Source organism: Osmerus eperlanus, chromosome 16, assembly GCF_963692335.1.
Source record: "Osmerus eperlanus chromosome 16, fOsmEpe2.1, whole genome shotgun sequence".
Taxonomy (NCBI): domain Eukaryota; kingdom Metazoa; phylum Chordata; class Actinopteri; order Osmeriformes; family Osmeridae; genus Osmerus; species Osmerus eperlanus.
The window spans coordinates 4358037-4608591 of record NC_085033.1 but is presented as its reverse complement, the minus strand read 5'-3'; the positions used below and the strand labels follow the sequence as shown (position 1 = coordinate 4608591).

General features: G+C 44.2%; 30 protein-coding genes, 1 long non-coding RNA gene and 5 other non-coding genes across 53 annotated transcripts; 16 read left to right on the top strand and 20 right to left on the bottom strand.

Moving 5' to 3' along the window:
* The first annotated feature begins 7150 nt into the window (after positions 1-7150).
* Positions 7151-11481, top strand: LOC134036504 (cytosolic 5'-nucleotidase 1A-like). Of its 3 annotated transcripts, none has more exons than XM_062481489.1 (6): positions 7151-7286; positions 7441-7554; positions 9460-9556; positions 9737-9850; positions 9944-10128; positions 10220-11481. In XM_062481489.1, exons 1-6 carry the CDS (start codon positions 7245-7247, stop codon positions 10544-10546), a joined length of 879 nt encoding a protein of 292 aa, XP_062337473.1. In that variant the 5' UTR covers positions 7151-7244; the 3' UTR covers positions 10547-11481. The 3 variants fall into 3 exon arrangements, with proteins under 3 accessions (XP_062337473.1, XP_062337472.1, XP_062337474.1); XM_062481488.1 differs by having other exon boundaries at positions 9430-9556; XM_062481490.1 differs by having other exon boundaries at positions 7164-7286; positions 7445-7554; positions 9430-9556.
* Positions 11482-11548: 67 nt separating this feature from the next.
* Positions 11549-15415, top strand: cpdp (CPD photolyase). The gene is made up of 10 exons (XM_062481487.1): positions 11549-11806; positions 11950-12302; positions 12411-12559; positions 12763-12945; positions 13164-13322; positions 13436-13634; positions 13969-14121; positions 14240-14361; positions 14515-14674; positions 14873-15415. The coding sequence occupies exons 1-10, from the start codon at positions 11796-11798 to the stop codon at positions 15019-15021; spliced, it is 1638 nt and encodes a 545-aa protein (XP_062337471.1). The 5' UTR covers positions 11549-11795; the 3' UTR covers positions 15022-15415.
* Positions 15416-18969: 3554 nt separating this feature from the next.
* Positions 18970-20610, bottom strand: LOC134036524 (neuromedin-U receptor 1-like). Its single transcript, XM_062481509.1, has 2 exons — positions 19701-20610; positions 18970-19508 (listed from the first exon to the last, which is right to left on the bottom strand). Exons 1-2 carry the CDS (start codon positions 20608-20610, stop codon positions 19132-19134), a joined length of 1287 nt encoding a protein of 428 aa, XP_062337493.1. The 3' UTR covers positions 18970-19131.
* A 14127-nt stretch (positions 20611-34737) lies between these two features.
* On the top strand, positions 34738-54399 carry ephb3a (eph receptor B3a). Its single transcript, XM_062481380.1, has 15 exons — positions 34738-35243; positions 39106-39170; positions 40698-41370; positions 43235-43390; positions 44706-45041; positions 45526-45650; positions 45784-45940; positions 46216-46324; positions 46518-46570; positions 47040-47162; positions 47992-48239; positions 49340-49555; positions 49782-49931; positions 51015-51208; positions 52745-54399. The coding sequence occupies exons 1-15, from the start codon at positions 35180-35182 to the stop codon at positions 52854-52856; spliced, it is 2781 nt and encodes a 926-aa protein (XP_062337364.1). The 5' UTR covers positions 34738-35179; the 3' UTR covers positions 52857-54399.
* Positions 54400-67316: 12917 nt separating this feature from the next.
* Positions 67317-72859, bottom strand: mfsd8l2 (major facilitator superfamily domain containing 8-like 2). 2 transcript variants are annotated; one of them, XR_009932421.1, is made up of 13 exons: positions 72550-72859; positions 72245-72462; positions 71775-71960; positions 71358-71420; positions 71144-71263; positions 70951-71030; positions 70294-70612; positions 69243-69316; positions 68898-69111; positions 68438-68560; positions 68159-68289; positions 67801-67967; positions 67317-67624 (listed from the first exon to the last, which is right to left on the bottom strand). XR_009932421.1 is itself a non-coding variant. In XM_062481496.1 (12 exons), exons 2-12 carry the CDS (start codon positions 72357-72359, stop codon positions 67887-67889), a joined length of 1506 nt encoding a protein of 501 aa, XP_062337480.1. In that variant the 5' UTR covers positions 72360-72462; positions 72550-72859; the 3' UTR covers positions 67317-67886. The 2 variants fall into 2 exon arrangements, 1 of the variants encoding a protein (XP_062337480.1); XM_062481496.1 differs by having other exon boundaries at positions 67317-67967.
* A 1125-nt stretch (positions 72860-73984) lies between these two features.
* On the top strand, positions 73985-75191 carry kcnmb3 (potassium calcium-activated channel subfamily M regulatory beta subunit 3). The gene is made up of 4 exons (XM_062481508.1): positions 73985-74070; positions 74246-74434; positions 74528-74680; positions 74771-75191. Exons 1-4 carry the CDS (start codon positions 73985-73987, stop codon positions 75189-75191), a joined length of 849 nt encoding a protein of 282 aa, XP_062337492.1.
* A 1067-nt stretch (positions 75192-76258) lies between these two features.
* On the bottom strand, positions 76259-87133 carry LOC134036223 (phosphatidylinositol 4,5-bisphosphate 3-kinase catalytic subunit alpha isoform). Of its 2 annotated transcripts, none has more exons than XM_062481056.1 (21): positions 86974-87133; positions 85371-85776; positions 84849-85058; positions 84371-84621; positions 83796-84041; positions 83504-83589; positions 83262-83367; positions 82755-82907; positions 82200-82334; positions 81901-82025; positions 81684-81765; positions 81370-81534; positions 81081-81184; positions 80512-80683; positions 80144-80250; positions 79884-80005; positions 79589-79667; positions 78763-78933; positions 78508-78625; positions 78258-78409; positions 76259-78090 (listed from the first exon to the last, which is right to left on the bottom strand). In XM_062481056.1, the coding sequence occupies exons 2-21, from the start codon at positions 85720-85722 to the stop codon at positions 77820-77822; spliced, it is 3207 nt and encodes a 1068-aa protein (XP_062337040.1). In that variant the 5' UTR covers positions 85723-85776; positions 86974-87133; the 3' UTR covers positions 76259-77819. The 2 variants fall into 2 exon arrangements, with proteins under 2 accessions (XP_062337040.1, XP_062337039.1); XM_062481055.1 differs by having other exon boundaries at positions 85371-85773.
* A 1844-nt stretch (positions 87134-88977) lies between these two features.
* kcnmb2a (potassium large conductance calcium-activated channel, subfamily M, beta member 2a) lies at positions 88978-93459 on the bottom strand. The gene is made up of 5 exons (XM_062481712.1): positions 93385-93459; positions 90928-91056; positions 90425-90595; positions 89993-90188; positions 88978-89822 (listed from the first exon to the last, which is right to left on the bottom strand). The coding sequence occupies exons 2-5, from the start codon at positions 90990-90992 to the stop codon at positions 89538-89540; spliced, it is 717 nt and encodes a 238-aa protein (XP_062337696.1). The 5' UTR covers positions 90993-91056; positions 93385-93459; the 3' UTR covers positions 88978-89537.
* A 3646-nt stretch (positions 93460-97105) lies between these two features.
* On the top strand, positions 97106-107592 carry tbl1xr1b (TBL1X/Y related 1b). 3 transcript variants are annotated; one of them, XM_062481075.1, is made up of 16 exons: positions 97106-97353; positions 98787-98843; positions 100458-100561; positions 100766-100911; positions 101081-101294; positions 101516-101648; positions 101895-102036; positions 102409-102472; positions 102587-102684; positions 102854-102914; positions 103338-103459; positions 103604-103678; positions 103881-104008; positions 104295-104460; positions 104593-104694; positions 104810-107592. In XM_062481075.1, exons 3-16 carry the CDS (start codon positions 100504-100506, stop codon positions 104834-104836), a joined length of 1536 nt encoding a protein of 511 aa, XP_062337059.1. In that variant the 5' UTR covers positions 97106-97353; positions 98787-98843; positions 100458-100503; the 3' UTR covers positions 104837-107592. The 3 variants fall into 3 exon arrangements, with proteins under 3 accessions (XP_062337059.1, XP_062337058.1, XP_062337060.1); XM_062481074.1 differs by having other exon boundaries at positions 98783-98843; XM_062481076.1 differs by lacking the exons at positions 104295-104460; positions 104593-104694; positions 104810-107592 and having other exon boundaries at positions 98783-98843; positions 103881-104012.
* Positions 107593-107887: 295 nt separating this feature from the next.
* On the top strand, positions 107888-116790 carry b3gnt5b (UDP-GlcNAc:betaGal beta-1,3-N-acetylglucosaminyltransferase 5b). Of its 3 annotated transcripts, none has more exons than XM_062481130.1 (2): positions 107888-107930; positions 114873-116790. In XM_062481130.1, the coding sequence occupies exon 2, from the start codon at positions 115209-115211 to the stop codon at positions 116370-116372; it is 1164 nt and encodes a 387-aa protein (XP_062337114.1). In that variant the 5' UTR covers positions 107888-107930; positions 114873-115208; the 3' UTR covers positions 116373-116790. The 3 variants fall into 3 exon arrangements, with proteins under 3 accessions (XP_062337114.1, XP_062337113.1, XP_062337112.1); XM_062481129.1 differs by lacking the exon at positions 107888-107930 and adding an exon at positions 111550-111703; XM_062481128.1 differs by lacking the exon at positions 107888-107930 and adding an exon at positions 111720-112564.
* A 2468-nt stretch (positions 116791-119258) lies between these two features.
* eif4a2 (eukaryotic translation initiation factor 4A2) lies at positions 119259-123648 on the bottom strand. Its single transcript, XM_062481507.1, is given in 14 exon segments — positions 119259-119723; positions 119726-119798; positions 120096-120185; positions 120271-120310; positions 120312-120406; positions 120802-120853; positions 120855-120937; positions 121664-121743; positions 121964-122009; positions 122012-122040; positions 122043-122074; positions 122076-122092; positions 122192-122243; positions 123427-123648. Coding segments are annotated over 14 exon segments (765 nt in total). The 5' UTR covers positions 123453-123648; the 3' UTR covers positions 119259-119673.
* LOC134037173 (small nucleolar RNA SNORA81) lies at positions 120531-120713 on the bottom strand. The gene has a single exon (XR_009932499.1). It is a non-coding gene; the product is annotated as a small nucleolar RNA SNORA81 (small nucleolar RNA).
* On the bottom strand, positions 121023-121202 carry LOC134037174 (small nucleolar RNA SNORA81). Its single transcript, XR_009932500.1, has one exon. It is a non-coding gene; the product is annotated as a small nucleolar RNA SNORA81 (small nucleolar RNA).
* Positions 121483-121559, bottom strand: LOC134037176 (small nucleolar RNA SNORD2). Its single transcript, XR_009932502.1, has one exon. It is a non-coding gene; the product is annotated as a small nucleolar RNA SNORD2 (small nucleolar RNA).
* LOC134037175 (small nucleolar RNA SNORD2) lies at positions 121833-121908 on the bottom strand. Its single transcript, XR_009932501.1, has one exon. It is a non-coding gene; the product is annotated as a small nucleolar RNA SNORD2 (small nucleolar RNA).
* On the bottom strand, positions 122328-122401 carry LOC134037178 (small nucleolar RNA SNORD2). Its single transcript, XR_009932504.1, has one exon. It is a non-coding gene; the product is annotated as a small nucleolar RNA SNORD2 (small nucleolar RNA).
* Positions 123649-124026: 378 nt separating the features above from the next.
* On the top strand, positions 124027-127299 carry dcun1d1 (DCN1, defective in cullin neddylation 1, domain containing 1 (S. cerevisiae)). The gene is made up of 7 exons (XM_062481680.1): positions 124027-124142; positions 125172-125385; positions 125506-125674; positions 125903-126033; positions 126131-126213; positions 126328-126424; positions 126655-127299. Exons 1-7 carry the CDS (start codon positions 124140-124142, stop codon positions 126729-126731), a joined length of 774 nt encoding a protein of 257 aa, XP_062337664.1. The 5' UTR covers positions 124027-124139; the 3' UTR covers positions 126732-127299.
* A 410-nt stretch (positions 127300-127709) lies between these two features.
* Positions 127710-135413, top strand: ccdc39 (coiled-coil domain 39 molecular ruler complex subunit). Its single transcript, XM_062481679.1, has 20 exons — positions 127710-127955; positions 128400-128519; positions 128713-128859; positions 129035-129193; positions 129333-129425; positions 129565-129693; positions 130234-130425; positions 130613-130716; positions 130824-130956; positions 131114-131308; positions 131509-131673; positions 131910-132047; positions 132683-132891; positions 133071-133194; positions 133283-133442; positions 133650-133756; positions 134026-134166; positions 134405-134584; positions 134710-134798; positions 134886-135413. Exons 1-20 carry the CDS (start codon positions 127866-127868, stop codon positions 135073-135075), a joined length of 2865 nt encoding a protein of 954 aa, XP_062337663.1. The 5' UTR covers positions 127710-127865; the 3' UTR covers positions 135076-135413.
* A 912-nt stretch (positions 135414-136325) lies between these two features.
* LOC134036903 (uncharacterized) lies at positions 136326-137628 on the top strand. Its single transcript, XR_009932460.1, has 4 exons — positions 136326-136530; positions 136849-136899; positions 136997-137073; positions 137177-137628. It is a non-coding gene; the product is annotated as an uncharacterized LOC134036903 (long non-coding RNA).
* wu:fc46h12 (uncharacterized protein LOC568958 homolog) lies at positions 137301-141091 on the bottom strand. The gene is made up of 5 exons (XM_062482069.1): positions 140843-141091; positions 138922-139030; positions 138712-138831; positions 138516-138594; positions 137301-138105 (listed from the first exon to the last, which is right to left on the bottom strand). Exons 1-5 carry the CDS (start codon positions 140944-140946, stop codon positions 138014-138016), a joined length of 504 nt encoding a protein of 167 aa, XP_062338053.1. The 5' UTR covers positions 140947-141091; the 3' UTR covers positions 137301-138013.
* A 915-nt stretch (positions 141092-142006) lies between these two features.
* On the bottom strand, positions 142007-147721 carry LOC134035965 (Y+L amino acid transporter 2). The gene is made up of 10 exons (XM_062480571.1): positions 147555-147721; positions 146608-147123; positions 145777-145902; positions 145482-145626; positions 144754-144877; positions 144494-144597; positions 144011-144107; positions 143729-143878; positions 143381-143564; positions 142007-143069 (listed from the first exon to the last, which is right to left on the bottom strand). The coding sequence occupies exons 2-10, from the start codon at positions 147119-147121 to the stop codon at positions 142975-142977; spliced, it is 1539 nt and encodes a 512-aa protein (XP_062336555.1). The 5' UTR covers positions 147122-147123; positions 147555-147721; the 3' UTR covers positions 142007-142974.
* Positions 147722-148662: 941 nt separating this feature from the next.
* LOC134035964 (receptor-interacting serine/threonine-protein kinase 2-like) lies at positions 148663-156853 on the bottom strand. Of its 3 annotated transcripts, none has more exons than XM_062480568.1 (12): positions 156471-156853; positions 156045-156278; positions 155624-155777; positions 155086-155241; positions 154561-154718; positions 153885-153934; positions 153512-153673; positions 152489-152574; positions 152193-152294; positions 151666-151762; positions 151335-151547; positions 148663-151198 (listed from the first exon to the last, which is right to left on the bottom strand). In XM_062480568.1, the coding sequence occupies exons 2-12, from the start codon at positions 156233-156235 to the stop codon at positions 150822-150824; spliced, it is 1746 nt and encodes a 581-aa protein (XP_062336552.1). In that variant the 5' UTR covers positions 156236-156278; positions 156471-156853; the 3' UTR covers positions 148663-150821. The 3 variants fall into 3 exon arrangements, with proteins under 3 accessions (XP_062336552.1, XP_062336554.1, XP_062336553.1); XM_062480570.1 differs by having other exon boundaries at positions 156045-156143; positions 156471-156852; XM_062480569.1 differs by lacking the exon at positions 152193-152294 and having other exon boundaries at positions 156045-156852.
* A 5943-nt stretch (positions 156854-162796) lies between these two features.
* LOC134036631 (phosphatidylinositol 3-kinase regulatory subunit gamma-like) lies at positions 162797-168443 on the bottom strand. The gene is made up of 10 exons (XM_062481632.1): positions 168060-168443; positions 166525-166630; positions 166317-166415; positions 166024-166204; positions 165738-165863; positions 165481-165623; positions 165106-165282; positions 164869-164943; positions 164595-164762; positions 162797-164177 (listed from the first exon to the last, which is right to left on the bottom strand). Exons 1-10 carry the CDS (start codon positions 168112-168114, stop codon positions 163907-163909), a joined length of 1401 nt encoding a protein of 466 aa, XP_062337616.1. The 5' UTR covers positions 168115-168443; the 3' UTR covers positions 162797-163906.
* A 10964-nt stretch (positions 168444-179407) lies between these two features.
* On the top strand, positions 179408-181606 carry LOC134037069 (cytochrome P450 2J2-like). The gene is made up of 6 exons (XM_062482366.1): positions 179408-179714; positions 179940-180116; positions 180203-180344; positions 180424-180611; positions 180711-180852; positions 180976-181606. Exons 1-6 carry the CDS (start codon positions 179514-179516, stop codon positions 181149-181151), a joined length of 1026 nt encoding a protein of 341 aa, XP_062338350.1. The 5' UTR covers positions 179408-179513; the 3' UTR covers positions 181152-181606.
* Positions 181607-181765: 159 nt separating this feature from the next.
* On the top strand, positions 181766-186056 carry fzr1b (fizzy/cell division cycle 20 related 1b). The gene is made up of 14 exons (XM_062482365.1): positions 181766-181937; positions 182234-182423; positions 182578-182679; positions 182764-182827; positions 182964-183091; positions 183256-183338; positions 183515-183698; positions 183861-183926; positions 184052-184154; positions 184349-184530; positions 184678-184911; positions 185060-185164; positions 185326-185418; positions 185521-186056. Exons 2-14 carry the CDS (start codon positions 182349-182351, stop codon positions 185560-185562), a joined length of 1461 nt encoding a protein of 486 aa, XP_062338349.1. The 5' UTR covers positions 181766-181937; positions 182234-182348; the 3' UTR covers positions 185563-186056.
* Positions 186057-186543: 487 nt separating this feature from the next.
* LOC134037067 (importin-13-like) lies at positions 186544-194184 on the bottom strand. Of its 3 annotated transcripts, none has more exons than XM_062482362.1 (23): positions 194054-194184; positions 193414-193479; positions 193086-193280; positions 192229-192354; positions 191497-192137; positions 191249-191389; positions 190991-191132; positions 190733-190899; positions 190464-190584; positions 190088-190235; positions 189734-189915; positions 189632-189658; positions 189363-189497; positions 189090-189236; positions 188909-188989; positions 188669-188806; positions 188495-188591; positions 188018-188070; positions 187859-187925; positions 187558-187616; positions 187321-187410; positions 186937-187118; positions 186544-186715 (listed from the first exon to the last, which is right to left on the bottom strand). In XM_062482362.1, the coding sequence occupies exons 3-23, from the start codon at positions 193149-193151 to the stop codon at positions 186619-186621; spliced, it is 2907 nt and encodes a 968-aa protein (XP_062338346.1). In that variant the 5' UTR covers positions 193152-193280; positions 193414-193479; positions 194054-194184; the 3' UTR covers positions 186544-186618. The 3 variants fall into 3 exon arrangements, with proteins under 3 accessions (XP_062338346.1, XP_062338348.1, XP_062338347.1); XM_062482364.1 differs by having other exon boundaries at positions 193086-193233; XM_062482363.1 differs by lacking the exon at positions 194054-194184 and adding an exon at positions 193674-193747.
* si:ch73-344o19.1 (mucin-7) lies at positions 193754-198006 on the top strand. Its single transcript, XM_062482367.1, has 5 exons — positions 193754-194073; positions 195007-195342; positions 196046-196351; positions 196471-196634; positions 196754-198006. The coding sequence occupies exons 1-5, from the start codon at positions 194007-194009 to the stop codon at positions 196796-196798; spliced, it is 918 nt and encodes a 305-aa protein (XP_062338351.1). The 5' UTR covers positions 193754-194006; the 3' UTR covers positions 196799-198006.
* On the bottom strand, positions 196948-200512 carry LOC134037072 (glutathione S-transferase 3, mitochondrial-like). 3 transcript variants are annotated; one of them, XM_062482368.1, is made up of 6 exons: positions 200379-200512; positions 199943-200067; positions 199178-199251; positions 199024-199081; positions 198842-198914; positions 196948-198745 (listed from the first exon to the last, which is right to left on the bottom strand). In XM_062482368.1, the coding sequence occupies exons 2-6, from the start codon at positions 200057-200059 to the stop codon at positions 198588-198590; spliced, it is 480 nt and encodes a 159-aa protein (XP_062338352.1). In that variant the 5' UTR covers positions 200060-200067; positions 200379-200512; the 3' UTR covers positions 196948-198587. The 3 variants fall into 3 exon arrangements, with proteins under 3 accessions (XP_062338352.1, XP_062338353.1, XP_062338354.1); XM_062482369.1 differs by having other exon boundaries at positions 200375-200505; XM_062482370.1 differs by having other exon boundaries at positions 199943-200060; positions 200375-200494.
* A 3954-nt stretch (positions 200513-204466) lies between these two features.
* LOC134036809 (protein zyg-11 homolog) lies at positions 204467-214055 on the bottom strand. Of its 2 annotated transcripts, none has more exons than XM_062481909.1 (15): positions 213958-214055; positions 209260-209416; positions 208681-208835; positions 207781-208580; positions 207540-207680; positions 207171-207347; positions 206964-207028; positions 206776-206875; positions 206598-206648; positions 206295-206456; positions 206143-206190; positions 205707-205907; positions 205579-205631; positions 205279-205376; positions 204467-204956 (listed from the first exon to the last, which is right to left on the bottom strand). In XM_062481909.1, the coding sequence occupies exons 3-15, from the start codon at positions 208769-208771 to the stop codon at positions 204781-204783; spliced, it is 2163 nt and encodes a 720-aa protein (XP_062337893.1). In that variant the 5' UTR covers positions 208772-208835; positions 209260-209416; positions 213958-214055; the 3' UTR covers positions 204467-204780. The 2 variants fall into 2 exon arrangements, with proteins under 2 accessions (XP_062337893.1, XP_062337892.1); XM_062481908.1 differs by having other exon boundaries at positions 208681-208846; positions 209267-209416.
* Positions 214056-215600: 1545 nt separating this feature from the next.
* On the top strand, positions 215601-222917 carry angptl1b (angiopoietin-like 1b). The gene is made up of 5 exons (XM_062481769.1): positions 215601-216188; positions 218803-219663; positions 220402-220595; positions 221501-221771; positions 221943-222917. Exons 2-5 carry the CDS (start codon positions 218856-218858, stop codon positions 222128-222130), a joined length of 1461 nt encoding a protein of 486 aa, XP_062337753.1. The 5' UTR covers positions 215601-216188; positions 218803-218855; the 3' UTR covers positions 222131-222917.
* A 5160-nt stretch (positions 222918-228077) lies between these two features.
* Positions 228078-230988, top strand: tada1 (transcriptional adaptor 1). Its single transcript, XM_062481089.1, has 8 exons — positions 228078-228257; positions 228519-228610; positions 228750-228815; positions 228978-229072; positions 229202-229414; positions 229515-229666; positions 230049-230205; positions 230337-230988. Exons 1-8 carry the CDS (start codon positions 228184-228186, stop codon positions 230487-230489), a joined length of 1002 nt encoding a protein of 333 aa, XP_062337073.1. The 5' UTR covers positions 228078-228183; the 3' UTR covers positions 230490-230988.
* A 474-nt stretch (positions 230989-231462) lies between these two features.
* On the bottom strand, positions 231463-233206 carry LOC134036248 (transcription factor Jun-like). The gene has a single exon (XM_062481090.1). It carries the CDS (start codon positions 232870-232872, stop codon positions 231919-231921), a length of 954 nt encoding a protein of 317 aa, XP_062337074.1. The 5' UTR covers positions 232873-233206; the 3' UTR covers positions 231463-231918.
* Positions 233207-235197: 1991 nt separating this feature from the next.
* On the top strand, positions 235198-243345 carry fggy (FGGY carbohydrate kinase domain containing). Of its 3 annotated transcripts, XM_062480854.1 has the most exons (16): positions 235299-235338; positions 235590-235809; positions 236294-236405; positions 236603-236754; positions 236927-237015; positions 237170-237285; positions 237401-237529; positions 238114-238217; positions 238630-238737; positions 238828-238889; positions 239120-239270; positions 239379-239453; positions 239577-239697; positions 239787-239881; positions 240450-240511; positions 240671-243345. In XM_062480854.1, exons 1-16 carry the CDS (start codon positions 235322-235324, stop codon positions 240747-240749), a joined length of 1692 nt encoding a protein of 563 aa, XP_062336838.1. In that variant the 5' UTR covers positions 235299-235321; the 3' UTR covers positions 240750-243345. The 3 variants fall into 3 exon arrangements, with proteins under 3 accessions (XP_062336840.1, XP_062336839.1, XP_062336838.1); XM_062480856.1 differs by lacking the exon at positions 236603-236754 and having other exon boundaries at positions 235198-235338; positions 235585-235753; XM_062480855.1 differs by lacking the exon at positions 236603-236754 and having other exon boundaries at positions 235198-235338; positions 235585-235809.
* LOC134036107 (peroxiredoxin-6-like) lies at positions 241849-244295 on the bottom strand. Its single transcript, XM_062480859.1, has 5 exons — positions 243941-244295; positions 243090-243246; positions 242620-242766; positions 242313-242459; positions 241849-241986 (listed from the first exon to the last, which is right to left on the bottom strand). Exons 1-5 carry the CDS (start codon positions 244030-244032, stop codon positions 241858-241860), a joined length of 672 nt encoding a protein of 223 aa, XP_062336843.1. The 5' UTR covers positions 244033-244295; the 3' UTR covers positions 241849-241857.
* Positions 243438-247361, top strand: LOC134036106 (polyisoprenoid diphosphate/phosphate phosphohydrolase PLPP6-like). Its single transcript, XM_062480858.1, has 2 exons — positions 243438-244953; positions 245846-247361. Exons 1-2 carry the CDS (start codon positions 244533-244535, stop codon positions 246232-246234), a joined length of 810 nt encoding a protein of 269 aa, XP_062336842.1. The 5' UTR covers positions 243438-244532; the 3' UTR covers positions 246235-247361.
* LOC134036105 (myocilin-like) lies at positions 247216-249783 on the bottom strand. Its single transcript, XM_062480857.1, has 3 exons — positions 249109-249783; positions 248507-248599; positions 247216-248410 (listed from the first exon to the last, which is right to left on the bottom strand). Exons 1-3 carry the CDS (start codon positions 249557-249559, stop codon positions 247605-247607), a joined length of 1350 nt encoding a protein of 449 aa, XP_062336841.1. The 5' UTR covers positions 249560-249783; the 3' UTR covers positions 247216-247604.
* Between the last annotated feature and the right edge of the window lie 772 nt (positions 249784-250555).

Genomic DNA, 250555 nt, shown 5'->3' with positions numbered 1-250555 from the left:
ACGTTTTTAAGCTCTCCTGAGTATTTATAGCGTATATATAAATTGGATTCGATTGGATTTCTTTATTGTCTGTTATTCAAAGATGTTTTTTCTTTCGTAGCGTACAACAACAACTTTAACATCAAGGACACACAAATGTACTAGGCTATAACATTTTGTACAACATACACATACAAATATATTTACATCATCAGTAAAAACTACCAAAAGGAATAGGGACAAGAAGAAAAACACATGAGAAATACATATCGAGCCCCCCAAACCCCCACCCCCCCCGTCGAACCCCCACCCCCCCGTCGAACCTATCTTCCCCAGTGCTTGTACAAGAGGCTCATAATCGCCTCGTGTCAATTGTATTCCTTTGACACAAAGATAACAGTATTTATAAACACATATTGCTTTTCTGTTTACATTTGTGTTTTTTCACTGGAAACTCCTCATAATTTATAATTAAAAAATATACATATGTATTCATATTTAACTAGCTACTACGTTTAATGTTAATCGCGATTAGGCCCTATACGGCACACTGCATGTTCGGATTGAACGAGTCGTTCAATCCGAACATGCAGTGTGCCACCGAATTTACACATTACATTAGTGGAATGCTCTTATTCTGAAGGCATAGTAGCTAAACCGGACTGAGAGGCCAAAACTGATAAGGTGAGAAACCTTAAAGATCCTGTAAAGCAAATTCCATGATTTGCTTCTCAGTACATAATATACGTGTGAAATGAGTTCCTGAAAGCATGTGCAAAGCGCGAAAACTTTCTCGCACTGAAATGTGGAGTTAGACCAGAGAATGTCTAATATTGGGAGAACTGTCACTCTCGTGAAACTTCCGGGTTCTGAACTGGTTGCAGTTCCACTCTGGTTCCATATGAGGGCACTAACGAGCGAGTGCAGAATGAATGGAGGTTTATATGGAGCTATATCCAGAGAATGTCTAATATGGGTATACCTATAGGGTTAGGGTTAGTTAACGGCCAATATACCATTGAACAGTTTCTCTTCCGTTTTCAGATCAGGTTTTGTATAGGCGGAGCCAAAACCCGACCGATCACAGACGGTTGCATTATGTTACTCAGCTGGTATGATCCAAAGACAAAGTAATAATACATACAACACTCAGACTGCATGTAGGTCTGTTCTGATATCTGCAATTGATTTAGCTAGTGTTGCTGTTGTTGCTAAATTCAATCAATTCGAAGGGGCGGAGATTCAGCTCCTTCAGGCGACGCCCCCCCCAGTCTCAAGCAGAGAAGACTGCTGATTTTCTCACAATTTCAAAGCCTAATTTAACATAGCCTACTTGTCTGTGTTTTTTTTTCATTCGAATTTGGATGGGTAGTTAACAACACATTTTTCTGTGGTGTGATGAACTTAAAACTCATTTTCAATTCCACTTTACAGGATGTTTAACAGTATACTTTTTCTCACACATCCAATGGGTCTTTGCGATCTATGCCATGAAGCATGTATGTGTATACATTGTGTGTGTAAACGCTTATGGTATTTTATGTGTGTCTTTAGTCATCTTTACTTGTATGTTTGGTGTGTGTGCATGTGTGCATGTGTGTGTGTTTGAGAGAGAAAAGGCCTTAACCATAATGCTTAAGCAATGCAGGTCCATCTCTAATAATAATTGAAAAAAGGTACTCTGTCTCAGCTCATCCCCCACACAGTTTGTCTGTGTGATCACGGCTGCACCTGTGGACGCAAATGAGGTGGGAGGAAAAATATGTGGCTCGCCTGTTAAACTGGTTTAAGGAAATGTTATTTCCAGATCAGGTTTTGTATAGGCGGAGCCAAAACCCGACCGATCACAGACGGTTGCATTATGTTACTCAGCTGGTATGATCCAAAGACAAAGTAATAATACATACAACACTCAGACTGCATGTAGGTCTGTTCTGATATCTGCAATTGATTTAGCTAGTGTTGCTGTTGTTGCTAAATTCAATCAATTCGAAGGGGCGGAGATTCAGCTCCTTCAGGCGACGCCCCCCCCAGTCTCAAGCAGAGAAGACTGCTGATTTTCTCACAATTTCAAAGCCTAATTTAACATAGCCTACTTGTCTGTGTTTTTTTTTCATTCAAATTTGGATGGGTAGTTAACAACACATTTTTCTGTGGTGTGATGAACTTAAAACTCATTTTCAATTCCACTTTACAGGATGTTTAACAGTATACTTTTTCTCACACATCCAATGGGTCTTTGCGATCTATGCCATGAAGCATGTATGTGTATACATTGTGTGTGTAAACGCTTATGGTATTTTATGTGTGTCTTTAGTCATCTTTACTTGTATGTTTGGTGTGTGTGCATGTGTGCATGTGTGTGTGTGTGTTTGAGAGAGAAAAGGCCTTAACCATAATGCTTAAGCAATGCAGGTCCATCTCTAATAATAATTGAAAAAAGGTACTCTGTCTCAGCTCATCCCCCACACAGTTTGTCTGTGTGATCACGGCTGCACCTGTGGACGCAAATGAGGTGGGAGGAAAAATATGTGGCTCGCCTGTTAAACTGGTTTAAGGAAATGTTATTTCCTGCATGCATAGACACCAGATAAATATATGAAAATGGTTTGTGAATTGTTGAGCATAATGTATAATTACTGTTTAATTCAGTAGGTTCTAACTCTTGCCAACCTGTCTCTTTGATGTGTTTGGCAGGATCAACACAGGTAAGTCATTCATTCTTCAAGGGAACACAACTTAGCTGAGCCCAGTGTGAAATACACTCCAAGTCACTCCCTGTGGCGTAAAAGAAGTGAGAGGAAACACTTGAAAGCTTGAAAGCCATGCACTATCCGCTCAGAGGTTCCTTTCACCTCTGAACCATCCATTCAGATGGAGGTGGAGGCCGTCCTCCAAATCATCCCACCTTATAATTTCACCATGCTGCCCTTAAATAAAAATACTATAGTCCTATGACTTTATATGATCCCTATAATCCCTTTTGGACAAGTCACTAATTTGTTATTTGGATTCCTATAAATAAATTACATTATAAACTAATTATATACTACAAAACAGAATATGTTCATTGGGGATGCAGGAAAGTGATTGTGTTTAGAAAAAGTAGTGAAACCACTGAACGTTTTGGAATTTGAATGCATGGTTGTTGGGGAGGCTGACGTGAAAAAACACACCCTGTGCATTTAATCCTTTGTCATACACAGCTTTGCTTCAGGAGAGGTACAATTAACCAAACTACCATCAAGAATTGTATGACTGTCTCTTGTCTGAATAGACAACTGATTTTGTCTCAAGGTCATATGTCCTTTGCTACTGTAGATTTAAGGAAAATACAACACTCATAATGATAACTAGGGGTATGTAAGGGGCCTCTGGGTAGCGGGTGGCAGCACACATTATCGTTAGCAGATACTGGTTCCCAGCCTTCGTTTTTGGTAGCGGGGCCAACGCAGTCAACTATGACGCGCTCAAACGGCTCTCCCATCACCGGGATAGGGCAGAGCGGAGCGGGAGGAACAACCTGATTCGGTTTTCCGGTTACTTGGCAGGTTCGGCAAGTTCGGCAGTGCCCTGCCACATCTTTATTCCCAAATGCCCTGACCAGGGCAGGTCATGAGCAAGGGTCAACACATCCGACCGAAAAGCGAGTGGCACTTATATCTGGAACACAGAACTCCAACTTTCGTCCACCCCTTTGTGGGAGGTCCACTTGCGCGACAAGAGCCCATCCTCCAAGAAATACGCAGTAACCTGCCCCCTACCTAGTCTACCACTGAAGAAAAACCGCTAGCCAAAGAGGGGTCTTCACCTTGCGCACGCACAAAGAGCTCCCTGGACACAGAAAACACCTCCCTCGTTGGTTCGAGAGAGTCCATGTGCCTCTGTTCAGTACGACAAACTAGCGACACAAGTATTTAAACAAATATGTAAAACAATCTGTATTCTTGATCTGAGGCAAAGGATCTGTTAACAGAGAATACGGCCCATACTCTTGACCTGGGGAAAGTATCTGTTAACAGAGTGTATGGTTTTATATATACAGACCAGGGGTGAACCAAATGTATGTGTGTTACTTGTAATCCTACTTTTATTAGTTATATTTTTGTAGAATCTTGGTTTAGTAAATTTGGGTCATTATTTGACTTGCTAATTTTACTTTGTCTAGGTCAGAGTTGGCGAACTCTGATAGCGTACAAGAACTCTGGTTGCGTGAAGTATTTAAACAAATATGTAAAACAATCTGTATTCTTGATCTGAGGCAAAGGATCTGTTAACAGAGAATACGGTCCATACTCTTGACCTGGGGAAAGGATCTGTTAACAGAGTGTATGGTTGTATATATACAGACCAGGGGTGAACCAAATGTATGTGTGTTACTTGTAATCCTACTTTTATTAGTTATATTTTTGTAGAATCTTGGTTTAGTAAATTTAGGTCATTATTTGACTTGCTAATTTTACTTTGTCTAGGTCAGAGTTGGCGAACTCTGATAGCGTACAAGAACTCTGGTCGCGTGAAGTATTTAAACAAATATGTAAAACAATCTGTATTCTTGATCTGAGGCAAAGGATCTGTTAACAGAGAATATGGCCCATACTCTTGACCTGGGGAAAGGATCTGTTAACAGAGTGTATGGTTTTATATATACAGACCAGGGGTGAACCAAATGTATATGTCACTTTTAAGATGCATGTTTAAAGTTGTTTTCTCTCTTGAACAGAGATCTTATTGGGATTTTTATTTTTGTTTGAATTGTTTATCACTTGTATTATTGTTTTTATTGATTTTATGTAAAGCACCTTGAGCTACAATTCTTGTATGAAATGTGCTATATAAATAAAGTCTTACTTACTTACTTACTTACTTACTTACTTACTTACTTACTTACTTACTTACTTACTGTCCTCGCGGAACACGGGGCCCAACACCGTGTCGTCCAAACCAACCACATCATCACCCAGCCTACGGGACTGTGAACGCGTAACCACGCAGGCCGGAAACACAGAGGACAGCGAGCTCTCCTCCAGGCACCTGTGGAACATCAAACACCTCCAGCACTGGCAGCACTCGACCCCCTGCAATGTCGTTCCCCAGTATCAGTGAAATCCCGGCTACAGGGAGAGTTGGCTGTACCGCAACCCTGAACCGTCCAGTAATCAGTTCGGTTAGCACTCCCGCTCTTCACCTGTGTGAGGTGGGATGGTTGCGAAACCACGCTTAAACAGGGGGCTGCGCGAGGGCGCTGCGCCCCGGTTGGCCGACTCTGTAGCAGGGGGAGTGAACAGTCTTGTGGGTCAGAACGAAGTCATCAGCCAAAACTGCAGCCTGGGCTAAGGACGCAACCTTTTGCTCCGTTACATAGACCACTAACCAGTCAGGCAGGCTGTTCTTGAACTCCTCTATTAGTACTAAGTCACGGAGAGAAGCAAAAGAGTCACAGCCAGTGGCCATACACCATCTGTCGAATAAGTTTTCCGTCTCTCTTGCGAATTCCACAAACGTCTTGTGTGGACTTTTCTTGTGGTGTATACATTTCTGGCGATAGGCCTCAGGCACCAGCTCATACGCCCGTTGAACAGCAGCCTTCACGCAGTCATATTTCACACTCTCCTCGAGAGGCAAAGAGCGAAACCACCTCCTGTGCTTTACCTGTCAGCCTGCACTGCAGCAGCAGGGGCCACATCTCTCTGGGCCAGTTCAGTGAGGCTGCAATGCGCTCAAACATGCTAAAGTACGAGTCAACGTCAGACTCTCGAAACGGCGGCACCAGGGCAATGTTCCGGGTGATGTCAAACTGGGCAGGCGGAGCACGAGGCTGCCCAGGATCAGAAAGAGGCGACCGCACCTGAGCCAGAGCTATCTTCTCCTCCGACTCTAGTTGTCTGAACAGTCTGAACTCACCCTCAAGCTTCTTTACCTCTAGTTTATACTCGTACTCTGCCTTCCGAGCGTGCTCTTTGTCAGTCTTCTCCATCTGGAGACGGGTGATGCGGACCTTAACACGGGAGCCCTCTCCCGAGCCCGCCGGCGACAGGGACTGGGGTTCAAATCGAGGCGAAGTAAATGGGGTTTTTACTTCCTCACCGCCCTCAACACTAGCACTTGCTTCAGGGGAAGGCAGCACCTCCCTTTCTGTCAGTACATCACAAACGCCCTGTTTGAGCACCGCCTTGACTTTGCCCTTGGCTACGGGCAGATCATAATGGTCAATCAACGCACACAGGTCAGCCGTGCGGCACTGGTCCAGCAGTTTGCTGGACGGTGCGTCCAAAAACCGTTGTACGATTGTCGGAGCCATGACCAAACACAAAAACACGCGAAAACACACAACCCTAGCTAACTGCAGCAGACCGGTACTACGGTGGGCAGTCCAATGTATCCCGGACGAGCTACGCGAACTGAATAAGGCTTCCAATATGTCTAGGGGCAAAGGAGGGTCTAACCACTAGCAGCCAACACGAACACAGATGAGGGTGTCAATACAACCGTGTGTTTATTATACAAACAGACAAGGCGTCACAGGAGAACAAGGGGGCCATGAACGGTGCCAAAGGAATGAAAACAATAAAAGTGCTAAATAACCTGCCTAACCCAAATAATGCCTCTCTATCAAAAATTACATGGGGCGACACCGTTCCTTGCCTAGTGTGTAAGGCAATCCGGATCGAGCACGGCGATCCTAGCCAATCGCGGACAGCCACCTGCGGACAACGACAGGGAGGAAAACGAAAGGGAGGGGCAAACACAACAGGGCAGACCAACACCAACTGCAAGGCCCTACAGGCCGTAACAAGCATACGATTGCTGTCATTACAGAAGTGCAATAGGTGTTTTGCAAATATAGAAGAGCAAACTGACAAGTCAGCATTAAAATCTCCAATGACAAAAACACAATTTGAACCACTTTACTCAATGTAAGAATGAACAAATGCTAATCTGTTCTGAAATTCATCCTCAAACTGGTAAGACTCATGAGGTGATAATAATAAAATAAAGTAAGTAAATATGTGTGTGTGTTTGTGTGTTGGGGGGGGTGGATATGCTATTTTCAATGTCATTTTCAAGTTATAATGAAATCTAAACCTGTTATTCAAGTTCAAGAACGAAGGATTTGCATAATAAAGGATATATAATGGATCGTTGGTAACGTAGACGCCCATGTGAGCTATTCATTTCCATATTTTCCGTTCCTGGGACAGCAGTTAAAAACTTCATTTATTCTACACAAAATAAAAGTAAAATTGAAAGATAACCCGCCAGTAATGAATGACAATGGAGAACAAAAAGTTGGGGTTGAAGAAAAAGTAAGTCATTATTTGTGTTTTACAAGACTGGATTGTCGTGGATGGATTAGCCTACATGTATCGCTCTGGATAAGAGCGTCTGCTAAATGACTAAATGTAAAGTTGTAATGTGGCCATTTTTTACACTGTGAACTTGACCTTGTTTATCCATTAGCCAGTTACCATCGCTGTCTCATCTCGCACCTTATTCGACTGGAGATACACCCAATATCAACAGGAGAACGAAGACCAGCCCCTGAAAGCAGGGGTTGCGTTTCCTTTTGTGAAGGTAATTCTAATTACAGGATGCCCCATTGAAGGCTTCCATAATTTCTTAATCAAGGCAGTGTTGTGTGTCTTAGAGACCTGGGTGTCTAGTGTACAGTCGTGGCCAAAAGTATTAGCAGTGCCAAATTGTATTTTTTGCAAAGTATACTGGTTCAGTATTTGTAGATTCATGTTTTAACATGTTTCTATGGTATATTGGAAAACAATAATATGTTTTAAAGGCTTCTATTGGCAAACACATTCAATACATGCGAATATTCCCCCTTTTTATAGCAATCAATCTACTCTTAAAATCCAATCAGAATGATAGTGATTTCACCTGAGAACTCGTTCACATTTTCCCATGTGCTGATGATATGATTTAGTGAAATTACGTTAGCTGGTCATTTTATGCCACGGCCGAAAAACAGTAAAATTCGTTTTTTTTAAAATATATTAAATTGTTTGGGGCCAATGAAGCTTTTATTTCAAATGTAGGGGGTCAGATGGCTGAGCGGATAGGGAGTCGGGCTAGTAATCTGAAAGTTACCAGTTCGATTCCCGGCTGTGCCAAATGACGTTGTGTCCTTGGGCAAGGCACTTCACCCTACTTGCCTCGGGGGAATGTCCCTGTACTTACTGTAAGTCGCTCTGGATAAGAGCGTCTGCTAAATGACTAAATGTAAATGTAAATCCATCTGATCACTCTGCACAATAATTGAGTAACCATGTGAATCAACACCACAACTGAAGCAGCAAACCATGCAAACACAAAATGTATGTCCCTGCCATTACTTTTGGCCATGACTGTAGATGTGTTCAGCCATTCTGTTCTGTTCAATTACATCGTATTGTATCCACCCTGCATGCAAATTACTTGGTTAAATAATCTACAAACTTTGAAAGGAGCATTGTTCTTCTTTCAAGCTACTCATAAGGTACAATAATTATGTTGGCAGCTGCTATATTCTCTGATAATCTTTCATCAAAATTTTCATTTTGTACATGAAATAATGCCTGAAAAAAGTTCAAATATATGGAGGAGCACCTTTTAGAAAGTGGAAAGTTATTGAGCTTCTACCAAGCTCTCTTAACCATATGCTTCTTTTAAGAAAAACATATTTACAGAAAAAAGCAAATACATATGCTGAACATTCTTAAACCTGCCAGCCTTCTTTTAAAGTCACAGAAAACGTTTATCTCAATAAAATAATAAAAATGTTTTTTGGAATCAGCCTAAATAAAAACATATTATGCTGGAACCTATGGCACTCGATGGCCAATGAACATGTCATCAAGTGTAGAAGATGGGGAGTTTGCGCTCTGTTTCTGACATGATTAAGTTGACATTAAAAAACGATAACAATTAATTGTTGTCAGACCTTATGAATGAGATGAAAATGTTGCTACTATATGTCACGACCACAGCCGTGCCCCCCTGTTTTTGGTTTTGCCCTGCCCTAGTGTTTCGCTGTGTCTGTCCTTGTCTTCACCTGTGTCTTGTTCAGTGGTTTCAGTTCTCGTTAGTCTCATTGTGTCCAGTGTGTCTTGTTTGGTTCTGTGTATTTAGGTTCCTGTTTTGTGTCCAGTCTTTGTCTTGTCCTTACCATGGTTACCGTGAGTTCTCCGCTTGTTCCTGTTTAGAGAAATAAAACCTTTTGTTTGAAGCTATGCCTCGCTACTCTCCTGCTTTGGGTCCTACCCCAGCACTCCGCGTGACACTATATGTGATCTGCATATGTTGTCACAATATGGTGATATCAAACAAAAGCAATTAGCTTACTGTATTTACTGTGCTTACAAGCGTGTTATTGTATAATTGCTATCACAGTCTGTCAAAACACACAACCAATTCCACCATTGTTTTATAATCCTTGTGTAAATTGTAATCTAACAGGCTTTGATGACAGTAAATTCTCTGTTGAAGGAGCTCTACCCAAAGAGTGAGGAGCTATTTAACATAGTCTTGATGTATAACCAGGCTTCGGTTAGGGAGCGCCTTAACAAAAGTATCGATTACTATGGTAAGCATAATATACTTTATTTTAGTTCTCCATATTGTTGTAAGCTTCCTAATTCTACTAGGTGTCATGCTTGCAAAGTGGCTTTTGGGCCACTGTTACCTTCAGTATTTTATATATTATTGATGCTGATGTCATTGTTTGGCTTCTTACCTGACTTTGGATTGATATTACTCCTTGCAGGTTTAAATAAAGATGGATTTCGCATGATCGAAGGAAGAAGACCCATTGGCCTTGTTAAGACCAACCTCTACCTATCTAAGGATGCTACGAAAGTCAAAGAGGCCATTGGGGAGGGTTGGTGATTCTGCTTCTCATATTGTATGTCTGTTTTCCTGTGGACACTGTTCTGAAAAAAACTTTTTCTCTGTTTTTTCATGTTAAATTCAGGCATTGCTGCTGCCACCATGTTTAATCCAGACATGAAAAACCAGTTGAGCAACACCGAGTTAAAAGTGGTCTTTGATGGGGATGGTGTGCTGTTTTCTGACGAGTCTGAAAAAATATATAAAGAAAACGGCTTGGATGCATTTAATGAGAACGAGAAACAGCTTGTAAACACACCTCTTGCACAAGTAAATATTCAAGCTGTCTTTCCCACTTGGATCACTTTAAGGTATTTTTGGTATGCTGATTTGAAGTAATAAATCTGTCCTGTGTACTCAGGGTCCATTGAAGTGTTTCTTGGAGGCACTTGTGAAGCTTCAGAAGAAGTTCCCTGCTGAGAAAGAGCCTGCCTGCCCCATACGTACCTACTTGGTAACAACCCGCAGTAAGGATGACAGCTCAGGGACCCGTGTCCTGGAGACTTTGAAGAGCTGGGGCCTTAAGATCGATAAGGCCCACTTCCTGGCTGGGGCACCTAAAGGGCCCGTTCTGCAGGAAATCCAGCCACACATCTTCTTTGATGACAAGATATCAATTATTGAGGAGGCAGAAAAACTTGGGATTATCTCTGCACATGTGAATTATGGGATTGGGCAAGTACCATAAGAGCAAATTTATTGAGCAGCCTGCAAAAGACAAGTTGACATTTTATAATTGTTGAGTGCTTTTATCAATATTTTATACTCTTAAATGGGAAATAGGGTATAATTTACCTTGTGACACAGGTCCCCTGTGGCCTCAAGTCTTCTGTCCATGCCCCTTTGGAGAGACTGTATCACCTCCCCTTTTTATTGAATTGAATAGATTTTATGTTGTCATCTTTAATATTGGAATTTTCATATAATTACCATACAATTATCAATTGAATAGCACAATTTGTCTTGTTGCAGTGTCACATCACATCATTGTATCATCTGTGTTGCACCCACACATTCCAGCTCATGCATTTCATTTTGTTCCTTGAAACCAAGATTAATTGATTCATCTCAATGTCAATAATGCCCACCTGCTTTATGCAGGTGGAGGATGAAGCTGTGTGCTAGCGGAAGGTACTGCTTTAATGCCACATTGTTGTGGAGTTTGGCATTATGTCTGTAGTGTTTGCGTGATGTGGCTTAACTGTGGGTGTGTCAGTGTCAGTTGGGTGTGTCATGTCAGTTTCCTTTCTGTGAACACATTTCAATCAATATACATTTTGCTTTGTAAAATAATGTGGTGCCATGTCTCACCAGTGCACATACATTTTGCTGCATTGGATGATTTATCCTAAGGTGAATGGTTCCAACTGGGTGTGTATGTAAAGTCAAAAGTGTTGTATCTTTGGTATTTAACTTTTACATTCTATGAGTCTGATGGACTTGCAGTTTTTGTAGTATCTGTAGAATTTCACCTTTAAGTTTACCAAACAATTGTTTGTTGCTTACTTTCAAATTTGTTTTCTTGTTTTCCCCCTCCCCATCAAACATCGTATCTGTTCTAGTGCTGTAAATGTTCTGATGATAAATAAAATCATAAATAAAATCAAAATTAAATAAAGAATAAAATCGACCGGACGAGTCGGCTACCAAATCGCAAATGCAATACCACCAACATCCACCGGGGCCGCTGCCTCAAGCCGAGGGGTGGGGGTCTGCTACCTACATTTCAACCTGCACAAGACTGTGCTGAAGAAGAAGAACCGCCAGTTTGAGTTTCAGGCATATTTATAGTTCTATGGTTTCACGATACTGACGAGAACTTGTGGGAGAAGGATAACGAGGTTGTAATTCTTTGGTTTCCATGTGTGCCTGGTCGTTTACAATTGTGTTGCAGTTCTTATAGACGTTACGTGCTAACTACTATTGAATAGCAGTTTATGCTGCATCGGTAAGTAACATCTTGTAGCGCCTTGCCAATTAGCAATTAACATGTATCCAAAGTCAGCATGCAAGCTTGTCCTGTCATACAGAAGAATGAGAAATGTAAATCCCATATGTTGTCTATAGCCTGCTTTCTGCTTGTCTACCCAGTTTGTTGCTAACCCTAGCACCAAGGCACAGCTTAAACCGTGTAAACAGAGAGTCGGAAAACTTTAATTGGACAAGACTATTCTGCGCCCTGATCGCCACTATGCCAGCAGATAAACGCAAAGCTGTGTCTTCTAAAGCTGGTAATGCTAAACAGAAGAAGTTGGTAGCAGTGAAGGAAGAGAACAGAGACAGGCCAGAAGGCTGGCTGCAGGACCAAGTGGACCAACAACGTTGTGATAAAAAGGACGTCCAGTTCAACAAGAAGCGCCTACGTTTCCTATCCCAAACTCAGAAGATAAAACAGGGTTCAGAGGCGGTACTGTACTGGATGTCCAGAGACCATAGAGTCCAAGGTGATCTAATCTCATATGTTTGTATTTTTATGCTTAACCTTTCTGGTAACATAATTGCTCCTATTTTAGTATTTATACATGGTTCTGACTTTTTTCTTTTTATTTTAGATAACTGGGCATTGATCCATGCACAACAGCTGGCTTTGGCAGAGAAACTTCCGCTGTGCGTATGTTACTGCTTGGAGGTACCAGAGTCTGAAGTGGCCACCATCCGCCATCATGGCTTCTTGTTGAAGGGGCTGGAAAAAGTTGCAAAGGTACCTGAGGGCCCTTGCTAATTGATCAAAGCTTTTGTGAGGTATTCCCTAATAGTGGCTTTGACATCTGTTTTATTCCCCCAAAACCATAGTGTCTATATAGGAATTGTCAAACTAACATAGGGGGAATCTTGTTTATATTCTTAATTGAATGTTAGCTTTATATATATACCTTTCACATGTTTAAACTCCCTCTTTGACAGGAAAGCAGCTCTCTGAACATCCAGTTCCACCTGCTCCATGGCTCTGCTGGAGAAGTGCTGCCTGGGTTTGTGACTGATCGCCGTGTTGGTGCCGTGGTGACCGACTTCTCCCCTCTCAGGACGCCTCTTCAGTGGTTGGAGGAAGTCGAGAAGGGGCTCCCAGATGACATCCCCTTTATACAGGTATAATAAACACTGGGATTGTGTTCCATTAGCCACAATGTTGCAAAATATTGGCTATAAAATACTTCATGACATTACAGCTTACTTACTTACTATGAACATTGATGTCACTGTTCTATAACCACCAATCTTGACCCTGTCAGTTCATGTCTATATTTTATTTCATGTATTTTTTCTTGGACGTAATGTCAGATATCTCCAAATGTCCTTTTTTTCAGGTGGATGCCCACAATGTGGTGCCTTGTTGGGTTGCATCAAGTAAGCTGGAATACTCTGCCAGGACTATCAGGGGGAAGATAACCAAGCTTCTGCCTGAGTTCCTCACTGAAATTCCCCCAGTGGACAAACACCCTCATACAGCTGTTAGAAGTGCTAAGGTACCATACCTACAGTAATGCCTTCACCAAGTGCATCTCACACTGTCTTTGCCTCCTGTTGATTTGCAGTTTCTTTGAACTGTTTGGTGAATTATTTTGTTTTTGCTTCTCAGCCAGTGGACTGGGAGGAGACGGTAGCATCTCTTCAAGTGGACAGGACTGTAGAGGAAGTGGAGTGGGCCAAGCCTGGGTCTGCAGCGGGCATGAACATGCTTGAGTCCTTCATCGACCTCCGCCTCAAACACTTTGCCACTCATCGGAACGACCCAAACTCCGCTGCCCTCAGCCAGCTCTCCCCATGGATCCGCTTTGGTCGGTGGAGTAGCCCCCAGCAGCTTGCTTTCCATTTAGAAGGCTTAGGCTATGCCCTAGACAACGGTTGTTATGGTCTAAACTGTCGTCTGTCTAAGCTACAAAAATTAGTAAATTTAGTCTCCCCATTTGCATTCAATATTATTTTGATTAATCTCTTTCTGTAGTGTTTATACCCACTTCAGCTCCTTCTACTTCCATCTCTTATTCTCTACCTGTCCCCTTTTACCTCCCTCACTCAATTCATTTCATTCCTCGCTTCACTCCTTGCTCCCTTCCTCCTCTCACATGTCCATTCTCTCACTCTCGTCCTCCTCCTCCACCCTGCTGGCAGGCCACCTGTCGGCCCAGCGCGTGGTTCTTCAGGTCCAGCGCGGCGGGAGGAACGCGTCTCAGTCTGTCTCCTCCTTCTCTGAGGAGCTGGTGGTGCGCAGGGAGCTGACGGACAACTTCTGCTTCTACAACAAGAACTACGACAGCGTCACAGGTAAGGCAGAATCGTTTGAGGTATTCGGAGCTGTCAGACGTCCTCTTGGCTAGTATAAATGTGTTGTTTGTGGCGTGAATCAATGTCTGGATATGTTGCTGCTTCCTGCACAACCCAGGTGCAAGTGAGTGGGCTCAGAAGACCTTGAAAGACCATGCTAAAGATCCCAGGGAGTACGTCTATACACGCGAGCAGCTGGAGAAAGCGGAAACCCATGACAAGCTCTGGAACGCTGCCCAGGTAATATATTCACCTCCTGACCCCTAGTTGTGTCCACACAAATGGAGCAACCTCAGCTTAAATACCTACAGCTTAAATGCCAACATGCACTAGAAACATTCTAGAACGGTATGTTGTGGCTGTTCCTTTCATCTTGGTTGTGCTGACCTCCAGTATCAGGTAGTGACGCAGGGAAAGATGCACGGTTTCATGAGGATGTACTGGGCTAAAAAGATCCTGGAATGGACCTCCTCACCAGAGGAGGCCCTCTCCATTGCCATTTACCTCAACGACCGCTACGAGTTAGATGGGCAGGACCCAAATGGATTTGTGGGTAAGCAATTGAAGTGCCTCGACCTGTCCTCCAGATTAAAAACCAGGCCTAGTCTACCAGAAGTTCAAAGCTAGCATGTGCCAGTCTTCAATAAATGAACAGACAGACTGGGCTTTTGTAGTCCAGAGACTGTCAAGTACTTGAAAACACTACTGAAATACCAATGTCATTTTTTCCTGTCATTCCCCCTCTCTGTAGGGTGCATGTGGTCTATATGTGGGATTCACGACCAGGGCTGGGCAGAGAGACCTGTGTTTGGGAAGATCCGTTACATGAACTATGCCGGGTGTAAACGCAAGTTTGACGTGGAACAGTTTGAGAGAAAGTACACACCCAAGAACCTCTGAGGCTGTGTGCTCTGAAAGATGTGGAACATCCTCTCCCTTTAACTGTCTTCTCTGCTATAGCTTCTGATTTCAAGTCGTTTGTTGCCTCAGGTTTGTTGTGTGCTTGGGTTGTAATGCCAGTTGATGTTATTTAGGATGATGTTCAACCAAATGATTATGATAACCGTGATAAACCAACAGGATAAGTTGTTATAACAGCCTTCAGAAGAACAGTTATTGAACCAATGTACTTGTACCTGGAATCAAAGTGAACTTTATCCTCTAACTTTTTTAACAGTTCTTTGAATTCACGTTTGAAATGTGTTAGCTCTGCTTTTATTTTTTTTATTTTCAAATTGTGTTTTTATTTCTCTGATCTGCATACAAATAAAATACAGAAGCTGTTTTATAACACCGGGAGTGCTCTTGTGTTTGTCTCAGTCCGTGTCTCAATCCTGCTATCTAGTGGAGGAATGAGGCTGAATGCTATAAGAAGGTGAAACACAATTTAGAAAAACTCTTAACAGACCCACAATCCTATTTACAAACCATAAATAACATATACAGAAAATCAGATAGACAGTTTAGATACATTTAGGGACTATAGATATATATTACAAATGTAATATGTTACTAATTTGACTTGTAAACTCATTTCTTCTCTCTTACCTCTCCTCAAACATTTATTGTGTAGGAGGAATGAATGTTCATAGGACCTTTTCATGGAGTTATGTTAACTAAAGTTCGGGAGGAAGATGGCGCACTAAGACTCCTTCACTTCAATCAACTAATACGCATCAGCCCAGCGAAAGCATGGAGGAATGCGACCAAACTCCTCGTTGTCAATTATGAGTTCTGTATAAAGTCTCTTCCGTTCCTCTGGTCCTCGTGCTAGCAGGTTATTGTTTGGTGTGCGTACACCTCGTTGGCACAGACCGCCGGGGCTGCCCCATCCTGCTGCAGAAGGGGCAGATGATCTGTAACAACTTCAACGAGGGGAGTTGCTCCATGTCTTCCTGCCGGAGCCTCCACGTCTGCTCCTTCTGCGGCGGGGCCCACTCTCGCTCCTCCTGCTCCCTCGACCCCACTGACCAGCCGGCCTCCTGACCGCCTTCAAGGCCCTTCCCATCCGCCCCGCCTTCTGGGTTTTTTTGGCGTTCACTGGCAGGACTCGTACTGCTTGCCGTCCCGCATCTACCCCTTCCGCCTCGACCCTCCCCTCAGCCCTGATGAGTCTGTGTAACCTGGTTCTCTCCGAGTCAGGAAGTCATGCCCTCCCTTCCAGCCCACTATTCACCACGGAATCAGGACACGTCGCCTCCCGTTTATGATTCCACCATCGTCTGCGCCTCATCCTCGCCAAATCAGGCACTGACCCCTCCCTTTACTCAGCACATTCATTTAGTATCGGTGCGGCCTCCTCGGCTTCCAGCCAAGGCGTCGCCGACCACACCATCCAGCTCCTGGGTCGCTGGTCCTCCCAGGCATACCAGTCTTACGTCAGGACCAACCTCCCTGACCTTCACCACACTCAGGCTCGCATCAGCCTCGCTGCAGCCCGCTAGGTGAGTCTGTTCCTTTTGGGAATCTGCTTGAGCTGCTGCTCGGCCGTGACCCACTAGGACTCTCCGCCACACCCCAAGTTCGATGCCTGGTCACTATGCATGCACCCTTCACATCACCACCATTCATTCTGTGCATTCTGTAATCTCACACTCGTCCTGGCTCTGCTACCAGCCTCCACTAAACTGCATTAGGCTTGGCTCTGCTACCAGCCTCTACCAAACTGCATCAGGCTTGGCTCTGCTACCAGCCCTGCTTCAACAAAAGCATATCTTATTCAATCACTAGTGTGTTACTGAACTCGTGAATTGGGTATAAACGAATTAGCCTACTGTCCCACGAGCTATAAACAGTTCTCTGCAGGTTACAATTCAGACAATAATTATACTAGTAATTTTATTTTTCGTAGATTGTGTTTAGGCTTTTCCCTTGCCTTTGTACTTTGTTTTAGTTTATTGCTAATTGTTTGTCTGAAGTATATTATTCCATTCAGGTTCTGTGTTGTCATACATCTAACTCCTCATGAAACTAATTAACAAAACCCATCCTCTGGTGTGGTTCTGGGGTACCGTTTCATTTTATGAGATGAAACGTTTTTCATAGAACTTTGTCCTTATAAAGAAGACAAGGGTCCCAATTCATGAGCAAACACGCCTTCCATTCTGTCTACTCTAGGTGGGTAGTACCCAACTACTCTTACCCACCAGATGTAATTACCAGTGACAGAACAGCGGTTTTCATGGTAGACTGTGAAATGCCTTGAAGGAAAGTCCGTTTTCTATATCAAGGAAGTATCATTTCTCACTGTGAACTCAGAATTTTTCTGTAAAGTCTACTCAGTGAATGCATTTAGACGAATACAATCTGGGTCCTAATTGCTTCTTCAGGCTCATGTACTATGCAAATTCAAGAAAATAAAGCAATTCCCATTAGGTTTACAGTTCCAGATGTAACAAGCGTAGTGTTCCATGCTTATGGCATAATCATGGTTTACTTAGTAAGTAAACCATCCTAAAATCCTCATGGTCGGGTTTTCAGCATAATCATATGTGCTGAAAGGATTCCCATAAACAGTATGGAACAGTAAGCACACATGGAGACAAACAATCATGTTTTTATACATTATAACAATCAAATGAGTAACTCTTGCCAACATCCAGACAAAGGGTATGGAGACATAAATAGATATAGTTTTCAGCTAATCCTTGTCTGTGAACATTATGTAGGTAATGTCCGCTGTGTTGACTAAACTGTAGAGGGTTGCTCCCATAGGGAATAGTTGTCATGATTTAATACTATTTAACAATTTTAAATAACTTGATATAGTGGCACAGAAGAGTATCAACTGAAAGCTTCTGTCAGATTGATTTACTAAGTGAACCCACCAAGCTGCTGGCAAATGTAAACTGAATAAAAGGTTGGACCCTGCTGATGGCATCAAGCCACGTTGCTGAGCTTGAAGCCTTACTGGATAACTGCGAGAGTGTGAGGAAATGCTGTTGGACTTATTCAAGCACCAGTTTCCTGCTTGAAAACAAGGGAAGTGTAGTGACCGCAGAATCCAGTTGGCTCTTCTGTGATTAAACTGTATCCAGATTTAATTTGGATTGAAATCATATGCAATGGACTAGAGGATGTCTCTTTGCGGCAATCTGCCTGTAACATGTTTGTGAAACATTCCAAAACCATTCATTGGCTGCCAGTGATCATTCATTTCAAAGAAATATAAAATCACCAGTTGACTGAGCAGCAAATCGTCATGTTCATAATGATTTTTCTCTCTGTCACATTTGTCACCATTGATTGCTGCAGATTTCTGCATAGCCATAATTATCTCTTGACCCACTGTGATTTCTTGTATTTGTAATTCCCAGGGTGTGTAGTCAAAGCTCACAGTGAGGGTTTTAAAGTTATTGTTGTGGCATCCCTGAGCATAGTTAGGACTGAGGACGCAGGGTAGAGGAGTACCAGAGCAGTCAGGAAACTCATTATCCAGCTTGCCTCTGGTGGAGTAAAACACTGTCTCTACTGGCACATCCCTGCCCTTAGCGCTGTCACTCAACTTGGCAAACTGTGAATACAATTATTCCTTAATAGGCCATATTCTCAAGGGCAGCACAAAGACAAAGGGCAAACTTGTTCTTATTAAACTGTCTTTTTCAGAATAAAAGGATCAGTGAATCAAAAGAAGTCCTCAATTTGTCTTTTAAATGAGGCAGTGGGGCATTTGAATATAATTTGAAGACCAAAATAAAGAAGGCAGATCTATTTCTAGATCTAGATCTAAATCTATATTTTTATTTCACAGACTGTTGAGAAAGATAAGAGCAGAAAACAGATGACACATAAAAGGTACTCATACACATCGACCTGGTGAAAAGACACATGCAAGCACTCAATGCACTCAATGCACAGTACAGGTTAATCAATGTGACAAACTTGAGTGTCTGTTTCACTGTACTGTTACAGCTGGGTAGAAACACATAGCAATATATTGAACTTGCAGTCAAAACTTTGCAGTAAGCCAACCTGACATCTCCTTCATCCTCCACTCCACTGTCTGAGTACCTATACAGGACTAGTATCAGTGTGAGCAGGGCTAGACTGGCGGCGAGAGTCCATGTACCTACTCTGTCCATTGTGTTTTTTTGCACTCAGGGTACTGCGCAAGGTCAGCTGGCCACTCAGGGTAGCCATCTGGTGGCCGTGGTGTGTGCACGGGCCTGAGCGGCAGGTCACCTGCCTGAACATCTCCCGGAAACGGGTGGACATGAGGTTGTAGAGGATGGGGTTGACGGCCGAGTTGAGGTAAAAGAGCACTCCCGAAACCACGTGGACATACTCAAATATCTGGTGGTGCCGCACGGTCTCATCCATGTAGCTCCACATGAGGCGGTCGACGTGGAAGGGAGCCCAGCAGATGCCGAACACAATCACCAGTACGCCTGCGAGACAGGAGAGCGGACAGACAGGCGGACAGACAGGCAGACAACGCCATGGAGGCAGACAGGGAAAAGGGAGGCATTTTTGGAAAGAACAATGCGGACAGAGGTGAATGCATGAATGTATTTTGGACAGATGTGCACAAAAGCTAAAAGGGGTCCGATGTTTTCGCAAGGTTTCGAATGAGAACTCACACAGCATCTTGGTGACCTGCCGATGCCTTGCCCTCTGCTTCTGCTGGTGGGCGCTGTAGTGGCCATGTGTCGCCAAGCCTGGTCCAATCTCCACCGCCTGCAGACCCCTCTCCCTGTGGAGCTGGATGCCTATGAGCAGGTAAAGAAAGCTGATGGTCACCATAGGCAGCAGGAAGAACAGCAGGGTGGTCACCAGGACGATCAGGTTGTAAACCCAGACAGGTTTCACCAGGCTGCAGATGGCCGACTCTGGGAACTCCCGGCCGAACCTGGGGGCCAGAAGGACCACCCCGTGGAGGCTGGTGTTGGGCAGGGCGCACATCATGGACAGCGCCCACAGCGCGAGGATGACCCTCTTGGCGTGGGCGCGCGTGGCCACGTGTTTGACCTTGAGGGGGTGCACCACGGCCACGTAGCGCTCCACGCTAAGCGCTGTCACGTTCAGGATGGAGGCGAAGCACACCGTCTCGAACAGGAAGGTCTTGAAGTAGCAGCCGCCCTCGCCCAGGAGGAAGGGGTAGTTGTGCCACATCTCGTACAGCTCCAGGGGCATGCCCAGCAGCAGCACCAGCAGGTCCGACACTGCCAGGCTGAACAGGTAGTAGTTGGTCGGCGTCCTCATCACCCTAAAACGCACAATGACGGCGCAGGTCAGGGCATTGCCCAGCGCGCCCACGACGAAGATGATGAGGAAGGTGACACAGACAGGGAGGAAGACAGGGGACCTCAGGGGGCCTAGATACTTGTCCAGGTAATCACTCATACTTAGACACAAGTCCTCCAGCACGTCTTGGCTAACGTTGACCAGAGGCCAGGAGACGTTGCTCCCACACAGCACAGCTTCAGGGCAGCCCAGCTGGTCAGGGGTAGAGTTCCACAGACCCAGGGAAGAACAGTTCAGCTGGTCCATGGTGGCTGACGAGCTGGAATTGGAATATGAATAGGACATCTGAAGGAACAAATGGTAAGGAGAGGGTAAGTTCACTGCTGAAAGCTGCAATGATAGATTGGGTGCTCATTGAACTAGCCGCTTCAACTAGAGCGAAAATGTATAATTTGCCTGGAGCATGAATGAAAGCTTTGAGGAAACTGGTTTGAATGAGACTGTCAGAGCTAAGTCTTATTTCTGTGAAAAATCTATCTAAAAACACAATAGAAAAGTAGTTGAAACAGAGCGATCCATAATTCCACCATAAATAAAAACAGAAACTTTGGTGTTTATTGTTGAAGGGTTTTGGAAGAATAGGTTATTATAGTCTGAGATACAGAAACACATTATTTGTCCCTAGATACAGATATGTAATCATGGTATCCAATATCAGGGCACCATAAGATATGTTATCTGCAAGAAAAGGATGAAAGACCACCAACATTATTATGATCTTATAAATGATTACTGTTAGACTGTACCTGATGTGTTCCTGTAGCCAGACATCAAGGAAGCATAACAAACTATTCTCTCTTCAGACATTAGATAAAAAAATTATAGATTTAAAACAAATTTAAATATTTAGAAATGAATATATTTAATCAATTAAGGTATAAGAAAATAGATGAGTGGAAAGAAGTAAGTAAGTAAGTAAGTAAGACTTTATTTATATAGCACATTTCATACAAGAATTGCAGCTCAAGGTGCTTTACATAAAATCAATAAAAACAATAATACAAGTGATAAACAATTCAAACAAAAATAAAAATCCCAATAAGATCTCTGTTCAAGAGAGAAACCAACTTTAAACATGCATCTTAAAAGTAACAATAATATAATTAATAAAAGTAGGAAAACCCTTTTGAGATAAAATTACTTAAATGCTTCGGTAAAAAGGTAGGTTTTAAGCTGTCTTTTAAAAATGTCTAGAGTGTTTGCTTCCCTAATATTTATGGGTAATTTGTTCCATAGTTTTGGGGCGTAATTGACAAAGGCCGAATCACCAATCTTCTTATGACTGCTTCTGGTGACCTCTAATAGGCCTGCATTTGATGATCGCAGTGTTCTAGCTGGTGTGTAGTTTATAAAGGAGTTAGCAATGTAGCTAGGTCCTTGTCCGTGTAGAGCTTTGTATGTGAGGAAAAGGACCTTAAAGTCAATTATGAAGGTAACAGGGAGCCAGTGTAAAGTAGCTAGGACAGGACTAATGTGTTCTCTCCTTTTAGTTTTGGTTAATAATCTAGCTGCAGAATTTTGAATGAGCTGTAGTCTTTCAGTGGTTTTCTTGGGAATACCAGTGAAAAGTGCGTTACAGTAGTCCAGCCGGCTTGAAAAGCATGAATTAACTTCTCTGCATCATTTTGGTTTATGAATGGTCGTACCTTTGCTATATTCCTCAGGTGAAAGAAAGCTGTTTTGGTCACTTTATTAATGTGAGAGTTGAAATTAAAATCTGAGTCCAGGATTACACCGAGACTCGTCACCTCTGGTTTAAGACAGGGGGTTAAACCTTCAAGATTCTTTGGGGCCACATAGTAGGACTTCGGTTTTGTCTTCATTTAATTTAAGAAAGTTAGCGTTCATTCATTTGTTTATTGCCAACAGGCAGTTGGTAATGGAATTGATGGCCATTGCATCGTTGGGTTCAGTGGATATATATAGTTGTGTGTCATCCGCATAGCTATGGAAATCTATGTTATGTTCTCTGATTATGTCGTCGAGTGGTAACATATAAAGAGAAAAGAGTAATGGACCTAAGCAGCTTCCTTGAGCAACCCCGTAGCAGTTCTCATGTTTCTTGGACCTATGGTCACCTAAACTAACATAAAACTTCCTTCCTGTGATATATGATTTCATCCAGTTCAATACACTATCCGTGAACCCAATAAGCTTTTCCAGTCTATTGATTAGGATGTCGTGATCAATTGTATCAAATGCTGCACTGAGATCTAACAGGATAAGGATAGAGACTTTATTTGCATCAGAGTTTAGTCTGAGGTCGCTAATTATTTTGGTGAGAGCAGTTTCAGTACTGTGATATTTCCTGAAACCTGACTGCGAGACTTCCAGGATGTTATTTTCTTCAAGAAAAGAATTTAATTGGACTAAAACTCTTTTCCAGTACTTTACTAATAAATGGAAGGTTTGATATTGGTCTGTAATTTGCAAGTAGACTGTTATCCAATTTGGGTTTCTTTAATAGGGGCTTTACAACAGCTGTTTTGAAGGCATCTGGGAAAACGCCAGTTCTAAGGGATGTGTTTATAATCTCTAGCACCGGACCTGAGACACTATCAAACACTCGCTTAAAGAATGTTGTGGGTATAGGATCAATATCTGAGGTTGTGGAGTTAGATTCGCTGACAATTTTGGAAAGTTCACTAAGTGTGATACAGGTAAATGTGCTCATGGTTATGTTGCAGAATCTACTGATGTCAGTTTCGATCCCACTATTAATAATACTAGCTCTGATCAAAGTTATTTTGTTCTTGAAGAACAAAGCAAGCTCTTCACATTTAACTACTGAGGATGGAGGTGGAGCAGGGACAGTGTTTAGCAGCTGGTCAATGGTGGAGAAAAGAACTCTGGAATTTCTGGCATTTTCTGTAATAATGTTGGAGAAATATTCTCTCCTTGCTAGACGGATGGTTTTGTTATAGGTGGTTAGTGTATCTTTGTAGATATTGTAGTGGATAGTGATCTTTGTTTTCCTCCATTTTCTCTCTGCTGCACGGCATTTTCTTTTTGTTTCACTAACATTTTTATTTCTCAGCCATGGGGAGGTTCTGATTGTGCACTTCTTTTTGGTTTTCAGTGGTGCAACAGAGTCTAACACAGATAATAGTGCATCATTGAGGTTCTCTACCATTTCATTCAGAGAGCAATCATGGTTAGTCGGCTCATATAGAGCAAATTGTTCAGAAAATGTCATCATAGCTGTATCGTCTAAATATCTTCTATGGACTAAGAATTCTTTTTTGTTTTTTGTTAGGATAATTTCCACATTAAAAAGTATATAATGATGGTCTGAGAGGGGTAGATAAGTTATTGAAATATTATTGATATTTAGTCCAGTTGTTATCACTAGATCTAGTGTGTTTCCGTGTCGGTGTGTTGGGTCTGTTATGTGTTGAGTTAGATTGAAACTGTCAAGGAGATTTAAGAGCTCAATAGTTCTTGGGTCTGCTTTTTTATTTACTTGGATATTTAAGTCTCCGTTTAAAACTACTTTTGTCATATCTAGTGACACATAGTGATAATAGTTCAGAGAATTCTTGTATGAATATTGGCGAGTGCTTGGGTGGCCGATATATAATAACAAAAAGTATTGATTCGGTTTTGAGCTCTATAGCAAGATATTCAAATGATGTGAATTCACCTAGCTCAGTGATTTTGAACAACAGTTTAGAGGAGAAAATAGCTGCGACTCCTCCACCTTTTTTTGATGTCCTAGAAACTTGGTGGAAGCTGTAAAAGAAGCCAAGGCTAACAATATTTCAATCAAATTTGTATGCCTCGCATTAACCTGTCAGTATATCCCGAAACATCTTGTTTGTGCATCTGTACAATTATGGCTTTCATGGTCATTTTAATTTCCAAATCTTTTAAGGCTTTTCACAAACCAAAACTTACAGCGTTTAACATTGGTGTTTTTGTTTATCATGAATATATGAATATTTGTAAATGAAAATGTATTTATATAAATTATATATTATATTTATAATTATTTTTTGTTTAGTTGTAACTATACTACTAACTATACTATATGTACTAAAATATTGTTGTCAGATTCAGCTTTGCCAGCCACATTGACGTATTTATTCTAAGACACCACATTCTTTATTAGCTGCTTGTCTACCAGTCCATTGATGAAAGATTTTGTAGGCTTTGATAAAATTACTGTAATCATAATGGTTTAGAAATCTTCAGAAAAAAATTATAATCACTCAACAGAACATTAAATGTGCTCTGTGTGAGTTCTCTCTATGACTCTGTAGCATTTCGTAAAAGAAAGCTCACCTTCTGCTGAATGACAATTCCTTCTGGGTGTCCTGGTCTTATGCAAAGGTCAATAAAGGAAGATATTGTAAATTAGTGTTAATATTTCACCCTCCACAGCTCTGACACCGAAGTCATCTTGTTTGAATGAATTGTCTACATCCTTTTCTTTCCCTGGTCAGTGCTTTTGATGATCTGATTCACAGAGAGAGAGCAGTTGTAACTCTTCCCTCCCACTCTAACCTCTCCCACCCACCCACCCACCCCCACTCTCTCTCTCTCGCTCTCGCTCTCTCTCGCTCTCTCTCGCTGTCTAATTTTTTTCCTCTCTCTCTTTCCGGTACTCTTGCCAACAAATGTATTCTCCATACACCCCTCCTTTTTCTAACCTCTCTGCTGCTGTACAGAATAATACATGCCCATGCACATGGGTATGTATTACACAGTGGCTCAAAAACAAAAACGACTACATTCTTCTGAGTGAAAACGTTTATCAACAAGTTCCAACCACGGTGGCCAAAACAGACCCCAGCTGTCCTGCCTTTTATTCACCTGATAAGGTAAGCAAGCAAAGAAAACTGTGTTTTATAAAAACCTAATATAAAAGTTAGGAGCTGGGTGAGTTACTGGCTTTCTGTGATTCCATTCAGGGGACTAAAGAAGAAACAGTTTTTCAAATGTAACAAACACACATTGGCCCCTCGTCCCCCTCAACAGGATCCTCTCTGCTGCAGCTAGAGAGCACGTCCGAGGTAGATACGTCATTTACCAACCCTGCAAAACGGAAGTAGAGTGTATATAAATGGCTCTCCTGTCTAGACATTGCAACCCCTGTTGCAGAACTGTCCCTGTTCAGAACACCAAGCTGCTTTAAACAGTCATGTTTATTAGTAAACACCGTCACCACAAGAATGGAAAAATGTGTTTCTAGGTTGAGAGCTTGGATGACTGCAAATTTCCTTCTTCTAAATTCGGATAAAACCGAGGTTCAAATTTTCGGTCCTAAAAAAATATAGAAATAATTTTTCCAATCTGACCTTAGACCTAGACGGCGTCAAAGTCTCTCAAAGCCAGCTAGTAAAAAATTTAGGAGTCACAATGGACCCAGACCTTTCGTTTGAGTACCATATTAAGCAAATTACTAGAACTGCATTTTTCCATCTACGTAATATTGCCAAAATACGAAAATTTCTCTCAAAGGATGATGCCGAAAAACTAATACATGCATTTGTTACGTCCCGATTGGACTATTGCAATGTGTTGTTCTCTGGCCTCCCAATTACCCACCTAAAAAATTTACAGCGGGTGCAAAATGCTGCTGCTAGACTATTGACCAGAACAAGAAAGTTTGATCACATAACATCTACTCTTGTCTCTCTACACTGGCTCCCTATCCAAGCCAGAGCTGACTTCAAAGTTCTACTACTAACCTACAAATCTCTGCATGGATTGGCACCACTGTACCTCTCCGGTCTCCTTGCACCCTATTGCCCCGCAAGGACACTTAGATCTCAAGATGCCGGCTATCTGGTGGTTCCCAAAATTAAGAAAAAAAACAGCTGGAGGTAGGGCGTTCTCATATAGAGCGCCTCTTCTCTGGAATAAACTACCCGTCTCAATTAGGGAGTCTGATACTGTTTCGACGTTTAAAATTAGGTTAAAAACGTTATTGTTTAGTCAATTCTACGACTGTTAAAGGTAAGTATGTTACTAGTTGGAGGCAACGGGGGACGGGTTGTTTCCATCCTTATTCTTTAAGTATAACTTATTTTAGAGTTCTCTTCCCCTGGAACAGATTTCATGTTCCAAATGAGGGGGGCTGTCGCTGTCTTGGTGTGTGGGGTTGCATCAAATTCCCCTTTTTTGCTCTGTTAAATTGCTGCACCAGTCCACACTTGACCGGTGGGGATCTCATTCTATTATGACTGTAACTGTTAGCTGCTCCTGGCATTCTCTAATCCCTGCTCTCCTCTCTCTGTCCCCCCCCCACACACATCCCTTGTGATGTGGGGGGTTTGAGTTGTCAGCACCTGCCTGGTCGTCGGTCAGCCAACGCTGGACCTGGTCGCGAGTCTCCCGGTCCTGTCCTACATCTATAAAGTTGAATAATGGATTTTGGTGTTTTAAAAACCCATCGACACTGTATGACTATGTTTAGCCTGTGTTCTGCTCCTCTCTCCCACCAACCGTCTCTGGAGGAGGGGATCCCTCTCTGAATTGCTCCTCCCAAGGTTTCTTCCATTTTTTTTTTCTCCTGTTGAGAGTTTTTTGGGAGTTTTTCCTTGTCTTCCTTGAGGGTTTAGGTTGGTTGAGGGGCAGTTCTATGGGCATATGTGAAGCCCTCTGTGACATGCTTGCGTGTAAAAAGGGCTATACAAATAAATTGGATTTGATTTAATTTGACCACAGTAACAGCATGAAAACATCTTTCAACTGATTGGAAGTCCATCCACTTTTTTTGTTTGTTGTGGTGGGCAGTAGTCACTTGAAATGCAGTAAACGTTCCCACTGGGCCTGTTATCGCACCCTTTTTCTTTGTCTGACCTTTTCAACACCTGTCAGAACATCGCTATACCCAATACCAAGTGGCTTAGTAGTTCAGTTTGAGAGTTCTCCTCCAGGATACAGAAAGAAGGCGCTAATTTTCAGTTTACATTTACGTTTACATTTATGCATTTAGCAGACACTTTTATCCACAGAGAGAGCTTCCACTTCCAAGAGAGAGCTTTACAAAAGAGCATAGGTCACTGATCATAACAACGAGATAGCCCCAAACATTGCGAGCAGCCAAAACATGAAGCATACATTGTGGAAAACCAAATAAGTGGCAAAGGGAAGAACCATAAGAGCATGCAGTTAAACAAGTTACAATTGAACAACATGAAACTCCCCACAAGAGTGTACCTGTAGAAAAAACAATCAACAGTAAAATATTTCACAGCGAGTACAAGAATTTGAAACCGTTACGACTAACCAACAAGAGCAACAAGTCTCTCAATACGAGTCATTGTGATCCTGGAGGAAACTAACATCAGGTCCAGCCAAGCATTCCTAAGTGCCGTTGTACTCCCGGAACAAGTGCGTCTTGAGCCTTTTCTTGAAGGTGGGGAGACAGTCAGTGTCCCTGATGGAGGTGGGGAGTTGATTCCACCATTGGAGGGCCAGACAGGAGAAGAGCTTGTGTTGGGACCGGGAGCTCTTGAGCGGTGGGACCACCAGACGGTTGTCAGAAGAAGACCGTAGGTGGCGGGCGGGGGGGGGGGAGTCTTTTTTCTAGAACAGTTTTACACATCTGTGAGCAGACTGTAGGGACCATTGGATAAACTCTCTGTCTGTGAGTGGAGTCGAAGGAACAGAGTGTACTGTAGCACACAGAGCCTCTCAATCTCCCAAAGACTCCCTGCTTGACAGAGGGAGAGAGGGAGAGATATTCTGTGAGAGAGTTGATTGGGAAATGCACTGGTGTGATTGCACATCAGGTCATTGTCTGCCACTTGTTCTTTGTTTATGTAACTGGATGGGAGAATGTGTATTTACGTTTATTGTGGGATTAAGGATACTATTTATTTGTATTTCCTCTTGTACTCTATATTTTGTCCCCATTTAACTCTGTCTCTTTGTCACCCGTCCCCCGTCCCCCACACACACACACACACTTCCACAGACATGGACTAGATCAAAGTAGATTCATGATGAGGTGTTTCATCTGTAATGTCTTCCTATCCTGTCAGATTTCACCATGGGAAAATGTACTTTAGCCTTTTGCTATTACAGTGGTTCGTCTTTCACCTCTCATTGATGGAGTGAACAGGACATCATTCATGTCGTCCATCAAGGGCATCAAGCCATATTTTGGAACAAAATAATCTCTCCCTTTTTCTCCATCTCTGTCACACACACACATACATACATACACACCATCTTGAACCCCCACTCCCTTAAATAAAAGCACTGACAACATTCAAATGACATCATCCCACTGTGTGCTGACAGCTTGACAGTGGGAGGGACGTTTCCGTCCTCAATCAAAACCATTACTGGCAGACTCATGGAGAGGGTTGGCTTGATAAAAAGACTAAGTGGAGACAAATTGATTGTCTGCTTCTATAGATTAGATTTATTTTTTTATTATCTTTTTATTTTTTTTACTTCCTTTCATCCAAAAGTGAGACCTGTTTTCTTCTCAAGATGATGATTAGGTTATAGAAAAATGCCAGCTATTTTACAGAGTATGTTGATGTCCTATTTTACAGAGTAACCTTTTGATGTCCAATTTTCAAAACTCACAACTGATGATCCAAATGCACTTTTTTCAGAACGCTAACACAATTTACAATTGCTTGGGTACAATACACATACACCTTAGATCACTTGTTCATTGAACTATAATCATCTGTTCAAAATGACACAACTTGACATCAAAGTATTACGATTAAAAAATGCAACTCACACATAACATCTGAAATGTCTGTCATTTCCTGACATTGCAATAACAATCACAGTTGTGAGTTTTGTGTCTAGAGTTTTGAAAAAGGACATTAAGGTTTTGAAATGAGTGTCAAAGTGATTGTAAAAAAACTGTATGTCTCAAACTCAGTGGAATTTTCTTCTCGGTTTGGGCAGTCTGAGCACAGTGTGTTTAGATTACTGATTTTACATCAATATCCACGGAATGCGGTTGTGTAAACAAAGTTTTGTACACTGTGAGAGACCCTGAATCACCATGGTGTCCTAGTCTTAACACTACAATAACCCAGACAGACCCAGGCACATGAAACTGAATGGAAACCCTGCAAAAAAAGCACCTCACCTCATGGGAATGCTGTTTACCACAAGCTGCATGGAGGCCAACAACAGAATTATTTTCTAATCTTACATCAAAATTATGCATCCTGATGTTTTTTATTGACACCAGGTCTGGGTTCCAAGGCTGGTAACAATGTAGAGATGGCCTTGATGGTAGTTCAGAGACACATCAGGACAACAAAAAAGACACCAACTACATTATGTCACATCATTTGAGAAGACTGATCTATATATTGCAGTTCTTGTAGAACTACCTCACATCAAGCGGGGACTGAAAACTAGGGCTCCCATAAATTCCATGTTCTTCACTTGATAATCATCCTAATCCCAATCAGTAGCACGCACTCTGTCCGTTCCATAAACGTATTGCTCTTGAACAATCTTGGCATCTTAGATTCCATTTTCCACTCCACTCAGTTGTAATACCGTTCAGTTGATCACAACGCAATCAATATGGCAACTGAAGAGACATGACTGCAGTGTATCTAGTGAACACTAGGTGGTGCCACAGTTCATGAAGTGAACCAAGCCTCATGCTGACCAGAGCTCAGGATGATAAAGAGCCAGCAGGTGCCAACGTGAAAGAACACACCCAAGCACTTTTCAGGATGAGTACAGGTACCCGGTGTCTACGTACCAGCCAAGGTGACTCTTTGCAAAAACGAATTTTCTGCTGGTGTCACAATCTTCCCATCCACTTGTTTCACGTGTTTGGGAAGGAGAGGTTAACATCAGGAGCTTTGGAACAGACAGGCAGGGTAGGAACGTGTCATTGATTAAAGCACTTCCTCATCCAGTGAAACAAGGCGTCATTGGACTCACCCTGATGGTCCGACCTTGTTAGGATACCCTTGGAGAGCCTTTAACCTGCGAATACAGAGATCCTCTTTTTCATGTGTCTCGGATACGAAAAACATCGTTTGTGTGAAAATTGCAAAGGCTCAATATGCAGGGGGCCAGTCACTCTTGTTTGACCTCTTCATCTGGATGTTTGTATTGTCTTCCTTTTTTAAACAAACATTAAGTCCATGTGCATCTTGTACAAAGTACGCCTAAATCCAACTTGGTCTCTTGTTTTATTTTTTCTATTTGCCTCTGTAGCACTGTCCCCTGGTCGGAATCTTCCCAACTGACCAGCTAGCTTGTTTCGAGTGTGTAAACACATGTATTAGGACACAGCAGAAGCCAGTAAACGGTTACTTGCGGGTGATACAAGCAAATCAACGAGTCTCAGCAGAAAACTGAGGCCTGAGTTTATCTAAATTCCGTCGCTTAACTCAGTAATAGAAAAAAACACTCGGAAATGCCATTTCAAATAGAACCCAGTGTAATCCCTGCCCCACTGGGGCCCACTTAATCAATGCTATAGACATGGGCATAGAGGAGCAACAGTCTCCAAATGGAGAGGGAGTTCTGAGTCAGCTCACAGGAGATTAAAAAGTAAGGAAATGAATAATGGAGGGAGAGAACGGTGGGAAAATAACAGAATGTGGCGAATCATCAATAACTTCTCCTGTGAATGCTTCCGGGGAGAATGCTACAGCCAAATATATATATATCCCCAACATGGTCTTGTTTTTAATGATCTTTTTGCTTTGTCTCACCTTGTGTTTGTCATGCAGTCTGTTTACACTGGGTGACTTAAGTTAAATTAAACTCAAATCTTCTCCACCTCCACCAAAACAACTAACCACAACAACAAACAGAAGTTCTAGACTAGAGATACAGAGTATGTGTCAGCTGTCACAGGATGTGCAGTCATTCCTAAGGCCTCAAGGAAGTGAAGTAGTCACATGACAGACGGCATCATCAATCATCTGAATTTGGATGTCATTTTACTTGTGTAGTTTCAACCTGATCTCAACCCAGAAGACTTTGTTCCGGAATCCAGAAAGTGTTTTTAGGCCACTGTAGCTTCCCTTCGGACCCTGAGGCTGTCTGGTGGTTCACTTCCTGTTGAATTAACATACCTTCAAGGTTTTCTGCTTGGAGGGACTATGTAGAATAGGGACTGACATTTAGAAACATCTTAACCCCTTTGAAAATACCCTCAAACAAAACTGACAGTCATCGCCCTGCAAGGACACTTAGATCTCAAGATGCCGGCTATCTGGTGGTTCCCAAAATTAAGAAAAAACTGCTGGAGGCAGGGCATTCTCATATAGAGCACCTCTTCTCTGGAACAAATTGCCTGTCTCAATTAAGGAGGTTGATACTGTTTCGACATTCAAAATTAGGTTAAAAACGTTAATTTAAAAACTTTAATTTTATGACTGCTAAAGATAAATATGTGTGTATGTACTTTCTATGTAAACCTGGGGTGTGTGTTTGTCTGTGTGTATCACATGTAACTTTTAAATTGCAATTAAAGCTCCTATATGTTCACGTTGCCCCATCTAGATTTTACAAATAAAGTAAACCTGTTACTGTATATTGTTATTGTTATAGTTTCCGTTACTAGTTGGTGACAACGGGGGACGGGGCATTCTCACCCTTATTCTATAAATATAACTTATTTTAGAGTTCTTTCCCCTGGAACAGATTTCATGTTCCAACCGAGGGGGGCTGGCGCTGTCTTAGTGTCTAGGGCTGCATCAAATACCCTTTTTTGCACTGCTAAATTGCTGCACTAGTCCACACTTGAGCGGTGGGGATTTCATTCTAATATGACTGTAACTGTTAGCTGCTCCTGGCATTCTCTAATCCCTGCTCTCTTTTCTCTGTCTACCCTCCACACATCCCCTGTGGTGTGGGGGGTTTGAGCTGTCAGCACCTGCCTGGTCGTCAGTTTGCCAACGCTGGACCTGGTCGCCAACCGTAAACCAGTCTCCATGACGGGCAACAGCGAGTTTCCCGGTCCCTTCCTACATCTACCAAGTTAAACAATGGATTTTGATGTTTCAAAACCCATTGACACTTCCCTGCTGTATGACTATGTTTAGCCTGTGTTCTGCTCCTCTCTCTCACCAACCGTCTCTGGAGGAGGGGATCCCTCACTGAATTGCTCCTCCCAAGGTTTCTTAAATTCTTTCTCCTGCAGTGAGTTTTTCTGGGAGTTTTTCCTTGTCTTCCTTGAGGGTTTAGGTTGGTTGAGGGGCAGTTCTATGGGCGTGTGTGAAGCCCTCTGTGACATGCTTGCGTGTAAAAAGGGCTATACAAATACATTTTGATTTGATTTGATCTGAAATCCAAAGTAGATGTCAATAAGGAAACCATTTTACCTCTACTACAATTTACTGTGCAGATGCAGGACTCAGGAGAACACATTCATTTTTGTATTTACTCTGTCAAGAGCAAAGCTCGCAGGTTCTGCCAGGCTAATTCATTTTTGATCAATGAGTTGAGCAAGCATTGTGAAAGTACAGCTTCCAAACCCGCAGGCAATCGGCAGCAAGCAGCCCCTCCACAACAGGTATCATTAGTGTTTGGCAGTCCATAAAGCACTGCTCCAATATCTCTCGACTTCCTTCAGAGGTACTCAAACACAGCATTGACAGTTACTGGCCTTGTTAGCTGAAGAATTGACCGGTGTGTACGATTTTCTCATATATATTCTCATTTGTCTTTTGAAGGACGACTGTATAGAATATTGTCTTTTTCCCGCAATCTATCGTTTGTCTGTGTTCATCTAGTCCCATGATCCTGCTTTTCCCTTGTCATCTAGATAAGAACAATATCTGAAACCAGGACTTAAAGTTAAGACTGTCTATGATATCTAGTGTCCTTGTCTTCTAAGTAGGCTGTGTGTTTGATGGCCTGGTTCTGGTCTTGTACCCTCACAGTAGTGTCACACAGTAGTCTTCAAAGGTGTTTTGCTATTATTCAACAGTAGATGATCACTGGCGCACAGCATCTCCCTCCACATCCGCTCCCCAGCCTGCGTCTAACAGCTGATACCCCAAATCCAATTCTCTATTCCCAGCTTTATCTTCTTGTCTCTCCATGCTTTGTGAACTACGTATTGTCTCCTCATCTGCGTACTGATTTCTCATCTGCAGTAGGAGGCCGTTGCTCTACAAAGCGTTGTGTTTTACAACACCTGTCGCCACTATGCTGATACTATGTTATTACTTCCTGGTCAATATCAGTTTATCTCTGGTTGATTGTAATCTCAGTTCCAGGAAAGAATAAAAAAAACATGACAAAAATATAATGATCCCTGGGAATTGTGTTATCTTTGCAGAATCGTGATAACATGCTCTGCATGTTAGGTTTGTAAACTGTTGATCTAGTCTAGGACATGCAGATCAACAGTTGATTCCAGAATATTCCTTTGTGTTATACTCCCGGCCTTTGGATGACCGCTCTGACAATGATGGCATTGATTTGATGAAGAAGGGCAGTGTCATATTTTTGCTTCAGTGTCTCATATAGTGGGTTGTTTAAAGAACTCTGTCCATCAACGCTTCAATGGAGAAGGCTGACCCAAGCCTGCTGGGAACTGAACTGTAGTTAATTAGTGCACAAAGCCCGGGGGACAAAAGGAGCAGGAGGGGGTGGCACAGGGGGTTTGGTGGTGGTGGTGGGTGGGAGAGGCAGGGAGGGGGGAGGGAGGGGGGTACAGACGTCTTGAGTTGGTGGTGGGCGTCGGGTGGTGGGGGGTCAGAGGGGCGGAGGTGGGTGTCGGGGGGGGGGGGGTTAGGGGGGTTAGGGGAGACAGATGAATTAGCTGTGTGAAGGGAAGCCTTGTGTGAACACACCATGGGATGAATGTGAGCCATGGCCTGCCTGTCTGCACACTGCTGGGGCCTGGTGGGGTGGCAGGCATGAGGGGGGTGGGGGGCTAGGGGTCTAATGTACTTAGAGAGAAGAATAACCCAGAGAGACAATGTAGTAGTGACAGGATGCTAGTACCACTACTACATAAGGAAGAAAAGGAGAGGTAGGATGAGGATGATGATTATAAATTGGATAATTCTACCTCTCCTCAAAGGAGAAGAGATATAAGTTTCAAAGAGTTCCATTTGGGTTTAACAGTACAGACCTAATTCAAGCCACAGTATCAGTCGTGAACAAAAAGCCCATGGGAGGCGCTATCTATCCATTTAAAACGGATGCTGGAATTGAAGTTTAGCGCCGATTCATCCACACTTCACTTGGAGTCGAAATTGATTTCGGGTTCGATTAGAATGAACTATACTACCGTTGAACTGTTCGAGCTGGTGTGGTCCCTAATGTGCCTGACTCTCTACATCTTGGAGGGTGTGACTTGCATGTTCTCGGAGAAGGCAGCTGCTTCAAGCCTGCCTGCAGCCCCCCTTCTTCCACCCCTCACCCGTACGCCCCACAGCCCCCTTCAGTCTCTCTGTCCCAATTGCCATTCCAACGCACACTCCTTGAGGAGCAACAGCTATACGGAGTTAAAGAAGTGGATTATCGAGTGTTTTGGAAGGAACGATTCCTCGTTTTGTGGGCTATTAGCACGAAAACATAAATGCGCGTTTGGACAATAATTTTGCTTCAGTAACTCGCAATTTAGTCGATAAAGGGCGCATTGCAATAGTCTACGGCATTACCTATTCTCTCCGTGGAATGGAATCAGTCTTAGAATGAAAAACAAAACGAGCTTGATTGTATTCAGCGATTGGATATAGTGCATGGGATGACCATATTCCACAGTACTATACACAGGACATGTGAATTAGGAGAGTTTAAAACATAGCCTGTGGTGGTTTAGATGTGTGCTTTGTGTATCCCTCGTATGAGTCCAGTCTAAACCTTTATTCATGTTGCAAGATCCTGGCTTATGACAATGGATTACTTGCTATGGGTATGCAGCCTGGTGCTCCCCGTGGTATTTGCTGTCGAAGGTACGTGTAGTATTTTTCTTTTCATCACTAACTAAACATTTCATTGTATGTGTGTTTGAATGAGGTTTTTACATATATTTTTGCTGCATGAGGGTTAAATGGTTAAACTATTTTCAATCATTAAATATTAAATGCTTTGCTTTGAATTGTGACTCAACTGCATAAACACAACCGATACACATGCCATATTTTGTCCTAAAGTTTTCCTTTTGTGGTATGTGTGTGTGTGTATGTGTGTGTGCGCGCGCGTGTGTTTCTGTCACATCTGGAAGGCTTGCAGCACATAAAGATAACCCAATGTATTTCTCTTCCATGTGTCTACAATATAAGCTGCTCCATTTCTGTTTGTCATGGCAGCTGGCTTTTGCTGTTGCCAAACCATGGTTTCTTTGTCATAATGACAAGCTCTAGTGGTTGAGGATGACTGCCAATCCCACCTTTCTTGATCAAAACAGAAAAAGCCATTTAGTCGTTTGATAGGGCTCGAATTCTGGAAATACATGGTCCGAAGCTTCTTTCACACGAACAATGTTTTTCCTGATGTATTGCCTTGACATGCTGAAAGAAACAGCATGATTAGAATGAACATTAGGTTATTACTAAGCTCCACTGCCAGAGCGCACACACACACAATTACAATCCAATCAATAGCTTTCAATGAAGTGTCAGGGGATGCATGTGAAACATGCTAAACGACAAGTGTTGCAGTGAAGGTCAGCGGACGAGCCAGGGCTCGGGCTCCTTCGCGTGGAAGTATTTCCTCTGGGAGCAGCCCACCCGCACCAGGGCGACTTCATTCACCCTTCTCTACTGTAGCTACATTTCTCCCTCCCTCCCTCCCTCTCTCCCGGTCCGGCCCTCCTCCCTCCCTCTCTGCCCTCTTCCCTGTACAATCTGCTTCTCCTGGACGGGGGCCAGGACGATCCCTCATCAATTCTGGTGTCAGCAACTAAATCAATGCAGGCGCAGCAGCCTCCCAGGTCCCAGCGGCCTCTCAGGGACTCATGATCAGCCCGTTTCCCAACCCAACAACTTCAGTTACTCAACACTGGAGGTTAACTAACGCTTGTACGCAGAAGAGATGTACGGCATAAGTGTGGGAGATCCGTGCGTTGGAGACAGCCAGTGGTGTTTCTCTCACAAGACTAGGTCGTTCGTCGACTATAGTCAACGGATAATCGGGACCTGATGACGTGAATCGTTTTTCGATTCGGTCGGCCGAGTTATCTGGTGTGTGTGTGTGTGTGTGTGAGTGGAAGGAGTTCCTTCAGTGGGATTTTTTTCAGAGACGCTTGTTCTGGAGTCACTGCGTCCTTGGGTGTGTCCGTCTCCAAGTTCTCTTCGGCGGGGTGTCAAGCACACTGACGATGAAAGCCACTGTGACCGCTCTATAGCATGTGTAATCTTTTCTCACAGTACTCCTCGTCACTTAAACGTACTGCTTCCATCAAGCACTGTAACAACAAAAGAGTGCTTCTATGGTATAGATACAGCCATACTCCCTCAGAAAAACCAATTACATCATCTTTAGAAATCGCGTGCACGCATGACTGAAGAGGATGAAACGTTTAATATCAAACATTCGCCCCGCATAAGTGATTGCAGGGAAGAATTCCCGCATCCAAACATGCCCGTCTTCTTTCGCCTCCGTACATTAAAATGTAAATATGAGTAATTATCAGTTGAAGCATGAGACCAGATGCCAACTACCAGGAGGCAGTTTATGAAGGCAGATTGAACCAGGTGAGCCTGAGCCTGGGTGGAGCTTGTCGTCAGACACAGAGAGACGTCGGGGCGTGACCGACGTCGACGTGCGATTGTGAATGGGAGGTGTGGAGGGTCTCACCTTGCTACACCACAAACGAGTTCACGGAATCTGATTCCATCGCCACGCTTCCCTCAGCTCACTGTTTACAGCCAAAATGCTCATTCGAGCCTGTCTATTAATAGATGAGCATACAGTTTCTCTTGATCATGCACTGATCAGTAGGGATGGTGTTGAGCTTTAAATATTTCATGTGTTTGCTTGTTGGGTGTGCATGTCAAATTAATATGAGTAGAAGGCCTCCTTTTATGGTGTAACTGCTCACAAAGTGAATAAAACATTAGCATGTGTTCTGTGCTTTTCTCAAAGAAGGGAGAACGCAGACTTATGGCACTTGCTTCAGTGATCAAACAGTAAATTGAAATTGTGGGGATGCTCAAAGGACAGCAATGTCCCATTGGAGTGTTGTTTTCAATCCCTGGAGAGAGAGAGAGGTGGGGGGGGGGGTTGTCACATTATACTGCTGCCTCTGCTTTATGAGAGAAATGAGCAAGATTTAAATTAAAGGAGTGAAAGACAGTTAAAACTGTACCAATGAGGAGGGCTGGAAGTGGAGAGTTTTACCCTTGGGGCTCTATTCAATCAAAATCCATATTTGGAACCAGAAGAAAAATGGCTTCCCCCTCAGCAGTATTTAGCCCTTTATTGGTTATTCTGAACTGAGAGTGTCTATGGTTAACATCCAGTCCATAGGCTAATGTTCTTGTGTGTGTCAGTGCATAGGACAGAGTTCTTGGGCAAAGTCTTTTTTAAGCGTGGTGCCGTGCGCATCGCTGAGAGTTGAGTTTGAGTAGACAGACTTTGTGGTCTCCAGGCACATGGAAGGGGCCGTTCGATCTGACATCCCAAAAGCAACCTGGATTCTGCAACCCTCTGGCTCAGCTTGTGGCCTGCTGGATGTGGAGACAGCTAGTCAATGTTCACCGCCTCATGAATGATGAATGGTCATTGACATTTGTCTCAATACCCATTCTGTTTACATTCTCACAAGGAGTGCATTGTATCTGAGGTACTTGTAGCTCCGTTGTATCTCTTCCTCCGTTTCAATGAGGTAGGAAAATAAACTTCTAGAACATGCTCCACTCCATGTGTGTGTTCCTCGCAGCCTCATTAACAATTACAATAGTTACAAATAGCTGAGGCCATTAGAGTTTTGCTTCCATTGAAACACATTATTTTACATACTTTCAACCAAACATTAGTTTTTCTTATCACCTTTAAGTGAAAACAGTTGGTGCTTACTAAAACCTTTTTCTTTTTTTCAAAGAATTCAAAACAATTGGTCACATCCTTTCACCAAATGTTGCACTGCAGGACTTGTCAAACTGAAACCTAAACAATTGGAAGCCATTGAGATGTAATTATAGGGTTGTTACGATTATTTCAAAGGCAGTATGTATATTCCAGCACAGTGACCCTCACAGGCCTAATTGAGTTAATAAACTCTCGGAGCCATCACATAGATGACAGCGAGATTGGCCGGAGACAACAATGCTCATTGATCCAGTGTTTACTCTCTTTCTTCCCTGTGTTGGCTTACCCTCTCACACCTCGTTGAGGAGCCATAAACTGGGAGGTGAGAGCAGCACACAGGAATCACCTGTGGATGGAAACAGAAATTTGATTCTCTGGTCTCTCTCACACAGTCTTGAAGGGCCGTGTGAGTCCCCTGGGTGTTGCATGTAGAGAAATACGGAGTTGGTGTCTCTGTCAGTAGGTAATTTACTACAAGCAGTAACAACAAGTTTGCCAAGACACTGACGAATGTAGAAAAACTTTGCATTCACCAACACCAGTGTTTTCATTGCTTTAATATGGGGCATCACGGGCATGTTATGACAAATTGTCAATCAAATCAGCTTTGCTTGTGTGTGTGTGTCAGAACGAGAACAAACCCTTACTTTCTAACAGTTGCCCACTGTGTGGTCTAGGAGAGTCTAGTCATATGGCTTGGTTTTATTTCCCTCCCCACCTACCAGTAGAAGTAGTTAGTTAAAACTCTCCGCCGGCTCCAACCCTCCTGTTTTTAATTTGCAGAGACGCTAATGGACAGCAAGTGGGCGACTACAGAGCTGGCCTGGACCACGTTTCCCGAGAGCGGGGTGAGTTTGTGTGTATGTGTGTGTGTGTGTGTGTGTGTGTATGAGCGTGTGTGTGCATGTGTGTGTATACATGTGTGTATACATGTGTGTGCTTTTTTTACCCAACGTCTTTACTTGTGTTACCGTTTTGCGTTTTCACAACAACATTTGTTCCATTTGCTTGTTAATAGACGCCTGCCTGTCCTAAACGACGCACTCCCCACTGTTTTATATCTTTGTTGACTCAGTTTGTTTTCTTAGATACTAAAACAAATGGGAAACATGCTGGCTGGAATAGTTCCTTGTAGATGATGATTTTAAATATCTGTGGTAAATGTGAGTAGCCTCTCCCATTTTAAAGTCAAAACCATATGCAGAATATTCTCTGCCAACACAGACACTAGAGATGTCAGCAACGTGGCTCTTGTAATGCAGGGCCATAGGCCAATTACAGTCAGGAATTAAGGTTTCAGATGATATTCCCCATAGGAATGATGGGAAAATAAAACAACATGAATTTGACCCCGAGGCTAACAGCTTGACAGACCTCCCCCACTCCCGGCCAGTGTAATTTGTCTTTGCTACGTGAGCGCAAAGTCAGTCAATGGAAACCGTGGGTTGCCATGGAAACAATCTTGGATAGTCCAGCTCTCCCTAGGCTCGTGCAGAATGTCTTTGCACCTAAGAAGTCGTACGTCACGAGGGGCAAGGCGGCCTTCTCCTAATGCATGACAAGCCCATACGTTTTGTCCCGGCAATTATCATATTTTGTCAGGTATTGCAGCGACATGTTGCCCTTGATTTATGGTATATGAATCTGATGCTGGACTCACCGCTCCAGAATAAATTAGGCACATGTTGCTGGACGTCTTGATTTATGCGTTTTTTTTTCTCCAGCTGAAATAATAAATGTATCGAACCCGCATTTGTTTTTAAAATCAATTGCTCTAAATTATGTATAATGTTTTTGAAACACAATATCAATTTCTTGCAAGGTTATTCCCTCCTGGAATAAAGAATGGTGATGACATAAATGAAACAGTAATGTACATAGATGTTATAGAATTTTTTTCTGAACTCCAGGTCAGATAGTTACACGGATTATACACTGACTATCAGCCATCTTTGTTATCATGCATATTATCCTGTTGGCTGTGTTTTAGGGCAGATCTCTTTTGTATGTATTAGCACAGCACAAGATTGGCAAAAAAGAAGGTTCACCTAAATACAAGAACATTGCCACTTTACTTGAAGTGCCTCAGAATACCATTGAGATGCAATCAGAGAGCTGGCATTGCATTTAAATTGACCCTTTAATAAATAATTCCCTGTTTGCATTATAGAAGAAGAGTTCAGAAATGGGAAATGTGATTTAAAATGTACCCTTTAATCTCTCTCAGAGCCATAAGTTGACAGTGACATTCAGAAACCAGATCTCCTGTGGAGGCTATTTATATTATTCTCTTTTTCTGTGGAATCATGCCATGAGTACATGTTCTCCTCTTCCGAGTTCCCTTGTTGACGATGCTTGTCTGTTTCTCTCCACAGTGGGAGGAGGTGAGTGGCTACGATGACTCCATGAGTCCAATCAGAACATACCAGGTGTGCAACGTGCGTCAGCCCAACCAGAACAACTGGCTGAGGACTGACTTCATCCCCAGGAAGGGCGTGCTGCGCGTCTACGTGGAGATCAAGTTCTCGGTACGCGACTGCGCTAGCATCCCCAACATCCCCGGTTCCTGCAAAGAGACCTTCAACCTGTTCTACTACGAGTCGGAGGGGGACACGGCCACGGAGGGCAGCCCGCTGTGGAGGGAGAACCCTTACATCAAGGTGGACACCATCGCCCCCGACGAGAGCTTCTCTCTGCTGGAGGCCGGCCGGATCAACACCAAGGTCCGCAGCTTCGGCCCGCTCTCCAAGGCGGGCTTCTACCTGGCCTTCCAGGACCTCGGGGCCTGCATGTCACTCATTTCGGTCCGGGTTTTCTTCAAGAAGTGCTCCACCACCATAGCTAACTTTGCTGTGTTCCCTGAGACGGCCACGGGAGCCGAAGCCACATCCTTAGTCATCGCCCCGGGGGCCTGTGTGTCCAACGCACAGGAGGTGTCGGTTCCTTTGAAGCTGTACTGCAACGGGGACGGGGAGTGGATGGTTCCTGTAGGCTCCTGTACCTGCACGCCAGGCTTCGAGCCAGCAATGGGGGACACACAGTGCCAGAGTGAGTTTGGAAAAGACTTTCTGACTTTTGTTTAACTAAAGCTCCTTTATATGCTCGGCGTTCAGCTCAGCCGATGCCCTCTCCTCTGTATGTATTGTGCAGTGCTTGAATAGGGTGAAGGAGGGTGGAGGAGAGCATGAATTAATGAGCTGTTGCAGAGAGGTGCCGCATACAAATATTGTGGGAGGAGAACTGGAGTGAGTAAAAGATAGCGGAGGAAAAAATAGGGAGCGAGCCAACAGATTTGCGGCTGAGAAAAAGAGATAATGTGAAAGACAGAGATTACAAGAGAACAGGAGAAAAGATATTGTACTATGAAAAGCGATAAATGGAGGGAGGGAGGGAGGGAGGGGGAGAGAGAGAGAGAGAGAGAGAGAGAGAGAGAGAGAGAGAGAGAGAGAGAGAGAGAGAGAGAGAGAGAGAGAGAGAGAGAGAGGGGTGACTTGCCAAAGCAGAGATGTGAGTGGCCATAGAAAGGGGAGTCATTCTCTCACCTGGACGCGAGAAATAGTGTAAAACACATTCTGGAGAGCTCATTCGTTGCCGTTTGGCGGCTCAAGGTTAAAAGCCTGCCGTCGACTCCTGATAAAGGGCTGAAGCCGATGGGCCTGGCTGGCAACGAGGAAGTGTAATTTCCTCTATGGCCTCCTGTTAGTTAATCTACAGGCGCCCGCACTCATTAACACCACTCAGACCACCGTGAGCCAACACTGTCGGGCTAACATTAATCACACAGGCGGCTCATTTCTTACCGCCATGTTTTCCTGCTCAGAGGCTAGTCCTGCAGATAGAGGGAGAGAAGAGGGAAGAGGGAGAAAACACAGCCAGGGAGAACTTTGCTGTACTGAAGAAAGACAAATCATCACATCCTCCAAAGAGGTTAATGGATTAAAAACCAGGAGGAGTACAGTGATTCAGCACTCTCCTGAACGAAGAAAACAAACAAACAAACGAAAAGGATGATACAGAGTCAGAAAGAAAACATAAATCTGATTAGAGTGTAAGGCGCGGTTAATGCTTTGTGAATTATAACACATTTTCATTTTATCATACCAGCTTTTGGCTATATTGCCGGCTTAAGAGCTAAAGCAGGACCCACTTACTTCACTAATTTCACTGAAAGTGGCATTCCGGGGAATTAGGATGTAGCTTAAGTTCAAACTAAAAGACCACTTAGTCCAACCAGTTAATCACACCCTTTTGCTAACACGGTTTTACGAGCATTCATGCTGATAGGACAGATGTTACCCAGGGTCTTTGTTTTAACCCACAGAACAGGAATGTGAGAAACCATAAAAAATCTGATCCACAAACCTTCTAGAATATCCCCACATATCTTGATTCCACTGAAGGGTCGGTTTCCGAGCTTCTTCCTCGATTTATGTTCCCAGCTTTACACTCAGTTTCTCAGTTGGAATTGATTTGGATTTATTTGGCCATCAAGCTGTTCTGCATGCAGTATGGGACAATGTTTATATTCAGTGTTGTGTCTGAGTCTTGCGCAAACATTGACTAATGGACTGTTGTGAGCCGTTACTCTCAATCTCGTTTTCAATCTTTGTCTGCTTGGCAAGAGCAATCTACGGTCAGCCGTCCATCTCTGTCCTCCTCCTTCTCTTCCACCTCTCTTTCTCCTTTGGCTTGAAGGGGTTCAGCTGCCTGACTGAAGGAAAAGGACAGGTTATAGTGTGTATACGTTTGGAGATATAGTTCCTTGTATTTTCCTGCATGCGCCTCTCAACAGTGAGCTAGGTATTCCTCACAAGCGGTCATCCCAGGTCACATGTCCTGTGCAGCGGACCATGGTTCGGTGTTTGATTGACAGCATTCTTACTGACCCCATTTGTTTTCTTGTCCCATCTAGCCTGCAGCCCTGGAACCTTCAAGTCGAAACAGGGAGAGGGCTTGTGTTCCCCGTGCCCCCCCAACAGCCGAGCCAGCTCCAGGGGCTCAAGCGTCTGCCCCTGCCAGAACGGCTTCCACCGTGCAGACAGTGACCCTCCAGAATCGGCCTGCACCAGTAAGTCTAGACCAGCAGCTTTCATTGAAAACACCCGAGGCTGGACTCATTGTGTATATGTGAATCTAAGAGCTTTGGAGAAGCTTTGTTAGCAATGAGGGATAATTCATTCAAAAATCTAATTATGTAGATTTTTTTATTATATGTTTTTTAATTATACTTGGTTTTGAGAAATTAAGTACAATCAAGGTTGATATATCAAGCCTAATTTCAGTGAACTGCGTTTTCACACCGGGGTGCAGTGGGCTGTTTGCAATGACAGCTTTCTCATACACAAACCCAATGTATTGTGTGTTGATGGAAATGGACATGTGTTGTACGGACCAGCCAAAATCCCCCACAGGGCATTTAGAATGTGTGAAATGACACACACAAGCTGTGATGATTCTCTTGGGTCTCTTGTCACGAAGTGACTGCACCCTGGATTTTGTTCATCAAACGCAGCCCTACGTATCTCCTCCAGCCTGCCTGTCCGAGCCTGTGGACCGGCGTTGATGTTCAGCGAGGGTGTTGTACCAGAAAGCTCAGCAGAAGGCCAGTCTGGACTCTCTTTGTGTGTTGTAGATTGTGCTACCCAATTAGCAAGGGCCGAACTCCAAACGTTGTCATTGTAATGAGACATGACAGAGCGTACGCAGGCTTGGCTGGGGGCAGACTGGCAGGGATGGAGGAGCAGAGAGAGGGAGCCGGTTGGCCGTGACGAGAGGAGCAAGAGAAACACTCTGAAAGTGTTTCTCTAGCGTATCCTGCGTTATATGTCAGCCTTTTCCTGCTTTAAGGTTTTTGATTGGCCCCTCAAAGCTTGTTATAGGATGAAAGGAACCTTTGCGGCTTCTGAACCAATCTTTGTTGGTTCCCCCTCAGCTGTTATCACGGTTAGATCCAGGTTTCAAATACTACTTCTTAGCCAAACTCCAGCTCTTTCGGGCATCCCCAGGGGTGCTGAAACACGAATGGAAATGTGCTGTATTCCATCTCAGCTCCATGACTATGGAGTCAGCTTCCATACACGATACATAAACATTAAGTCACGCATTGGATGGAGCTACCGTTGTACTGTATAAAGCTATTCATTCAGTAGTGTGCAGCAGACTGAGTTCATGCACAAGAATATTCCTATTTCATGGCCAAGGGTTTTGATTAGGGGGAATAGTGATGGATTAGCTGTGCGTGAAATGCACAAGGAGCCTCGTCGGTTGTTGAATACACCGACGCCGAATACTCCCGGTGCGTTCAGCAGAGCACACACTGAGTGAGTGGCCTCTTTGAGCGGAGCAGCGCTCTCAAGTGTCCGTGTTTGCGTCTGTCCGCGCAGCCGTCCCGTCGCCCCCTCAGAACGTCATCTCCAGCGTGAACGAGACCTCCCTGTCGCTGGAGTGGGAGGAGCCGGCGGACGGCGGGGGCCGGAGCGACGTCATCTACAACGTGGTGTGTAAGAAGTGCCTGCGGGAGCGGAGCCCGTGCACGCGCTGCGACGACAACGTGGACATAGCACCGCGCCGCCTGGGCCTCACGGACAGGAAGGTGGTGGTGAGGAACCTGCAGGCTCACACCCGCTACAGCTTCGAGGTCCAGGCCGTCAACGGGGTGTCGGGGAAGAGCCCGTCGGCGCCCAGCTACGCCACGGTCAACATCACCACCAACCAAGCAGGTCAGACGTCCTGAACGTCCGGTGTGAATGATAGATAGATAGATATATACGTTATTAATCCCGTGGGGAAATTCAGGGTATCCTGATAGCAATTATGAGTCACACACAGACGAGTAATCAATAGGATTCACGATATTGGAAATCAATGGCATCACCACCTAATTGAACTCTTAATGACCATTGACTTTAACAAGACAACAGCTTTCAAAGGCAATTATGTTCACCTCTCGTATTCCACACTGTATGCTTGGGTGCCATTTATGAACTCAGGACAATTAAATATTCAGTTAGAGCCCAACACAAGGCTATGTACTGCAAGCTGCGTAGAGGTGATACAAAGGGCAATGTAACCTCTTCTAGTAGTACTAGTTTCCCCAGACATATTTTCACATAATTTTCATAACTTTTTGGTGTGTGCGTTACCATGGAAATAATACACATCCTCGTCATTCCATGCGTTGTTCTCTGTCTTGTCCGAACACAGCCCCTTCAGCGATCCCCACGGTCCACCTCATGAGGTCCACGTCCGACACGCTCAGCCTGTCCTGGCTGCCTCCGGAAAAGCCCAACGGCTTCATCCTCGACTACGAGATCAGATACTACGAGAGGGTGAGCGTCACCCGACCAGCCATGGTTGTTTCCTGAATAATAATAGTAGTTATTAGCTAATAAGTAATGTCAGAGGAGTTTCTACCTTGAGGAAGGTTTCCATCCTCATTCTGCCCCCTGTTTCGGCTTCCAGGGTCAGGCCATGTCCCACACAGTGACAGCCCAGTACAGCTCAGCCAAGGTGGAGGGGCTGAAGTCAGCCACGCAGTACGTGGTCCAGGTCCGGGCTCGCACTGTGGCCGGCTATGGACGCTACAGCAACCCAATGGACTTCAGCACCAGTCTGCACAGTACGGACCCCCAACCCTCTTCACACACTTTCCATTATTGTTTCTAATATTAATCATATTAGTATATAATGATACCCCCAAAAATGGGTACAAGTTTTTAGAAATTAGGACTTTTGTGTGAAAGTAAAATAGAATATGTGAGAGCAGCTATCTTTCAATGATATCCTGTGAGCATTTTTTTAGATACCTGTGCCATTCGCAACAAGCTGACACACCAAGAGCTGGTTCTGGAACATTCCAGGTGTTAACTATTATGTTGGTTGATTTCTCCAAAGGTGACCCCCAGAAGTCTGTGCAGGACCAGCTTCCTCTCATAGTGGGCTCGGCATCAGCAGGCCTGGTGGTCATCGTAGCAATGGTGGTGATAGCCGTGGTCTGCCTCAAGTAGGTGTAGTGGAGGAGCGACGCGAAACCACACACACACAGTCTCGAAGTCTCTAATGTTATTCTTGATTTTGCGAAAGCTCTCAGAGGGGTGTAAGCCCCCCTGAACTGTGTTTCTCTCTTGACTGTCTGCCTGCTGCCTACTGCCAAGCCTGAGGATCCATCATGCTAATGAGCCTTTGTGCGGTTTCAGGAATCAGCGTAGCAGTTCTGAGCTGGAGTACACTGAGAAACTACAGCAGTACAGTGAGTACAGTCTGAATACTGGATTACCGTTTGTGAGTCTTGTGTGTGTGCGCATTGTGAGTATTTGTGTGGGTGAGTGTGTCGTGTGTGCGTTTGTGTGTCGTGGGTGTGTATTGTGGGGTAAATCACCTGATTCAATCAATTATCTAATCACCTGACTAATACAGGAAACCCCATTTGCTCATTGAAAGGCCATGATTAGGGAGATCATGTGGTCTACAGAGGCCCTCAGGGGTGCAGAGTCTGAGGCTCTTCAAGAACCAAAGACCCCCCCCCCCCATTTACTCCATGCTGCTCATGCATTAAAAAAAACATTTAATTCAGCCGCTAGCATCATTTATTTCAGGCTAAGAAGAAGTATACAAGAGGGTTAGGACTTGGGTTAGGGTTGAATGACCTAGACCAAGGACTTGAATGAGGAAAACCGAAGCGAAACATTCACACTTCTCTCCGTCCCTCTCCCTCTCAGTTTCACCGGGGGTCAAAGTGTACATCGACCCCTTCACTTACGAGGACCCTAACGAGGCGGTCCACGAGTTTGCCAAAGAAATTGACATCTCCTGTGTGAAGATTGAGGAAGTCATTGGCGCAGGTAAACAGCTGCGTCGAGCGCGGCTCTTGCTACACCGAAGATCATGGGTTCGATTCTGAGGTTTCACACTAACACAGTCAAACATATCTCTGTGCTGTAGCTCCATAAGCAAGCCTTGACTAAATGGAATGTACAGTATATTGAGTCATGTATCCATGAGCCCGCTGTGTTAACGAGGACTGAGGTTGGCTGGAGAACTGTGTGTTGGAGGGGTCAGGCAGGACAGGGCTGTGATCTGTGAACAGCTTCTCCACAGTGCTGTCATCCGAGTCTGTTTACTCTCCAAGAGCATGTTGTGTCCTTACGTCAACTTGAATGACAATCTTCTCCTGCTCGTTCGCCTCCCCCATTCTCGCCCTCTCTATCTCTCTCTATCTCTCGCTCTATCTCTCTCTCACCATCTCTCATTGTCCTTTCCCCTGTGTCCTTTTGTAAAACGTGTTTAGACTCAGGCCCTAAAAGCAAAACCCCCAAGCTCCTCACCCGACCCCTGTCCCCCTCCACGGCCTACCGGCTCCACTCGCCCCCCAGGCCCCTCTCCCCCTCCCTCCCCAACCTCTTACAACCTTGAGCTCCCGCCCAGCTCTCCTCTCCTCCTCCCACCCTCCTCTCACTCTCTCCTTCCCCACAGTTGTAGACCGTACACCCTCCCCCCACCCGTGTCTTGTCCTGGTCCTTCACTCTCCTCAATCCAGAGTCTCTCCGCTGTGCAAACCAGTAATGCCCCCGTCTCCCTCACTCCCCACCTTTCCTCCACTCCCCTTGACCCTGGTTCACCCCCCCCCCATCTCCTCCACCCCCTCCCCCTCCCTGTTTACTGTTACCCCAGGTGAGTTTGGGGAGGTGTGCCGTGGCAGGCTGAAACAGCCAGGGCGGAGGGAGGCGGTGGTGGCCATCAAGACTCTGAAGGCCGGCTACACCGAGCGCCAGAGGCGGGACTTCCTGGCGGAGGCGAGCATCATGGGCCAGTTCGACCACCCCAACGTGATCCGCCTGGAGGGTGTGTTGACCCGGAGCTGCCCCGTGCTCATCATCACTGAGTTCATGGAGAACGGAGCGCTGGACTCCTTCCTCAGGGTGAGACACCTTAACACCCTCCCCCCCTTTCTCCCTCTCCCTCTCTCTCTCTTGCAGGGACATTATGTGAATGTTGTGAGTCAAAGCTCAGCCCGACACTCCCTCACACGAACTCCTCTCAGTCATCTGTCCAACCAAGTGCTCTTCCATGCCGAGGCCTGTTATCTATCCCATGCCACAGTCCCATGACTCACAGGAGCACAGCCATCATCTAATGATGTAGAACATAGAACAACAGGCTACAGCCTCCCTTTATGACTGCCTGCCTGCCTGCCTGCCTGCCTGCCTGCCTGCCTGCCTCTCTGTCTTTCTGTCTGTCGGTTTTTCTGTTGGCCCACATAATTTACATATCTGTCTAAGCCTTTTTTCTATAAGCATGCATTCAACTGTATAGAGTACAAAGCGTCTTGTCAAGGGTTTGGTCCTGTTACGTCAAGGTTTTTTCTTCTTGGATTCAGGAAATATACGCTTTTTAGCTGTTTTCATGACTTCACAAAGAGTTAGTTACATAGGTCACATACTTTGGGTTCCATACTCTTATCTGTAGTCATGGTACACAACGCTCTGAATCAGAAATCAATGCGTGGCCTAAAAAGAATAAAGAAATATGCTAACTTCATTTGACAATTCAATGATAACTGACATCCACTTTATGGTTCTGTGAACTCTCCAAAAATGTGCATTGTCACTGTAGCCCCTTTGAGGGCCTGAGACGCGTGTTTGCTCCAGGAACTCCACCGAGTCTATAATTAGCCAGCCAGCTAATTGCATGTGGTAAGACAGCAGGAAAAGGTCAACAGTGAAGACTGACAGAAACGTCCTTAAAGGTTATGACAGATGCCATCTCATGTTTGCATAGGCTTTATGACTGAGTGTCTGACCGCACCCTCCTGTCTCCCCTCTCCTTTCCCAAGCTGTGTCTCTTCCTCTCTCTCCCATCCCTATATCTCCTCCTCCTCTCCCCAGGCTATCTTCTTGCTGTTCCTCTTTCTCAAACGTCTCTGTATCACCCCCCCCCCCCCCCACACACACACACACACACACACACATATGCACACACACTCACACTTTTTCTCCTTCTCACACTCCTCCCTCACCAGCTGAACGATGGCCGTTTCACCATGACCCAGCTGGTCGGCATGCTACGTGGCATCGCCGCGGGGATGAAGTACCTGTCCGACATGAACTACGTCCACCGCGACCTGGCCGCACGCAACATCCTGGTCAACAGCAACCTGGTGTGCAAGGTGTCCGACTTTGGCCTGTCCCGTTTCCTGGACGACACCTCCACTGACCCCACCTACACCAGCTCACTGGTTAGTAGTGCGTGCGAGGGTGTGCACGTGTGGGCTCTTTTCCCCCATGTGTGTTTTCTCCAACGGCTGTGGCCGTGAAAGTGAAGTGAAGTAAATGTCAGTCTGTCTTCTCCGCTGCCTGTGTGGCCGCATCTCCCTCTGTGAGCTGTGTGTGTGTGTGTCTAATGACTGCAGCTCAGCGGGCGTCAGTGTATCAATAACGCCCCCCATCGTCTCGTCTCCGCAGGGAGGTAAGATCCCCATCCGGTGGACTGCGCCGGAGGCCATCGCCTTCAGGAAGTTCACCTCCGCCAGTGACGTCTGGAGCTACGGCATCGTCATGTGGGAGGTGGTGTCCTATGGAGAGAGGCCCTACTGGGACATGAGCAACCAGGATGTACGTGAGCTCCCACCCCTTCACAGCCCCGGCTTTGGGTGGATTGGGGGGGAGGTTTGAGAGGCTGTCGTCGGAGCTGTGTGGCTGTCTTCCTGCTCTGCTGTTGTTATCTTTGTTCTGCAGTCGTGAAGTGCAGCTGTGTGCCTGTGGTCTTGTTTTATAGCCCTAACCTACCTACGCCCCCTACTAACTCGTGCACACCGAAACACCCCTGCTGAGCCCACAGTGCATGCACACTTGTATGCACACACACACACGTTTATACACTCATACACACTGATACACACACACACACTTGTACACACACACCTTTTTACGTTCACACAAACGCACACATTCACTTAAACCCGCATGTATACACACATACACCTATGCTCACACGTTCTCTACCAGTGCTATTCCACAGACATGACGCTTCAGCAGAGTACTTGATGACAAGCAAAGCCTCTTTACTACTCCTCCACCACCTGACACCAGAGTACAGATCTGTGTTCACCCTCTACACCGCAACATTAAACTGAGAGGGCACATTATTCATGGGAAGAGACTAATAAAGGATTGTCTGACATGCTAGAGGAGATGAACAAAAACTACCAATATTAAATCATTGACTTCAATAAACTGCATAATATGAGAACTGCATTGTGGGCACAACAAATTATTATTATTAATGTTGTTTGTAGTCAATAGGCTGACAATATGCAATATAAACTGTACGAACACACGCTGTATGATCGTGTATAAAGTACTTGCCAGGATGCTCTCCAACTAATTGCAAGAACAGAACAGTAGCGGCTCTAGAATTCCTTGAAGGCAACAAACCTTTTTTGCAAGGAGTCAGAACATGTACGCACGCAAACACACTGGAGCACATGGATGAATACGATCAGAAACACAAAACAAAAGCGGCATGCCTTTATCAAAGAGCCTTCGTTGTGTTTTAAACGGAAAACTGTCTTATTTTGATTGATGTTCATAGCATCACTAAATAATATATTTGCATACAACAGTGTTATGATCCATTATGATCCATCCATTTCGAAATGAACACGAATGTATCCCCCTGCTCATTCCTTGGGTCAGGTGATGACGGCAGTGGAGCAGGACTACAGGCTGCCCCCGCCCATGGACTGCCCCATGGTGCTGCACCAGCTCATGCTGGAGTGCTGGTTGAAGGAGAGGAACCAGCGGCCCAAGTTCTGCCGGATCGTCAGCACCCTGGACAAGCTCCTGCGCAACGCCGCCAGCCTTAAAGATGTCACCAGCATATATTCAGGGTGAGTGACACACTGGATGACATCATTCACCGTATGTCATGTCAGGTTGAGCGTTGTAGCTATGCAAGATGCTGCCAACAAAAAAGACCTGTAACTTCCAAATTCAATCTTGTTATATTCTATGGTGAATATATTTTTGCTGGTGGGAGTGTCGTGTGTGATTTATCTTGTTTCAGAGGTTGGATGGTACATTTTGTTGGGTGCCCTGACAAATGTTACACAGAGATGCATATAATGTCTGTCCAGAAATCCAGACTTCTGTTCTCAGCTCATACTCAGGCTCAATTGTACTTTTTACTCACTGTTTTGTGGCCTCCAGTCATCCCCTGATACCAATCCTGTTGTTAGATTGAAACCTCCACAGTGATGCATTATGCACCAAGTGCATGAAGTCAAGCATGCAGCATCTGCCTTGAAATAGTTATTTTTCCCCTCACATAAACAAAAAAGCTGGATTCATACAGTATTCAGCTCTTTGGCTCACAGTTACACTTTTACACTCTGCCCCAGGGGCGATTCCTCTGTCAGGGTTTTTGGCTCAGCGAAGCTAATTGCGTGTGGAAACGTAATGGCTGACCTAGGTTTAATTCCCCGTGCTCTTGGCTGGATCCTGAAATAGGTGATAGTCCGGAGCGCCAGGTCTGCTGACGTGGAAATACGCGAGGTGATGGAGGGAGAGTAATAAGGGAGATTGAGGAGAAGCTAAAAGAGAGGAATGTGTTTAATTAGGTTGCTAATGAGGTTTTTAATGTGCCGGGGGAGGGCACACCCATTGCTGTGATGGGCGAATCGCTGGGGAAGCAGTGTGTGCGTGTGTGTGTGCAAGTAAGCATGTGTGTGTGTGTGCGTGCGCGCGTACAGTGTTATGCTACGTGTCGCTGTACGCGGATGGCATGCCGATGATTTATTCATGGCCCAGTCCGTATGCGACAGCTAAAGAGAGTGAGAGAGTGGGGAAGTGGGGAGATGTTGTCATCGCATGATTTAGTGCGTGTCCTCAGACCAGACAGCCGTGGTCGCGTGTGCAGGCCTGCGTTTGGAAGGTAGGGATCGTGTGTGCGTGTCAGAGATCCACGGCGTGTGCATGTCAGGGTCCCCCCCCCCCCGCCTGCCATAGGCTGTTCAGTGATGATGGGGGTAGATATTGGAAAGAGAGAGGATATGAGTCCCTGTCTTATCTCCTGTGGATCTCCAAAGAGAAGTGCTTTACAAAAGAGGGACGCTGTCCAGCCGATGAAGGACAGGAACGGTCAAACACTGCAGCCGCCCAGAAACAGGCTCAACTTTATTAAAACCACCTGAAATTGGCCTTGAAATTGATTGCTTTTTCATGATCATTATCAACTAATATTTGTTTTTGTTTATGCTCCCACCCTAACTGGAGGTAAGCAGACAGAATGCCAACGTCTGCCATCAGTACATTATCTTAGATGTGCTGTATACTTAAATTCTCCCACAATCTGTCATATCAATTGAGAAACTGCTATGAGCCTACTTGACTGTCAGTGAAGGATTTGTGTTTGTCTGTGTTCTCAGGGACCTGCTGCGGATTGGAGGAACTCTGCCCGGCCACCACAGGAAGAGTCTTGACAGCAGTCAGGAGATCGTCCGACAACAGATGAGCCAAACTCTGCCTATCCGGGTGTAAGTCCCAACTGACCCCCAACTGAACCCCAAGAGACACCAGATACTCTAGGAAGAGCTGCCTAGGAACTTTAACTGGAGAGCCCAATGTTGGGGTAAAAAAATGAGGAAATTGACTATTTCCTAACTTACTGACAAGTGGGGCTGAGAATTAATGGTTCATTTGAAGGAGTATTTGCTTCTTTTTCATTTACAGGAACTTGTGGATTTATGAAATATTTGTTGCCGAAAAGCCAAACTCCCCCCTCAGGTTGTGTTTGCATGTCTGCATGTGTTTCTGCTGGCTGGGGTTCATCCCGTCCTCTACAGTGACCCAGGATGGCCCTGGGGCTTCACCATTGGTATTAAGAGTTCATGTGTTCCTGCATTTAGACAATGAATGGGAAGAAAAAGATGAAAACATTATTGATTACATTTTTTCACAATGGATATCAACAACACTTGACTCCTGAATCAAATCCTAAGCCCATGGATCAGAGGAATCTTCCAAGACTTTAAAAAAAAAAATCCAGTTTTGTCCCTGTCCTCTTCAGTGTTGTCTTCCATACAACTGAGAACTCTCATAATGATGGTGTGTGTAAGTCACTGTGTATTTTTCTCACCTGCTCTGGTTGAAGGAGGCGGTAGGGCCATGAGAGGTGAGAGGGCTGTGTTTGACTGACAGTGCAGGACACAGCATCAAATGCATGCCGTTGTGGTGGAACACTTCTGATAACAGACAATAGTGGGATCACTGGTGGGACATTTTGCTCTATGGACAGATGCCATACTTTTTCAATCTCATTTTATTCTAAATTGCATTCTTTTGGATGCTAAGTTATTACATATTATTCAGAAGAGTATTCTGTGTTTTCTACGATAGTCTTATCTTTTGGATTTGTCTTATTGCTTGATTTTGAACACATTCAATGTTTTTATTGAGCAAGAAGAAAATATTTTATTTTGACTATATTTGGTCCAAAAGGGTAGAGGTCTTGTAACAGAAATAGCCAGTAGGCACCATAGCTGTACCATATCATCAACTAGAAATTTGCCACTTCCTTCATCCTGGACCTAGATAACCACTCCTAATCTTGATGTGTTGGATATTTCCTGTTGCAGATCAAAGTGAATTAAAAAGGCCACTGTCGCTATGTGACCTTAATATCCACCTGACCTACAAACATTGATGTAATGTCGTCCCTCAATGGTTAATTACGCGAGAGAGTATTTTTAAAGTATGCCAGCTGTCAGCAGAGCGCTGTGACTGGGCTGCATCTCCCCATCTCAGATAAACCAATCTGCACCGCTGCCAGCACCATTTGACCTAACTTTGACCCATGGTTACATGTTTGTTTGTCGGCAGACAAATTGAAAACCACGGTTTCAGGGCCATTAAGAATGTGTATATGTCAACTTTAAAGAAGAAAACGCCTGTTAGGGGCAGATTTTTTGTCTGCAAGAGTAAGGTGTATTGAATTGTAAAAAAAAAATATATAAAAAAAAATAGCACAAAATAAGCATTTTTCTTTCCGTATTTTTAAGATAATCATATGCAAATAAATTATTAAAGTGTTATCCAGTATTCTGTTTGATTTCTCTGTGAGTCCATCAGACCCTATTTCCAGGCCATCTCTCAGCCTGTCTTAGGATGAACAGAGGGAATACCAAGTGTGCTTAGCTTCAGAATAGGCTGTACAGCTGACCACATACATTTTTAAGCAGAAAGCTTGCTAAATAAGCAAACAGAACTATAGATTTCTACACTTGATCATCTATGAGATTATAGATCTGCGTATTTTGTTGTTGTTTGTATCTGTGTTGTTTAGGTGTCGGAAACACAAACTCCAGCATCTTGTATCATTCTCCTCTTGCCAATACTGATGAGCAGAGCTGTCACCTAGCAACCCACTGCGGTAGATGGTCTAGCTAGTGAAGTCGTTTTTATTGACTGTTGAAACTGACCCGGAGAAAGACAGGGCCATTCTAGCCGCGTGCATTTATGATTTTCGGGCCTGGATGCTGAGTCAGCAGCTGTTTGATCACCTTCCTGAGTACAGATTAATGATGACATAACCTCCTCCATTCTGTCCTTGGGAAGATGAGCACATAGAATAGCCATGAGAAACCCAAAGTACAGTTAGTGACAGACCACAAGACGCTTATGTTAAACTTGCAAACAACTCAATTGAGTTGTTCAGTAAATACTCCTCCATGGCAACAACTGCCATTAACCTAAGTTGATATTGACAGCATAGTTATTCTCCCTTTCAGCAGGTGGTATAGTTACAATACCTACCCGACACAGTATCAGACCTAGACAGGATCATTTGTTCAATGGATGAAGGTAGACACATGGCCTTCATTTAAAAGATGTAATGTAAAATGTTTAAGGAGATGTCTGGGATTTCATTAAATATACATTGTAAAAATGACTTCCGAATGCAGGATCTTGAGTTTAAATTTGGTTTCATTTTACAAAGTAATGCAGTGTTAATATTGGTTGTCTGTAGATCAAACCTATACAAATGTTTAAATCTCTCTGAAGTACAACCCCAGTGAATGTGCCACTGAAAAAGCTTCAATTTTCAATCAATGAGGGCTTTGATATTGTTACAATTTCTTGTGCAAATAATACCAATCCTTCTGTATAATGTTTGACGCCATTGCCATTCTATTAGGTAATTAGAAATCAACAGCGTGAGTTGATCCATAAATTTTAATGAGAAAGCTTAATAGAGTAATATTACAGGATGCCGTGCCTTTGATGACAGTCAATTTCTGTGCAATTTGTTTCATGCTTGCCCACTTGTCGTATGGTTGTGATGGCCAGACACTCATGCAGTTCAACGTCAAATCCATACATCTCTTGTTTGATCCCTATGATTACGAGATTAACAAGCACTGTGCCGTTGTAACTGACTGTACGTAATCACACACTCACGCATACAAACACAATTTCGCCGCGTACACGCATGCATACATACACACACACACACACACACATATAAACACCCTTGTAGATACACACAAGAGCAGATGAAAACACGCAAATGGAAACACAAAAATATGATGGATTGGCAGCGATTTCCCCGATTTGGCGTGTCCACTACTTGTGTAGTTCTCTGATTCCACCAGTCACTTTCCTCCGGAGCTCAAAGCGTTCATTTGCCATCCTGTCCAAAGCTAGTTTAATGCCTCCAATTACAGGGGGTCTGCAAGCAGGCAGATTTGGGGCGAAGCTTGGCAGCAGAAGAGTTTGCTACGCTTCAGGGCCTTTTAACAGACTAGTGATTTGCTGCTGGTGGGCCTGTAGCTGCCAGCGCATGCTCATCAGTGGAAAACTACCTTCTTTATTGAGAAACACTGAAGCTGAAGAGAGAGTTGCAGGAATACAGGTTTAGAAATGTGTTCTCTTTCTCTCAGTATTACCACCTTTAGAGATGTTTTGTAAGATACATAGAAACTGTGTTTTCATTGGGGTAATATGACGACAACACATCAAGACATATAGTAAATGCTCTGTGTGTTGTGGCACACATCTCTCTGTGTTTATTCGGTTCGGAGAAGCATCTTTGTTAGTCATCTCCTGACTTTCCTGTTTGGAGGAGATTAACATGACAGTGGTCCTGATGTGTGTGAGGCGCCCCGAGCCTCCATGCTGCTGCCTGGATCAGAGTGGACTGATCCACTAAAAGGCTGCCTAAGCCCACCATTGATTAACGGGTGTCAGTGGCCCCCAGGGCCCAACCAACAGGGGGTCTGAGCATCAGAATGTGGCCGCATGGCCCCGTTGGTGGGCCTCTGCTCCTCCAGAGCACGGCCGCTGCCTCTGATCCCGGCCCAGCCACCACCCAGAGCTAGATGGGATTTAGGTGAGACGGGAGCTGAGAGCTGGGGTCATGGGAGGAGATACAGGGTCGGGTGGGGGTGGGAGGTGGGGGTTCTCTGGCAATAAATGAAACCGTGTTTTGCTGTGGATTGGTGGTTGATAATCATGGCTGGGGGATGAGGGTTGTGTTGTGTGTCTGTGTGTGTGTGTGTGTGAGGGGGGGGTGACACTGGTCTGGAGTTCACGTGGACTTGCCTCATGAGGACTCCACCACATTACTTTAATAGGAGATGGAAATCAGGCAGTTGGGCAATGTAAGCAAGTTAAGCAGCTATCAACATTTGTGATCCCAAGTTTGCATTGCTCCCCTAAAATAAAATATGTCAGGGTGTAAAAAAAACATGTTCTACTTTGTTTGGTATATGATATTTGGCATACTTCACACTTTATTTGGAGGAATTAGACTGGAGAACACGCCAAAGGGTGGAGAACTGATTTCTGACTTGTTGTTCTAAGCAGCCAAAGTGATGGACACATGCTCAAAAGAGAGGCCTACTAGGATAATTAGCATGCATATGAATGGAAGAGGAAGAAAGGGCAGATTATGCATTTGTATGTTTGCTGATGAGATTGAAGGCTTTCGGTTCCACAAACCTCCCACATGAATGACAAATCCCACCAGGGAGGGGAAAGAGAGGGATAGAGAAGAATAAAAAGAGATAGTCTTCTCCCCATAGGCCTTTGAGCAAACTTATTGGGGTGTTTGAAGCGAGGATCCCAGAGCAGATGTCTTAAATTGGGAGAGAAAGACGAAAAGGGTGTTAGAGCCAGAGATTATGCCTTTTTAGTCTTTGTATAACCATCTGAGTATCTGTGCAACATAACCATGGCAGGCATGAGAGGTTATTACTAGAGTATGTTTGTTGTAGCCCTTGGGGCATGTTGAAAAGTATGCAGTGAACAGACTGGCATGGCTTTGAGGATCATCTATATGATTTATGTCTGTTGAAAAGAAAAGAGACAAAAGATAAATACTTCTCAGCATTTTTGTAGTGAATATGATTAATAAAACCCCCCAAAAAATAGTTTGTAACGTTCACATTGAAGCACAAATACATTTATGGGAAGAAGAAAAAAAAAGTGTGGTTTTTGCAAGAATTTATAGACTTTTTCATTTGTTCCTTCCTTCTCGCTCAATAAATATTCTTTTTATCTCTCTCTCCCTCTCTCTCTCTGTCTCTCTACATCTTTCTCCCATACACGCACAGACAGACTCACAGACACATACACCGTGACAGATCCTTCCAGCATGAAACTACCTGTGTATCTGAAATAAATAGCCTGCCAAGCATTTGATGGGCTGGCTAGAAATCCCACATGCTTATACAGCCTAGTCTGCTTTCAAGTAATCATCCCCATGGTAACACCTGACACCAACTATTCATCATGCCACCTATAAAACTCTTGCGCACACTCACAACAAGACACCCGATTTAACTGTAACCATTAGTGACTAATGGCCACGCACAGTCTGGCGATGCACACAGCTTAGCGCAATTAAATCACAACCACCTTGTTAACCTGTCAACTTAGCAACATGTCAATGTGAGCTGCATCAAATCTTGTCATTGATGGACAATAATTGTTCATGTGAATGCGATAAATGCCAGTGGCTCAAATGCGAAATTATTTGTTTATTATATTTCTCATAGGCCTATACATTCTCTACATTACTTTATGATCTACATACATTAGTTTATGTTAGTCCTACCTAGCTACTGGGCTGCAGATTTTTTTCAGTCACTATGAATCCACAATAGGCTATCAGTTATATCTGTCCATGATGTTTACCACCCTATGGTTACTGGAATCCTCTTGCCATGTTGCCTGGAGCATCAACCCTCACAAGTCATCTGTCTCCCTTCTTGCCTAGGCTTCGAATACGAGATTTTCCCTTAATGTTTTCCTCGCATAATGAGAAAATAGTTATTTTCATAGTTAGCTAGTGATAATGAGAGGAATCTGTCGTATCAAAATCCTTCACAGGGAGGAAACCTAGACCTACATTTCGCCACAGTAGGAGCCGAGGCTAATGAGAGACTCCTGTGACAGCTGTGCATTCTGACAAGAGTACCTCCGCCAGTGGGTTTGAAAGTTTGCAACATCCTGAATTCCTCCAGGTTTAATGTCTCCATCAAAGGGGATCAAAAGCTGGGGATTAGAACTACAGAACGTTGGGGAGTGTTAGGAAGGAGTCTTCACTTGACTCCACTGCGCCTTCGATTCCCCCTTCCTTCCTATTGCCGAAAGCGTCGTCATGGCAACGGCTGAGGGGAGCGCACCCTGATGATAAGAGCGCAAGAGGATATGAAGGAGTTGACAGATCATTTTGGAGAAGACTGACCCTTCTGCGGAGGACCGCATCTCCTCTAGTAAATTAATACACAGATGGCTGTTGAGATTGACAGTCTCAGCCCCTAACTCTCAGTGGGGGAAATTTAACATGCATCACACGGCAAGTGTTATCTTCAGGACCTTCTGAGGGGATTTTCACAAGTCATTGGTCATTTCACAAGGTCATTAACTTCTGTTCTTAATTTCTTTGGATAGGATATCATAATCGTAATATCATCTAATTGATAATCACTGTTCCCTGAAAATCTCAGGTAGGCCTACAGTACCTTTGAAAAACAGGTTTCCTTTCCTTCCTTCCTCTCCTGTCTCTGTGAGGAAGCCAGTGGGCCGACAGGCTGCCCTAGAGGCAGCCCACCAGACACGGCATGTGATTCCACAAACAACATTTGTTTTTGCAGCAGTGAACTAGGCAGCAAGTAGTTCATTAGGAAGAAAATGGACACTAATTGAGCCCCAGCTGTATATGTAAAGATGAATCTCCTATAGGCCTACCACACTCCCTCTCTCCCTCCCTCCTTCCCAGAGCATCTTGTCTCTGATCCTCCTCTTCCCTCGAGCTCCTTCTGTTCATTCACAGCGCAGAGGCCCTTGTTAGCACGCGCAGGGATTTGTAAGAATAATGAGTAATGTGGAGAAGACAGTGTGTACAGTGCAGCAGTAGGTTACTATCAGGCTTACTGATGGGTGTAGCTACACAGTAAACTACAGTATGCCATAGAGATGTTCACAACATAGAAATGCATGAAGGCCTGTTGGTAACATCAGCAGATGTTTATGTGGGATGCAATAAATATGATTTCTGTGTTACTGATTTGATTTAAAAAATCGTAGACCAATAAGCCTTTTTTGTACCTAAATATGGGTGCTGAGGATGGCGTGTCCTTCTTCCTAATGTGTACCTAATATCACAGAAAACAGATTTAAACTGGCATTTCTACGAAGGTATACTCAATGAGTTAAACGGGTTTGCGTTTGCTTCTGAGGAGATGACATTTTCTTTCCAGCTCGCATCCCGGTCATCAAAGTGCTGGCGCGTATTCAACACTGAATATTCTTTAATCTGATTTGGGTGGAAGGACCGACAAAGAGACCATTTCGTTTGGCTGGATGTAAACAAAGACCTTGACAGGGAGGGTGGTGTGAGGGAGAGAGAAAGAGAGAGATAAAGAGAGAAAGAGAGAGAGAGAGAAAGAAAAAGAAAGAGAAAGAAAGCAAGAGAAACAATAGGAGGTTGACAGATGTGATCCATTATTGTCTTTTACGTGGTAAATCATTGAAGGATACAGAACAATATATTTTTTAAACATATCAAAGACCTATTCAGACCCGTGTGAAACCACATTCATTGGTTTATGGATGGTAATGCTAATCTAGACGAAGCACTGTATGCCTTCTACTGCAGATTTCTGCTAAACAGCCAACCTTAAACTAAATAAATAAATCAAATAACATGAAATTCAAGTTGGGAATATGTTGACCTTTGACCCAGTAAAATCCTGTGGTTTGTGTTTCAGAAGACATCCAATAGAACATGTAATCATCCCCTAAGTGCAGAGATAACCAGGGCAGAGGAAAAGAGTGCTATCAACTTGATTGTGAGCTGTTCTGATTGCGTAGGGTAAGCCTCTGCCATGCCTCACCAGCAAATGAACTCACCAGCAGATTCCTGTTAGTTTTCCTAGAGGAGGAATCAAATATGGACAAGGTCATGAACTCTTCACTGGGCATCTGATACTGCCATGTTTTCAAAATACAGGCAGTGTGGTTTCAATTAAAATGGCTGATGAATACAGTAAGGGTTGGAGGGCATAATCTAATTCCGGAAGTCTCAATTCAGGACTTTTTTTTTCAAGGCTTGGCCGAGTCACGGTATCGCACTCTGAGCCGGTGCAGGACAAGCTGAGCATTCATTGGTCGATGATACGAAGACATGGAAATTGAGTTATGGTTAGTAGGACACCTGATTTAATTAGGAACAAGATCTTGCCAGGTTCTGACCTCTGATTGGCTTGTTTTGTCTCTGCTCCACCCATCACATATCCATTTACATCCACAACTTCTTTACTGTAATAGAGCCATGGACATAACAATACTTTTCTGTGCCTTCGCCATAGTAAAACCCGGTTTTACACTAAAATGTCAATGGAACTAAACAAAATACAATAGAATACGTGAACAAAACATATGTCATATTTGTCCAATACCACAGGGAATCAGTGAGGTCATCTTGAACAGATTTGCACATGGTTCTAAAAACAATTTATGTTTGCAATAAATATCTCATGAGCTATTGCCTGCAGTTTAAAAGTCCTGGAGAGAAGAAATGTAAAAAGCAAGGTCTGTTTTTTACTTTAGACCGATAATATATCGCCATTCCAACACTTCCATTGAGTTCACCGTTTGTTTTCTGAGTACAGCACAGTGTTCATTTCAAGTCATGTCAGGATTAATAATGAGGTATTCATATTTGACACTAAACTACTCAAATTCACTGCAATAGATTGAAAGGCTGTTTTAAGATATTGCATCAGAACTTTCTCTCCAGGCAATTAGCAGTAGCATGCTTTGACCGAGCTTGCCTCTGCTGAAACCAACTGGTCACTACGGTTTCAAGGAACCCTGAGCCAGTCACCCAGGCCAAAGAAAACATACATCTCCCAGTTCATCCCCCTACGTGAAGCTAAACCAGACACTGCGAAAGAAGCAGGGGGAGGAGATGCTAAGTGAGAAACTGAACCTCTCTGCTGGTCTCTCCCCCCTGACCGTTAAGCTTTCCAGTCAGCCCTAAAGTTTATTGCCCGCTTGGCCATTTGCAGACAAGTCAGTCGAGAAGCTTGGCTTCGCACCCAGGACCAGATCCTTAACTGGCTGACCTTCTCCAGGACTTTATGGTGCTCTAGAACACTCTGACATGCTTTAGATTCACCACACTGGTAGAGATAAGGACACTGATACAACTTGTACAAACAGGCCCAATCCAAAAGTATGCGTCGGTCTCATGTTAGACCAGTAAATCCCCCTAAGTGGATCTGTTCTGGTGAGAAACATTGTGCACCTACACACTGCTATACATACACGATACAGTGTGAGCCTGCTAGAAGTGTAATACAATTTGTTTGGAATGTAGGGCCCGGTAATAGAGATGTCCTTTTAATACAATGTATGTCAAGGCTGTGGGAAACAGCAGGCTGCATGCACAATGGACTGAGACAGCCTCAGAACTGTTCTTCAGACGACTACAGAGTCTCCCACAAAAGACCTGTCCTGGTTATAGTTCAATTAGTGGCAAATACAGTCCACATAAACTCTCAGCATTAATGTGGAAGACTATCCAGTATGTACAACAGATGATGCAAGGTAATTAGGGATGTAAAGTTTAAAAAAAAATCTTAACACAAATACACTGTATGTGTCTCCATACTGACGGGGATAAGGAGTCTAAACGATGAGCCAACAGGAGAGAAGGAGGGCCAACATTTGTTTGTTGGGTGAACAAATGGTGACAAACGATGGCAAATTGGAGTGAAGGCCCCCTGGTGAGCTATAGGCTGCCAACTGGGATCACAATAGAATAAAGGTGCTAGAGAGAATACACACACACTCACTCACGCACACACATTCTATTAGGAGTCGGTTCAAGGCATGGCATGCATACATACACCCAGAAGCACACAGCCACCTCATACACAATAGCATGAGGCAGTGCCAGAGAAAGGGCCTGTGTCCATTTGAATGCAATGGAGACACATATCTATACAAAGGCTCAAGGACAATCTAATCCAATGTTTCACATGAAAGAGTTGAGCTCCACTGAGTGCTAAACAGCATCTGTCTTAATCCTATGAATCTATAAGATAGCGACAGATATAAGGTGAGTTCCCTGTGTCTCTGCCTATGATCAAAAACCATGGGAAAAATCCTTCTGCCTTTCCACCTATCCCCATCAACCAGCTTTCACAGCATTACCCACAGAAACTCAATGAGAATCAACAATGGCTGTAGCAGCGGCGGGCTTAGCCATGAGAAATAGATCTGGAGCATGGTATCAGCCATTTTCAGCCATTTTCAAAAAGGCTTGCAATTTAATTGGCCAGAAAAGACAAAGAATCACATTTCCCCCCTAGGATGCTGTCTGGCAACTTTAGTTTTCACACCAAGGGACGTATTCTGTGAGGTGCCAACTGCCAAGTTGTTCTTCTACCAGTGATGCTCTGCATCTTCCCTCCTTAGATGCCACCAGCAATAACAATGTCGGGTTAATTAGGAGGGTGTTAGAATAACAACAGTTTCTGGTTTCGGAGCCTCTGTTTGTATATGGGCCTATCAGGGTAGCCTCTGTGGCACAGAGGACACACAGTTACACCTCTCCCCCTTACTGTTTCCAGACCTCTGCACAGACAGGCCATTGTGTGCGGGCACAGATGAGATTTGCATGCATGTTAGACTGGATTACACACACAGCCTCTGGGAAGCGGGACCCCTGGGGTGTGTACTCATGGTTGAAGCCTTGGAAGACAGGCCTTCCCTTCAGTTCAGAACTTCAAACAAACCTACGGCTTCATTGGCACAGAAAAGTAGAAGATCTCAGGGTTAAATTCCCAGTTCTCGCATGCTGAAATTTTTTTGTCGTCGTTGTTGTTCCTGCTTTCAGATAGAGTAAGGGCCACTGAAATGTCCAAACTTAGAGCCCCACCTTATCTGGTAACCATTGAGTGAAGGCCTTCTTGGAGGAATGCTTGTGTATGGAGGGGTTAATCTTCAGAGTGATATGTATATTAAGCAGTTTAATCCATGAACTGAAGACTCTGTGTCTGTGAGGGTGGAGACAGTAGACAGGGGACCACAAATCTCCTTTAAGCTGAAAGTCTGTCAGAGGGTTCCTGGGTTGAGGAGACGACACAATGCTTTACTGGAGACGTCGAACAGCTCCTTGTCCAATTGGTGTAGCAAATAACAGTCACAGGTGATTTCAAGAATTTACCTTAAGGGGCATAGGGCTTCATTCAGTGTGTGTGTGTGCGTGTGCGTGTGAGTTAGTGTACGTGTGTGTGTTCATGGTGCGTGCATACATTATATTTCTATGGGTATTATGTTTCTATTCCATGTAATTCTATGCCTGTGTATGACAGCTAATCCAGAGCCTCCCAGCAAGTCAGCACGGTATCATTTTATTGAGAATTACAGTAAGCAGATATAGTTTTCTGCTCAGAGTATTATAAATGATATAGGATTCACTATTGATCGCAGGCTGACCTCCTATGAAACGCTCATCACTTTACAATATCCTTCAGTGTTAATGAGAGAAATGCTCTCCTGTGGCCTTAGCACAGCCAGACAACAGGCATGACCAAGCATTTACTCTTCAAGTAGGAGTTCTCTCATCCGTTCTAATAGCACACACTCAGGTGCAGGACGGGGGATGCAGTTTTGGCTTTGTCATTTTGTACTTTATTTGGGCAGTCTGGGGTAAGAGGTTATTGATTTGCGCTGCTTTTGTTAGACTGTTTTTATTGGTTGTGGCAGCGGTGGTGAGGGGAAGGCCTGGCTTGATGCAACTGTCTAACCTCCAACCACTCTCAGAGATAAGATGTCTGAGATCAACAGGGCTCTGACAGACCCTCCTCTCCCTCTGCAGGTTCACCCCCAAAAAGAAAACCTTGACATCATATTTTTCTCAATTTCTTTGTTTGCCTCAGAGCTGCACATGAAATATGCACAAGTGTGTTTCTTTTACCTACCGAACAATAAATAATAATGCATATTTAATATTGGTCTGTAAAGGGTTTATATCCACGAGCCAAGCCTCCAATCCAATTGCTGACGACTATCTCTCAGGAGATTTTGTTTCACCGAGTTGCAGATCTGAGTGTGGGGGTAGAGGGCTGGTGTGGGTGGAGGCGATGGATTCAATATATCTGAGGCCACACGCCGCAGAATACAAAATCATAATGACGGAGCTCCGGCTAGGGATAACTAATTCAGCTGGCCTCGCTTCATATCTCTAGCTGCTGTCTAAGCCCCCCTAGTGCATTGACGTCACCGCGAATAAATAGAATAATTTGCTTTCCTGCCAGCTCCCCCTGTTTTGGATGTTAAATTCATTTGGCTGACACGTTTAAAAGTCGAGCAGCTTATGAGGTAGGGCATGTAAAGATGTGGTTTGTGTTCATTGATTCTAAGCCATGAGCCAGTGTCTTCTTCTATTGAATTCATACTACCCTTGTTCTCTTTACACAAGTGCTTCTGTGTATCACCCTGCTGACATCTCAACATCATCAAAGAAACAGCACTTCTCCATGGTAGACTTACAAATACAGATAATCAAAACATTCGAATGGGCCTGTTTCCCATAAACCCCAGCCCTAGATTTAAAAGCATTATCAGTCGTCAGAAGCACCTTCGTTAACAACTGAATGTGATCTTACAGTACTAGACTTGGTTTATAGTTGTGAAACCTAAGTTCGACACTGACCTGTTCTTATGAGAACCTCCACATGAAAAGCAACAAGTACAGAAAAACAGTAGCCTCTCCTTGACAGAGAAGAATGGAAATGCTGATATCTATTTCAAGGCATTTAATGCATATTCTAAACCCTGGAAAGAAAGGAAGACACATTCATATTAACACTTTCATACAAAGGCAATCTCTTAAAAACATACCTTCCATTATCTGCCAAATATAGCAGGTCTGAAATGAGTTTTGGAAAGAATATATCTGGCCTGATTTGGGTGCCTTCCTATTTCTCGTCTGACTTAAACTCATCCATCATCCACGGACCATTAACAGCCTCCCCCAACACAGCTAATATGATCAGGAAGAGAAACCACCAGCCTGCCACTGGTTGGCCAGATAGATAATTGTTATATATTGGCTCCAGTCAAATTCTGGGCTGTTATTCTTGCAAACATGTCACCTTTGTTTTTATCAGATGGCTAAAAGTAAATTTAACTTTATAGTTGATTGGCTAAGGAGATTTATTTGACATACTTAGTCTAGACGCTTGCATTACTTCACTTGATACATGCAGATAGCTAGTTTAAAGTAATTTCCATGAAACCGGCAATTGAAGTTGAACTATTTCTGACTTACTAATAATAGCGAAATACATGTTGAGTACCGTCTGAAAGGCTGTGTGTTTATGCTGATGGGGCTTCCTCTGCAATGTACTGGTAACGTACGCTTTGCATTCATTGTACTGAGTGGCACTGACATGTAGCCTACAAGTGGTATTGCAAGTCTTCTAAGACTTTGTTCTTTCCTGTTCTGCATTCCCAGGGTCTGATACCACAAGATCCCTTTTAGCAGTTAGAAACCTCAGCTCCTGTCCAAATCATTAAGTGCCGCTTCCATGTACGTTTAACATTTCATGCTGTTGTGATCGCCCTAGAGTGTGTTTAACATACGGACACAGGGACAAGGACTTCTCTATCTTCAGACCTCAGGGGGGTTCGCCACCAGTTCAGATTGGTACGGAATCAAAGCAGAAACACCCTGATGGATCGGATGACAAACATGAGGATTGGACACCTGTGTACCAAACCTTAAAGGTCTAAATGCAGCAGCTGCAACTCTCTTGCCTGTCCTTATGAGTGCAAAGCAAAACTTCACTCAGACGCTTCGGAGAAGGAGCTATTATTTGTACTCGTGAATTATTTCAAGGGGCTGAAACCAAAACTGGGGTCCATTTTTATTTCATCCCGTCTCATGGAACTGATGCTGACAAGACAGTTCTGGCTAACTTTTTAAAGATTTGACCTCATTCAGTGTTCTTCCTTATCTCTCCCTTGAATGTTACGGTTTTGATTACGCTGCTTTAATGTGCTCTCAAATATGCCTACCTCTGAAATTTACCAAAGGTTGAGTTTTTAATGCCATGCATGAACCTCCTGGCCGAAGCTGAAGAGAGTGTGTAACATTGCAAAGGTTACTCCCTCTGTATCTTTAGGTGTGTCTGTCTGGAAACCCTGGTTGTGAAGCTGATGTGAATGTCACTGATGATGCTCTGGGCTTTGCGCTGCCGCTCAGAATAGCACAGTGCTCTCTAGTGGCGGGTGTGTGTTACCAGCTGGATCGCTGTGGACGTTTCATCACACAACAAGGCCGCAAAATCTCCGAAGCTTGATTGTCACCGAAAAATCCCAAATAAACGGTGACTTTGGGTTTTGTGTAATCACCACTTACAACTTTAGGTCACAAATAGTACATCAAAACCTGATCATGACTCATTTATTTTCACACTGTTACTGTTTTGTTTATTTGAGATGACAGGTTCAAATTCCATTAGAAAATTAGATTACAAAACATTAGTTGAACTGATCAACTCCTTGCCTGACACTCTCCTATTCTAGTCTTTTTGGATCAGTGGTTACCAGAAGAACAAAGGCAGGGGGGGAAGGGAGTATTGGTTCAAACTTACATTGGTACGGAAAGACAAATGTTCTCCCATTAACACTTGCACTATAAATAGTTGTTCTGCAGATTCTTTCAACTTCAATTACATCACTGGTTATGTTTCAAACAGTGCAATCTGGCGCCCCCTTGAGTACTGTTAAAACAATATTATGAATTATATACAAAAATGTATATACATACACTGTATATAACTCTATACACAGTACACCATACAAAATACCATCTACAACACAAACAGAGCAAACTACGTATTTGGGTTGCATTCCTATAGTTCATTTGACATACACGTCCCGTCAGTGTACAATGCACCTTTAAACTGCCTTTCAGTCAGCCAATCGTGGGACCATCCCTTCCCTCTGACCACGGCTGTCCATCAGGGTGGAGCGGGCTCAGCTCTAACCCCCGCTGTCAAAGCTCTGGGCGTGCTGCACCGCCGTGGGCTCCACCAGACGACTGTAGGACAACGCCGTCATGACCTGGGAGACAGGCCCCATCATCATCATCATAGTTTGACGGGCAGAACCATATTAGAATCCACTTTCACAGAATCATTGGTGAAGCTGAGTCCATGGAAAGAAAAATTCCGTTCCTGATTGTGGTGTACAATGTTGAGTTCTGTTGGTTGTTCGTTACACGTGCATGGAAGTGTAGAATGTCGCCCACTTACGGTGATCATGATGAGCAGAGCCAGCATCAACCCGAGCATCAGGTACAGGTTACCAGTCAGCCCACCTGCCCACAGAGGTCCCAGGATAGTGGCCAGCCCCCCAACAGAGCGCCGCACACCCTGACTGAAGCCTGAAATCAAGCGCATACACAGTTTATCCCAAGAATAAAAACTGAATTCCACATGAACATTTTTCGATGTTAAAATTAACTAAACTACACTTGACCGAGAACGAAGAAGGTCATATTTCACAGGCAACTCCAGGGCACATATGTCTACCTTGTGTTTTTTCAGCTGTGACTTTGGAGAAAAGGGACACCTGGGACACGGCAACGAAGGGGAGACCCAGCAGCTGCAGGAACACCCCGATGATGAACTCTGTCATCTCCCAGGAGTAACCGCCTGCGGGGGGGAACACGCTCTTTCATATGTGCGGCTTTCAAGACCGTGTGTCCCAAATGACCCCTGGGGATCTACTGAATAGAAAACAACTGCGTGACGCGCATATGGAAACAGATCACAAACACAAAGTCAGTGAAGGTCGAGAGCTGGTACGTTTGTGTGCGTGTGTGTGTGCTTACTCCCCACCTACTACACCTTGTAATCCTAAACACAAACTCAGTGAACATTGAAAGCAAATGTGCGTGTGTCTGTGTGTGTGTGTAACCAGACCTCCCCCCCCCCGTCCCCCCCCCTACTGCGGCGCTGTGCGGAGGCAGAGTGACCAGCCCCGCCTCACCCTGTGGGTCGGCCAGGAAGATGAGGCACCAGACGCAGGCGGCGCTGCAGATGACCAGGCCGGTGGCCAGCACGGCGCGGTCCGACACCTGGCCACTGAGCCAGCGCACAAAGAAGAAGCCCAGGATGACCTCCACACCGCACAGACCGTACATCAGGCTGTTCCCCAGCTCGCCAAAACTGAAGCAGCGTTGGGTGAGAGGGGTCACCATGGTCTGGAGGAGGGAGAGGAACAGCACTTCAGGATCGGGGGGACATCTGGTACAAGGAGAGTGGGCCTGGAGCAGAAATATACTCCAGGATGGTGTCTGGATTAGGTGAACATGTCTCCTCTCTTGGGTCTCACCTCTAGTGCAGTCTGGTTGAAGAGAGTGATGAACTGAGCTGTGAGGAGCACCACCACCTCCTCCCTCAAAAGCTCTGAGAGACATAGACAAAGAGAGAGAGAGAGAGAGAGAGAGAGAGAGAGAGAGACAGAGAGAGAGAGAGAGAGAGAGAGAGAGAGAGAGAGAGAGAGAGAGAGAGAGAGAGAGAGAGAGAGAGAGAGAGAGAGAGAGAGAGAGAGAGAGAGAGAGAGAGAGAGAGAGAGAGAGAGAGAAAAAGTTGTGGAACGCTAATAGCTATCACACCTGACAAGAGAAGGACACAGAAAGTGAATCCATGAAAGTTTAATCTCGCCCTATCTGCATCTACCTTCCTCAAAACCTCGGAGAACAAGAATAATCCATTATCCTCTACAGCTCACAACAAATACTGCACTAGTCAGCTTCCATCTCTTCAAAAAGAGCACATACGGTGGCAGAATCACCGATAAAAGATGTTTTCCACATCTCCAATTCTGTCTCAGTTCCATCCACAGTAATCAGCCCAGGTCCAGCTGAAGCCTGTACAGAGGTTGCACACCAGTCAGCTGTCACACACTCAGTGAGTGAGAGGATCAATAGAGAAGATCTGGCATGTACACACTCCCCGCGCATAACAAACCGATTGAATCAATACACACACATGCTCCGCTTTCATCCTACACAAAACATGACACAAATCCAGTATGACACCTGACACACGAGGAAAAACCCACAAGACAACACACAGGTCCAATCCATGAAGGGGAAATAGGATTCGACATGTGTGGGAAAAGCACTCAAATAAATGAGGAATCGTTTTGATTTTTTTCGCGTTCTCTCTCCCAATTTCTCTCCCTTATACACACACACACACACACACAAACATTTGCCGAGTGTATACCACAGTGCGACAGACACCGCGGGGAGAGGTAATTGATTCAAGAGCATGTCCGCGTCTGCAGTGTCACCTCTTCCCACCAGCACACAGTGCAGGATGTGTGTACAAGCTGACACACACTTCAACACAGCCACGCCGCACACCCTTCCTCACACCTCTGCTAGCACTGAAGTTCTTGAAAGGGTTGGCGAGGGCCGGACTTGTCGACGGAGGGGGGGAGGGAGGAGGAGACGGGGGACACTGGGACGTGTCCTGGAAAGGCTGGATCTCAGAGGAGACGGCGGTCTCCGATTGGTCGGGATGAACGGCGCCGTAGGCGTCCAGGGCGTCTTCAGGGTCGACCAAGAGCTCTCTCTCGTCGTCCTTCATCTCCACCACCATCAGACCCCCCTCTTCAGAGTTGAGAGGTGGCACGTCCCAGTACATAGCCAGGACCACAAACTGGAGCAAGATCCACATCAGACACATGAAGATCTGTGAGGGGGGGGGGGGAGGAGGAGGAGGGAGAGTCTATCTCATTCAACATACGTTTAAACATGTCCTGAAATGTCCTCCATGAGTTATCCCAGCATTACAGAGACCCAGTCCGCAAACAATTTCAATCAAACACTCTGAGGATGATATATGTTAAGGATGTGAAGAAAAAGGAGAATCCTCTTTTTCGTTTAACCGTCATTTGTTGAATTAATTCTACGCATACCCTGCTCAAGGCCAAACAGTGACAGGTATTCTGTGTTGGTTGAGTGTAATGGCTGTCAGTAATGAGGCTTTATGTGTAAACCTGTGCTGAGAGACTATCTGGGAGGTGTTACCCCAGGTGAGGTGTACTTGTTCACCACAAACGGCCCCAGCTTAAAGTCGCACAAACGCAGGAAGAGGTTGAAGGCTGGCCCTGTGAAGACAGCAGAGGGCATGCAAGAAAAGACAGAGGTGGTACATATATTAGTTGTTTCTCTATGTGGTAATAAGCTCAGAGACCATCTTGGCGCCCCCCAAATAACTGACCAATGAGGAGTCCGGCCTGGCGACAAGCCATGATGGCAGCAAAGACACCAGCGCGCTCCTCTGGACGGGTGCTTCGTGTCAGGAAGCTGAAGATGGAGGAGCCTGCTCCAGCACCAATACCTGGGAGGCATCACAAACATTCAATCAGAGTCCTATTTCACGTTTCGAGAAATTGGAGAAATTCATTGAAACTGTCAGGGTTGATGACTATCACCTGCTACAAGCCGACTGCACAACAGCATCCATTTTGAGTATCCCATGAAATACATGAAGTTACCTAGGAGACAGATAATAGTTCTCATTTAAATAAGGCTGGGAGGCATAACTGTACCCTAGAAATGAATATCATGAATGAGTGCAGCTGAAGCACGGTGCATTTTGAGTTTCATTTTGCTAGCAGCTCTTCATAAAAGACTAGCTAGTTCAGGAAGTATATTCCAAATATGAAATTTATTTTTAGTGGAGACACTTCATCAAGAAATGTTAACTTTGTTTTACATTCTTCTGTTTGTATACGTGTTTATGTGCACTCTAACAGCAAGAGTATTTAATTCACTTCATGATGACAACATTCATACTCTGTCATGTGGTGAGATGTAATGTGATTTGGGATAAGTATACTATTGCTCACCAACTATCTCAAATACATTGGAGAAAAGGATTATGGACTTTGTAGTTCTAGTTCGGTCTGACCAGTGCCCAAAGAGGGGACCTGTGAGCAGTCCACTCAGGCTGAAGGCAGAGAGACCCAGACCCAGAAAATAAGGGGGGGCCTCCAGGATCTGCAAGTATCTCCATATTGTAGGGAGAATTACAGCTAGAATGGAACATAGACAAAAAAGTGAGAGTTAGAGAGAGAGAGAGAGAGAGAGAGTTACAGACAGAGAGAGAGACACAGACAGAGAGAGAGAGAGAGAGAGAGAGAGAGAGAGAGAGAGAGAGAGAGAGAGAGATAGAGAGAGAGAGAGAGAGAGAGAGAGAGAGAGAGAGAGAGAGAGAGATGGTGTATGGGCTCAGAATTATGGTTGAATTAAAAGTTATTCTGGCATTGATCATCAATTTAGCTTAGTCTAAATAACAGCAGAGTTTAAATGAACTTACCATACTCAATACCACTGAGTAGAAATATCAGTCCAATTGTGAGAAAGGTTGCATTTCTTTTCTTAAGATTATCCATGACCCTGTTCTCGGTGTTAAACAACTTTTGCCTCCACATGTTCTCAAGTTTTCGACTTTGTTTGAGGATGCACTTATCAAATAAGAGACCCGATGCGTCCAATTATGCCTGCTTCCCCGAGTAATCACTGGAATTTCCTCCACTGTATTTTAGGAAAGACATTTTTTATGGCAGATATGATAACTAACATTATATAAGGGTAGACCATTATTAAAGGTATTTTGCCTACCTGAACCGCCGCCAATCGTGCGAAGCTGATGGACGATTTTCGAAACTCGTGCACTTTAATGCTGTAACCTTTAATCGCTTTTTAACGAATAAAATGCCGTTTGTGTTAAGCAGTGCATGCCTATGTTGAGAATAAAGACGCTATTATCGGTCCACATAGATAAGTTTGTAAGCTTCGTTAGCCAGAGCAATATCTTATGTTACTAGGCTAGGCAACCAAGTGGGCCTACTCAAAGTATTATGTATTATTAATCTCGTCAACTCGCATTACACACCAATGGTGGATTTTCACACTACTCAAAAGCCCTAGGCCTCAATTCTCATTCATGGTAAAGAGAGGGGGTGAAAGTTAGTGATGTCACTTGTGTTCACTTCTCACCTTTTTTGGTCTACATAATTTTGTAGGCCTTCGAGCATTTTAGCTAAAGAACATCATCTGGTTTGTTACAACGAGACATTTTTTTTATGGAAAACAAACTATTTACTGGCTAAAACGTGTGTTGAACAGAGAAAATTATACTTGTATGACCCTTACTCTTCTCACATATTTATGAATAATGTGTTTGAGTCTTTGTGTAGTACTTAGCACAAGGCAACCCTAACAGGCTGGCAGCCTGCCTTACCCTAAGGGTATATGTGACATTGAGTTAATACCTCCATATGTTTCCTTTTCTCATAATCAACACATCATGAATAATAAAAATTGTTTGGGGAAAGAAAATGCATAAATAATAGATTTCTTAAACTTATATTTACAATTTCCGAATGTTCAAATCATAAGGTGTGAGTGTGCAGAGCCACAGGCAGTCCTCCAACCACAACCAGAGCTGATGGAAAACAGACTTTGCAGAGTACGTCCTTTTGGGTAGGTGTGCTGTATGTGTGTGTGTCTGCACTCAGGTATTTCATTGGGGCAATGAAATAATGACTCTCTTACTTCTACTATTTGCCCCTCAGCAGGTTCTGGCACTGTCAATTAAATGGTTTAGTAATTCATTAATCGTTAGTCAAAATGAAACTATCAGACTAATGATTTGGATGTTCTTCCTAATCAATGTGAATATATTACTGACATACTGAGCTGAATGACACGTTTCCACATGACATGGTCTCCTGAGGTTCAGTTGGAGCTTAATTGCATCTTACCTGGCTCACCTGTGGCGGTTTCTATAGAAACCCCTGTGCTTAGAGAGGAGGATGTTCTCACTCACCTTTGAGCCTTGGTAAACAAGAGGGAATTGCATGCTGCTGTATTTGCCACCCTGTTTGTTTAGTCATTGGACTTCATTATAGGGTGGCAGATAAGACAGAATGCTATAGACTTGTCTGTAAGACCATGTGACAAACAGGTCAAAAGCAAAATAGTTTTATTGGCTGAACACGGTTGGTATGAGAGAGAGAGACTCACTGCTGAGGACTTTGAGTCAGAAGCTGGGATGCTCCTGAACACAGCCTCCCCGCGGAAGTCCTTTAGCATCCCCATCAACATCAACCTGCAGGGCGCTCGCAGGCGACAGACAAGGTAAGCTACAAGGCCACTGCTGGACTGCATGTGTTGGGGTTTGAAAACAGACAAGAGATGCAGATACGGCTTCCTGGCTATGGAGCTCAGTGGCCGTTCTTTGGTTAGGATGAGTTCCAGGGATGAGCAAAGAAGGGTGGAGCCGGATGACTTGCCCTGTTTGTGTGTGACACAGGGAGGTCCTCCACACAGGGGCAGCACAGGACCTGGCAGGGAGGAGGGAAGGGGAGAAAGCCAAGTCCCAGATGACAGTGTCCAGTGTCGGGGAAGACAGAGCTGTTCTCCTGGCCTTCGCCATGATGGCCTTTGCTGTGTTGATGTTCTTCGTGGTGGGGATCATCTATGTGAAACCCTACCTCAACAGGTAAGATGTGTCCAAGGCAGCCCAAAGATAAATCACACCAAATCTTCCCCACTGATTTGATGATGTTTTGCTAAAACTGCTTGTGATTGCCAGTCGCTGGGACGAGGAGGCCAACTGCTCCCTGGTCCAGTCTGAGGTTCTGGAGGAGTGGGTGGACTGTCGAGGAGTGAGTACAGCTCCATGTCTCAGGGTTCTCGTCAACATCACTCAGTCTGGACAGAAGGCTCACTTCCACTACGATGAAGAGTCAGTTCTCCTCAATCCACTGGTACAGTGAACCCAAATATAGGAGTGGTCGTCCTTGAAGGATAGCTGTTGTTGTGACACCCGTTTTAGATCTGTTGGTGTGTGCCGTCTTCTCATCCCACAGTGTTTCTACGTTCCCAAATGCCAGCGAGACAGAAAAGAACTCGTAAGCGAAGTGCAGAACATCAAGAACTATTTGGATGAGCTGTGTGAGCTGGGGAGCTCTCTAACGTGCCTCACCAACCCTGGACGCTACCCCGAGGACACCATCTTGACCAGGAAGCACACCCTGAGACAGGCCCTGTTCTCTCTGCTGTGGCCGTGCCTGATGCTGGCTGGTGGGACTCTGCTGGTGGTGCTGGTGAAGCTGAACCAGCGTCTGGACCTCCTGTGCTCTGAGCTGCAGGGCAGAGGGCAGGTGGAGGGCAGGCAGACCTCCAGACACACCCGGGGAAAGCTCTACCAGGTCCTTAGACACAGATCCGGACACTCCCCCATGCAAGAAGACTGAGCGAAATGACCTGATGCTGACAATGGAGAGTGGATACAATACCCAGAGTACCCCTGGAATTGGAGCTGGCTAACAGAGAATATCCTTCTCTGTTTTTTGTGGTAATCAACTCCTAGTTGTAGACTGTAACCATTATTGGTCTTGTATTGAGTACAGTAAAAGATGACTACTCACCTACTGAGAAACGAATAGGAATCAAGAAATGGATCTGAACAAGAAACAATAAAAATGTTAAACATTACTACTATTACTACTAGATTTAAGACAGAGAAACCTCTTTATTTTGCAGTACAGTGAATGAATGAGTTCAGGTTCTCCCCAGACATGGTAAAATGTATGAATGAGTAACAAGGGTATTCTAAAAGGCCAATGATATTTACAAATGAGTAGATAACATTAATTAGGCTTTCAAAAGACATGCAGGGTTGCTTCTCGTCATTGTGCTTACAGACTTTAACCACAGAGTGCAAGAGTCTTACTTCCAGGCCTCACGCAACACCCACTTCTCCTACCATTCCTCATTTTCTTCTCCTTCATACGCTCATCACTTAGTCATCCACATCCCTACAACTACTGGAAGCTGTCTACTTGGGTGTAAAAGGGATGAATTATAATGCATAATTGCACTATTTTTTGGTTAGCGATAATAGTTTAAATTTGTCTATATTTAGAATACAAAAATATATTACCTCTAGAGTTATTCAAGGAAAGCATTAGCATGTGTAATAGTATCAGGATGCGTAGCCTTCATCATTTTGTTGTACAAGTAACAAGAGGTCATTTGACATAAAATTCAAGTAAACAACATTAGGCCAAACTAAGGATATTCCAAGGACCTCATGCATATGTAGAAAGAAAAAAAAACACGTAAAAAGGGAAGAAACAGACATGATGCTGGCTTGTCATAGTGTAGCCAATGGAAACGGGTGGGTTGAGGGGGTGACTTCTTTTGAACGGGCTCCGCCCCAAAGGTCTGTAACCTGTACAGAAACACATGCATAGTGCAAGGGTGTGTTTCCTGGAGACATATAGGCCCAAGTGCTCCTCCTGAGACAAAACTGGAGGGGAACCCAAAAAACACCTGGGTACACTGCACATGATTTCATCTGTGGCCAGGAAACCACCCCCCAGTTTCATTTTGGTTACAGACCACCTTTGTTTCTCTATGCAGTAAACAAACTACAGGATCCATGTCACACAAAACAGAAGGACACTCGGAAGTGTAAACAAAAGAAAAACACAAATTCACTTCAGTTACACTTTGTTGTTGTTGTTGTTGTTGATGATAGATCTTTCACAATTTAGGATAGTATATTTAACATTACGCTGAGGTCTATGTATGTACCATGAGCTGAGTGGAGTTCTATGAAAATCAACAGAAGCAAATTCACACACAAAAAAACCCATAATGCTAAATAATGCTTCTTATAAACGCACAGGCTGGCTAAATGTTCTTCAGATTGAGTCTTTAAGCTGCACACAGCCTTTCCTGTCCGTTTGAACGGTGACGTCAAAATACTACTTTTCACAGTTCTTGCAGTCACCCTGTTTAAAACAGATGGGTGCTACTGTTACAGTGCATAACTGTGCATGTTTTGTACTGTCTGTACAAAATGCTGAACACCTTTTAAGCCATGTACCTACATGTCTGCTCTGAATCTTCGAATGGCTTCTTTACACTGACAGATAAATGTGTTTCTAAAGCACAGTACACAAAGATCACAATTGCATAGTGTAACAGCAAAATCTCACACCCTTTTCCCTTTCTAAAAGAAAAGAAATCGCAAACCGAATAACTCAAGAGAGCCGACACATTCAACGTGGCGTTCACCCGGGCTTCCTCGACGAGTCCTTCCGTGTCGAATCCGACCGAGGGAGATGGACGGCAGCCTGTGAGTGCCATAACCTTACGACACGCCCAAAAAAGTAATACTGATGGACAAGACAAACGGGGGGGAAAAAAACACAAATACTGCAGACATCAGCGCGACGCGAGACAAACGTGGGGATTTGGAATCGTAGTGACTCTCTTACAATAAGACCGATGAGTGAGATGTAGTGTGGGGTATTCTGTACTTTGGCTCAGTAGAAAAAGAATAAGGATCTCAAAAGGAATAATATGTGCACTGTATGCATATGAGACTATGGATACCTCTGTACAAGACGCCGAGTCACGCTCGACACAGTCAGAGGTGGTGCACAAAGCGGGTGTTTGTGTCCTGGTTGTTCTGCTCTCCGGGGTCGACCTGGCGGGACGGGGAGAGGAGAGCGCTGGTGGAGAGCCTCTTGGGATTGCACGATTGTTCCGTCGCCACGCCTTGACCCCCGACGCTCTCTGTCCGTTTGTAGTGGTTCCGAAAAAGCGAGCGATGCTCTGCCCTTTCAGCACCTTACCATGGGGACGACGAAATGTTCTCTTGGCTCATAGCGGGGGAGGGGTGGGGGGGAGGGGGAAGAAAAGGAGGCAGGGCTGTACATGACATTCCCTCCGTCTGACTCCAGCTTGGAAAATCCTCCCCCAGAGCCAGCAAAGGTCCACCCTGCTCTCACAGTTCATTGCGAGCAGGTGGCCAGGGCCCAGGTCTGGGATGGGCATCAACCCTCCCGCCACCCTCCTCTCCTCCTGCCTCAGTTCATGGCGTGCTGGCGGATGGTGTGGAAGATCCAGTCCATCTTGGTGGTCCAGCCCCCGTGGTGAGCGTCGTTCATCTGCTTCATGAAGTAGTCCAGGGCCTCCTGCTCCGTCTTGTCCAGGGCCAGGGTCTTCCGGATGTAGGCGATGTCGTCGAAGCTCTGCAGCTCGGGCATGCCCGAGCCCAGCATCATGGAGAACAGGTTGATGAAGAGGTTGGCGTGCTGACGGATGGCCAGGTAGGCCTTGTAGCACATCTCCTGGAACCTGAGGGAGGGATGAAGGAAGTTAGGAAGGAATGGTGGTCAATAAATGAGTCGGGCCTTTTTGAATCCATATGAGGATTGAATTTGTTTATGAACAAGTCTGTTCCCACCAGGAGGAACCTTTCCTCTACGGGAACCGCCGGACGCGAAACAAACCAAAATGGCTACCTCTCAAACTCCCGTGTCTTGGTGCACTCCTGCGTTCCTTTGCTGATCACGATCAGGAAATCCTGCGTCAGCACGAAGGGCACCCGCTCTCTCTTGTACCCAAACTTCTTCTTCTTGTGATCCAGGAAGTGACCAAAGTCGATGTGGAACAGCTGTGAGGAGAACAGAGAGCACACGCGGTGCCGATAAGGCTCGGTTCTAAAACGAGGAAGAGCCACGGGTAATAAACACCAGCGGATGTGTGCCTTACCTGTCCGTCCTCTTTGACCATGATGTTGCTGTTGTGTCTGTCTCCAATCCCCAGGATGAAGGTGGCCACACAGTAGCCGGCACACGACCGCGTGAACAGATCGATGGCCTGGTCGTACCTAGCGACGGGTTCAGGAAACGACAACGTTAAAAGACACCTCCTGTACCGCCCAGCTGAAACAGCTGGGCGGTACAGTGCAGTAATATTCCCCCCGCATAAACTGCAGGCGGTTCTGGTCTGAGGGAGTCCACTTACATCTCTCCCTTGTTCTTGTCCTTGAGCCACTGGTGCAGAGTGTGGCTGTTAAACTGCAGCGCCCCCTTCAGGCCTCCTTTACACTGGATCTGCATGATGGTGTGCGAGTTCCTCACCACCTCGATGAGGCCCACGCAGTCCCCGATGGACAGGCAGCCGTACGGCAGCATCCTAGCACACAGCACCAGGGACGGAGGTATCACTGCACTGAAGAGCAGCCTACTTGGCTAATGCTACACCGTGCTACAACCGCATCATTATAGTTATCATAAGTTATCCTTGTAGGAATCCATGGGATTGTATTTTGGATAGGGGTTACCAGGCGTCTACTCCTGTTCTGGTCGGGTCAGTCTTGGTGATGCAGAAGCCCAAACTACCTGTGTCAGTGCTCTAATGGGCCTAAAATTGTATTCAAATTAATAGCAACCAGCTGGTTTATTTTGTTCAATATCTTTGGCCACTGCAACCATTTCCTACACACGCTGAGGGCTTAGGATATTAAATACAAAACATCAGTATCCAAAATACAGAAACGAACAAAGGGTTATCCCTGGCCTCCAAACTGCCACCTGACTCGTCAGTTGGCCTACATAGACTCATGTATCCATGTCAGACGACACCCACCCACAGCTTAGATCTCAGCCCTTAACCGAGCGAATGCGCTCAATGTTTAATGACCTGAGCAGCTCACTACTGATCTGGAGTTGCTGCTGTCAAGCGGGGAGGATGGGGGGGCGGGGGGGGACGCGACGAACGGAACATAAAGCGCATCGTTGACTATTCACACTGCGTGCCGGCGCTGGTGCCTGCGGCCCCGGTGGAGTACCTGAGATCAAGGCCCTGGTTCTGCCAGATGTTCTCCATTATCCTGATGATCTGCAGCGTCAGCATGTCCTGTCTCAGATCTGGGGAGGGACAAAACGAATATCAGATCGTGACGGGGGCGCTCTTTGGAACGGCGAGGGCGGCACGCCAAAGCCACTTAGCGGGTTCACTTTGGGGGCGCGGATGAGCGGTAGAGAGACAGGAGACAGAGAGACAGGAGACAGAGAGAGCGCAGCCGCGGCCGCTGGGCGTGTGGGGAGGGTGGAGACGAGGCAGGGGCACGGGCTGGGACTCACCGTCGCCATTCTTGAAGATGATCTCGTTGCTCTGGAAGAGGAGCTCAGACATCATGTCCGGGTTCTCCCAGTTGAGCCACAGGGGCCGCTTGGCCGATGACATCATCCTACACTCCTCCAGTCTGCAGTGAGGCGACACAAAACAATACCCTGGGTGAACTTTCACGGACCATCCAGAAAGGTCAGAGTGCCAGCAATAAATCATGAAATCTAACTAAATCTGGAGGGTTTTTTCCATTTGTTTAGGGCTGAGGTGGTACCGGAGGTTCCCGAGCTGGTGGGCTGGGTTCAGGGGGGAGGTGAAGCTCTGTAGTGCATCCATGTAGTCTGGTCTCCTCATCTGCTCCACCAGGAACTTCATCTGGACCTGAGGGCACCAAACACACCTTCAGATCTCCTGACACAGCTGCAGGGCATCAGGTTATCCACAACATTTCAATAGCTTTCCGAGTTTAACGACTGGAGAATCTCACTCTCGATCTTGAGGTTGAACCCTGTTGTCAAGCAGGGGAACAAAAAACATCTTGTCGACTATTCCCGGTGGTCAGAAGAGAGTAAGATTAACCCCTACCCCGAAGAGGGCTTTCTGTGTGTGTGGGGGGGGGGGGGTGTCCAGGGACCTGGTTACCTTCTGAGCTTCATCCTTCTTCTCCTGCTTCAGCAGGTCTGTGAGGTTGATGAGTTTCTCCATGGCCTCCACCTGTCTGCTCAGGTGCTTCAGGTACATGCCGCAGGCCCTGCAGTAGGACTCCAGCAGCAGGCCGAAGCGCTGACTCACTGTCTTGTTGTGCATCTCTGACCTGAGGTGCACAGGGAGGGGGGGGGGGGGAGAGAAAAAGAAAGAAAGAAAGAAAGAAAGAGGGAGGGTCGGTGAGGCGATGCTGGAGCCCACGGAACGGTTCCAAGACTTCCCCCAGCGTTTTGCACTTGTGGGTGAGCATTCTCCTTTGATTATCTGTTACAGGCACTTCTAGAGAAGTAGCAAGGTCTAAAGTATTTTAAAAGGTTGAACATACCCCCTCTCCTATTCCCCCTTCATTAAATGCCTTGTCATCAGCAAAAGTTTCATAGGACCTTGAACCAAACTCGATACAGGTAGGATGCCAAGTAAACAAATATAAATGCAAGACCAGCCACCTTCTACAGTAACGCCAAAACATCAACTTTCACCACATGGTTGTTTAAAATTCCACTCACTTCAGATGCCAGAAGAAGAAATGTCCTATACGCTGATTGGTCAAAGCCTTTTTCAGCAGGAAGCGGGCCAGAGGATTATCAAGATACTGCTCATACTTTAGAACCTGGGAACAGACAAGCAGAGGGCAGTTAGAGGACAGACACCCAAAAAGAATAACTATTCACAAGCACAGAGAGAAGATGGAGCCAGATAGGACTCCACCATGAGAGACAGTTCTTCTCTTTGAGAGATTGTGATAGATACCATCTGTGTTTATAAAGAGGGGAGGGCCTTGGTGGAGTGAGGTACCTGGACCAGCTGGATGAGGTATTGAGAGAGGCGGTCGTCTGTCAAGTATTTCTCAAGGCACGTCACGGCGAAATCTCTAATCATTGGGTCTGGGAAGTTGCAATCTAGCAACTCCATGGCTTGCTCTGGCTTAATGGCTGGCCAATCTTTCAGAAGACAATACATCTGTAAAGTCCCCACAAAACACAAGATTATCTTTTCAACAACACAAAATGCAAACTTGGCAGCTAAACCGGTTTGATAGGAAAATATTTGGGTGTGCGACGCCGTTCCGAAAAGAAACTGTCAGCAGTTAAAAATCCCAAACTGCCTACCTGTGCAACTTCATCTCTGGAGTTCCACTTCACCGCCAGGAGAATTTTGGGAAGTATTTCGGGGATATTGACACAGTAATGTCTAAGAAAAAGACAAGACCAGGGGGAGAGTCTTCAAAATCAGACTCCTCGGCCTCCTCCCTCAGCCCGCGCAAACTGCCGAGCGATGGAACTCAGGTTGCCGGGCGCCAACGACAAAAGCGCTCGCGAGCATTACCTGTGCCTCCACAGGAAGTCCTTCTCCTGCTCTGTGATCTCAGACAGGGGGTCTCTGTTGCACACCAGACGCAGCTGCTCGTTGTCACTGTCTGTCAGGGGGTTGTCCCGAGCCAATCTGTTACTCTGTACAACGAGACATATTACACCGGTGGTCATTCAAGGGCCGTCATCAAGCATCGGTAGGGCTGATTGTGTGGTGGCAGGGTTAGTATACACAGCTTGTCAGTCAGAAGAGGACTGAAGCAGACTCGTTTTAGATGCTCGAAAGCGTCAATTCCGACCCTGCGGCCTTCTTACCAGCCCGTTATGGGAATAGTTGAAGCCGAGTTCTCTGGATATGTTCCTGTTTGCATGCTCCTCTATGGTGGTCATGTCTGGGAACTTGACTGGATTGCTGAAGTGGTCGAACTCCAGCTCCAAACAAGGGGTTTCCTGTACGCACAAGTAGTGAAAGGGTTACTTATGGGGCTTATATCAACAATGACAAGACTATTTAGAGTAGGTCAGATGAGTGTGTCAATGAGTCATTAATAACTGCATAAGAGGCTTAGTTAAATCCAGGCAGCTTATTGTTAGCTCTGCCTGTGTTTGGGCTGCCCGCTACCGACTGTCATACAATCATATTTTATATGGGTAATATAAACCAACGATGCGTGTGTCGGCATCAAAAGGTGTCAGTTGGCTACTGAGGCAAACAAACTTAGATGAAAAAGGTGAAGAAAAATAATGACCATAGAAAATATCTGGCTTGCAATAACTTTGACAAATTTGACAGGGTATCACCTGTCAGATCTCTCAGAGTATCAGTGAGTATCAGTAAGCAGGGCGTGTTTCAGCATCTGTCAGCCTGACCTTGTTTGGGTTGGAGCCTGTGACTCCTATGGGGTTGAGCAGGTCTTCCAGGCCGTGGGGCACGGGCCACAGGTTCAAGGCCATCTTCCCGGCCACCAGAGTGTGGGTGTAGTCAAACAGGTTGATGTTGCCCCAGGCTAGAGGACAGTGCTCCTGCGAGGACACAGAAAGAGGGAAGCGTGTAATAACAGGTCAGGAGACCTTCCAGAAACAACCTTCAGTTATGTGACCCAGAAGTATGGTCTTTGCAAACAGCAAAAACAAACAAAACAAAAGACAAACATGATTAAATCAATAAAAAGGAAAAATAATTGCAAGTCATCTCTTAATTCGTATTACAAAGTCAAGTTCAATGTTTCAAGTACATTTCTTGTGGGCCCTTAGTACATACAAATAGTCCTTTGAGTGCAAGAAAGGCTTCTTCCATGATACTAAACCATGTAGTGTTACTACAGCAGTAACTGCTTAACCATGTAATGTTACCACAGCAGAAAACCCTCTGCTCACCTCTTTGGCTCCCTTCCTCCCCTTCACAGAGCAGATAGACAGACAGAGACGAGCCGCACGAGGGATGTCTGGAATGTACATGTCGTAGTTCAGCCACTCGTTCCACCTGGGACCACAGGAAGGCCCAAAATAAATACCTTTCACATATCAAACAGGCCCACAATGTCGTGTGTGTGTCCCCACCACCATACATCCATTCCAGACCATCAGTGCGGACTGTGGGAAGTTTGTGGTTGTAGTACCTGGGATTTGAGCAGGGCACCCGCTGGGTGTTCACGTTGTCACACAGCTGCTCTCCACCGTGGTATATCCCCGTCCGGACATAGATCTACACCAGTGACCACGACAACACCCAGGAGTCAGCGTAGGAAAGAAGAAAATGATGCCAGTGGATTTGACCTTTTCGAACATGCGGACACCTAAGCAGCCAAGGCTTAAATGAAGCTCAATGTCAGATGAAGCGAAACCTCCGACCGCATGGATTCGGTAATGTGCTCGGCGTGACGTGCTCAGCGACAGGACGGTTAAACCTACCTTGTCGATGTCCCGGATGTTTACGTTGACGTAGGTGGCACACAGGATCCGGATCCGCAGCGTGCCGTTGATGGTCCACAGGGACTTGGTGGCCGTTTCCCCGTTCATGTATGGCGTCGCGGTGGAGATGCGTCGAGCGTACGACGGCATGGTGAAGGTGTCTATGGGCAGCTGGGAGTACAGGCTGTCCTTGGCCATTAACATGAGGTTAGGCAGCCTGCCCAGCATGATACAACTCCTCACATACTGGCAGGGTCGGGGAGGGAGGGAGGGAGGGAGGGAGGGAGGGAGGGAGGGAGGGAGGGAGGGAGGGAGGGAGGGAGGGAGGGAGGGAGGGAGGGAGGGAGGGAGGGAGGGAGGGAGAGAGAGAGAGAGAGAGAGACAGCACAATCACCTTTGTTGCCCAAACAAACCGAAAGCAGAGCCTGTCACAATGCGCCAGAGTCGCCCTGTGTCGCAGTATCAATCCATCGGGACTTCCTGTAGGCCTTAAAGTATGCAACGCCCTTCTATCCCTTATCATTAGTATCAATCATCATCAACGGCGGCCGCGTCCCCCCGGGGCGAGAGCTCACCTTGTACTGGCTGAGGGGGTACTTCTCCAAGAGGTACTCGTCGCAGCCGCACACCTTGAGAATGTACTTGCCCTGGTACTCCTGGACGCACATCTTCAGCTGCTCGTGGGACAGCAGCATGCTGCGGGTCTTCTTCCGGATGGCCTCCGCTATCACCTGCTCGGGCACGCAGTCGTGGTTGATCTTCAGGGTGTACTTCTGCTTGTCGTTGCTCGGCGTCACGATGACCCAGATCACTACTATTATCTGGCCTGTGGGGGGGGGGGGGGGGGGGGTGACGTCACAGTCAAATGTAGGCAAACATTGTAACAGAGCTGTCGAGTCACCCCCTTCTGGAATCAGTGCAAGCATCCCATTTGGATACAGTCCAAATATTGGCTCAGAGCCACCTCTTTAAACAACATGAATAAAAAGTTCTGTCCAAAGTTCCAACTAGGTATATTCTATCCCTGAAAACCTCGGCGTTCTTGATTCCTACCTTTGTCGAGCTTGTTGAAGATGTGCTTGGGCAGCTCTGCTGAGGATTCTACATTAGGAGGGTAAACATACAGGGCTCTTGTGTGGGAGCCATTAGTGTCTCTGAGGTCTACAGACTCCTTGCAGACGTTTAGTATGTTCCTCCTGAAATCTTGCACCTCCGAGTCCTTGACCAGATCAAACTCACATATAGGCATTCCAATGGCAAAACCTGTTAGAACAAAAAGGATAATGCTCAAGATGCTGGTGCTGACATTACAGCGGAACCTTTCCGGACACATGACATCGGAGTGAGTCATAACATTTGTATTTTAGAACAGCAAGATGCTGCACTCCTTGCACAGCTGTTTTGTGCCGAATCGTGCTTTCCTTTTTCACCCCAGGACGAGAAGCTGCTGCACTTACAGAGATCCTAATAAGCTCAACTCAAGTATGAGGGGCTTCATCTAATCTATGACACAGCATGCATCTATGACGCGCCTGTCGCTGTAATCATTCCTAGGCAACAAAGCGCCGCCCTTACCAATCTCCCGATTGAGAATTTTCTCCTCTCGGTTGCCTACGGGCTCTATGACTTTGAGGAAGGGCTGAAACAGCCTGAGGTCGCACAGTCTCCTCGTCTCGTCGTAGAACTCCTCTCTCTCGGCCTCCTGCGTGACGCTGATGAAGATGTAGGAGGTCTCCTCCTGCAGGAGGTGGTGCAGCGGGTACTTCCTGGCCTCTTTGAACAGTTCGTGTTTCACTGTGATGAGGGTAGCTTCGCGCAGGCACTCCAGGGTCAGCAGCATGCCATTGGGTAGAAGACAGTCCACTTGGATGCTTGGGGGCATCAAGTGCATGCCCCATAGTTCCCCCGAGGACGGCCTGGGAGGCATGGTGGCGGTCTGCTACACACAATGCTAGTAATTAAGATGATTAATGGTGACCTACTGGGAGGAGAGAAAGGAAAACGAAAATTACATAAGAACCGCTGACCCGTTTATAATCATGCACAATGCCTTTGATAGACATTTCGTATGTGGACAGACATAATGGAAGCCTACGATGCTAAAACACATCTACAGGGAATGCATAGGAAGTTTTTTGAGTTATTGTGTACACCCTGGAGAAAATAACAGGATTGTGCAATATATGAATTAGTGAGAGAACTCCAGTGCCAGTTGAGTAGAGGGAGTGATTGTGTTGACAGCAGATTACAGATTTCATTTTGTCAGAATATGCATATTTCAATCTGTGTCTGGCTGCCTTTGACTATCCTAGTAGTAATACATTACCTAGAAAGCCAACTACTGTTTACTCGTAGCAATTCAGATAGATGGCATATACTGCCTCTCGTGCTTTTCACTAGCTGACTACATTTGCAGACAAACCATAGTTGCTGCAGATATGGGTGATGACCGGATAGGTAGTTGTTAGCTAGTTAACTGGCATTATGACATGTAAAGTCAAGATTTAGTAAATCAATTTCATTGGTTAACCTGCTAACAAGCTATATTGGATTGATTGAAACACAACGGTTGCTTTCAAGTTACTAACTTTCCTTGCATGTAAAACAAACACCGGCGTAATCCTAGCAAGTGATAACCGTCTACTTTCACTAGCAAAGCATAGGCAAGCTAGCTGCTGACTCCTCCCCGGTCTTGCTACAGACAGAATGCTAGAGTCGATCGTGACTGGATAGCTAGCTCTAGCTAACCATGTTGTTGTCTTGCAGTTGCAGTTAAAATTACTTAGCCAGAGCTAGCCTAGCTATACACAATCGGTAGCTCAAGCTAAATGACAACATAAACGTAGCACTATACTAGTACGTGAGCAAGATAAATTAATCTGTTAATTGGTTCACTCAAAAAATGTGAAGGAGGATTGCTGATTTGAGAAACTGACATATCACTTAAAAGCAGCAACTTTATCTGGCGTTAGCTAAAATCCATAGCTAGCTAGCTAGTTAACTAACAGCTATTGCAGCCTGCTAGTGCTACTACACTGACTGAGCAACATTGACGCTAGCTGCCCCGGTCGGAATCTTTGCTAGTAAGAGATAGCTACTGTAGCTAGCCTAGTCCACTTACTGCGAGTTCAACACTCATACCAATTCTTCTACTACTAACTAGCCTGTGATTACTTACGTTACTAGATTTCTTCTTCTTCTTTACAGTAGCTAATCCATTGAAGTTTTGAGGCAGTTTATTTGCTGTACAAAACGTTGTTAACCATTATTCGAAGAATTCCTTGTTGTTGTGTATCGCATAATTCCAACGGCAAACAACTGCATTTGGACAGCTCGAGTCGCTCGCTGTCTGGGGTGGCCAGTTTCAAACACATCGTTTAGGTGTACTCGACGCACTCCGGTACCTCACATGGTTCATAAAACGTTGGGCGCTCGCTCGCCACCAGCTGGGATACTGGTGGTCTGTCTTCAAATCAAAGTCTAAGCAGGCATTGTTCAAGAGATGTATCTCAAGTATTTATCAAAAATAAGATAGAATATTATTGATACATTCTACAGTAAACTGACCAGTTAGTGTGACTTTCCAAAGGCGATGTGACCAGACAGAGGCTACAGTGACATAAAACGAGGTAACCTAAACTAGAGGCTGGCCAGACAAGAACCGTCCGCTTGCATTCAGCAACGCCCGCATCGGCACGGGCTTTGACATGATCGGATAGTTCCATACATAAATATTTTAGGGGCTGATTATAACTGGGCGACAGCAATCTGCTGAACTTTTTAGAGTGACCTCATGGAATGACAATAATGTAAAAAATTATATGCCTTTGTAATAATGCAAGGAAATTAGCCAGTCAAACTGATAGTGTAACTTGGATGGTAGAGTCTGATTTAGCTATCTAAAATTATCAAATTATTGGGGTCAAATTGACACCAAACATAATAGGAGGGTTACATAAACATGCCCTTACACGCTAAATGTTTGTTATTACATGCTATATTAATAGAACTTTTAGGGAGGAACACTTTTAGTTATGACGTTAAACTATACTTTGTCACGAAATATAGTTGTAGCAAATAGCAAATGTTCGTCTTTGAAACTACCTACAGATTTGAAAATTACGTTGGCTAATTACAGGGCCTAAATAATGAAAATAAATAACTGAACTTGTAACAGTTTTGTTGCAAAGCACACTATTATGGTGAAATGTTATCTCGTGTTTGTTGAGTTAAAACCGAAATATTGTTGTTGCATAGCAAGCATCATAGCAAAAAGGCTAACAAACGTAAGAATTAGCCTATACCCATTTTTTTTAATTCGCCATTTCACACAATTAAAAAAAACAAAAATGTGCAGGAACTTTAGGCCTATATTTATAATATTATGAATTGTCCGTTCCATTTGGGAGACCCAGTCAGATGAGCTGTCTGTCCCTCTCCCCTTTTTTCACACAGCTTCTGTGCACCGCACCTTCTCAGCAAGCAGGGGTGCCTGCAGCTGCCTGAAGGGGGCGCCAATTTGCCAATTCCCCACACAGTGAAATGATAGAAAAGAGAAAACCGCTTCGCGGCGCAGAGATTTTTATTTATTTATTTTATGCTCGTGCGCCCCCCACGTGACATGAAAAAATGCCCGATGTAGCGATATGTAGCGATAAAAATCTATTTTAAATCACTGGCAACGTCAGAAGCAAAATATTGCCCGGTCCGCCCGTGCCTAAAACCGCCCCTGGTGGGCAGGCGTGTGGACCAGGTCACGTTTTATTATATGACAGGCTGCACACAGCAGAGGGAGCCAGATTGGAGTTAATCTGTCAAATGTGTTTTGTATTCCACTCCAGTCGCATGTTTCCCAGCAGTGCCACGCCTCAATAGGATTCCACGCGTGTAACAAGGGGCAGCAGTGAAGCTGTCAATGTCAAATATGTAGCGATAAAAATCTATTTTAAATCACTGGCAACGTCAGAAGCAAAATATTTCTCCTGCAGAGAAAGAACTAAAATGCCTGCCATGCCGTGTGCCTCGAGAGTGTCGGTGTTAAATAACAAATGTAAAGGACAGCAAATGTTATTGTATTAAACAAGTATTACAGCATGTACTTACAGGATAGTCTTACTATGTCAAAACTACAGTATGTGCATAACATATCAATACTCAATAATTATTACATGATTGCTCATAACTTGTATAAAACAGAATCATATTTGTCCCTTTGTTACATACCACTCAAAAAGTCTCAGTCAGCAGGACTTTGGTAAGTTTAAACTTGCTTATCTTGTTAGAGGGTAACAGTCATCTCCTGTAAACATGGAAAACTTTTTGGAAAGTGAACTCTATCATGTTCTCTCAACAGTCCACTATTTTGGTTGACAATGTTGTCTATATAAGATAACAGGCATGCTCACGAATATGCCAAGTGATGTAATACTTTACAAACAGATTACATAAGTCCCTGTAAACAAACCAATTATAAAATCCTCACTATGAATAATTGGATTGGATTAAACATGCAAGACTATGTTCCAGTAACAGAGGTAGTACAAACAGTAGTCTTTTCCAGAACATTCAGTTCACACTTGAAACAGTTCCTGAGAGGAGAGAAACCCAGCTGTCCTAGATGTCTCAGTTACAAGTTACAAGAGGTCGCCGCCCAAGGGTCATCTGGTTAAAACAATCCCTTTCATGTCCGTGTCTGTCAGGCGGTGGTCGTGTAAAGGGTTCCCCCAAGCTAGCGAGCCGGTTTCACCTCTTGATTTTTCCAATCTCCTCACTCAGTATGGAGAGGTACTGTGTAAGCTTGACCATGAAGATGATGAGGGTGCCCCCCGTCAGCATGCAGGAGGGCCAGAAGAGGGAGTGGAAGACGGTACTGGGACCGTACAGCCGTGACAGGAGGACGCTCCCCTGCTGCTCCCCGGGGTCATAGTAGCAGGGGACCTGCTGGTGCACCTTCAAGCGCTCTGAGATGTTCACGGTCATGGCGTGCATGGCTGAGCTGTCTTTTTGGCACTTGGGCACATAGAAACACTGGCAAGAAAAACGAAGATCATCATTTGACGTAAGACTACCTCAGCACAGCCCATCCAACAGCGTGAAACGCCTTATCTGGAGTGCTGGTACCACATAGCTACCTCTACATCTATGGATGTTATCAGGTCACCTGCTATCAGGGCAGGGAGGGTATCCAAGCTATGCACCTCAGAGTTGGCCTCCTGGGTCTCCTCGTTGTGGGATAAGAGGCTGACCCGTCCTGTGCTGTTGACACTGACGTAGATCTGCAGGCAGGGGTATTTGGAGGCTCTCCAGCAGTCTGACCCACAGCTGTAGGAACAGTTCACATCTGCGACGATGGTGGAGTTAAGCACAATGCAAACACTCTCCTCCGTCCACACGCTGTGTGAAAAGAAATAAGATGAGGGGAATTCCAATAAATACGTGATGAACAATTTTGACGCCTTTAAATGTTTATGTAACGATTGAATTCAGAAACGCTGTGTTTTTCAGTCCATGACAAACAATAATAAAAGTCGATACATTTTGTTATGTATGTATGTTACGCACACCAACACGACAACATTTCCAAAGCTTATGAGGAAGGGTGATGGAAAACAGCATCTGTCAGATGTTACCTATCTGCATATGAGCGCAGGACGGTGATGCACAGCACAAAGTACATCATGACTGAGGAAAGGATCATCCCCAGGCCAAGGAACATAGCCCGATCCTCGCCAGCACTCAGAGCCGTCACTGTCTTCTTCTTGTCAAGGACATCAACTTCCCTAATCTTCTGGTAGATTGATCTGAGAAGAAATTTTGAGAAAGTCCACATGTTACAGCTTGTTATCTATCCATTACCTTGTTGGTAATGCATAGATGGAGAGTACCAAGTTAGGAAGGAAAGTCCTTTTCACACGGTAATTTGCGGCTTTATGTTACAGAACAAAGAGGGTGTCACAGAACACATTGTTCCCTTGGTTATGAACATACCCTGCTAAACTGCACTACTGTCGAGTTCCTTAGAAATGTCAGTGTTTTGGTATGTAATCCCCAGACAATGTTCTGCAAATACATTGTATTTTATATCACATGGTATACACACGTGTCTTAGAGAGTTTCCAAACAAAAACTTCACCTCCGCTCTCCTCCGGACCCTCCTCCGGACCCTCCTCCACTTTTAGCCCCTGCCACAAAGAACATCTTCCCAGACTCCCCACGTCCTCCTTTCCTCACTGAAGAAGTGCGGAAAGACTGCTGGAAAGACCTGCAAAACCTTTTGGTCAAAATTACTCGTATCTACACAGACTGTGCTTACACATACAGTGACACCACTAGACAAAACATACAATACCTTTGGTGCATGTTTTTGCTGTCAAACCCACCCTCATGTAGAAATTCACAATTAGAGGAAAGAGCAAAGTATCAACACTTTGTCTCTAGCAGCATGAGTAGTACTCTACTACAACCAAAAATGAGGTCTGGTTCTAGTAAACCCCCCTAATCTACTGGACATTCACTTCAACACTGGGTAAACATCTCAGTTTAAACACAAAGACACCCTAATGAGGTGAGGGAAAATGACTGGTTGCCAAGGGTGAAATATGTTAATGTTAATAAAGTTGTCATGAAAGACATACCTGCAGCGTCAACACCAATTCTGTCAAGAGGAGCTCATTTTGTTCTCTTTTCGCACAAGAAGAACAAGCCCTGGCTATCCACAACCTAGTCAGTAAACACTCTGTCCACTTAAACCTTTCCTCAACTGAAAGAGTTTAGCCCTGGTGAATATTCAAAAGAACCCCTACCCAGACGTTTTGAGTTATGAGATGAGGGTCATTTAGGGGTCAGTGTGCAATATGAGGGTCGATGGCACCCCACTTTAGTGATTGCTGGGCTTTTATTCTGAAGACTAATTTGGAACAAATAGATCTACATGGCCATGGGGCATTCATCCTCATTCATGTGCCCATGACTAATGAGACAGCTCTTTGCTATTGTTGCTTTAATATTTTAAATGGCATCTTTAAATGTTGAAGTAAGGATTGAATGAATTGAATCAATCAAGTGTTTCAATCAATTGCAAATAAGATTCAAGGAGAAACTGTCATCTTTGACATTCATGAATGAAAAGTCCCCCTGTGGCTAAGATATTGTAGTGTAGCTAAAGGATGTGTAGTGGACTGTGTGAAAATGCTGGCCACCGCAGAAACTTGCGGTCCTTAAATTGCTGTACTTATACTATCTTAATGAAACATGTGTCCTCGCCACTATATGATGTCTGTGGTCTAGCTTTCACTGCAGACTCATCAAGAAGTATATTTGACTGTTGATCGCTTTTCTACAGGTGCACTCTTGCACTTTTTGAGGTTCATGTTGTTTAATTGTAACTTGTTCAAATACATGCTCTTATGGTTCTTCCCTTTGGAACTTATTTGTTTTTTTCACGATGTATTCTCATGTTTTGGCTACCCGCAATGTTTGGGGCTATCTCGTTGTTATGATCAGTGACCTATGCACTTTAGTAAAGCTCTCTCTTGGAAGTCACTTTGCATAAAAGCGTCTGCTAAATGAATACATGTAAGTATGTAGGCCTACTACATGGACAAATCAAATGTGTTGCAGCTGTATGTCTAAAGTCAAAATATGGTATTGATAACAAAGAGGAAACAGAAAGAAATATATGGGTGTTTCTCTTTTTTATGACACATATTCTCACATACTGTACAACACCATGCTAATATAATGGTGTCACAGGTACATGTTAAGAGATTCCTGCTACGTGTTTAAACCCTGGAACCTCAGTGGGCTTTGATCCTGCCATCCACAGTTTAGGAGGTGGCAGCTCTCGCCTTGAGGCCTATTATTTATAGTCACCGCGGGGCACATAGGATTTCAAAGCTAACCCTGTTGACAATGTGCTATAGACTGTTTCGATAACAGCATTGGCTCCTTCCAGAATGTCTTAGGATGTATTTTCTGCCATGTCCTTTGCGTGATTATGGCTGAGTGGTCAGGTGACCACTTCATGTTCAAAAAGACATGTGCTCATAGCTATGCTGCCCCGTAGAAGTCGATCAGACACACTTTCACAGCTTTTATATATACATATGTAAATCTGATATGGGTTCTCTGTGACACATGGAGCATCTACAGGATACAGTATGATGAATACATATGCATTATTTACATTCACATTACTTTTTTTATGTTAGTTTCATTGTACATATAGTACATGAGGCAGTCTCATCATGTATAGTATAGTATTAGGCACATCAAACTACTCAAAGTAAAGGTCCAATAAAGACACATTGTCTTTTGTTGTTGTGCTCTGTCAAAAATGTCCTTGTAACTAACTGTAGACACTTTAGGTTGATAATTTTATGTCTTCGAGATTAGATGCTATTGTTACCCAACATTTTTATTTTCTTCTACAATGATGATCATAAATACAAGTCCTCCAAAGTAGATTTGACAGTTGAACATCTCAAATCCATGGTCTGGCTAAAGTCTGACACTTCCCATGAACAATTACTGCAATGTTTGCATTTAATTTTCTAATTTGTGGATTACTGTTTAATTTGTGAGGTCTTACCTCTTGTTGGAGGGTTGTTAGGATAATCCAGGCTGGAGATACAACTGTCAGCAGTAGTTCTCTTCTACACTCTGTGCTCTAAGTGACGCCAGCCGGCTACCTCTTATTTAAACCGACCCGAATGAACAGGATGGTTGTCATACCTGTGTACGTAATATGAGTTACCCGTACAATGCCCTCATGCTCAAGAGTTTGTCAAGTACTGCGAATGCAGGCCTCTCGCTAAATACAGTCTCGGTGGGCCCATGTGGTTCTTCTTTGGATCATCTGTACCAAATTTTTAGACGCTTGAGGCGTAACTCATAAAACTGGACTTTCCTTTATTTCAAAAAACATACAAAGCTCTGGCTTCATAGGTAAAGTGTGTCACAAACGTTTTTATTTTATTTTTCATAATAGTTCAATGTGGTCATTCCTGTAGGCTATTACAACATTTTATGACATAAACCAGCAGCTTCAGAAAGTATTTCCATTTTGTGCCACAAGATGTCTCTGTTGCTACAAGAACAGACACTGTAGTCCAATTCAGAGTTCACTGCAAAACCATCTCCAACAGCACCATTAACCCTGGGAGAACATAATAAATGAAATAAAAACTGTTCAATCATGGAACACTTACATCTGTGTATTCATCCTGAGTGGGCTTTGTGTTTTTCACTAATCATAATCTACCGTTATCGTTTGCATCCAGCAGATGGGTAAACTGAGGGGATTTCACCTTCCTCAGACCCCTTGACAGACCCTTGTCAGCCATATTGGTGCTCTCAACTGGTCTGCTGCCTGAACAAAATGTGTTGTATCCGATACAGTTTTGCAGGGAGTCAGGTGGCTGAGCGGTTAGGGAATTGGGCTAGTAATCAGAAGGTGGCCAGTTCGATACCTGGCCGTGCCAAATGACTTTGTGTCCTTGGGCAAGGCACTTCACCCTACTTGCCTTGGGGGAATGTCCCTGTACTTACTGTAAGTCACTCTGGATAAGGGCGTCTACTAAATGTAAATGTAATGCTGTGTCCATAGGACTTTTTTATGTTCTCTTCCCCAAGGACGCCAACCTAATGAAGCAGTTACTACTTAACCCTCTCCATTAGCAATGTACTGGCTGCTCTCTGTGAGAAGCGTACAAGCCGCTTCAAGGAGCTTAGACCCAGCCTTGTGCCGCCCAGTGTGAAAACAATTCTTTTTTTACCCTGACCTCGGCTGTCACACTAAAAATAACCATGTTTACACCATAAGGATACAAGAAAACCACACGCCCAATATACTCTAGCTGGGAGAAATGACACAATGTAAAAATGGAACGGCATTCGCATGTTTGACGGCTACCTAAACATATTCTAGCACAGGCGAATCACAAGCTCTCTCTGCCGGCCAAACCTGGAGGTGCGACAAACTGTAGTAATGGAGGATGAAAGCCAAGTATTCTCTTTTGTTTTCCAAGTTCTAAAAATAGCTATTGCTGAGTAGGCAGTTAGACATGAGCATCTTTCTTTTGTGCTAGGGTTGGTAGAGCATTGAGCAGTTCACTGCATAGGCCTCCCTTCATGGAAAAAATGGAGACACACAACTCATGGTTTTGCCTTATATTTATCTTTATTATGCACTCTCATCTCTCCTCCTCTCCTTTAATTTTCCCTCTATTTGAGACACACACACATACAGACCTACAGATAAGATGTAAAATGTAATTATGAAATACATTAACCTGCTACTTCGGTTACTAAGGGTGGCACAAATGAAAGCTTTTCAGTAGTGTGGCTGTATCCAAGAAGCAATAACACAATGCCAACAACAACTTTTTCATGACAGGGTTGCCAGTGTGCAACACCCTAGCCCCTTGAACAGACAGTTAATCATGTAATAAACCATGGCTTGACAAATATATCCTAGCAGCCATGTTTTTGTGACATTTTGTTTTGTACAAGCAGCAGGCAGTGCCTCACAGTACGACACCTATGGTTTTAGCATGTGCATCCATGTTGTTCAGCCCTTTTACAGTTATTATTATGTTTTGCATGCACTGCATGAAAATAGAGGAATTTACTCTGCATCCAAATATGTGTTTCGTAAAGCACCACAACACTGTGGGATACTGGGCAGGAAAACAGAATTATGTGCTCAAAAAAAGGTAGCCTATAGGGAAGATGAAGTAGAGTATCAACCTCGGCTTTGGATGCAAGCCTTAGTTTGGCTTGGTCTGTTGAACATTTGCATTTGAATATATTTTTGCTCCACCCGTGCATCTTTCAGTTTCTGTGCCAGATTAATACACAGGCTCTGTGTCAATGACAAATATATAAACGATTTTCCTCAGTACACTACATACAAATAAAGACATTTCTCTAGTACTTACAGCCTATGTCTCGAGTTCTGTTTTTGTTACTAGACTGTGTTGAACCTGAGCCAAAAGAATAGCCTACTGAGATTTGGAGTTGGAAGGAATTAATATAGTGCACTAAGTGCAGGGTAACAGTGCAAGTACAATCCTTCATTCTCCAACTATGAACTGTCCTACTGGCACTAAGAAAACTACATGTGCATGTCAATGTTTCAGACCGACTGCTGACCACGTAGTTGTAGTAGCCTAACATTCAACTCTGGCATAATTGAATTGAACTTTCACCAGCTGAACATAAGCAACTTGACGTGTGAACATACAGTGATTTCCCTTTGCACCACTATGTGGCCTTGTCGTCTGTTTAGTCAGTGTTGTTGCCAGTCAGCTGCCGATCAAATTAGCTTTGTTGTTTTTCTTACATAATTCTGGCATATTATCAACAGTGTCTCTGTGTGGGTGTCTGTGTTATGTCACATAAGTGGTCGTGCTTCCTTCTCCTTTGTAGGATTGTGTACTCCATAATGGCGGGAAAAAATGTTAACGAGAAGAACGTGCTTGACTGGACGTGCTTAGCGGTAGCTGTTATCTAGAGTCCGCACAGTATTCATCACTGATCATTTCATGATATGTCATCATCTCACACAGGGATGCCAGGAGTATAAATCTCATCGACAAGGGATCCGACCCAACCATGGAATTACTTGAATATGCTTATATTTGTGGAATATAATCAAATCAAATATGATTATTTAGGATTAAATGTTTGTTGACGATAAGTGAGGAACAGCTTCAAATCTGAAATCCAGGATGGATGCAAAAACCGTCATTTAAGAGCATCAATCCTGAATTAAAATATCCACGTAACAGGTATAAAACTGAATGCCACAAGAATGTTAACTGCTACAAAATAACAGTGTTATACACAATTCAATTAGGTTATGTGAGCTTGTTATTGACTTTCTCGGTTTGAATGACTGAGTGGAGGATAGGAGGTTGTGCGTAATTAATCTAGGGCTATAATGGCCATCCAGGCAAAAATGAGCAATGGTGGGGGATGGGAGAGGCACTGTTGTTGTGACTGGATCCTCACTGCTAGAATCGGCGGGACATCCTGTTTACTGAACTTAGTGAAGAACAGATAGGATCAGTGAATTCCTTTTGACTTTGATATGGCTCTATTTGTCTCATTAAAATAACGTTTAAGAGTATTTAATAATACAAGGGAGTAGTATTTTACTATAGTCCTGCAAACGCAGTCAACTGTGGTGTTTTAGGATTTATAATATTCATACTTCACATTTATATTTTATGTTAATTAATAGCTTGCCTGTCGCCTGGGGTTGCTCTCTGACAGTGCGTTCTCTCAGTAGTAGGCTAAGTCAGTGATTGACTGACGGCTTGAGCTACAGTAGGCCTACTCTTTGGCAGCTCATTTTTGTATGAAGAGTCACTGTGTTGCACGTCTGAAGCCGTTGGCTTCGAACCGTCTGGCTCTGTATCTGTGTTAGCTTTAAAATGATCATTCATTTCTTTGAGATAGCATTTTCAGAACTATTTGAAAGACATAGCATGCTTTAGCGTGTTCAGGAGGGACTATTAAGATAATCATCTCGCTATACAAAGATTTCAAAGAGGTAGGTAACGTGACCGGATTACGGGGACGCAAGCTATTCTAGCTAGCTAGTGCTAACACTATCCTGCTACTGTACTAGCCAAAGCTAGCAAGCGGCAGCAGTCTCCCTGGCAGGTAGCTTGCTAGCTTGCTAACTAGCACATTGAACAAGACTCAGAGGAAACTCTTTTCAGGGCTGGCTGCTAGATAACTTTAACTGGATGTAGATTGTTAGGTAGATATGTATGGACGTTAACGAAAAATGTAGATATTTTTTTTTCGGTGGGGTTAGAGCTAAATGTTGAATGTATTTCAAGAAGTTCTGACCTTAGCTAGCACTAAGTATTTTGTGCCCGGCATGTGGTGGTGATAAATGGTAGCTAGCTAGCACACACGGGGTGCATTTGATTCCTATAGTGCTCATGTTCCTCGTGGGGTTTGAAACTAGCTAGATGTATATGTTGGTTTAATGACACCTTGCACACACACAGTTACAAAGCCTAATTAGCAAACGATATTGATAATTTGTACCGGATTAGCTAGCTAGCTATCCAAAGCCGCCCTATTGCCTCATGTGCACGCAAGCAACGTAGCCTAGCTAACGTTAACTGAGAACTCAAAGATTATCTGAGCTGGTCTAATCTAGATATCGGAGCTAACGTTAGCTTGCTTTAGCTGTCTGATTTATAGTCCAGTTATCCGGCACGTGTACAGTTTGTGTGCATGCTTTTCTGATTTGTCACCTATCCTAATGCAAGACAGTGACCATCGTTTGCTTACATTCTAACCATTTCGGTTCCAAATAGCTCACTTTACTAGTGTAGTATGCGGTAGTCATACAAGACCGCTAGCCAGCGAGCTACTACGGTATGGGGGATGGGCTTTGTGTTACTAGAGGACGTGAAGCAACCTATGCTGGTATTAAATTAGCATGGTGACATAACGCTGTCTAGTACAGCAAACATGACATAGACCATGTAAACAAATTACAACTAGTCAGGCTTCTGTTTTTTAACACTAGTAGGCAAATTCCAGAGCTGTTGTGTACATTAATTATATAAGTCCTAAAACTTTCACATTATATATCCAACATGGGTGTCAGCAGCCCTGTAATAATACTACCAAGGGGATTATCTAATATTGATACGTTACTGCTAAATCCCTTAGATAGTTAAAGTAACTTAAAGAACAACCATCCCAAGTCACCTGTTTTAAATTTTATATGGGATAATGATTTATTAGCTATTTCTGCATCGAAATTGTTGACCCAGTTTCTGTAGTGTAGTGACACACACCATATCATTCTGATTCTAGTTTCTTTTGTGCGGTGTATCCAGGCCTTAAGTTAGCTTTGTTTTAACAATGCATTTAACCAAGATGGGCAAATGTGATTGGGTTTATTAATTGGCTGTGTGATGGAACAACATCTTCATTTGTCGTTTTGTCATTAGACAGAGAGCTACGTCTCTGGACTGCGGAGTGATGACCATCTGAAAGTCACCCGTTCACATGGTGAGTCCAGCAAAAATGCACATTGTCCTTCTCAGCATAGCAAACCAAAAATGCCAGTGTAACCCCGCAACCTTGTATCATGCAGTTCTGTACTGAATTTGGTGCCACAGGGTGCCTGTCACTGCCCTCGGCAGTCCGGCAGGTACAGTCCTTGCTCCCTTTGTGAGGTGTCAGGACTCCCAGATGGGTAGCGTGTCCCCCGGCAGGCAGGCTGCCCTCAGCTCTGACTCAGAAGGGATTTCTGTGACCTCGCTGACAAGCACCCTGACCTCAGGCAGCGTGGGAGGAAAGAGTAACACTTTCCCCCGTCCGTTAACATTTGCGTTGGGATAAATGAACTCAAGAGTCACAAACTGCCTCCCTACATTGCTCGTCAGCAAGTGCCTGCATGGCATCCGCCCAGATTTGTCATGATTTAGGAGAAGAAGATACATTCTGTGTTGATTGAGAACAGATATACAGCAGGTGACTGTAATCTCTCACTGTAGTCTTGACACTTTACTCACGTGTCATTGGTTGAGTGTGGACCCTGGCTTGCCACCACAAGGTTGTCTATACCACTATGGCTTGTGGCCTGTTATGACACGGTGTAAGATTTCGTGTATGAGTATCAAATGTTGGGTATGGTGATCCCAGACCAGGCTTAGCTTGATTTGATTGGTCTTGGCGCTCACATCTGGAGTGGAGTGTGTTGACTTTTCATTGGAAGCAGTGGATATTCTATTTTCCCGTCCAAAACCTTGTTTATCTGCAGAGCTTGTTTAAACAGCATGGGTGAATTTCTGTTTGAATAAATATGTTTTAAGGATGAGAAACGATGCAAGGCTGTTATTTCTGAACCTAAACTTCGTTTCCTCTATCGGTTTGGTCCACAAGAACCAGGCTGCCTTTTGAAGAGGCCTGGTAATTATTTCCAGTGGTAGGTTAATGAATGGAAACTGGTGCCCTGCCTAGGGCCAGGAGAGCTTCGGCAACCAAAGGGAGAGGCATTCGACTCCATGGCTGCCCTGCCAAATGGTAATGGCTCCTCTCCCATGTTATGAAATTGCCCCTAAGTATGTCAAGCAAAGTAAGTGGGTTTGTCCCCCTGCTCATCATTAAAGTGCGTATGTTCGAGTCATGGAACTGGCTAGGTTACATCATCAGGCTGAGTTTGATCACTCTTTTTTGCACTTTCCTTTGGTGACTCAACGTTTTCATCACAGCACTTACATGATGCATTCACATTCTGGCTAATTTAGTAAGACTTGTCAGGCAAGACTACAAGAAAAGCTCTGAAGAACACTCACAGAGCCTCTATTGTTTGTTTCAACTGGTCGTATTTGGGGGAATAAGTTTCATTTGCTAGATTTCCTCTCTGGAAGAGGTTTGAGTCAGCCCCCATGGTAACAAAGTTTGGATGGATATGTTAGGTTTGAAGACTTTTGTTGGTCTGCAATATACAACCTTAAAAGTCCATTCGCAACTAGGTTTTGGTAAAACATTCTTCTAGATGTCGCTTATACTGTAAAAAAAAAAAGGAAAATAAAGGGAGGCAAAAATACAATGTTTATTCATGACAGCTACCGAAGAGATGACTTAAGGTTTGAATTTGCTTCTGTCCACCTCTCTCAGGGTCCTATCTTGTGCTGACCCCATGGTCTAACCACCAGGACTAAAAATGAGCATAAGCAGTGATGAGGTCAACTTCCTGGTGTACAGATACCTGCAAGAGTCAGGTAGGCCTCAACAAAGCATGCCATCTTCTGCTGTCTGCCGTATCTATAATGTCAATACATGCAATAAGTTTCCTTGGGGGGGGGGGGGGGGGTGGGGAGTAGGGAGTTCCTGGGCATCCTTCAGTTAGCTTGAGTACAGTGGAGACCATAGTTGCAGTTTTTCACCCTCCCCCCTCCCTGCCTTCCTCCCCCTCCTCCCTCCAGGCTTCTCTCACTCGGCGTTCACCTTTGGCATAGAGAGCCACATCAGTCAGTCCAACATCAACGGAGCCCTGGTGCCCCCTGCTGCCCTCATCTCCATCATCCAGAAGGGCCTGCAGTATGTGGAGGCTGAAGTCAGCATCAACGAGGTCAGCGTTCTCCACACACACACAGACACACAGCTCCACAGGTCCCTCCACGATACAAAAGCCCAGTTGCTGCACTTGCTATTGACTGTTTTGTGTACCTGACGCAAGCCAGCAGGAGCCAGCACAGTAACCGAAGCCTAACAGCGTATTTGTGTCCCGACGGTGTCAGGATGGGACCCTGTTCGACGGGCGACCCATCGAGTCGCTGTCCCTGATCGACGCGGTGATGCCCGACGTGGTCCAGACCAGGCAGCAGGCCTACAGGGAGAAGCTAGCCCAGCAGCAGCAGCAGGCCGGCGCCAGCTCCACAGGGCCCCAGGCAGCCGCCAAGAACGGAGAGGGGACGGCCAACGGGGAGGAGAACGGCGCCCACACCTTAACCAGTGAGAGCTCCCTTACATCTTCATCGGTTTGCTTTCCAAACGTGACGAATGCGGTCGACACGACACAGGACAAATTTTTATATCGAATGCCTGCTCTTTCACAAGGCGTTCCTTCAATTTAGTTTTTACAGTTGTGTTGAATCTTTGTTCGTTTAGGTACGTGTGTGTGTGTGTGTGTGTCAGTATAACGAGGGTATGACCTGTATCTCCACCCCCCCCAGACCACCATGCTGAGATGATGGAGGTGGACAGGGATGTGGAGATCCCCCAGAGCAAGGCCATGGTGCTGAGGGGCCACGAGTCGGAGGTCTTCATCTGTGCCTGGAACCCGGTCAACGACCTCCTCGCCTCCGGGTCAGAATCATTACTCAGGGCTTCTCTCTCACTCTTTCAAAGAGCAACTTGCACTACTATTCAAATGTATCTAAAGAGAAATACTGCTGGGAACACCTGGTTAGTTACCGTATAAAAAAAATGAAAAAAAGTTGGAAAGGTATGTTTGATGGCTTGAGAACTTGTATGCACAGAGCTAGCATGTGGCTGACATTTGCCAGCTAGAAAGTGTCTGACCGTCATTTATGTGTGTGTGTGTGTGTGTAGGTCTGGGGACTCGACAGCGAGGATCTGGAATCTGAGTGAGAACAGCACGGGCTGCTCCACCCAGTTGGTTCTGAGACATTGCATAAGAGAGGGGGGGCAGGACGTGCCCAGCAACAAAGACGTCACCTCACTCGACTGGAATGTGAGTGTGTGTGTGTGTGTGTGTATGTGTATGTGTATCGACTACCACTGCCAAAGACATTCTTGGCACTTCTTCCAAACTGGAAGTATGGAACATACTCACTCTCATGGAAGAAAGGGCTTCCTCTGTTGTGCAACTGCAGAAAGGCTTATCCTAGCGTTGCCTATGGCCGGCTGTTGGACGTGATCCGCCAAAGTGTTAAAGCATAACGGTCATGCACAGAAAGCAGGCGATGGGTATTTTTAGAGCATGTATTTACGTCATGTGAAACTGAAACATTAGTTTGCACAGATAAATGCACGCAGAGACGGAAGAAAATACATTTTAAAAAGCATTCTGAATCTTGCAAAACCATATCCCCTGTGCTTTCAGAGTGAGGGTACGCTACTAGCCACAGGCTCGTACGACGGCTTTGCCAGGATATGGACTAAAGATGGTGAGTCACCGGTTTCTAAACCCCCTCAGCTGACCTGCCCGCTGAAGGCCCAGGTGTGGAGCAGCACATGACCTGCTGGTTGACCTTGTGTGTTTGACCTTGTGTGTTTGACAGGTAACCTGGCCAGCACCTTAGGTCAGCACAAAGGTCCTATATTTGCTCTGAAGTGGAACAAAAAAGGAAACTTCATCCTCAGCGCTGGGGTCGACAAGGTAAGACCAGGGGTTCCTCTCTGGTAGTTAGTAATGTCTTGGTAGTTTACACATAATATAAATATATATATATATATATATATAATGTGTGTCCATCCTTTCCAGTGAAAGCTTATGAGGTAACAGATGTGTTGGCATTAAAACAGTGGCGTTGTTGTCTCTTAACCAGACCACCATCATCTGGGACGCTCACACAGGAGAAGCCAAGCAGCAGTTTCCCTTCCACTCAGGTGACCTGGAAGTCACACAAACACTTCTCACTCTGCCTCCTTGTGTGCTACTGCAGCCTAATGAGCCATGTTTACACACTGCAGTCAGGAACCCCCCAGGCCTCCTGCAGTCAGGGGCTAGATTCTTTTATGAGGGAAATTATAGATTTGAGATAAGTGCCTTTACTCCCTGAGCACCACCAAGCCTCTCCCCCCCCCCCCCCCGCATTATTCAAGTTCAGCTCTTTTATTGGCTAAAATTCCTGCTCCCATGTGACTCCACCACCCGTACCTAATTGTGATTGGTCTACATAACCCACCAATGGGAAAATCCCACACACCCACTTATATTCCCCAGTCGACACGCAGCTCCATAGCAGACATGGCAGGGAAACGTCCATGAGAGACTCATTAGTAACTCTAGGGATTTCCCCACCATAACAGCTCCAGCCCTGGATGTGGACTGGCAGAGCAACAACACGTTTGCGTCCTGCAGCACAGACATGTGCATCCACGTGTGTAAGCTGGGACAGGACCGGCCCGTCAAGACCTTCCAGGGACACACCGTAAGAACCCGCTCCCCTCGCTCGGGCCGGTCAGCTGGGCTGAACAAGAACCACTATTTGGGTATAAAAAAAAAAAAATTGCTTAAAAAAATGTGCATCGGTCAATTGTACTCACCGAGGTCCTTCCTGCTTACTGCCTTCCAGAATGAAGTGAATGCAATCAAGTGGGATCCCACAGGGAGCCTGCTGGCGTCCTGCTCTGACGACATGACGCTGAAGGTCAGTGCAGCCGCCAAACGTTGGCACAAAGGTCACGACCAGCTCGCGCGTACCTCCACACCCCTGTGAACAACACAATGCACGCCGTCTGTCCCTAAGAATCTTTGCCCTCCCGTGGCCACGTAACACAAACCACAGCCTTGGTATGCTTTGGGTGTTAGGGAATCTCTTCCCTGATCTGTCCCGTCTCTCCCTGGTCTAGATCTGGAGCATGAAGCAGGACTCGTGTGTCCACGACCTGCAGGCCCACAGTAAGGAGATCTACACCATCAAGTGGAGCCCCACAGGGCCTGGGACCAACAACCCGAGCGCCAACCTCATGCTGGCCAGGTAAGACGACCTCCGGCTCTGTCACAGACGCCCCGGAAACTCGCACACCGGGGGGAACACGCAGGCGCGATTGGGTTTGGCTAATGTGCTGCAGATGGACTAACTAGATCTGTTAAACGAAAACGAGGGCACACTAGAACATGCAACCAATTTGATTGCAATCGATGTGAACGCATGACGTTTCGGCCGTCCCGAGAGACGTCGGTCGCGTCATGTCGTGAGCACGGTCACGCCTCAACGTCTGACCGCGTTCGGACCCGGCTGATCCCCCCCCCCCCTTCCTCAGCGCGTCGTTCGACTCGACGGTGCGCCTGTGGGACGTGGAGCGCGGCGTGTGCATCCACACGCTCACCCGCCACCAGGAGCCCGTCTACAGCGTGGCCTTCAGCCCCGACGGGCGCCACCTGGCCAGCGGCTCCTTCGACAAGTGTGTCCACATCTGGAACACTCAGGTGCTGCCCCTCTCACACACACACACACACACACACACACACACACACACGGACCACTTTGTGATGTCTGCTAAGATCAGAAGGCCTGTGTGTGGTTGACGGGTGTCTCACTCCCATCTGTGCCCCCCTCAGACGGGCGCGCTGGTCCACAGCTACAGGGGCACAGGGGGCATCTTCGAGGTGTGCTGGAACGCCACCGGGGACAAAGTGGGTGCCAGCGCATCAGACGGATCGGTAAGCTGGACACAGTCTTCAGAACAGAAGCATCTCACTGCCCGCGGGACTGTGTGTGTGTGTGTGTGTCACTGCTGTAACCTCTCGCTCTCTGTCTCTCTCTCCTCTGCTCCAGGTTTGTGTTTTAGACCTGAGGAAATGACGCTCGTCATGGGGGGAGCCATGGACCGACTAGGAATGTGTACATAGCCAAAATGACTGTCCCTCCCCCTGTCCTCCTGCTCTGCTGTAGTGTCATCCAGAAGGCCCTGGCCCAGTACCATCCCAGACACACAGATCCCCCCCCCTCCTCCCCTTCACTCACAACAAAGGACTGGAGCACGTACTCTCACAAAACCAACACCCATCTGGGATTGTGGGGGGCTGGGGAGTTGCCCCTGGCCACTTAAAATCTTTCACAAACCTACAGGAAACGAAATGACACAGACCTGCGAATAAAATGGCCTAGAAAAAAGTTTTGAAGAAGAGGACCCATTGCATTCATACCAAAATATCTGCATTTGTCTTTGCTGTTTTTATCCTCTGTATGAGAAATATGTTTTCTTCTCTTTGCTGGTGTGTGCATATTGTACATGTCAGCATTCCTGTGGCCATTCTTTTATTCATTTTTTGTTTAGTTTTTTACACTTATCTAGATTTTGTGTGTATGTTGGGTCAGGAAAGGATAAATCTGCATGAATTGTTCATCTTTTCCAATTTGGTTAAAAAAACGGTAATTGGGAGTAATCCATTAACTTCTCGGCACTGTACTTTTTTGTAGTTCAAGAAAAGCAAATATATATTTCAAAATTTGAAATTGGTTTTCTATTCTATTTTAGACTTGTTTCCCCCCCCCCTACATTTATATTCCTTCAGTTTGCCAAAATTCACTTTTTGGTAAAGCAGTCTGTGAGTCTCACCTCTCACAGGATTAGTGATAATACTACCAGCTTGAAGCCAGGCAGATGGCCCTGACTCAGACATCCTCACACACAAACTAGTTTTCCAGAGGGATAGGAGAAGCTTGGGTCTTCTCTGGGCGTGAGGACAGCTGGTTCTGAGTATATATGTAGGAGGAGATGTGAGGCACCAGCACAGCCCTCACTGAGCCATTCTGTCTGATAGCCAGGATCTGGAGGGGAGCTTTCACACAGAATCAATGCTAGCAGGCTTAGAAATTCTGGAAGGGTTGACCAATGGTGTGCGCCCCCCCCCCCCCCCCCCCCATTCCCCTCCAATAACCACTAACGTCAATTTCGTCTTTGCATTTTATCAGTTTTTGAAGGATTGTGATCACAAACGCTAAATGATAATCAGACTTGACCCTCATGTAGTCCTCTTGGTTATTTCTTTGTTTCGTTTTTGGGGGCCATCCTTACCCAGTACATTGTCAGGGTTTAACCAGGATTGTATTAAAGTCTGTAGGGGTCTTTATAGCAGCTTGACGAACCTGTCACTGGTTCGCAAATATTGACCTCCCATGCTTCTGGTAACATCCACTCCCATCCCATTCTACATGGTAACATTGGACTTCATATAGCAGATATCAGTGTGGGGGGGGGGGGGGTGTAGGGTCAGTGAAGTCATACATTTAAGGTTTGGTGTTTTGGTATCGTTTATGTTCGGTGTGCAGCTGTTTCAAGTTCAGTGTTCTGATGAGTACTGTACACGGCAGTGTCTGGTCAGTTTTCCTGTCTAGCACCGACAGACACTTTGGAGACGGGCTGTGTTGAGGCCTATGCACGGATAGATGGCGCTTATTTGTTGTTTTTTAAAGGTGGTGTTTTGAAGCAAAGTTCTAAGACGGAACAAGAAGAAACAGGCTTGGAACATATGACTTGATGTATCATTGTAACTACATATAATATATATCTGTGCTTTCACAGGGGGATTCTTTTATAAGCCGCTCGTATGCAAGGGTGGATTTTAAAATTCTATGTACCTCTTTGAAGACATGCTTGAAATATGTGGTATTCTTCTGCATCATGTGGGTCTTTACCATGAGAAATGGTTCTTTATAAAATACCATTGAACAGTCATAGCGAAAATAGGGGAGCAACCAGTAACATGTGAAACATGGAGCTGTGTGTGGCCAAGCCATCGCAGGCACATCACAGCAAGGATAGACTGTCAAACATAGTTTTGCACCTCGCTTCGAATGTGCAGTTGGTTGGTCAGACCGTGGGGATGAGCAGCGTCTGAGCTGTTGAGTTCTAAGGGGGGGTGGGGGGGGCCTCTGGCATCCCAGACCTCATCTCTTATCTACTCACTAACATCCATTGGCTTCAAAACCCCATTGCTGGTTTTACATTCTTCAAAAGCTTCCACTTGCAATTGTTTCGAATGTAACTTGTTTTTATGAACACATTTTGTACCGATGCTTCAAGTATTTTGAAGTTTGCTTCAGAAACAACCAACTGTGAGTGGATTGTATTAGAGACGCTATTTATCACAATGTCTATGACGGTGGAATGGTATTTTATAATGTTTTGTTTTTAGAGATACGCTTTTTACAATGCATTCAAGTGTTTGCTATTTTTTGTTCCTACCTAAAGTACTAATTCTATCTTTGCTATTTCTAAAAGCCCTTGAAGGTTTTCTACTCTTTGGATATTTTGTAATTATGATTTATTTGTAGCAATGTAAGCAAAATGGACTTTTTATTTTATTATTATTACAAAAAACAATAAATCGGAACTATGTCAAAGTATCATAACACCCTGACCATGTAAATACCATTTTGCAGATGTTTGTTTCATGACGTGTTGTCTTTGCTCTCACCAATGTTGCTTCTCTCCGTCTCTCGCTGTCTCTCTCACACACACATAGTTTCTGAAGTCTGCAGCCCTCTGATCTGACTGTTGTAATATCACGCAGATCTTTGAAAAGTCTAGAATAAATCTATTTTGATAATACTAAGGTGTTGTGACGTCCACTCAGTTTATTTTGTACTTCCTTTGGATTCCCTGTTCACTGAATGTACACTGCATGATCAGATGAAGGACAGAATTGATTTATGCAAGGCCACACAGAACAACTAGGGCAAGTGGTCTTCAACCCAGGTCCTCAGGGACCCCCTGCCATGCATGTTTAGGTGTTTCCCTCCTCCAACACAACTGATTCAAATAAATGGGTCATTATGAAGCTCTGCAGAAGCCTGAATACGACTCATTCGAATCAGGTGTGTTGGAAGAGGGAAACATTTCAAACATGCAGGGGGTCTCTGAGGACCTGGGTGAAGACCACTGAACTAGGGAGTAAGCAAGCCGAAGCTGCTGTTATTTATTTGATTGTTTCTACAGTATTGGCTTTGAAAGCATGGGTGTCATACTAGGGTGTGCCTACCACCTAGTGGTCAAAAAATGACATTGGCTGTGAGGCATCACGTGATTCAGCCAGTGTTAAGGCACACGTATGGAGTGTAGTTTAGGATTATATTTCTGTTTTCTCATTGATTTTGTAGCAATTGGCTTGTTTATTGCATATATCTTACTTGTGTATTACTGAATGGATGAACAGTGGATATCTTGAAATGCAATATTTTGTGATCCCCTCTCCGAAATCTTCCCTGCCGTGTGTAGAAAACTCAAATTCTCTACTCTTTAAACTCCCCTTTTATTTTGGGGACAGAGTTATTCCAATTTGAGAGGTGCCCAGCCGTGTTACTAGATGAATGAACACGTTGAGTTTTTCCGTCTGTTGTGGTCATCCTTTCTGGTGGGGATTTTGCGATACAGAGTTATTGTCAGGGCTGCATAAAGGGAAAAAAAACAGGAAGGAAAGAATGAAGACACATTGTTATCATTCAGGCAATACTGGCAATATATCATTCAAATAGTGAAGTACAATTACTTTCAAGTTTGTATTGTTGAAGTCAATCTGCTTCCTTTGATCGCTGAGTCAGTTCTGAATACTTCCAAGTGACCACGAGTTCTGTGGTTTGATGGAGTGTTAAGGCAAGCTTGCAGTCAAGAACAAAGTGTTGTAATAAGGAAAGGCTTTCATTCTTCTTATAGCATGAATCAACCCTTAGCTGGCTTACATCATTCTTTATCAGACTTCTACTAAGGATCTTAAATCAGGCCAAATGATACTCCTCTTTTTCTCTTCCAATTGGCAAGATGATCTTATCAGTTAGCCTGAACAGTCACAATCCTTGAAATGGATGCATCTTTGTTCTGATTCTTCAACACAAATCAAAAAATCATAAAGCTGAGATCTACAGTGTTCTTTCTCACACATTTACTGACATTCTACCTTCATACTAAGCGTCAAATACCCATTTATCTGTTAACTTTATTAAATAAACAAGTCTAATTGCAGGGTCAATTTGGCAATTCCTTAACAGTATTTTTACAGAAATATCAAACTTAAAAATTCTAAGAATTTTTATGAGAGGTTAGAGAATCGGGCTAGTAATCAGAAGGTCGCTGGTTCGATTCCTGGCCGTGTCAAAATGACGTTGTGTCCTTGGGCAAGGCACTTCACCCTACTTGCCTCGGGGGAATGTCCCTGTACTTACTGTAAGTCGCTCTGGATAAGAGCGTCTGCTAAATGACTAAATGTAAATGTACTTACTGTAAGTCGCTCTGGATAAGAGCGTCTGCTAAATGACTAAATGTAAATGTACTTACTGTAAGTCGCTCTGGATAAGAGCGTCTGCTAAATGACTAAATGTAAAAACTTAGGAATGGGATGGTTTAGGATGTAAATGTCAACAACAGTTTGTTGTGTGTGGTCTGCAAAACCTTTTTTGAGGAACCCTGTTGTATGATGTCATATGTGAAGTCGTATGTAGATAGACACCATTCCATGTGATCCCAGTCTTCCAAAACAAGTCTGTGGGAATCTATTGTCCGTTTTCCCACACTGTAACTCTGTCTGGTTTCAGACATCCTAAATGACCAAATCAACTGGTTCAATTGTAGCTTTGAGGCTACATGAGCCAAGTTAAATGATAAGATTCTCTGTTTAGTTTAGGTCTTTTTTTGGAGAGCAGTTGGAGAGCAGTTGGGAAGTGGGAATAGATGAGATTAGATTTATTTAAAGGGCTTTTATTTAAAACTATAGAAACCAATACATTTATAGGGATCAAAATGTCATAATTTGCTAAATGGAAAACCCTTGTTCTCTGTTGGAGCATCAACATCAATGTCATTTATGTATCAATTAAACAGGCAGTACACCAACCTATTTAGCTACGCTCTCAGTACATGAGTTAACATTTAAGTTCTAAACCTGTTCTTCAGCCTACATGCGTTCTCCTTTAAATGGGTTGATTGTTCCGTATTTGTCAGACATTTTTATGGAGTCAAATTAGGGTCAATAATAATTTGCAGTCGCAGAAAAAGATTCGCAGTCGCAGAAAACGATTTGCAGGAGCAGAAAACGATTGGCAGGAGCAGAAATTGTTTTGCATACGTAAAAAAAGTGTTGTATTATGCGAATTATTTTTTGACACTTTTTTTACGGATGCAAATCTTTTTCTGCTCCTGCAAATCTTTTTCTGCTCCTGCAAATCTTTTTCTGCTCCTGCAAATCGTTTTCTGCTCCTGCTAATCTTTTCTGCTCCTGCTAATCGTGTTCTGCTCCTGCTAATCGTGTTCTGCTCCTGCTAATCGTTTTCTGCTCCTGCTAATCGTGTTCTGCTCCTGCTAATCGTGTTCTGCTCCTGCTAATCATGTTCTGCTCCTGCAAATCTTTTGCAGTGTCAAAATCGGGTCAAAAAGGTGTCTTATCAGCACGTTGCTTGTTGAGTAGCCAATCAGAATGCTGATCACCGACCGCAGCAGATATGGATCACACAAAGGTTGACTACACGCTTCGAGATCTTCCTCACACTAACAACGTTTGTAAGATTGTCGAAAATCATTTTGAATGTTACCCACAGTCAAACATGCATCCTAATTTCATAATCTAAATTTGTCGGTGATCAGCATTCTGATTGGCTACTCGCCATACTCAACAAGCAACGTGCTGATAGGACACCTTTTTGACCCGATTTTGACACGGCAAAATATTTGCAGGAGCAGAACACGATAAGCAGGAAAAGAAAACGATTAGCAGTCGCAGAAAACGATTAGCAGTCGCAGAACAAGATTTGCAGGAGCAGAAAAAGTTTTGCAGGAGCAGAAAACGATTTGCAGGAGCAGAAAACGATTTGCATCCTTAAAAAAATGTGTTCGTCAAAAATAATTCGCATAATACAACACTTTTGTACGGATGCAAAACAATTTCTGCTCCTGCAAATCGTTTTCTGCTCCTGCAAATCGTTTTCTGCTCCTGCTAATCGTTTTCTGCGACTGCAAATTATTATTGACCCTAATTTGACTCCATACATTTTGGTTCCTTTTTTTTTCTTGTACGTACTTCTGCATTTAAATGTAATTTGAGTGTTACCACATTCATACATTACCATTACCAATTTACACGGTAGTGGGTTTTCACAGTTTAAGTTGACCTATGACCTTTGAGCATAAACTCAACACATAGACTTGGAACACATAGATTTTGACTGGTGAACACACTCACACACACAGACTCCTACTAATCCCTTTCTAGACCATGTATGTCTAAGACAAACCTGACTGCTCAGTTAATCACTGGAAAGTTTCTTTACATAGACATGCATCTGTCTACAATGAATCTTCGAGAAAGGGTTGTTACTCATCATCATGCAGTTTAACTTACGAGTGTCCAATGAGGTCACATCAATTATTCTGAGCTCCTACGTCATGATGAACCATACCTTATTAGTTGTCACGGCACGAAACAGAGAGACAAGCAAACACTAACTGACAGTGGTATCCTGATCAACTTGTCTTACTGGTGTCTGACGGTTTGAAAGAAGCCATCCCCTGATCGTCACAGATAAAACCCATCCCGTTTGACGTCCTCTGGGTTGATCTGAAGGAGAAGTCGAAGGTGTTTTTACTGTCACATCTTGATTATGGGTTTCCTTTGTTTTGTGTGACGCAGATCTGCCCCACGAGTAGCCTATGACATCCAAAATGTTTTCCAAGAAATGCTGGTAAGTAAGGAAGATTGTTTGGTTTGTGGATTTTCCAATAGAAATCATTCAAAAATGGTACACTGTTACCATTGTCTATTCTGTGCTGTTGGCAAACGTTGAACATGATGGAAACAGAGCCTCTTTTTCTTCTTTCATTGCTATGGGTTGTGTAATACACCTAATGTGTTACCTTTGTGAATATATTTGGGTGGAAACTTGTTTTCACTGCTACTGGAAGAACATGACAATTTCAGCAGGTAGAAACCGAATTAAATTCCTGTAGGTTGAGTGGTTACGCTCACACCCTTCAGACATAAATGACATCCTCATTTTGTAATGAGTTGTCAGTTATTGTCACTTCTCTGTCGAACAGCTCCGTTTTATGCATGAACTAGAGTATTGAGCATCAGCGTTAGTGTTTAGTGTTGAAGGTGAAGCAGGAGCCAGAGGGAAGCCCTTCCTTCATCTGAGTCTTATGTCTCCTCACCACCTACACAGCCACAGGGGGGGGAGATAGAATGCGTGGTAGAGAAGAGGAACCAAGGCAACCAGCACATTCACAAGCAGAGAATTCACACTTAGCGCTCACACTCAGAGTGTGCAGGCAGGCAGGGGCGCACGCACACACACACACAGGGACCTGTACACCCATGGCCTCACACAGGGCTTAACTGGCAGCTGTTGCCTGCTTGTGAAAAGTGCCACTACTCCGGTCATTGGGGGAGAAAGTCAATTGGAAAACTACAGACTCAGACGAGGAGAATCTGGACAGGGGTGAGGAGGGGTTTTCTCTGAAGGCAGTGAAGCAGTTGGTGAGGCTTCTTCCTGACACTTGGATACACTCTACATGAGAACAAAAGGGATAGTCTCTGTTACTTGGTGAGTGAAGCTTTTTTTCTTCTTGTATTTTGAATGATTTGTATACAACCAGTGACATAGAGCAATACTGTTGGTATGGTTCACATTCACAAGGCGGGTTTGGAACCGTGTGAGTGGCAGGTGAAGTCACACTGTTGTCTTTTACACAGCTCTCGTGAAAACGTTTAAGTGTTGTTGTGTGTTGTCATGCTGATGAAGGTATGCTAAAAAGCTGGACCTGTTTTTCTAACGTGACTCAGGAAGAGATAATGTGTCAAGCTCCTTTGTTGGGGTGATATTGTGTAGGGTAACAACAAACATGCTATAGACACAGAATAACAAATTAAGAAATTGAGTCTATGTATAGAGTAAAGAAGTATTGGTGTGGAAAGCCCTGTACAATCCTGGCAGTTCTGTTTAATTATCTTTTATTATCTTTTCTTTATTATTATCATCTCTATGGTGTAATGTCACAGAGCTCCAAGTAGACTATTTAATTTCAAATATTCTATAGATATGTCTGATATGGAAACATCAAATCTTTACTCTTAAACTTACAGCTAAATGTAAACTTTACTTGAACCTATGTATCTGATGAGAAATTCTCAGTGGAAGATACCTTTAGACTTGCCTTTGTTAGTTGGAAACCATCACTACAAACTGTGTTTGCATTGAGTGACTATTGGAACACTCTTATCTTAAATACAACGCCATATACCTATATGAGTGTTTACAAGGTTAGAAATCGCTATGTGATCTTCCCTTATGTATCTACTGCCTCTCCCCTCTAGATGGGAAGGTTGTGCCTCTAGACTGGAAAGCTGACTCATAGTATCAAAGTTCACCCAGCCAGTGAAGAAAGAGGACAATGAGATATTAAACAATTTGACTATTCATTTTCACATTACTGACTTACTGTCAATAACACCTTGTAGGCTACCTTTTACATTTCTTGGAAGGTTGTGCTTTTACTGGACACTTTCATTCTAGCTGAAAAAGAGAGCTTCGGTGTTGAGCTCCAGACTCAGCCCCGGACTCTGTGAGGCTTGACCGGAACTGAATGAGATAATCACATTGTTCACAAAACCCATCTGTGAAAACAGTTTAAAGCTGTAGGTAAAAAAGCATCACATTCGGAGGAAAGGATTAGAACGGTGTTTTCACTCTCATTAGCAGACTGGTGTTTCTCAGGCTGACAGAGTCCTTCTGAGTGAGTGACCCCAATAGGCTCAGGCAGCCTAATGATGTTTCTAAAGCTCTCAGGGTGTGCTGGGACTCCCAGGCCCATGATCCCCCTTGGTTTCAGCCTAGTGCTGGGCGGAAGCAGCCTATTCTCATCCTGTATTGTGCTCCAGAGCTATTCTGATGCTTTCCATTGTGCCCGAGCGCTTTCCACGACTCTCAGCGATTTCAGTGGGTCTGCGCCTTAAACCCTTCCATTATAGCAAGCCCCATGGCCACATTTGCTGTGCTTGCTGTTACATTCACTGGCCAAACTTTTGACTTCTCAGCTAATGTTACCACTTTAGCATAACCGTCACACACAAGAGATGGAATAGATAAAGATTAACCCTTGTGTTATCTTCGGGTCATTCTGACCCATCAGTCATTGTGACCCACCGTCATATTGCGACAACTTTACCGCCTACAAAGACAAAGTGAAGCATTTTCTTTTAACAGCTAGGCTGTCTCAGACCCCCCACATTGCAAAGGTTAAAAGAAAATTATTTTTATTTGTTTTTGTATTGGGTAAAATTGGGTAAACACATCGATGATTCGTTATGAACCTTTGGGTCATGTGACCCGAAGGCAGCACAAGGGTTAAGTTCTAAAAGACATGACTGTCGGACATTTCATAACGTAATGGTATCCTCACTCCTTAAACTGGTTAAATGGTTTCCATATTTCTGTTTCTTCTTTTGAAGACATTTAAGCATGGATGAAAACTAAATTGTTTGTTTCCCCTTAGTGCCTAAAAAACCTTTCTGATAATTCTGGTATTTCTGCAAGGATAAGAGCCAAAGAGCAAATCTATTCATTCACAACATTTAGCAGAACAAGATGTACTACATCTGCTTGGTGAAATAATCTCTGTGTGCATTCAAGACTAAAAGTTCAAGTTCACAATTAGGTAACTTAATTATCTACAGTAGATAATGAACATCCAGGCACACAAGCCACTAACAGATACTAATGGGTGGGAAAAAACAAAGGGGTTTGGAAAGCTGGTCGATATTAACTGTAAATAATCAACCAACAACACGGAGTTAAGTTAAGCTTGTCCGTGCATACATGATACTAAGAGTCCTTCCTGTCTATTCTATTTCAGAATTATGTTTAGGAGGTGAAGGAGCTGGATGGATTCCCTGCCACTATGAGGCTAACAGTGTGGGGGAGTACGTCATGGAGTCTGAAGTGTGAGTCAGCAGTGGAGATGATTTCCAGGGAGCCTCTGTGAATCTCACCCCTGTGTAGACCTCTGCTCTCTGCTGTGAATGGTACACCTAGAATGGAACACACACACAGCCTTGAAACAAACAGTTATCGGAACAACCCCCACAGCCTCTACCTCAGGCATCACTTCACACACACCACCACAAACCCCTCCGTCCCATCTCGGCCCTGACAGAGACACCCTGAGAGAGAGGTCCATCAAAATTCCAGAATGTTTGTGAATTTCCGGCGTATTCGCAAATGCCAGTGTGTGCAGCTAATGACCACGTGTCTGGTGCTGTCGGTGGTGATGGTGTGCTGGGAGCAGCTGGACAGCAGTGTGGTGAGCCACGTCAAGTCCTACTCTTACCGCTACCTGATCAACCGCTACACCTTCATCAACAAGAGCTTCACCATTCCGCGCAAAGAGGCCCTCAGCTTCAGTAACTACCGCTACCATCTCAACCACCCGGACAAGTGCTCTGGCCAGGACGTCCTCCTCCTGCTCTTTGTCAAAACGTCCCCAGAGAACACGGAGAGGCGACGGGCCATACGGTCCACCTGGGGCAACGAGACCTACATCCGCCAGGCCCTGGGGGTGAACGTCAGGGTGGTGTTCGCTTTGGGAGTGCCCCAGTCCAAGCAGCAGCATCGGGCCTCGGGGGAGAGGAGCGGGCTGGGCCTCCAGGAGACCCTGGTGAGGGAGGACCGGCTTCACGGCGACCTCGTCCAGCAGGACTTTGTGGACACGTTCCACAACCTCACCCTGAAGCTGATCATGCAGTTCCGCTGGGCGCACGCCCACTGCAGCCACGCCCGCTTCCTCATGACGGCGGACGACGACATCTTCGTCCACATGCCCAACCTGGTGCGTTACCTGCAGGAAGAGGCCAAGAGGGGCGTCACAGACTTCTGGGTGGGACGCGTGCACAGAGGGGCACCACCCATCCGACGCAAGGACAGTAAATACTACGTCCCTTTCGAAATGTACCAGTGGACGTCTTACCCGGACTACACGGCGGGTGCCGGGTATGTGGTGTCAAGGGACGTGGCCGACAAAATCTACCAGGCCTCGCTAACCCTCAACGCCTCCATCTACATAGACGATGTTTTCATGGGCATCTGTGCCAACGCCATGGGAGTCTCGCCCCAGGAACATGTTTACTTCTCAGGGGAGGGCAAGGCGCCCTATCACCTCTGCATCTACGACAAGATGATGACCTCGCACGGCCACGTGGCCGACATCTACCACCTGTGGAAGGCCGCCACGGACCCACAGGTCAAGAGGGCGGCCTCTGGCCTCATGGGAAGGCTATACTGCACAGTGGTGAAGCTCACCCTGCTCTGTAAACCGTACTACTTTAACACCTACCCCTGCAAGGCGGCGTTTTTGTAGTACCCCCTATATACATGTACATGTTTCGGTCCAAAACATATGTGGTGAGGGAGTGTTTGTATCCCTTACTTTCAGCTTGATTCTCCTCTGCCCTGTTGTAGAGACTGGGAGGAGGAGGGCTATGTTCAGTGTCGCTGAAGGGTGTGAGAACCATGAGTCCATACTTTATCTGTAACTGTTTTGGTTTGTGCCTGCTTTGCTGACCCATTGTCTGCAGTGGTCTATGTTTGGGCTTCATGCTGTCTTAAGGAATAGTCCCATGAGGAAGCAGAGACTGAACAGCAGACGCTTTTAAGCGAGATGCTGACCAGACGATGTCGACAAACGGGATTCTAACAGAATTTCCGTTTTTCTGACCCATCTCCTCCAATTAAAGTGACTAAGGGAAAGTGTCATCATATCTTTGGTTCTGACTTGATTACTGTCTCGTTGTCATCTTTGGGGGGAACAAACAGCTCCTCAATACGAATGATAAAGGGGGTTTGAAGGGATATCATTTGAGGTACATTTGCATAAGGGACATATGTTTATAAATACATATTGGCTACATAAAAGGAAGTGGGTGCCATAAACCTTTGAAGTACAAGTGCAAAATAGATGTCACTCTGATGACAAGCTAATTTAAAAATGATTCATCCACAACACAGACCAAACCTTTTTAAATGTATCTCCAAGCAATGAAGTTACTAACAATCCTGGGAATGTATTCAGTGACCACAAACTAAAACTACGAATCTAGGATGAAGCTCTTACAAAATAACAACTCCAACCCTTTCACGTTTCTTCTGTTTGCCATAGCAACCCTGAACAGCGGGAGAGCGAGTTAAAAATGCACCAATCTCCCTGATCTGTCGTGGTGAACACTCAGCCATGGTTATAGTGCACAATTATCTCACCGAATGAGACATAGATCATCACTGTGACGCAGTACACAAAAGCTCAAACAAATCCTTTATTGCTTGTATGATTCTTGAGACGCTTTTAATAGTTAGCAATATGAGGTGTGTTTTTAAAGTGAAAGGTGTGTATGAGCTGAAAAAGGCGCGTGGCTTATGACATGTCATGCATGCCGTAGGCGTTTGCTGAGACAGTAAGAATGACTGCTATCGTTTTTTTTTTAAGCCCTATTAGAAGTTCGGCCCCATATGTTCTATCTATATTAGGACAGGTAAAATAAAATCTATGTCTGTGAACAGCATTTGTGAGACGACCGGCCAAGCAGGTGTTTACACGTCCTCATCCTTTAGACCCGTGCTTTACTGTGTTCGGTATGTATGAAGGCTCGGCTCAGCCTGAAACAGGAGTGCAGACACTGTTAGGACTAGCTGTTCTCCAAAACAGCTGGTGTGTTTCCAAGGTAACCTCAACAAAGAGAATAATTCACATAAATGATTTAACAGGGGACCATGTAGGAGACCCCCTTCCCACATCCAACTACCAATTACCTTCCAATCGCTTTTTGCCCTCAATTGAGATTCAGTGGCAAATACAATATCAAGACATTAACTTTACTGTTTTTGAATATTTCTCCCAAGCAAATTTTTCATTTAAAGATTGGTTTCTCGTTCCCTTAAACATTTAGCAAAGTGAGAGAATGGGGCCACGGAGACTCATCCACTCTCCAAAGTAATATAAATGTCCAATGAGTTAATTGATTATTCCCCTCTCTATCTCCCCACGCGGCCTTCCAGAATAATTGCATTGACTTTTGCAAACGTGGGAGTCAAAGCACAAAGTTGATGTGCTAAATATAAATGCACATTCCATATCATGTCCAATTAAGACACCCACCGAGCATCGAACCCCATGTGGCAAGCTATTATTACATGAAATCAGCCCAAACCTACCTACTTTAAACCAAGACACATACATCAAAAATAAAGAAAACTGACATTCACTGCGCTTTGTGGCATCTCTTACAAAACATCATAACTATTGCCAGGCATGTCTAAGTACCAGTTTATCAGTAATAGAAAGGGTCATCTTAAAAGATCCTGTAACGCAAATTCCATGATTTGCTTTTCAGTAGGCTACATTATATACGTGTGAAATTAGTTCCTGAAAGCATGTGCAAAGCACGGAAACTTGGTCGCACTGAAAAGTGGAATTATACCGTTGAACAGTTTCTCTTCACTTTTCAGCTCAGGTTTTGTATAGGCAGAGCCAAAACCCGACCGATCTATGTCAGATCACAGACGGTTGCATTATGTTACTCAGCTGGTACGATGCAAAGACAAAGTAATTAACACAAAGCACTCAGACTGCAGGTAGGTCTGTTCTGATATCTGCAATTGATTAAGGTAGTGTTGCTCCTAAATTTAATAAATTCGAGGGGGCAGAGCTTCAGCTCCTTCAGGCTACAAGCCCCCCAGTCTCAAGCAGAGGACTGCTAATTTTCTCAAGATTTCAAAGCCTAATTAACATACCTGTCAGTGTTTTTTTCCCCTCATTAGGTAGTAATCACTTTCTTCTGTGGTGTGATGAACTTCTCATTTTCACTTCCACTTCCCAGTGAATGATTTTGGCAATGTCTAACAGAATGTTGTGAGAATGGCAGTAGATCCTGTTAGATAACCAACCTCAAGGCCTAAACAAATCAAATGGAATCTACACTTGCAACAATTCATGTGGGCTCATGATACTGTGACCCAACAACCCAGTAATACCAAGTTTGTTGCGTGATCTTAAGTCCTTGCAGAGTAATCACCTGTCACACAACCATGTGACAGTCAACTCATCTCACACATGGGTGCAGCAATGACTAGTCCACCAGGAGCTCGAGTCAACAGCCAAGTCATCCTACAGCAAAACAGAGCCATATGTCAGTTTATAGAAACCAAGTGAAATAATTAGATTGTCATACAATTCATGAGGAAAAGCTCTACGGAAAGAGTGATGTATTTTATTTGTAAAACAGCACTTATATTCTGCCAACCTGAGAAGCATTAACAGGCAGTGGAAAAAGGCAAATACAAATCTATACCAGACAATACAATCTGGCTCTACACTAAAGACTTCACATATGCATGTATAACAATTTGCAAACTTAATACAGCACCTCTTTTGTTCACAAGTAGATCATTACTAAAGGATGAACAGCCAACAAAAAACACCATCGCAGCTCCAACTGTCAGAATCTACAACTGTCCAAGAGCGACCAACATTGACAGCACCTCGCTTAACAAGGGTTAAGGGCAAATCAGATTCAAGGTTTAACATTTGAAAAGAGTTTCCCCGAGTATCGGCAACTTGGGAGATGTTGACCACCATTGCTGCGTGTGAAAGGTCAAACCCAGAAGGCTCAGATCATGTCTGCCACATTCATGGGCAGTTTCGCCAGTCGTGTTGTGAAATGTCTCGAAGAATCCGCTTGTCCTCTTTATAGTTTATGACCAGGGAAACTTGCTGTACGTCAATTCCACAGGCCTAAGAAGATAAATCCAAGGTGAGAACTAGACAAAAGAAATAATTCCCCCCCGATTATAAATGTCGTCTGAGAATATGTAACAGATTTCTATGGAGAGAAATCCATTGTGGAGGACAGACGTCCATCTCCCAAAAGGTGTGACTGCCAAGTCATTAAGGACGGTCGCAGATTTAACACATTTTGGGTTGGACCTTCGTGTCCAAAAGCTACAACTAGACCCATTTTTAGTAGCTAGTCCAACACGTAAACATTCAGACAGGAGACTGCTGGAGTGCACAGGAGAAGTTGACCCTCACCAGAAGGTCTGTAGTGATGTGCACTCTGCTGGAGCCGGACCTGAACTCCCTCATGATCAGGGCCCTCTCCTTCTGGTCCATGTCACCATGCTGGGGGGGGGGGGGGAAACAGACCGTTAGGTACACCTGTGCTGGGGCCAGTTGTCATTCCTCCCATTCCTGGCCCTGCTCTTACCAGGGCAGACACCGTAAAATCCCAGGCATGCATCTTCTGCCAGCCAGTCCACTTTCCTCATGGTGTTGAGGAAGATGACCGCCTTGGGTGATGGACAGTCTCGTACAGGTGGCACAGCGTGTCCCAACTTCCACTCCTGCAAAATGGAGGAAGGTCACCCACATGTTTGGGTCACAACATCGCACGGTAAACCAAGCGGCGAGACGAGTTTGCTAAATAAAACAGCTATAATCCCTCCTAAAGGTTCATGCGAAGGGGACTGATGTAGCACAGCGTCTTGAGACCAAGGACACTGGACATTAAGAAAGAGGTCCGTCCAGGTCTCGTTTACGACGCTGAGCCGTTGCTATCCTTCTCCGGTGTACCCATACTCACATGTCTGCAAGAGCCAAGCTGTGAGGCCTAGCAGTCACAGTTTTAGCAGGGTGCTTTAAAGAGAAGGCCCGGCGGTTGCACATTCAAGTTTTTAAACAATCGACTTGAATGAAAAATGCGGGGTTGTTGACAAACAAAGGGAGACGAAACACCCACCTCTCGCTCTACGTGGATGTAGAACTGCGTGATGCCCTCCAGGGTGAGCTCCCTCCTTCACCAGGACGCGGTCTCGCATGAACTTCTTGGTCACCTCCAGCACGTCCGCAGGCATGGTGGCTGAGAGCAGGGCCACCTGGGAAAGACAGGTTTGTCCATGTTACTGGCTGGAGACTCAAATCATCCATGTTAACAAAACACAGAAAGTGGAGCACCAGATGACATGTGGTGCCGGGCCTCGAGACGACGGCCACCGAACATTAAGAAAGAGGTTCGGCCGCGTCTCGTTTGCGGCGCAGCACGTTCACTCTCCTTCCACGCTGGCACTCTGCTAGCACGACTGCACAAAGCAGGAGAACCTGGGTTCTGCAGTTTAAGCACAGTTCTTTTTATGTGGAAGTGCCCGAGGCGTGTAGATACTTACACTGGGGAGTACTTGGACAGGCATCTCCTGTTAAGCATGTCAAAAACACGGTCGGGGGTGCCCACCACTATATGGGGGGCCACGGCTTGCAGCTTTTGCATTTCTCTGCGGACGTTAATCCAGGCGTGGCAGGTGGTCCCCCATGTAGTCTCCCAGAGCCAGAATGACCTTCTGGATTTGGAAAACAAAGAGGGAAGGAGAGAAAGTCTAGTGACTTGCAGTGGACAGTTGGATTGATCAGACCGATAGCATCTGTTGAGTGATCAGTAATATACAAAAAAGGTATCTCCATTTAAGGGTCAGTCCCGAAAGATGGTATGCCATCATTTCACTCAAAACAAGTTTCCATGTCTGAACAGTACACAATGCATATGCAAAGCAGGAAATACAAATTTAAAAAAGCAAATGGCCAGTGAAGGCATCAATCACCTTTCAGGCCAATGCGGTCTCCTGCAGGATAAAGATGGCAAACGTGGCAGTTTTGCCAGTGCCAGACTGTGCTTGTGCAATGACAAAGCCTGGAAGGGAAGAGCAAACGTAAAAAAAGAGAGAAGGAATTCAAGTCTATCACACAAGAGGGTGTTCCACTTGAGATTAGAAGTTATTTGAGTGATCAGTAATATACAAAAAGGTATCTCCATTTAAGGGTCAGTCCCGAAAGATGGTATGCCATCATTTCACTCAACTTGTTTATAAATGACAAAGCATGCATCAACTATATTGAATCAATTTGCGTACCGTCGATGCAAGGCATGATTGCCCTCTGCTGAATGGCTGATGGCTTTTTTCAAACCCATAGGCATACGTTTCCCTTAAGTCTCCTTCAGGTTCATGTCATCAAAGTTCTCTAATCTCATCCCAGTTGCTCTGCACAAAAATGAATGAACATTCAATAACTACATGTAATCGTTTCTACAACATTGTTATGGTTGCAAAATCTGTGGTTAAATGAGTTTAAGACAATACCTCAATGACACCATCAGGCTCCATCCCCTCTGGTCCCCCATGGTCTCGATCTCTAGAGCCAAACAAGGAACAATAGTCAATATGGAAGCAACAAATCTGACGTTTGGTTCTTATAACAAATAGCGGGAAATTGGAGAAGTGATCAGTAGTAGTTAAGTTGTCACCATTTGGGTTCAGTCCCGAAAGATGTAAAAGCATCATTTCAAACTTCTTCCAAAATCCCCATGTGTATTAATTATTGAATGTTTATCATAGTTAATCCATATTTAAATTAAGTTTGTGTGTCTTAAGGCTTCAGTTTATAGGGAATGTCAAGCTGACGTCACATAGGAGCTGCGTGGGAAGTGCAAGGGTACATAAAGACATGCCAACGTCGAAAAACACGATTCGAAGTAGGTTGTGGAGGTGACGGCAACGTCAACATTGCAATTGTTGCATGACACTAACTTAAGAACTGAACTTGTCCTCTCTCTTACCCAATACTTATGCTACAAATTATCTTGACTGGCTTTTTCCTTCAGAATGACAAAAGGTTGAGATAGTGGACGTAGTTGGGATCGATGCCATTTAGAAATGAATTTGTAATTTTACTGGACAAGAGTCAGAATCCTAGTAGTCAATAACTTCCCTTCACTACCCAGCATGCAACGCTCTGTGAGGCACGTGTTGGATACCGAAGGAGTCTTTACTAACCCCGTTAGCTAGGTACATGCTCTACAGCATGAGTTATGGCTAGCATTCACATTGCAATACTTTCGTGTGCCATTAGAAGGTATATTGACAAATCAGGTTTATGCTTAAGTAACGTTAGCAGGAAACACTACCAATTAAGCCGGTTCGATAATGGTCATTGTAGCTAGCCAGTTAACGACTTATAGCGGTAGCACAGATATAGGGCCTACTTCCTTTTGGCATTTACTGTAACATTACATGTCCGAAACTGAGGGCGTTTAAAATGTACATTCCATATGTACGCAGACAATGTTTAATAGTGTCAAAGCTATCTGCACTCTGTAGCACAAATTGGAAAACTAGCTAGCAGCTAACTAGCATGATCCCGCCAGGGCGAAGAGGGTGAAGCTGTGAGCTACAGTACAGAAGCACTCATCAATAACATCAATGTGCCGTAAATGGACATGTTAAAACCCCTGAAACTGTAATTAGGTGATGCAGTCCCTATGATATGTTACTCGATATGTTACTATCGAACTATTTTCGATAATTAAAACGTTTACCTGTAATCAGCAGAATCGTTAGACATGATCTGTTCCCAACTTCGACATGCGACTGGAAAGATCGCTGCTGACGAAGGCAAGAGGCTTTATACGGACGGACTATTTCTTCGGAGAAGTGAAAACGATATCTATCGACAAAATATTCCCAACATAATTCAGAAATATTCTTCGTTCCTCCATATTGAAATACAAATGGTCAATACCTTATAATATCCCTACAGTTAAAAAAAAGACAAAATACTTTAGCAGACTATATTTTATGGCGGATAGATATTGCTGCATGAGTTTAGGACGGTTCATGCTACAGAAAGTCTGGAAGGTCAAAATACTTATGTCCATAGTGTTTCTCCTTTGAGGCTGTCTAAGATTTTATTCTAATTCCTAAAGATCAATTTCACTAATCTGCGAAAAAAATGGTCTTGGTCGATTCTTGGTCGTTGTAATGCACATTCTTTAATAAAAAAAACAACAACATTGTATGTTCCATCGTCAATACATTTTTCATTTAAGTTATTTAAATTTATTTCAGGTAGCGAACTTTCACAATTGTATACAGTTCATTATAACTTGAACAATGACATCAACAAAAGTGGATTTCCAAAAAGTATTCGCACAAGTGTCAGACTTCTGTTGTGCCCAAGTGCGCATGAGCGGATAAGGTGGTGGAGAGCGAGGTAGCTGGATGGGAAAAAGGGAGTCGGGCAATTACAAACATGGTGAGAAACACATATGTTAATGTCCCTTCTCGTATCTTTTCTTCGTTATCTCCTATATATTTCATTAGAGTACCCTTTATATTCAATAAACGTAATAGGTGTCCAGCGTAAATGATTGTTTGCTACATTTGTTATAGGATAAAAACAAAGAGCTAGCTTCCTTGCTAGCTTGCTAATTGCTTTAGAGCTAGCTGAATTGCTAGTAGTACTAGTGTTTAGACAAATAGGTAGCGGTAGATGTCTGGTTCATTCATGCTATTGAACAACCATATAGCTGACAGCATTGTTGCAGCACAGTTTGGCATGTATCTACAAAACGAAAAGGAAGGTATACCATCATTGACCTTTGGCAGTTAGTCACGGATAGTATAGCTAGCTAAAGTAGTCACAGTACTAAACGTCTACCTAGGGAGCCACACTTAGTACTTAACTATTTGATCAATTAAGGTGTGTGTGTGTGTGTGTGTGTGTGTGTGTGTGTGTGTGTGTGTGTGTGTGTGTGTGTGTGTGTGTGTGTGTGTGTGTGTGTGTGTGTGTGTGTGTGTGTGTGTGTGTGTGTGTGTGTGTGTGTGGGGCGGGGGGGGTCAAGTGAGAACGTAGGTTCTGACAGACTGTGACTGACAGTAGGTCTACGTTACACATGAGAAGTAGGCTAATGAGGATCAAAAGTGTTCTGCATGTTAAGTTGTTCCTTGTTTTCAGTTTGTTAGCTGGTATGACAGTAGTGTGTTGCTTCTAATCCAAATGTGCATTGTCTTTGAAACACGTTGTATCTCTAGCAGCCAAGTAATGTGCGGCCCACTTAATAAATGAAGTAGATGCTTGCAGCTCAGAAAACCTCCCAAAGTAATAATTATTCCATATCCCTTGCAAACACAGACTGGTTTCTATCAACTGGTGGTTGATAGAAACTCAAAAATATTGTCATCATTGCTAAGCATTGCCTGCACTGGTATTCCTTTTCTGCTTCTACACCTGGAATTCATATATTTTCACCCACCTATAACTGTCACGTGTTGTTTTTCTCAGAACAAGCTGAAGTCCTCACAGAAGGATAAAGTTCGTCAGTTCATGATCTTCACCCAATCTAATGAGAAGACTGCATTGACCTGCCTGTCACACAATGACTGGAAATTAGATGTTGCCACAGACAACTTTTTTCAGAATCCAGAGCTCTACTTTTCAAACTTGAAAGGAGCGTTAGACAAGAAAAAGCTTGAGCAACTCTACAATCGATACAGAGGTAAGATGTTTTTCCAGCTCTAAAATAAATAACGATAGATGGAATTCACGCCATGGCAGTGGTTTTAGAAAAACTGCATGAAAGGCATGGACCGATTCTTTATTTTCATTCTCTATATAGACCCTCAAGATGACAACAAGATCGGAATAGATGGGATCCAGCAGTTCTGCGATGATCTCGGCCTGGATCCGGCCAGTATAAGTGTGCTCCTAATTGCCTGGAAATTCCGGGCGGCAACACAGTGCGAGTTTTCCAAACAGGAGTTCATGGATGGAATGTCAGAACAAGGGTGAGGGAGGCTACATGGAGGACCACCTCAGCTTTGCAATAGAGAATAAGAAAAGCTTTTATGCTTTCAGTCAGTGCACATTTTAGACATAGTGTCTTTTTGTGGTTGAATGGCCTTCATTAAAGTCTACGGTTTTGGCTGAATGCTTGTAAATATTTAATGTATCCGCCATACCTCTTGATTAATGCAGTGTTGAATGTGTGCTAATGCATCTTTTGTTTTCCTCAGATGTGACAGTGTAGAGAAACTTAAGGCTCAACTACCAAAAATGGAGCAAGAGCTAAAGGACCAAGGGAAATTTAAAGATTTTTACCAGTTTACATTTAACTTTGCAAAGAATCCTGGCCAGAAAGGTTTGGGTAAGATCAGCAGTTTTTTTTTATTCCCCATATCCATTTTGATATTTTTTATTTATTTTAGACATAATCTGATTAGACATGTCCTGACATTTTCTAGACTTAGAAATGGCAATTGCGTATTGGAATTTAGTACTGGCTGGAAGATTCAAATTCCTGGACCTTTGGAACAAATTTTTAGTGGTAAGTTAATCATTTCCCTCCTTAAATGATGGGTAATTTAATGGCTACTACAAAAGTCAAAATGTCCTATGCTTTAATTAAAGCTCATGAGGTTTTAAATATTTTTTTCCATAGGAACATCATAAAAGATCGATCCCAAAGGACACATGGAACCTCTTATTAGACTTCAGCACAATGATAACAGATGACATGTCCAATTATGATGAGGAAGGTTTGTGATTTGATTATCAATGCTAAATGTGTATTCACTGTCATACGTGTGTTAAGCTATTAATAAATGAGTTGACTGAGACATTGCCCTCTTCTACAAAAATGTATAGCATTCTCATTTTTTGCATGGACTCATTTAGAGGAGAATCTTCAATATCGCTCTTTAAAACTATGTTTCTGTTTTGTTTGACTAATATTTGTTTCTGTTTTGTTTTCCTCCACTCTTCCAAGGAGCATGGCCGGTTCTTATCGATGATTTTGTGGAGTTTGCGCGGCCCCACATCGGGACCAAAAGCACGGCTGTCTAGTGCTGCCCAAGTGGTGGACGTTGTCCATAATGTTGTTGCAACAAAAACACACAACCAAGATGGTGAAGAGCACAGGGGACTGCACTGAGCTGAGATTATGTTGCCTTTCAAATCCTCAGGACTTGAGATGTTTTACACGACAAAGACTATATAAAAGGCATATCTCCTCATCGGTCGTCTTGTGGTGGTGTGGGCTTTTATCTTTAGTATGGGTCTTTTTGTGTTGACTCTGGACAACTGGAGAGTCACCATCTTGGATCTTACTGTTCCTGTCCCAGTGTTTAGTTGATGTGGTTGAGGTTTGCTCAAAGCAGCTGAAACCCTGAAAGACAAATACAATTGTATCATAATCTAAACACAAGGGTTACTGAGGGAATGTAATTCTTCAAATATTAAATTGAATTTTAATACTTTGTGTGCATTCCTGCTATGATTTGTTTGTTTTATGAAACATTTGTGTGAGAGACCAGTACAAAACATTGATTGTAATATTTGTTTGTTTTTAGGCATAATGCTATTACATACAGACAAATGTATAAGGAAATAAATGTTTACATTTGGTATCTCTTATGTTTAAAACAGACTCTTTGTGTCCTACGTATTATTGCACTTCTCCTGTGTGGACCAAATGCTGTTAATTGGGTAAGTATGTATTGCATATGTTAAATTCTATGCTCAATATTTCACCATTTAACCAGAATCATCTTCATTAAGGACACTTTTTCCAAGTGTGTACAGTACATTACATATTGTATCGTAGGATATCGACTATCACTTTCCCTCAAATTTGAGGATGTGATAGATTCAAATAAATGTCTCATATTAATAATTCGATGTTCAAATAGAATCAATGGATGGATTAAACGTTCACATCAAATCAATAGTAAATTTCATTGCCCCCTTGTGGCGCATGCAGTTCATAACCGGATGGGGTGGTAACTAACCACCTGATTCAGTTGCTAGGCACAAACGCTGAAAACATACTGCGGTTTTAGATAGCTAGGTCTACATTCGCAAAGAAAGTTAATGAAGTGCACAAACGAGCAGGACTATCTGAATCGACAAAACATCGCATAGACGTTTGTTTGTTTACTAATCAGTTATCCGAAAAGCTTTTGTGGTTTAGTACTAGTAATGTCTAGCGCTCTTTTATCAGAGGTGGGCTGGGATGAGGGTTTTGCTATCCCAGTTGCGAATGCAGAGAATAAAGCCTTGGAAGATGAGGTAAGTAGGTAATTAGATGCTATTTCACACACCGCCTCACATTTTAATAATTGTTGACAATTAGGTCTGTGTTAGCTAGCCCAATCATTGCTTACTGTAGCCAACTTTTCAATTTTGTTAACCCTCGTGCTGCCTTCGGGTCACATGACCCAAAGGTTCATAACGAACCATCGTTGTGTTTACCCAATTTTACCCAATACAAAAACAAATAAAAATAATTTTCTTTTAACCTTCGCAATGTGGGGGGTCTGAGACAGCCCAACGGTTAAAAGAAAATGCTTCACTTTGTTTTTGTATGCGGTAAAGTTGTCGCAATACGACGGTGGGTCACAATGACTGATGGGTCAGAACGACCCGAAGATAACACAAGGGTTAAGATGCCATACGTGTACTACAAGAACTAGCTAGCTAACATTTACCTGTAGCCTCTTTGCGTCTCAACAGCTTCAGAGGAAACAAAAGGAAAAGATGCTCATCGACAATAAGCTTTGTGAATGCAAAGACAGGATACAAGCCATGGCAGAACATCTGAACAATGTTAGGCAAGAGTTAACTCAAACTCAGGTACATGTTCTTTATTGCACAGTACGTACTGATCCAACATGGATGGTACTGGAACTTTGTAGTTGGCGTATTGTACGAAATGTGTATACGTGTTAGGCCTAATGATTAATAAAATTAAATGTTTTTTAAACTTTGTAGTTGGCTGTTAAGCCTGCGTGACAGTGTGTATTTCACAGTGTGTATTTCTGTGCAGGCACTGTGCAAGGCAAGGGAGAGGGAGACGGAGTCAGAGATGCATTTCAAAGCACTGGCTGAACGAGAGATGGGTCGTCTGCGGCAGGAGATGTCACAGCTGGAAGATGAGCTTGGAGCTCTGCGAGAGAAAAAGAACTCGCAGGAGGTACTCGTTACCATCCATCGTTACTCGTTTAAATGTTAAACATTGTTTTTGTTTTCAGTTGTTAGTCATTGTACACTGACTAATGATACAAAACCATTAAACTTAGTTCACATTCTATGATACGGTTGATCTATAGTACCATTACATTCAGGCATGGTTACTTACACACCCTCAGAACAGCATCTTCAAGGTTTCTCAGAAGCTGGAGGAGCTGAAGAGCCAGCTGAACTGGGACCAGCAGACCCTGGATGCCTGGCTGGAGGAGTCAGCGCGTAAAGACGAGGACACTATGGCCATCATCAAGTATGCCCAGCAGGATGAGAGCAGGATACGGGTAGGTCAGGAGGGGAGGGTGTCTGCTGGAACACAGTAGTTCTGCAGTAGGAACCACATTCCTGGTTCTGGGGTTGTAGTTTACTGCTCAGGTTCAAATGGATTTCCTTTTAATGCCTCTTTGCATCCTTTCTTCTCAGGAGCTTACTTTGGCCATTGAGAAGAAGACTGTTGAGGCCAATCAGAAACGCAAGGCTCTGGACAACGAACTGACTGAGACCATGTCAGCACAGGTAAAAAAAATATATATATATTATCTTGGTGAATGAATTAACTAGCTAAGTAGATAATTAAAGCACTGTTCACACACACCAGGACCAGACATTGTTTATTCTCATCAGTGACTACTTATACCTTGTGTTTTGTGATTAGATTGGACTGGATAAGACAGCAGAGAACTTCCGCCAGGCCCACTTGGAGAGACAAGACCTCATACGCCAGTGGGAGAACAGCATTGAGCAGATGAAGAAAAGGGACACAGAGATGCAGCAGTGTGCAATGGTGACCACTAGATGGCGGCCTACAATGTTACCTTTCTCTGGGTGGAAAACACATTACATTTAGTCATTTAGCCGACACTTTTATCCAAAACGACATACAAGAAAGAGCAAAAGGTGCATAGGTCAATGATCATAAACAGCGAGAAAGCCCCAAAAACATTGTGGGTAGCCAAAACATGAAGCATACATTGTGAAAAGCAATTAAGAGCCAATGGGTAGAACCATAAGAGCATGTTACAAGTTACAATTAAATGACATGATCCACTAAAGTGGCCAGAGTGTACCTGGAGGAAAGCAAGCAACAATAATATAATTCACAGCGAGTACAAGTAGCAAAATCGGTTACAACTAACCAACAAGTGCAACAAGTCCCTCAATAAGTGTCATTGAGTTCCTGGAGGAAATAAACTAACATCTGATACCGTTGTACTCCCGGAACAAGTGCGTGAGAAATGACGGGACAAGTTTCTGAAAACATTTATCTACATAACTTGTTTTAATTGATAGGTGTACGTGATATTCTGTTTTGCCTCACCTCCAGCTACTAACCCAAGTCAATCAAGATATCAGAGAGAGGAATGGTGTGATCCAAGAGAAGAAGACCTTTTTGGAGAGAGAAATAGAGAACAACAGGGAGTATGAGAAAAAGATAACCATGGCAGAGAGGCAGGCAGCCAAACTCAGACAGGATTTCCAGGAGCAGGAGAGGAACCGCATCAGACTAGTGGATGAGGTAAGGTAGACCTGCTCCTTCTCCATGTCAGCAGTCCATGAGTCATGACTTCCTGCTTAGAGACACAGTGTTGCTAAATTAGATTGTATTACTGGCCTAGAGCTTATTATTGATTCGATTTGACTGTACGGCATTGTTTTTAATGGGTGGTTTCTGATCGGATGTTTCTGATCCATGTGTGTTCTAGCTGGACAGTCTCAGGGGCATGGTGGATCGGTCAGCCACGGAAGTAGAATCGATGAGGTCACAGCTGGCCAACGTGAAAAAAGAGATTCAGGTCAAAGCGAAGAAGTACGTTCTGTCCCAGACCTCATTGGTTGTTCCCCTCTATGGTTGGTCAGCTGAGCTGCCCCCTTGTGCCTGAGTGATGGTTTGGCTACCTGTATGTGTGGTTGCAGAGTGAAGGCAGACAAACTCCATAATTTGGCCCTGGAGGAGAAGCTGAGGGCCGTAACAGAAACAGCCCTCACGGTGGAGGAGAGGGCCGCCCAGATGGACCAGATGGTGAAGGAGGAGGAGCAAGCCATCAAAGTGAGACCCTGCTTTTGTGACAAATCGAGAACCTTTTTCGACCCACCGGTGTGAACAATTTGACTGACATGAACTTCACCGTAACTCGTTTGTAAGTCCGTCGCTACCTGAACTGATTCTGAGCCGTGTTTTTTTTTCTTTCTTTCGCGGGGGGCAGGAGGTGGACGCTGAGCTGCACCGCGAGCGGCAGGTGCTGTTCCGGAAGAGCCAGGAGCTGCAGGCCCTGAGGCTGCGGGAGAAGGATGCTGTGGCCCAGCTGTCTGGGAGCAGGACCGTCCTCGCCTCCCTGGACACACGCCTCACCAGACTGGACCAGGACTCCCTCAAACAGCAGAAAATCATCTACAACCAGGCATGGGAGAGGACCTCACACTTTTTGTATCCATTGAATCGTGTATTTATTTTGTCATGGATCTGATGTATTTCCGAGCATCCAACCACAGACCATCCACTAAATGACTCTAAATACCATCATCGCTTCCTTTACTACCACGAGATATGTGTGGACGTCGTGTGAGTTCATCTTCACCACTGCTTCTTCCCTGTCAACAGGACTTCCAGATCAAGCTGCTGGAGAGGAAGATGTCTCGTCTTAAAGGGGACGTGAACACGGATGAGAAGCAGGCCCTGGAGCACAAGACCAGCCAGCTGGCCGAGACCCTGGAGGAGAAGAGGAGGACGGCCGGCCTGCTCACCACCCAGCTGAAGAAGCTCCAGGTCCCCACCTCACACACACACACACACGTCCTCTCACGACCCCCCTGGGGCAGGGGGGTCGTGGGAGGGGAGTGGACCATTCAGGCCTCGCGTTGTGCTGTTTTCCTGTCAGCTCCCATTTTTTTCTGTTTGTCGGAAAAGGCCGTCGCCTCTAGTATTAGCCTGCACTTTCAGTAGCCGGTTTTGCTGGATTGGGCTACAGTCTCACTTTAGTATCTGCCTCTGCCCACTGACAGGATGACATTCGCTGTGTGAAGAAAGAGACTGAGAAGACTGGATCCGAGAATCGAAACATGACCACCAAGATCGAAGAGCTCAACCTGTTTAATGACACCACTGACAAGGAGCTGAAGAAGCTGAGGCTCAAGAAGCAGGTGACGTCCCTCATCGCAGTGTTGATCCACATACCATATTTTCCGGACTATAAGTTGCATCAGTCAAAAAATGCGTCATGAAGAGGAAAAAAAACATATATAAGTCGCACTGGACTATATGTCGCATTTATTTCGAAATGTATTTCCCAAAGACCAAGAAAAGACATTTGATCTGGAAAGGAACAATAGCACAAAGAACAACAGGCTGAATAGGTGTCCGGTATGTTAACGCAACACATTAGCAGTTATTCAGCTTCACAATAGCATAAAGAACATACCTGGGAGGCTGAATAGGCTAAATTAACATAACAAGCAAGCGAGTCCAACAAGCAAGTTACCTGTAAACTAGTTCACCAAGCTCCCGATCTCATTCCACATCACCGAATCCATTGAATTCTTATATATATTTTGATATATAAGTCGCACCTGACTATAAGTTGGTCGCATGACCAACCAAACTATGAAAAAAAGTGTGACTAAGAGTCCGGAAAATACGGTAGTAGTCTTCCTGTCTGCACTGACCCCCTCAACCATAGGAAATGTTTCGATCTACGATGAACGACAACTGTCTGTAAGTGGACGCCGCCCGCCACTCACGGGACACGTCTTGCCCCTTTGACCTCTCTGGTTGCCAGGACACCATGGTGGAGGACAACATCATGAAGCTGGAGATCAAGCGGCTGAGGGACCTTCTGTACAACAAGGCTGACGGCGTGCTGTCTCTGGAGAAGAGGAGGCTGCAGCTGCGCACAGCCATGAAGGAGAGGGAGGAGGAGATCAGGGTCCACAGGGAGATGCTCTGCAAGCAGGTTAAGATCACTGACCAGGAGCGTCAAGGGCTCAGGTAACTGTGTCCCAATGCACCTCCCCTCCACCCCCTTCCTCCGTGTCATTTAGTGGCGGCCAACTGTGGGGGTTGATTGGTTCTAAAGTCGCAATCTTTCACTTTTCGAGGACCATCTTGGGCCTTTTTCCTCTCCTCAAAGAGTCCCCCATGACCCGAGTGCTTCTCCTGTTTTCCAGCGCCGAGGTGCACGAGAGACTGTCCAAGGTTGACAAGATGAGGACACGGTACGAGATCATGACCATCACCATGGCGACTCCCGAGGGGGAGGAGGAGAAGTCCCAGGCCTACTATGTCATCAAGGTAGGAGGGGCTTCGTGACATCTTTCGTGACATCTTTTCCCTTGGAAGCGTTCCCCCCGTCGATCGCCCCCCGTGCGCCTCCCTCCAGGCCGCCCAGGAGAAGGAAGAGCTCCAGCGGGAAGGAGACGACCTGGACGCCAACATCCGCAAGATGGAGAAAGAGATCCGAGCTCTGGAGAATACGCTGCACGTCGTCAACAACCACAACAGCACTTTTCGCAAATCCTTCAACAAAGTGACAGAGTCCAGTATGTATGACGAGACATATCCCCCCCCAAATATTCAAATCTGGTCAAAATGTCCCCCCCAACATATTGATATAAAAATATAAATACAAATATAAATGTGCTACGCTACGACAGGCAACCGCCCGCCCTGTCCAAAATTATCATAACAAATTTAATTTGTCCCCCCCAATGTTGATTCCTTGGCTACGGCCTTGGTGTGTGTCGCAGGTGAGGAGTACCATGAGAAGCTGAGGCTGGAGGAACAGAAGAGGGCAGTTGAGGAGAAGTACAAGTTCAAAAGGCGCCAGATCAGAGAGCTCCAGGAGGACGTCCAGGTAGCTCGACCTGACACCTGGCTCACAGCCCTCGGCGCACCTTTCCCGCCACGCCCTGTCTCACATTCTGGGTTTCTCATTCAGCCTCTTCCTTGTGTCTCAGCGCGCAGGAACACTGCACCTGTCGTTATCTGTCCTTTTTGTGCTCATCATCCATAAATGGTGCTGCGTTCCCCTTGAGTGGCTGTAACAACAAAGAGGGTATAGACATGTATGTTTGGTTCCTGCTGAACTGGTCTTTGTCTTGTCTGTCTGTGCGTTCATTGTAGAGCATGAAAGACACTCTGGACCGCCTGCTGGAGGAAGAGGGCGAGGAGGACAACAGGACAGAGGACACTCAGTCACGGATCGTCTCCATCAACAGAGAACTTGTTTCCCAGCAGGAAAAACTGGACCGAGTTACAAAAACGGTTTGTTGTGCACCAAGCTCTCCTATTGCAATGGGTTGTTACCCGTACTGGGATCTGAAGAGATTTTAGACTCTTGGCTATTATGAAAATTGCAGTGTTATAATAGCAAAAATATTATTATGCTATTATAACACTATAAAGCACAGTTTGAGAAGTAAAACCCCCCCAACAATTTGACTATAATTCCGTTGAATCCCTTTTGAAAAAAAACATTGAAATACCCTCCCCCCCATCATAGTGTTCTAAACTGACCAAAGAGATCCGGTCAGCCAGAAAAAGTAAGGAGGAGACATTTGAGGAGAAGGACATTGCACTGAGGGAGCTGAAGGACTTCAACAGGTCCATCAACAAGATGCTGCTGGAGATCATGGAGGAACATCCTGACATCAGATCTGCTCTACAGCTGTACTTTGTTCAGGTAACCCTGAAAAAACTACACTTACAGTAGAAATCACATCCAGCAATGAAACAACTATAAATTCTGGTGTACGGTTAGTTTCTCCGTGCCTTCCTCGTCAAGTAGATGTACCCGTTTACCTCCAGGTTCACCTGCCCCTTCCCTCACCTGCCTCAACCCCAGTCAGTCGGCATAGCTCCAAGACCAGCTCTGCTCGTAGCTCTGCTTCCCTCAGGTAACATGATGACACTTCTCCTCCAAACATCTCCCCATTCTGAGTTCCTCATCAAACAATATTCTTCTGTTGTTGTGTACACGGTAGGTCTGCAGGGTCATCAACAAGCAGCAGCCCCAGGGCATCTGGGATGCGGTCTCCCCCAACCAAGACCCTGGAGCTGGGCCTGGGACTGTCCGTGACGTCCCCCCCCTTGATCACCTCTCCACGGCCCCTCAGTTCTGCCAGCAGCAGCACTAGCAGCAGCAGCAGCCGCAAGCACCGCAAGAGCCCTTAGGACAAGCCCTATGACATACACACACACACACACCATAGGCCAGCATCAACAATACCCACATGTCATCAATGTCGCTGCCACCGGGATGTCACAGCCAGTAGAAAAGAGTGTGTGTGTCACTTTTGAACACATTGGACAAAGGGCCCTTTCAGTTTATTCATTTTCACGCATTGATGCATAAAACTCAATCATTTGCAGTTAAGTGAAAATAAATGTATGCAATTGAAATTATGTTCTCCATTCTTTTCTTACATTCTCCAACCATTATATCTGAATTGGTCCTAATAAACCAAAATCATGACTGTTATTTACAGGCCTTAAGACCTGTTCTCTGAACCTTTAGCTTTGAAAACATTCCTATTGTTAATGCAAGGAAGTGGATTATGCTGCACTTATTATGGTGTTTTATAATTATAAATGTGATATGTTTCAGTGTAGAAATAAAGCCTGCATTTGACATGCGTTTTGAATCTGTATGGCCAAAGCATTCATTTCCTATATTGACAGAGGAACCGTCTTTCAAAAATGGAGAAAAACATCTCCTGAAACAATGTAAGGTGAATTCGGGTAATCTGGGACATTGGGTAATGTGGGACACTTAAACTCCAGAGCGTTTTCTTCAACGCTATGACAATGTCTAGTCCACAGAACTTTTACCCTAGGTTTAGCATGGATGTTATGTGACTGAAAACACACAAAACTTGATTGGTGTGGTGTCACAGAAAGGGACACCAGTTAATCAGGTTTCCAATGAGAAAATGCATGCAAAAAATGTCCCAGATTACCCGAATTCACTCCTACAGTTTATTTCTGCAGAAAGAATGAGAAAGTATAGTTGGTTATTGTTTGTTTGAGAAAGATATTTAGAAATGATGACTATGGTCTGATGCCACAGTCAATGACAATGTCAGTAGTTCAATCATTAGTTGAGTAATTTTTATTTATTTAAAAAAAGAGAAACATCAATCAATAATGTTGAGTGAGATGTCAGAGTGGGGAAAAGAAGCAGTCAGTCATGCTGTTATTATATCATACTGTTTACAGTACTGTATTCCTTCATGTTATAATTATTGTTCATGTTTGGATAGTTGTTGCCAAAGTAAATGTAAATATTTGGGTATAAATGTCTAAGTCTCAAGAGGTTTTTGCACTTGTTCAGCTTCTTTAAGGAAAAGTACAACTTGATCCAGAAAATCAAGGACAACATAAAACATTTTTTTACGGGTTGTTGTTGATGACAAAGAAAACCGAGCTCTTATTTTATGAGGCAACACCTTCTTTCCAGGTATAGACTATTAATCAAGGTGACTTCCTAGTACGAAACACAGGTAAGAAAACCAGGACAGTGAAACAACAGCCCCGTTCACTGAAGAATGTTCCAACAGGACCGATACGGCAACATTATGCTGCTATTCATATTGGCGGCATGTTTCACATTGTCAGCGGGACAAACGGGTATGCATTGTCCCGTTTCATTTGACATTATTGCACATTTTGATAATAGTCGTGGACTTGGAGTCGTGGAATAGTCGTGGACTTTTCTTATTCCTGGATCCTATAGCCTTCTAGGCTTATAGAAAGCCGTTTGTAGTACGGAAGTCTGTCAACGTTTTAGCATACAAATGTGCTAGGTTTCTTTATGCTGTGAGGTATTACCTATACCTTTGAACCCACTCTTTTATTTGATAGATTAATATCTAAGTATAACAAAAATTGGAAATCAAGATCACACTTTAAATATGTTTCTGTGGGTGGATTGTAATATTACCACAGGATACCAAATACTCACACCAACCTCGCCAGCACCAGCTTCACCGGAAAGAGGTAGGCTATTACACACCAACTGTAGACTATATTTTACATGTGGATGTATAATATACATGTATCTCAGTATTGTTAATACCCTTACTGGTTTTTACAGCATTAGTGATTGCGGTGACAACTTGGCAGTCTCATCAAGAACTGAATGAAACTACGGTTTCTGCATTAGTGCAACAGGTAATAGTTATAAATGTTCAGGAATGATCCCTGTCAGCTCATCAATCCATAATTGAATTTACATGTAAATACATTTTAAAATAAAGGTAGATTTTTTCTATAGCTCCAGGCACAACTACAGAAGTTACAACCACATCTGGATTTTCAGATGACACTGAGGAAGATACAGAAAGTGTGACAGTGTGTCTGAATAATTCAGGACACAACTTTTCACAATTCAATTTCTCAATTCTACTACCTATTACTTATAGTTGAATTATATTGCAAGTTTATAGACTATCACAACGTGCCACACATTGAGATAATACATTGATGGTGGTATTCTTTTCTTTATGTTTTACTTGAGAGTTTCTATGTTAAAAAGGGTATTGTAGTCTGTGTCTATGACTGGGTAACAAGTATATCAAACTATTCTGTATACACATTTGTAACTAAATCCCATGGCCTGGTTCTGGGCTTTGTTGCACTTTATTTCCCTTCTGCTGTATGGCTTACTTCTGGAACCACTCTTTGACCTTTTTTTCCAATAAATAGAAGTTATAACATTAAACAGTTTGACATGATTATGATGGATTGATTACAAAGTACACGCTAAAGTGGTGGTGTCAAAAGTCTATTTATATAACTGGAAAGAAACTTTCCTTCCATTATGAAAAGGAGGTCCCAGCAGTGAGACCGGGTGCATAGACATTGTAAACAAGGTAATCGTGTTTCATTAAAGCACTAAGGATAATAACAATAAAAGCATCAATGCCTGTAATAATAAAGCTAGAATCTGCAATCCCCCTGACCCTTAACCTGGAAACAGGATCTACATCAAATAAAGTGAATGTGGTTACTAAAGAGCCTCTTTCGCCTTTCTTTGTCATCAACTTTACAGCCATCATCACTCGGGGTTTCTTAATAAAGACAGACGTAGGTTTTAAACATGGCCGCTGGCTCAGTAGATGGAGCAGTTGGTTGTGGTGTACTCAAGGCAGATCCACTCGTTGGTGTACTCTTTGTATCCTTCCACCTGACTGAGTCCACTGCCTGGAAAAGAGGACAATGCATCGTCTGACTGGGCAGGAGCTAGCGCAGAAGGGCTGTCTCTGTGCTCTGGTCAGCGAGGGCCAGAGACACGTGGTCATTGAGATATGGAGGAAGAGTATGTCAAGTTTCAAGTGCATTTTGAAGGTACATTGGAGTTCTTGGTACTGCTCCAGTTGACAGTTTCCATAGGTGTCTAATCTAAATGTGGTCAAAATCTAAATTTCTGAATGAATAAATCCTAATCTTGCATGAAACATTTCTTACAACTAGAATATTAAACCCCCCAAAAAGAAAAAAGAAATAAAATATTTGTTCAATTGTATCTTTTAAATATATTGAACCTGGCATTGCCCTGTGGTAGTAAGGTTGAGAGTGCACTACAAGAGAGCATGAGGAGCTTATGATGTCACCTTCTACCAGGTTGTGGAGACTGCAGTAGTTGGTGCCGTTGTCCATCAGGTCTTCCCAGGACTCTGACACTGCCTCTCCCTGGAAGTGAAGAAGAGAAGTTGTGTTCATGTGAGGACAGTTGAGTGTGTGTCTCAGAGTTAGACTGTGCTCCTTCTGAAGTGAACTTAGCAACCTTTGACCTATCTAAAAGCTCACAGTCACACGGCACACAGAGGACTCCTCCATGGAATACAAGCTGAACCTGAGGTCGTCCACATCCTTGGTCGTGGGAGAGGTGTGCTTGGCTTTGATCAGGATGGGAGATGAAGACACCAACTACAACACAAGAGGATAAATGTTTTTTAAGGATGGCGAAAAAATCATTTGAAAAGTGCACAGTAGGGGATAGAGAATTGGGCCTTCTACCTCATAAAGACAGTTCTCTCCACCAGATTCACAGCTGGCCCTCGTCCTCCAGGCTTTGATCTGGTTCACCAGAGCCACATAGACATCCCGGCATGGGATGCCAAACAACCTGGGGAGAAAATAGAGCATGGCAAACATACAAAGAGATCCCATCACACACATATAATGGTACAGGCCTGTTTGGGCTGCTCTCCAACTGTTGTGATACATTATTTCTGTTTATGATCGCTGAGAGCCCAGGGGGCCGTTCTCGGTACGTCGCTAACTCAGTTAGCTGGATTTGATTGTTGACGATTTGTCATTATCTTGGATTGTTCGGTTCTTCGAAGCTCATCCTGGACTTGCTGTCATAGCAACAGGTCCGTAAACTTAAACCTGCTTGGGAGCAGGTTTATTTTATGTAAACACGATGAGATTGAGGCTTTACAAGCAGAGGTGATACAGGAAGTCTGTCACAGACATGTCTTGTCCCTTTTTACTACAGGAACCTGTTGCAGAAGGTGCAAGAATAATAAGCAGAAGTTAACATGAAACCGAATTAATTGCTCATTGCGTGATAGATAGGCTCCTTAAGCACAGCGCGATGCTAGCCTATACTTTTTGAGAGGATAGCCTATCGTTTTTTTGTGAAGGTGTCATTTACATAATAAATTTGTTGAAACCACATCATATGACATTAAAGATGATAAATAAAAATATGAAAGTATGAAAATTAAAAAAAACATAGGCCTAGCTTACTGTAATAAGCGATAAAACGCGTTGTCACTCCTCTACATTTGGTCTGCTACTTTTTGCCAGCCCTCTTTCTTGGATTTTGCAGACTTTGAGGTGTTCCCTGGCGTTCTGATAAAATCTTCAAATTCGGAGCAACCTTCGAGCAAGCTGTTGCTCTGTTGCGGAAAAAACAGGGCGCTCATTTTGGCCACGGTGAGCAGCCATAGACTTATGTGAGCAGCCAATAGCAGCGTTGATGATCAAGGTTTCTACTATCGATACATACCCCCTTTTAGACCAACGCATAACTCAATCCAGCTATACTAATTATAAACAACATGGGTGTTCGAAGAACCAAATTAGCCAGATCATGATTAGCAAGATGATGTCATCTTGGATGTGTCATTTGATCTCGGATTTAATAAGCGACGTACGGAGAACGGGCCCCAGTTGTGAGTAAAAATGTAATCGTTCTGCGTAAACATGTGTACCATTTCACGTGAGGATAAACTAGCAAGCCAACTACTGTAGCCGTTGTCTGTAATCATCCTAAGGTCTTATGGAGTTATGTTTGCCACGTCCTACTGAATGTAAAGGTCATACAATTTCTTCAACAGAATCCACAATCTTGTTGATCTCTGGATCGGTCTAACAAGCATGTCAGCCATAACCAGTATGAGAAATTGAGGCGGAGAGAAAAGTGAAATCACATGGTACCTTGTCTGATGTGAATTTTCATCTATAACCACACTGAGAGATCTCTAGATCTCAACAACAACATTTTTTGACGTCATCTTGAGACATTAGCTATACCCTGTAGCTCATTATTAGCCACAATTTGATCAATTACTGAGTGAATAACTTCAAAGACAAACGCACTTTCCAATTACATTCCATGCATTCAGCACACAGTGAGGTACATTATGGCTACATAAAAGTTATAATTTCTGATGTTGATGACAACATGGACACACCTATCAGTAATGCCCTTATACATATTAACACATGCCATGATAAAACTTGTCTATATCATTCGACTACCATATAGCCTTAACAATTCTCTCCTGTTGCATTTTGTCAAGTCCATTACAATTAAACTGACCCATTCCTGGATCAATTGACATGGATTCATTACATTACAATTCCTGGACTTTATACCAATCTCTTTCACATTCAAACACATTCAAAGAGAAACAAGACTCCATACCATATCACTTTGCACTGCGCATGGAGGGGATCTGCACTGGACACAGCAAAGAAGGAGACCCCCAGAATCAGCCCGAATGCCACAAGCAGAGATTTCACACGCATGGCTGGAGAAGTTTGGTCTGGTTCTCTGGGATGCTGAGTGCTGCTGCGGGGAGTTTGGATCTTCTTTTGACTGTCGGTGGGTTGGTGCCCCGGTCTTATAAGAGCACCACTGCCAAGTGGCTCATCCCAACACCCGGGTCATGTGAAAAGGTGAAGCAGGAGGCCTGTGCAGCATTGATTAGCACGGTTCAGAAGCATGTGAGAGCCACGGAAGGACGAGAGAAAGGTTGAATGCTTCGGTTTGAGATCTTACATCATAGTGGACTTATAAGTCATTTGCAATTCAGAAGTGTAATTTAGGTACACTGTCACCTTATAGACAGTCATCCGTTCATGATTACTGATGACTGCCACTTTCATGATCATTATTGGTGAAAGCAATACACATTTTTAAAGAACACAAATATGTTGCTTAACAGACTTCACTTGGAACATGAAAACCATGAAACTGTGTAGCATTTACCTTGCCTTTTCTCTTCAATGATGATGATTCATGAATACATGAAACGTAATCATGTTCTACACGGGCAACTCAACAGGCCAAGCTGTTGTTTCTGTTTAGAGGTTGGCTGTGAAATGTGCTTCCTGAGCTGGATAAATATATTGTTAAAAGCTTAATGACATTGATATGAAATCTATTTTTGACAAAAAAACACTGAAAAACAAAGCTCTTGTTTGATTGCCAATCTGAACACCAAAAACTGCAATAAAACATGGTGTATGTAACATGGGGGGGGGGGGGGGGGGGGGGGGTTTGCGCTGATAGGTTAATGAAGTCAAAAAAGATTCAGTGAACTTCTCAATGGACTGAGGATATTTTGTAATTGTATGCGATGGCTCCCCCTTGTGGCAGCCTTGTAGTGATGTCAGAGCGCAGACTGACCTGTCTACTCGGGTAAATAAATAATGTTTTCAAAATTGAACTATTTTATTAATCTCAATAGTTCAATTCAATACCCTCACATTTAAAGGTGTAATGTAATGCTATATAATAAAGCATTACATTACACATTACACATAAAGTATAATATGGAGATTTTGAACGTAGCGACACAAATCACACTGTGAATATAAAAATGTAAGTGGTTTACTTTGACTGTACCAGACAAGAAGTAAATTGACATGTTGTTTCAAATATGGTTTGAAACTTTACATAGACATAAAAAAAATCATAGTGGAAGGAGAAATACTGTAAAGACGGCTAGTGCTTGGATTAGGGGGAGGAAAAGGTATGGAACTGTGAGGGGATAGCAAAGACCGGGAAGGCACATTGCTAAATACTTTGAAGTTCAATCTTGGAACACAGTGGCACAGGTTATAATAGTCTCCAAGCCATTTAAAGGGTACAGCTTACAACAAGCCCACCAAAATCTATTCGGAGACTTCAACATATGGCAAAATAACCAAGCAAAAAACACATTCAGTCTTCTTGGCTATGACTTCTGCAAACATATCCTTCATAACTTCAGCCTCAGGTAACTCTAAATGACCAAAATCGGTAGCAAATACATATTAATAACAATAAAAGCGCTAATTATGTGTGTGACAGTTGGCAAATGTAATGTAATATCACAGAATAGGAGTGCTAGTGCTAAAGTTAATTTCTAGAATACACTTTGGTCCAACACTCTTGTTAGTCATAGCTTTATGAAACCAACTCATCATGAATCAGCTTATTGTGAAAACACATGATCTGACACAATGATGTGAATTCTACGGGTACATTTAGAAATCGCTAACATTTCCATGTATCATAGTTCATTGTTCACCAGGAGAACATTTCGATCAATATTCAAGTGTATTCCAAAAGCACAAAAAATAGACAGTGATACAAAATCGTTGCTTTGTCCCAAAGTATATAAAATGTCAGTATGACCACAATAGCAAAAATTGTTCTCTGAAATATCTTTTCTTCTTTTGTTCTCAGACTCTGAAGACATTTGAAATCCCAACCAGAATACTCATGGAAGGGCGGGTATCTCCCCCGCGGGAGCAGGGGGCGGGGAGTGGGGCACGAAGCAGGTGCTCTCATTGGCTTTTACCGTTAGCTAGTATCTCTGGCTCCACATCCAGTTCAGTCAGACAGCAATAGCACATGATCTGAGTGTATTTGGTGACCGTGGCTGACACAAGGAGAGAGGTAGGAGGAGAGAAATACAGAGAAAGGGGAAGAAAGAGAGGGAGATAAAAGATTTCTGTGTTAAATGTTACATTTGTGGGAATGTATGTCATGTCTTATGAGAGATACTGAGCGCTCAGACAAGTAACATTTTATAATCATTGCTCGGGGACAGGCTTTGGCAGTGTGGTGTAGGAAGCACTTCAACATACTGGGTCAAGGCAAGATGGTAACACCATAAATGATGAGTAATGATAACGTCACTTTTCTAAAACCCCCGCAAGGCAGCCAACTGAAGCACTTTTGAACCCTTACCATTGATATTGCCTATGAACTTTGGCCTCTTTTCCTCCGGCAGGTAGATGGCTACAAAGTAGACAGGTATTCCTGACAGGGCAATGCCGATGCCGATGAGAGAGTTGATGGTGTCTCCGTAAAGCGGCACGATGACGAGGAAGAGACTGCACAGGCAGTAGATGAAGGGGAAGAACAAGGAGAGCTGTGCGGAGAGAGAGGAGGCAACGATCAGCTGGAGGTGGGGGAAAAAAATGGAGACAGAGCAAAAAAGAGAGGGAGAAAGAGAGAGAGAGAGCGAGAGAAAGAGCGATCGGGAGAGAGAGGTAGAAAGCGAGGGAGAAACACGGGGGTCAGCAGGTGCGTCACCTTGACAGGCCTGTGTCTGTCAGGCTGTGTGACGCGGAGGTAGATGAGGCCGGCCACGGACAGCCCCACGAAGAGCCAGTAGCTGAAGCTGAAGTAGTTGATGAGCTGGAACACATCCTCCACACACAGGAATATCAGGCCCATCCCTCCCTGGAGGAGGAACACAGCACAGGGACTTCCATCATGAAAGGTCACAAGAGGAACCACATGGAGGCCTGCTCAGCGACATTAACACCACAGCGAGGTACTGTCCACAGCCACTGCACTGACATATTCACTCACGTTGAATATGAGGGCAGGAACAGGCGTGTAGCGCTCCATGTGGATCAGACTCAGGCTGTCTGGGAGGTGTCCCTCTCTCGCTCCTACGAAGAACAACCTAGACAACGCATGAAGCAAGGGGGATGATTACCGATTACATTGTTTTCATTTTATTTATGCTTTTATTTACAGCGACATACACTATAAATTAAGTACATTAAAATGAATAACTGCAACATTAAACCTACTGTATATTTGTTTTGTGTGGGTACGGCTGCTGTAAAAGGACATAGCAATATTGTATATCGCTAAACTGTTCAAATCTGTTCATTTTGAATGAAGAAATTGCAAACATGGGTAACCTGGGTAAACATTTATGAATATTCTTCCAATGTTTTTATCAAGTCTTACAGCTAAACTATTTTAATACCCATGTATACTATAAGGCCTAAGGTGAACCCACCAGTTGTCCCAGACTGAGAAGAGAACATGACTGACTCTTACCTGGAGGCAGCAATGATGGAGGCGTTGAGCCCTCCATAGCAGGACATGGCCACAGAGATAGGAATGATCCAGCTGAAAGAGCCCAGGACAGCGTTTCCAAACGTCTGGAGAATTAAAAAAACATTTTAAAGCACATATTTCACAACAAACATAGAGAAGTACAATCATCTCTCCATAGTTAAGTGACCAGATCAGGGATCATATGAACAGTGCAGTCGCATTTCTGTCAGAGTTGATTATGTAGGTCAGGGAGACATTACCACGGCAACAGCGTCGCTGGCCAGCAGAGAGGGCATGTCCAGGACCACGTAGTAGGCCACGTTGGTCAGCAGGTAGATGATGGTCACAATGGGCATAGAGATAGCAATAGCCAAAGGCAGGTTCCTGCAAATACAACAAATATGTATGTCAACACTGACACATAACACAGTATGCACATATACAGTCACTCACAAACTTAAAAACTGAGTTTATTTCCTACAGTTCATCTGAAATGCCTCAGTACATTTGTTGAAAAATTATTAATTACATGGTATTGACTAAACAGGAACTAAATATACTGTAACTCCATAGATATAACAGCTCTATTGTCTAAGTAGATCCTATGGCCTTGATTGTAACATTTGACATGCTTACTTTAATGAGTCACAGGTACCATTTTACCATGACTGACTAATCAGCATTCCAAGCCAGACATGAATAGAGCTCTTGTTTCTAGCCTTGGACCAGGAAGATAACATCAGTGCTACTGCTTTTGTGCAGCATTGTAACATGTTGTTGTCTTGTCTCTGTTAACACTTGGAATGTAGAGTTGCATGGACAATGAAGAACACCTAGGTAAAGTGAACACTAAAGATCTGGAACATTCTGAGTTTGAATCTGAGGGCGTAGCTGCTAGTTGACTTGTTTGAGGTATATGAGTGAGTGACTAAGTGAATGCATGAATGCGTGAGTTAGTACGTCTGCATGCATGCATGTTTGTGTCTACCTCTCGGGGTTCTGAATCTCTTCTGTGACAAAGTTGAGGGTGTCCCATCCAGAGTAGGAGAACAGTGCAGAGTACAGGGCCAGAGCTATGGGACCAGGTTCGACAGAGGAACCTTCAAATGGGTGTTCTAAGTTCTGAGTCTCTCCTGGATGGATACATAGGTAGATATAATAGAGTGAGAGATGGCAGGAGACAGGCAGAGGGGAAGAGTCAAAGAGAGAAAAAGAGGGCAAGAAAGATGAAAGTTGAGATGAAGATTTGCATGGATTTCATTTTTAGGTTTCACTCCTCTCACCATTAGCAATCTTTATGACTCCCATGATGATGATTAGGATGAGAGACATGATCTTGGTATATGTGAAGAGATCCTGGACCATAGTACCCCACTTCACATAGGCACAGTTAATAAATATCAACATGCCTGAAAATAGGGAGAGGGAGAAATATATTACTTGTGTGTACAAAATAAATGAAATAACTCCCTGTACCAATCCCTCCTACTTTGGATAAGAATATATGTGGAAAAGTATGACAGTTTAGTAAGAATTTATACTTTTATTTTGTACTTATTTATTATACACAACACATACTGCACTTCAAATAATCTCTGCAGTCAGTGTCACTAAACCTCCATTACTCATTCATAGTTCCTGTCAACCTTTCTCCTCCCGTCGGTAACAGATGGATCTGCTGCCCCGGTCTGGACTGTGAGGCTGACTCATTGCATTGCTGCACTGTAACCTAAATACCAACTCGGTGTGCCACTTTCACACTGCTGAGAGAAGCCTCACAATGCAAGGCTATTTTTCACTCTGGCACCTTCTGTAGGCCCTTTGGTCTAATTGCAGCCGGTGCCAACCCACAGGAGCATTGGGGGCATGCAGTGCTGGTGTGACATCACACTTGAACCGTGGGAGTACGTACTTCTCGTTCAGAAAACAGGGCAGTCCTTATTCCACAGAAAATCAATGATGGGAGAACATCACAGGAAGTGTGAGCACACCATCTGATATATCACAGGATTAAGCAAACTATCTCATTACACACGTTTTAAAAGGGTTTACTTTCCGACACCAGTATTAATAGCCATTAGTTGTACATGCTGAGGGATCCGAGGGATTCTTACAGATGCAGGCGGCAGCAATGAGGCGAATGGCGTCGTACGGTGGCTGGCAGGTGGGGTACAGCGCCTCCACCAGGTAGTTGGCGAAGGTGAGCGAGATGACGGCCTGGCTGGCCGGCTCGACCAGCAGGATGGAGGTCCACAGCCGGATGAAGGCCAGGAAGCCACCAAACGACTCCAGGATGTAGGCGTAGCTGGCGCCCGACTTGGTGATGGTGGTGCCCAGCTCGGCGTAGCACAGCGCCCCAAACACAGAGAACATCCCGCCCAGAGCCCAGATGACCAGCGACAGCCCGTAGGAGCCGCTGTACATCAGGACCCCCTTGGGAGAGACAAAGATCCCGGAGCCAATCATGTTGCCCACGATGAGGCACACCCCGTTGAGGAGGGAGATCTCGCGCTTCATCTGCATCTTCACCTCGTTACCGCCAGGCGGGACCTTCAGGTCCTCGTCGGACTGAGCCACCATGGCAGGACACAGTGTTCCTGACACGGCCACCAGCTTCTGTCTCATCATGTCTTACCAGGGAGGAGTTGGACAAGATTAAGACACAAGAGCTACTTGACATTCATTCATATGAAGATATTGCTCAATGGCTTACATGGAGTTTTGGGTGAACTATCCCAAACTATTCCCTATGTTTATCTTAGGGAATAAAACAGAAGCCCATGTTCAGAGCCTCACACCATGCTTTGTAACGGTCACAGCACATAGTCTTTTTCCTTCAGCAGGGCCAGTAAAAGCACTCTACAATAGTTCATCTATAACATGGCAGTAGAAAAAGCTTCTAGAACATTTCATTATTTCATACATTCAACTTAATATAAAACCTTTTATTTAAACAAGTTCAAAAGTAAAACATTCCATCAAGTCCAAGCCTAGAAACAGACAGCATGAGCAAACAGCTCAATCTCATGTCTTAAGGAAAACAAACAGAAAAGACACGTACCTGCTACAGTAAACAGGAGGAGAGCAGTCACAGCAGAAGGGATTTTCTGTAAGGGTCAATAATTTTGTTCAGGAAGTCATATCTCGACTAGACATGTTTTCTCATTCAGGCAGCTGGAAATGGAGGAGCTCCTGATTGAGAGGCAGCAACAGGACGGTGAGTGTCGCAATATTCCCCAGCCGACGAGTGTTTTTCCAGCCCAGACGTGCCACTCTCCAGTTGCCCCGCTATTTTTGGGAGACATGCTCTCAGAAAGAGCCCCCCCTCTTGCCTCCATGGAATACCTAATAACACTACACACTGGCAGGGCTGAAGCCTTCCAGATCACAATTTTTATGTCCTGGTTGATGTTAAAGCAGATTACTGGAGCCCTGTTTCTGTTCACCACTAGACATTCAATAGCTACAAAACAGTATGTGGACATGCTCCACCATCAACAAGATACTCGGTATGTTGGCTCCACATCAGCTGAGGCCTCCTGTAGCTCTCTTTGTAAAGTATGAATCAAACAGCCTGTATGGCCTAGGGGGGGGGGGGGGGGGGAATCATTCACAACAGAAGACCCTTGATGTTCCAAAGGTGGTGGGATTTTCACACTACACATCTGTGCTTGGTACTTCCTGCTGTGTTGTTAGCTCCAGCACATATAGAAGTGATTTACTGCACATTTGCAGCTGTAGAAAGAGCATTTTCATGTACTTTATTGACACACTAAGCATTACCAGTACTTAAGATTAATGCTGTCAGTTAAACGTTCTTTTTGGCCTAGCAAACTTTGTAGTTTTTTTTCACGTTGATAAGAGCATTAAAATGAGAAAAAATAATGGGACAAAAAGAAATCAAGGGACATTTAGAATAGATAAAAATGTGCGATTAATTGCGATTAATCACGAGTTAACTATGACATTAATGCAAAATATTTTAATCGTTTGACAGCACTACTTAAAATATAATAATAATGAAAGTAATTCCCTTTACTGCCCAAAAGATACAGTAGTACACAGGACTGTATAAATAAATATTTAAGTGCTGCTACACATTGTAACACGAAAAAGTACTCAGTAATATTCTAGAACATAAGTATTTGATATTAAGAATATCAGTCAAACCACATCAGTTATTGTTTTATTCAACAGATTGAGGTTGATCCATGAAACAGAAGTTAAACTAGAGATATTCCATATTCTACCAATCACAACCATAATTTTAGGCCCACAGATATGTTTTAATAGAAATCCAAAATCTAAAATGTTCAATAACAGCTACTGTAAATATGTGCAAATATTATACCATGGTGTCCATGAAAAAAAACAAAAAAAACAAAAAGGAAATGAGGCACAGTATCAATGAGAAGGCCTTAATGTCAAGAAGAATTTGGAAGCATTTTGAACCTTCTAGCTCACCCTACATCACACCAGTCTCCACAGGAAGTCATTGCGGATTTAAACTTTAATAGGTACAAAGAAACAAAAAAATAATAATTTGGAATTAATACAAAATCTGGATCTCTGTAGGCTTTAGTCAAACCCTCTTATGCAAAGGTCAAAGATCTATCTAATCGTGGTCATTTTAGGGTCACAATTGAGAAAACAACTATTCATTGTGAGTCATTAAAACCTCCTGGTTCTCCAGTACTGTTAATTCATGACCATTTGAGGAAGTGCAGTGATGACAATAAGGCCTCTTAAAAAACACCTAGCTCTGGTGGGAGTTTTGACTGGGTTTTCTCCACAGAGACACTGCATGCACACAACACTAATGGAGAGACAGTGTGAGGCTGTAAACGGAATGGACCGTTTTTCAGGAGGAAAACTACTGTGCAGCTTGTTTTTGGCAGTTGAGGAAGAGGGATGTGTGGTCTGTGAGGGAGAGGGATGTGTGGTCTGTGAGGGAGAGGGATGTGTGGTCTGTGAGGGAGAGGGATGTGTGGTCTGTGAGGGAGAGGGATGTGTGGTCTGTGAGGGAGAGGGATGTGTGGTCTGTGAGGGAGAGGGATGTGTGGTCTGTGAGGGAGAGGGATGTGTGGTTTGCAGAGAGATCGGTAGTCTTCTCGGGCAGGGGGAGCCATCATAACAGTCATGATCGAGGAACACAGCTGAAGTCCTCCACAGCTGATGGAAGGTACTGGAACAGACTTTATAGCCAGAATAGCTCATCCTGCTTGTAGTTTGTCTGTAGAACTAACTACGGCAAACCAGTGAGGAGTACAGACCTTGTACGAATCAAAACTCAAATGCACTCGCATCAGATGAGTTGCAGAAGACAATATCAAAATAGACAATCAAAGCTTTCTATTGGAGCAGGTTACTATGAGGAGCACCACAAGGTCCTATATTTAGCTCCAAGTTTTAGCTTGAAGCCCAGTCCATTCCATTCCATGTGTAGCCAGAGAAGCTCACAAGGCCAACAACAGATACAGTACACATGCATATACAACTATGACCTCACCCTCTGGTAGAAGAACATGTCTGCAACACAATCCACAACATTTAGAAGAAATGCTACACTCTGGATGGAGCTACATAAACTGCTTTGTATACCCAACAACAGATACATTCTAAATGTAAATATTTGAGTTCCGTTGCCTGTTTTTTTTTTACCATCGCATCATCAATGCTGCTAACAGTACAGAGTTTAACTTATTTTGTGGACATGAACTTGAAGAAAACCAAGACAGCCAAGACAGTCCTAAGCTACATCTAGTACACTCAAATCCATTGAGTATATTTATACATTGGAGGCAACATCCCAGTATATTATTAAATGACTGAGAGCCCCAAAAATACTTAATCAAACAAATCTCCCTCAAACATGCTTTTCAGAGCAGATAAGATAGATATGGTAAAGTGACCTAGTAGCCTAATTTATTGAAGACCAAATTCTCATGGATCTAAATCATGGTGAGACATCATTTCAAACACACTGAAGGACTGTGACCTAATCTACTATATCAAAAAATGAAGGAATGCTTCAGCCATGCTCGTCGGCTATCTCAGTCAACACGACATGGTCAAACCAGCCTGTCTATCTATCTATCCTCATCCTTTTAGGCAGTGGATGGGTTCACCATCCACTATACCCACACAGCAGGATCCACAGCAAAGGGGACAGGCAGTTGCCGTGGCGACCACAATTAGGTCCGACCCTCCCACATGAGCTCATGTCTTGAGCTCCGAGTCAACCCCAAACTGACTCGCAGAGCGCACACACACACACACACACACACACACACACACACTGGTCTCTGTGCTTGCGTGTGGGCCAACCCTAGAACGTGTTCTTGGCGTACTGGCACGGCGGGGCGGTGGGCTGCGCCGCGGCCGTGGGCGAGAAGAGTTCCGAGGGGTATGGCTTCAGGCCCAGCTGCATGTTCTCCTGCAGCTTGCGGATGACCACGCGGCAGAACTCCTCACAGCGACGGTGGCACGTGTCCAGCAGCTGGCGCACCTTGGCGGTGCGGGTGGGCCGGTTCACCACCAGCTCGTAGTCCTCGCGCATCAGCAGCGAGCGGGCCAGCAGGGCGTCCAGGCTCTGGTTCAGGCACGCCTCCGTCATCTGCAGCACTATCTCCTCCCGCTGCGCTGCCAGCCAGGCGACGAGGGGACCCAGCGTGGGGGCGGGGGGGTCTGATGGGGGAGAAGCGTCTGAGGGGGGGGGGGGGGGGGGGGGGGGTCATGGTAAATGAAGGGTGTCAGCTGGGACAGAGTTCAGAGTCCCCCCCCCTTCACAATCTGTCTAGATCGATCCTATCGAGGTGGGGAGGGGCACGGTTGACTTTACCTTGAGGCTGGGGCTTTCCCTGGGGCGTGAGGGTTAGGTTATCCAGATGGGTCTCACACTCGTTGACGGGCAGGCCGGGTTGGAGGGGGATGTTGAAGTTGTTCATGGGCCGGGCACTCTGGGAGTAGTTGCTGAGTTTGTTGTCCAAGCTGTGGTCCTTCAGAGGCTGGGGGTGCTCCAGGGGGACAGGCATGAACGAGGATGGGGACATGTCTGGGGATGGGACACAGAGAGAGACTGGTGGTCGGGGGTGAGACAGAGTCTAATCTACTACGCCAGCGAGTCTACTTTAAGCATATAACGGCTATAACGGCTGCCACTGGAGGCTTACCTTTGGAAGGCAGGGCATTGCTGCTGGTGAGACACCTGGGCTGGGACATGTTGGCCTCCTGGGAGGAGCAGGACCCTGACCCAGAGGTGGAACTCTCCTGTGGGAGGGAGCACAGTCAGAAGCAACACACACACACACACACACACACACACAAACCTGTAGGTTTTCTGTCTCTCTGTCTCTTTCTCACTCACATACATGAAAAACCCTATAAGCTTTCCTTCTCACTCAGCCTCACACATGTACAAACCCACACCAAAAATATAAGCTCTCTCACACGGCGCACAGAGCATTCTCAAGGAGTAAACAACATAAAGCACTTCTTTGGCACAAACCTTCTCAGAGACACTGATAATATACTGGGTGCTCTGTACGCTATAAACCAGGAAGAGCACACCCAGAGTGGCCTGTGCCAAGTGGATCTCTGTAAGTAGCTGACTGAAAGAACGCCAGGTCCTCTTGGATGTAACAGAAACCTCTGGACTATGTTCTGCTTATTTCCTGACCGGTGAGGTTTGAGTTCTTACAGGCCAGGGACTGGGGTTGAGAACCTTCAGAGACTTCTCCTCATCCCTCCTGTGCTCGCACGCGGGTAGCTGCATGGCCGAGTAGCAGCTCGCCCTCCTCATCTGAAATAGAGGAAGGAAGAGAGAGAGAGACGCACACACAAGGTTTTAAATACGCTGCCAGAAATTCTTATGCAATCCATTTCCTATGACTTGTCCCATAAGGGTATGACTTGGTCGCAGGAGTTAAACCTGCTGGTTTATGCTGCCTGACTGAGCTGGATTCCCCCAGGGGGTCATCCGGCTGGAGGACTGACCTTTGACCTCTTGACCTCCAGGACGGCCTCCAGCACACTGACCTCATCAAACCTCCTCAGCATGGGCTCCAGGTCAATCAGGCACTCTACACAGAGACAGAAAGCACACTCAGGACACAGCCGAACACAACTCACGCTGTACTGACCAGATCAACCAGAAATGAGACAAACAGTGTCTGCACCTATGAATCCTCTGTTCTTTCCTATTCAGTCATGTGTGATACCTAAATTGCAGGGGTTAAAGTGTGTGTGTGTGTGTGTGTGTGGGGGGGGGGTTGGAGAGAAACGCTTTTTTGTGTTCTGCTAGTTTTCTACAAGGGTGACCAGTGGCAATGACAAGTCATGTTCCGCAATAAAGGTGCACAAACGTATTTCTAAGTCGCAGACATGGTCAGTCATAGACAACGGTGTGTCAGCTGTAACAGTTGCTCCCGGCAACGTTGTGTTAAGTTTGAGTGCATGGGCAGCGGCTCTATGACATGAGCAAGCACTTTCTTACCGCTGCTGGAATATAGTAGCTTCCTCGAGCAAAACAAGCACCAGGTTCTCTCAGTTTCTTGCACCAACTGCCAAAAGGCTCGCCGTCTCTACCTTCTTCTATCCATGCCCAGCGCCATTTATTTTTGAGTCATTTATCTATGGGTAGGACATCATCCCCAGGCTTCATGAATCATGCTTTCACCGACAATGCTAGCGTGACGTACGGATCTCTTTCACACTGTGTTGGCAGGACCCGCCCTGCTCTGCTTCTGATAGGCTTGTAAATGTAGTTATAGTTGCGTTCCTCTCATATGATTGGTAGGGGAAATCAATTGACTCGACAATATTAAACCACATGCAAGTTCCCAATTTTTTTTCCCCTCATAGCCACACAACGGACATCCGGCACGGTGCCGGAATACTTTAAGCCCTGTAAAGGCCAGAGTGGCGGTGAAGAGGAGAGGAAAGAAGGAGGGCTGGCAGGGTGGGGGGTGACGGGGTGGGGGGTGACGGGGTGGGGGTGGTGACAGGGTGGGGCCTTACGGAGGAAGGAGGGCCGCTCGTCTGGGTTAGCGGACCAGCCGCAGGTCAGGAGGTTGATGAGGGTGTCCCTGCTGGGGATGTCCCCTGGCAGGTAGTCCAGCCCCGTGTCCGGACGTGAGCCTCGCAGAACACTGAACATGATCTGCATGGGGTTGGTGGCCTCTGCTCACACACACACATAAAAGGGAGTTAGACCAGATGGCTCCGTCGTTGTGGCTTCATACTGAAGTGTGTGTAGTTATGAACAGCATTTGTTGTCGTATTAACAGATATAATCTGGGTGGTTTACTCTAGGATTTTAACATTAGTTCTGACACCAAGACATTGTGCTGGACAAAAGTACCTTTCTAGCTAAGAAAAAAGGTCAAAATACCTTCAAATGGTATTCGCCTAGACAGCACCTCCCACATGATGATTGCATAACTGGGGGGGAGCAATAATTGAGAAAAAAGTTCATTCTCTGGAGAAAGAAGATTTGTTATGGGTACAGCTGTCACTCCCCCTTAAAGATAGAGGTGTAGGTGCTAACTGTTATCACACATTTCATTACATGACACCAAGACAGACATTGTTGCAGTGACTCAACTACCGTAACTCTGCCAAGAAACGTCATTGGCCGGGTTTCCCAGATTTGTTAAGAAGCTCTTAAGAGCTTCTTGTCAGTTTAGAGACTCAAGGGTCATATGTCTTTTCTACATTTCATTTGTCTATCTTCGCTGAGACAAACTCTCCACCCAAGACGGCAGTAAACATTGCATTGACTCTCTCAGCGTTTCCCAGAACTTGCCTGCACTAAACGTACCTGCCAAAACACATTCTCAACAAAAGTATGGCACCCAAAGAATCTATTTCAGCTAAACATGATTGGAACATTCAAAAAGCATGGCCTTAGATGCTGGTAGGTATCTATAGCATTTTCAACCTCATTTGAAAGAATGCTAAAGCATTTTTGGATGTAACCATGCATGACTACTTCTTTCATTCAACACAAGGCAAACTATGCTTGAATCCCCCTTGACAGATCACCACCTGGGTTCCCAGTGACTCACCTGTACATGTCGTGCTTGACATCAGCCCGTCGACTCCGGGAGGGTTCGTAACTCTCGGGGGGCATGTAGATCACGGTGCCGCCCATCTCTGGGGGCTTGGACCCGGAGCACTTACTGATGGACAGCTGGCGCCACTTGGAGAGGCCAAAGTCTGCAATCTGGACAAAGCAGAGGACTGCTATGGGGCTGGACACTCCAATAACATAAATATGGCAATAACAAAACAAAAACACATTATTTATTGGGTTTTCAAAAATTGTTTGCAGAGGAAAAATAAGCATGCAAACTGCATAATTGGGCTAGATTAGGAGCCGGTTCATTCTGGAAGACAGATTTGGATAATGAGGTGCTCATTCATATTTAAATCCTATGTTGCCCCCTTTTCAGTGCAGCGAGACAGTTTAATTGTACCTGTGATTATCATTAATATTATGAGGAGAACTGGCTTTAGTAGAGCTCAATCTAAGAAGGATTTAAAGACAGGGAGCTGCTTGGTGTTCACACTAAAGTTGGTAAAACACACACCTTGACGTGAAACTCCCCATCCAAGAGGATATTTTGCGTCTTCAGGTCGTGGTGCAAGAGAGGTGGGGTCATGTTGTGTAGGAAGTTGACCCCCAGGGCGATCTCATACAGTATCTGCAGTCTCAGAGGCCAGGCAAGAAGGGGATACAGGCTTTTCTACAAACAGCCAGGGAAGACAAAAGGAAACAACATAACTGAAACTAAATGGAGGAAGGGAAAACAACTATGAAATCAAAGTGAAACTTAAAATGTCCGGAACTTCCAAAGGGGTGTGCTCACTACTCGAATTGTAGGACTAACTATCTTTTCTCGATAGGCATGTTTGTTTTCTGTTTCTATGGTCCAATATGGGTAAAGTACCAAATCTACACACTAGCCATATTTAAAGGTTGGATGAGACATGACCCACCGACCGTCCTCATAGAAACTTCTAGCAATTGACCAAATAACCATTAAACAAGATCCATGGGATGGGATTTAAGATTCTCAGTCATAGACAGTGCTGCTCCTGACACAAAAAGGATTTGAAAGGTGTCACCTCATGAAGCAGCTGGTCTAGGGAGCCATTGATCATGTACTCTGTGACAATGCAGAAGAATTCTGGCTCATTGCAGACGCCAAATATCTGGATGATGTAGTTGAAACGGGCCTTATGGAGCACCTCTGCTTCCTTCAGCAAGCAATTCCTCTCCCTGGAACAGTCAAAACAATACAACACTTTTTGAACACTTCCTCATCAGCAACAATCACTGATGTGACCAGAGATGCAAGGAAGGGATGAACATTAGTACTTCATTTGTTTGTCCTCAATTCTTGTCCTCTAAGATCTACTGTAGAAAACATAAGAAATCATATGACATGCTGTGTCATCTCTATGTCTACCATAAATAATGGGCACCAACAATGAAGAATTGAGATGTAGCGAACAACTCATGTAGTGTTTCACGTGCTTCACGTACCTTTCGCCAACGGGAGAATCCAACTTCAAGCACTTAATTGCTACGGTTGTCCGCCAGTCAGAATGTTGTGCCTTGAAAACGGTTCCGAACCCACCTTTGCTAAGATAGTGCAAGTCCGTCAGCTTTTGATAGGGGATCACCGGTAGAGTGCTAGTGAGACTACAAAGGTTCACACAACCCGTGTGCTCCATTATTGTGAGCCTACAATGCCTCTTGAAATGCTTTATCGTATGACTGAAACAGAAAGCGGAATATATAGTTCCCTTTTTTCACAAGGAAAAGCCCCTTGACAGGCGGCAACACTACAGAACATATTCAATAGACTCAACGCAATATTTACCGAGCAGATATGTATGACGTAGTGGTAGGCATGTTGCTGGATTAGCACACGGCCTCGTTATGCGCCTATACAGCTAGCTGTCTTACCTTTTACCGACTCGCCTGAAATAGTCGTTTTTACCTAAACTCCCGGACAGTTAGAGTAAATGTGATGACACAAAACCGTATGTTTGAGACCACAACAAACGGCAATCTCCACAATATGGTTTTCAATGGTGGTTTTCAAGAGCTAGGTTGTTGACAAGCTCCACTTAGGACTACTGTAATCAAGTAGTATACTAAATGTTAGCTAACACTTATAACTGAGCAATATGCGAATTATACATTTGTAACTAATTCAAAAGTTACAATTCTACGAATAAACTTGTCAGAATCGTCATTTAGCTACAGTACAGTAGTTCAGTGCAAGCTAGCTAGCAGGCGTGTGATGATGTGATGTCAAGTGAAGTGTTGCCGAGAGACTGAAGTAGGTTGATATACAGGTTTGAAGATTGCGTTGCGTTGTTCAATGCGTTGTTATCTCGTGTTTTTAGATGTTATAACGCATTTAACATGTTTGTTAATGGTCGATCAACATTGTCAGCCTTTCCTGACAAAACTGAATACTTACGTAAAGTTATGGATTACTTTTTTGTATTGATACATACTTTATTAATTGAGAAAGGACCGTGATCGCAACGTGCAGTACGTTTAAGTAGCTTTACTGTAATTGCCTGTATACAGTATGAATATTTTTGAGACAAAGCCACAAATTCAAGCAACGAACAAGCAGCTATATTACTAGGAAACATATTTGTAGTGATTATTGTTGTAGGCCTTCTTTTTTTTGGGTAAAATAAACACAAATGTCACAACAACCTAACGTGGTTGGGATTTTGCCAGATGTTTGTAGGCTATTTGGCTTAATTTGTGTATTAGAAAGGGCAAAAGTTCAGATGGGATTTTTGTCTCCTGGTTAACTCAGGGAGCCCAAAGGAGGAAGCTTCCGAAATAAAAGGCTATTTTCTAGAATACCCTCTCTGCTCGTTTGATGTGAATTGAGAAAGAGGGCGAGCACATTTTTTACACACGTTTGTTTTTGCAATCTCATTTTAGTAAGTTTAGAGACAAGTGCACACCTGTGGTGTAATATAACACAAATACTCTTTGAAGGAACGCTTCAATGGCATTAGATGCCCAAAGTTATTGTCGAATTGTCCTGACATGTTAACATCATTGCCACATTGGACATTAGGCCTATTTTAATTCAGTACAAAAAAATCCAAACGCAACATTTAAATAACAAATAACATTTTCTATTTTATTTTTAACAGTCATTTTGGACAAAAATGAAAAACATTTGATGTAACTAATTATTCAAAAAAGATCTATGTGCCATTCATTAAAGTTTAGAATTACAGTTTTTCTCGATTGGTTACACACATTTTCTGAATGCATACCTCATACTCTCAGAACTCTACACACAAATCAAAAAAACACAAACACAATGGGCAAAACCCCTCACTTCTCCTGCAAAATTAAACTTAACATTCAAAACAATGTTATTTAATCTCAAAATGGTATTTCGTTTTCAAATGACAAACACAAACCATCATATGAATAGACATTTATAAGAACCATTTGAACACTGATGTGCTCAATGTAAAACACTATGATGAATGGAAAACACTTCTTCTTCATTCATCATAGTGAGTTAGGCCTTTTTTTGTTCAGTGTTACATTTACTACGGACAGTACATACATAAGTGTGTTGTAAAATATTTGAGAATATTGTTTTTATACTCAGAACACAGAAATACACGGTAACAAATATATTTTACGTATTTTTCCCAGAAAAACAATGTACACAGTGTACATCCCAACCAACACAAAGTTGCACATACAATGGTCTACATACAAAACAACAGAATACTTTACTGTATAGTGTATACAGTTACATTATTATTATTTTTCTTTGTATTTGCCGTAATGTTATGGCGTTATTTTCTAGGACCATGTTCATAATTTCAGTTTCCTGTTCAGGAGACAGAAGACGTTCCCGACCACCTTGTGTTGGTAATCTTTCAGTTCTGCCAAACAAATAGTAAAATACTGTAAATACTGTGTAGGAATACAAAGTAGGAATACATTTTCCAAATACTTGAAACATACTTTATTTTTACAGTCCTACAGAATAGTCCACAGGCAATACTGTACTACTGTATTCATTGAGTACTGTATTGATATGCAGTAGGCCTACTGCAATTTTGTAGTGAGATGGATGCTACAGTGTACCTGCTCAAATTTGGCTGTACTCTTTGCCCAGCCTCCCTCATTGTTAGACCATGGTTGACTACATGGTCAATCAAAGCGGCTCGGATCTCCTCAGAGATTATGGTCCTTGGCCTTCCTCATCCTCGTCCTCCCCGTCCTCCTCCTCTTACTCTCACTCCTCTGCCTCTGTTTCCAATGTTGGCATCCATTGCTCAAAAACAGAAAAGGTCACCTGTTGCCCTTTTATGCTAAAGCTCTGATTGCTAATTGTAAAACTGTGTGACAGGTGTTTGTCCATGCGATGAGTCAGTGTGCGTATTTGAATGGCAGTGTGTTCCTTGTGAAAACAAAAGATTTTCTTCATGAAAATTGTGCCAAATGCAGAGAATTGTGTGTAGTGTTTTGAAAAAAGTGTGTTTTAGAACTGCAATTTGAGTGTAAAGCAGGAATTGTGCTTGTAGTTTAGCAGAATTGGTTCATGGGGTTGGTGCATGAGTTACATGTTGTGGTCATTGTGTCTCAAGTACTAGTATTTGTGTGTAAACAATTGAGAAAAACTGTAAACCATTCAAGAACTAGATTCTCCCTGGGATAATGCATTGTCTACGCCACTAGATGGCAGCATTGTCTTTAAGGTTGACATTCCCCTTCACTTGACAGTCAGCATTAAAGGTCTTTTCAGAATATCTTTTTGTCTGGGCTATTAGCTCAGAAAGACTTTCCGGGGACCCCTGCTGTAGGACAAGAATTGGGACCTCAAAGAAAATGTATTGAATGTATGTATGTTTGTATTGATCTCTAACTGTAATCATGAACAACACAATGGGTCTGGGGTTATGTAGAGAATCTTGGCCATGGAATTTGACAAAAAACACTGCTGCTGCACATAATTGTTTTTGGAGCTGACCAGATCTCTCACATGCCCTTACTGGCCTTTCTGCAAGTACAGTACATCTTAGATATTCATTGTCTGAGCAGAACAATTGGCTTATTGGATTCAATTAAAACATAATAACAGTAAACCTTTAGGAAGCTTGTTGAGGTACTAATAGTGAATCCATACAAGGTAATTCAATTGTAGCGAGTTATATATTTTACGTGAACTGATCAACCTTCCTAAACTCGGGAGAAAACGTATAGGATTTCACCAATTTAACCATATTTAAGGCATTACATTGTTCAGGTGGCAAGTACTTTTAATTGGATTATTGTTTTATTTTTATCTCTATGAGACTAAATAGTCTTTGCACAGCCACTATTTTGATCATGGAAGTACAGCCAGTTCCCAGAAATATTTTTTATAGAGGAATGCAGAGTGTTCGTTTTAAAGAAAGTGTGTGAATAGCAAATGTGGATCAATAAATCTGCTCTAACTAATGTAAAACGCCAAACACAGAATTACTGTATACTTTCTATCCAGCATACTAGGAAGTGTTCTATGCATATCTTCAACTACAGCAAACAGAGAACGACAGTTATTGTAGTTGTACTGAACCAGCTTGTATTGGGTTTCAGTGGGGACATCCACCTCACCTGGCAGACCTGCCCCCTCATCATTCCCACCCTCCTGACTCATCTCATCTAATGCACTATATGAGTCTCCAGATTTCATTTTGTGAGTAGTCTCAATAAATCTTCTGGCAAGTGTATAGAGGTAATGGTTAATCCACTAGTATACGTTTGCAGAAGTGGCCCTATGCCTTTGTCTAATAAATGCACGGATGAACAACTTCTGCTCTGCAGTTGTCCTGAGATTGCATGGCTGGTGGAGGGCCTAAGCATAGGTTCACAGAGGTAAGATGACTAGTGTGGAATTCAAGGCACTTGTGTCCCATAGTAGGTCAGTTTTTTTGGACTTGAACCGAGCCAGTGACCTCAGAGCTAAGACTTATAGTCACTACAACTTCCAGCCCCAAAACCAGTTCACAGCCCAGCTCACAAAAAAAAGTTCTAAAATGTTTTAGATATGAAGTCACACACACATCACATCCTTATTTTGAAACATCAAAAACATTCAGTTACATGACTGATCAAGATTTTTTTTAAACTGCACAAACTACACATTTACATTTAACTGCACTTACAACATATCTTAGACTTTAGACAAAAGGTTTTAATTAGGTAGGCATGTGTCTCACTCTACCTCTTTATTGGTCACTGTAACATCTACCAGAATCTACAAGAGAAGACAGGCTGGTGCCCTCGATGGTTTGTCAGCAATCAAAAGGCTTTTAGTCAGTGTGAGGTTACCAAGCCATCTGAGTTGGCAGCACTCTTCTCCCAAGAGGTGTCTTTCACGTTGCCATGCCCCCAAAAATGTAGGCAACATACTACATCTGTTTATCAGATATGGCATTAATATCATTTGTAAAGTTGCATTCTTCTGCAGATGGCACAAAAGGCTATATTGGAACCAACAAAATGTTTCAATCCTCACTGTATATTTACATACTCAACCAACATTGTCCTTGCCAAGTAATACAATTAATACATTAATAGAATAATAAACTGCATTATCACATAAGGTTAAAGAAAATAATTAATAGGCCAAAGCGTTGCTGTTTTGAAGGTTAAGTTACATTGACATCCTTCTGTCCTGTTAGATAAGATAAGGAGGACATGTTAGAGAGAATTTGGAGACACTAAATTGTTATCAAAGATGCACTTAAGATTTTACTTCTATATAGCATGTAAAGTACATTTTCATTGTCTTAATAAATGATCTGATTGCATGCCATCAGACCCATGAGAACCATCTTTCATGCCCTCTACAGATTGTGTGCTGGGGGAAGGGGAAATCACTAGGCTACAGAGGGATATGGAGTCTGCCTCCAACCTAGCAACTAGGTGCTGATTGGCTGGTAGTCAGGGCTCTTTTACTGTTGCATTGGTTGGAAATGGGAGAAGCAGACGGAGACAGAGGGAGGAGAAAAGTGATTGGTTGTTGAAAACTGAAGGAGAAAATCTCAATTGCCAATGCCTTAGAGACTGTTTGATGGATGTATTTCAGGCGTGACTATAAAGGTAATTCATTTATCAGCCCAGGAGTTATTTTAAGGGGGGTGGTAAGAAAAAGGGCAAAGACAACATGGCATACAAATGTGTGCGTAAATATCAAATAATGAAAGAAAACCTACAGAATCAGAGGTACCTTTTGCATCATAAGGTGCTCTGCGACTTTACTGCAGTAAACTCATGCTCGTACAGACAAATGTATTCTTTATTTTTTGCCACCAGGCCTGCATTTCTGTTTTATTTTACCTACCTGTATACTACAGGAAAACAGGTACATTCTCTTACTCTCTCTTTTACTTACTACAAAAAACCAACAGAGCAAGATGGACCCATAATTCACAGATGATATACACACATAATTCTCACCTTTTTCTTTCTCACACACACACTAAGTGACTCAGTGGCCTAGGTGGTGCGTTGGTACAAGCTGTCCTGGTTCCTATGCATCCGGCCCCTCCAGAAGGCCAGGCTGTCCACTCTCTCTGCTGACAGTTTAGAACAGGGACTAATCCATGGCCTGGATTTGAGGCAGATCTCCCCCGAACACCCCATTGCCACACCATTAATCCAGTCTGTCCTATCATGGACCTGCTGCCACTGTACAGGCCAACTGATGTTCACGTCTTGGCCAATGGAGTTTCATTGACCATTGTGTGTCCTCATCTCACCAGATTTGGACTCATCCACAAGTCCACTGTGTCACCACCACCACCCTACTGTTAACCCTCAACTGAGCCACAATGGTCTATTAATGGTTAATCTAGACTAAGAGGATATGCTATTTAACATGAGATGTGCTGTTCAAGATGAGATCCAGGGTGTGACTGCAGTATCTAGAGGCACATCACACCAGGTAGTACTTCTTATGTCAACCATGTTCACAGACTAATCAACCAGCTTTGAAAAACAATGGATACTCAAGCAGTAACATGCACTGTGATCGCAAGTCTGAGAAGATGCACTGAGATGACAGCATTCTCTACTCATATCGAGAATGCTGGGGATTTACAGCACAGAAACGCTCCCTAATAGCACATAGGCATTGTGAAACTTTACATCTTCAATTATAAACCTGAGTTTTAAGGTAAAAAAGGAAATGACAAACAAACACACAAGTCAACAAAACCCTTATTAGTTTATTGTTTCTCAGGAAGAAAAGGTTAGATGTCAACCTCCATCGTCCAACTGCAAAAACAGGTTTTACAGTTCTTCAGTACAGAGTCTATTGTCCTCAAACTTGAAAAAATGTGCCAAGAACAATATGGATACCTTTCCTCTTAACTATGTGGGCTACATGTCATGAAGAACATCTATAGCTTTTTGCAATGCAACAGTTCAAGTAATGGAGACAGGACATTTCCAGACCTCTGGCAGTTAACCCAAAGACATACTAGGTCACATCATCTTATCAACGCCACCATAGAGAGTGCATTTATGCGTCAAACGTTACCCCTACCATACTAGCATCACAGAACAACACTGTTGGATTGCACTTTACTTCAAGCTTCTTCTTCTGTGGCGTGTTTTAGAAAAAATATATATAGAATACAAAAAAGCTTATACTTCTTTGAGTAACAGGATATAACATACAGTACTTCAGTTTATGTTTTGATCTGCACGTCAGTTGTGTGATTTGTCCCTCCCTATACATTAAAATTTTAATAAAATGTTATGAGGGATGCAGCATTGCTCATAAGTGCTTTGGTTAACTGGTACATTAATGCTACATAATTGTCTGTCAGTGATCATCTAAAGCTTCTAACAAGGGGCACTTCTGACAACACCATAACCCTTTAAATACACATTTGTGGTATTTACCTAAAAAGTTTGGTCCACCACAGTTACTGTATGTGACTGAATCATAACATAATTTTAGCACCGTTGACATTCCGGAATTGGTTGGTTTGTAAATATGTAAAGACCAACATGGTCTTGCATGGCCATTAGCACAATATTTTTTGAGTTGTCAAAATGTGGAGGCTATTAGTCAAAGTTAAGAAAAGCACCTTATGAGCATTTCACACGTGTCCATAAAACATCCCTTTGACCCATTTAACACACAGAAACAAGACAGAAAAGTCAAAAATATTTTTCCAAACAATGAAACAAAATCATTATACTCTTAAAAAAAATATATGTAAAAAAAAAAGTTCAAGCTGACATTCAAGTTCCGCTCACCCTCGATCAGTGAAATCACATTCACGAAAAACGACTGGAATCAATCTAGTGCAAATCCTTCGATCCGTCTGTCCCATCTACATCTCTGGTGCAGCCGGAGTGAGTCCAGCAGTGTGTTTCGGAGTCTGTAGGAGTTTGTGTTCTCCCGTGTGGGGGGAGGGTGCTGGGACGGTGGCGCTGACTGGGAACGCCAGCCGCACGTCCAGGGCGTCATTGTGCTGTGCCAGGGAGTTGAGGCGGTAATGCAGGACGAGGTCCTTAAGAGAGGTGTGGACGTCGTAGGGCTCAGCAAAGCCGAAGCCATGTGGCGTGCTGTAGATCATGCAGTGCTTCACTTCTTCGTTCACGCTGAAAAGGAAGGGAATACTGAATAACTACCAGGGTAACTGGGAGTCTCCCATTGTCACTGCAGCTTACTCCTTCACTAATCTTCTGGCCGAACCACAGCTGCATGTTAAGCTATACAAAATAGCCATGAGGTCACCATAGTGCAATTGGATTTGTTTGGAAAGCAGAGAATCCACAGATTTATATGCCTCAAAATACACTTGTTGCTATGATAAGCCAGAAACCAATTCTGAAAACTTTTGTCCTACATTTACGTTATTGATGGGCACAAACAAAACTGTTTGTCAATTCCAATCAAATACAAAAATTGGACATGATAATAACATAATCAAGATTTGCCTTAGTGCCATCTTTTTTGCTGTCATCCCGTTATACAGACGACGCTTTCTCTACCATGTAAATGCAGCAGATACTTACACAACAGAGCAGGCATAGCAGCCCTGCTTGCTGCTCTCGCGCACCAGGAACGTTCCAGAAGGTTTCTCTTGTAGCATCTCTTCAGCCTGGGTCCTGCTTAGTTCGCCCACAAACCAGTTTGTCTCATCATGATGAGGCAGCTTCTCGTCTCCTTTCAACACGTAGGTGCTGCAATAAATGTAAAGTGGTGTTAATACAACTCCCTAATGTTTGTAGGTCTCATCTGCCATAATGTCTGAGCTCTGTTTCTTGATAGTAAAATGAAGAGGCTTACTCATCACTGCTGTCGTTTGGAATGCCCAGCCAATCGTGAATGCATTTCTGTCGCACACCCTTGTGATTCAACCAGCTGAATTCAAAGAGAGAGTAAAGGTAGTGGAAGAAAAATTACAAAGGGGTAAAATGTAAAATATGACCATTTAAGACTTGTAAATCTGACAAGAGTGTGCGATAATTCTGATCATTTAATTATCAGCTCCAACAAAGTCTCCATTGAGAGTGGGACACTCACTTGAGGTACTGGTCCCTGATGTTGCGCAGCTGAATGAGGTCAGGCCTCAGGCTGTTGATCTTCCTGTCTGTCTCTCTGTAGTCTAGCACCTGGGTCCTCAGATCCTGCTCCAGATGGACTTTACTGTCGTAGATCTCCCCCAGACGAGACTTCAGCTTCTCATAGTTAATCAGGAAGCTGGGGGAGGAAGGCAGAGGTTAAAAAATGTCACAGGTCACAAGGGTCAGGGGTCAGGTCTACACATACTGCCAGCATGAGCCAAACTGGAGCTGGAGGAGGCGAAAGGGAAACACATGTTCATCCTACGCTTACGACCAGATGAAAGACATTACTAGATCAAGTCGGTGTTACACGGCTGCTGGCTTGGATGCTCACCTCTCGAGGTCCTTCTCGGTTCCCTCAGGTAGGTTGTCCCTCTCAAACTCCTCTCCGTAGCGCTCCTGCTCGCGGCATTGCTCTTCGAAGATCATCATTGTTTCATTGAAGGCCTCTATCGCCGTCCTCTTCATCTGGATCTCCTGGACCGGAAAGGGGGAAGGCAATGGAGATCGTTAGCAAGGTCACAGGTCACTTAGGATCACAGAATAACTTAAGATGTGCTGCATCCGTCTGACTTTAGATGAAGGTCTCACCTGTGAGGTCTTTGTGTAGGCCTCGTACAGACGGTCAAATTCCTTGGACTTTTCTTGATACTGACTTTGGTATTCCTGTAGCTTTCTTCCAGCAACATCCACACTGTCCTCCCTAATGAAACGATCCTGGGAACAGATACATCCAGCTATTGTGATCAGAACTCAAGTTTCCATTGGCCAAGACCATAAAGTTTGACCCAAAGCCAAAAAGTAGGATGCCACACATGAAACTGCGTCATTGAATTGAGGAGTAATAACACAGAAAGACAAAGCGTGATGTGTTTACCTGTTGAAAGCGGGACAGTGGGTGCGTGAGTGTCACGTCGAGCATGGCGTTGTACTCCACCAGAGGATGGTGCTGGTAGTGCCAGATGAGCTCAACCACGGAGCTGAAGGTGAGGGGGTCTGAAAAGCCATACTTCCCCTCTCGGTGGTAGATCCTGATCAGCTTGTTGTGCCCATCTTTTCTACACGGACGAGGAAAGAAGGGAATCGTGACGTCATTTTGCTAAATGAAGGAATGGAGTTGAGGAATAGGGGGCGGTGGGGAGGGTTTGGTCGAGAGACACTTCAGCGTACCTCAGTGTTAGCGTGAAGTCTCCCGGTGCCTTTGTTGAAGCATCACGCACCAGGAAAGATCCATCAGGCAAGTCATGAAGCTTTTCATTCACCTCTTCTCTGTTGGAGTGATAAAACAGGATATTTTACAAAGAAATACCATGACTAGACCCAACATGGTGAAATGGTATAAGCATAACATGATGGGGAACTACAGTAGACCTGTTACCTGGTAATGTCACCCCAGTACCACTCAGCATCCTCCAAGGGGTAGATTGGTGGCCCTCTGGGGCAGTTGGTGGAGGACATTGGCTTCATTGACCTAGGTGGGAGAGCTGTGAGGCAGAGAGAAAGACAAAAATACACAAAAATATCAGACTTGTTGTTTGGAGGGAGGAGGTTTACTGTATACCAGTCTCTACATTTATCAACTCTCCTGAGAGAAAACCTGCCAACACACACAAGCACCCTTCACTAGCATTGTCACAATCTCCTGACAAGCCCAAGCATGTCCCAAGCTGATAAAATGTCAGGTCAGCAGAGTATTAAGCACTTCTGTAAATTACATCAAGACCATTTTCAATCTATTTCAATCAAATGCAAATCTGATTGTTACATGGAGAACCTTCATTTTAATTAGTGTTCAAATGCTCACCCTAAATCTTCTGAACAACCACAGAATACATTTCTTAAATCTGATCCTCCAACCCCCCTTTTTTTCTAATCCAGAATCTCCAAAATCCTCTTAACTTTCCCGTAATCATAAAACTAAGAAGAACTCTGAACCTGGCCAAAAAAAATAAGAAAACGTTTCCCAAAAATGTAAAAAGCTAGGATCCAAACCACACCAGGAGCAGGAGAGGGGTAATATATTTCACTGCAGGAGCCTACAAAAGTGTCTTTCATGAAACATCTAGCAGAACATAACAAGACTCTCAGTGAGAAGAAAATGTGGGTTTCCTACTCTATCCGCTTTCCATTTCTTTTTTCTAACTTTTAAATAAACAAAAGGCAGGTGCAAGAGCACAGTGGTTGCAAAATAGGAAGCAGGACTCAAGACTCAGCTAAATTCTACCATAACCACCCTGGCTGCTCTAAAGCTACCCCCACCATTCTGGGGGTTGTCATCCACAGAGCTCCACAGAAAAATCACAAAAAGCACCACGTCAAACTCATCTGTCCAAAAACAGCTTGCTGAGGTTGACCGTCATCAAAATGTCATATAAATGTTACATCAATGCAGGCAATAGTTGGCAATTTGGGAAAGCTTTTTGTCTGACATCTAGGGTTTCCTGCACTCAGCAACGCAAGCGCACCATGGCAGCGCACACATTCACCACGGTCGGCTGCAGTCAAGGAAATGGAACAAAGCAGTGGAGCTGCAGTTTTCATGCGTCATTTTCAGAGCACTCAATACCCAACTCTTCACTCTCGGCCATTAACAACCATTGAACAAGCTTTATCAAAAGTTAATGGTTTATTGTAACAAACTTTGTTATTATATTTTAATAAAAGTTGAAAGATTGGTAGATCCAAGAGCAATTCTCCATTGCTCATAGCATACTCAAGGTAGGTATGCTATTACGTAATTGGCAAGCGAAATGCGCTATGCTCGGGTAATGTCTTGGGGGAGGCAGGATAGTGTCAACTAATACGGACACAGACACCCGTGCAACACCGACCAGGTGTCAAGCTTTGCCAGTTACCTAGGTGAGAAGCTGTGCCACATTTGACAATGCAGATCCGACAAAAGGCTTAGCCTACCTGGTGGTGCTTGGTCCATTTCGATGTAAAATAGAACTTCGGCAGTATGGAACATCACGTTCCAAGCCTTTTACCTCGAGCCTGTCCAAATGGCAGGGTATGACACGTTCCAACTGCCCAAAAAATGAATAGTAGGCCACTATTTTTCAATATATGCCGAGAAATTTTAGAGGCGCAACGCCACGTCCCCCGGGATACGTCTAGTTACAGAATGTTTAAATCCAACTTCTAAGCACATTGTAAACCCAAATGTAAAGTATTCTATTATTTTTAATAGAGTTTGCAAAGAAATGCGGTGTAGTCTAAAGATTGTCACTCCTTGCAATGTCCTTGCACACTTTATGTGCCGAGGCTGAAACCCTCTTTATTCTCCGGTCCAAAGGGACTTTAACAGGAATTTGTAACATCATCTTGGGAGAAACCAAAATCTGCCGATTGAAGAGGGTGGTTGTTCTGTGATCAAACACAGTTCAATGCATAATATCCTACAAAACACCATTAAGGTAAATATGATTATTAATAGTTACTTGTGTTTTGGGTGATATTCATTATTTATAAGAATTTACTGGATATATCCTGTAGGTTAATTGTATGACTATTCTTAAGACCTTCAACAAATATGGTATATTCCAGACCGGATCGTTTCATTCACTTCTCCCCAGGCATGGAGGTAACTGTAACTCCAGACGGTGTGAATGGAACTAGGCTACTTTGTTCATGCATCGTTTCTTGTCAGCATATATTTATATTACGTTACAATGTAATGCTACAAAATATGAATATGCTCTCCAGCACTGCATACCTTTAATAAAATTGTATGATATACACATGTTTGTGTATCTGTATTAGTATTTATTGTCTAAGTAATGTGGCCCGAATAGACTCAAATATGTATGTAAAATTTGTAATGGTATATATTAAAAATTCATCGTTTTTGTTAAAAAACAAATTCAGAACTTCTCAAACTTATTTCTGCTTTGTTGATTTGTTGTATTTGATAAAATTCTGTCCTGTGAGTGAATGTCTATCACCGTGATTAATAAACAGATTTTAAACCATGCTTCCATGGCCTTGTAGTTTTATCAGCATAGCAAACCTATGAAGAAAATGTATTTCATCTCAGCAATCAAGCACTATACTTAAAATGAAACATCTTAGCTCTTATAGCGTTTCTTGATGATGATATGCCATATCTTTTTATCATTATGTTAGTATCAATACTTATGAATTGTATCTAAATACATACATAATAGAATCTTTGTTTCCAGCCAAACATAAAACATCATTGTGATGCAAACCCAGTCCAAAGGGGTTGTCCTAGAGAAAACTGTGTGGTTACGTTGGTCAGTGAACAAGGCCTGTATTGGTCAGAGGTCTTTCTCTGTTGATGTCCAGTCATTTATGGTAGCCTCCCCTTTGACCCCTATCAGAGTTGGTGAGAGGATTCGCTTGTTTCTAAGGCCACTCAGTCTGTCTCATTATCTTCTCAAACTATGCCAGAGAGCCCCTGTATACACACAAATACTGCTCAGTAATTTGTTTATTTATCATTTCAACCCTTTAATGTATCACTCCCAAATTGCTCATGAGAGTCAGACGCGGGCTTGAGGAAGTTTGCAATCAGAGGGGGATTTTAGGTAATACAACCACCAGTTAACAGGTGTGTTTTTTATGTGGGGGGGATGCATGCTTTTTGGAAGTTCATATTGCCCTGTGAATGGCGTGTCAGGGCATGTCAGTGGCTGCCCATCCCCCTTGTGTCAGTCTGGACATAGAATGTGCCCTCTTGATCCCAGGGTCTGACCTCCATGACATTTTTCACTCCCAAGATTCTTCTGTGCAAACACTTTTAATACTAGTACCAGTACTGAATCTGTGTTGGTGTACAGCTATTCCCCTGGTGAGCCTGGGGTTGTGAGTTAGTGGGTATCTCCAAGAGTGATAGGCTTGTGTGTGTGTTCTGTGTGGATATGTTATAAGAGTGTTTTAGTATGTGAACTCGGTGGGTTTCAGAGGGGCGGCATGCAGGATAAACCTTCAGGCTCTGTTACCCAGATTTAGACAGCCCTGATAGGATCAGTGGGAGCTAATCGTGGGGTTAACAGAATAGGCTGATACTACAAGCTTCACCAGCTGCCTGCTGGCTAACATGACTCATCTGTATTCTGCCTGAATCGTGACACAAACCAAGATGTGCTTTGACGTATTCAGATGAATGGAAAGTCATACATTTCAATTGTGTTTACAGTAGATGTCTATACTTCACATACTATCTTGGCACTGATCATAAAGCCAAAACTATTTATGTCTGAGTTTATTCAGACTTGTGTCCTGGGTTCAATCATGCTGTTTCACTGTGAAGCTGGGGAAATGCATGTATTCCAAGAGTTGTTGTCTGGATTCACCACCATTGAAGCGATGCATAACGGTAACCTTCCTGAGAGGGTGCTCTGAATTCTCTATGGAGAGACTGTGGGGTTTCCCTGAGCAACTGCCAGAACCATAACACAAAGCATGCAGGGGACGGTGCCAGAGGCAACTGGAGTGCGGGCAGAGTGTAGGACGTCTATGGTCTGGCCCCTAGGACCCTGCCATTGTGGAAATGTTAGTGGGTACAGTGTCTGAGCAGCTTGAGCTGGAACAGCAATATGATGACCAAAAGTATGAGCTTCAAATAGCTGGGCCCTGGGAAACATAGCATGTTCTTTAAGGAGGTCAGGAAAAAGCCAAAAGAAGCCACAAAAAAACTGAAACCAATGTTGAGAGGAGACTGTCAAACCATATGGGGAACAATTCTGTAGGAACTAACTACATCAGCAAAAGTGGCACACAGTTTATGCTCGACATCCTCACTGTTCCATAATCTTCTGGAGGCTGACTCTTCCTGCAAGTATTGTCTGTCTATCTGCCTGCCTGCCAAAATGCCCCCCCCCCCCCCCCCCCCTTTCACTCTTCTGTGTTGGCCCCTAATCTAACTAACAGAGGTGACAGAGAGGCACTCCACTTTGTGACTGCCTGAAGGTCTTAGCTTTGGTGACAGGGATAAAAGTTGGGTGTTGTCATTTGCCCTCTGCTCTTCTTTCCATACCCCCACCCCACCCGCCACAAGCATCTTATCTTTTCCAGTCAAAAGACCCTTGAATCCATTAAGTCACAACTTAATGTTGTCCGATACACACAGTATGCCTGGTTCACCTTTGCACAAATCACACACACACACAGGTACATGTAGGAGCAGGGTGAAAAATATCTTGGAGGTTGAGTGGGGTGATTTTAGAGGAGGGGGGGAGGATTAGCAAAGACCCTTGGAGACAGGATGATTCTCTGCACACTAGCCATCAAATCAGCACTATAACTCTATTAGGCACAGCTTCAGCACACAACAACCCATCGCTGCTTACAATGGGACCTTTGTCGGGGGTGTGTGGTGTGGGGGACAGCGGCCATTGTCGTCAGGGATACAGGATTTATTCCCTGCCCTCCCTCCTATGTTGTGACCTTCACCTCTGACCCTCCTTGCCATCTCACACACCCTGGCACTGAGGACCTAACCCCCCTCCTTAACAATGACCCCGGGGCCCGTTAAATGGCTTCTCCCTCACTGACATAGCAGTGGAGATGATTCAGGTTGGTGTCAGAATGGGAGGGGGGGGGGGGTCATTGAAAAGCCAGTTGTAAGGCAAAGGAGGACGGCCTAAATGGTTCTCTTCTATCCATTTTTTTCTCCGGCCTGGCTCACGACTCTGTGCTGTTATTTATGAGCGTGTGGGAGCAAGAGAAGAGGGGCTGTGCTGAAACCCACAGGTCTTTGTTAGAAAGGCCAGGCGGAGGTGCCTGCCATGGGTGCTGTCTCTCTTACACACACACACACACACACACACACACACACACACACACACACACACGCACACAAACACACACACACAAACGCTCAGAAGGGAGAGGGGAGAGGACTCTGTTGCGAGGCAGATTTGGAAAATGAGGTGTGCAAGGCACAATAGCTGCCCATTGCTTGATAGATGGAGCTGTGCCCCTTAACCCAGCAGCACTTGCACACAAACACATACCGCAGGTAACACTTCAGCAACATTTCCAACATGGTATAATTTTTTAATGCACTCATGTCAGTTGTGTGGGCAGACAGTGTGGAAGGACATTCCATGTTGAACCATGAGGTGCTATGTAATACATTTTAGGGTGTAGTTTCGAAAACTCAGAACTGTGTAACACAAGTTATGGTTTAGCCCATCACATTTCTGTGTGACACACCAACTTCCCTGACAAAGTTAAATCAAGCCTGCATCTTGCGTTCAGCCAAACGGTCATGATGTCATGGTTTAAGGACAAAATGAGTTGGTTTGTCTGTTGACTGAGGAGGCCTATTCTTGCATGTTTGGGTGGGAGCGCAGCATATAATTGCAGAGCGGGAGAGCACGAGAGGATGGGGGAGGGAGAGAGTTAGCACGCAACATGAGCTTTGGCCCACAGTTACGGGCACGGGTGCCAAACTTGTCCAGAGGATTGCTGTGTGTGCTAGCTCTCCTTCAAGCTCCCATAGTTCCAAGGGGCATCCATCTCACATTCTCTTATCCATCTTTAACCCGGCTGAATAGCCTTAGGCAAGCCAAAGCAGTTTGGAGCTATTGAGGGGATTTGGGCAAGTTTGTGTATGTGTTTGTATGCATGTGCCAGAGACTTATTCCTAACTTACCAAGTTCTAAAGATCTATCTTTTGAGGAAAACAGTTGCATTGTTCAGAGGACAAGTATCGCAGAGACACAGTTAGTTTGAGATATGAAGGGTACAGTACATCTAGTATTAGACCCTCAGATGTGGGGGATGGTGAGTAATAGCTGTTCGTTCACAGTGAAACAGATGGACTTCCTGCCTCTATGCATTTAGGGAGGGCATGACCCCGCAAAGCGATTGACATTTTGATGACATAAGAAGACACACATACTGTATGTATTCACAGTATACAGTGTGTACAGTATATACATACCCACCCACATGTCACAAACATACTCAGACATGCATACAAGCATTACAACACGTACAACCAAATGTATTAAGTTATCTAAAAACATGTTAGGCAGTCACTGGATAGTCTACACACAATGAGATAATAGTACACCAGGATTAGGGATTATAAAGCTCTCCAACTAAAACAATGGTTGCATGCTTCAAGTGTGTCTAAATATGGCTTCCTTGGTAATGAGTGAATAAGGTAATGAGTGAATTGTTATTCTGCGTCATGTATTTAAGATTTACTTTAGACAAGGCAATTGGCCTTGAGCAGTGTGGAAGATCAATAATGTCATTATCTACTTGCAAACGTCAGTGAATGTAATTTTTGGACCATGGTCCAATGCATGCTATTACAATGATTAAAGTGGAGGGACATTTACCATAAATGTTTCAATGGATTAGACCTTGTGATATTACAAAGGAAGGAAATGCAATCAGATTTTTGTGTCTAAACAGTAACCATCCAAAAGATTTCACTAGAACAAAACATTCCTGGACATCCTGTTAACACCTCAGAATAATGTCAGTTCAAATAACCCAGGCCCACTCTGCTCAACCTACAGGGATGTGGGAGATTTCTGGAACATTAGCTACTGAGAGAGGGCTTAATGACACTGAGGACACAGCTTGTACTAACACAACATGTTCCAAAATAGTGATTAGACTAGTTTTAACACCTAGAGGAAACCCTAACCCTAACCCTCAGTCTTCATGTTTTACACCTGTGTTGATTTGCTTCTTCACCAGACAGGAACCTCAGAATGGCTCTGGGAAGCTCATCTCAGTGTATGGCTGAGCCCATCTGTTGCAATATAGTAAGTCAAATACTCATAACTTGTGATATTTTCTCTACCTTTTCCGAGACAGGCCCGGTCTTTCAACAAAACAAATACATAGAAAAGACAAGGGGTAGCATTATTGTTTAATGCTGTCCGTCATTCACAAGATCTCTCCTTCTTTGACCTGTATCCTCTATCCAGTTTTTGCCCTCTTTCCAAAGTCCAGACAACTTGAACGCCATACTGTCATAATAGGGTTTATTTACAGTAAGTGAACTAATTAATCCTTTTTAGTCTTCCAAAGACAGGGAAGTCTGTTAAGATCCTTGGTAAACCTGTCACAATCCGTCCTTTGCAATTACTCCTCTTACTGTTGTAGTCTTTGCCAAGGATGTCAAACAGTGTTCCCTGTTTTCAGGTGGAGAACAAGCATGAGGTGCTCTTTGAGAGAGTAAGAGAGAAAGAAAGCGGATTGTGTGGATGCAGATAGAGACAGATGTAGACAGACGGACAGATAAACAGACCAGTATCAGAATCATGTTTATTCGCCAAGTGTTCAAAAAAAGTAATTTGTCAGACAGACAGACAGACAGACAGAGAGAGAGAGAGAGAGAGAGAGAGAGAGAGAGAGAGAGAGAGAGAGAGAGAGAGAGAGAGAGAGAGAGAGAGAGAGAGAGAGAGAGAGAGAGAGAGAGAGAGATAGACAGAAGGTGTCGGTGACTCTGAAAGCCGCGGGCCTCCTCCCATCCCATCTACTCTGAGATGGTTAATGTTGCATGTCTAATCCCGTCAGTGTCATTACACCCATCATGTTGAAATTCATGGCCCCCACAAGGATGCTCGCTTGTGCTATTTCAGTCAAGTCTGTTGCTTGGGCTTGTCTTTACTGGTTAGGGACTCGATCCAGCTCTCTCCCACTTTCTCTCTCTCTCTCTCTCTCTCTCTCTCTCTCTCTCTCTCTCTCTCTCTCTCTCTCTCTCTCTCTCTCTCTCTCTCTCTCTCTCTCTCTGTCTCTGTCTCTGTCTCTCTGTCTCTCTCTGTCTCTCTCTACTTCTCGCTCTCATTCCTGGCCTTGCCTTTCTCTCTGCAGCCACAGCGCCACACTTGCCTTTCCATGGTCTGTCATTCCCGGTCTCTTTGGGAAACCAAGCAAATGAACAACATTATTCCGGAAATAGGATTCCAGGGGGGAGACAGTGGGAAGGAAAATCCCTCTCTTACTGCTCACAAGAGGGTTGGAGAGGGTGTCACGGTTTTTATGTGTCAGACATATACAAACCATAGACAGACAGACAGACAGACTGATTGACTGACGACTGACTGACGGACAGAAAGACAAACAGCACTGTTGCCGCAGTATTGATCAGGAATAACAATGAACACACACAGCATCTATAACAAAAAGCAGGTTGTAACAAAAAGTTGTGATTACAAATACATTTGTACCTTAAAATAAGAATGAAGAAATAAGATGATGATTACAGTAATGCAGCCATCTATCCACACTACCTTCTAGTCATATTTTAACCCTATTGTAACTGACTAGCTGTTGCATATGTTGTAAATTCCCTTTACAACATAAAAACCTTAACATAAGGAGCAAGTGTGGGGGTTTCACTAGTGTGCTGACATGACTCTGTGGTGTCAAGGGTTGATGCCACAAGGAGGCCAAAAAAGAGATTGTGAAGCACAAGGTGCTGAGTAAATGTTTTTGGGTCGCCTATTTGGTTTGACTGACGGTTGGGTGGAGACAGGAGATGTGCTACCAGGTTAAAACTGGGGTCAGCTCTATAAACAGGGTGTTATCTGGCCAGCTCAACACAGCCGGGACTTACGTAAGATGGCACCATGACTGGGTCTTTGACACGGCCAGGGTCGGACTGGCCGTCGGGAGAGTCGGAGATTTCCCGAACGGCAAACGGACGCGGCATAATAAGTCCCGAGCCGTTTTTCAGTCCCAGTCCAGACCTGGACACGGCTCTATATGCAGAGCTACAGAGAGGTTCAGAGGGGAAAGTATGAGAGATTTACTCCCCCAACTCCCTAACACAATGTTTTTGATTAGAGAAACAGTAGTTTTTCATTGTCATGTGAAGACGCTATGCTTTCAGGGGGAAAGTTCACTGAGAAACTCGTTGATGCCACCTCTGAAAATATGGTTGCTGGAAAATCCACTATTAATATTTTCTTTTGAATCAGCATTTGATTCTGATGGATCATTTGGAAAGCTGCATGACTCATATCTGACTAGTGTGTCACATTACTGTAACAGGGGAAAAACACAATGACACAACCAGTAAAAAGGGAACCCAAAGAGTAAGAGCAATTTGGAGAGAGTGTTGGTTAACCAATTTTCATAATGTATGTTTCTCTTTAGCCTAAGGCATTGGAACTAAGGTTGTATGCTAACAAGGCAGAGCCTAGGCCTCAATCCATTGTACAATGGAAAATGCTGGAACATTGTTTAATTCTCATTGTTTAATTATCTCTTTTAACGCACACATGCAGTATTGCACATACACTTTCACTCATTTCAAACATGTGGTTGAGGCTCCGGAAAGAATCAAGCTAGCACAGCACACTTGTCCTTTACACTGTAGTCTGAGTAGAAAACTAGTGAGTGTCACTATCGCTTTAAAGGATGACCTCATTTTCTCCTGATTCTTTTTTTCTCAGCCTTTCTTGCTGTAAAGCATTTTCTGCCCAGAGACAATTGGATAATTCAACAGGGATTGCAACACTGCCACTTGCTGGTATAACATATAACCTCCTGCTGGAATCCACATAATGGCAACACATTGATTCTCTGTATAATTATAAATAACTTAAATATTTAAATATTTTCCAAACAGTATTACAGGCTGGAATAGGCATTCATTCCCAACATGCATTTGTCAGCTGATGTCATCAGCTGACCCAGATGCACCTGCTTAGTTGTCAAGGCAGATTTGGAACAGAAGTGGAGAAACCAGCACCAATCTGCCCCCTGGTGGAAGATTGAGTTTCAAGCAAGTCCTCTAGGTGCCTCTGGGATATGTTGTCTTGATGCTCTTTTGCCATGAACTATTATGGCAGAGGAATACTACTATAAACAAAGACGTTATGTAATAGGTGATTCCAGAGTGGCTGGCAACCACATTAGAGTTCAGGTTTTGGTATTGTTGGTAATGAAGGGAAAAGGGTGAATAAGAAAAAGAGGCAATTAGGGGAGAACCTAACAGTCTTGTTTACAGAGAGAGACAGAGAGAGAGAGAGAGAGAGAGAGAGAGAGAGAGAGAGAGAGAGAGAGAGAGAGAGAGAGAGAGAGAGAGAGAGAGAGAGAGAGAGAGAGAGAGAGAGAGAGAGAGAGAGAGTGAGTGAGAGACATTACAGTTTTTCACAATTGCTGAAACAGTCACCCATTTTCTCAAAACTGTAAACACAAAACCTCATCTTCAAGCACTATTTACAAAACCTCTGAATTCTCTTGCAAAATGAAACTTTCGCCTCAAAACAGTTTTACCTGTGCTCAAAATTAAACTTTCGCCTCAAAACAGATTTACCTGTGCTCAAAATCAAACACTGCTCTCAAATCATAAACAAAGTGATCCAGATGATATACACTATCAAGCAGTCAGTAAACAATACACAAAAAAACACATTGTTCAAAACATATAGTTCTCAAGGAAGAAGTACATTTTTACGTAATCTCAAAACAAATGTCATATTTATCCGTCATTGTCTTTTGATGAACGACAACATGTTCTATCATAGTAGCTCAAAATGTATCAGAAATTACTACTCTGCTTTGCTCTTTGCAATTTTTTTTTGTTCTTTCTCCTCCTTGTACCCCTATACAGTACTGTACCCTGCATCTCACTACTCACAACTCACTCTTGTTCTTTGTTGATATGAACCTGCAACCAGTCAAAATCTATTGAGCAGTCAGTACTGTTACTGTAACAAATGGAAAGCACAATGTTCAGGGCCATACAATTTGTTCATTGTACAGTATACAGCCTACAATGCACTGTACTACAGTATACAATACTACAGTAAAAGGGACAAAAATCTAAGGAGTAAACATGTGATCAATGTGCTTCTTCTTGTCTTTGGGCTGGGTCAGGCCAGAGCACTTCGTCGACATCACAAGCAATATTTTCCCACCTTCAACAACCTGTTTGCTCTCTGAACTGGCTTATATTGGTTGTGTCACATCATTTGAAAAAAGTTAAATCAATTTTGAGTGGTTGTGTTTTGTCAATGACATGTTTTCTCTATTTGTATTTGATTGTTGCCATTTGTGTTTACCAGTATGGAGGACATGTGCATTAGGGTGCAGAATGTGTTTTGAGAATGAGAATGTGTTTAGAGTTTTGCTGAAACGTCTATGTGAGATCTGCAAATTGTGTTTTACCATGTGAAATGGTTTAAGGTATTGACAACAGACTGCACAATTAGCTACATGAGTTCAAGCAACTGAGAACTTTGTTCAGCCAATGGGTTTTAGTGTTTTAGCAATTGAGAAAAACTGTAAGAGAGAGATTGAGAAAGACACCGAGATAGAGACACCGAGATAGAGACACCGAGATAGAGAGACAGAGAGAAAGAGAGAAAGAGAGAAAGAGTGAAAGAGAGAAAGAGAGAGACAGAGAGACAGAGGAAATAACATCTCTCAAGTTTAGCATATATCTTTGACCATTTTAAATTCTGAATGTGGTATATGAACTTTGGAAGTCAGAAAGGCTTCATGTCCTGTGTCTGAAAATGCTAACTTTTTTCTTGTGGTAGACGAGGATTCATACGAAAAAAATACCTTGGATTGTGTAACCTACAGAGATAAAAATAAATAAATAAAACCTGGGTTTAATTCAGATGACCTTGCATTCTGTATTCTGGACTTGTTTGAGGGGTGATTGAACAGAGACTGTCACCAACACCTTGTAATGGAATCCAATTTAGATATCCATTGTATCATTGTATTCAGCCATAGATTACGTAAACAAACCATTTACCGAGTATTCAGATTTCAGGGGAACTTTTGAAGAACTATGCTCTTCTCAAATCTCAGCTTCCCAGGTTTTCCCCTGTGACATGGAACTTGCAGCATGTTGGTGTATTCAGTTCTGGATTGGCTGGATCTAAAGAGTGGACTTTTTCTTTTCTTTGTTTTTCTTCTTCTGGCTGATTTACTAATCAAGAATAGAAACACTCCGAATTTTCCACCTGAACATTCCTGTCTGACCGATGAGACTGTTGTTACATAGTAATCATGAGAAAAAAAAACAAGAGGACTTTGTGGTTTTAGACTCCCAAGTTCTATGATTAGGTCAATAATCAACAGGTGCAATAAAGCAATGACAGTATCAGTTCATGACTGAATGATTAGACTTTAGTACAGTCCTATATTCACAGAGTGCATTGAGACAGGCACCTCACAACTGTTTTCATGTTGAAGAAGCCTTCTTCAACATGAAAACAGGCACCTCAGTTGTGAGGTGCCTGTCACATCATTTCTTTGTTTTAATATCTGAGCAGACTTGATGCTCAGCATTGTAACTTTTATGATAGGACCAACAGTAACTATAGGTCTATGTATGTTTGGTGTAACAGTGACATGTTTATGTGAATCTACACTTTCACAATTATTGGATAGCTTAATTAAATAATGGCTGATTTTTGTAAAATTGCTGAGTTTTCCTTAACAGGAGGTCCCTTCAACCCCCATGTTATAATAAACAATGCTGCTGCCAATGTCATTGGATCCTTGGTGTTTGGGAAGCGATTCGACTACGATGACATTGATTTCCAGAACCTTCTGCAACTTAGCCAAGAATCTATTCTACTGGCAGGCACACCGCTTGCTCAGGTGTGACATACAGTTTGTCAAGTTGTTGAGTTCCAAAAATTACCATAATTATATGGAGAAAAAAAATCTGTGCTATAACATGATAACAATTACTCTATACCTACATATCCCCCACCATAGTAGCTGGTGGGGGATATGTACCATGTAACATGGTCACTGTCTGTTGAAATCTCTATCAGGTATGACTGTGTTTATCTACCAGGATCCTCTCTGTTCTCTCCTCAGATGTATGACATATTCCCATGGCTCTTCAAATGTTTACCTGGCCCCCACAACATCATCTTCTCCAACTATGCCAGGCTCATATTCTTCCTGAGAAAGGAAATAGAGAAACACAAGAGGGACTGGGACCCTTTTAACCACAGGGACTTTATTGACACTTACATTGCAGAAATAGACAAGGTTACTGAATAACCATGTCAATTTTTTTATGCATTGTTCTTTAAATACCTAATATCTTATAATCCCTTGGATTATGCAATTTACAGAGAAAGAATGACATTGAGGCTGGGTTTAACTCAGAAAACTTGGCATTCTGTACTCTGGACTTGTTTGAGGCTGGAACGGAGACTGTCACCAACACCTTGCGCTTTGCTCTACTTTACATGATGAAATACTCAGAAGTGCAGGGTAGGTACTCACCATTTGGCTGACAAATTTCCATCCATCCGTCCGCTAGACCTTATCCCCTGCTCTTTCATTTCAACAGAGAAGGTCCAGGACGAGATAGAGCGTGTGATTGGACTGTCTCGCCCGCCTTGCATGACTGACAAAATCAACATGCCATACACTGAGGCTGTCATTCATGAGACGCTAAGAGTGGCTAACTTAATCCCGCTCAATATAAGCAGGATGGCTAGCAAAGACACTACTGTGGGAGGATATTTTATTCCGCAGGTAAGATAAATCTTTTTTTCTGTCATTTAGGACTTTTATGCCATGGTTGCTATGATATGCCATGAAGTGTCAACATAAATGGGTGTTCCTGCCTCATAGGGAACTGTGCTGAACACCAACCTTTCATCAGTGCTCAATGATAAGACAGAATGGGAGAAACCAGACATGTTTTACCCCCAGCACTTTCTGAATGAGCATGGGCATTTCTTTAAAAGGCAGGCCTTTTTCCCTTTCTCTGCAGGTTGGTGATAGCCTAATACTCTAATAGTCATAGACATTGCCTAATTTCTGACCCTCCTTGTAAAATTACATTAGAAATAAGAAATCATTTCACCTGACAACCTCCCCCCCCCTTCAATCACAGGAAAGAGGATGTGTCTAGGAGAGCAACTTGCTCATATGGAACTCTTCCTCTTTTTCACCTCCCTTCTCCAGAGGTTTACTATCTCTCCAGCTCCTGGAGAACAGCCCATCTTGGAGCCACAGGGATCTGCCATCTTGTCCCCAAAACCATTCAAAATTTGTGTTACCTCAAGGTGACTGCCAACAATGGAATGTTGTAGTTTTTCAGTTTACTGTCAGTGATGGGATGTATATGTTTGGTTTCAACCAAATATGTTGTTTTTTTTGTTTCGCAAATCGATTGGGATCCTTCACTTTGAGTTTAGGATAGTTTATCAGGCTAAACAGCACCATTACTTATTGTCAACTGTATACTGTCTAATACTTTGTGTACTGTGTATCTAGTTTGACTTTAAACTGGACATTCATAACATAATTGTGACAGAAAAACTTACAACATGGTTTAGATATTGAGTTTATATCATGCAAATGTATTTCCCAATAGCTACTAATTGGCAGCATACAGCATAAAGGTTGTCTACCATAAAGGTACTTGCTATTTATCATTACAGTAACTGAATATGCAACACGCATTACCCCATAAAGGACACACAGTTTGAGGTTTCTGTACTACAGTAATTTAATGCTACTCTTTAATAAAAAAACGGCAGCAGCTTTGATTTTGTCTTCTTTTCGGGAATAAAGAAAGAAAAATAAACCCAAGGTGGCGCTGTTGAGCTGTCTTGTAAATGCCACAAGACTATCTGGTGTACAGCTGATTCGTCGCCATCTTGGTCCAGACGTAAACAACACTAGTAGTCGATGGCGATTTGATAGCTACTGAGTGCTGATATCTTGAGTAAAATATTTGAAGTTAACCAATAACGTTCATTGAGAGGAAAACTAAAGTGACGTTGCATTGTTGTCTACACTACTACAGCCCCAAGAATGTCAATACGTTTGTTTTTTACTTGAGCAGAGAGGGTAAGAATGATCTTCTTATATGAGTCAGCTTACTGCATTTAGCTAGACAGCTACGGTGTATGGTTTTATTGTTTACTGGGGAATGATAGCAACCATGACAACAGTGTGACTGTCTTTCAAACCGCAACACACACACACACACACTGTCCGGCTTAAAATAAGTATATTTATTGTCATCACTGACTTGCAGGAGGTCCAGCACCTAAGCTGGTGCATAATGTGCTGAGCTGGCTGACAAAACGTTGTCTTTCTATCTTTGCCCCACTTTGGAAACATAATTCAATTCCTTTCCTCAGGGATGGGAGGCCAAAGGGGGTCTCCGTGTGCAGACTGAGGAAAAGGGAGTGACGGTTCAAGGGGGGACCGGGGGTGGGGGGGAGACCAGAGACACTTGGCAGTGGTAAGGTAGCGATGGACCAGGAATACGAGAGACGGCTGCTCAGGCAAATCAACCATCAAAATCTGCCAGAGAGTCAGCTTGCTAAAGTAAGTGATTACAAAACGCGTGAAGGTACTGGAAGCAATAACTCTGTATCTAAGGACTAGACTAGAATTCCAAAAAAAGAAAGAAAAAAGCCTATGTAACCTTAAAAAGAGGAGCAGTTATTGTTAACCATTTGTGCCTCTCTGCCCATTATAGTTGGAAGGTGCCACATGCAGTCCAGTAAGTGTCAAGTCAGGAGATCGCTTCATTCCCACCCGCGCCGGAAGCAACTGGAGTATCAACTTCCACTATGCCAACGTAAGCTACACCTCTGTTCTGATACTTTTTGCTGTCCTGTCACGGTCACATTCACCCATACTACTTTTCCATCTTCCCACACAGGAAAACTGTCGATCTCCCAATCAAAACCAGAGAGGGAAAGACACAGGTTCAGACACGGGAAAAGGTAGAAATTCATCACATCAACATCAGCACAAGCTCTAGAATGTTCCACATAGCCATGTGGTATGGCACCCTCAGTGCAGATAAAGGACTCACTTCTCTTTCCATCTCTGCCCCCTCTTTTTCCGCCTCACTTGTAGATGCTGTGGCCTATGCAGCCTTGCTGAGGAACGAGTTGCTGGGCGCGGGCATAGAGGTGGTCCCTGACCCCCACTCAGATGACCGCAGACACACGGTCCTGTCCCCACACAGTCGCAGCCTCTTTAGGGTGAGAACTCTGACGGGCTCCAGACCCAGTGCTCCTTAACACTGCCCTCCGTGTTTCTCACCCAAATACAATAAGGTGACGCTTGCTGTCGTCATCTGCCCTGTATTTTAAGTGAAGGTTTTGTACCATGTGTCTGACTGACACTGTGGGTCTGTTGTCCTCAGTACACTGTCCACACTAAGAGAGTGCCTTTCGACGGTGCTAATGATGTCTCACCGTACTCCCTCTCTCCACTCAGCAACAAGAGGTGTAGTACTGAGTGATCTGTGCTGTTTTAAATGACAGAATACCCTTACGCATGCTTTAAATGTCCTGCCTCGGTTTACTAAATGTGTATGGCAGTCTCACGACACACAAATTCCGTAATTTGAGTCGTTTGACTTTGTGGTCAATGTTATCCCTTTATTGTTCTTGTCTCTGCAGTCACAAGCTGCTCCGCTCTCCTCGAAAGCCAGCCCGCAAAATCTCCAAGATTCCCTTCAAAGTGCTGGACGCACCAGAGCTACAGGACGACTTCTACCTCAATCTAGTGGACTGGTCGGCTGGCAACCTGCTGAGTGTGGGCCTGGGGGCCTGTGTGTACCTGTGGAGCGCCTGCACCAGTCAGGTGAGAGAGGCCGCAAAGGCCTGGAAAGGTAGCGGGCTCTGTTTACAACCACCACCTGTCCCAAGAAAAAAAAGACCTTGATTTGCAATAACAGAGTGAAGAGGATATTTATAGAGCTTGTAAGCGATGGCTCATGTTCCGTCCTTGTATTTCACTTTGTAGGTGACGAGACTGTGTGACCTCTCAGTGGATGGGGACTCTGTGACATCAGTGTGTTGGAACGAGAGGGTGAGTCAACACGACTGCAAACACACTGAATATGCACACGTCTGTTTAGCGGACAGTGTTTTCCCCTCACACTTTTTCACAGTTTTTTCAACTTTGTTTCTTCTTCTTCCTTTTCTACCTCTCAGGGGAGCCTTGTTGCCGTGGGAACCCATAAGGGCTATGTACAGATATGGGATGCAGCAGGAGGGAGGAAACTGACCAGCCTAGAGGGACACTCGGCACGCGTGGGTCAGTGATGCATGCTGGGATCAAAGCTGGTTGGCGTGGGTGGCAGCGTCGGGATTTTGTGTGTTTGTCGTGATAAGTCTCATGCAGCCTTGTGGACGACGAGGCTTCCTTTTCCAAGTACAGTTATGGACAAAAATAGGTACCCTAACTCTCTCCTTGTTCTCCCTCCTGTTTGGCTCCTTGTGTGTGTCCAGGAGCCCTGGCCTGGAACGGGGACCAGCTGTCGTCAGGCAGCAGAGACAGGGTGATCCTCCAGAGGGACGTGCGCACCCCTTCCTCTGCTGAGAGGAGGCTCCAGGGTCACAGGCAGGAGGTGTGTGGCCTCAAGTGGTCCCCAGACCACCAGCATCTAGCCTCTGGGGGCAATGACAACAAGGTGAGGAGAATGGATCAGCTACACTGGTGGGAGGACCTCACCCACGGCTCCGATAGGATCGATGAAAGGACGTTTCGGATTCCAGCAGTATTTGTGGTGATAAACGCAGCCCTTTGTGAAACCCTTCCCTTTGTCCTCCCTGCTCAGCTGTTGGTGTGGAACAGCTCCAGCCTGCTCCCGGTGCAGCAGTACAGCGACCACCTGGCGGCGGTGAAGGCCATCGCCTGGTCCCCCCACCAGCACGGCCTGCTGGCGTCCGGCGGGGGTACGGCCGACCGCTGCCTACGCTTCTGGAACACTCTGACGGGCCAGTCGCTGCAAAGCACCGACACGGGCTCCCAGGTCTGCAACCTGGCCTGGTCCAAGCATGCCAACGAGCTGGTGAGGAACCAACACGGTCATAACTCATAGCGCCACCCTCAAGGCTGTAGAATCCTATGCTATGGATCTTTAGTAGTTCAAGGTAGACAGACACCAATGGAAGGAACACACCGGGTGATTCATTGGTTGGCTTGGGTGTATCTTCCAGGTGAGCACTCACGGCTACTCCCAGAACCAGATCCTGGTGTGGAAGTACCCCTCGCTGACCCAGGTGGCCAAGCTGACAGGACACTCCTATAGGGTGCTCTACCTGGTAAGACTGGAGGTAACTGGTAGATTGTGAATGCCACGATGAGTTGGTAAAAAAAAAAAATTCAGGTTTCATAAAGGTGTCGTGAACACTTTACGCATTAGAGAAAAGTCTCCGTTCGTGTCCTACTCAGTAAACTGCCGTCCCGTCGCCTTCCTCCACAGGCCGTGTCACCAGACGGCGAGGCCATCGTGACGGGCGCAGGCGACGAGACGTTGCGCTTCTGGAACGTCTTTAGTAAAACGCGCTGCACCAAGGTACAGTGTCCTCCACAGCAACCTTCACATTTGGATCTCCAGCTTGGCTTTTGAATCTTATGATCAAAAAAGCGAATGTATCATCATTTTTTTTGCCCTCAGGAGTCCAAGTCTGTGTTGAACCTCTTTACGAGGATACGGTAGTGTCAGGGTGGGTGCTGTGCCTGGAGCAGACAGGGTCAGAGGTGTGTTGGACCTCTATGCTACCTCTCCCATTCTGCTTAGAACCTTCTAGAAACACTGTCGCTGCACCAACCATCCCTACAAAATCCACCTTTTTTACCGAGGACATCCACCTTCGACCTGCGGCTACTATCTTCTCAAAAGTGATGTCAATAATGATAAAAACAGCCTAGTCCGGACATTATGTGCACGGTCTGTCCAATTTCTCATCTTGTGGATGTTCTACAAATGTTTATTATGTTTTGGAAAAGATATACAGAGAGATTAATGAGAGTGTAAGATATGTATATACACTTTCTCATAAAGGTGTTATGTTTCTAATCCTTTACTTTATATTTTGGAGAGAGAGCAAGTTCTTGAAAACTGTGGCCTAGGGGAATTTCTATATTTTGATAATATATGAACTTTGACCCTAGTGTCCTAAGGAGACAATGTAATAAAAGAGTACACCAACAGTCAGCCTGCCCATGCAGCTGCAGAGAGTCTGTTGTGTTTATTTTTGCCTGTTTTATCTTATACATGCTTGTCTCATAAAATCACATTCAGTACATACAGTGGGTCCTATAGAAAAGGTTCTTTGGACTTCAACTTTTATCAAATGTTAACTTATCACATACTCAACACCACATGCTATCAACAAACATTTGTATTTATTTCTGTCCCTCACGTTAAGAATTCATAAGGTGGGCTCTGAATTGCCACATCTTTAGGCCATCGTAAGTTCTTGTGGCGATATTGCTGGTAAATGTCGTCTGCTTATAATGCCAACTTGGTGTGGCATGTTTAATAAAAGGTCCTGTAAAATTAAAGAACAGTAGCCTCACTGGTTCATTTGCAACATAAACTAGCATCATTTCATAAGGATTCCTAGTCATTCTAACACTCCGTATACTAATAAAAGGTCCCCTGCTCTCTGTTCCTATCATAACAAAAGGTGTCATCCTCTTCTTCACTTATGTGCGTAGCCCGGGGAGGGTGTGTGTACAAAGGTCCAGTCTTGTCTGATGAGCAAGAAGGCTAATATTCCAAAGTGTATCCAGTTCCAGGCAGGCCTCGACACTGCAGTGAAAACTCTTTCAATATCTCCTTCACACGTCTCTTGTCGCTCTGTTCCCTGAGAGTTAAAGAGAAGATGCCTTCATACACTTTCTACATTTGCTGGAAATTCCATGGCTCCCTAAATGTCCTGCCTAAGAATGGGTCATGGAGGTTGGAATGAGCATGAGAGTTGCGCGTTTGCTGGAGTGACAGACAGCTTACAGCTCTGACATCACTGTGCTAGATATGTAACCCAGTAAAAAAAAAATCATAGTGTTGCCCAGCAACACCATTTACCTGAGGAGGTGCTCACTAAAAGCCTCTTTCTGCTCCATGGACACCTGGGCAGAGGGGAAACCTGGGGTTTGTAGTCCGTCCTTCAGCCACTGGGCCAACAGAGCAGGGCAGTATCTGTTCAGACAGAACAGCACCTCTGAGAAGTGCTCCGTCAGGCTGCGCGGGGACTGGCCTCCAACAGCCTGGAAACAGGAGAGAAAAACGCAATGATAGACTCCGTCACCTGGAAGTCATCCAATGCTCGACGAGGCACATTCATGAATTGGTTAAGAAGTGGAGGGATGGATGGATGAGTATTTAAACACATTCCAAGGGTGAGTATTGGCAAACTAAATATTTGTTTAGCATGGATTACACTCTCATGAAGGCCAGTAAGTGTCTCACCTCAAGGATGGACAGGATAAGAAGTTTCCCATCTCTCTGTAGCACCTGTCCCACTGGGGGAATGTCTCCACAGTGTGGCACCAGCTCTGTCTGGGTGGGAAGGGCCAGATTACACAACATCAGATGGTACTATTGATATAGAGTTGTTTACATTACATTTACACGATAGGGTACACTATGTGAAAGGGTAGAGTAGCTTAAACCAGAGAGACAAGGAGCTTGTTTCATTTTCCTTACAAAGAACATGGCGGCTGACTTCACTGTGGGCGTCTCTGGGAACTTGAGGGACAGGACTCCTGGGGAAACAGATACGAGTTGTCAGCCATGGTTAGACTGCGGTTGTCAGCCAAGCTTAACAGTGGCTTCCATATCTAAGAAAAAGGAACTGAAAGCTATATATTTACCTGAGGACAGACAGATGACAGCAGCTATTTAAAGTAGAACTCCAGAAGCAGCAAGTTTCACAATTTGTGAGTCCACCATTGCTTTGAGACATCCTGCTACAGACTAAATGTTGTCCACACAAAGTGATACTTACCACAGTAGAATAGCGCTTTGACATCAAGATGGCTGGACAGGTACACATCCGGTTTCCTTTTGAGTACCTTGAATCAAGAACACGCATGCACACCATGGTTGATCCTGAACACACAGTATAGATCATGTATTCAGTGAGACAGCAATACACAAACCGAACCTGTGCGTGGAGTTGCATAAATGACTCGGCAATATCTGGATGATCCCTGGGACCTACAGAATAAAGACATTCAGAAACCAGTGGTGACCAAACATGCAACATGACATAGCAATATAAAAGATGGATGAGGCATCCAAGATGTTACCTCCCAGGGAGATGTTTATCTTTCTCAATAACTGTCTTTATATTTTTCACTTACTGTACATGTTAGCAGGGAGGCTACATTATGAGGCCCTTACATACATTACAAAACATAACATACATTGCATAACACAATTCAACAACAATATACATTGCTACATTTAAGTATTACATACAAAATATAAAGTACAGTTGAAAATAAAAATAATTTGGAAATCTCAAAGAACTCATTATTCGACTTGTGTGGGTCCTAAAGCAAACATTTCTGTATTTACAAGAAGGATCTCCTGCATTAAATACAGGTTTGACCATCCCTCACTCTTCACTCTCTCTTACCTTGTTGGAAAATGGAGAGTGTAGTTGATGTGACCAGTTCAATAAGCCCTTGGATAGGAAGGAAATGGCCCTTCTCTCCTGCAAATATGTGTACCATCTGCAACAAAAGTCAGATCGTTAACTAAAGGGATTGAGTGTCGGACCATAGTCCCATCTGAAGTCTGGAGGTCCCACCTGCCGTGTGAGGTCAAGAGCAGAGGCTTGTGGGAAGGCGCTGTAGATCTGGCCCAGCATCTCGCTCAGCTGGGCCACCATGGGAGCAAAGCCATGGAGGAGGGTCCGCACAGACTTCTCAAACACCCCACACACGGCCTGGGAGAGACACGGTCACGCTGTCAGGGGTCAGGGCCACGTTCACACAGATCGCACTACACATAAACATTCACCATCCCGTGTTGTTTACACTAGACTAACCTCCACCACCTCAGGGTCGCTGAGCCACTTGCTCAGTATGGTCTGGATCAGAGAGAACACTTCCTGTAGCACCACCACCACCTGAGACATGTGAAGAAGAAAAACCAAAAGGTCTACGATGATGTCAGAGGGACTCGCCATACCTGATCTAAGGCTCCGGGGTTTCTATTGGTGGACTCACAGGGTTGGGGCTCGCCTGGGTAGCAGTGGGTGTGGCCTGGGATGCGCCCTCTGAGTCTCCGCCCTGTCTGTTGACATCTAGCGTGGTGAACAGACTGGAGAGCATTTCCAGGATGTGTATGATTGACAGCTTGTTAGCAGGGCTGGGCTGTGAACATAATGAGGCAACAAAGACAAGCAGTTCAGTGTGTCGACCATTCATAGCTATATAAGCCCCATGGTTCCCATGTGTAGTAGCTTGGTCTGGGGCAGCGAGCTGTGGGTCTATCCGTACCTCCTGGTGGGACACAGCGTCCAGCCTCTGGATGTGAGGACTGATGAGGGAGTGCAGGCTGCCCAGGATCTTCTCCACGGGGAGGGCAGACAGGAGGAAGCCCAGGGCCTGCATGAGCCACATGCACTGGCTGCTCTGCGTACCCGCACACACACACATGTACACACACAATGGTCTATCTTAGATGATATGTGTTATTATATACTGTATATTATTAGGTGATGGGATTAGGAAAATGGATTTGGAGGTTTCAAGGTTTTTGTACTGACCTTGTGGATTTCCTTGATCAGCACATCCTGTGAAAAAAGCCTGGATCAGTATCCTGGATAACTACTGAAACATGACAATAATATAAACAGTCAGCCACCCACCTGCGACACCGCAAGGATGTCTTGAGCATAGGGTCCAAGGTCGTGGCGACACTCCCTGCAGATCCTCTTCAGAGTGGACACGCTGGACACAGAAAGCTCCGCCTTCACCAAGCCCTGGAGCACCATGGGTAATACATTGCCCAACATCACAGGGTGGTCTGCTAGCCATTCAGCCAGGGAGCCTGGAGTATGACAGAAAGAGAGGAGGAAGAAAGAAGGAAGGCTTTAAAGACAGAGACAGAGAGCACAAGGTTGGACAAAAATATCTAGAATGTCTATTCAAATAAAGTTTGATTGAATTTGATTTGACTTGGACATCTGTATCCCTAGATGCAGCAGTAAAGGTCTGCCTACCTATGGTGTACATGACCGTGTCAGCCAGCTGGATGTTGCTGATGCTGATCCGAGGGATAAGGGCAACGAGGCCTGGGATAACGTCAGAGTAGTTGACGTCAATGGTCTCTGCTATGGACTGGAAGCCAAACAGCAGCGCCTCAGTGTCCTAGGAGAAGAAGACAGAGGAAGGAAGGACATAAAAAGGAGTAACACGCAGATAGAAGAATCCTTGAAATTGACTAGACAGTGATACTGAACAGATTGACGGGAAAAACATGAAATAGTAATACAAATAAGAATAATGATAGTAGCCAAAAGAGACATACAACTTCTCTTTGTACTGTTTCTAATGGCTGATATGTGGATAGGTATACAAGTAGAGAGTGGAACTGACCTGCCAGCTTGCGGGTCTCTCAGTGTCCATCAACAGTCTGCCCAGCCTATCGTAGAGGTTACTGAGAAGCTCCGCGCCCAGCATTTCGTACACATACATCAGAGTGTCGGAAATGTCAACTCTATTAGACAAAACGTGCCATAAAGTTGATTTTTTCAGGAACAAAGCATATGGTTCATATGGCTCAACAAAAGTTTCAAACTCAAGCTAAACTATTTCCAAAACGTCTTGATGACTTCCTGTTGACTTCATGCTGACTTCCTATTTACCTGTAGATCCTGAACTGTTCCTTGTCGTCAGAGGACCAGGAACTGTACTCTTCTTCCGAGGGGAAGTGGGCCTTGTGCAGTAGCACATCCACCAACTGGAAGTAGACCGGTCTATAGACCTGCAGATACACTGCCTGCTTCTCCTCCTCAAATGAAAGGATATCATCCTGGAACACACAAACACAAACCTCTACTACTTCAACGTTGGTGACCAACACACAAACACAAAGACAAACTAACACTAACACATACACACACCTGCAGAGTGTACCAGAAGGTGAGTGTGAGGGAGCTGGTGGTCTCACTGACAGGGTAATGTCCAGGGATGCCAGTACAGAACAGGATCATGTTGACCAAAGCCAGGTATCCTTGCCAATGCTCCACCTGCTCCAACAGTGTCCTGTCTCCAGCACACATCCACGTCCGGGGGAACAAAACAAACACGACTGTGAGCTCGAACGAAATAGCATCCAGTGTATATCTGGCGCTTGTGTGTGTGTGAAAGGCAGTGTGTACCTGGAGTGTGTCTCCCCGAGAGCGACAGCTATGCGGCAGATTCCGTGGGACGTCTCCATGTCCCCGTCCTGCGCTGCGGCCTTGAGCTGGTCATGAAGCCCCAGAACCAGAGGCATCAGGTTCACCAGAGAGTCTGTGTACCTTCACACACACACATACAGAAACTTCTATTAAAAGTGAACGTGTGTGTGTGTCCTCATTTGTGTGTCTATGTGTGTGTGCATGTTTCAAATGACTCAGTCCCTCACCTCTGGCAGTCAGGCTGTGAGATAGCACTGACGATGGTCTCCACAGCTGAGTCAAAGAGCTCCGGGTCTGACAACGCGACAAAGCAATCCTGGACAAGCCCCTCACTTTCCCCCAGCGGTACATCCAGCCCCACCCAGCTGGACAGGCAGCGCAGCACCCGTTCCTTCACCTCCCCCGGGGTGTCCTGCCTCTGGAGCAGCCGACGAAGCAGGGGGCACACCACGGCCCACTCCCCAGCCATGGCCTCCCTCAGCTGGGCCCTGCGAGCCTGAGGGAGCCGGGAGCTCTGGAACTCCTCAGGCAGCACTGTGAGGAGCTCCAGCAGGGCCAGACAGTGGGCATGAGGGTCCCCCCCCTCTGTCCCTGCATCACCCTCACCGCTTCCTGGCTCCTCTGGCTGGAAGACCCTCACCATATCTGCCACAGCTTGGGGCCAGGTCTGGGGCATGGTGTGGAGGGCCATCGAGGCCAGGGCTACACACAGCCTGGTGAGCACCATCTTGGGCCCCGAGGAGAAATGGGAGATGTGGGAGAGGAGCTGCATCCTCAGGCTCTGGTGCTGCTCCACGGGGAGGTCGCCCCAGCGGCGGGAGATGTTAGTGTGCAGGGTGCAGGCACCAAAGAACTGTATCTCTGGGAGCTATTTTCACAGAGGAGAAGGAAGGAGAGCTACACGTGAGATCAGAAAGGATATACAATTTGGATTGGACTAAGATTAGGACATAGTGCACCTTGTCAGGGCTGAGCAGAGCCCAACAGAAGTGCCAGGCCTGGGGAGAAGCCTGGGCCTGAGTCAGCCACTTCTGGGCCATGTTCTTGTGCTCCATGTCTGGGTCATAGTACAGCTGATGGAGGGCCTGGCAGGATAGCAAGACCAGGGTCAGAGAAGAGTCACTGCAGTGAGAAATTCTGACCCCCGATTAGAGTAATGTCCCGTCTGACTCATCAAAATGTTGTCAGGGGGCTGGTTGTTTAGAATACAGAGGGACACAGTAAGAATTTCTAATAAACGTATGTATAATAGAGCTTAGTACTACAGAAAAAAACATTTTGGAATATTAGTTTCACCTCATTTCAAAGCATTGATTTTAGCCACTGATATAATTCAGGAAAAGAACAAGAAGAGGATTACCATAGAATGAGCAATCATTGGGGGTGAACTGTACTGTGTTGTTCATAGCAACTAATCCCAAGCACATGGCACTGGTTATAATTAGCCCAGCATGCTTGTAACTGAGATCATATTACAACTGCCCCTTCCCTTGAAGAAGTCCCATGTCCAACTACACATGCAAATGTCTTCTCCTGTCTTCACATCTAACGGATCAATCATAATAGAATACAATATTTTCTTTGATTTAGCTTGAGAAATGTGATGAAAGTCTCACATTACCCACGAAAATGTATACTTATAAACGTATTTATTGTGTTGTATAATAATTTGTCATTGTCAAGCTACTGTTTAAGCTGAACAAGTTGTTTTAACGATCATGTAGGCTATAATGGAAACATTGGATCCATTATACATTATATGTAGGCTAAATCTATTAAAGAACTCGAATCTCAACATTTAGACAGTTTGACTTACCGACTCTACATTGTCCACAGTTAACTCTGACACGGGACTCTGCGCCGGGCTGTTAGGCGGCTCCATCCCCGGGAGTGGGACGCCCGTTTAGGAATAGAGTCTAATGCACGGTTCCACTAGCGCCGTCCGCTTTCAGCGAAGGATATTTCTTTAGGTTTGAATATTGTAACAGTGAGATTGTCCCTTGAACGCAGCCTGGTTTGAAGAATAATTTGTAAAGATTGATGGCATGCATGACAGTGGCACTGTGCTGACCAATGAAGTAGGTCACTTACAGCAACCAAATCAATTTTGGGGTGGTGAGAGACTGGAACTGGGCAACACTGACCTCTGGAGGAATTGCTTTGTTGATGTGCATCAATCACTCAGGAGATTGACATGGCTGTTGGAAACTCTGAAATACAAAAAAAGCTACTGAGCATTTGAATGATAACGCACACACGACAAACCAATTCTATAAAATACAACATATAAACTAGTCGTTGATGAATGGCTGATTGCATGCTAACAAATAACAAATAACAAATATGTAGGCTGTAATTCAATGCCAAGTAGCCTTCCTCAAATTCGCGCGCCTGACGCACTGACAGCTGATTGGGGTGCGCCACCGAAAGGAGAAAACGGGGCAAACCATGGTTGAGAGTCAGAATATATCATTGTAGATTGGAGTTTTCACAGGCACAAAAAGAGGATTTTAAGCTATAACATATGGCACGTATTTGCCCTGCGGAATGACCACAATGAGTTGTTTAACTCAACGCGTCACTTGCTGCCCCACCCCTTCTTCTCCTGACCGACCCTCGGGATATTTTTAGCGATGATGATGTGCCCTGTCAAATAACGTAACGGAAAGAACCTCTCCCGAATGCACAGAGAGCTGAAGCTATTTTATCATTGTATTCACCCAGAGAAGCAAATGAGATGAAATTTGAAATTAAGCTAGTGTTTTGCGCATTGGTGGTCCTTACCAGCTCATCGCAGACAAAGGGTAAGGTGTCATCGGTGTGTGTGGTGTGGAATTAATATCCACTGGCTGGTATTTCGTCCCGTTATTCAGCTTGATATCATCACATGATGCTCCGTTGACAGTTCAAAGACAATGCGTAGGCTAAAATTATATCTAATGTTATCTTACTTGGCAGTGTATTACCATTGAGTCCATTCTTTACTCGGAAACCTGTGGACAGGCTTGAGATGTTTTATCTTGATTTATACGTGTCGCTATGATTAACTTTAGACTTTGGCTTGCATAATTGCATATGACTGATTTACAGTTGTATTTTATATTTTAATCATGAGTCATATGTCGTTACATGTTTTAAAAATCTTTGCATAGGCTACCGTTTCTTATCTATTATTTGTTTGCTTTTACATTCGATTGTATACATTAACAACGAACTTGCATGTTCGAATTCTTCGTTTTTTAATAAGGTGATACATCACATGACTATAATCTAAAAATACTGTATCAATTCGTTTGGCCAAAAACATGCTTAAAGGCCCAATTATGTGTTGCTGACTGGGCAACAGCCTCGTGCAACTCACAAGCTACCAAATGTGAAATATATTACATAACTTCAGTAGGCCTATGCAACAGACCATACAATCAATGTTTATGTTAGTTTACATAAATGCATGCATATACTTCAATACAAAATTTGAAGTATTTAGTATTCCATATAGTCTACTGTGAATATGACAATAACCAACTGTGTTGAGTATGGTCACATGTTTATGAGATGCCTTATTAGAGTATGTTATAAATGTCATACAGTATGTGTCACAGACCTGCCATAGAAATACACTGTGAAAGTATCCATGTACCTTCTCAACTTTGAGATGTCTTTTCTTGTAGTTAACACATCGTAACTTAATCACTAAGCCAGTATGTTCTGTGGTAACATGAATCTTGTCCTTGTAGGTCACAGTTCTGCTCCCCTTCATATCCTTACCCCATCCTCCACCCCAGGTGAGGGTGTGTCTGTTACATTCCCTGTCCCCTCATTGGACTCAGTAAACTTATCATCAGTCCCAGAGCCTGAGTCTAGTCCTGCCAATGAGCCCTCTGCAGACCAAAATGGAGATACACCTGAACCAGATGTCACAGTTGGGAACAGCCTTCTCCAGTCAGAGAGTATTCCAGATGTTGGTGACAGTGGTGATGTGGTCACAACTCCTGGAATGACCACACCTCAACCGAATCCTGCTTACACACTCCTCCCTGCTGCTCCAAGTGAAGAAAACGAACACGTCTCTGGTAATTACTAAACCACTATGTTCCTATGTCAAATAATAAGGGGTCATTTGCATTGCATATTAAACGATAGTTTGATGTTTGTATTAATGTGATGCTCTGCATCATCTGGGGTGTGAGATATTTCAACATCTCATCTTCCCTCAGTTCATTGTCTTTGTTATACCCATAGCTCAGAAGTAGCGTTGTGTATAGTCGCTGTCTATGTTTATGTGGCGAAGCTGTGGACATTCTAAAAAAAGACTGACACACTCGGCTTAACGTACTTGTTTGCAAACAGAGAAGCTTGCCCAAGGCCCACCACTTGCAAACCAGGAACTAGTCTCTTTCCCCCCCTCTCGCCTGGGGGAAGTCACATGGGAATTGGGTGGTAGGAGTGTAAAGAGGAATGTGTTAGGAGCGATCTTTTTACTGGAGACCAATATAACTTTCTCTGTCACTGCTGCGCGGGTGTCTGCCCAACGCCTCCTCACTTGCCTCCAAAATAACACAACGTGACATAACACCGTCCAGACTTCATTCTTTCGCCTGCAATCTGTTTCACTTCCTTTCGCCTTCTGCTGCGGAACAATGACGGCTGTCATTTTGCAGTCAAATAGTAGCTGGATGACATAATTTACTGTCAGCTAGCCTGTCTTTGATTCAATCATACTCTACTTGTCTTTTCTGACCCCGTCCCTCTCTCCCCCCGTCTCTGTTGTTCCAGGCACTTCCTTATCCCCACCTACTTTGATGAGTTCCAGCCCTGCAGAGCTCACGTCAACTCCAGGGGGCGTCACTTACCTCGCAGGTGACCAGCTAACCTCCTCGACCCCACATACCCTGAATGCCTCTCCCACATCCCATGCTGTAACACCCGCCCAGCCCTCATCCCCTCCCAGCACGCTGGGCCTCACCCCAGCCCCCACCCAACCCCCCATGACCGCCAGTCCTCAGACCTCCGCCCAGCCACACGCCCCCGTAGGACCCTCCCACCAGGAGGTGCCATCGGAGCTCAACGTTGGAGACGAAGGTGAGTTGATGCACTCGGCAGAGGTTGTTTACAAGCTGTTGCTGTTGTTGTGTGAGCTAGACGTATATGTGCGTCCAGTCCGAAAACAACAGCCTCACGTTTCAATTTCTCCCTCCCAGATGCCAAACTATCACATCACCCAAGCTCTCCTCTGGACCCTCTGCTGGCTGGGCTGGTTTCAATCTTCATAGTGACCACCGCCATCATATCGGTCGTCCTCTTCCTGAGGTTCCGCCAACGCACCAACCACCCGGAGTTCCATCGCCTGCAGGACCTACCCATGGTGAGTTGACAGTAACTGGTCGAGTCTGTCTCTTTTAGAGGAGTGTTCATGTGAAAAACAGGTGACATTTTTGATTGGCCAATCACTCTTTAATGAACTTGTTTGGGTCATTTGTCTAGGATGACTTGATGGAGGACACGCCACTCTCCAGATACACATACTGACGGAAGCAACTGCAGGCAATAAAACTTCTAGAATAGCAATGTATGGACATTTTTCAAGTCCTTCGAGGCTCTTGAGTCTCCCCACAATATCCCCTGCTCGAGCAGTTTCCTGCTCGAGGCCTGGATATTCAAACCAATACTGAGACCTCTTTCATTGGATGGTTTACCTATTAGCTCTATCTAATCATTCCCTTCGATAAGTGGGATGTTTTGTCTGAATGGGGAACTGTTTTATTCCCGTGAGACCACCTCCTTATGAATGCACAGCACTTTAATGTACACAGTCACATTGACCCCTAGTGGAGGGTAAGCAGTAATGAAGTCTTGTTTCAAAAAGGTCAAATAGGCTCACTGTAACAAAGAAAGGAAATCTTTATGTTGTTGTAGACTCCATGATTAAGACACACGTAAGGTAAATAAGTATTACAGGTAAGGTAAATAGTATACAGCTATATGTATGAGATCAATCTTTATGTTGCTGTAGATTCCATCATGAAGCTAAACACAAAGTGAATTAGACTTGTTGCATAAGAACACCACAGAGATATTGTGTGATGTTGTTCTTGAATCGACCAAACATGAGAGAAGTGCTCTTTCAAACCAAAATGCCTAGTAGGTTTGTCTTAAACTATCCTCGGTCTTACTTTAGTTGACAGACAGATGTTGTGACAAGTATGTGTGACGGCGAGAGGCCACAACCTAGACAACACCTGATTTATTTTAAAAAGCCATATCTTTAATATAAATTAATGAAAGTGATTGTTCGCTGCTAAATTTCCCGCAAGGTAAGTTTGCATGACATGTTTAAGTCATGTACATCGTTTTAATAGGAGAGGATTGGTAAATTGTGATCAAATAGTTATTTCTAAGTATACATGTATTATTGGTTGGGTATACAATGGAAAATTATTTATTCAATATTTTATGAATGTCTCGCTAATCACTACTTTGTTTGAATTTGAAATATCGTAGTAGACATGCAGTAACATGGAAGTGAAATTATGACACGTTCCTTGGTTACTTTATTTTGTTGTGTGATACACGTGCCTAAACAAATTATGCTTACATTATTTAAAATGTGATCCTTGTGGTTTACCTGTAAGTGCCAAAAGTGGTGTATATGGTAAAATAAAGGTTGCAGGCTTAACTGTTAGAGGTACAGTATAAGGATTATTTCCCTTTTCATAATAAAATGGAAGTGATCTGTATCTGTTTGTTTATTGTGTTTATGAATAAATGCAATATGGAAAGGTGTCAAGCTGTGTACTGAACCTTCATCTGAGCCTGTGTTAAGAAAAACTCACATTTGATTCATGTCTGTTCAAAGGTAGATGGATTAATATCTTTTAAAAGATTTTTTTGTATATATTTATACTGCCTGCATAGAATGTGTTTAAACAAGTTAAAGTGGACTTTGGACAATGCAGCTTGGATTAGTGAGGACAGCCACACCCCTCGCAGACCGCAAACACGTCTCCCTGCAAACCCTTTCAAACAGGCCTGCATCTCCACCCAGCTCTCACCCCTTCTGAATCAAAGCTGACTGAACAAGACCAAAGTATCATACGGAATGTCATTCATATAGTACATTAATATATGCATTATAATTGTAATTATTTAAAAGTGTTAATATTAAAATGTATATTGATATTGACACTTAAAGATGATATTGCAATAGTCAGTTTTCCCATATTTGGACCTTCTGGAGTTCTACCAATGGCAACAAGACACTACATAAAAAAACACTCCTGTCTTGTTGTTACAGTAGAACTCTCTCTGAGTTGGGACCTTAAAGGGGTAAAGGGGCACCCCTCATCCCAGGGAATCTCCCAGGGAATCTCCTAGGCCCACTCCAGCCCAAGAGGGTTCTGCCAAAGTTGACTGTGGTCAGCATCATGCCCAACAGTGCCAGGTTACCAAACGAGCCTCTCATCCTTTTCTTGGGATCTGGGTGAATTAGGTGGAGAAAAAGGGCCTTCTAATGAACTACATAGGACAACCTTATAATGATGATAATGTTTTGCATCCCAGGCCAGCCCTTACCTCCAGTGGAGTACCCATGTGCGTAGATCTCCCTGCTTATAACCCATACCATCCCAAGACCACTGGCCAGCCGCTGAAACCCACCAGACACGCCATTCACAACACAAGTACAGAGCTATGTCTTGATAGAGAAGATGACACGTCAATCTAACATCACGATGACAGAACAAATGTCAACTCACAGGATTATGTAGACCACCAACGGCGAGGCAGAAAAGGAAGGCAGGGTACGTCTCCAGACTGTAGAGAACGATTAAGAACTAGATCATTCTTAACTGGGACGACAAAACATCCATGTTCTTTAATACATTCAGTGAACGACCATAGGTGACGTACGTGTTTAGGTGTGCCCGTTGGATACAGTTGAAGATGTCTCCAGTCTCTGGGTTGTCACTGTACATCTGAGGATACTGCTCAAAACAGGACACAGAACAGTTTGTGAATGGGCTTGGATCATCAATTCGAATTTTATTTGTAAAACCCTTTTGAGCAGTGTCACAGAGGGCTTCACAGATGCCCACAGATTGGCACCTATATCCAGTCTAAACCTTCAAGAATAAAAGGAAAAAGTCCCAGGAAAAATGAAAAAATCCTTTGGAGGTGAAACTCAGTGAGGGATCCACTTCTCCAGAAACTTTTGCCTTAACAGAGGTGCAGACCATAGTCTGAATTCACATTTTCAAGTAAATGGATGGTGAAGAAACAGACCTTCAGAGTTCTGAATACGTAGAGTATTTGATGTTTCTGTATTGGCATTTGTCATTTTGGGCACTGGTCAGCTACTGGGTTGGAAGGTATAGAATCAGTATTACACCACAGGATGGTCAGATGGGAACCAGGAGATCATTATCAATATAATTAAAAAGGGACTGTTTCAAAACAACAGGGGCATTACAGGCCAGGTATAATAATTTAGATACCTGTAGCCTACCTTATTGTGCAATTTCCCCCTATAATACATATTGTGCTTTTCCACTCAACAGCTTTCTTATAATGACTAAATAAAATACACACACTGGGTCAAATGAAACACTTTGTGTAGCAGACACCTTTATATATTTGATGTAGTGTATAGAGAAGCTACATAAGCCTACAACTTACGTGAACTTTGTACTTCTTGCGTGCTTTACCAACTTTTAAGGCAAGGTGACCAATCATGATCATACTGGCAACACCAGTGATTGCCACATATCCATAATCTTTGGATAACACCACCATTCTGTTATCTGAAAGAATTAAACGCATTTTGTTACTATTCTATATGTTCAAAACACTCTGGAAAACTACTCCTGAATAACTCCTGTCACTACAAACAGGCAGTTGGTGAAATAGAAAGTTGGTTGCTTAAGGTAGCTATTTCAAACGATGTAGACTATTGTATATATTTTAAAGGCTACTATGCATCTTGAATGTCAAACAACAATGCTGAGTATGATCTCTATTGAAATGTGATATTGTTATTAGACGTTGTCTGCCATTTCAATCGCAATGCCGAAAAGGCCAGGTAAATTGGAAAATGTGGATTTGAATTACCTACTTCCGCATCCAAGTAGACGACAGTCCCAGCTGCGATCAAAACACTCGAAATCTTGCAGGGCTTTACCTGATAAACCCGATTAGGAACAGTTAAGGAAGGAGCAAAATGATTACAGAGTCGTGTATTAAACAAATGGCGTGGCACGCCCCTCCTTCAGTGTGTTACAGTTCACCGTATCAGAGGGTCATAGTTTACGAGGGAAAAGACCAACAGAAATATAGCCTACAAAAGTAATATATTAATGACAGATTTAACTAATTTCTCATGAATGGGAAAGCTTTTAGGCTCGTTGCCTTTGCATTGATCGACTTTACAATAGCTTAATCCACATGTCTACATTAAGTAGACGATCGTCTACTGTAGACTAGGCCTACATTAAGTAGCCTACTTTCAAAAATGGATGTTAGTTTTTTAAGATAGCCCATATACTACAAATTAAAATGGTGGGTTTACTTTTTCGCTACTCTGTTGTGTAGTCTGATTCTCTCAAAATAAAATGCTTGGATGCAGTCTATCACAGTGACAATTGCATGAGATTTACTACCCTACCCTGATTTTCTATAGCTGTCGTCTGTTGAGTCATGGTGTGTTTGTTCTACCAGTCAGACACTTCTGGAGTTTAGATACATTAATTATTGGCCTCTTTGGGACATATACCTATTGGGACCTTTCTAGAAACGTTTTTCAGCTCAGTTTTACATTTATTAATTTAGTTGACACTTTTATCCAAAATAACATAATTTCTGAATCACAACAACGAGAAGTATTGTACAAATAAGTGCTTCTTGTTGTGCCCTTAGATTAAGTGATACATCTAGGAAGAGTCAAAAGTATATTCCTGTGTAAACAAAGTATAGTTTTATTTGCTGTTAGGTGAACACCAATAATGTTACAATGCTCATAATTGGTAACAGCTAGGGTCGTCGCCAGACCCCCAGTATTAATCTGCTGTGCCACGGTAAAAAAAATGTCCAAGCTCTTCTATGCTTGCTATAATAGCCACTGCAGCCACACACATAAGGTGTCGGCACGCAAGTCAGAATTAAGGCTAAGAAAACATTACAAAACGAAACAACATTTATAAATAATAGGCCAACCTATCATCTTTACCTCAAACATAATAACAACATGATTCCAACGTATTATATTACATGAAGCTCAAAAAACAGTATTTGCACTGAAGATATTGGAAAAATGGGCTCACATTAACTATTGATGTCCCTACCAAAGCTGATAACAAAACAAACTTGCGTCCCTGAACGGTACGTATAATGAATAGGGGAATGTGCCCCAGTAGAGCTTATGTCTAGCAACGCACCTGAGTGATAGCTGTCTTTTGTTTAAAAGTGGCAAGCGCAAATAAGTCACCTAAGATGGTTTGGTTTGTGTGTCAGACATTTTCAGCCATGTAACAGCGAGGTCACATATTCTGATGACAGTGCCCAGGTCCAGATTTTGACCAGATCACTGTTGGCTGCCCAGACCGCTGTGTGCGACGACCAGCTGGTGGTTCAGTGCCCTGAGCAAAACTTTACAGTGATTCCCTCCAACTTCCCACTGGCAATAAGGAAGCTGATCATCTCAGACAACCGCTTGGTCGAGCTCCCGCCGGTGATGCTCAGCTACTCGTCCGATTTAGTTAATTTGGACTGCAGCAACAACTCGTGGCTATCAGCAGCCCCATTTGGAAATATGGCATCCTTTCTAACTTTCCTGACCTGCGCTACATCGCCATCAGCGAAAACCTCTGGAACTGTGGATGCGTTAACGAGGAACTAAGTCTCGGGGCCAACGAGGAGGGATTCCGTTTCCCAGGTAAATGCAGCTTCAACTGAACACACACAGCTGTCAACTGTATAATTGTATTCTATCAATATGCTGTACATGAGTGCACATTTGAGTTGAGTAGGATTGTGGTGTTTACAATGTCAAAAAGGTGCGCACGTTTGTTGTCACAGATGTGGCCAGGCGATAGGCTATTATGTTCACCCTAACCCTCAAGCTAACCCTAACCCTCAATACTGTAATAACATGAGAGACCACGCGAGATCGGTTATGTAATGATGCATCCGATTTAGAAACAGGTTTATTCCCAAGTTGGTTTTCACATAGCAGGAATTTTCTTTGTTCTGATGGTGCATAACAATAAACAAATAGTGGTAGGACAAAACATGTAGGTAAAACGTGCCAAAGTGCAAAATGCAGCAACATAAGGGACAAGTTAACAATAGAAGATTGAAAAAGTGTTAAAAGAATAGTTGTATAGGCCAGTTGCTTTGCAGAGAGACAAATAAAAGGCTGTAGGTAAATAGATCCAAAAAATTATAGGATTGAAAATTAAACAGATGGAAGACAACTGTATTGACTAATTTGGTCATCCAAGGGATTCAACTTCAAACGTAATGGTACTTTCAATGTGCCGTATGTAACAGTTATGTCACATTTTACTTTGTACATTATCTGAAATACTTTTGTAAATGTCTGATTGATGCTAATTATTAAAAAGAAAAGAACAAAAGTTATGTCATGTAATATATTGAATATTATTCAATAGGCTGTGCTGGTTGAGGGGACATAATATTGGGATCCTCTTCCGGTGCTACATGTAATTTTAGTGTGTGTGTGTGTGTGTTACAGAAAAAGGACAGGCATTATGTAGAAGTCCACCTAGCATGCAGGAGCAGCATCTAGAAAAAGTTAGTCTCCGGTTGAAGTCCATCTCTAAACAGAAATATGCGTTTGGCTACCTGTTCTTGTTTTTTTACTTAACCCTTTTAACCTTGGCCATAATGTTACGCACAGCCTTGAGGATAGCTTTGCAACAAGGCCGTAGCATTGGGTGGGACGAAATCTGCTTGGAAAATTTCCTTTCCTTCTATTATTTAAGTTTAGTTATGAAAATCTGTCTGTTATTTTTTAGGATAATTTCAGACAGCGTGCCTGTTGTAGCGTTGCACATCTATATTTTAGTTATATTTCTATATCAATATATTGGGGGGGACATTTTGACCAGATTTGAATATTGGGGGGGATGTGTCCCCCCCAATATATATTATGATTACGGCGCTGCTTTGCAAATCCTGCAACAAACTGGACTGGATTGAAAAAACACCACCATGACTATGTGATGCCATCCCTGGTACCATCCTCAGAACTCCCTCAACTGTCTGTGAAGTCCTCCTAAAATTACCTGCGAGAATATTGGTATTTTTTATATTAAAAAAGAGACACCTCAGAAAAGTGTCTGACATGTTGCTGATATCGACATTGGAGAAGGCGTCCTTACGATAGTATGCTTATTTAATGTGTGTGTTATGTACGTATGTCTCTAACGACTTTTTGTGAGACAGTATTTCTGGCTCACAGATTGTGTTTTTTCACCTGCTATCACTTGCCCCTCCTCTGTCTCTCTCTTTTTCGCTCTAGCTCTCCCTCCACTAAACATTTCAGAACTCCTCCAGTCAATCATCCTTAATTCCCTTTACTTACTCATTCCCTTGCTTTCCCTCCCCCTTTTTTCTGTCTCCTCTCCTCCTTTGTCCCTGTCTTGGGTAACACTTGAATATTGATTAAAGAGCTTCTCTCCCATAGCAGTTCACTCTCTCACTCCCAAGACAGCATCATGGTATTAATACATCCTGAATTTCTTTTTATACCAAAAAAGGCACTACAACAAAAAATTTGCCTCAGTATGCAGTAAGAATGCAGAATTTTCAATGAAAATTTTTCATTGTCATTGTTTTTCTGAAGCCTTATTAGAGCTGAGCACAGTTGAAACAAGAACAGATCATCGAAGACCAACATGAACACAATCGTACCCACAATCGTACAAACTACTCTGTTTCCCACTTCTCTGAAGGTACAAAAAGACACTAACTACAGAAGGCTAGGTGAACCAGCATCTGTTTGACAGCTTCAACTCACAGTCATAACACCCCAGTGCCCTCTAGTGACAGTCTACATATTTAAATCCAAACCAACATGTTTGATCAAATGATTCTTGTTTAATTGGAAATGTTGATTAGCAGTTTGTAAAATACAATGAACAAGGTTCACTTTTCCTCCAAATAAAAGATGATCGCTTTACATTCAGACAATTATAAATGTTTAATATTCTTCATGATCGAATGCACAGTTCAAGTAATTGAATTGTAATTGTTGTTCATGTACACAATGCTCTGATTTTCATATATCATATATTATTTTTTCCTAAATATTTTCACAAATAACTCACATAGACGTTTCAGTTTGAAACTCACACTTCACATTTTGGTCGTGCCACATTGCTGATATCAGTTAGCTTTACTCCTTTGGTACAACACCCAGCATTTGCACACACTCCAATCCTTGTTCATTACTGTACAAGCAAAGCTGGCAGTCAAACCAATCAGAACAAAGTCTTCTAACTCTGTCCTGGCTGGTCTGTGAGGATGTCTCTCTGACTCTGGTGATGATCCAGGATACCCAGGATGCACTCTGCCAGTCCTCTGACGTCAACGTGTGTGTCGGGATGGGAGGTCAACGCCCTAAGAAGATCCACTGTCCCCTCTTCTTGTAGCATACTGCAGTACTGTGCAGCTGAGGGGACAGTAAAGGCCAGATAATACTGACCGCAACACCTTTGTATAGGACTAGAATAGACTATGTAACCTGGAGGGAGATCTAGGCTCCAGGTGGGTTCTGTACAATTGAATGGCCCAGGTTCCCAGTTCCTGCATGGCACTTGGAAACCTGTATTCTGTGCTCCAAGTAAAGAACCTTAAAACGAGTCTCTGAGTTGGAGTCCTTCCAAAGCCCACTTGTTTTGGAGTATGAAATAAGGACTCCCCCTCCCTTTCGATGCTGAAAGGGCAATGAGGACCTAGTGACAACTATGTTTTGGTGTGCTTGTGTTACTTACCGTTCTGGCTGCAGACGAGTCTCATGGCCCAGACAGCCCACAGCTGTACTCCTGAAGGCTGGGATGTCTGCAGCAGAGACAAGAAAGGATGGAACGACCTGATGGAGGGAGAGAGAAATATTATACAGTATCTTATATCTGTATATGCCTGTTGTCTTACATAGTACATTGCTTTATACTGTCTATGTTTTTTTTGTGCCCCCCAAATATTGCTCCCAGGGGAGCGATTTTTTAATAAGGGAAACATGACACGTTTTGAGTTATTGTTCAGTCCACTTCGTCCACAAGTTCCTCTCTTACCTGTAGGAAACCATCTCACGCTCAGGTGGGGTCCATGTCATCACAGCAGAGTGCTGCAACCAGGAAGAGTCAGGTCAAAGGACTAGCAATCGAGAATCCAACTGTCACAAATACAAACACAAACACACCAGTTGCTCCAAGATGGTGGCACGGAGCTCCTCGTCCAGGGTCCAGGCAGCCTCTCTGGAGGTCAAGTGGGCCAGGATCCCCCCAGCAAAGTAGCGGACCCCAACTTCCACCTGGGGCCCCTGGAGCAGGCTCAGGATGTGCTCAAGCAGGTCTTCCTCCATCAGGTCCCCCTGCAGCTCCTCCACCTCCGCTATGTTGTTCTGCAGGGAGGCCAGAGACAGCAGGGGCCACGATTGGGGTGGGTCACAGGGCACAGAGTCAATGGACTACACCTTAAATAGAAAAGTAGTACCTAGTCGCACCATAGACTGAACTACAAAAATGCATGTTCAGGCCAAGTCACAACTCTGGGCCTACCTCAAACAAAAGAACATTGATGCTGCAAACTACTCTGACAGTTCCATATGATCCAACACCCTGACAAGCACAACCTACCAGAAGACCCAAAACCTTCTGCTGAACGGAGGATTCCGAGTAGTAGGACTGCACCACAAGATTGAGACAGAAAGATAGAGGGAGGAAGAAAAGATAAATGCCTTTGTAGTGTTAACTGCATGTGTATGTGTGTGTGTTATGTGCATGCAAACCTCCAGCACTTCCTCATACAGCTCCAGGCCCTGACACTGGATGAAGTGGCGAGAGGCTGTGGGTGTTTCGTCCGTCAGGTTCCAGAGAGCGCTCAGGGCGAACTTGAGAGTGGAGTCCACCACTCCCACCATGGCCTTCTGCTGCACTATCCCCAGTAACTGCTGCTGGAGCGGGGGAGGAAGGGGGGAGAGAGGAGCACAGTTGAGGAAAAATAGAGATACCAAACTATGAGAAAATGGAGGGAGAGGCTTGAATGAGAGGGCGTTCCTGGTCATAGAAGAAGAGAAAGAAGGATAACCTACCTTCATAATGAAGATATCAGCACCCAATTGTGTGGTCTGCTCTTTAGATAACTGCAAACAGACAAGGGAAATCATCAAATAGCCTGCATGTGCTACAGAGCCTAGAAACCCAGTCAAGCCAGGGGCATCAGACAGACTCCACAGAAGTTGGTCGTGGGGTATGAAGGAGGGGCCTGACCTTGGCCACCAGGATGGAGATGATGGCCACAGCCATCCTCTGCAGGGTGGGGTCCTCGTGACTGCTCAACCAGTTCATCACCAGCTTGGCAGCTTCATACCTGAAACCAGGAGAAACCAACAGAGATTGGAAGGAACATGACCGGTATGTGTCTGTGTTACTTTTGTATCCTAGTGTGACACACTGACCTGTTGAAAGGGACATCTTGAAGAATGTAATCACTGCAGAGAGCCAGTAGGCAGTTTTTTTGTACCTGACAAAGAAATGGTTTGTGTTTTTCCAGAATCAATGTCTTATGCAGTTGAGTGCATATTTGCTTAAGTATTTATTAGTTTGTTTTTGTTGCCTCTGTACTGTGTGTGTGAATGTGTGTTTGAGTGTGTGAGTGTGGTTACCTGTTGGTGGTTGGGGAAGTTCTTCATGGCCTCCAGTAGCTGACTGAGGATGGCGCTGAGCAGTCGGAGGGGCAGACCCACAGCCAGGTCCTGATTGGTCAGGTTGAAGACGCAGGCTGTGGCCACCAGCTGGACATGCAGAGACTGGGCATGTTTCTGCATCCCGTCCAAAACAAGCTTCAGACAACAAGAGCAGCAATCAAAATGATGGACCATCACCTCAATGATAAATATTTGTTTACAGACATGCTGTCAAGCATGTAAACACAAGGTTCTTGATTCTTTGAGCTCGTAAAATGATCTTCATTAGGTCACAATGCCGTTTATACAGCCATGTTTTGACTGAGATGAATAGCCATGGTGTGCTACCTTTAGGATGTCTGCTCTGGGTTTGTCCAAATCACTGCTCAGGTTGTAGAGGTGAACCAGGGCCTCCTGTGTGAAGCACTCTCTCTCACTGTACCTCCTCAGGGCTTCTAGAATCTGACCCTCGTTTGCCTCCCCAGTCACCTGAGAAAACACATCACTTAATTAGCATCAATCAGGGGCTGTATGACCGTGTCAAGTAGGTAAATTATAGATAAATTATTTAGTTTATTTAGGTGCTGACCTTCAGGCTGCCACATCCAAACAGGGCCTCACAAGAGCCAGCGCCGGTGGCCAGCAGGCCCAGGAACACCAGCTTTGGCCTGGCCTCGACGAAGGCCCGGACCGCCCCATCTGTGACCCTCTTCCGCCCAGACACATCCAGGGAGACGAGGGCGGGGAGGACCCCTGAGCTCCCCTCCAGCAGCTGCCGCACCGTCTCGTCCCCCTCCCTCCCGTCGTCGTCCTCTGAGGGCGTGGCGAAGTGGTCGTCGGAAAAGTCCAGATGCCTGAGGGCCTGGAGGCGCCTGAGGACGGAGAGGAGCCCGGCGGGGGGCATGTCCAGCTGGCGGAGGGCGTGGGCGCAGAGGGAGCGCAGGGTGGACCTGCTCCCCAGCAGGGCGGTCAGATCTGTGACAGGGGTTCTGGATATATCCAGGTTCTCCAGCTGAGGCAGGGAGCAGACCTCCTCCAAGCCCGTGTCAGTGAGGTCTGTGTTGGCCAGGATGAGTGTCCTGATACCCTGCAGGGAGCGAAAGCTGACCTGGCCTCCCTCCTCCAGGAACCCCCAGTCCAGCTGTAAGCCACTCAGGGTCAGCTTCTGCAGGCTGGAGCTGCACTGAGGGTTGGACGCCAGGCCTGTGAGCACGTCAGCCCCAGTGAGGCCTCCGGAGACCTGGGAGGCATCCAGCTCCTGCAGCCGGTGAGGGCAAAGGGCCAGGCGGAGGGCCTCGGCAGAGACTGGACAGGTGCGGATGCATGCCCTACGCAGGCGAAGCTGTCTGCAGTCACGGAAGATCCCAATAGTCCTGTCATTCAATATACCTATGAGGAGAAACAACCTACGGCTGTCAAAGAAAGAAAGAGCAAACTGAACCAACTCATTTCTCTACTTGCTCATTCCTTGACGCTTTCTCTCACTTACCCTCTGTGGCCATTTTGTACAGCAGCTGGTCAGCCATCTCTTGAGGGAGCAGCGGGGCCCAGTGTAGGCGCAGGGAGCCGTCTGCCTGCATGGTGCACAGGGAGTCCAGGCTGTGACACACATGGGCCAGGCACAGGTCAGCCAGGGTCTCCGGGCTCTCCTCACCCTGCAGTGGACATTCACACACAAATACTGAGTCTACTCTGCATATGTGAAAACCTGCATGTCAAGTTTCTTTTGGTTTGTGTTTTCAAAGGGTTCATGTTTTGGAAATACACTCTCTCTGAAGAACCGTACATAATCATTTTAGGACATAAACACCCAAGGCATTATAACGAGATTTTCTGCCCGACAGTGATCTGCAATAAGACCCCTGGCTTCTAATTTTAGGACTAACAGACGAGCCATCGCGCATTAGTCTCTTTAAGTCACCTTCTAATCCAACTAATCTCTGTAAAGGAGCCAGGCAGACAATAGCAAGCCATTCTTATAGAATATTTGACAGTTTACAATGTGACTGTGACAGGAACAGGACAACCCGAGGGTGGCGAATGAGGGTACTCGACTGGGGGGCAAAACTACTCACCATGTTTGAAAAAAGAAAAAGAAAACGTAGCTCTTTAGGAACTACAGGAATTACTCTGGGTCAAATAATAATATTCTCTTCTTCCTGTTGGACGTCATTATTCTCCCGTAAAATGACAACTGCAGTATCTAAAACCAACAAAGTTGTACGCTGCGTTCACACTGCAGCGTTTTTTAACGCTCTGCATCACTTGCCTTCCCACAGTACACCACGCTCGGGGGCGTGTTAGACAAGTTAATACAGAGTTGTAGTTCTCCAAGGTCACTGTTGTAGTCATGGCCAAGCGTGCAGATTTGGGTTCATGTACTCACAATATCGATCAAAATACAACTTTTACACAACATTTATGTAAGTGCAAGATTTTACTAGTGCAAGATTACAGTAGAATACATGTTACGCCACCGGTCACTCAACCAGTCGTTTGTAGGCTGGGCTAGCAGTGGCACAGAACAGTCACGTAATGTGACGAGACTGAATTTAAAAGTAGGCTATAAAAACACACTAGGAACAATGACGACATCGGCAACCATGCACCATGCATTATTAGTTTAATGTAATCTTTAAATTCAGGCTCGTCACATTAGTAACTTTGTTCTGAACAGAACTGGGTGTGCAGACACATACGAAAAGTTTCTCCTCCAGCTTGAAATTGTGAAACCTAGAAATGTTTATCATGACCAACGGTTGCTACGTTACAAGAAACAAGAAAACAATCCGATTGGCCAACGCTCCTCATTTACATAAAGTTGAGAAAATCCAACTTGCAACGCTCCGCTCCGCTCGCCTTCCCACAATGCCCTACGCGAGCGTCAACGCCTGGTTTCATTGAAAATGAATTGGAAGCCGACGCCACGCGCCGCCCGCTCCGCTGCAGTGTGAACGCACTGTTATACAGGGGGTGCATTTCATGGCAGGCTTGTTGTATTCCTTCTTGCCATGAAATGCACCCCCTGCTAACTCTGACTAGGAAAGTGTCACTTCCCTGAAACTTACTGTGGTTACTCATACTAGTCCCCTCAGTGTACCGTAAAAATCATTTGATGCTGGGATATACAGAACAGACAATAGAGGGGGTGCATTTCATGGCAGGCTTGTTGTATTCCTTCTTGCCATGAAATGCACCCCCTGCTAACTCTGACTAGGAAAGTGTCACTTGCCTGAAACCTACTGTGGTTACTCATACTAGTCCCCTCAGTGTACCGTAAAAATCATTTGATGCTGGGATATACATAACAGACAATAGAAGGGGTGCATTTCATGGCAGGCTTAATGCACCCCCTGCTACCTCTGACTAGGAAAGTGTCACTTGCCTGAAACTTACTGTGGTTACTCATACTATTCCCCTTAGTGTATAGTAAAAATAATTTGATGCTGGGATATACAGAACAGATAATACAGGGGGTGCATTTCATGGCAGGCTTGTTGTATTCCTTCTTGCCATGAAATGCACCCCCTGCTAACTCTGACTAGGAAAGTGTCACTTGCCTGAAACCTACTGTGGTTACTCATACTAGTCCCCTCAGTGTACCGTAAAAATAATTTGATGCTGGGATATACAGAACAGACAATAGAAGGGGTGCATTTCATGGCAGGCTTAATGCACCCCCTGCTAACTCTGACTAGGAAAGTGTTACTTGCCTGAAACTTACTGTGGTTACTCATACTATTCCCCTTAGTGTATAGTAAAAATAATTTGATGCTGGGATATACAGAACAGATAATACAGGGGGTGCATTTCATGGCAGGCTTGTTGTATTCCTTCTTGCCATGAAATGCACCCCCTGCTAACTCTGACTAGGAAAGTGTCACTTGCCTGAAACTTACTGTGGTTACTCATACTAGTCCCCTCAGTGTACCGTAAAAATCATTTGATGCTGGGATATACAGAACAGACAATAGAGGGGGTGCATTTCATGGCAGGCTTGTTGTATTCCTTCTTGCCATTAAATGCACCCCCTGCTACCTCTGACTAGGAAAGGGTCACATGCCTGAAACTTATTGTGGTTACTCATACTAGTCCCCTCAGTGTACTGTAAAATTCATTTGATGCTGGGATATACAGAACAATCAATAGAGGGGGTGCATTTCATGGCAGGCTTGTTGTGTTCCTTCTTGCCATGAAATGCACCCCCTGCTCACTCTGACTAGGAACGGGTCACATGCCTGAAGATTACTATATACAGGATATATACAGGGGATATACAGAACAGATAATACAGGGGGTGCATTTCATGGCAGGCTTGTTGTATTCCTTCTTGCCATGAAATGCACCCCCTGCTAACTCTGAGTAGGAAAGTGTCACTTGCCTGAAACTTACTGTGGTTACTCATACTAGTCCCCTCATTGTACAGTAAGAATCTTTTGATGCTGGGATATACAGAACACACAATAGAGGGGGTGCATTTCATGGCAGGCTTGTTGTATTCCTTCTTGCCATTAAATGCACCCCCTGCTACCTCTGACTAGGAAAGGGTCACATGCCTGAAACGTATTGTGGTTACTCATACTAGTCCCCTCAGTGTACTGTAAAATTCATTTGATGCTGGGATATACAGAACACACAATACAGGGGGGGGGGGGGGCATTTCATGGCAGGCTTGTTGTATTCCTTCTTGCCATGAAATGCACCCTCTGCTACCTCTGACTAGGAAAGTGTCACTTTCCTGAAACTTACCGTGGTTACTCATACTAGTCCCCTCAGTGTACAGTAAGAATAATTTAATGCTGGAATATACAGAACTGATAATACAGATGGTGCATTTCATGGCAGGCTTGTTGTAGTCCTTCTTGCCATTAAATGCACCCCTTGCTAACTCTGACTAGGAAAGTGTCACTTGCCTGAAACTTACTGTGGTTACTCATACTAGTCCCCTCATTGTACAGTAAGAATAATTTGATGCTGGGATATACAGAACACACAATAGAGGGGGTGCATTTCATGGCAAGCTTGTTGTATTCCTTCTTGCCATGAAATGCAACCCCTGCTACCTCTGACTAGGAAAGTGTCACTTGCCTGAAACCTACTGTGGTTACTCATACTAGTCCCCTCAGTGTACCATAAAAATCATTTGATGCTGGGATATACAGAACAGACAATAGAAGGGGTGCATTTCATGGCAGGCTTGTTGTATTCCTTCTTGCCATGAAATGCACCCCCTGCTAATTCTGACTAGGAAAGGGTCACATGGCTAAAAATGACTGTGGTTACTCATATTAGTCCCCGCAGTGTACGGTAAGAATCATTTGATGCTGGGATATACAGAACACACAATAGAGGGGGTGCATTTCATGGCAGGCTTGTTGTATTCCTTCTTGCCATTAAATGCACCCCCTGCTACCTCTGACTAGGAAAGGGTCACATGCCTGAAACTTATTGTGGTTACTCATACTAGTCCCCTCAGTGTACTGTAAAATTCATTTGATGCTGGGATATACAGAACAATCAATAGAGGGGGTGCATTTCATGGCAGGCTTGTTGTATTCCTTCTTGCCATGAAATGCACCCCCTGCTAACTCTGACTAGGAAAGTATCACTTGCCTGAAACTTACTGTGGTTACTCAGACTAGTCCCCTCAGTGTACATTAAGAATCATTTGATGCTGGGATATACAGAACAGATAATACAGGGGGTGCATTTCATGGCAGGACACCGACATGTGTAGCCTATAATTAGGCTACATCAATACATCTTTTTTTGAGGATTAGTGCGAACAGCTAGCATTATCTACCTGCCTTGCTGACATTTTACGTTACCTTGATAGGGACTCCTGGAAGTTCCGGGAGTCACCTCTCAGCCATCTCAGCCACCTCCCTGAAATGAGTCTCTGCAGGTTGGGATGTCTGACGAAAACACACCAGCGCGCCAGAACAACGTAAGTGTTTTGACGATTTATCCTGCTTTGTTTGTAACCGGTATGTAACAGACGTGGCCATGCTCCGTCCCCAAGGTTTTAGTCCGCCACTTGCTGGGCTCGAACCCTCGACCTCTGACTCGCCAAGCGCGACCACTAAGAACTACGCCAAAGAAAAGCTAGCTATTTGTCGACGCGGGTGCCTATCACATACCTGAGGAGTGAGTTTTACTGATTCACACTGGTTACACCTTGTCAGATTATTCAACTATATTTATATTTATTTGAGGATTTAAAGTGGATATTTTTAAAGTTCAAATGAATAACTTTAATAAGCACAATATATTCTTTATTATTTATGATTAAATGTTTGTTGACGATAAGTGAGGAACAGCTTCAAATCTGAAATCAAGGATGGATCCAAAAACCGTCATTTAAGAACATCAATCCTGAATTAAAATATCCACGTAACAGGTATAAAACTGAATGTTGCCACAAGAATGTTAACTGCTACAAAATAACAGTGTTATACACAATTCAATTAGGTTATGTGAGCTTGTTATTGACTTTCTCGGTTTGAATGACTGAGTGGAGGATATGAGGTTGTGCGTAATTAATCTAGGGCTATAATGGCCATCCAGGCAAAAATGAGCAATGGTGGGGGATGGGAGAGGCACTGTTGTTGTGACTGGATCCTCACTGCTAGAATCGGCGGGACATCCTGTTTACTGAACTTAATGAAGAACAGATAGGATCAGTGAATTCCTTTTGACATTGGTTGGTTTTAGCTGCAGCGGACCGCGCGTCGCCCGCTCCGCTGCAGTGTGAACGCACTGTTACAGTCAATTGGGTTACTGTCGCGGTCTATTTAATCGTCCAGCTTAGCACTTCGCAGCCTCAGACGGTTTGATTCCTGTTGATTGGTCAGGAATCTGAAGTCACACGTTACGGGTCAAGCTCAAAACAGGTGATAATTTCCACAGCATGTAAACACTATATTCGTGTTTGCAATGATTCGATATAAGATCTGCTGTACAAAACGCAAGTTAATATATTTAGTTAATTCTCCCTATACTTTAGAATTTGTTTTTATGATTGGCAAGTTACTCATTTTACCACAAGGGGGGGCCGGTGTAACAGTTTGCTTGGCGCAGACTGAAGTCAAGGGGAAAAGAAAAGACAGCAACCCTGCAGTTCTTGCTCCTGAGCCCTGAAATCAGGGGCGTCGTTAGACCCTTTTTACTGGGGCACGTGCCCCAGTGTAAATCTGCTGTGCCCCAGTAAAATCAAAAGTTTGAGTTTTAACAATTTACTTTATTAATCAGTGCATTCATTTAGATTGGGAATCCCGGAAAAAATAAAGGCAGTATCCCAATCAACGCTTGTAAAATCAAAGCAAAAACACAAACCAATGCCTGCAGAATTCCATGTCAGCGCGCTCTTCTGAGCTTGCCAAATAGCTAAACTAAAGAAAGTTTCTAAATGATAGGCCTACCGATCATCTTATTTTGATTAAAACATAAAAACAATATTACATGAAGCTCGCTTGCATTAACTATTGATGTCCCTGCCAAAGCTGATATCAAACTTGCGTCCCTGAACTGTTGTATAGTGGGTTAAGCAAGGTGAGTTTCGATAGCCGAGTAGTGTATTGCGCGCATCAAGCTTGGAAGAAAAAAAGGGATATGAATAGGGGCCTGTGACCCAGTAGACCTTTATGTCTAACAACGCTCTGACCGGGCATTTAAACACATTTAAATGTAAGCAAATGTTTGGCCTACATTGTCAGTCACTTCATTTGGCTTATCCCTATAGCCAAGAGGGAATGTGCAAAAGCTAAAAGAACTTAAGCCATAAATCTAGAGCCAACGGTGACCAAAGCCAGACCTGAAAGAGATTAATAGGGCAATAAAAACTATTTTACTGGCTATAATTCTCTTGTTTAATATTTTTTTCTTTCTTCTTGTTACTGCAAACTGTGATACCACAAGTAAATAAAAAATGACTTTTGAGTGTGTGGGGCATGGAATCAATTCAAGCTACGGTTACGCTCATTGTGTGTCCCTTGGGAGATTTTTCCTTACAAACATATGGTTGTCTCCATCCAGATATCATTTATTTAGATTCCTCTATTATATACAGAGGACCACCTCACTAAGACTGAGACTCTGTTCCAGTATCAAAAAACAAAATTCTTCCCCTTCCTTCCAAAGTATATTTATTTTTATAAATTCAAAGTCTGATTTTACTCCCAAGTTCAAAACATTATGCCTGAAACCATCTTTGCCTGCTAAGACCTCCACGTATTGTCTTTCTAACTAAATAAACCCAGCTGCCAATAGTACTGGGACAGCCACAAGCGACATACACACCCTTGTGGGATAAACACATAAAAAGTACACCCATCCAAAACAGACCTTCTATTATTGCAGTTAAACCAATGGATGGTCAGGATTGAGACTTCTTAAAACAGACATGATGTGAGAGTGCTTGTTTCAGTGAGAATAGAGAACAGTGAGAGAACCATTTATGGTGAGTGTGTGGGATACAGGATGAAATTGGACTTTGGAAATGTTGGAAAAAGAACAAGGGTGAAAGTATTAAGTTGCGAGTGGAAGAATTACAATGTGTGTTAGCGTCTTCACACACTGACCACAAGACTGACACCAACGTGCTGTCTCTGGTTCGTCATCATTCTCGTTCATTTGCAGTGAAACGGTATCAGGCAAGCAGAGCTGTTATTCTTCAGAAACACCTATGACATCAGAGGTGGTAGGCAGGGCTGCCGCCCATCCTACAGAGGAAAACTCACCATCCTTCCCTGTTGCTCAATCTTTGTGGACCTCCTTCAACCCAACAGGAACAGTGCTGCATGTTCCCCTGTTACAGCGGCCTCTACTCTTCTAGACAGAGACCAGACAGAGAGGGGACAGGGGAGTCAGAAGTCAGTGATCACTGGACCATGGAATACGTGCAGCTACGCAGGACCTCCAACTGAGAGGCCAGCCCCAGCAAACTCCCAGAGGACCACTTCCATAGCCTGCTAGACTCCACACACCAGACAGTCACAGGTAGGCACACGCATCTCTTTTCAGTCGTTAAGTGGCTCCTTCTCTTGCTTTTTTGTTTGGTGTTCTGGTTAATTGTACCTTTGATGAGTTTCTCCTTAAGGACATGTTCAGATTGTTGAACTGGTTATAGGAAACTGCTGTATGTGCATTCTAGATATTCTAGAATTCTACTGTGCAGATATTCCCAGAAGGGGTTCATTACCAGGTGACAGTGTTTCATTTTAATGTTTGAAGAACTGAAAATATATGTTTTATTTATGTATCAGTTTGTTCCTTTCTTTCTGGCTTCCTGTTTTTTATTCCTTAATTTTAAATCTCTATTTCCTTTATTTATTGCCATTATAATGTTAAGACTATTAGATATTCAAAGGAGATCATATAAACCATCAGTCACATTGTCCACCAGCCAGTGAACAGATTTCTCTGACATAGTACATGTATAAGAAAATCCAGATGCTGACTTCTGCAACAGATGCACTGTTCTACTGAACTGGCAGAGAACACAGGCAGTTGCTACTCTAAGTCTGACCTGTGTAGAGAGGCGCTTCTCCTTCATAAATATAGATGAGGAACCGGTTTGGCTCAGGGCAGGGAAAAAAACATACTTTTGGAGACATTTTTAATAAGTCCATGAAAAAAGAGAAGCCCTGTGGCTGACTTGATGAAGACCAGTCTGGCGTTAATGAGAGACCCAGATGTAATAACTGGCTATGAGATTCATCTCTCTGCAATTCACACTGAGCCTTTGTGTAAACACTGTCACTCACGTCAGGCCAACAGATCTAAGATTCATATTGAGCTTGTAATTCAACAGCCGTATGGAATCAAATTCTTTGGAGCCAATAGCCGGTGTCAAATTATTAATGAACTGGGATTTTTTTCCAACAAAAAAACCACAAAAAAAAACAACTGTCCTTTGAGTAATATTCCTCCTAAAAGTGTTTATGAGCTGTCGGACAGGCCTCATTTGCAGTTATTTCCCTTGCTGTATCGTTAAAGTAACTTATAATCAGTTCACACAAATCCACATTTAACCTCTCCTCTTACAATATTTCAGTTTTGTCTGACTGCCAGACACACTAAATAAGTATTTTTGTTTGGCATAAAAAGTGATTTTATCATGCCATTCATAAATATTTTTTAAACCTTTGAAGACACTTATAAAACTATTTTTTGTTTGTTTATGCAAGGCAGTAGATGGACAATTATTTATTTTCTTTCCACGATGATGAAGGGTTTCATTTAGCTTCAACAGCAGTCTTGGTTGAGGTCATACTTCTGGACCTGTTCCATCAAGGACAGCTGGGACCCTTCAGTGCAGCTAAACACTTTAGAAAAGACCACAGAGATGAATGAGTGCCCCCCCCCTCCCACACACACACACACACACACACACACACACACACACACACACACACACACACACACACACACACACACACACACACACACACACACACACACTCTCCATCCAGAACTCTTTCAGTCCTGTTTCCTCTGTATCTGCTCTAATACAGAGAGGATTTGTTTTTGAGGGGTATTGATGCAAAGTAGGTCATATTGTGTGCCTGTCAAAAGTGTTTGATGACGGTTATTTAAGCCCTCTTGGCCACATCCTCTACAGACGGCATTCTAGTTAGGTTTGGCCAGGAGAGCAACATCAGTGAAGTTGGCCTGCCATTAGCCCCACTTCCTGAGCCAAGCCAGCCATTGAATATGAAAGGAGGGATCTTTCACTTAGCATGCATTTTTCAACATCGCCCACCTCTCTCTGGTTGCTCTGCTGTCAAGACCAATAAGATCAAAATGTGAGCCTCTCCACCAAAAATAGACCCCAGAAAACATTACTCATGAATCAGGGGCTCCCGCTCACACATCCTTGTCCTTCATTCTTTTCCGAATACATCTTGAACCAAATGTTTTTTGAAAAGCATTTGGGTCAGCTAGGAAAAATAGGACTTGAATCCTAAAGTTAGTCATCAGTCAAAGTTAGTCATTACCAAGATGTCAAGAGGAGACGACTGGGTGTCATCGATCTGAGGCAGGGCTTGTAACACAAGTATGGTCCTAATCTAAATCACCTCCTCTGGACAAACACAAACTCGTATGTTTATACATTCAAAACGTCTCAATGTCAACTTAATCCCCGGACCATTTTACAAAGACAAAGGCAGTTCATCAGTCCACACGATGCAGGCTTAAGGATTTGGCAGTCAGACTAAGCCATGGAAATGAATGAGTATGAGAAACAGACCAAACACACCCTTGATATAGAGCTTAGGATGGAGGAACGCCCAAGAGAGACTGAACTGAGACCATATCAGGACTTCTTACAGATTTGAGCAGGGAAAAGTGCAGTTGAAGTGGTATATCTTGCCAAGAATAAAGTATTTAATTAGGATCGTTGAGGTCTGATAGTTTTCCCATTGTATTTCAAAGTTCAGACACTTCATTATTTGACACAGTTATTGTTGGGCATCTAGACAGGACGTCATGCATTCGGTTATCCTAATTATGTTGGCAGTTACAGTGGTTTTAAACACATACAAGGTTTCACTACATTGTGGAATCTTGATGGGGTTTTTATGTTAACCTGCTCTTTTATATGTTCTAGGTCCTCAGCTGACACACAGGCCTGCTGGGGGAAAGGAGAAGAAGAAAGGAGCTATGGACCCCAGGACATGGAGCCTGCTGGTTCTGGTGGGGCTGTCCCTGTGGGGCGCCATCGAGAGCCTCACCAGGGGCTCCCCCCTTAAACGGAGACGACGGGCCACTGAGGAAGGGGCGGGCGGGGAACCCAAGAAGTGTTCGTACACCTTCCTGGTCCCCGAGCAGAAGATCAAAGGCCCTATCTGTGCCAGCCGGGTCCCGTCGACGGACAAGGACCGCGTGACGCGCCTGGACGTGGCGGTGGTGCGGGACCTCCTCTCCAAGCAGCGGCGCGAGATGGAGACGCTCAGGCTGGTGGTGGACGTGGACGGCAACATGGTGAACGAGATGAAGCTCCTGAGGAAGGAGAGCAGAAACATGAACTCCAGGGTGACGCAGCTCTACATGCAGCTGCTGCACGAGATCATCAGGAAGAGGGACAACTCCCTGGAGCTGGCCCAGCTGGAGGGACGCATCCTCAACGCCACGGCCGAGTCTCTGCGCCTGGCCGCGCGCTACCGTGAGCTGGAGGTCCGCTACTCGGCCCTGTCGGCCGTGGTCAATAACCAGTCTGTGCTGATCGGGGCCTTGGAGGAGCGTTGTCTGCAGGTGTACGGGCGCCGGCACGAGCAGCCTCCTCTGGGACCTCCACTGGTGCAGGTGGTTCCGGAGAACATCCCTGTCAGCATCCCACGCTTCACCAACGAGATCCAGAGGGACCATAGCAGGACGTTCCCCCGAGAACGGGGCTCCCGCTCTGGGCCTTCGCCCACAGGCACCACCCTGGAGGTCAAGAAGCCACCACAGGGCAACTTCAGTGCTGAGGGTAAGACAAAAAGCTTTAATGAATGGTTGACTGGACAGGGTGATCTTTTGAAATTCTGGGTGACTGGGATAGGGAGTGAGAGGGACTGTAAAATAAACTGGTAGAGTCTGAACAATGGAACAGCTAAACGGTCTATGGTCTTATTTTGTTAAGGATCTGCACATTCAGCTGAAAGTAGGTGCAACGCAGACCTTGATGGAAATAATGTTGTAATGTCTGAAAACAGGTAGGGAGGAAAGAGAAGGAAAGAGAAGAAAAAGAACCACCCCATGCAATTTTACTCATCAACCAAAATTCCTGACACATTTAGATCGTACCCATCCAAGAATAATAAAGTGTTTGGGATTTGAAGGTAGCAGTGTAGGAAACTGAATCCTCTCCAGGTTTATTCTCTCTCATGCAAGAGCAAGGACACAGCCCAGGCTGGCATGACATGGTTTCGCTAACCACAAAGTAGCAGAAATTCTGGTTCACCTCAAACCACCAGCCAGGTGGGTGGACCTGCCCAGTCCTAGAGACCGGATTTATCATATCAGACCAAAGAGTCACCATCTCACACACAACAAACTCAGTGCACTACTCTCTCATGTAAATCCTAAAACAAACTATGTCTGTCTGCCTGTACGTCTGTCTGTTTGTCTATCTGCTTATCTGCCTGCCTGTCTGTCTGTTTGTCTTGCTGCCTGCCTGCCTGCCTGCCTGCCTGCCTGCCTGCCTGCCTGTTTGCCCTGCCCTTAGGTCCTTATCGAGACTGCCAGCAGGCTCAGGAGGCGGGCCACAGCACCAGCGGCATGTACCTGCTCAAACCAGACGAGGCGGAGCGGCCCATGCAGGTGTGGTGTGAGCAGGGCCTGGACAACGGAGGATGGACAGTCATCCAGAGCAGGAGGGACGGATCCATTAACTTCTTCCGGAACTGGGACAACTATAAGGTGATGACAAATGCATCCCTGTCAAACCGCTTTTGGTAGGAACTACTCCTGCAGAGACAGCAGAGGGCTGTTACATGACCTATCCCAAGGAACCATCTGGGGTCCCAGGGAACGTTTCCAGAGCCCAGACCCTGATGTTTTCACTTAAAGTAACGAGTGTGTCAGCATATTTCTCGGAGGCGATTTAGTTTTAGATTCCCATTATGAAATTTGAGTAGAACCGGCATTAAGGTATGTTCCACAGCTCAATCTCTGCCTTTGCACTCCAAACCACCAGAGTGCTGGGCAAGCTATGCACATCATAGGTCTCCCTCTTAAGCAGATGAGGTGAACTATCTCCGTTGGCCTTGGTGATCCAGTGTTCCATTCCGACCTGCCAGGCTAACCTATGTTTAACTGAAAGTCAATTACTCTGTTCAGCATTGATTTTCTTCTCCCACAAAGCGCCACCACATCTACACACAAAGCAAGCCCCTGACAGAAACCCCACATCATTCATCATCTCTGCATGATCTAGTTAATCCACAATCAGAAACCACAGACATTTTGCGTCAAGGAGCTCTGGAGAAGGCAAACGGCCAGATAGGCCATAGTTATTCGACAGGGACACAGGGGCTGTTTTGCCATTAGCAGTGATCCAGGGTTTGTTAGGGGTTGAAAGACTAGGCTTTATAACAAATAGCCTAGACAGTTCAGATCGGGTATGATATAATTTCTGATAATAATTGTCATGTGCTCTGGCAAAAGTTCAGTGATTATCCAACAAACCACAAAACAAGATTATAGTCTTTCTAAAATAGATATTGAGACACTGCGTCCCTACAGTACATTCTTTTTCATTCTTTTTCTGAACAACCCATACCACAAAACAAACAACTAACTTCATAACTCTCCCCTTGTCTCAGAATGGCTTTGGCAACATTGACGGTGAGTACTGGCTGGGGCTGGAGGGCATCTACAACATGGGGAAGCAGGGCGACTACCGCCTCCTGGTGGAGCTGGAGGACTGGGTGGGGAAGAAGGTGTATGCTGAGTACAGCAGCTTCCATCTGGAGCCCGAGAGCGAAGGCTACCGGCTGAGGCTGGGCACCTACCAGGGCAACGCCGGAGACTCCCTCAGCAGCCACAACGGCAAGCAGTTTACCACCCTGGACCGAGACAAGGACGCGTTCTCAGGTGGCTGATGCTTGGTGTTTTGTTTCTGCGTTTTAACTTCACCTTGGGGTGCTTACTCGATTTTCCATCAGTGTAATTGCTGACCTGTGTGTGCATGTGAGTTTACATAACGCATGAGGCAAATGTTCCTGGTGGTTCCATGCTAATGAGCCATGTACTGTGTCCACACAGGTAACTGTGCACACTTCCATAAAGGTGGCTGGTGGTACAACACGTGTGGTCAGGCCAATCTGAACGGTGTGTGGTACACCGGCGGGGTCTACCGCAGCAAGTTCCAGGACGGCATCTTCTGGGCCGACTACGGGGGAGGCTTCTACTCCATGAAGGGGGTCCGCATGATGATCAGACCCATAGACTGAGGCTAGGGGAAGAGCATGGGCCGCCTAACCCTCAGCCCCGTCACAAAACGCTCACTGGAGCTCTCATCACACTCACAGACATGGACCGGGCAACAATAATGTGTGACAGTGATCTCACATTATTTTATATCAAAACCACATATCACAGTTGACTAAAGGTGGAGGGGTTTTGATAAAGTGCCTTCATCCTCATGGTAGGCCTGGCTGTGAGGGTTGACCAGAGTCAAGAAGCTTTAGGTATCCTGTGAGCAGCATCTTGCTGGTAGAGCACTGGCTTTTCCCGCAGGCTCCAAGATCCTGTTCGACCTGAAACAAGACTATGGTATTACCTGGGGTTTCTAGACTTAGACAAGTGATGGCTAGACCAGGCCTACCTTTTAACGGGGAGACAACAATGAGAATCCATCAGAGGGTGTGGCCATCATATATACATGCTATTCATAGACCAGAGACTAAAATGGTAAGGCAACTAATTATAGAGGTATGTAAATAGCTTTGAGTACATTTGTAATAGCATCTTGAAAGTTCCAATGCAAGTAACTTGAAATGCTTGATGGTGTATGAGTACTATTAAATATTATAATAACGTGGAAAATGGACCAGGCGTCCTGAGGAAGCAGTAAATTATCTTATGGAAAACATTCTCTCTTTGCTGTATTTGTGGCAACCATGGACCATGTCCTGTTTTGTGTTTGAACAGTTCCCTTGCAGTAGTGTATGTGTGTCGCTGTTTTGCTTTTCTCATTTTGCAGCTGATTAAATCTCAATGTGAGACTGTGAAAAACAAGTATCTTTGGTAAACAAATCGATGGAATTACAGTTTGTTCGGTTTGTGGTTCTTGTGCTCTGAAAAAATGCTAACAGAGTAGAGAGTAAGTGAGAGGCATCGGGACAGACAACGAGAAACACATTTCAGACAGAACGGATGAAGAGGAAGAAAAGAGAAGAGTGGGGAGGTACTGGGATGGAATCTGTCCAAATTTCCAAGTGTTTTTTTCTCTCTCTCTCTTCCTTTTAAATACAGAGAAATTCTTTCCGCACAAAAGCGCTTGGGCTGTATCTTTAAAAAATATTTTTTCATTCAAAGGGTCACGACTCCCTATGGGCTGTACTCACTGGTAGAAGCAGCCTCCATCTGAAGAGTAAATAATCGCACAGGAGAGGAGAAAAATAGACCTTGCTGTACTCTACCGAACACTGACAGTAAACCCATATCAGAAAGACTCTGCCCTTATCCCTCTGATTAACAGATTCTATATGTCCCCTCACAAAATTGTGTATTTTAGTGATGCATTGGAGAATTGCCACAACAAAAAATGACCAAATATAATCAGCTAATGCCATCAGTCAATACAATTACACAGCAGCAACATTACACCCAATAAGACCAAACCAAACTTACCATCACCGCCAGTCATCAAAATGTCTATTAAAGATAATCAGGTTGTTAAAATAAACCAAATGGGGCACTTCAGAGTTTAGAGTAGTTTGGAGACAGTTTATCGGTAAAAGAAACTGTAGGGCCAATTATATAAACATGAACATGTGTTTAATTTACATAATACGTTAAGGCCAGACTGGAACAGACAATCAACATAAACAGCTCTAGAAGCAAACGTAGAACTGGATATCTTGGACAGTTTATCCTGGGTCATTCTTACCAAATAGCCAGAAAGATGATTTCTTTTACCATTAAAATGTGTGTATTTTTTGATTTTTGAAAATCTAATCTTATCTCTAAAAAAACTTCCTAGTGTGATCAGAACTGCACACAGTAAATAACTATCTTGTTCATGTTGGTCCTACTGTATGGGTGATGACTTTGTGTGCTGGTATGGCTGGGAGGGAAAGAGAGACAGAGTTTTCCATGAACGACTAAGGTACATTTTTTACAGATTGTCTAATATTTGCATTGGACAGTGATGGGGCCTCTCAAGGTGAGAGAGGCTGGTAGAGAGAGATGGACCGACCGCACAGGCTACCAGCTGTTAAAAAGCTCAGATTCCAGAGCCTTACCCTTCTATTAACATCACTGTATTAGTTGTTAAACAGACAGACAGACAGACACAGACACAGACACTGTCAGACACAGACACAGACAGACATACAGACAGACAGACACAGACACACAGACACACAGACACACAGACACACAGACACACAGACACACAGACACAGACAGATGGTAGAAGTAGAGTTTAACCCTATTTGTCTGCTCATGTTCTTTAGTTGTTGTTTTGTTTCACTTATGACATCTCAAACACAATAAAAAACCCACACAAGTCGCTTCCACCATGTGGTCCACATGAGTGAGGTTAGTCTGCCAGTAACTGTCGCAGTAACATATTCCATAACCCTGATACTTTGCATAGCCACATACCTTCCGTTCTCAGCCCTGTGCTCTCAGAGGCTGGAAGAGGCAAGGTGACATCTTTGGCCCTGGAGAGAGACCACACTCGGGCCCTGGAAAACTGGTAAACACATTGGTGGTCTTCAGGAGACTGATGGAGGATTCAAGAGGGAAAGCCAATTCTGTCACAGTGGACTTGTGTGGAAGAACACAGAAACAGTCCTGGGCTTAGACGATTTGCGGAAAATGTTTGTGGGGCTTCTACGTGCCTGATGTTTGCTCAAGGACATCCATTGCTGGGAATCCCCATAGAGACCCATTTATCTCAAACTATTTCACAAACAGCCCTGTGATATCATATGAGATGGAAACCCATAGACTTGGATGGAACAGGGTACCAAAAGTGTCCCACCACAAACCAATTTTTTCTTCTTCACAGAGCCAATTCATTATCTTCCTCCATGAAGACAGGTCTTAGATTGATAGTTTTTCTTTGGGAGCTGGGAAGTCTCAGTCTGAGACAGATGGAGTTTTCCTCTTACATAAATTTACGACATGGTGTGATATTTCAGCGAGACATATAACATAGAAGTCTTTGCCAAGCTTTAATGTAATTTGTTTTGATAGCACACAAACGCAAATCCCAGCATTGTATTTAATCCAGAGATAATAAAAAATAGGACAACTTGAGCCTTGAAATGATAACTAGTTTCTTTGTCAAGCCAAGTTTCAACATCAGTTTAGCAGATATTAATATCTTTATCTGCCAGTATTCAAAGAGCATTTCACTCCATCAAGATATTTCCACGGTCTACATTGCTATATATGATGAGATCTTAATGACATGTAGGCCTGCTGTACTGTAGTTATTTCTAGATTAAAATTGAATATGTCTATTTTTCCCAAATAAAGTAGCAATTTCAGTATATTCAATAACACCAACCGTATTGCTTTGTAAGCTCCAAATTACCCTTTTTTCACGAATTGTAATATGAGCCATGTTTGAGGTCATGGGTCAATGTCTTTTTTCAGTCTAGGGAGGGAGTTATTAGGCCCACTGCCCATATGCTCAGCTGTTTTCGTGGCCTAGTTAAGACAAGTTAAAACAGAAGGGCCCCACAGTAAAGCCCCGCAAAGGAAAATGGTGAGCTAATATGTTGAATTACTTATTCTAGTTCTGCGCTCAGAGCACAAAGAGCACAGAAAACGAAAAAACTGCTGAACCGAATTGATTTTCCAACCTATGTTTTCTTAGCAAATTGACCCGTTTTCTTAGGGACTATATTTTTGCTTTTACTGAATAAAAAAGATACAAACAACATTTTGGATACTTGTCAGTTAATTTCGCAGCTAACGTGAAATGGTCTAACACTCACCTAATAGGATCATGGTTGTGAATTGTATGGTGTTGAACTGACCTTATTTTGTTTATTAGGATTCCTTTGTCAGAAGGAAGCCTATCGTGTTTGTTGGTATTATTATTATTATACACACCTATTTGGCCCAATAACTCAGGATCTCCTTGGTAAAATGTTTTTAAATGTGGCATATTGATACAACAGGCCGTGACTAACCCCCTCACCAAGAATGGCCCACATTTCACCTGAGGCCAAGCCCAAATGTCCCCTTTTCAAAGTGATAGCATTTCCAAACCATTTGTCCAATTCTTCTGAAACTTGGTTTACTTGCCTCATTTCTCATGGGGAACAAAAAGCCTCAAAGATCCATTAGGTCCGCCATGATATAGTGAGAATTTTGAAAAACTAGCTAAATTATTATTTTCTTAAACCACATGTCCAATTATGTTATGTTATATTACTATATCTGGACAAAATGTCAGCCTTCTGGACACTGGACATTCGTTTGTTGTTATTACATTTAGTCATTTAGCAGACACTCTTGTTATACCTGGACAACAAATACAGCCTTCTTGATAGTTGTTCTGGTAGTAGCTAGAGCTAGTAAGTGGTAGAGCTAGTGTACGATCAGAGGTTCAAAATCAGCCACGGCCATTTTTTTTTACGTTTTTTGGGATTCTGACAGAAATACCGGTTTCTGGTCTTCTGGTCAATCTTCCGGTTGTCAAACATAGCAATGATTCATCTGTAGTATTTGTTTATCTCGCTTCACAGAGTAGAGAAAACAAAGGCCTTCGTGAGAATAGCCTTGACAGAAGTCAGAGAGTTCTTCTGCCCAGTCCAAATTCTGCCAGACCTGAGCAAGGTATCCAGGTCTTGTACCCCCAAGAGAGGGAGATGTTTGTTAGGTTATTGGTCAAAAGAGTGGGGAGGGGAAATGCTCATCCTACTAGGTCTCAAGAGGAGATTGTGGGCAGTCAGGGTGGGCAGTCCAAAGGTAAGATGATGTCTCAAGGGGGAGCAGACAAGATCCAAAGGTCTGATGATGTACAGGAGAAGGGGGGCAGAGTCTCCAAGGGGGGGGGGGGGGCAGACCATCCCAAGGTCTGATGATGTCCAGGGGAAGGATGATGTCCAGGGGAAGGGGGGCGCAATATCCAAAGGGGGGGGGCATCCAAGGGTGGGCAGAATATTCAATGGGAGGACAGAAAATCCAATGGGGGGACAGACCATCCCAAGGTCTGATGACGTCCAGGAGCAAAGAGTTACATCCTTTACGGCCTGCCTAGTTCTTATCTCGTAGTGTTGACACTTTTACTCTCAAGAGTTGTGGGGCCCATTGTGCCTGCTCCAGTCCCATAGTGTTACCATTTCACCTCCCCTGACAGCATGCTGATCTATTGCATTCCTCCTCACACCAAAGGTTACATTCCCCAGTATATGGTACACCTTTCACAGACTTCTAAACATCCTGGTGCATAAGTTCAACATTATCTGTTCTAATTGAAGCATTGATTACATTTGGAATATATGTTCAGCATTGTCATTACACATTTAGTAAATCTGAGGTATTGATTGTTCTTTATTAAACAGAGACTGATAGAACATATGAAATAGCAGCATAGATTAACAGTTTAGATTTCATTCCTCCACATTAGCAAATGTTTTTCTCTGAGGTAAATACTACACAAAAAGCGCCATAACAGTTGTATCTTGTAGATAAGATCATGCTACATCTAGCCAGCATATTGGATTTCTTGCATTATGTGTGTAAAAGTTGTATTTTGATCGATATTGTAAGACTGCATTGGACAGTGTATTCCCATTAACTCAGCGCACTCACGCAAACAAACTTTCTTAAAAGCGCCTGTGGCTCAGTTTGCAAGAGTGTAGCCTAGTAATTGGAATCCAAGGTGTAGTGGTTCAAATCCGAATGCATGCTGATATTTAGAATTCGGAAGTGTGAAATCCTGCCACGTTCCTTTGTTGAAAGTTGTAACCCTCTATGTCAATTTTCCAATATGTTGCCATTTTGAGGACGAATCCGTCTTTTCTGATTGCAGATATATTATTTATATTGTCTTTACATCCATACCAAAATAAACTAGATCTGATTATTTTCTAATTAGCTGCACGTTGAAAAGATTATCATGGACAATGCTGTGTGTGTCTTGTCTGCCCTCTGCTGGCCAACTGGGAGTAATGTTAAGGGCCAGGGTGACATGCTCTTCATTCCGCTGAGTGGCGCTGCTACACAATGGTGACCAAGCAAATGCTGGCAGAAACCGCAGAGAAAGAAGGCTGTTTTACTGGCGCGGGGTTTATACGTCAAATCTATTATCGCAATGGCAGCCCATTCCAGTGAGCTTGAAATAGCGAAGAAAAATTTAACTGAAGTAATTGGTGATAATGTTAAGCAGTAAGTTATTGGTATAGAGTTGTTGCTGTGTTGTTGTTTATTAAGCTTTTCAAACTAGATGTGACAACACCGAAATGATTATAGATAATTACACTAGACAGTAGCTGGCTAGCTAACTGCTGTGGCTAGAGTAATCTGCAAAACATTATAGTATGGCTAGATAGTACTATATTTGGTTTGTGGTTATTTAAATATCTGACATTTTTTGAGGTTGGTGGAGGTTACTCCTATTTAGAACATAACATTGCACGTACCTTACAGTTATTGGGCGAACTTGAAACTATGGTTCAAACAGAAGATAAGTAAGGAGGAGTTTGACATTGAAGCACGTCGTCTCCTGGCACAAGAAAACGGTTTGTAACTAGCTAGCTCTAGTTATACCAAACTGTATTGTAAGAATCTTTAGAGCTCTAATGTTGCCAATGGTGAGCCACATCTCATATCTGCCAACTTCGTAACTGACTTCAGTCTTTTCTCGTTCCTTCCCTTCAGTCCATGTTCATAATGACTTCCTCCTGGCCATTCTCACTCGCTGTCAAATCATCGTCTCAACACCAGGTATGTTGTCAGTGAGATATGTGCTGAAACTATAGGCCTGCAGCCATTTCCAGGTGTGCTTCCCTTTTAATATGCAAAGTTGTTGAGTATCTGGAGACATTGCATTGTTGATTTTACATGTGTCATACTGTGAGATGCTCTTTTGACTTGTTCATGTTCCAGAGGGAGCAGGGTCTCTACAGTGGACAGTGGGCTCCACCTCCAAGCCTGGCAAACCAAAGGGAAAAAAGAAATTCTCCTCTAGACAGAAATTTGACGTAAGTCCAATGAAATCGACTGTGGTTGACAGAAGCATGTTATGAAATGCCATGAACGTTATTCTGCCCTCCCTTCCGTTGAAATATGGCCCAGTAACGTGGTGTTTGTATGACTTGTCTGGGCTCCAGCATCGTTTCCAGCCCCAGAACCCCCTGAGTGCAGCCCAGCCGTTCAGCCCCCGGGAGGTGGGGTCAGAGGAGGAGGAGCTGCGCTTGAGCGCCCACACCCTGCTGCTGCCCACGCGGGGCCAGCTAGAGGCCCGCATGATGGTGACGGCCTTTGAGGTGGGCCTGGACAACGTCACAGAAGACGCTGTCAGTACCATGGTCCATGCTGTGGAGGTGTGTACTACATTGATTAGGACCATATGGAGTGTGTATGTGTGTTGGGGTGGGCATAAAGCTCTTCTCAGGCACTCAGTTAGAATCTCTTCACTGGCAGGTTCACTTGAAGGACGTCCTTACTGCTATAGTGACCCGGAGGAAAGCTTACCGACTACGGGATGGACATTTCCCCTATGCCTTTGGCAGTGACGTCACACCTCAGCCCTACCTAAAAAACAGCTTGGCTGCCTATCACAGTGTCACTGAATGGTAAGGAAGTTGGAAACTTTGGAACGTTCATTTCTGTTTCATTGATTAATGCTAGGTCAGTGGCAAGCCACCAGTAGAGGAAAGCACAATCTCTGGACCAGTATGATCTGATGACCAACTGCCCTTCAGTTTGGCACCCATAACATATAGTTAATGATTAACAAGAAACTTTCCAAATTTGTTGTCAAATCAGTAACTTGTCTAATTTGAAGGATGTTTTAATACGTTTACCAAAGCACAGCCTGGAAATCATTGTTTTTAGTTTCAGAGCCTTTCAAATTTAAATTGACAATTCAAAAGTCTGAATCTCAGATTTGGATGATTTTCATTAGTATTGTGACTGTCTTGCTATTTATTGGGGGCAATTTTCCTCCAACCCTAGCCCCCCTCCAAGTGCTTCGCTCCCCGCAGGCCCACCCCCACAAGTGTCCCCAGACGAGGCTGAGCAACAAGCCGCCCTCCTCCTGGCCTGCTCCAGTGACAGCATCCCTGCTCCCCTCCCTCCAATCGGCATGTTCGATCTACTGGAAGCACTACAGGTGAGAGAATCCCCTCACAAAGAAATTGGACTGAGTACTACATGCATTATTCTGTACACAAACCGATTTGCTGAATGCACTGTTTTTGCCTGAAATGACGACTCACAGTAGCCCTCATGCTTTGGGTGCAGGTTCACCGTGGCGTGATGCCCTCTCACACAATGTACGCCCTGAACATGGAGCGCATCCTGTCTCGGCTGTGGCACCCCAGCCACGAGGAGCTAGAGCAGGACCACGTGCACCGCCAGCGCCTCGCCATCAAGGAGGGCCTGCTCATCAGTTGAGACTCAGACAGACCAGATGCATGTAGGAGAGGGATGGTTACTGTGAAGGGCCTCTCTGGCCACAGAAGGTCTCTAGGTAGACAGATGGATAACTGAGGTGCAGCCAGTCAGACGACAGTGGTGCTGTATGAAGGAAAAGGGAGCAGTAGAGAAAGGCCCCTGTGTGGCTCCATACTCTACATCAGCCTTTCTTTATCCTGGTCCTCATGATCCTCTGCCCTACATGTTTACCCTCATCCACTCCAGATTGAAATAAATGGGTCGTTATCAGGCTTTTGCTGAGCTTGTTAACGAGCCATTAATTTGAATCAGGTGTGATGGAAGAGGGAAACATGCAGGGCTGGGGTAACACTTTTTTGTTCTCTAACAAATTGTTCCAGAATACAACAGTGAAATCTAGCCTGAGGAGCAACCAATTATGTAAATATGTTTGTATTATTATTTTTTTTCACAAAGACGTTTGGAAATAAATCGGATTACTTCTCCGTAATAATTTGCATTGAACTGGTGAATTACTCGTGTAATATAGTTAGTATAAATTCAATTGGTGAATATTGAGTTTGCTAGGATGGGATAGACACACTTGATGGAACGTGTTATAGAGGGATTTAGCTTTAAGTTTGTTAACGCAAGTTGTCGAAGAACAGAGTCCCACTTCTGGCAGCGCAGTATTTTAGGCACACCCACTCGTCATAGACTTCGCAAGTCCTCGGGAGAGCTCTCTTGCCATATTTGGCTTGCCTGCCGCTCATTTCCGACACGATGCTATCCAATCGCACGTCGTGCATTCACGCCACCAGACGATTACGCTACACTGGAGTGACTCAATGGTCTATCCGACCCTACTTCTGTCAACAAATCCTGAAATAATGCACTCTCGACTCGAACAATCAACCAAAGCTAATTGAATTGTATGTGTTTTGTAAAGTCAACGCTATTACAATTTAGTACAAAGTACAATCATTCAATTCACTTTTGTTTCCACGTTTTATTTTTTGTTATACAAATTTTTAAGTGCTCAAAAGACAGGCATAAAAATAGTTGGCCTATTACAAAGTAGCCTATTCATTCAGGTCTAACAGTTGTTAAACCTCAAAATATTATCAATGTCAACAAAGTAAGGCAATTTTCCGTCAGTAAGTTACACATCATGAGTCAGTCCTTGCGCAAAGGTGCGTCGATGAAGCAATGTTTTATACTGTGTTATTGTACAATTCGTCACTGGTGAGGAAACTCAGTGCTAGACATGGTCTATATACATTTGCTACCGGACAATGTGAAAATGGAACGGGCAGACTGGCCACCACTTGATTCCACAAGGTCTGTTGTCGCTATTCTGTCAAGGCGCAACTTTATATCACGCCCCTTGGAGTTGCGTTTGGTCCCTAATCCAAATGTCTCTGGCTTATAGCGCATTGTCCCTTTTTGTTCAAAAAGATTGGAGCTGCTGCGTCAAAATGAGCTGGCAGCCACTGTTAACGTGGTCCATGACCTTTTGTTTTAGAAGTGCAAGTTCATCCCGTAGCACGTTGGCAGAGGAAACCAACTCTGTGTGCTGGGTCTTCAGGTTTTTGACCCTGTCCTCTAGCCTCGAAATCCTTTCCAGCTTCCTTTTCCGGCATTTGGACGCGGCCACCCTGTTCCTCATTCGCTTTCTTTCGGCTTTGATCCGCTCCTGGCTTTCCATGTCGATAGGAGATAGTGGTGGGGTTTCGCCTGTCATTTCGGGCACCGTTTGGGGCTCCTCTTTGAATGCTTGTAGCCTCGCGTGCTGTGCTGACCGCTGGGGGTCCAGATGATTTTGGGACGTGACGGCTGTGTAACTGGCCGATGAGTGTCTTTCGCCAGTAGGTGCCGACGCAGAGTTTACAGCCCGACCGAAAGTGCCCAAGTTTGTATATTCCGGTGGCTCTGCACGAACAGTGCAGCTGTACGGAATACCACTGTCGGACACAGTAGATACGGGTGCCATGTCTGTGGTTACATTGGTTTGCGCCTCTGAGCAATTGGGCATATGCTGTTGATAGTGAAGCTCCGCGAGTGCCCTTACAAATCCCTCAGCAAACCCCTCTTGCTCGTCTGTGATGTTCTTGGGACAGAGAAACTGAGTAGGGGTGGGAGTAGTCAGCCCATTGCAGGACTGAATTATAAGTCTTTCTAGTTCCGGAGAGGCTAGTTTTAATAATCCCACATCAGGGGACGTTAGTAAGTCAATCGCTTTCGCTCGCAATTGAGGTTTGAAATTTTTGGGGTCGTTTAGGTTCAGTGTCATACTCTGCTTCATAGTTTTCGGATTAAATCCATATCCTCCCATTCCACCGTGCTGAGAATTTGAGCCATTCACGGATTCGTCATAAAATGTCGCTTCCATCTTGGTAGGCATCAATTGAACTTTTCTTGGGATGTATAAAAAAAAAATCACATCCAACCATGTAGCCTACTTCGATAATTTCGAGTGATAAAATGCAATCCTTTCTCACCACCAGTCTAGGACAGGGTGCGCCTCAGAACTCAACTTGTCCAACGGGAAAACTTTTCGTCTTGACCGAAAAAATTGTAGCCTAGTGACAAAAACTGATCGATGTGTGAAATGGACATCAATAGTTCAATTGAAATATCGTAGAATAATAACAATTGTCCCCTGTGGACGTAGCTACGACGGCTGACTGGCTACAATGTACTTTCTACCACTTCCAACGTGGAGTCGAACTTTATCCACTTCTAAGCTGCTGCTATACTGAAAATAACAATGATGTCATTTCTAAAGCTTCCCATTGGTTTGAGATTATGCGATGGGCGTTTCCTTTGTAATGACATGCAGGTTTCTTTGACAACCAGCCATATTCCCGCCTCCCGCAATGGCTGATGGGATTAGGTAATGCAGCAATGGAGCAATGTACTCTGGGATTACGTATTGTTTTTGAATATTTTGTTACCCGCCCATTTATGTGTATATTCTCTTGATTCTGTAACAATATCATATACCCATCTCTCCTTTTCCCCATGTGACACACATCAAAAATGTTTGCAAGTAGAGAAAAATACATCGAGTTATGAATAGAGTCTGCTATCCTTCCAAAAGCCTCAAAACACTTCCCTCTTAATGAAGACTTCGGTGTACTAAATTATTAATCATGTGCTACATTCAATCGCAAATCCTGCAGTACCTGTGGAAGATCTCATCGTGCCGTTGTAGTAGTAGCGTACTAACTCCTTATTGATGCTGAGCTGAATAGCTAGGTGTAAAAAGTAGCCTGTCTTCCACGAGTCAATGTTTAAGACTTACAATATTATCTTTGAGGTATGTATAGTTTTTCAATAGGCCTATATACTATATGTCTGTCATGATTGTCATTAGATGATTAATGTGTAATAAACTCTGGTCTGTGGTGAGGTCACACAGCTTGCATTATTCAACACATTCTGTTCAACTCTGCTATAAATAAGTCAAGGCCTCAACCACAAGAGGTCCACTCTGAGATGGCAAGCTATGTTCAGATTCTTCACTATACCTCCACTTGGTCTGGTTTCAGATTTGAATATGAACAAACGTTTACACCACTTTGGCCAAATGCTTGTCAGACAGGGGAGTACACAAGGCAACCTAGTTTCATGAATCCTTGTCCTCAAGTAGCATTTTTTCAAAACAACCATTTGGAGATGTTTTAACACCTTTAATCAGAATGTCCAATAGGAATATTTTGGAAAGCTGCCCTTCTGCACAATAGTTGTACCATCCACAAATGGCTTGAACAGCAGCACTCCATTTCAATCCCCCAGACACCGCACAGACATACAAATGTCCACACATAGTGGCATTATGGCATTACTTATGTAATGTGATTATAAACAATTTGCATTATTTTCAATAGGCCTATCTTTCCACCACTTTCCTTTCAGGTTAGGTTTGCTATTAGATTTGAAGCCTCTGACAATAATTAAGCACCTCACAGTGTATTGTATTTCTTCCTGCACCTGTGCTTCTGCCTGTGTTTGGAACTGCGTAGGGGAGATTTACCATCAAACTACTTTTGACTCGGCCAAGCTTCCTGTTTCCCTGGCCACGTTTCCTCTCCCATGGCCTGATGGGTAACCTTTTGATAACATCACTTTCCTCCCTCTGATTTAGCCAGCTGCTTCCATGGATGTCCGTAATCAGAAGTAGGCCCAGTCATAACATGCTGTATTTTGTTTTGAAGGGACAAATCCATTGCCTATGAAAATACACTTTGCCTCACAGCAAAATATGTAGAGAACACTGCATGTGTTGATAACATTGCCTCTTTCTACCACTGCTGTGTACAGGACAGACGAGAGAGGGAGAGAGATTGGATTTCAAACATTGTCCATAATGTTTGTGAAGGACCATCTGTTTCTTCCTGTCCCCGCTGCTCTGTTTTTCCCCGTCCTTCATCTCCAGGATTGATTACTGTTCCAAACACACAGCTGACAGTGGACTGTTTACCTTGAGACGTTCACAATTCTATAGCATGACAAAGACAGCCTCAGAATACACATTTAGCCGGAAATACACATGTAATGTAAAGGCATGGAAAATGCATGGAAAATGTGTGTACAACAAGATACATTATCTTATAGGTCTACTAGCCCACAATTACTTGGTATCGACTCATGTTATTGCATGTTATGGCTTCATTTCAATTCAATGAATGGTAAATTACACGTTCACATGTTTTTATGATCAAAATCATTTCATTTTTCCGTAGCTGGGCAAAGGGGACGTAGTATCGCCGATATCCTTTTTGGACACTGTGACGTTCCGTTGCAAATCAAAGTACACAGCGACAAAAAAAAGGGAGGCTGTGCAACTAATGGTTTTTGTCAGCGGGTAAGGCATAATTACGGTTTAATATTTAGGAGTTAACAAATCTATTTAAATTTTATAAGTGAAAGTAGAGTTTTGTAGTAAATACTGATACTGTTACAGTTTAGAAGACATTTCTCAACATACCATCGCTGTGCGAAAACGCTTGAAAAGGGTAGCTTACTTAGGAAAATACAGAGGATTCAAAACGATATTTGGCAACAACAAAAAAAACTATCTCCAAGTAATGAGAAACTCTTCCTCCCATAGTACAGGTGTTCTGCAGGCGTCTTTCTCATGACTGCTGTTGGTTCAGTGGAGAGGTACTACGTCGGGGTGGACGTGGGTACTGCCAGTGTGAGGGCAGCTCTGGTCACCAGGGATGGTCAGGTTAAGGACACGGCAGAGGAACCAATCAGCATCTGGGAGCCCCTCTCAGGTCATTATGTTCAGTCATCCACGGAGATCTGGGCTAGGTGTTGCAACACTGTCAAAGTAAGAGTTGCCTTAGGGATATTTGTGTATGACTGGCATTGTTTGAGAGAGAGACATATAGGTACTTTATTCATCCTCTTGGGGGAAATTAGGATGTTATAGCAGTGTTAAAACAAGCACTACCTATTAACCAATGATGTGGTATAGAATGAGAGTGCCAGTAGGCCTATGCATAATTCAAAAGCTATGATGTAGAGACTACAATACACAATATCAAGTACAAAATCAGTATAAAATAGTATGAACCCCATAAAGACAGGTCAATAAGTGTCCTAAGTGGTTGCCTTGTGTGCATTATAGCTAATTCACAACTGGTAGGTCTAGTATTTACCACAGACATGGTTGTGAATGATGCAACATTTATTTGTGTTGGTTGAAAATGAAATGATAAGTGAAGTATAACTCACCTTTTTTGTTGTCCTATTGTCCCAAAGGAGCTATCTTATCCACATTTCACATATATATTGTGCTGTGTTTAAACCAGAGAGTGACTCAGGGAGTCCGGAGAAGCCAGGTCAGAGGGATTGGTTTTGATGCCACCTGCTCTCTTGTGGTCCTGGACCATAACTTCCAGCCTGTGGCCGTCAACCAAGATGGTTAGTTTGTGAGTCTAGTCTGGAGCAAATAGTTAATGCAGTTTGATCAAGAGACCCTAGGTCTGTCTGTCAAAACATATGTGTTTGTATCTCTCTGGGACTATAGTACACAACTACACTGTAAATGGGTGATGCATATTTTTATGACAAGCAAACATATTAGGTTTGCACACTTCATTCAAACATGCTCTTTGTAGGTGAGCAGGAAAGGAATGTGGTGATGTGGATGGACCATCGCTCTGCAGAGCAGGCAGCTCGCATAACCGGCTATGGCCACAGGGTCCTGAGGAGGGTGGGAGGGGTCATGTCACCAGAGATGCAACCCCCGAAGCTGCTTTGGCTCAAAGAGGTCAGGGGTCACACTGTGAAGAAGCTTTTATTGTTGCGCTCTGGGCTTCTCCTGTACAGCTGCTGTTCACAGCGCTTTTACTGAATAGTTCAAGTGGATTTAGTAACCCCTATTCCTTGTGCCTGTAATATTGGAATATGATGCACATGTTAACGTCAATATTCTTTCTCAGAATCTGAGAGAGAGCTGCTGGAAGGATGCAGCGCACTTCTTCGACCTTCCCGACTTCTTATCTTGGAAGGCTACAGGATCTTTGACTAGGTGAGCCCTGAGAGAGGGCGGGAGGCTCGGAATGTTATTTGCGGTCGTGTGAAATTGTCTATAGTGATGTCCACTGTGTTTAATGGTTGTGTGAATGACAGTGGAATGTTGCTGGGTCAGGACTGTGTCAGATTAAGTGTGCCTTCGTCTCCAGGTCCTTATGCACTCTGGTGTGTAAGTGGACTTACTGCCCCTCAGACGGATGGGATTCCAGTTTCTGGACAGACATCGGCCTGGAGGACCTGCTGGAAAACAACCATTCCAAAATAGGTCAGTCGGGTCACACCTGAAATCACAACCTCACACGGCTAGTTTTCGTTTCACAATGGGCATCTCTGCATAATCTGTCATTCAGTGAGTCTGGTATGTGTTCCCCTGCATTCAGGCAGCCTGACCTGCTGTCCAGGGAGCCATGTGGGGGAGGGCCTCACCCAGGAGGCTGCAGCTGGTCTGGGGCTGGACAGGGGCACTGCCGTGGGGGCCTCCCTCATAGATGCCCATGCTGGAGGCTTAGGTACTGTGGGGTCACCTGTCCAATTCCAGAAGGTTTGAGCTGAGCCTACCAACCGTTGGTGGTTCACGTTGCCTAATCCTCCACACTCTTTTGGAGTTTGTCCACAAGTCATTGCTGATGTTTGTTTTTATGAGCACAAGCTTTATCCTGTGGCTCCAAATGCAGACATCTGCTTTTTGTTCAGAGCATTAAACTGCTGATGAACTCTGCCCTATGATCTCTGCTGTGACCTCGACTGATCACACAATGTCACCCCAGTCAAAGGTTAAAGCACTCCGTGGTTTAACTGTTGTATGTACCGTGGTGATGTACGCCCTGGAGTCTGTATACCCGTGTCTCTTACCACCCTTTAAACTCAAACCAGCTTGGCAAACATTATTCCAGCACTTAATGTCACTGCTGAATTCCATGTGAAGGTCACAGACCTACTTCAAAGGGTCAGGGTGAAAATGTTTGACGATTAGAACTTGTCTTTCTTCCTGGTATAATTATACACTCCCAGCCTCTCCAGGCACTAGTTAACTTCTCCAAAGGAAGGCAAATACTATTTGGTAATTATTTAAAAATGTGTTTTGTCTTTTCAGGCGTGATTGGTGCAGATGTACGAGGCTTCCGTCTGCCATGTGAGGACCAGCCAATCACATCGCGCATGGCTGTGATCTGTGGAACGTCGTCCTGCCACATGGCGGTCAGTGGTTTTCAACCAAATGGCTCCTTTTGTGCTGCTCAAAAAATGAGTGACTGGGACTTCCTTATGGGTTGCTCTAGTTAATACAGTACCAGAGATATGTCTGCCTTAACACCCAAATGTGAACCCCCCGCTGAGGGTTTAGTTTGAAAACCAGCCAAGCAGTTTGTGGTTAGGATGCCTACACAATGCTACACGGTGTTGAAGTGTCCGTGCCTACCTAATCTCATGCCACCCGGGTTTTCCCCCCATTGTTTTATGTTAAAACCTTCAGGATCGGCCATCCTGAACAGGCTCCCTCTTATCTACCAACGTGACGTGTGTCTGGCTTCAGAATACACATCCTTGTGTGTGTTAATCTGTTGATCCCCTTTTCCACACTTCCTGAACATGCTGCTGTACCCTCTTTCAGATCAGCCAGCAGCCTTTGTTTGTCCCTGGGGTTTGGGGACCCTACCTGTCGGCAATGGTGCCCAAACTGTGGCTTAATGAGGGAGGCCAGAGTGCCACAGGACGACTGGTGAGAGCTATAGTGCATTGAGACTGGGACTGAAGGCAACCTACACCGCAAGCCACAGTGACTGTAGTTGTTTTTTTATCCATCCCCTAGATTGATCATGTAGTGAAGGGCCATGTGGCCTACACCCAGCTAAAGGAGGAGGCAAAAAAAAGGTTGGCTATACCGTATGGGATTTCATACTGAACTTGTGTTAAACAATAGGCCCACATGCCTACAGACTTGGTTTTATCCAATGTTTATACATGGTTTATAAGCTTGCACTAGATGTACTATTTCCTGTGTGGATATGGGTCTAACAGTCAATCATTCTACCATTTTAATTTAATCATTAGCTTATGATGTCATTTGACCCCCTCTCTTGAATGACTATAACTCTTTGCAGGGGGGAGAATGTTTATGCCTACCTGAACTCACACCTGGGCTCCATGGCCAAGGACCAGTCCTCAGTGGACCTGCTGGCCTCCAGCCTGCATGTGTGGCCAGACTTTCATGGGAACAGGTCGCCCCTGGCAGACCCTACTCTGAGGGGCGCGGTGAGGGGGGGAGAGGGCCTGGTGCTCTGACCCAACAAAAACATATCAGGTCCATTTGAGCTGGTGTACGTTTGGGATGATGGAGGACTGTCTGGCTTTGCTTTACAGGTGGTGGGGCTGTCACTCTCCCAAACCCTGGGTGACCTAGCCTTGCTGTATCTTGCTACTGTACAAGCCATTGCTGTGAGTTCACTGTGCTTAGTCCATGCCATCTTGTCACGAACGGTGATAGATGGTTATGATTGGTAACTTTGTCATTCTGATAAGCTACATGGCAACACTGGCCTCTTGTCTCTGTACTTTCAGCTTGGCACCAGACATGTCCTTGAGGCCATGAGGAAGGCAGGACATGACATCACAACCCTTTTCCTGTGTGGGGGGTTGAGTAAGAACCCTCTTTTTGTGCAGATTCATGCCAATGCTACAGGTTTGTTAAAGTCAATTTGTAAATTATGAATTCAATTACAACAAATAGATTTTACAGCCTTGTATTGCTTACATACAATGTATTTCCAGGTTTGCCGGTGGTCCTTCCAGCCCAGACTGAAGCAGTTCTTGTGGGGGCAGCAATCCTAGGAGCCTGTGCCTCACAAGATTACAGTTCTATACAAGTAATAACACCAACACACAGACAGATCTCAACAATTCTCTCAAAATGTTGACAACAAAGCAGATAGTTACTGATTCTACGCCGCCATCTACTGGAGAGAAACGAGAATGGCGAAGAGATGCACTTCAAGTCCCTCTTGGTGTTTAAAGGAGCTGGTGACTGGAGCCCAGGCTGGTTCACTGACAGAGATGGTTTTCTGTCTGGAAATAGAGCGCTGCCTGGCTAAGGCGCTGTGACATTCCTCCAGCATAGCCCTTAACACAGGGGAACGGCAATCCCTTAAGCCAGATATGCTAAAAATAAGAATTTATTTGGACTAGGTTGCACCTGTCAACTGATTTTGAGTCATAGCTGCCCAGGCAGTTGCCGCTGTCTGATCTTTTGAGCCGGGGTGCGGGTAGCTCCTGCGCATGGACGGGTTCTGACAGAAACAGAGACACAGCACTGCTCCTCACAGCAGAGCCCTGTGAGTCAAGGTGCAGAACTGGGTCATCGTCACCGGCAACGCATGTTTTAGTGTTCCAAACAAGAATGGGTTTCATGAATGGGTTTTCTTGTGTGTGTTTTAGGAGGCCATGGAAAATATGGCTAAAGTGGGGAAAGTTGTCCAGCCCTCCAGGGAGCTCCAGAGGTGATAAAGACGTGCATCAAGCCTCCGGCTTTAAATGTGACATCACATCTTTTTATATATATATATATTGTGTGTACACATCCCTTAACCAGGTCCCATGTTTCTATAATTCATCACGCTCAAGTTAAAGTTGCATATCTAACACAAGGCTTTTCTCAGCTTCTACCAGAGGAAGATGAAGGTGTTCCTGCGTCTCTTCGCCCACCAGAGGGAGTACACAGCCCTCATGATGGAGTGATTACGCTGCCCCATGGCCACCACAGATCCTCTTCACAGAGCAGACTGCACCTGGCACCAGTGCTGGTACCTCATGGCAGTACATACACATTGGGAGCACACAATTTGCTCCCCTAAGATATGACTTCAACATCATCTGTGTGGAAGTGGATGTGAGCAAAAATTATTCCACACCGAAAGACAGCCTTGAAAACATTAAGATGGTAGCTGATGTAGACAGAATATTCTTGTAAACAGGTATTACTATGCATTGTTATATGGTTACCATTACTGGATAACCATTCATTACACTCATGGAAGATGATGACTTAAGACAGCATTTCATAGTTTTGTCTGAATGCTTAGTTATGACAAATTGTGTTTGACAATACATCTCTGAATCTGGGTCCTAAACGTGTGGAAGCCTTTCTCTTACCTTCCAAGTTTAGTAATGAATCTCACCACTCGTTCCCTAACCCTATTTCTCTCTCCTGTCATCTGTCCTCTTATCTGTCGATCGCGCCCCCCGCCCCAGTCTCCAATCACGTCAGCCACCAAGGAATGTTTGTTCCCCGAGTTGTACGGGATCAAAGGCGGTAATCTCTTGTTGGTGTTGTCCCGGTGAGAGAAATGCCAAATCCCACACAGCTGAGTTAACAGCCAACTTCAAACGACGGACCAATTGATATGCAGCGCTTTGTGATGACCTTTACCAGGTGTTACAGTGACCAGGCTTCCTACACATTGATGGAGGCCTGTATTAACATCCAGAACCTCCACTACAAACTCTCTATTCAGATAGTCAATACTGGCACACTAATAAATAGCCAAACGCTCCATGACATTTAAGTTTTATTTTATTGATGTTCAGCTTTTCATGAGGCAACAAACTTGTGAAAAAGCCTCTGAGTTCATATCACACATAATCCGTTTGTAATTTCTCAAGTGTTTTGAAGTGGTTTGTCTGTTTAAATACCAGGGGTAATCATGGCATGCCTACCTGACTTCATGACACAGGAACTTTGACATCACCATCTGTGATTAATACTCTCAAATACATTGTAAGGAGCAATCACTTCTTTATCTGTAATGATGGTCCCGTCAGTGACAGTGAGAGGTTTGGGTGCCCCTCATGGCTGGGGTGTGTAGCGCAGGTATTTCTTCCCTGAGGGCAGGTCTTTCTTGTACACCCCGTCAGGAAAGAGAGAGGCAGCCTCGTCCTCTGGGATGTTGGGCAGAACCATCACACGATCTCCAGGCTTTACAGGAGGGTTGGCACAAGAGGTAGAGTCGACAAGGTTTGACGTGAGAATGAACCCTGGTTGATAATGTTCACTGTTGACATTGCAACTTTTAACAAGTACAGGTAGAATTAGAATACTTTTGGTCTTGCTCCTCTTGACAATCCCTAGCAGCCTATATAAATCTATAATAAAATATTCAAACCTATAATAAATACTGTAAGGTCTAACCTATACGTGTGACCAGGAATTTGTGTATACAGTACATGTCACTCGTTTGGAGTTGCAGTATCTGTTATTGTTTTGATGATTACGGTGAAAGACATTAGTTACTATAGTTTCACCTTCCAGTCTGCAGGCGTGGCTACCCGTTTCTGTGCAGTAAGCTGCAGGGAGTCAATCACTCTCAGAATCTCATCAAAGTTGCGTCCAGTTGTCGCTGGGTAAAGTAGGGAGAGCTTCAGTTTCTTGTCTGGACCAATGATAAACACCTGAAAAGCACAGGCCAAATACCCCAAAATTAGACCTGATGAATATAGCCTACTGTATGTGAGTTTGACTGGTAACTCATAATTAACATCCACATTGAGATTTAGGGCTGTTTTGGTGTCTGAGAAAGATGGCAGACAGAGAGAAAGACGGGAGACTCACACAGCGGGCTGTGAGGGGCATGCCATCCTTGTCCTTCTCATCAGGGTCCAGCATGCCTAGAGACACTGCCAGCTCCCTCTGACTGTCAGCTATGATAGGGAAGGGGAGGACACAGCCAGGCTCTTCGTTGTTATAAGCCAGGATGTCCTTAAAAGCCATAGAGTTTCCATTACTGAGACAAGTGTTGAAGATTGCTGGATTATTTTGCTGCAGGGTCCAACCACAATTAACACAAATGACAAAATAGTGTTTGCAGGGCCTCAGTTAACAAGCAAGTTATGTCATCATGTAGATCTAACCATTCAGACTTGCAATTTATTCATAACAAGAAAATGAATGATCAAAAATAATTGCCATTGGCTAGATCTAGGGTAACTCTCGAGCTATTTTTAATTGGTCATGGGTCTTGACAGAAATGGATTTTGGACAGCTTTTATATTATGTAGTCATAACAGGGTTACAGTTGATACCTTGCTCCAGCCACAGTGGTCCTCCACATTGTCGATTGACAGGGCAATCATCTTGACGTTGCGCTTGGTAAACTCACTACTGAGCTTGGCAGCTCGACCCAGCTCTGTGGTGCACACTGGGGTGTAGTCACGGGGGTGGGAGAACAGAATTCCCCAGCTAGGCAGAGAGAGATGAAAGAGAGTATGAGGGAGATTAGCAGGCGCTTGGAGAGGAATGTCAGCATCTCTCCCAGTGGCTCCTGTGTGTCTGTTATAATGCTATAGGTTTACTCAAGTTGACTAGGTTGCAGGTGGTCCTTAAGAGTCTTAGCAATGTTTGAAAGTTGTCACTTGTCATAACTACAATTAACATAGGCTATGCTTACGAACAGAGTCTATAAAGGTGGTGGCGTACATCTCAAAGGACGTGGAATGTGGAGCATGTGGTTACTGCTACAAGTGCTATATCAGCGTTATACTAAAAGCACATCCGAGTCAAGTAGCCTACTGTGCTTTCTGCTGGTAGCCTACCATCTATTAATAAAAGATAGCCTATTGCTGTGAACAAAATAGTTACATATATGGCTTGAGGAGGGCCCAATTAGCGGAAGCGTTTTTAAAATGAGGAATAATTGCATTGGTTTATCGGCTGTACTCAGATTTCGAGAGCAAAACAAATCTCATCACAATAGTAGCCTATTACGATATGAAACCTTACGCCATAGTCCAATCAGTTAGGTAGGCCTGTTGACTGTAATTTTATAAAAGTAAGCTAGTGTATTAGCAATTGCATAAAAAATAAATGTGAATGTATATCCTAATCGATGCTCCGCTCTAACGTATACAGTAGTGGGCTATTCGCTATTACTCACGAGTCACCCAAGAAGTCATGGAATTGTATTTTGCCGGTAGTTGTTTCGGCGTCGAAATCAGGGAACACATCTCCTAGCAAGAGACCTGGCATGGCTGGCTGTGGCTGCAAACGGTTACCCAGCACGTCAGTGATGACTTGGATGGAGGTGATGAGAGGCGAAGGCAAAATATTAGGCGGGGCAGTGGAAACCCCGGTTAAGAAACGTTTTTTTTTTATTCCGAAAGTGACATTTACATTTTCGCTTCTTGTTAAGATATGTTATAGTAGCACTAAAAACATTGTTTTTGGAATTTGAATATGCTGCGAATTTAAGTTCATGACTCAATTGTCCGACGAGTGCACTCTATATTACTTTCCAGCAATGAGTTAAAATGAAGACCAAACTTGTCATGTCAGTTAGTGTCACGTGACTCAATCCATCTCGCAACAGTTGGCAACATTTTAACTTCATTGTGTCCGGTGCTTGAGTTTTGAGGATGGTGCGAGTTAATACGAGGATATCATTTAATACAAGCCAAATCGAAGAACAAATGAAATAGCCTACATGCTATATTCCACTTTTTCTTTTCTTTTTTACCACCCGGGGAATAATGCCGTCGCCCAAGCAAAGGAGGAATAGCAGTCGTAGTGGAAGTATCAGTGGGGCAGCTGTCAATGGAAAATTTGAGTTTGCTACAGTAACACGTTACCGGGTGTCAGAGTGCCCGTCCCGCCGCCGAGGCTCCAGTTGCACACATGTCTCCTCAGTAGCACAGACAGAGGATTTTTCTGTAAGCTTGAATCAGTCAATTTTTGTTATCACCTTCAGGTTGTTTTTAGCCATAGACTTGTGGCTGTCAAAGCGGCTGGGTGTGTGCGCCTGTGAGGACTCTTCATGGGGCAGCATACGACCCCTGGTGAGGCTGGTGGAGCTCTCTGGCCATGCCATTCCGTGGTTCATCGGCACCTTTTATTGTTTACTCAGAAGCGAGACCGTCACAGAACAAGAGATGATGCTGAACCTTGTATTAGGTAAGCATAAACCCCATGTCGAGTTTCTGTAGGCTATTCAAGCTCATATCTAACACTGAGCACTAAAGGCAAATGTGTGTGATAAATAAATAAAAACTTTCATCCATAAAAATCAAATTCTCAATCCATAGCCCTTCAACTGGCAAAAATTAGACTAATCACTGAACATACTTTTCTCTTTCTAATTCCTTGTGCTTGAAGAATTATTTTATAATGAGTAGGCTACCATTGCATTGTTATTGAGGTACTGACAGTAGCTATTTGTAATGAATCTCTTATTCTACCAAAGGCCTATGTCATCCAGGGCATGCGGGACAATCCTGGAAATCGCTGAAACAATTATAGAGCCTTTCCCAAATCGGCATTATGATAATGTCTTTGTAGGGCAGAGCATAATTGGACAAATCCCCAGCATTGCTGTAATTGTCTGATATCACGTTAAATCTGTCCATCGATTGTGTCCTGCGATCAATGACAAGTTTCTTTTTCAGTTGCGGTTCCTCCTTCGAGAGTAGTCAACTCAGCAGCTGTTGCATAGCGGCACCAAGGACGGGAAAAGGATGCATCAGTCGAAAGTTGTTTATCCTTTTAACCTCCCGATAGTCACCTCTGAAAATGGACAGGAAATAAAACGGCTGTTGGTGATTATATGCCAGTTGTAGAGCACGTGTCTCTCATGATACTTATTGGATTAGATGCTTTGAGGTACTTGGGAGAGGCCTTCAGTTGGCATATGTTCCAGCAGCAGGATAGAGTTTGAAAAGGTCAAAGGTTAGGATTATCGTGAAGGATATTGGAGTCCTATACTAACACTGATGTTTTGACAGAAACTGACACTCATGAAGGTAGCATCCTCTTATCACCTCTCTCTGTGTTTTTCACTCCCTTCCAGCTCTCCTACTGGATCTGGCTCTGGTCAGAATAACAAAGACCTTGTTCCACCGCCGGAGGCCGGTCCAGAACCGCTCCGACATGTTCTCCACCTTCTTTGAGGAGCGTTATTCCTTTCCCTCGGGCCACGCCACACGAGCTGCCATGTGTGCCCGCTTCCTGGCGGCGCAGCTGGTGGGCACAGCCCCCATGCGGGCGCTGGTGCTGGCCTGGGCTGCCATGGTGGGACTGTCCCGTCTGCTGCTCGCCAGGCACTATGTGACAGACGTGAGCTTTGGCCTGGCCATGGGCTACTGCCAGTACAGCCTAGTGGAGAGGTTGTGGGTGTCCTGGGCCTGCCTACAAGACCTCCTGCTTCTGCTGCTGGGGGAGGGACAAGCCGTTGTATAGGGTACTGGTGGATCTTACCAGGTTTCATCAAATGAGGGATGCTATCAAGGTGGAGGCCAGAAAATGCAGAGAAAATAACTTTGTGCCTTCAGCAAAATATTCTTTGAGCTCTTCCAATGTTTTTTGTTGTTGTTTTAATTGATTATCATTTGTCTATATATGTGTTTGTGTGTTTATAGCTTGTGTGTCCTACATGTCTGTTACATTTTCAAGTGTGAGGTCACAGAGGTTTCACTGCGTTGGTTGGAATGGGATGGTCTATGGGTTTGTAATGTAGAAACACACATGCAATTTTAACACACATTTCATTTGTGTGTTAATTCTTTTGCATATCAATCCACATGAGGAGACTGTATGATGTTAATAGAGAAGAGAGAGCAAAAGGATTAAGAGAGTTTGTGCATGTGGATGAAAGTGATATAAACGTTATCTGATCTTCAGTGGTTAAAAAATTATTCCATGCGATGCTTGGCAGTCCAGTGCCCATATACGGTGCTGTGGTATTGTACTGGCTGACAGGGTTTGTGTGTGTGGGAGGGGGTTACCAAACCCTCAACAAAGTTTCCATTCGTTTGCAGCTGCTACCAAGTCTCCTGACTGTCATCATAACTCATCCCCCCTTACAGTGTTGGTCACTCCCAGCCCCAGTGTCATCCTCCCCAATGCTGCCCATCCCTCCAGCCCTTTAGTGGAGAACCTGAGTTTATGTAACACTGGCCTAAAGAATTATTGTTGGAGGTTAGAGAGCATTCAGCCTTGTCATCTCTGTCAGTACTGCAGTGGGGTTGACTGGGCTTGTGGTACAGCTAAAATACGTGGGCCTATAATGGCTTATAGGTAGTGTATTTACATGACTTGGAACAGATCGAAGCAGTTCTATTGGTCTCTCAAATGACTTGCAATGTGTTGCACTTGGCAAACCTAACCCACGCAATTATGTGTTTCGGTTCTAGATATTGTATAGGTTTCGCTTTTAATAGTAAAGTCATTCAATTATACACACAATCATGGCCACTTTGTTGTCCTTTAATAGCTTTTATTGAAAGCTCAGTTGATATAATGGTTACTTGTGAACAATAACATAACAGATGACAATTGGTTAAACAAAGAAAGTGGAAATCGACAATAAATCTTAAATTTAAATAAAGAGTAAAACCAGGGGGAGTTCTTTCTAAAACCAAGCACGGCCTCATGGGTAGCTGCTGTATGAGGCAGGGATGAAATTCTTTACCATCATCTTATTTACAGTGAAGTAGAAAAAATATATTCTAGTGAAAGTTAAAAACAAACAGGCCTCAGTGTAATGCTCTCACAGACATACAAATGTAATCTTCTACAGTCCACACATGTTGCTGTACCACCTCTGTTCTCTAGACTGCACTGGTGCTGCTGGCTCTACCCAGCCTCACGTCATAGGTGATCATGTGGAAGTTGTCCCATGCGTACAGCTTCCTCTGGGCGTGGTTGTAGTCCACCATGCTATTGTAGCGGTAGCGGTTCCGGAAGGGCACGGCGATGGCTCGACCTTCCCCAGTGGCTGTGTCGAAGACGTGGTTGATGGTGGTGTTGAGCGCCGTGTAGCTAGCCACCGTATACAGACGGCCACACACCATGAAGGCGTTGGCCACCGTGTTCTTCCGGATGTTGGTCTCCCAGGTCTTCCTCACCTCCAGGCTGTCGGGGTCCAGCCTGGACAGCACGATGGCTCCCTTGGCCTTGCTGGTGCTGTAGATGGCCCACAGGCCCTGCTCGTCCACGGCCAGGTCGATGTCGGTGTAGCCCCCCCAGGAGTAGGGGTGCTGGCCATGGAAGCCAGCGTGGGGCAGGTCCAGGCGGGCCGCCAGGCTCTCGGAGGCCAGGTCGTAGCGGAGGAGTGTGCGGCTGCGTCGGCGCTGGTAGTAAAAGGAGCCTCGGTACAGGGTGGCCCCTGTGCTCTCCACGGGCTCCGGTAGGACCAGCACCTTCATGGGGAATCCACGGGCAAATTGTTCCTTGTCCTCGTAGGCGAACAGCTGCCGCACGTCCTTGCCTACGGTATCTATGCGCCATACGGTCTTGTTAGTGTAAGGAGGGACCAGGGCCTCGGGGTCTTGCAGCCACACCCCGTACTTCCCTGTGATGCCGTCAGCCTTTCTGTGCAGCACAGGCTCTCCCACCGAGACCAAATCTCCACAGCCTGGTCACAGGAGAAAATACACACACTTGGCCATTGTATCGAGTGAGGAGATCTCCCGACATCTACAACTGAATGGGTAAGACTCCTGCACTGTACCTGTGAAGTTCTGAGCTGATTCTGGAATCAGACGGGATGCTGGGACCTCGGTCACCTCAGCCTTCATCTCCTGATAGGAACCGTTGTCGGAGGCTGGGTGAGAGACAGGAGTGAAGAGGGAGGCACAGATTCATTGATCTCAGTAAGAGGTAATTTGCAAAGTATTTGGTTTGTAATTAAGTTAGAGCCTAAGTTACGCTTGGCTGTTTTAAAGTCTATGCAATCCAAGATGTAAAACAATAGCTGGACACTAACTGACATCCCGAGGCATTCTTTACATCTCTCTGACCACATCAAAGCCTCAGTGGACTCCTAGCATGCCATTTATCCTTAAACCTTGTTACTGCATTCCCCAAGCATTCACACGCATGTGACAGAGCTGTAAAACAGCTATCTACATCGTAAATACCTCCTCTCCCAACAAAGCAGCTGACAGAAACAGCTCATTTAGCACAACTCACCAAAAAGCTCATCCTTATGTATCTCAATTGAAATAATGAAATTATAATAACCTGTTTAATTTACAGTAAATACATCAGCACACTGGGCATGTATGTGCATGCATCAGAAAATTGCCTCTCTTCCTGACTGTTGAAACTCACCACTGTCTGTTCTCTGGTTGAGTTCTTGCAGAGGGCCACCAGGGGCCTGTGGCTGGTGGCAGGGTCTCTGTCTGAGGGTCTCAGCCTCCAGGCTCATCTCGTCCACCCTCCTCTGGAGCTCCTGCACCTGCCTGTCCAGCTGCTCCTTGTCCTGCAGGAGCTGGTTCTTCTCCCCCGGGGAGCAGGACTCCTGGAGCCCCCCCTCAGCCTCGGCTCTCTCTCCTCCCACCAGCCTGCTCACCAGGGCCTCCAGTAGGGTGAGGCGGGACCTGATGCCCTCCAGCTCTGGGCCCCCATGAACCCCGGGGCAGCTGGCCTCTGCTGGACTGTCCACTGTGAAGGTATACTGGCAGCGGCCGTCGTTGTCGCTGGAGCGTTGCAGGGAGGCTCGATCCTGCCCCTGACTGCACAGCATCAGGCAGGTCAGACACATGGCTACCAGAAGCCACATTCCGGCTGAAGTAGTTCTCTCTCTGGGTGGTTTTCTGGATTGCTGAGTTCTTTCTCTTCTGCCTTCTTCCTCTTCTCTCTATGCTGGGACACACCTAACCCTGGGGTGGATTATTCTTCTACTACTACTACTGAGCTATATCCTATTTATTGTTTTGAATTCATCCTTTTTGTTTATTTGTTTAGTTAGTCTAGCTCTCCCCTTTCCTGGGTCTCTCTGGTCAGTCTCAGATGGTTTCTGAGTTACAACATGCAGAGACAGGGATATTTATACAGTCAAGTGCAAAAGGGGTGGGAGGGAACAAGAGGCAGTAGCACTGCACATCCGAAAAGGGGACATGGCTGGAATGGGGGTGTGAGACCATGTGTTTTGGGGACTTCCATGCAACAGAGTGAATTTAAGAGAGTATGAGTGGAAAACGGACCAAGTTTTATGTTTGTTTTGTTCCTGTCTATGTTTTATTGTGTCTTTATAGCTGTTATGTCTGCTGGTTGTTTTGTCTTTATTATGTCTGTCTGTCACCTGTTTACGATAACAATCACGGCTACTCTGTTTACTTCCTTTGTAGCCGGTAGTTATATCATTAAACTACTGTGTGATTAACTCTAATTCCAATATCCTTGGGATGTTTGACCCGCATATTAGATGCTCAGGTGCAAATACAATTGGGAGTCTGATGTGTTTGTTTTTTTTACCTGCAATCTTTACCGGAATTCCAGCGGTCCAACTCCACAGCTTGATAGTCTGGTTCACCAGCAGCACACCTGAGGCCACACTGGCACCTAACAGGGTAGGATGTCTGGGTCATGGCTAGGAATGAGGGATGTGAGCAACTCTTCCTTCCAAACCCATACTTATCTTAATCCCACTGGGGCCACTATTACAACACGGCAACATCAATCTAGAACAAAGGACTAGGATTTTTGTAATACTTGACTTGGATTGTTTATCCCGTTTGTGTGCAACCCAAACTTCTTATTGCAATGTGATTCCCGT

What these genes read in the sequence shown, in the direction of transcription:
- kcnmb2a (XM_062481712.1), bottom strand. Translation starts at nt 90,992, where the DNA reads ATGTTCTTTGTGGCAGGGGCTAAAAGTGGAGGAGGGTCCGGAGGAGGG. An exon ending in CTGCGCTCATATGCAGATAG is followed by an intron (nt 90,189 to 90,424) that starts GTAACATCTGAC and finishes CTTTTCACACAG; the next exon opens with CGTGTGGACGGAGGAGAGTG. An exon ending in CCCAGGAGGCCAACTCTGAG is followed by an intron (nt 89,823 to 89,992) that starts GTGCATAGCTTG and finishes TTTTCTTGCCAG; the next exon opens with TGTTTCTATGTGCCCAAGTG.
- wu:fc46h12 (XM_062482069.1), bottom strand. Translation starts at nt 140,946, where the DNA reads ATGCGTGTGAAATCTCTGCTTGTGGCATTCGGGCTGATTCTGGGGGTC. An exon ending in GAGAGAACTGTCTTTATGAG is followed by an intron (nt 138,832 to 138,921) that starts GTAGAAGGCCCA and finishes CTTGTGTTGTAG; the next exon opens with TTGGTGTCTTCATCTCCCAT. An exon ending in TCTCCACAACCTGGTAGAAG is followed by an intron (nt 138,106 to 138,515) that starts GTGACATCATAA and finishes CCTCTTTTCCAG; the next exon opens with GCAGTGGACTCAGTCAGGTG.
- kcnmb3 (XM_062481508.1), top strand. Translation starts at nt 73,985, where the DNA reads ATGCTCCTGAACACAGCCTCCCCGCGGAAGTCCTTTAGCATCCCCATC. An exon ending in GTGAAACCCTACCTCAACAG is followed by an intron (nt 74,435 to 74,527) that starts GTAAGATGTGTC and finishes TGTGATTGCCAG; the next exon opens with TCGCTGGGACGAGGAGGCCA. An exon ending in CACTTCCACTACGATGAAGA is followed by an intron (nt 74,681 to 74,770) that starts GTCAGTTCTCCT and finishes CACCCGTTTTAG; the next exon opens with ATCTGTTGGTGTGTGCCGTC.
- mfsd8l2 (XM_062481496.1), bottom strand. Translation starts at nt 72,359, where the DNA reads ATGTGGAGGCAAAAGTTGTTTAACACCGAGAACAGGGTCATGGATAAT. An exon ending in CAATGTATTTGAGATAGTTG is followed by an intron (nt 71,421 to 71,774) that starts GTGAGCAATAGT and finishes TCTGTCTCCTAG; the next exon opens with GTAACTTCATGTATTTCATG. An exon ending in GAACTTCAGTGCTAGCAGAG is followed by an intron (nt 69,317 to 70,293) that starts GTGTGAGGAAGG and finishes TATGTCTCTCAG; the next exon opens with AGCTTTTGAGGGAGGAGGTG.
- LOC134035965 (XM_062480571.1), bottom strand. Translation starts at nt 147,121, where the DNA reads ATGATGAGACAGAAGCTGGTGGCCGTGTCAGGAACACTGTGTCCTGCC. An exon ending in GAGATTCAGAACCCCGAGAG is followed by an intron (nt 144,878 to 145,481) that starts GTAGACACAAAC and finishes TTGTATTTGCAG; the next exon opens with GAACCTGCCTTTGGCTATTG. An exon ending in TCCATCATTGCTGCCTCCAG is followed by an intron (nt 144,108 to 144,493) that starts GTAAGAGTCAGT and finishes TGCGTTGTCTAG; the next exon opens with GTTGTTCTTCGTAGGAGCGA.
- angptl1b (XM_062481769.1), top strand. Translation starts at nt 218,856, where the DNA reads ATGGACCCCAGGACATGGAGCCTGCTGGTTCTGGTGGGGCTGTCCCTG. An exon ending in GGGCAACTTCAGTGCTGAGG is followed by an intron (nt 219,664 to 220,401) that starts GTAAGACAAAAA and finishes CCCTGCCCTTAG; the next exon opens with GTCCTTATCGAGACTGCCAG. An exon ending in AGACAAGGACGCGTTCTCAG is followed by an intron (nt 221,772 to 221,942) that starts GTGGCTGATGCT and finishes GTGTCCACACAG; the next exon opens with GTAACTGTGCACACTTCCAT.
- tbl1xr1b (XM_062481075.1), top strand. Translation starts at nt 100,504, where the DNA reads ATGAGCATAAGCAGTGATGAGGTCAACTTCCTGGTGTACAGATACCTG. An exon ending in TCAGCGCTGGGGTCGACAAG is followed by an intron (nt 102,685 to 102,853) that starts GTAAGACCAGGG and finishes TCTCTTAACCAG; the next exon opens with ACCACCATCATCTGGGACGC. An exon ending in GCAGTTTCCCTTCCACTCAG is followed by an intron (nt 102,915 to 103,337) that starts GTGACCTGGAAG and finishes CCACCATAACAG; the next exon opens with CTCCAGCCCTGGATGTGGAC.
- LOC134037072 (XM_062482368.1), bottom strand. Translation starts at nt 200,059, where the DNA reads ATGGTGGTGTTATCCAAAGATTATGGATATGTGGCAATCACTGGTGTT. An exon ending in GCAAGAAGTACAAAGTTCAC is followed by an intron (nt 199,252 to 199,942) that starts GTAAGTTGTAGG and finishes TGTTTTGAGCAG; the next exon opens with TATCCTCAGATGTACAGTGA. An exon ending in TTGGTGGTCTACATAATCCT is followed by an intron (nt 198,915 to 199,023) that starts GTGAGTTGACAT and finishes GGTGGGTTTCAG; the next exon opens with CGGCTGGCCAGTGGTCTTGG.
- fggy (XM_062480854.1), top strand. An exon ending in GGTGTTGCAACACTGTCAAA is followed by an intron (nt 235,810 to 236,293) that starts GTAAGAGTTGCC and finishes TGTTTAAACCAG; the next exon opens with AGAGTGACTCAGGGAGTCCG. An exon ending in GCTACAGGATCTTTGACTAG is followed by an intron (nt 237,016 to 237,169) that starts GTGAGCCCTGAG and finishes CTTCGTCTCCAG; the next exon opens with GTCCTTATGCACTCTGGTGT.
- cpdp (XM_062481487.1), top strand. An exon ending in ATGACATCCCCTTTATACAG is followed by an intron (nt 12,946 to 13,163) that starts GTATAATAAACA and finishes CCTTTTTTTCAG; the next exon opens with GTGGATGCCCACAATGTGGT. An exon ending in GGACCCAAATGGATTTGTGG is followed by an intron (nt 14,675 to 14,872) that starts GTAAGCAATTGA and finishes CCCTCTCTGTAG; the next exon opens with GGTGCATGTGGTCTATATGT.
- ephb3a (XM_062481380.1), top strand. Translation starts at nt 35,180, where the DNA reads ATGACAATGGATTACTTGCTATGGGTATGCAGCCTGGTGCTCCCCGTG. An exon ending in CATCACCACCAACCAAGCAG is followed by an intron (nt 45,042 to 45,525) that starts GTCAGACGTCCT and finishes GTCCGAACACAG; the next exon opens with CCCCTTCAGCGATCCCCACG. An exon ending in ATAGCCGTGGTCTGCCTCAA is followed by an intron (nt 46,325 to 46,517) that starts GTAGGTGTAGTG and finishes GTGCGGTTTCAG; the next exon opens with GAATCAGCGTAGCAGTTCTG.
- dcun1d1 (XM_062481680.1), top strand. An exon ending in GATGGAATGTCAGAACAAGG is followed by an intron (nt 125,675 to 125,902) that starts GTGAGGGAGGCT and finishes TGTTTTCCTCAG; the next exon opens with ATGTGACAGTGTAGAGAAAC. An exon ending in TCCTGGCCAGAAAGGTTTGG is followed by an intron (nt 126,034 to 126,130) that starts GTAAGATCAGCA and finishes GACATTTTCTAG; the next exon opens with ACTTAGAAATGGCAATTGCG.
- ccdc39 (XM_062481679.1), top strand. Translation starts at nt 127,866, where the DNA reads ATGTCTAGCGCTCTTTTATCAGAGGTGGGCTGGGATGAGGGTTTTGCT. An exon ending in ATAAAGCCTTGGAAGATGAG is followed by an intron (nt 127,956 to 128,399) that starts GTAAGTAGGTAA and finishes GCGTCTCAACAG; the next exon opens with CTTCAGAGGAAACAAAAGGA. An exon ending in TACAGCTGTACTTTGTTCAG is followed by an intron (nt 134,585 to 134,709) that starts GTAACCCTGAAA and finishes GTTTACCTCCAG; the next exon opens with GTTCACCTGCCCCTTCCCTC.
- LOC134036107 (XM_062480859.1), bottom strand. Translation starts at nt 244,032, where the DNA reads ATGCCAGGTCTCTTGCTAGGAGATGTGTTCCCTGATTTCGACGCCGAA. An exon ending in CATGACTTCTTGGGTGACTC is followed by an intron (nt 243,247 to 243,940) that starts GTGAGTAATAGC and finishes CTCTCTGCCTAG; the next exon opens with CTGGGGAATTCTGTTCTCCC. An exon ending in TGCCCCTCACAGCCCGCTGT is followed by an intron (nt 242,460 to 242,619) that starts GTGAGTCTCCCG and finishes TGTGCTTTTCAG; the next exon opens with GTGTTTATCATTGGTCCAGA.
- LOC134036809 (XM_062481908.1), bottom strand. An exon ending in TGTATGAGGAAGTGCTGGAG is followed by an intron (nt 206,191 to 206,294) that starts GTTTGCATGCAC and finishes CTTGTGGTGCAG; the next exon opens with TCCTACTACTCGGAATCCTC. An exon ending in CGTGAGATGGTTTCCTACAG is followed by an intron (nt 205,377 to 205,578) that starts GTAAGAGAGGAA and finishes TCCCTCCATCAG; the next exon opens with GTCGTTCCATCCTTTCTTGT.
- LOC134037067 (XM_062482362.1), bottom strand. Translation starts at nt 193,151, where the DNA reads ATGGAGCCGCCTAACAGCCCGGCGCAGAGTCCCGTGTCAGAGTTAACT. An exon ending in CTGTGGACAATGTAGAGTCG is followed by an intron (nt 192,355 to 193,085) that starts GTAAGTCAAACT and finishes CTATCCTGCCAG; the next exon opens with GCCCTCCATCAGCTGTACTA. An exon ending in CCTTCTGGTACACTCTGCAG is followed by an intron (nt 190,900 to 190,990) that starts GTGTGTGTATGT and finishes TGTGTGTTCCAG; the next exon opens with GATGATATCCTTTCATTTGA.
- LOC134036504 (XM_062481488.1), top strand. Translation starts at nt 7,245, where the DNA reads ATGAATGACAATGGAGAACAAAAAGTTGGGGTTGAAGAAAAA. An exon ending in AAGTTGGGGTTGAAGAAAAA is followed by an intron (nt 7,287 to 7,440) that starts GTAAGTCATTAT and finishes TTTATCCATTAG; the next exon opens with CCAGTTACCATCGCTGTCTC. An exon ending in TAAACACACCTCTTGCACAA is followed by an intron (nt 10,129 to 10,219) that starts GTAAATATTCAA and finishes CTGTGTACTCAG; the next exon opens with GGTCCATTGAAGTGTTTCTT.
- b3gnt5b (XM_062481130.1), top strand. Translation starts at nt 115,209, where the DNA reads ATGTTTGTGAATTTCCGGCGTATTCGCAAATGCCAGTGTGTGCAGCTA.
- LOC134036223 (XM_062481056.1), bottom strand. Translation starts at nt 85,722, where the DNA reads ATGCCTCCCAGGCCGTCCTCGGGGGAACTATGGGGCATGCACTTGATG. An exon ending in CAGGCTCCAACCCAAACAAG is followed by an intron (nt 82,335 to 82,754) that starts GTCAGGCTGACA and finishes TTGTGCGTACAG; the next exon opens with GAAACCCCTTGTTTGGAGCT. An exon ending in CACCAGCTCGGGAACCTCCG is followed by an intron (nt 80,006 to 80,143) that starts GTACCACCTCAG and finishes GCCTCACTGCAG; the next exon opens with ACTGGAGGAGTGTAGGATGA.
- LOC134035964 (XM_062480568.1), bottom strand. Translation starts at nt 156,235, where the DNA reads ATGGAGCACACGGGTTGTGTGAACCTTTGTAGTCTCACTAGCACTCTA. An exon ending in TAGACCAGCTGCTTCATGAG is followed by an intron (nt 155,242 to 155,623) that starts GTGACACCTTTC and finishes GGCTGTTTGTAG; the next exon opens with AAAAGCCTGTATCCCCTTCT. An exon ending in GTCAAGCACGACATGTACAG is followed by an intron (nt 153,935 to 154,560) that starts GTGAGTCACTGG and finishes GCTCCCCCCCAG; the next exon opens with TTATGCAATCATCATGTGGG.
- tada1 (XM_062481089.1), top strand. Translation starts at nt 228,184, where the DNA reads ATGGCAGCCCATTCCAGTGAGCTTGAAATAGCGAAGAAAAATTTAACT. An exon ending in CCTCTAGACAGAAATTTGAC is followed by an intron (nt 229,073 to 229,201) that starts GTAAGTCCAATG and finishes TCTGGGCTCCAG; the next exon opens with CATCGTTTCCAGCCCCAGAA. An exon ending in TATCACAGTGTCACTGAATG is followed by an intron (nt 229,667 to 230,048) that starts GTAAGGAAGTTG and finishes CTCCAACCCTAG; the next exon opens with CCCCCCTCCAAGTGCTTCGC.
- fzr1b (XM_062482365.1), top strand. Translation starts at nt 182,349, where the DNA reads ATGGACCAGGAATACGAGAGACGGCTGCTCAGGCAAATCAACCATCAA. An exon ending in CTGGGGGCAATGACAACAAG is followed by an intron (nt 184,531 to 184,677) that starts GTGAGGAGAATG and finishes CTCCCTGCTCAG; the next exon opens with CTGTTGGTGTGGAACAGCTC. An exon ending in GTAAAACGCGCTGCACCAAG is followed by an intron (nt 185,419 to 185,520) that starts GTACAGTGTCCT and finishes TTTTGCCCTCAG; the next exon opens with GAGTCCAAGTCTGTGTTGAA.
- si:ch73-344o19.1 (XM_062482367.1), top strand. Translation starts at nt 194,007, where the DNA reads ATGAAATTTGAAATTAAGCTAGTGTTTTGCGCATTGGTGGTCCTTACC. An exon ending in CAGCTCATCGCAGACAAAGG is followed by an intron (nt 194,074 to 195,006) that starts GTAAGGTGTCAT and finishes TTGTCCTTGTAG; the next exon opens with GTCACAGTTCTGCTCCCCTT. An exon ending in AGAAAACGAACACGTCTCTG is followed by an intron (nt 195,343 to 196,045) that starts GTAATTACTAAA and finishes CTGTTGTTCCAG; the next exon opens with GCACTTCCTTATCCCCACCT.
- LOC134036105 (XM_062480857.1), bottom strand. Translation starts at nt 249,559, where the DNA reads ATGTGGCTTCTGGTAGCCATGTGTCTGACCTGCCTGATGCTGTGCAGT. An exon ending in CAACCAGAGAACAGACAGTG is followed by an intron (nt 248,600 to 249,108) that starts GTGAGTTTCAAC and finishes TCTCTCACCCAG; the next exon opens with CCTCCGACAACGGTTCCTAT. An exon ending in ATCAGCTCAGAACTTCACAG is followed by an intron (nt 248,411 to 248,506) that starts GTACAGTGCAGG and finishes TCCTGTGACCAG; the next exon opens with GCTGTGGAGATTTGGTCTCG.
- LOC134036248 (XM_062481090.1), bottom strand. Translation starts at nt 232,872, where the DNA reads ATGCCTACCAAGATGGAAGCGACATTTTATGACGAATCCGTGAATGGC.
- LOC134036524 (XM_062481509.1), bottom strand. Translation starts at nt 20,610, where the DNA reads ATGGACCAGCTGAACTGTTCTTCCCTGGGTCTGTGGAACTCTACCCCT. An exon ending in GCAGGTCACCAAGATGCTGT is followed by an intron (nt 19,509 to 19,700) that starts GTGAGTTCTCAT and finishes CCTGTCTCGCAG; the next exon opens with GCGTACTGGTGATTGTGTTC.
- LOC134036631 (XM_062481632.1), bottom strand. Translation starts at nt 168,114, where the DNA reads ATGTTCCATACTGCCGAAGTTCTATTTTACATCGAAATGGACCAAGCA. An exon ending in AATGGACCAAGCACCACCAG is followed by an intron (nt 166,631 to 168,059) that starts GTAGGCTAAGCC and finishes TCTGCCTCACAG; the next exon opens with CTCTCCCACCTAGGTCAATG. An exon ending in CCAAACGACAGCAGTGATGA is followed by an intron (nt 164,763 to 164,868) that starts GTAAGCCTCTTC and finishes CATTTATTGCAG; the next exon opens with CACCTACGTGTTGAAAGGAG.
- LOC134036106 (XM_062480858.1), top strand. Translation starts at nt 244,533, where the DNA reads ATGCCGTCGCCCAAGCAAAGGAGGAATAGCAGTCGTAGTGGAAGTATC. An exon ending in GATGCTGAACCTTGTATTAG is followed by an intron (nt 244,954 to 245,845) that starts GTAAGCATAAAC and finishes ACTCCCTTCCAG; the next exon opens with CTCTCCTACTGGATCTGGCT.
- LOC134037069 (XM_062482366.1), top strand. Translation starts at nt 179,514, where the DNA reads ATGGCTGATTTTTGTAAAATTGCTGAGTTTTCCTTAACAGGAGGTCCC. An exon ending in GAGGATATTTTATTCCGCAG is followed by an intron (nt 180,612 to 180,710) that starts GTAAGATAAATC and finishes CCTGCCTCATAG; the next exon opens with GGAACTGTGCTGAACACCAA. An exon ending in CTTTTTCCCTTTCTCTGCAG is followed by an intron (nt 180,853 to 180,975) that starts GTTGGTGATAGC and finishes CTTCAATCACAG; the next exon opens with GAAAGAGGATGTGTCTAGGA.